Here is a 254,799-nt window from a genome sequence, read left to right as displayed (position 1 = left end):
GTGGTCTACCACTAGAGTTTGTCAAAAAAGATTGGCATAAAGGATGTGACAACTCAAGTGTGTATAGCCATGACTCAGTACACAAGGGACCATGAGCAAGAAGCATTAAGTTCGTTCAGTTCAAATAAGGTTGTAGTTGGCTTCAAAGACTGAGTTTCAGCAATCAACAAGTTTCAGGAAGAGTTTTCAAGGCTCGAAACATACAAGTCTTTTTGAGAGGTGCAAAAGCTACTCAGGTGCAACGTAGTGTTCTTTACAAGGCATTTAAAATCATTGCTCCCAATGCAAGTGAATGCAACCTATATGCTCTAGACTCTCCTAAAAATGCAAATGATGCAAACTAAATGATTGATTTTTTTTTTTTTTATCTATGCAAATAGGTATGCCATGCATGACTCAATGAAACAACATCAAAGCAAACATGATCAAATACTTGGTACCTCCCCCAAACTTGAGTTACACAGTCTCTGTGTCGTCAAGTAGAGAGAGATACCGAAAAGAAGACTAATATGCAAAAATGAAATGGTATATACAAGGGAGTGTGGTGGGTTACCTTCTATAGGGAATGAGTAGAGGGAGATGCTCCCTCCTCGTCGTCCTCAGGTGGTAACTCTTCAAGGTGCTCATCAGCAGGAGTGCCCATCTCTTCAATGTAGAAGGCTTGCCCGAACACAGTTGGTTTCCTCATTTTCCCCTTGATGTCAAAGTGGAGGATGTTCTCTTTACCCAAATGGAGATCAATCGTGCCCTCCTTCACATTAACAATAGCTCCTGCTGTAGCTAAGAATGGCCTTCCTAGAATCAATGGATCTTGAGCCTCCTCACCCATCTCAAGCACCACAAAATCTGTAGGTATCTCATACCTTCCAATCTTCACAGGGAGGTCCTCTAAGATGCCCACAGGGTACTTCACTGAACGATCAGCTAACACCAGAGAGAGTCTACACTTCTTGTACTGAGTGAATCCAAGCTTCTTTGCAACAGACAAAGGCATCAAGCTGACACTAGCTCCCAAATCGCAGAGACTTTTCTCAAATACCATAGGTCCAAGAGCACAAGGTAGTGTGAAGCTTCCTGGATCCTCTAATTTCTCTGGAACATCAAGCCTCTGGATGATGGCATTGCACTCATGGGTAAGAATCATCATGCCTTCCATCTCCTTCTTCTTTGCAGCTACAACATCTTTCAGGAAATTGTTGTATTGAGGAATCAACATGAAAGCATCGATGATGGGCATTGCAACCTGAGCTTCACTCATTTGCTTCTCAAACAGAGCCTTGTACTTCTCTAGCAGCTGCTTCTTGAATCTACCAGGGAATGGAAGTTTGGGTTCATAGGGAGGAGGAACAAAAGAACTTTCACTTGCTGGAGTAACAACTTCACCATCCTTTACTGTCTTCTTCTCCTCTCCAACCTTTCCTTTACCTTTGGCTTCCACTATCTTCTCCAAGATCTCGTCATTGATCTTCTCATCAACAATCACCACTTCATCATCTATGTTGATGGCAACCCCCTCACCTAGTTTCTCAGCATCCTTGGTGAGGGTTCTAGGAGGTAACTGCTTACCACTCCTAAGGGTGATAGCTTTGGCCTCCTTGGGATTTTGGTCAGACTTTCCAGGTAGAGATCCTTGCTGGCGATTCTGGTGAGTGTTCATGGAAGCAAATTGATTCTCTAAATTCCTGACTGTAGAAGCAAGGTGTGAGAATTTGTTGTTGAGCTCATTGTAGCTCCCATCAATCTTGGAATGAAGGTTCTTCAACTCATAACCAACTTGCTTCTCACTTCTAGTCTGAGACTCCAAGATTTGCTTCAGTAAGGTATCAGTGCTGCTCTCTTGAGGAGCAGAGGAACCAGACGAGGGGTTTTGCTGAGGCTGATAGCTGCCTTGCTGGTTGTTTCTTGGCGGATAGCCACTCTGTTGGTTGTTTGGGTAGGATTTCTGTTGGTAGTTGTTGTACTGAAAGTTGGGCTCCTTTTTGTACCAGCTACCATTGTTGTTGATGAAACACAACTCCTCTTGACCTTCCAACCCCTCAACCTCATTGACAGCAAGTGGATCTTCCTGCTTGGAGTTACCAACAAACTTCAGCTGCTCTTGGGTGGCTTTTTCAGCAATGAGTAGATCGATCTTGTCTTCCAAAGCTTTGATCTCTTTCCTCGTCTGCTTATCATCTGTTCTACTGCCTCTGTCGTGGTCTCCACTGTAGACTGCATCACTCTTTACCATGTTGTCAACCAGCTCTTCTGCATCCTCCTCAGTTCTCCCCAAGAAGAACCCATTGCTAGCTGTATCCAGTCTGGCTCTGTACTTAGGAAGAGCACCACGGTAGAATGTGCTCAGTAAGCTCTCCTTAGAAAAGCCATGGTGTGGGCATTGAGCTTGGTAGCCCTTGAATCTCTCCCAGGCTTCACTGAAGCCTTCCAAGTTCTTCTGTTGAAAGCTGGAAATCTCGTTTCTCAGCTTAGCAGTTCTTGAAGTAGAGAAGAACTTCTCCAAGAATGCTTTCTTGCAGTCATCCCAAGTAGTGATGGAGTCACTGGGTAGAGACTTCTCCCACTGACGTGCCTTATCCCCCAAAGAGAAAGGGAATAGCTTGAGCTTTAAGGCATCTTCGGACACACCATTGGTTTTTGACAACCCACAGTAGCTGTCGAACCTGTCCAAGTGATCAAATGGATCCTCTAGAGCCAAGCCATGATACTTGTTGTTCTCGATCACGTTGAGGAGTCCTGATTTGATCTCAAAGTTGTTGGCTGCCACAGCGGGTGCTCGGATTCCCAATCTATGACCATGAATGTTGGGGCGGTCGTAAGTGCCAATGGGTCGAGCTGCTCGCTGTTGGTTTTGAGGTATGTCTCCCATATCAGTGTTCAGTCTCTGCAATTGAGCCTGTAGCTCTTCTTCTCTTCTATTTCTAGCACTCTCTCTCTCTAAAGCTCTGATGTCTGCAGCTATTGGAACTAGGTTTGATGGACCCCTGCTCCTCAAGTTCATACACCTGTAGATTAAAGGGAGGTGAAGAAAGAGAATCAGTAACAAAAGAAAATAAAAATGACTTAGTCTCAAGCAAGTGACTAAATCTCAATGTTCAAATCTACTCAGAATTTGGCAACGGCGCCAATTTGATGTTAGGAGTTTTCAAGGCTCCTAAGACAAATGTTGTAGTATAAATGATTGTCGAACCAGTTCTGAGGGATATCAAAGCACTGAGAATGCAAGTACTCACTTAATCTAAGTGCAACCAATGATTTAGATGGGTTTTAAATTACTACTAAACTAGAAAGCAAATAACAGAATGATACTTTCTTGACTAAGGGAAAAGAGAACTCATGGGCATAGGGATTAGACCTTGGGTGATCAAGTATCGAACTAAGGATGGCAAATGATCAATCAAACTATCAACCTTAAGCCTAGACACAATTCTAAGCAAGCTCTATGTCTAGATGAATGCTCATTTGCTAACATATCTCAAACATCAAATGTCTTTGGTTGAATAATATGAAAGCAATCATTACTAACAAGTCTATTAGCTATCTTAGCATCTTTAACAACAAATGTCTTTGGCAAAGTATACTAAAAGCCTAGGAGAGTTGTCTCAGGCATTTCATCAAACACCTTTTGGGTGGGAAATGTCTATTGATCAACTTTTGAGTGGCCAACTCAGAAGATGCATTATGAATACTCTACTAGCAAGGAACAAGAATGATCTACACTAAAACATCCTAGAACTAACCTAATCACCCTTAATCTCCCTAACCCATGAATTCAAAAGGTGATTACTCACTAATCTCCATGATTCCTCTTAAACCCATATTGGATTTCAGATTAATCATGTAAAGAAATAGATAAGAAATCAACAAGAACACAAGAACATAACAATCAAAATCCAAGAGATGAACTTCTCAAGAGAGTTCTTGTGTCTTTCTCAATAGATCAAAAGATAAAAGATAATCCGCCACTGGTGGCTACAAAAGATGTTTAAAACATAGGTTTTTCCAAGTGCAAAACGTGCATAATGAAATGACCAAAAGGCCCTTAAGTAAAATAGAAATCGAGCAGATAATAGGCGCGGAGCGACCTCGGCTCGTCGCTCCGACAAGTCGCTCCAGGCTTCGGGAGCGACCTCGCTGGGTCGCTGCGAGAGGTCGCTCCGAGAGCGATTTCTTGTCTCCGGGAACCAAGATGGCGAGCGACTTCTCCCTGTCGCTCTGGACAGGTCGCTCCAAGCTTCGGGAGCGACCTCGCTGGGTCGCTGCGAGAGGTCGCTCCGAGAGCGAGTTGTGTGTCTCCGGACGTGAAAACGCGAGCGACTTTGTGCAGTCGCTCCAACGGGTCGCTCTGGATCGGGAGCGACTTTGGTAGGTCGCTCTGAGAGGTCGCTCCAGGGTCATCTAAGACTGTTCGGAGTAATGAGAACGCGAGCGACTTCATGGCGTCGCTTTAGGAAGGTCGCTCTGAGAAGTGGGACACAGCGACTTCGTGATGTCGCTCCGGGAGGTCGCTCCCATGCTCGGTTCGTTCAATGGTCACCTTTTCACCTCTTTTGAGCTCCAAATAGCCTCATGTGGTATTCCAGTACCTAATAGAGACTCATGTATGCAAAATGCAACCTAAACATGTCTGAAACCTAATCTATATGATGAAAATGCTCATGGATGAATGGATAAAACAATGCAAATATGCAAGATATCACTATCCACTCGCTGGTTGGTTCTACTAATATCTGGAAGTAAGTTCTGTTGATGTCAAAAGACTAGATTCAGTGTCTATTCTCTCAACTTTGGCATCAAATGTTAAAAACCAGTGGACGATTGCAATGAGGAGGTCCTTTTCAAATGTGAAGAAGGGAGTTTACTCCAACACCAAATGTACTTTCCCAGGAGATTTACATCAAAAGAGCCCAAAACAAAAGACATTCAAATTGAAACAGTTTTTGGTTTTTGTTTCTCTAAAAACTATTTTTTTACCAATCAAGTTTTTTAGAAAATAGATTCCCTAAATTGTAGGGAAACCAAATTTTGAAAATAACTACTCCTCCTTAACAAAAACCAGAATCTATGTTTCCTTGGTTTTTCACCAATGCACGTGAATTTACTTTTTTCTTCTTCTTTTCTTTTGTTAAAATTAATGCATTAATATAGCAAAACAATCTCTATATAAATTGAACGGCTCAAACATTAGTTATTCTAACTTTGTAGTTGAATAAAAATAATTTATCTGACATCTAAAATCTAATTAAGAAAAATATATTTATTTTATCAAATTTTGAAGCATTGTTTAGGTAAATTATTTAATAATGTTTTAACTAATATTTTACCATACACAATTGTATAAAATATAACTGAAGTTGTTATAAAGCTATACGTACTATATATTTATTGCACTATAAATTAAATTTTTATTTGAGAACTTTAGCTATTAATATATTCAAATTACATAAATTTATATACTTATCATAGTGTTAAAATCTATTTAAATTTTGTTAGTTTTTTTTTTGAAAATAAAAATCAACTATTTTATGTTTAAACATAGAAATAAATTTTTATGTTTATGTTTAAACATAAATTATATTTTCTTTTACCGTTTTTGAAATAAATATTTTACTACTGATAATATTTTCATTTCATTATTTTATAAATAAAAATTAAAAACTAAAATCTAAAATCTAAAATCACCATTAATGTTTTTCAAGAAACTAAAATCTACTGCAAAACCAAAATCTAAAATCTAAAAACCAAAAACCAAAAACTAAAAACCAAAAACCAAAATCCAAAATCTAGAAACCAAACAAACAAGACTACTCAACAAACAATCATCACCATATAAGCTGAAAGGATTGAACTTTGGATGTGTAAACCTCGATCATGTCGCCAACAACACGTTCTGAGCCATTTTACTCGTCCGACAGACTTAACCCGGCTCCAATAATCTAGAGAGGAACGAAAAAATTGAGTCTTTATTCAACGACCCGTCGGGTAACAAAGGATCCGATTGCGCGGATTTGGATAATCAGGATGTAGTAGCAGAAGAAGGTTAATTAAATGTAATGTAATGTTTATTTTAGAATCTTCATTTATTTGGTTTATATGATAAGATCGGGCGATTATTTAATTATCGATTGATGTGATTGTTTTGTTAAGATTATGATTTAATAGGACATTCTACCATAATGTTATCATAAAGTTCAAAGAATAAGACTATATTAACTCATAAATAGACGATATCCAAACACCATATATAAAATATATACAGTAAAGATACAAATTAATAATGTTAAATTTATAAATTATTAATTTATAAACTTTTTTTTAAAAAATATACATTTCGAAGTAAATTTTATGTTAAAAAGAATTGTTCTTTAAAGTATATGTTGATTAAATTTTACATATAATTTTTTAGTTATTCTTATTCCATTAGTAGATATATACAAATATGTACCTTAAATATAAATATATTTTAAAGTGTAAAGTGAAAAATAACATCAAAATATATTAAAATTGTGAATAGAAAATAAAAAGACAATATTTTGTTTATTTATATACTTCATATATATTAATAATTAATTTCTATTTATATTTACATAAAGTATTTAAAAAAAATATTAATTTATTATTTTGTTATCTTATCATATTTATTGTCCATTCAAAATAAAGATACATGTACTGGATTGTTAAAACTATTTTTTATTAATAAAACAATACATTTAATAGTTTATTGAATATTAAATTATAGAGTTTCTCTATAAGAATCAAAGTGTTATTCTATATATATACGCATTTTATCTGAGGTTTGACTATATATTTATATTTCTTAGTAAAAATGTTGGTGATTACGTGCCTGCGCATTTCTTCTCATGGTCAAGACTGTGTGCCAACGATTGAATGTATGAACCAATTGGGATTCAAGTCCAGTTGACCGTGTCAAACCGTCATACATTTCTTCAAAGCTAGTACGCAAGCAACTTCTTCTTCTCAAGTTTTACCCGTAATGAAAAACCATTGAACATGGAATAATCAAAGTCTAAGTCAGTATAAACTTAACACGTTATCTGTCTGCAGCAACAAAGTACATATATATACAAATATCTAGGATAATTATACGTGCCGATTTTGTTTATAAGGATGGAGACTTTTGTAATCATCATCATAGCTTTCGCTTCTACTTTTGCTGTTTTTATATTTCTTGCGGTTTTGACTGGAAGCGGGCTAAAAGGTGGAGGTGGTGGCGACGGAGGAGGTGGAGATGGGGGAGGAGAGGATGGAGGCGGTGGGGATGTGGAGTTGAGTGGTGGAGGAAACGGAGGTGGCTTTGGCGGTGATGGAGGTTTAACAGGTGGTTCTGATTTTGGTGGCCATGGAGGGGTTTGGAGTCATGGTGGTGGAGGTGACGGAGGTTTTGGCGGTGGCGGCGGTGGAGGTGGTGGATTTGGTGGTGATGGAGGTGGTGGTGGTGGTGGTGGTGGTGGAGGAGGAGGAGGAGGAGGTTTTTGAGCTAGCTTGTGTTTGTTCTATTTTTGAAATATCTAGCTTGTGTCAGTTTCTTTCCTATCATATTTTCAAAAGTTGATGATAATATGGAAAATTGCTAGTGATAAGCACTAAAAATTTAGTAGTGCGATTTGTTGATTATTTATGTATATTACTAGGTGTTTTAAGCATAAAAACCATTCCTTAGAATTCAAGTCCAGTTCAATCCATCTAAATCTTTAATTAGACAAATAAAAAATATAACCACATGTAATCATTATACATATTTTTAGTAACAGATTGATCATAGTTGGCATCAACGACTTCGAACATTTACTACATATATAAAAGAGAGGAATTTTATACATGTCAAACATCTATACTATACTAAAAGGGGGATATAAGCCATGGAGAGAGTGTCCACATAGGATAGAAAAATCAACCAATCAGAGAATCCGAAATTGCCATGTCATCTCATTTATTTTTCGTAAAAAATAAAAAAACAATGCGAAAGTGAGAATCGAACCCGGGTTAGTATGATATATATATATAGGACAGTTACCACTAAGCCATTGAAACTTTCTTGGACACATATACAAGAACCACTAAGTATATAATCACAAATTCTTATGTACATTTACAATAATATGAATTCAACTTTCAAGACTCCGATACTTTGTTTTGTAAAAAAAAATAAGTAAGTGACTAAGCTAATATATTCTTAGAAAGTGTGAGAACGTTGACAAATATGAAAAAATATAGATTTTTGTTACTATACTAAAAGGGGGATATAAGCCATGGAGAGAGTGTCCACATAGGATAGAAAAATCAACCAATCAGAGAATCCGAAATTGCCATGTCATCTCATTTATTTTTCGTAAAAAATAAAAAAACAATGCGAAGGTGAGAATCGAACCCGGGTTAGTATGATATATATATATAGGACAGTTACCACTAAGCCATTGAAACTTTCTTGGACACATATACAAGAACCACTAAGTATATAATCACAAATTCTTATGTACATTTACAATAATATGAATTCAACTTTCAAGACTCCGATACTTTGTTTTGTAAAAAAAAATAAGTAAGTGACTAAGCTAATATATTCTTAGAAAGTGTGAGAACGTTGACAAATATGAAAAAACATAGATTTTTGTTTTCGTGACAAAGTTAAGAATTTTGTAAAAGTAAGTTTAACATATAAATTTTTGTGACAAATATGAAAAAACATAGATTTTTGTAAAATTTTGACAAAACAACTCATAACATACTTCTCTAATGTCTTAATAAAATATTATTTAAGGGTGCAATAATTAAATATATTAATTCAATAAATTTTGTAATTTATAAACAAAACAATAACACAACAAATTTTGAAACATTTGTTTAACCTATCAATTTTTTTTCATGAGAATCCAACTAAACAAGATAAAAATAATAATTAGATTTAACAAATATTTAATTACCATTTTATTCAATTTTGATTAATTTCAAATTATCATAATGTATCTTTTTGAAGTTACAAATATGAAAAAGCATAGATTTTTGTACAATTTCACAAAACAACTCAAAACATATTTTTATAATGTCTTAATAAAATATTATTTAAGGATGCAATAATTAAATATATTAATTCAATAAATTTTATAATTTATAGACAAAACAATACCACAACAAATTTTGAAACATTTGTTTAACCAATCGATTTTTTTTTCATGAGAATCCAACTAAACAATTAGATTTACAAATATTTAATTACCATTTTATTCAATTTTGATTCATTTTAAATTGTAATAATGTATATTTTTGAAGTTACAAAAAAATAATGTTCTTTCTTTATTACACTAGCATTATATATAGATTCTATATACACAAAATAAATATAATATAACAACATAAACTTGCTTTCCCCGATTCATATGAAAACTTTTTAAGTTATCCACCAAAGCAAATTAATTAAATCAATGAAATTGTTAAAATACAGCAAATTAATATATAATTTTATTTTAAATTAAATTATTTAAAAAGTGTATTTTCCTTAAAACAAAATAATAAATAAGTAAAACTGATTTGATGGTAATTTTTATGATATATATATATATATCAATTATGTGAAAGAAATAGAAGCTTAATATGGAAAAAAATCTTAAATACAAAAACCTCTAAAAATTAACAAAAAAACTAATAAATTAAACTATGATATCACTTAAAAGCTTCTTTGACCATATTAATAAAATATTTAAGCGATAATTAGACAAATTTGATTTTTTTTCCAGCAACAAGTTTATTATTAATTAGCATCAGTTATTTCAAGATGTTTAAGAAATGGTGGACAAAAAAATAGGATGGACATTAATGATATATGAACTATGAATAGTACTTTGTGAAGCAGACTTAGATAACATATCTGCACATCCATTTTCAGTCATTTTTTATGCCTAAATTCAATTTCTTCAGAGTAGTTATTCCACAAATAGATCGTATGAGATATTGTTTTGATATGTAGATTTTGTTTTTTCAATGTTAAGAAGATTGATAACTGTAAAAATGTCTCCTTCGTATATGATATGTCTATAACCGAGTCTCCAACATGAGACAAGTTTGTTTAAAAAGTAAATAATTTTATTTTTCTTATATTATATAATCAATATATATTATTTACTGATAATAAATATATAGTTATTCATCTATCACAAATATCTATGCAAATATGTGAATCAAGTACAACAATCAAACAACATAATGATTTCCACAAAGAAAATTTAAAAAATATATTTATGTTATGTAGTCATATTTTATATTTTTTAAATAATGTAATACAATATTATACATTATTTTTTTAGAATTGAGAAATACATATATCACTTAGACAAATTAAGCGATAATTAAACAAATTTGATTTTTATTTTGTGAGCAAAAAGTTTATTATTAATTAGCATTACTTATTTCAAGATGTTTAAGAAATGATGGACAAAAAAATAGGGTGGACATAAATGATATATGAACTATAAATAGTTTTTTGTAAAGCTGACTTAGATAACCCATATGCATATCCATTTCCAGTCCTTTTTGATGCATAAATTCAATTTCTTCAAAGCAGTTATTCCACAAAGAGATCGTATGAGATATTGTTTTAATATTCAGATTTGTTTATTGATTGTTAAGAACATTGATAAGTGTAAAAATGTTTCATTCGAATATGATATGTCTATAACCGAGTCCCCAACATGAGACAAGTTTATTAAAAAGTAAATAATTTCATTTTTCTTATATTATATAATAAATATATATTATTTACTGATAATAAAAATATAGTTATTCATCTATCACAAATATCTATGCAAATATGTGAATTAAGTACAACAATCAAACAACATAATGATTTCCACAAAGAAAATATAAAAAATATATTTATGTTATGTAGTCTTATTTTCTATTCTTTAAATAATATAATGCAATATTATACATTATTTTTTAGAATTGAGAAATACATATAATATCTTATCCGCGCGTAGCGCGGTTAAAAAATCTAGTATTAATAATAGAGCTTAACATTCGCACGCAATATGAACCTTTCTAGTCTAAAAAAGAACCTTTCAATACGTAAACATAGTTTCAAAAAAAATAAACGTAAACATATAAACTTCATAAAGACGTTATTTGTCTATAGGGAAACCTCAGCAAGACAAGAAAAAAGAATAATATATACATTTTAGTGGGGATAACTAAATGTGGAGATTTTGATCAAAAAAAAAAACTAAATGTGGAGATTTTGCTTAAGATTGAGATTTGGGTAATATTTATCATAGCTGCTGCTTCTTTTGTTGGTGTTTTCATATATTTTTGTGGCCTTAGCTGGGGGTGGTGATGGAAGACGTGGGGGAGGAGGAGAGAATGGTTCTCATAAAATTAATTTGTTTATGAGAACAAGTTGAGAAAAGTTTTTATTAATCGAAACAACACGTAAACATGAGTATTTGTTTAAATAAAATAATACCGAAAATGCAAAAATGTAGGGCTATACAAAAGGAAGTATAAGTAAATGGATTTAATTTTTTCGTGTGATTTTGGTTTAATAAGATAGATTAGCCAAAGACTTGTCAGATATTCAATCATCTCCTCAACTCTTCCACGCATGAATCAATAAGGAAACTTTGTTTTTTGAAACTTAGATCAATAAGGAAACTTTAACCAACGTTCTGGAATTTTAACAACACAATTAGCTTAATTTACTCTCGCAGGGTTAAACCCTATGTATTAAAATTCTATAAACTAAGCTCCATTGAATTTCAGATTCTAAACAACCATATTTAATATGTTTACAAGTTTCTTAACATCAACTTCCGCTAGCTACAAATATTTATTCATCTAAGTTTGTTTCAGACTTTTAAACTATCACTTTCGATGTATTAAACAATTTATATATGATTTTTCATTTTAAAAAATAATTAGACAACGAATTGTCAGATATTTAGCGAACTCCTCAACTCTACCACATATTACGAGTTATTATACATAGCTTTTAAAAAAATAGTGGACACATTTTTTTTTTCGTTTATAACACGACTAAACGAAAGTTCTATTACAGTGTTTGAATTGGTCTAAGAAGTGTTCCTTTGATTATTTTAAAGTTCCATTTGTAATTTTTTTTTTGAGAAAGCCATTTGTTAATTTTTAAATCTACTCTTCGCTTAGTGATCAATTAACAATTGCAATGACCGAGTAAAAATACTATTTAAAACCTGTAATATCCGTAGGTGCACTAGCTACCTTTCCATACGAATGTTAGTGTTAGTATTCATGTCTAAATTAATTAGTCAACGACTTGTGAAGATGATAAGTCAACTCATCTACTTTTCAACATTTTCGGAGATGTTCTCTACGAGTGTAAAGTTGTCTATGATTAATATTTTTTTTATTATATATGTTCTCTACGAGTGTAAAGATGTCTATGATTAATATATTTTATTACTAAAATCTATTGGTGAAAATTAGGATTGGCTAAAATATCCGTAAATTTTGATTCAATTCGTTGTTTGTTTTGATTCGAACTAAAAATTCTAGATATCCGTAACTCTACGAAACAAAACAAATACTAATATGTAACATCCGTAAAAAAATAAAACAAATCACAAATTCTAATATTTTTAAGAACGGATACCCGATCCAATCATATATATGCATATATATACACATATTTTTAAAAAATTATATGTAACGTATATAAATATTATATTTTGTATAAGTTTTACATTTTTTGTTATATTAGTTATTAGAATTTTTTAAAAGTAAATATCTGTTTTGGTAATAAAAATAGTATTTTATATTATTTTTGGATATTTATTTATTTATTTGTCGAATCGAATCGGATATCCGGTTAAAATCTACAAAAATCTGAATATCCAGAACACCGAATATTTAGGTGAACGGATACCCGATCCAATCATATATATACATATATATACACATATATGCACAAATACTAATATTTTTAGGAAATGAATTTCTCAGTTTGGTGAACCTTCACATAATTAATTTCCTTTGCAAAGGAGTCTTCTGGGTGGCAGCTAGCACGCGTCCGAGCTCGTTGTGTTATGTATCTTGGAATTGATGGCTTGGACCCCACTCTACAAGTCGGCGACTTGCCTCTTGGTTTCTTGACCAACTTCTCGTGCCATAGGAGGACAAAGAACTCTCCTTGGCGTTTATTCACCATTGGTAGCTGCAGATTAGTAGCTGCATGAGGTGTGAGAGCGGCATATATCACGTTGAGGCGTTCGCTAGTTGCCTTGTTGGCTTCATCCTGCTTCGTGAAGTGCTCCATCATATCGTTCATCATCTACATCATGACAGCCATATCGGCTCTCAGTTGGGTTGCTCATGTGTTTGTGGGAACCATGGTGATCGATTGTCGGCTTTATTTTCAAAAACTTTCTTCAAACGGTGTCAATTGTTTAATCTGAATTTGAAGCAATATATAAATTTGAGGTAGGTTTGATTAAAAATTGTTTATTAATGATCAGATGTGAATACAAAGAGATTTGAATAAATTTGATGTGTAAAAGAAAAATTAGCAAGAACAATGAAAATTATGTAAACCCTAGTTATTGTGCTGTGTCTCCCAAGTGTTTCGACTTTCGAATGTCCTTACTTGATTCAACTCTTCTACTTATATATTCGATAGCCTTCTAATTATACCTTTAAATCGGCATAAACCCAATCGACTTGGGTGGAGAGGTCTGTTTATTCGATAGGTCTATTGAAAGATGTAATCCATCTTTAATACCTGGCTCCAAAACACATAAGTAAATAAAAATTTCCTTACTTTCCTCGTCATTTTGTTTCGATTTTTTATTATCAACTCTTTACTATTCGTTAAACGTTTTGGATACGTATCTGGTTTAGAATATTTCTACTCATTTTCATTTTTTTTCTCTTATGTATTCATTGCAATGAGTTACCACTTGATCACAAAAAATAGTTATATCACCTGATTACCATTTCAGACAATTTCCTAGAAACTACGTACCCTGTGATATAATATATATATATAACAAGGTTTATCCTCTCTAGTCCTATCATTCTCAAGAAGTAAAAGAGAGAGAGAAAGAAGAACAAAAGAACTAAAACAAGAAACTTTGAGATATGTCTCCGTCGAAAGCGGAAGAAGTAGTCCAACATATCCACCCATTAACGAAAGTTGACGGGGTTGGAAGGTACATATGCGATGGCTGTAAAACCGAAGGCTTTGGGAGGACCTACCGTTGCTCCTCTTGCAACTACGATCTTCACGAGTACTGTGCCACGTGTCCGCCTACCCTCCTCAGCATGTATCATGCACAGCACGAGCTCCGGTTAATCCACGACAGACGTGGGTGCGACATCTGCGACGAAACGACCGACGGGTTGTTTTACCAATGCGAGCCTTGCGGCTTCGACGTCCATCCTCTCTGCACCCAGCAGCCTCCGAAAGTGAGCCACAGTACAGATCAAGGTGAGGTTCAAGAACTCATTGAGGTTCAAGAACTCGGTGAGTTTCAAGAACTCGGTGAGGTTCAAGAACTCGGTGAGGTTCAAGAACTCGGTGAGTTTCAAGAACCCCGTGAGGTTCAAGAGCCCTGTGAGGTTCAAGAACCCGATGAGGTTGAAGAACCCGGTGAGGTTGAAGAACCCGATCCGGACAGACTAAGAAAAAGGGATGTAATGTATATAGGCGCTCGAGTTGCCTGGGCTTGTATGACGGGGGATGTCGCTGGGGTCATATCTGCCTTCCAGCTTTGAAATGGCATGTTTATAACATCCTGCCATTATTACACCTATGTCCCTTATTTCTCTATCTTTTCTGATCGCTTTCTTTTTCGTTTTATGCAATGTAATTTTTGTTGTCAACTGTGTTTTATAAACTATATTAATTTTTTTTACTTTGGCGGGACATGTTAAACTAACGGCCAATGTTCAAAAGTGATCGAATGATTACATGTTCAATATTATTTAAAGGACAAACGGAGGAGTTCTTTGGCAGCTTTATTTACACTTTCAACAGTACCATAGAAGAGAGGAAACGCTCTGGGATGATATTCACAATAAGCCATGGGTGATCAGTGGAGATGCGATCTTAATTGGTGCAACAAAGGAGAAAATGCCCTAATCTGTAAGAAGCGATCGGGTTTTGACTTTGATAAATGACTTTAAAAATTGTAGATATACAAATACAAAATGCTTATATTTTCTAAAATTAACTACTTTTTATAAAATTGATTTCTACTATTTTCTGTCAAATATGCTTTATGTTAATTTTGTTACTATTGTGCTAGAGCATGAAAAATTATAATGGGTTTAATTTAAATATTTAACATCGAGCCCTACTCCTTTTTCTTTTAGAACTTACAAGTAAAGATGGTTCATGAAAATTGAGAATGTTGCTTCTAATATGAGACGTAAAAATCATCATGCATGGGTGATGGCTATGATGTATCTGATTGTGATCACAAAAGATAGGGAAGTCAAGTTTAGGTGAGAGTCTGGGTTTGCGCCATGCATCGATGCTACAGGACTGTCTTAGACTGAAATGGCAACTGTGAACAAAAAAGCAAGAATGTGTTAGTTTTATGCACCGGAAGACAAACACCTTACCTAATACATAAAACCTATGATACAAAGCATGCATAACCTGAATTTGACTGTCCTGTAAAAGGGGTTCCGTCAGTCACAAGTTGAAATAAGATAGCACCAATACTCCAGAGATCTGCCTGTGTTTTAAAGTTAGATTGTAAAGAGATTATACTAAGAGAAATGTCTAGTTAGCTTAGTAAAAAAGAGGTCTAACCTTTGCATCATACTTCCGAAGTCTCACAATCTCTGGGGCCATATACAATGGTGAAACGCATAATGTTTCTGCAAGCCTCATAGGTTGCAAAGATCTGCATTACAATAGGTGTGATGGTAGCAGAATCCACAATAAAAAAAAAAAAAGGAACGAAAGTACCATATTATAAACTCAAAAGCAGTTCCACCCAGTCCAAACCTGGTCCTGGTCCTGGTCCCATAAAGTGGTCCAGACTAGTCAAAAGACATTCAACAAGCCTAGTCAAAGCTCAATTCAGAAACAGAGAGAAACAGAGTAACGGCAAAAAAACATTGCGTTGAAGCTGAAAGGATTGAATTTTTAACTTTAGATGTGTAACCACGACCACGTCGAGCAAACGGATGAAGTTGGGATGATTGATCCTCTGAGGATAAAAATCTCAGACATGAGACTGTCCTGAAACTTCTTGTCAAGCCTGGCCATAGATATCTTCTTGATAGCCACATGAGTCCCGTGAACAACGGATGCTTCGCCTCCCAAAGCACCGAAAATGAACCCGATCCGATATGCATATGTCGACCCACCAAGTAGTCGCCGACAGCACGCCCGCTCTGAGACATTTTACTCCGACAAACTTAAACCGGCTCCGAGAATCTAGAGAGGAACGAAAAAATTTGAATCTTTATGGAATTTTAACGATTGAAAAGGATCCTATTGGACGTATTTGGATAATAAGGAGAAGAAGATTAATGAAATTAAATGAAATGTTTATTCAAGAAATCTTCATTTATTTGGTTTATACGATAAGATCGGGCGATTATTTAATTATTGATTGATGTGATTGTTTTATTAAGATTATGGTTTAGTGGGACATTCTACCATAACGTTATCATAAAATTCAAAGAATAAGACTATATTAACCCATAAATAGACGATATTCAAACACCATATATAAAATATATACAGTAAAAATACAAATTAATAATGTTAAAATTACAAATTATTAATTTATAGATTTTTTATTAATTTTTTTATACATTTCGAAGTATATTTTTATGTTAAAAAGAATTGATCTTTAAAGTATGTATTGATTAAATTTTACATATAAAACTTTTACTTGCTTTTATTCGATTATTAAATATATAAAACTATCTACCATAAATGAAAAATAGTATAAAAATATTATAAAATTATGAATAGAAATTAAAATACAATATTTGTTTTTATTTATATACTTTATATGTACTAATTAATTTATATTTATATTGAAATTATATATTAACATGAAGTGTTTTTTTTTAATTAATTTATTATTTTGTTATCTTGTCATATTGTACTATACTATGTATTGTCCAATTCAAAATTATTTTTTATTAATATAATATATTTATTAATTTATTGAATATTAACATTAATTTTGCATATTTTCTATATACAAACATCATTACTCATATACCTAACCATATTTCAACCAATAGAAAAATAAACTGAAAAATAAAATTAATAAATTATGCATTAAAAATGCTAAAACAACACTTATTTGCAACAAAAAAATTTCACTACAATGACACTTAATGTGAAACAATGGACTATTGTTTAATGAATTATTTATTAATTATTTAAAATAAAAACTAAAAGATTTTTATAAAATTTTAATATATTAAAATATAATATATTTTATTTTATTTTTTTAATAATCATGTTTTCAATTTTAATTTTAGATTATCGTTTTGTATTTTTAAAAATATAACAAGCTTAGTTAACAACTTATTGTAAAACCTAGTCAGTAAAATTAAGTAAAAATATTTTTGAAAAATATAATCCGTCTATTTAAATTGTTTCTCATTAATTTTAGCATTTGTATATATATATATATATATATATTTCTAATTGAAATGAGTTAATCCAACCATTTAATCCTTTTCAGATTGTTAACATTTTGTTTTAAATATTTTTGTAATAAAAATGAGATAATTCATTCTTTTAAATATTTTGCATGTTTGATCGAAAACCCCCATATTCGTAAAACATCAGCTGTAACCGACTCACCATATAATTAACTGTAAGACAAGCACATAATTTCTTACGAGTATACGAAAACATCCATATATATAGTTTTATACAACTAAACCCCCTTGAAATAAACACATGAAAGTCACGAGACCACCCTTTGGTTAAAATCCCACGCTTAGAGAATCAATCTCCCCACCCCGATTATTACATCAGGTTTATTCGATCATTCCAAGCACTCATAAAAATATCAGACACTAAGCCTAATCATGTAGTAATTACAAAGTCACGAACCCTTTCCGTCACGCGCATCTTCAGGTTCCCTTGGAAGCGCGTTCGCATCATGTCACGACCCGACGATGACCGGGTGACTGGACTCCAGTGGAAACAGCAAACGTAGTGGTCGTGGTTGTGGTCTTTGACGATGCCATATTGGAAGACGATCCAAGACCCGACACTTCGAAATCGGATCTCTCGAACCGGCTTGAATCACCCGGTAAACGAACGTAGTAAGAAGAAGAAAGCGACGAGTCGTCGCCATAACGGATTTGCATGAAGGCTCTGTAAACAAACGGTATAAGACCCTCCATTTGTGCTATAGTTATAACAGCTCAAGAAACAGAACCGTTTGGTCTTATAGGAAGATCGGAATGTTTTTTTTTTAGGAAGATCGGAATTGCCACGTGGTATTTCTTGATTATGTTGCTGTAACAACACGTTTTCGTACGTCATTGAGTTGTTATATGATATTGAAGGTTAATAAGAGAAGCAACCTTTGAATGTGAAATTAGCTACAGGAAGAATCTGAAAGCTACATTCGACCTGATATGAAACCACGGCCGATCCAATGGGTTTATCTTCAACGGATAAATTAATTAAAATATACATTTATCCACACCCAATTTTATTATAATATTTTGCAGTTAGACCGCTGGAGAGTTGTAGATTTACAATGAATAAATTTATTCTACTGAATTTTTTTTTTTGGGTCAAATTCTACTGAATTATTTTGGAAAGATAGTACTATAAAATAAAAGATTCATTTTTGAATACTTATTCAAATGATGTTGTTGAAGTATACTATACCCCCTCCTCCCAATTTTAGTTTGACAAAACAAAATCCGTAATGTTTATATATTTATGTTAGGTTTTTAGAGACACCGAAACAAAATGATTTGTGGTTTTAAGACGATGTTGTAATCAGTGCCGGCCTTGAATATTTACAGACCGGAAACAAAGTTATAAAAATAAGACTCTTTCATAAGTAGAAATATTAATTAATCTATTTTCAGTAAATGATATATATATATATATATATATATATATATATATTAAAATGTATGTGTATGAAGAAAATAGTATTGTAGTCTATCAAACTCGTCACCTTGGATTCAAAAATAACCACGCTAACCACTGACTAGCTAAAGACTTTTGTAAGTAATTGGCTGGAAAATAACTTTACAAATTGAAGGCTGGAAGCTCAAGCTTCCACCGCTTCCGGTCAGGGCCGCTACTGGTTGTAATATACTTCTAATTAAGGAATTTCAACCATTTTTTTGGTTAAATAATCCGAGACCGGATACACATGAGTTAGTTTCTTTTTGGAAGTGTCTCGCATTTTATAAAATCTTCAGATGTTGGAAAATATCAAAATATATTTATAAAGATGATGGATGTGTTTGGATTGTTATAGTAAAGAATGTGCGATGTCAATAGAATGGTTATACATGATATGTGGGATAAATATATATATATATATAAATATAATAACAGAGCCTTACGAAGTTTTGGCCACCCTCCGATTTCGTATTGTTTAATTAATATTAGCGAGTTTATATTTGGTAACATAATATTAGCGAGTTGCTATTAGGCATTGAGAAATTAATTAATCCCTAGGTTTTGAAGAAGTTTCAGTATGATTGACTATTATTTTGATTCAGTGTTTATCTTTCATGTGGATGATGACTGTGATTATATCCTATAATTCTTAATTTGACTGAACCTAAAGATTTTTAGATTAACAATAAAACTATACTTATATACGCGGAAGGCATTTATATATATATATATATATAAGTATTAATACAAAATATTATCACTCTTGAAACGTGTGTGAATATCTTAATTGGTACTAATGAAGATTACCTGTCTATATCACAAGTAGTGTCATGTCAACTATCTCATTTGGTAGTAACCCAATAAAGAAATCTCATTTGATAGTAAACTTTAACGAGTTACGAATTTAACACTTAGTTTCGTATTTAATATAAGAAATCATGGACCTTTTCTTACAAGACTATGACAAATAGTTTAACAAGAAAGATTGGTATCCATGTTAATATAGAATATACCGAATATCAACAAACATTTAGTTCTCATGATTTTGGTCGAAAACCTGTAGAAAGCCCTGAACAAACTGAACAAAATAATTGGAAACTACAAGCAATCTTATTCCCAGCGTGCTGCATTTTGAGTTTCAAATTAACAAGCAATCTCATATTATAACAGTCACGAAGGATCCAAAATCTAAGCTACTTGACAACCCTTTGTTCGTTTACCCGTGCTTAATTAACATCAAGGCATCGAGGCCTTCACTAGTTAAAGCCCAAAATCTGGTTTGGTCCTTTTGGGTTTTAGTCTCATTTCACTCCCTAAACCAAAAAACTAAAAAGTATGATTATCAAACTGTTATTAATCTAACACTTACTTGAAGTGACGATTTAACACATCATCATTTTTTTTGAAATTCTATGAATTTAACACTTGGGTGAAAATATAACACCTTTTACTAGACTTACCTTCAAAATTTTATTCATCCTGGTATATATTCTGTTTTATAGAGATACTAATATGATAATATCTAACATTGATATATAAACCTAAGAAAATAATCACATCCATATATGAAGAGTTAAAGTAACTATTTGATAAAATAACTAAATACGTATAAGAAAACATTACACATTTTGAAACACTTAATGATAAGAGTGAAACCATATTAAAATACCATCTGTTAATTTGATATCTACATAGAAAATGACAGTTAATGAAAGAAAAAGAAGGTTAAATTTTCCTAAACTGTCAAGTATTTCTCTGTTAGTTACGTCCACTGTCCGGTCCCGCCTACTTCAAGATTGTTATGAAGCGAAAATCATATGTACCTCAGAGAAAAGCATAGACGTAGGTGTGTATATCATGTATATATTACACGGATTACTATATAACTACTGTTGATTCACAAGAATACATAATACAATAAAATTTATTTTCTATGAATGATACACAAAAATTAAAATAATGTAAAAATTAAAACACTAATATACGTTATTTGCGGATAGCCACTTGGAACAAGCAAACATAAAAGATTTTAGATCAGTCAGCTAAAATCCAAAGTACGCATCATCTGCCTCCCCAAAATCCCTACGATCCGACTAATCAAATATATTAAATTACAAGTCCTTGATCGTTTAATTTTTGTTAATATTAATTTGTGATAATTGGCCTCCATTATTGTCATTACACCCTTGCTTCATCTTTTTCTTAATCCACCACCTAATATTAATCATCTAGGGTTCCTCTAACCACCAAAAAAAGGAAGAAAACTTTCTTCTAGGGTTTACCGTAAACTTCTGAGCTGTCCCTCTAGAATGGAGAAACCTGGTGGCTTCTTCATCCCCAAGAAAAGCAACAAAGAATCATCATGGGAAGAGCTAGCCTTCGCGGAAGACGATGCCGCCGGATCTTTGTGGCCGCCAAGATCTTACGCGTGTAGCTTTTGCCGGAGAGAGTTTAGATCGGCTCAAGCCCTCGGTGGCCACATGAACGTTCACCGAAGAGACAGAGCACGGCTTAAGCAATCTGACGATCAATACTTATTTTCCAAGTCTTCTTCGTCTCCGGAGCATCCATCTCATAAAAACAGTGAAACCTCTTGCTATACTTTGGTTTTTAACTCCAAACCTAATCATTTTAAGTCTCAACACTCCCGTGCTATTGATCTTCCATCTTCTCCTTCTTCTTTATTATATCTGCCTCCTTCTAGGGTTTCTTCCGGTTTGCCTCAAAAACAAGATACGTCCTCTTCTTCTCCAAACGCTATAGAACCTTCTAACAATTCTGAAAATATTCTCTCTTCTTCCCCATGGTCGTGCCCGGATACTTTCGTGAAGAAAAAGCGTTGTGATCTTTACGAAACTCCGGTTATAGAAGGAAGCAAGAAGAGAAAGATCGAGAGAGATGTGCCAAAGAACGGGGATACAGCAAATGTTAATCTTGGAAACACCACTGATCTCTCACTGAGAATGAATGTCGAGATCCACGAGGGTTATCCGATTACTGCTCAAGTGAGCGATAAAGAGACGGGGAGGGGTGGTAGCCTTAAGAGAAGACGAATGCGTGAGAGTTCATCGCAGCCGTCGATTTTCGTTTCAAGTTTATCTTGTAAGAGTGCCATAATTACAAGAAACGAGGAGATCAAACATAAGGGTGGTCACTTTGAGGATTTAGATCTTGAGCTTAGGCTAGGGGCTGATCCACCAAAGGGAAATTGATTGATGGATATCATCCAAAAAAGTACGAGGCAGGGAAAAAAGTTATATACAAAATGCAAAATTTGTATGGGAATATGTGTATGTGTGTTACTTGGGTTTATCTTTCCTTAGGTTTGCATTGTCTAAAATGTATGGATATATACAGATTTTGGAGAGTTTCTTTCTATTATTTTGAGAAATTTTATGAAAATAACAGTTCAATGGAATAATAAAAAGTTATAGGGAGTATCAAGTAATATCAGAATGTAAAGCACTGGAAGCTTGCATATATATATCGTTATAGGGAGTATCAAGTAATACACTACTTTCTCGTACTTAAATATTTTCGTAGCATTTCTCATAGTTATATTGGCAGAATACATCACATTATAGTTACAATTCAAGATAATTCTCTCGCCAATGAATCATATACAAAGCTAATTATAACATACCAAAAGATCATTCATTTATCAAATAGTATGACGTTGAGATATCAATTCACAGAAGATTAGTTGACGGGGTCACTGATGGGCCAATTAATTTATGGTTCAGTATTTTTTTTGTTGGTAAAGCTTCAGTTATGATAAGTTATTTATATGAAATTAACATAGGAACTCGGCAGCAATTTATATATGCGTTCATATAAATACTTTACAATTGACGGTCTATGACCACGATTACGTGATTAGAATTGTAACCACGATCTAAGATAAAGTCACATGATGAAGGAATATTTCTGTCACGATTTCAGAGAGAGACAGAGAATGATGAATAATTGTCCCATAGATCTTAGTTTCCTAATCTATTAATTTATATAGGGTTTCCGATGGCTCTAATGTGAATATGATTTATATCTATAGTTTGCGTGTATTTTGGATTTTCTGAAAAAATAATTATTCGGCTTATATATTTCAATACTAGTTCATAGAGAAAATAAAGAAAATCACATATATGCGCAGTCAAAATGTTGGTGTTATCTGTTATCCACTTATCCTATTCTTGCATCAACTAACCGTGAGAGTTGCGATCAAAGTAACTCTGGATCAATTATATCGCTGACCTATTTTTAGTTGCAGCGGAAACAAACATCAAGGAGAAAGGACGCTGAAATTATGTCCGACACAAGCGTCTCGTTTTTTGTCTTTCCGGCAATTCAGTAGCCTACCGTAACTTTTGATTCTGCTATTTTGGTCTCCGTCGTAGTCTAATTTTTGGCCGCTGCCGCTAAACTCTGTGTTTATGAAAAGAACAGCCTTTATGTAACCACGGTAATCATGAATTATATGTTTAAACGTCCTAATTAGCTCGTTTCCACGTACACGCGCACGCATCTCAGTCCGGAACATGTCATTCTGTCAAAATCATAAAAATAAGCATAAGAAAGAGCACCAAAATCCAAATATGTCCCAACACTTATTCCCTTTCGCCTGTTCTGTCTCAGCAGATTATTAATAAGAATCAAATTAAATTAATAAACTATTTGTATCTGCCCTAACTTTTTAGCCCGTGGGTCATCATCGTCTACTTAATTAGGCATATAGTATTTCATAAACTTTAAAATCTTTTTGTAATTTTTAAGCAAGCATATCTCTTCAACCCCCTCCCCAACAATCCATTGAAAATGGTAAATATAATTCTTTTTATAATTAAAAGATGATCCGGATTTTTAAGTTTAACATCCGACGATTTTCAGTTAGATACACACTTTAGAGTTTATGTTTCTATAATAAATGGTCGTTTCTCTATACTATACATTGCATAGGTGGAAGTGAAGTCTTCGATTAGGGGCAGAGCATTCTCACATGGGGAATGAATCTCTGTAACTCACATCGAATAGTTAAATTATTATTTAAAATATGACAAATTGGCAATTCTCAATATCTAATTATCTATATAATATGTGAAGAGAATTTTTGTTTGGATTCTAAGAATTAGTGTCACGGAATTTTGGATGATTCTTATAGAATAATATAGTCCAGAATACTCTACGAATGGTCTCAAAATACAATTGTCATTAATTATTTAATATACAACATTTCCACACAGTCGAACCAAAAGTCGTGACACATGAAGTAATAATCAAGTTAATTAGTCCACCATTTGAAGATATATTGTTGATTAAGAGTAATTTTTTCAAATTCAATTTTCGTGTTTGATTATTTTAAAATATGCAGTACATAAAATTAAATGGTACGAAATCAAGTTTTGATTCCAAAATTGTAAGCATTTTAAAATGAGTAACTAATATATAGAAAAAAATTCAATATCTAAATTACTAAAACCCTTCTCCAATGGATAAATTTTAATTTCTTAATTGGAATGAGGAAATCCTAACATCATGTTTTAGTTTTATTTTATTTAAAGGTAAACAACTATCTTACATAAAAATTTGTGTTACTTTGGAAATAAATTGTTTTATTAACTTTAGAATAATAACATTATTAAATTCTTTAAAATTCTTATTGCCTATAGAATCACAGGAAGCATTAATTATTATTATTTTTGGTTTGACAACTAGATATCGTTAAGATGTGCCTAAACAAGTTGACCTTCGCATCTTTGAGCTTCCACTAAAGAAAATGGTAGCCTATGCAACCTATTAATTATGCATCTACATGTCACCGCCAGTTCCCGTCTTCGACACTTCCCTCTGACATCAAAGAAGAAGAACTTACAAAGACCAATACAATTCGTATATAAAAACATCACCAATTAAATTATGCATATACATGAAATTAAACCTCGTTCGCCACCTAACCAACTAACCATGTATTAATTATTGGTTCATATCACGAGTTTCTCATATTACTATGAGATTATTTTTTTCGAATGTGAGATTACTTACACAACACTGCAAAAATCATTTATCTCGATTAAATCTATATATATATAAAAATGTGTCTCTCTCCTGAGAGAGCCACGTCACTAAGTCGCTCATTCTCAGGACGACACCTGTCCTAACGCTTAAAACTTTGCGTTTCATTAAATAACCATCGACATTTATTGGGCTTAGTGAGATTGGTCTTCAGGCTTTACCCGAGTGACAGAGCCCAATATTGGTCTACCGCGTCTGATCAAAAATTAGGGTTCTAAAGATTTTTTTTTCCGCCATTCGAGCGATGGGGTTGGTGAAGTCGACGAGCTTAATCCGTTCCGAGAGTTTTGATTGCGCCGGTTGAGATTCTTCTTCATCAGTGGAAACGCTTCCTCTTTTTTATAAATATGTGAGTTCCCATCTGTGAATTTTATCAGCTCATTCCCCTAAATCATTTTCTTTCCAATAATTACAGAGATTGGAATTGGAATGGCAAAGGTTACGGAGGCGGCAGAGTTAGGCCATATGTACGGTCTCCGGTGCCTCGACTCAGATGGACGCCGGAGCTCCACCGTTGTTTCCTTAACAGGGTCGATATGCTTGGTAGCCAAAATAGTACGTTTCTTCAATCTTTCAAGAAAAATAAAACCTTTTGTTACTTTGTTTTATTCAAGTTTTTGAAGGAAAGCTTCACACTTTTTGCTATTTTCTTTTGTGGACTTGCTACTTTGTTTCATTTTTATATCTTTAAGTTTGAGTTTTTGGATCATTTTAAAATATATTGGATTTTGCTCATTCTTTATTTTCACCATCTTAAAGAATCACCCCTTAGCCAAGTTTTTTTTGTGATAGTTCTGCACTTCAAGCGCCAAAACGGATAGTCTTCTTTCTTCCTCTTCTCCTCTCAATGATTATGTACTTTGTGTTTTTACAAGACTATTAAAGACTACTGATTACTTCTTTAATCTACAGTTTGTGTATGTTGTTAATAACAAACTCTGTCCCTGATTTTAGGTTAAATAAAGGGTTAAAGAGACTTAGAAGAGTTGGTTCTGTATAATAGAAAATGTGTGTTTGCCTATGATGGCTCACACTTTTTACTCATTTGTTTTATCCATATGTCTTCAAGTTTGGATTTGTTGGGGAATTTCTACAAAGTATGAACATTCTATCATTGTTTGTCTTCATTATCATAAAGAAATATCTTGGGCAAGTTGGTGAACTTTTGCTACTTTGTTTCATTCATACATATTAAAGTTCGGAGCTTTTTGGATATTTCTTAAAAAGATTGAAAATTTCTCATTATTTTCTGACATCGTCCGTCAAGAATAGTTTTCATCAAGTCTCTGAACCAAGCTCACAAGTCACACTTTTGCTATTATGTTTCATGCTCTATAAACTATTAGTTACTCATTACTTTTTTCATGAATAGTCATCATAAAGAATCATCATTATCACCTTTTTAATCTTTTGATACTACTTTGTTTAGTTTAGTTCTACTGATTTTCAGAGCAAATTTTTGTTTTCTTTTTCCTCAAAGCAACGTCCAGAGCACACTTTTATTATGATCAACAAACTCAAGCCGGCAAGAACTTTCTTAAAGTTTAAGAAAGTCCAACCTCATCCTAATATTTCAACTCTCTTGCAACTGTTGTTTTATTCCCTCTAGGCTAGGTGGGTCTTGGTCTGGCTCATATAGTCATATATGTCTTTGTTTCCCCACCTCTGGTACTTAAATTTACTTATTGGTACTGCAATCATGGATTCATCTTTCACTCATCCTCTGCGTGTCTATACCTGCAGACTGGTGAGTTCCTTAGCAAAGCCAAATTCAGTGAAATTGAGACAAGCAATGGATGGTGCTCCTTCTCCTGTTCTAATTGCTATCAAAAGCTACAGCAGGGTTTCACATCTTTTACATGCTCAAGATGTAATGATGATGATGCTATTGGAGTTGTGGTTAGCTTACGTAGGTAATGTATTTTCACAGTAATTGCAGAGATTGTTTCCTCATCCAATGATCTTTTAACCATGTCATTGTAAAGGATCGTCTACAATATTGTCATCATTACATCTTTAACATATAGTATGAGCTTAGATAAATAAAGCAAATGTGTCGAACGAAAATATTTTATAAACCTTTCACCACCTTCAAATATTAACCTTCCCAACTCTTCTCTATTTGGACTTAAATTGGAGAATCACTATCTCAGAGACCTATTGCTTAATCACACATCTGAGTGTTTACATGGCATCTACCTAAAAAACAAAACTGAATCCAAAACACACCACCTACATTCCAAATCAATAACAAGAACCAAACTATGTACAGGAATCTAAGCATAAGAAGAAATTATTTAAACTAATCATGATTGATGAATAACGACCAAAACAAAAAAACAGCATAATCATACCACTAACAGTTGTTACGAGCAAATCTTACAGCTAAAAACAACAACCAAATTATGCAAACCAAGTTAACAAAACATCAAATAATTTACATGTAATGAAGATATAAATTCTTTACTCTGAAAAATTGAGAACAATGAAGATTACTGTAAATTTAATCTAAAAATCCTATTTATTATTTATTTGTTTATAATATCGCTTTCCATATACAAGGTTTTTATAATCTTTCATAAAATTAATAGAAATTTATATAAAATAATTTTTATTACAACTTCTCGCCCGTAGGGCGGGCCGACTCTAGTTCACTATATAATCAATTTTGTTTTGGCAACTCACTATATAATCAATTTTATTTATGTTTTTGAATACCAATTGACGCATGGATAAACACTAATGCGGTGGATGGTAGTAGTACGTAGTGATCTAAATCACACAGTATTTAAAACAAAGCAACAAGATTAAAGATCTATAAAAAACAGAAAATTCGAAATCGGATAAATTAACATTTAAAATGACATTACATAAAGACAGGGTTCATAAGCATTTGTATTTTCTTCTTGCCCCATTACAGGTATTTGTAATTGACATGATTTGGTAATATGAGATGATTTTTGAGTTTCACATGGTTTACTTTGATAAAATTAGATAATTTGAGATTCACATGGTTCAAGACAACCCCTGCATTATTAATATCTATTATTTCCTAGTTCTTTTTTTCAAAGTTCTTTTTGTACAACTTTTTTTTGTATGATCATGTATAGAATTGCAGCACGATCAGTAGTTGTCCGCTAGTCCAGTCGACATATATGATATATGTGTTCCAAATATTTAACAATTAGACTTAGAATCATAACTAAAATATAATTTGTATTACAGAGAAAAACTAAAATATATTACACACAAGTACATATGTAAGCAAAAGTTCCACAGGGGATCCTGACAACAAGAAAAGGCCAAACAAATTTGGTTGGTCCGCTTTACCAATCTGGTGTATTACATTTTATTCTCAATTATAAATCACAGTTGTCCACGAGTGAGATAATGTAAAGATTATATATGACATACAAGTTTCTTGAGATATTAAAATGAGCTAGTTCTCTCAACTTGGTTCATCTTATCATGAATTAGAGTATTTTATATCCTACCTTAACTCAGCTTATTTAGTATATAAATTTGTATCCATTAATTCGAACTCTAATCATCTAATCTCATTCTCATCGTAAGTTAAATGAGTTATCTCGCAAATTCATAATAAGAATATTATTAAAAATAAAATAAAATGTGAATTTCTTATAAAGAAAATGCTAAAGTTATATCTAAAAAATTAATAAATTCACCTTATTGCTAAAAATATTCATATACCCAATAATATATGTATTTATAATTTATATAAATTAACATTTATATTTTGCATATACATAATTAATAGATGTTTGTCTGCACATGCGAGTATAATCTTCTTAAAAATATTAATTAGTTTAAGTCAAACCAGTACGATAAGTTATTGTTTATGTCTTAAAAAAAAAATCAAACATCAAATTATTTATATTTGATAAAGTTTTTCATTAAAAACAAATAATTAAAACATTTTAAAAAATATCTTTATACAAAATTTTTTGCTTGATTAATATTTCATTATAAATTGTTGTATATCTTAATTTAAAATTTTTATAACAGAAGACATTATTTCAAGATAACAACAAAATATATAAGAATTGTCTTATTTTAAAATATGATTTATTAATATAAAATTCGTTTTAATTATATAATATATGAATTATGTTCTTTTTAAAAATATATGATATTATTAATATAAATTCGTTTTTAATTATAGTATATATATATATATATTCATTAAGGGTAATAATGACATTAATCAGTTTAACTTTTAACGTAAGAGCTCGAATGCGAAAAATTAATTCACAAATAATAGTATAGATATAACATTCGCAAATAATAGTATAGATGTGGAAAACCCCTTAATCCAACGGTTCTACTAAGGATTCAGTAATGTTTCTATACCAAAATGTGTGAGGTTCAAATCCCAAAAAATCAACATTATTCAGATTATGAAGAAATGATGTTACAAAAAATCTTCAGTATAGTGCATGGCATACTATTATACCATTGTAATAACATAATTAACTAAACATTAAAAATAATATAATAATAATAATAATAATATAGACATAGCGTATGGTAACCGGATAACTCTTCTGAGACGTGAGACCTAACTACAAATTTATTCACACATTATACGTGGGATGTAAGAATACTGTAAAGAATACTGTAATATAAATTTATAAAACTCCTAATAACATATGAAGTCAGTCGCACCATCACCCTCAGCACAATTACAACCGTGGCTCGTAATTTTGGGTCTCTCAACTTAAAGTATGTAAAGGTCTACGTATATATCCATTTGTTATTATTATTATTATTATTATTATTTTTTTTTTATCTCATATCAACTTTAAATTTACCAACACAAGATACACAAGGTTATGACCTCTAGAGACTTGAAACCAAAATAGGGCCGTCTCAATTATTTTTTAGACCCTGTTTAAAAATATTAACAATATATTTAAAGCATAATAAAATAGCTTTAGAAATTAATAGTTCTATTTATATATGTTTAACGTTTTTTTATAAATTATAAACTCTAAATTAGTCAGTATTGTATTTAAACTTTGAAGTTTTAGACTATAATTTATGTATATATTGTTAAAAAAAAATTTAAAATTTTTATTTTTATATTTGGACCCTGTTTAACCGCTCTACATGCACATGCTATTAAACGGCCCTGAACCAAATAGGTTACAGCTATCTAGTATTGCCCTAAGTCACTTGATTGGACTTAACACTACTTGGCCAAAGCTAACAATGTATTTTTTTAGAGCACCCACAACAACAAATCCTTAACAACAAATCCTTAACAACAAATCTTTAACAACAACTTTTGGAATATTTTTTTTTTCTTCTTTTTTGTCGGAATTAAAAAAAAAAAAGATTGGCCAATCGCGGACTCCCACACGGCAGTGGAACCCGCACACAGTAAAGAGACTGTCAGAAAAGAGATTCGTAAATTGGGCCCCATATATTATTATAATAATTTATTGTTAAGGATTTGTTGTTGTGGGTGCTCTTACCACACCGAGAATGAATCCACCCGACAATCTCCAGTCGCATCTCTTCTCTTCCCGTTAGCACCGCCTCAGCAGGAGGAAACAGCCGAGGTAATGGAGTTGTCTGACCTGGTTCACGTGCCACCGCCGTGAAAGTATAACCCTAGATCTGAAAAGGGGAAAACTTGATCTTGTTATACCTTCGGTCCTAAACGCAGACTCTCCTCTTCTTGACTTCTCCATAGTCTCGTCGTCTCTCCAAACGAAATCAATGGACGACTCCGACAGATCTACATCGTTCTGAGGAACGGACCACCACTGCAGCAAAGAAGAAGACATATTGACTAGGGATTAGAGCAGGAAGAGGAAATCAAATGAAAAAGAGGGAAGAGTAAGAGGAATATCTAATTGTTACGGCCGCCTTTGTTGTCGCTCTCTCTCTCTCTTTCGCGGGTTTTTTTAAATCTAAGTGGGGGTTATTGGTTTTGGTAGTTTAGTAGATTTATAAATTATCCTTATATTTAGAAATCTTCCATAAATCCAGTGATTTTCAAATCGAGTGAGAATTATTGATATGAGTATTTTAAAATCAAATATATGAAGTGTTATAAATCAATGGATTTATAACTAGACCTAAATAAAGCACTACAAGAGAACATTATGTTCTCCGACTGCAACTTCCAAAGACATGAATTGTCAAAACAAACTTTTCACGGAATCTTCTCAGAAATTTCGGATCAAACTATTTTTTCACCATGTTATTGGAAGTTTGATCGGATCAAAAAGTAAAAATTTCTGACAAAACAGATTTACTTGTCATCTTTTCAGAAATCTCATCGGAGTATTCTCGGAACTTATCGACAACTTCATCTTCTCCACCATTCATTATCTTTCTTGCCTCTTTTTCATTTTGCTAAGCATCAAAGGCTGGTCGCACACATTTGGTGGGGATACGTTCATATGGAATACATCTCTTGTTGCAGCTCTTTTTCATTATCGAATGCATTATACAATATGTTTGTATGGACATGTGCTTAGTGCATGTTTTTAACATGAGCAAAAAACAATGTATAAAATTTGAAGTAATGCATCAACCGATGTTTGTTGGGACACGAAAATATAAAGAATGAAAAAAGAAAACAATATAAAACAAATCCAACCAAAATAACAAGGTTAAACCCAATATTTGTTCCTTTGTATCTATTCTATTAAAAGGGAATCAGTCTTGAAAAATCTACTTATACAAGTTGTTTGGACACTTTTACTTTTTTTTTTATGTTTTGGTCTAACCTATTTGTTATAACAAACCTTCACGATCAAAATCCAAAGAAATTATTATAACAGCATTTGACTTTATTTCTGGACCTGTAAAGCATATTTTTAGAATATGCCATCGTCCTGGACAAATCTTATTATTTAACTAAATAATACTATTATCTTAACAGCGCTTAACATTAAAATGGAAACAAATAGTCACGTACAAAAAAAAACAATCCCATGGATTAACACTAGCGATCAACACTAAGTTCCATGGATTAACATTAACAAGTTCTTATCCAATTACTGAACTTACATTTTAATTAATTTTACCCTTCATAAAACCATTTAAACCAATAGATCTATATAAAAAAAACGAAGCATCCCTTCCAAAAAGGTCAAAGGCAAGTATGGTAATCGATGTCACATAGCACTATGCAAACACACATAATAATCTTATTTATCTATACTATTAAAAGGGAAGCATTCTTAAAAAAATCTACTTATGCAAGGTTGTTTGAACCTATTGGTTAGACTAACACCATATAATTCAGCCTGTTTTTAAGCCAAAGTAATATTCCATACATCAACTCATAATTTCCTTAATGTACAAAAAGAGATATTGTAACTAACAACGATATTTTACGTAAATATTTTATTATTATTTTTTAATACAGAAAATAACTTAAGGAGATAGTCATAACAAACGGATTAATATTAATGTACATATTTTTGGACCCTACATATAGATTATCGAACATATGAAGCATACCTTTGTATTAAAAACTTAACAATATTCATTGCACTTTTTAAGTGATATGTTATTCATGTATTTCTTGACTCTTTTTATGAAATGTTATCACAAGTTTAATATCTGAAATTGAAAACTATATCAATACTAAAAATAATTGGTTTTATAATAATGTAAATTGATAGTTGTAACTATGATATAAATATATGAGAGGAAAATTCATTTTTAAAATTGATAGCTTGTGTGTTAATGACAATGTTTTGAAAACCGAACGGGACACTGATTCAACATTGCACCTGGGTCAATGGCCGGACCAGTTTAATCGGTTTAACCGCTTAATTTTAATTTAATTTTAAATTAAGTAACTATATATATGTAAGTATAACTATAAATTAATTTTGATATAAGTTTATATCAATGTTATATTTTAAAAATGATATGAAAAATAAAATTCAAAATTCAAAAACTAAAACTAATTTATTTATATATGTAGTAGAAAACAATATTAAATTTTGATGAAATCTTATTAAAATTTACAATTTTTTTTATTTTTTAACTTGAATTTGCGAAAACTGGGTTTTAATATTGAACTAGGTCCGATTTAACTCAAATTCGGTTTTTAGCACAACTCGGAACCAGTTAGAAGAGCGAGTCATGATCCGACTGGTTCGATCGTACGGTCCGATCAGATTTTCAAAACATTGGTTAATACAGTTCAATAATTAAAATATATATTTTTAATAATGAATATCTTTACTACTAAAAACATACATATCATCTTTAAATCTTTTTCAAACAAATCTCTTACTATAAAAAATAATAAATAATAAAAACATTAAAAATCAATAGTTATAATGTGAAACAAAAAAATTATACTAGATTAAAAAAATTTTAAAATTTCAAACCCGCGTTTCTTAAGCGCGGGTCAAAATCTAGTTTTACTCTTAAAAATAGTTACAAATCCAATCAAATCCAGTTTCAAATTAAATCCATACACAAATCTTCATTATTGAATAACGCATGATTCTAAAATTTATTTTAAAATCATAAAACCAATAACTATGGATTTGAATGTGAATTTTAAAATAATAGAACCAATAACACTACATTTAGTTTGGATTTACAAATCTATTAAAATGCACAAACCAATAATACCCTCTAATTCTTTTAAATGGGAAATTAGGCCTACTAACCATACAAAAAACATAAGATCACTAACTAACCAAAATCTCTCCCTCCTTCCTACTTTCTCTTCTTATCTCTTTCTCTTTTTTCTCTACAAATTTAATTTCTATTCTTTTTTTTTATTTGGTAAATAAGCCTCTTTTATATATCCATTTGTTATTGATTCTGAACAACTGAATATTATTACTCACCATGCGTGGTCCAATGGAATAAGATGGGTGTGCAACAGCTTAGGGTGCATCATTTTTGTGTAGTTAAACATTGGTCCATCACTCGGTACGTAATCATATTACAAGAGTATTTGGGTTAGAAAAAAAAGGCTATGATCTCTAGAAAGTTACCAGGAATAATATATTTCATTAACTATAATAAATGAGTATAGTTGAATATGGACTTTCTCGACTTTTTATCGCAACATATAAATATAGATTCTGAGTTATTTCCACTAAACTCTACTCGTAAAGCATAATATATTTCTAAAGATCCAAAGTAAAATTTACCCCGCACTATAATTTCAAACACATGTAAAACCTAATACACAAAGTTATACGCCCCTTATATCTCATTAAGAGGTGCAGAGTCAAGTCTACGTAACAGCATTATTATTTAGTTTATAAAAAAAAAAAGTTAAACGCCCACAAATCCAAAACTATGGCCATCTTCGATCTGTTTAAGCTCCGCCACAAGCCACCTTCTATTTTCCCAACAACAACTCTTAAGCCATATGCATCTTCTTTTTTTTTAACTGAGCCATATGCATCTTCATCTCCGTTGTTATGATGTTCTTTTACATCATCTTATCCGGTTGTTCCGATTGCAACCGCTTTGCCGAACACCGCAGTTTTGGCCGTGACAATGTGATCTCTACTACCAATTCCTCCTCTTCATCATCAGCCAGCGTTCCAAATAATCAGTCGTCGGAAGCCATCTCCCACATATTTTTCGGGATTGGTGGCTCTAGCTACTCAGAGCGTGCCAAGAGTTTTTGATGCCCTAAGCCAAACATAATACTATGTTAACGATTGTTCTTTAAAGACAAGGAACTTGGGGGCCTTGGGTTCAAAGATGTTGAAAAGTTCAATCAAGCTTTGTTAGCGAAACAGGCGTGGAGAATATGGTCTAAACCGAATTCCTTGGTAGCTCGGATCTTACAACATCTTTACTTCCCGTGATCTTCATTCCCTGATTGCAGCCTTGGGTCCCGGCCTTCCTATGCTTGGCGCAACATCATGCATGGAAGAGATTTACTCTCTCAAGGTTTGGTTAAGAAGATAGGTAATGAAGAGTCTGTCAAAGTGTGGACTGATAACTGGATTATTGATGGGTTTACGCGCCCTCCGCATTATCATCAGGGTGCAGTTGTAGATTTGACTCTTGACGGTTAGCGACCTCATCGACACTCAAACTGGTGGTTGGAACGTTCCTATTGTTCGTGCACTGGTCTATTAGGAGAATGTTGGTAGGGTTCTTAATGTGAAGTGTAACATGGCTTCGACAGATCGTCTGGAATGGGGCTTCTCAAAGAATGGGGTTTACAATTCCAAGAGTGGGAATAACTTTGTTGCTATGGAGAACACACCTTAGCAACCATCTCCCTCGCCAGCCATGGCTCCATTGGAAAGAAAGCTATGGAGGGATCTCTGGAAAACTAAAACAACCCCCAAGATTAGACATTTCATGTGGAGAGCCTTATCAGGTGCTCTAGCAGTGAAGAAGGGGCTACGTTCTCGTGGAATCCAGCTCGACACTACTTGCTCACGTTGCGGAAGTGCCACATAAACAATCTGCTATGTGGATGACAAAAAAAAAAAAAAAAAAAAAAAAAAACAATCTGCTATGTGTTATTCAATTGTGAAGTTGCTAAAGAATCTTGGGAGTTATCACAAATCCCATTACCTCCTGGTGGTTTTTCAAGAAGTTCTGTCTGACTCAACTTCTTTCACTTCCTATCAATCAGTAAGAACTCCTCATCTGACAATTCGGCACGACTCTCATTTCCATGGCTCTTATGGCACATATGGAAAGCTCGCAATGCCTTCTGTTATGAAAGATTTCAATCTAATGGTTCTTCTGTCTTCGTTAGAGCAACCGAGGAGGCTAGTACGTGGATTAATCTGCAACTCCAACCGTCAGACTCCCTCATCATTCCTCCCCACATCATTGGCAGAAACCCCCCGCAGGCTATTTGAAGTGCAATATAGCCTCCTCTTGGATTGATCCAAACCAAAATCATGGATCTTATTGGATTGTTAGAGACTCTTATGGTATACATGAGTTCCATAGTAGAAGAGCGTTTGTTCCTATTTACTCAGAGGTGGAGGCAGGTTTATCTACATTCAAGTGGTCTTTGGAAGCACTTCATGATCTCAAGGTTAAGAGAGTGATTATTGAAACTTCTTCTCGGGTGATATGGGATGCTATCTCATCTCCTAGGCGGTACCCTAACCTATCTCTTGAGATTTCAAAACTTTTTCGATTGATGCATAGCTTTGACCAATGCCAAGTGGTACTGGTACCTTTTAATGTCAATGGTATTGCGGAAGACATTGCTGTAAGTGTTACCAGAGATCGTCTTTATCAATCTTATATAGCTAGAGGTGGCCCTAGTTGGCTATCTACTACGATAAGATCCCAAGCTGGACAATAAAAGCTAAGTTACTGGACTCTAGTGTTTCAAAAAAAAAAAAAAAAGTTACTGGACTCTCTCCCTGAAGACTTTCTGTTCATCGGAGCGTCAAGGGTTTTATTCTTTGCCTTCTCGTGAGGGTTTTGCTATTTTTAATACATCTACTGATGGTGTTGTTTTATTTTGAGTTTAAACTCTACTTTGGTTGTGGCCCTAGCCGTTTGGCTTAAACTTTGAATGAATTATTCACCGACAAAAAAAAAACTTATAATTCTGATTTGTATGTTGAAATGAATCTTCATCTTACATTAGTAGGCAAAAGATGCTATCAAAAGAAGGCTTGCTAAATTGTATTCACAAAATTAATTATTTTCCTGTCATATGAGTAAAAATATACATCTAGTATTATTCAAAACTGTACATAGGGTCTTAAGACTTACCTAATTATACAATATATGATCTATGGAACTTGGTTGGGAATGGGTCTTTTGTCGAAATAGAGTGGAGTGACCTTATTTTTTATTTGAATTTAGATATATATATCTATCTTTTTTTTTTACATATAGTATTTTTACCGGTCGAATCAGCGTATTTTTCGAAGCCCCGTAACGACCTACAACATGGTTTCCTCTATAGTGTTGCTGTTATATCATCATCAGGCAATAACTTTATACAATACAGATTGTTGAGAAACGACTTTAAGTTACATGCAGAAGGTGAGAGATGTAATAAGAAAAGAAGAATATATGATGGCAACTACCAATTTCCAAACGGAATGTCTATGATTAACTGATCATCCCCAACTCTGCCCAAAACATCCATTATTGTGAGGTATATTTCAAATTCTAAACAGTTGTTTATATACTACTAGCTAGGGGCGTTTCTGTGCTACGCGCAGGATTGTTGATAATTATTTTTCATGAAAAATGTTTGTATTTTATTTTTATGTGTGCTATTTTACCATTATAAAGCCATTTTTATTAAAGGTGATATAATATACTATCAGTAACTGTTACAATTAGAAATTCACTAAATTAGTTTTAAAAAGTCAAAAAATTTATATTTAAATAATATTATTTTTTAAAATATGTCAAATGTTAAATCATATGCAAACCGAAGAATGAATGGTTAATAATATAATATGATATATCAATATGTTTTTTTGTATTTTTTTGTCCAAAACCTAGCAATTATTGGTTACAATATCACAATAGCTATGTTTTCTATTTTATGTCAATAAGCTTACTAAGTAAATTCACTCTAGTATTATTTAAAACTAAATTTATTATTTGAACAACGAAAATCTGGGGCAAACATATGTTTTTGTTTTTTATTTTTATTTTTTATTTTAGAATTGTTTTTCTTTTTATATGCCCTATTTTGCTATGATCACTTATAATATAATATTATATGTTTTTTTAAAATTTAGTCGAATTTTAAATATAATGCAGACAAAAGAATGTTTAGTTAATAAAATAATATGGTGTATTTTTTATTAGTTTTCGTTAAAATCTAGTCAATTATTGGTTATAATATCACAGTAGATATGTTTGTGAATATCTTATATATTTGTACAGTATTGTATATTGTATATTTTTATATATTAAGTATTGTACACTGGAATTTTTATTCATCACAGTAAGCTTTAGAATTTATATATAGTGGCATAGTGATTCACTTTTGGCTGTCCCTCCCAGAGGCGGATGCAAGTACATAATTAGCTGGGGGCACATGATTTTTCTTTCATTATGTTTAATTTTAGAGTTGAAGTGATTTCACAGACTACAATAATCTTAAGTAAAACTGAAAATCATTTGGAGCGCTGTGAAAGCGTATTAACTAATATCTCAGAATTGGTGTACACAAAACACCGGACTCCTATAAAACGAAGATATAAAACGAAGGCCCCAATTTCTATGGAAAATTAGCTCCTTCAATTTTTAACAAGAAACCATTTCCAGACATGGGTACTAGACTCTTTACATATAACTAGAGAGTTCAACTGGGTCTGACGACCATAGGTTAACCCCGTCCAAATTAAAATGGTCTTGATATAGTCAGATCCAAACGATTTGGACAATCGTAGTCCAAATAGGCTAAAACCAAATTTAACCAAAAATTTATGGACCAAAACCTTTTAGACATGTGCGTCCAATAAACCTAAAAATTTAGGATTTTATAAATTAAGAAAAAAATAGAAAAACAAAATCACAAAAAAAAAAAAACAAGTTTTCCGGCCAAAGTTGCAAAATCATATTTTCCGGCTAAAATCGTGAAATCATATTTTCTCGCAAAAACCGCGAAATCACGTTTGCATGGAAAAACCATAAAATTATGTTTTTGTGTTAAAACCGTAAGATCATGTTTTCCCCAAAACCACAAAATTACGTTTTTTCCGCTAAAACCGTAAAATCATATTTTCCCGCCAAAACCGCAAAATCATGTTTTTCCACCAAAATCATAAAATTATGTTGTCCCACCAAAACAACAAAATCATGTTTTTCCGACAAAACCGTAAAATCACGTTTTTGAGCTAAAACCATAAAATCACGTTTTCCGCCAAAACCACAAAATCACATTTTCTCGACAAAGCCGAAATTATGTTTTCCCTCCAAAATCATAAAATCATGTTTTTCACCATAACCGCAACATCAAGTTTTCCCGTCAAAACTGTAAAATTAAATTTTCTCACATTATATATATATAATAATAATAATATATGTAAAGAATGGTTTTTATTTAGACTCCGCAGACAGTCTAATTGACATAATCCAAAATGAGTTTGGTAGAATTTAGATTTAGTACAATTTGAGTTTTAACCAATAATATTCAAAAATCGATTATCCATTTAGACAAGCTCGTTTAGACATAAACAACCCAATTGTAGGGGTGGGCACTTCGGTTATTTTATCGGTTCGGTTCGAGTTCGGTTCGGTTTGGTTGGTTTGGTTCTAGAATTTTTCCAGCTGAAGTAAACCATAGTTAGTTTGGTTTGGATCGATTTCGGTTCGGCTATGTTCAGTTCGGTTTATATTCGGTTTGGTTTGTATTCGATTCGGTTTGTATTTCGGTTCAGTTCGGTTTAATCGGATTTCTCTTAGTTTATTTATTATACAAGAAATCATGTTTCAATACACAAATGTATGGTTGTCATGAAATACTTTGTGTTGGACATAATCAAAAATTAAGTATGTAAATTAAATTCAATTTAATTAGACTTGGTTTAGGTTTTAATTTTAAGGTTTAAAAGTATACGCTATTGAAAAGAAATTAACATGGAAATTATGTGGGCTTAATGACGAATATTACAAAAGTTAGACGAAGTGTCATGGAAATCAAATTATATTAGGATTTCCTTTGTGCAAAAGGAAACTGTGTGGGCTTAATCTTAGGATTTTAATATCTTGATATTATTAATAACTTTAATTTAAATAACTATAAAAACACTTTGGTTTATCGGTTCGGTTCGGTTTAAACCGAACTGAACTGAACCATTCGGGTTAGAAAAATCTCAACTGAAAGATTTGAAATAGACTTTGGTTTGGTTTGAATCGATTCTGGTTCGGTCGGTTCGATTCTGGTTCGGTCGGTTCGATTCGATCGGTTCGGTTCAGTTTTTTTGCCCACCCCTACCCAATTGCCATCCGTACATATAACATCGGCAGTTCATGCTGTTTGAAATTCTTATTTTAACGAAAGACAACGAAACAAACAACGGCGAGGAAATTCTCTAATAAAATACAATGTCAATTTTGTGTAGTCAAATCAATAGCTTAGTATTGGGGAAGAGTGCAGATCCAAGGACATTTAATGAAGCCTCGTAACCTCTCACCAATCAACAAGCTCCCTTACCTGTTAAGCGTATTTAGGTTTAGAAAAAAAGTAAGACTTTCAGAAAAAGGAACTGTCGCATGTGCCTCGCATGTGAATGTGATAACGTCTATGAATTATGACCTCTAGGCGAGGTTAGACTGGTTAGTCCATAATTCACTACATAGCCATTTACTGTTCTACGTACTACTACTACTACTTTATCATTAGTACCCCTGCAATCAAGTTAACCAACATGTGCAAATGCTTACTATACATTACTGGAAGATAGTTGAAAGAATTCTGAAGTATCTGAAAAGAGCCCCAGAGAAAGGTATATGCATTGGTTGAAATGCAAAACAGAGATTGTAGGTTATTGTGATACTGACAGGTGGTGATATTGTTGATAGAAAGTCTACAATCGTTATTATATCCTTTTGGAGGAAATCTGATGACTTAGAAAGTAGTCTCAAGATCTAGCGTTGAGACTGAATATAGAACAATGACCAATACTACTGGTGAGTTGGTATGGATGAAGAGTTTACTCAAATAACTCGGAATTGTCTCTTATAAGCCAATTATGTTACATTGTGATAATCTAGTAGCTATACATATTACCTCGAACTCTCGAACTCAGTTTTCCATAAAAAAAAACAAGCATGTAGAAATGGATTAACATTACATTAAAGTTCAACAAAGAATCGTTATTTTTCAGCAAAAAAACAAAAACAAAGAATCGTTATTCCCTCTTATGTAAAAAGTGTTAATTAGTAGATGCCTTCACAAACGATATCACAAAAGTGTATTAAAATTTCTATGTGTAGATGAGTTTATTGGATCTTCATCAACCAACCATATTGAAATAAAATGTTTAACCAAGCATTAGTGGTCGAGAGGAGTAGAGCTGTCGATCCACGGAACGCAAAGCAGTGGTGAAGATCATGACTGAAGGAATCAAAACGATCGATGTGAAGAATATGAAGTGGTTGATGGGAAGCTGTTGGTGACAAAAAGAAAAGACAATAATTTACATCAATTCTCATTTAACACATTTTTAACCACTTTGTTAACTACCTTATAACCAGTAACAAGTGGAGTTATTAATATATTTATATACATAAAAATAAAATAAAATAAAATTATCCAGCCACTTAATCTCTATAATTTTTTTTGTTCAAAAATCTCTATAAATAATATCTCTTGTTCTTTATACTCAACTCAATTTTCCTACCGTCATCATCATTGATCATTATACGGAGAAAGAATGGCATCGAGACCAGGTCTTCTCACAGACTGGCCATGGACACCTCTTGGAAGCTTTAAGGTATATTTCATTGCTCCAAATTTCTGTATAACATCTTTTTTTGCTAAAAAAAATATTTATAACATCTTTATATGAATATATATATATATATATATATGGATTTATAGGTCGTTTTAAGGTTTATTTTGTATAACATATGGATAAATATCGCAGTACTTGGTATTGGCACCGCTGGTTATCGACAGCATCTACTCATACGCGACAATGCGAGATCACGAGAAACTTCTGGTAGTGGCGCTAATGGTGTGGAGGATTGTTCATAGCCAGGTATGGATAAGCTTTTCGCGTTACCGAACTGCGAAAGGAACGAAACGGATCGTGGACAAGTCCATAGAGTTTGACCAAGTCGACCGAGAACGAACCTGGGACGATCAGATCATCTTCAACACTCTCATTGCTTACTTAGCGAAAGTGTACATGATAAGAACTGATTCCCTTCCCTTTTGGCGACTCGATGGTCTGGTTCTAGTCGCTCTCCTCCATGCGGGTCCGGTTGAGTTCATCTACTACTGGTTTCACCGAGCCCTTCACCACCACTTCCTGTACTCTCGCTACCATTCACATCACCACTCCTCCATCGTCACCGAGCCGATCACGTGTACGTACACATAACTTATACATACTTCCTCAATCCTCACAAAATGTTTAAAAGACTGTCGAAAGCATTACCCGTTTAAATGTAAGAGTTTTACAGTTTTTTTTAAACACATGTTTAAATTTCTATTATACTCATAAGGAAACTAGCTAGTCAACTTTTGGATTATACATGTTATAATATTTTATATTTAATTGTATTGGAGGCTAAAATGTTTTTTAAAAATTATTTTCAACCGATAATTCAAAACAACACATCTGAAAGGTATATGCAGTATGCACTATAGCCAAAAGCTGGATGCTTATTACAAAATAAAGTGATAGCAAAATCGTTTATAATTTTTGTTGATTTTCAACAAAATGCATGAATTTCATCTTTTTTAAATAAAAAAACTGTTTAATGTGGTAGTTTGGAAAAAATGATGCTTCTTAAGAAAATAACATCTCTCATCTTAAAAAAAAATTTGATACACTGACATGTGTATATGATATCATAATGTATGATTTTGATTGCAGCGGTGGTACATCCGTTTGCGGAGCACATTGCCTATTCCCTAATCTTGGTGATACCTCTTGTGACGACTTTTCTATGCGGCACGGTCTCTATCGTCTCCATTGCACTCTACATAACTTATATAGATTTCATGAACAATTTGGGCCACTGCAACTTCGAGCTCATTCCAAGATTTTTCTTTTCTCTTTTCCCACCTCTTAAGTTCCTCTGTTACACTCCTTCGTAAGTCCTTCAAAATCCACTAGAATAGTATTTCACCATTACCTCAGACACATTTACATTTGTGTGTTACAGTATTATTTCACTTTTAACATATACTTTTTCACTTTTACAATTTACAAATAAATTATGATTAAAAATTTGGAAATTTTGGTCACTAAACACAAAACATATGTCATCCACTATTAGGAATACAGATTGAAATAATTTTGAAATTAAGCATATATGATGATTGCAGATTTCACTCGCTCCACCACACACAATTCCGGACGAACTATTCTCTATTCATGCCAATGTACGACTACATTTATGGGACCAACGACAAGTGCAGTGACTCATTGTATGAAACATCGTTGGAGCAAGAAGAAGAGAAGCCGGACGCAATTTATCTCACACATCTAACATCACTCGACTCTATTTACCATCTCCGACTTGGCTCTGCTTCCCTCTCCTCGCACCCCTTATCTTCTCGGTGTTACCTATTACTCATGAGACCGTGCACTCTGATGCTCTCATTCATACTAACTTTCCTCTCATTTAGAAGCTTTGCCTTCGAGAGAAATCGCTTCCGTGATCTCACTCTTCACTCCCATCTCGTTCCCAAGTTCTCTTCTCATGTTTGAATCTACGCTCCCTTCTCTAGCTAGTCTCTACATTATATTAAATCATTTACGTTTTGTAATTAATTTTGTTTGTTAATCAACAGTACAAGTCGCTGAAGCAGAAAAAATCTATCAATAAAACGATAGAGACGGCTATCCTTGAAGCGGAGAAGAAGGGTGTGAGAGTAATGAGTTTGGGGCTATTGAACCAGGCATGTAATTAATACATTAATTGGTTATTTTTAGCTTTAGCATTTATAACGATGGATAGTCTCTAACTCTCTATACATAAACCGTAAATAATACTATAATATGGTTAGGAAGAAGAGTTAAATGGGTACGGAGAAATGTACGCAAGGAAGCATCCAAAGCTAAAGATAAGGATAGTAGACGGAAGCAGCCTTGCAGCTCAGGTGGTGGTTCATAGTATTCCTGTTGGCACAAGAGAAGTTCTATTTCGAGGCCAAATCACAAAAGTTGCTCGTGCTATTGTCACTTCTCTTTGCCTAAATGGCATCAAGGTACCTATTTACACATTTAAATTACACTACAAACTCTATAAACTAATGGTCGATAAATTAATAATTACGGTAAACTAATAAATTTTTCCAGTTCCAAATTAGGCCGATGTAAAATATGACATAATTCGATAAAATAATAAGATAATAATATTTAGAAAATTCTTAACTAAATATATGGTCCCGTTAAAATCATAAATTAATAATTATGATATATATTAATTTCATATATACATAAATAAAAAATATCTATTGTTTTTTAATCTTCAAAATGAATTATATCTCTAATTTCTATTTTTCATTTTAATATTTTGGTGTTACTTATAAAACTCATTTGTATACTTCCATATGTATTTAACATACGGAAAATGTATCAAATAATCTCATAAAAAGATGAAATTTAAATCTATAAAGTTTTAACTAATATATACTATTATGAAATAAAATATTCTATCCTTCTTTTTAATAAAAAATATTTCAAAAAATATAAATCTTAAAATGGAAATTTTCTTTAAATTAATAATTCTATAAATTAATAAATTATCATAGTCCCAACATTATTAGTTTGTAGAGTTTTTTGTGTATATGTTTTTCACTAGCTTTCAATAGTTATAAATATTCATGTAAATGTTACTTTGCGTGTAAGAATATGATCGAACGTATTACAATATTGCAACTTGAACATGCAAAACATGTATTTATATAGTCAAAATAAGTATTTTAATAAAAGTTATGCCATTACGGTATTATCTATCTAATCAAGTCCCTCGATAGCTTATTTTTTTACGTGTATGCAATGTCACATGGCCTACTTTAAGTCAAACTAATTTAGCATTTTGCTTTCGGATTACAAAAAAAAAATATTCATAATGTATTCTACCTTTTGACAATAATAGTTAGTTCATATTTTAGATTTTTGTCACCTTAATATTATTTCTATATATAGGTGATGGTGCTACGTGAGGAAGAGCATTGCATGCTAGCCAGATTCCTTAGCGGGCATTGTAAAGAGAATCTGGTCCTAACAACCAATTACTCCCCAATGGTTTTTGTAAAATTCAAATGGCATTAAAACATAATAACAACCATTTTATTTTTTTAAATCTAACAAGTAATATTTCATTAAAAAACTATGTAACATATATATGATGTATAGATATGGTTGGTGGGAGATGGGATAAGCAAAGAAGAGCAGAAGATGGCAGCAAAAGGAACTCGCTTTCTTCCTTTCTCTCAGTTTCCTCCTACCCAACTTCGTAAAGACTGCTTTTACCATACCACTCCGGCTATGATCATCCCGGACTCTGCCCAAAACATAGATTCTTGTGAGGTATATACATTCTTTTAACTTCAGTAAAACTATATTATAACTAATTATGATATATAACACATATTTGTATAAATATAGAATTGGCTGGGGAGGAGAATGATGAGTGCTTGGAGAGTTGGTGGAATAGTGCATGCCCTTGAAGGATGGGAGGAACACGAGTGTGGTCTTGACGTTCCAATGGTTAGTCCTCACGGAGTTTGGGAAGCTGCTCTTCGACATGGTTTCCAACCTCTGGTTTTGCCATCTTTAGAGACGAACAACAGTTTGTAAGAAGTAAACCGTAGGCTTTGGCGACCGAATGCATTTGTCATTTTACTTGACTATTACGTCAAGCTTTTAGAACTCGACCTCTTTTATTTAAAATGAAAAACTAAAATAAAAGCTTTAGAACTGAACTGTCTTTCGATTACAACAATATCGGTTTTTCATGATCATCTTTGGGAAAACAGACGCAATTAGATTTGACTCCCAATTAACTTGTGTTTAATTTAACCAAGCTAAACCGGAATTACCCGTGACAACAACTCAAGAACCGATGCTAACTCTCTGATCCCTCAACAAGATCTTGGCAGTAACCCATACGAGCTCTGACCATTATGCACCCACTAGTAATACTATTCTTTTTAATTTGATGGTGGTTTACAGGCACCACGTAGACAATGTTGTGAAATTTTCAACGGTAAAGATGACTCGGAATACGTAATCAATATCAAGATACGGCATTTTAATCCTTTCGAAAGTGTAACTCCTATACCATCCGAACGAAAATGACCACTATGTTTTGTAGTTTCATATCAAGAGGAAATGCGCAACAGTTTTTTTGTAAATGCGCAACAATCTGTTTCCGAACAGGGCTAATAAAGTTAAAAATATAGTAATATATAATAATTTTCGAAAATATTATTTATTTTTATTTAAATGATTTAATATTTTTCATTACTAAAACAAATCTTAAACATTTATGCATTTTCAAAAAAAAATATTTTTCTAATCATATTATGATTATTTCTTTTTAATATTTACAAATTTTAGAAATATTATTTAATTTTATGTTTTGTTATTTATGCATAACAAAACTTTTTCTTAATTTTATAGAATTTTATCTAATATATATTAACCAAAATAAATAAATAAAAATATTTCCAAGATATATATATATATATCTATATATATTATTAAATATAAATGTAAATAAAAATATTTATTTTATCTTAATTTTTACATAGAATTAAAATATTCTACGCAAATAGAAAAACCAAAAAATTAACATATATTTATTTATAAAATAATTTTAAAACTTTATTTCTGCACATGGTGCAGGAAAATGCCTAGTTGTTTGTATTTTCAAGGTTAGATTTTAGAATCTTTAAAAAAAAATTAAAGAAATATATTTGACATAATTTTTGTTTAGTGTTGTATATATTAAACACTTTATAAGTTAACTTTATGTATAATGAATCGTTTGTTGCTATTTAATTAGTTATTTGATTTTAGGGTTTCTAAGATTTCTTAAGAAGTCTTCTAACATATAATGCATTAGAGGACTTGAACGGCTAGTAAATTTAGGAATTATATTACATTTTATGTTAGAAGATTTCTGAACCGAAAATAGCTAACCTAATTGGAATATTTGTCTCATTATATAAAGAAAATTTACATATATTTTTTTTCCTCTCAAATGGCTGTAACAAAAATTTAATGTTTTTTACTCTAAAATTCTTCAACCACTCTCCAATCTCTTTGAACTCGAAGAAACCAAGCTTATATCAACCTCTCATTTTTGTCTCATGTTTTTGTCACTGCTTTATCTTGTTTTTGTATGTGTTTATTTCATGGTTGTCATCTTCCTTTGTGTTTATATATGTTCGATTCTAAAAGGCTATAAATTTGACCTCGTATGGTTTTTATTTATTATTGAAACTTTAAATTGGTTATTCATAGTAGTAGGTGTATTGATGACAATGACAATATTATAAATACTTGATAAAGAATAATTGAGTAAAACAATAATTTTCAGAAAAAACAAATTAAATTTATTTTCGTGAATAATTTGAATTTCTTGAGTAGATATGACAAATGAAAATTTCAAATTAGAAAGTATGTAATATTTGCATTTGATTTCAAATTTTAGGTTATTTCTGCAAAAAACCTTGAAGAAAAATATACAGATTGTTAGTTTTTTGAGAAATTGGTGTGAATACACCCAAAAGCCCATATAATTTGCCATATATCCTTGTTTCTTTTTAATATTTTTTATGACTATAATACTCTTATATCTATCTCTCTCTTCTCTTTTTTTATATGTTCTAATCTATTTATCGTACAAATCTTTATTTTTTTATTATGATTCTTTTGACACTCATAATGCTAATCTTATTATCTCACTCCAATTCTAATGTTTTCAATTTCGACTCACAATCAACTTTTATATAATATATATATGTTAGTAGGTATTTTATTACTTACTTGCTATTATTTAGATTTTAATGGATTCTTAATCAAATGTTAGTTGTTACAAATAGATTTGAGACTATTTGATAGATAACTAATTAATTGTTAATAGTTTCATTAACTGATATATGATTTGTTAGTCGATACATTTGTTTGATACATAGATTATTAGATGATACTGAAATTATTAGCTGATATGTTAGTTGGTATATAGATTGTTACCTGCTATGTTAATATTTAGCTGATAGATCTAAAGTTATTTGTTTTCGATAAAGCATAAGGACATTTTCATCCGCACAGTATCAAAAAATTACTTTTTTCTGAATTATCCATAATTATGAATATTTAGCTAATTTGGATTTTAATTGGGTATATTCAACGTATTGTCCCTAGTTTTTTCGGGAGCATTGAGGTTTATCTACTCGTGTAACACGGTTTGCCAAAATGAATTATTTATTTAGCCAGGCTGGATCTTTGTCTTAGCCCTTAGATATTCTTTTGAATATAATATTTAATTTTTTGACCAAAAAAAAAAAATAATAATAATATTTAATTTATTCAAAGAAAATGATTTTGTACATCATGTGTAACATGTTTATGATAAAAATTGGAAACTTTATCTAAAGCGTACTAACAAAACACACATTAAGAATTATGCTTGTGTTGCAAAAAATTGCATTGCTACATAAGAGCTCCATTCCTTAGATAATATTTTAGGTATGTTTGGGATTTGGGAATAATTCTGCAATTACTTTTCTACTAAATATTTCTATCAATATGGTCTAGTAACTCCGTGGTGTACTTTGAATCGCTCAATTAGCTTTTTGATACTTTATAATTTGTCTTTGACAAAAAAAAATTGCATTTCCTTTAGAGATTATATGTTACATAAAAATAGGGAAACTATATAGGCACATAAAAAATTTCTCTTACAAACTTATAATTTTGATTCGGTATGTTGAAATGATCAAAATCTTCATCTAAAATTTGTAAGGAATCATTAATTACAATTTCACAAGCTTACAGAACCACCTCAAATATGATTTACGTTTTACAGATTTTCAATAACCTATAAATATTATCAATTTTGTTCAAATACGATTTACGTTTTAGTAGTGCCCAGGGGCGGATCTAGCAAAATAGTTAGACGCAGGACATCAAAATTCTTCATTATGGCTAGTTGTAAGTATAGATTACATTACATAAACAAGTACTAACTAGTGAAGGAAAAATAAAATCGGACGGAGCACATGCCAGGTCTCCACTTCCGTCCGCCACAGCTAGTGCCCTGTGGTCACATTTTTTTTTGTCAACATTCCCCTGTGGCCACATTTAATCAAATATAATCAGAAAACGTAAAGATGCTATCAAAAGAAGGCTTGCTAAATTGTGCTCACAAACAATTAATTATTCTCCTGCCACATGTACGGGCCAGAAGCAAACCAGCGAAGCGACCCATAGAGCATATCGTCTCCAAGGAGAATATTTTATTTAATTAGTTCATATAATTTTTTTATTAGTGGTAATATGTCAATAAAATTCATATATCTTTAATAAATATTAAAAATTTAGCATTATGTAGGGAAATTTATTAACAAATATATTGGCTAAATGTATTGTTGAATAATCATTTATTTTTAACATCAAATTTTATATTAAAAATAATTTTAATAAATTATGACAATAGAGTCAAAAATTTTAATTTTGAGTAACAGTGCTATACAATTACCTTCATAATATTATTGTTACTAATCATTAACAGAATTGAATTATTATGAAATTTTGATATGTTTTCTTATATTATATATATATATACATATATATGTGATATTGGACAGAATATAGAAGGTAAGTTGTTAACATTTAGGACATCTAAAAGTGTCTGACCGGCATAACATATGTGTGAAAAAAATCTGCATCTGCTATTATTCAAAACTATACATAGGATCTTAATTAATACTTATCTAATTGTGTAATGACCATGACCTACAACTTGGTTTGTTCTATAGTGTTGTTATATGAACATCAGGCATTAGTAATTCGCTTTCGGCTATAGGTCATGGTCATTACATAATTAGATAAGTATTCAATATGTAAAGGAACTCTCGCATGTGCTTTGCATGTGAATGTGGTGCACTCTATTGTATCTATGCATATGTTTGGATACATGTACACACACACACAGAAACTATTGGAAGAAAGTGGCCAAGTAGTCAGGGGAGGACACAATAAGCAATATTTGGTGTCATTAATTTGACACCACAAAAATCTTTATATTTTGATCAAAAAAAATCTATATATATATATATATTTTATATTGCATCTAAATAATGAGGAAATCTCCCAGCATTTCTGGTAAATAGGTGTATTGAACCCAGTAAACCCGAGTTGGAGACTTATATCAACCCTTTCAATAACTTTTGAACTCACTTAAAATTTCAGATGGATCCGCCACTGCAAGTAGTCATTGTTGAACAAGCATTAGTGGTCGAGAGGAGCAGAGCGTGGGGTCGATCCACGAATGCAGACCAGTCGATCTGGTTAAAGATGATAACCAAAGGAATCAAAATGATCGATGTGAAGAAAGTGAAGTGGTCGATGCGAGGCTGTAGGTAGCAAAAAGAAAAGCAACAAGTTACATCCGTTCTGATTTAACACATTTTAACCATTTTGTTAACTATTTTATAACTATTACCAAGTGGATTCCTTTATATATTTGTACACACATAAAATCAATATACATAATTTAAAAAGATATCTTTTTTGAACAACAATTTAAAAATATCTATAAGGATGTGCATGGGATTTAACCACTAGTGGATTTGTAACAGTATCAAAAAACAGCATACATTTGCTTTGGGATTAATCAAGTCAGCATACCTACTATACATCATTGGAGCATAGTTGAAAGAATTTTAAAGTACTTGAAAGACATACCAGGGAAATATATATGGAAGTGTTGAAATATCAACACAGAGTTATGAGATATTGTGATGATGACTAGACACTAAGATTGATAAAAGTATACAACCGACTATTGTACAATCATTGGAAAAAATCTTGTCACTTCTAAAAGTAAAACAAGCACATAAAATTATTTTGGTATTACTGTAAAAACTCTATAATTAATACTCGATAAATTAAAAAATACTACAAATTAATAAATTGTTATGATCTCAAGTTGGGTCGGTTCAAAATATAACACAAATCGATAAAACAAATTAAATGCAACAATTTAAAAAACTCATATGTAAATATATGGTCTCATTAAAATTATCAAATAATTTATATGTATATAAATTAATACTCGATAAATTAATAAACATTATAAATTAATAAATTTTTCTGGTCCTAAGTTGGGTCGGTTCAAAATATGAAACAAATCGATAAAAAAATTAGATAAAAAAATTTCAAAAATCCTATGGATATATATGGTCTCATTAAAATTATAAATTAATAATTTATATGTATATATATTTAATTTATATATACAAGAAAACCATTAAATTATTTGCTTTATATTCACAATAAATTATTTTTATATTTTCTTAAAACTTAATATTTTTTGATGAGATATAGAAAATTATATCTAAAACCATATTTAGACTCTATTAAAAATATTTTATATAATAAAACATCATAAATGTCGACTTTCAAAAAAATAATTAATGTATATACATAAAATTTAAATATTTTTTTTATTTTAGAAAAATATGTATTTAAAATATCTAAAAAGAATTTTTTTTGTAAATTAATAACTCTATAAACTAATTAAATATCATAGTCCTAATATTATTAATTTATAGAGTTTTTATTGTACATTGGAGTGAATGTTCAACAAGTAATCAACTTTCCCTCTTCCCTCTCATGTGAAGAGTGTTAATCATCAAGTAATAGATGTCTTCACCAGAGCGACATCTCAAAAAGTATATAAGGATTTTCATCTTAAGATAGGTTTATGGATCTTCACCAACCATATTGAAAAGGAATGTTGAAGCAATCAGTAGTGGTCAAAAGCTGCATAGCGGTCGATTTGGGTGAAAATGATGTCCGAAAGAATCAAAGTTATCGAAGTGTAACCAAGCCGTGATAGTCTGGTTGTAATCTTTTGAGATTCAATGTGTATACACGTTGGTCTTGAGTTCGGTTTTCAAATGGGAATTAAACAATCACTTTTGGTCAATTTGGATTTGGACTTTGGTTCAAATGGTTAACATGGAATGGCGTAACAGACAATCGGTACATCTCTTGGCATTAGTCGGAAAATATTCCAAACTTGGATTAAGCAGTGTGATATTCAGCTCACTCTATAGTATTAGGTGATTTTCTACTGAGGCCGACAGGATTAGTAGACATGACATATCAAAGAAAAAAGAGATCGATGTGAAGAAAGTGAAGTGTTGATGAGAGGCTGTATGTGACAAGAAAAACAAAACCCAACAATTACATCCATTCTTATTTAACACATGTTTCTTGTAATCACTTACAAGTGGACTTCTTTATATATTTGTAGACACAGAAATACATAATTATTCAGTCACTTAGTATCTCTCAAATTATCTCTCTCTTGTTCTTCATACTCAAATATATTTTCATACAGTCATCATCATTGATCCTTGTACTGAAAAAGAATGGCATCGAGACCTGGTCTTCTCACAGACTGGCCATGGACACCACTTGGAAGTTTTAAGGTATATTTCATTGCTCCAATTTGCTTCATAACATCTTTAAATACAAAATGTATTTTGTATAAAAATATTGATAAACATTGCAGTATTTGGTGTTGGTGCCGCTGGTTATTGACAGCATCTACTCATACGCGGCTATGCGAGATCACGAGAAACTTTTGGTAATGGCGCTAATGGTGTGGCGGATTGTTCATAGCCAGGTTTGGATAAGTTTTTCCCGTTACCGAACAGCCAAAGGAACCAAACGGATCGTGAACAAGTCCATAGAGTTTGACCAAGTCGACCGAGAACGAACCTGGGACGATCAGATCATCTTCAACACTCTCGTTGCTTACTTAGCCAAAGTGTACCTGATAGGAACCGATACCCTTCCCTTTTGGCGACTCGATGGTCTGGTTCTAGTCGCTCTCCTCCACGCGGGTCCGGCTGAGTTTATCTACTATTGGTTTCACCGAGCCCTTCACCACCACTTCCTCTACTCTCGCTACCATTCACATCACCACTCCTCCATCGTCACCGAGCCGATCACGTGTACGTACACATAACTTATATATACTTCCTCAGTCCTCACAAAACATAAAGAACCTGTAGAAAGCATTACCTATTACTACTATCAGTCTTCACAATTTTTTAAAACACATGTTTAAATTTCTATTAAACTCCTACGGGAGCAAGTAAACTCTTGTCTCATAATTATTTTCAACAGAAAATTCGAAACAACGCATTTGGAAGGTATATGCACTATTGCCAAAGCTGGAAGCTTATTTACAAAATATTGTGATAGCAAAATCGCTTAGAGGTTTTGTTGATTTTCAACAAAATGCTTGAATTTCATGTATGTTTTTAAAACTGTTTAATATGGTGTATATCTTTAGTATGGACAAAATGACGCTCCTTATTTTATTAAAAAAGATTGCAGCGGTGGTACATTCTGACATCTCTTATATTAATAAAAAAAGATTTGAGACAGTGACATGTATTTTTTTTATTAAAAAAAAAGACAGTGACATGTATAATAGTACAATGCATGGTTTTGATTGCAGCGGTGGTACATCCTTTTGCGGAGCACATTGCCTATTCACTAATCTTGGTGATGCCTCTAGTAACGACTTTTCTATGCGGCACGGTCTCCATCATCTCCATTGCACTCTACATAACTTACATAGATTTCATGAACAACTTGGGCCACTGCAACTTCGAGCTCATTCCGAGATTTTTCTTCTCTATCTTCCCTCCTCTTAAGTTCCTCTGCTACACTCCTTCGTAAGTCCAACTCCATCGGCAAGTATCTTTAAAACAGGTTCTTTGATCAAAAGTAATAATAATTTAGTCATGCATAATTTTGGAATTAAAATTTATTTCTTTTTTAAAAAGTTAACGATTCAGAAGTTGACAAATAACACTTGGACGGTCAGAAACGGTATTAAAAGTTTCACTCTCTTTTGCTTTTTTTTATTATTTTAATATTTTTTTTGTTTTAAAACCCCAAGTTAGAAGCTGTCGATGGACGTGCTCTTAAAACCCCACTAGAATAGTATTTCACCATTACCTCAGACACATTTACATTTGTGTTACAGTATTATTTCACCTTTTAACATATTGTTTTTCACTTTTACAATTTACAAATAAATTGGGATTAAGACATTGGAAATTTTGGTTACTAAACACAAAACATATGTTATCCACTATTAGGAATACATATTGAAATAATATTGAAACGATTAGCAGACACACAGTCTGCTCCAACTGAAACTATTATTATGGAAGCAATTCCATCACCTGTTATTGTCTTCGAAACCAAATCGGTTCCAAAGGACAATTCATTGGCCTCTTCACATTCTCCTGAACATGGCAGTCCCTTTTCCAATCAAATTGACTATAATGAGCAAGATGATGGAGATGGGTTTATGAGTGATGCTACGGCAAACCTCACCATGTCACGAGGTGGAAGGTTAATAAAACCACTTCAAAAATTTCAAGATATGGAATGGAAAACGGTTAGAGGAAGAGGTAAACAAGGTCGTCGAGGCCGCGGATACTACTGTCCATCTTCTTAGTACTTCCATCTTTTTCTTGTTTCACTAAGCTTATGTATCATAAGTTCTCTCTTTTGTGAGCTATTGCTTGGTTGATTATGAGGCATGCCTCATCATATTTTCTTAAACTTTATGGTTGAAAAACCATACAATGTATGTTCCTTTGTTTTTAAATTTGAAAGCCTTTTTACAAAAAAAAAAAAATAATAATAATATTGAAACGAAGCATATATTATGATTGCAGATTTCACTCGCTCCACCACACACAATTCAGGACGAACTATTCTCTATTCATGCCAATGTACGACTACATCTATGGGACCAACGACAAGTGCAGTGACTCATTGTATGAAACATCGTTGGAGCAAGATGAAGAGAAACCTGACGCAATTTATCTCACACATCTAACATCACTCGACTCGATTTACCATCTCCGACTTGGCTTTGCTTCCCTCTCCTCGCACCCCTTATCTTCTCGGTGTTACCTATTACTCATGAGACCGTTCACTCTGATGCTCTCATTCATACTAACTTTCCTCTCTTTTAGAAGCTTTGCCTTCGAGAGAAACCGCTTCCGTGATCTCACTCTTCACTCCCACCTCCTTCCCAAGTTCTCGTCTCATGTAATTGCCTCTACTCTTCTTTCTACAAAATATTAAATAATTTCACGTTTGTAATTAGTTTTGTTTGTTAACAACAGTACAAGTCGCAGAAGCAGAAAGAATCTATCAACAAAATGATTGAGACGGCTATCCTTGAAGCGGAGAAGAATGGTGTGAGAGTAATGAGTTTGGGGCTACTGAACCAGGCATGCAATATGCATCAATTGGTTATTTTTATGTTTTGCATTTCTAACGATAGAAAAACTCTAGACATAATTCGCAAACACTAATTAATACTGTAATATGATTAGGGAGAAGAATTAAATGGATATGGAGAAGTGTATGTACGAAAGCATCCTAAGCTAAAGATAAGGATTGTAGACGGAAGCAGTCTTGCAGCTCAGGTTGTGATTCATAGTATTCCTGTTGGCATTAAAGAAGTTCTATTTCGAGGCCAAATCACAAAAGTTGCTCGTGCCATTGTCAGGTCTCTTTGCCAAAATGGCATCAAGGTAACTATTTACATATATAAATTTATATGATTTTTTTCTAGTCTTCAATAGTTATAAATATGCCAAGGTAACTATTTACATATATAAATTTATATGATTTTTTTTAGTCTTCAATAGTTATAAATGGTTACGTAATGTTACATTGCGTGTAAGAATATGACCGAACGCACAATATGATATTGTAACTTGAACATGCAACATGTATCTATAAAGTCAAAGAAGTGTTATCTAAACGTTATGCCATTATCTTTATAATCAAGTCCTTTTATAGCTTATTTTTTTACATGTAAGCAATGTCACATGGCCTACTGTAAGTCCAACTCAATTTAGCAGTTTGCTTTCGTGTCACACAATATATTCATAAATTTTTTACATTTGACTTTAATCATTCCTTAAAAATATTTCCATAATTAGGTGATGGTTTTACGTGAGGAAGAGCATTGCATGCTAGCCGAATTCCTTGGCGGGCATTGTATGGAAAATCTGATCCTCACAACCAATCACTCCCCAATGGTTTGTGTGAATTTCAAATGGCATTAATACATAACAACAAGCATTTTAAACGCTAATAAGAACTATTTCATATAAACTATATGTGTAAAATTTATATGATGTAGATATGGTTGGTAGGAGATAGTCTAAGCAATGAAGAGCAGAAGATGGCAGAAGAAGGAACTCACTTTCTTCCTTTCTCTCAGTTTCCTCCTACTGAACTTCGAAAAGACTGCTTTTACCATACCACTCCGGCTATGATCATCCCGGACTCTGCCCAAAACATCGATTCTTGTGAGGTATATACATTCTTTTAACTCTAGTAAAACTATATTACAACTAAATATTCAGCTCCGAGAACCGGCTCGGTAGCCAGGTAACTAATTATGATATATAACACATATTTGTATAAATGTAGAATTGGCTGGGGAGGAGAGTGATGAGCGCGTGGAGAGTTAGTGGCATAGTGCATGCACTTGAAGGATGGGAGGAACACGAATGTGGTCTTGACGTTCCAATGGTTAACCCTCACAGAGCTTGGGAAGCTGCTCTTCGACATGGTTTCCAACCTCTGGTGTTGCCATTTCTTTGAGATCAAAAAGAGTTTCTTCTGTCAACTTATTGCATTTGTCATTTTACTTGACTGATACGTCAAGCTTTTAGAACTCAAACCTCTTTTATTTTAAAAACCAATGATGTTATGGATGTTTTTTATTGCTAAAGTCACTTGTGTTAGTAATAAAAATATCGAATCTACAGTTGAATGTGGCCTATGACGGCTCAAGAACCACCAAATACCAATGACAACAACAAGAACCGGTTCAATAGGGAACCACCAAATACCAATGACAACAACTCAAGAACCGATGCTAACTCTCTGATCCCTCAACAAGATCTTCTGACCAGTAATATTATTTACTGGTTCAAATAAGATTCCCAGCCTTGTCGCTCAAGTTTCTCTCCTTTAACCATGTTCTCTTCTCTCATGTCTTCCTGGTACTGACGCATCCTGAACAATCGAAGGAAACTCACAAGTCTTATTTATTCTTGTTCAATCTGACTTTATGTAACAAAGGATAAAAAATAAAAAGAACCTTGAGACGAGATCAGTATCAGAGATCCCCAGCATCCGGATAGCGAGCAAGGCTGCGTTGGTGGAGTTGTTTATTGCAACTGTCGCCACAGGAACACCCCTAGGCATCTTTGGTAACCAAAAAGATAAAAGATTTGAAAACTGCAAGCAAGTAATAGCTTAAGTGAAACGTGAAGCAATGTGTGCGTACCTGAACGATGGAGAGAAGTGAATCAACTCCATCCAAACGGGTAGCACGTACAGGGACACCAATCACAGGCAAAGGAGTGAGTGAAGCAACCATACCTAGAAAAGGAACACTTCTTTCAGACAATTTAGTATTTTTGTAGGGACAAGATTGAGTTCATGTTTTTAAGACGTACCCGGTAAGTGAGCGGCACCACCAGCACCTGCAATTATCACTTGGACGCCTCGACTATGAGCTGAGGTTGCATATGAAAACATCATCTCTGGTGTGCGATGAGCTGAAACTATCTTCACCTGTTAACCAAACCAATGATGACTCATTTCTCATATATGGCTAAAGCAATGATTAATGCCATGTTCAATTCCCTTTTTACCTCATATGTAACACCAAACATGTCTAGAATTTGTGCAGCATCCTTCATGACAGGTAGATCCGAGTCTGAACCCATAATGATACCCACACGAGGTGTCTCTGCAATGTGTAAAACAACATGCAACAAAACTTCAATCAGGTAATCATGACGTTATAAGTGATCAAGAAAAAGCCAATGGATTAAGATACCAAACTATGCTAAACGTAAACTGACCATGTACTTGATCGCTTTGTCCACTTAATATACATTGCAACCTTCTTTCCAGAACACCCATAGACTGCCCAACGAGAGTGATGTGTCCCATCTTCCGTTGTTTTCTCATTTCTGACAACAATAATTTATCATATAGAACTAAAAAAAACTGACAACACATCACGAGAGAACCATAAGAGAACATGAATCTAACCTGGCTTGTCATACCAATGCACAGATGCACCTGGAACACTCAGAGCTCTCGCAATAAGCCTATGAGCCAATCTGAAACCAGCTTCTCCCTGAAACATAAATATTGAAAACAAATTAAACTGATAAGAACAAGACATTTCAAACAATGAAGTAAAGAAGAAACATCCATTACATCATCTTCGCCCAGAATATTGTACATAATGGAGGCAGGAGTTCTCATCGACGGATCACCGAGTGGGAGACCAACCACAGCCCGCAAGTGTTGTTCAAACTGTGAAGTATAACATGCCTCTATCGTTTGATGGCCACTGTTGTGCGGTCTAGGTGCAACTTCGTTTAGCAAGATCTGAAAAGGACTAAAAACTCTGATAAGTTAAACAAATTATAAGAACAGAGGTAGAAGAGAGGCTAAAAATGTATGAGAGAATACCTGACCATCCTCTGTCAAGAACAGCTCGACTGCGAAAACACCAGCGCCTTCTAAAGAACCAACAGCTTTTTGGGCAACATCAGTGGCAAGTTTGTTGATCTTGTACGGAACCTCTGCTGGTGCTTTAACTATATGGCATATGTTATCCCTAGTGTGCATTTCAAAGTGTATTAGTAAAGAAGTAAAGAACCACATTTAGTCGAGTGTGGAGTTACCTGTGAACAGTTTCAACAACTGGATAACAAACCATGGAACCATCTTTGCCTCTAGCCACAATAACAGCCAACTCCTAAAAGTTTTATATGTAAATGATTATAAACTTCAGATACAAAATAAATTTGTAATCGTCATTTTACCTTGACAAAGGGTGCCCATTTCTCGACGTACAAACCACGACCAAAACCTCCAAGAGCTGGATAAAAAAAAAAAAAAAATCAATTATGACATTGTACCAGACTAAACTAAACTAGTTGAGTTTCTACTAGAATCTGTAGTAAGGATGTACCCGTTACAGCAGAAGAAAGCTCATCTTGGCTATTAGCAACTGCATTTCCGCGTCCATCATAAGCTAACCGCTTGCTCTTGATCATAAGAGGGTATCCGAAAAGTTCACCTGCTCTTTCCGCTCCTTCCATATCGCTTATCTGTCATGTCAAGGCTTAGGGGTTAAATTGTTTGATAAACTCTTCATGATATAAAGGATGAACAAAGGGGGGGCTAACCTCCATAAACTCTGGAAGTGGGATGCCATGCTGAGAGAAATGAACTTTTTGCATGTACTTATCCTGCCAACATCAAACTGCCTCATGTAAATCACATTGTTCAACAAGCTTCAATCATTCATCACTCTTCAGTTGATGAAAGAATTTGAAAAAAAACCTGTATTATCCTGATGGTAGAGGCTTTTGGTTGGCAATCTACACCTTGTTTCTCAAGCTTCTCTAATGTTTCAACATCAACATGTTCAATTTCAACGGTCAAGACTCCACATCTAACTAAGACAACAAACAAAAACAACTTCAATGTTGTGACTAATAATGGGATGGAGAACCTAAAGAATTCAAGAAAAATGACCTTTTAGCAAATGCTTCAACTGTAGCACTGTCGTCAAAGCTATCAACCATGTGGCCGTAGGACAATGAACTTGCTGAACAGTTCTTTGACGGATCTAGAATCATAACCTTGATAGCCATTTGCGAAGCAGCTTGGCATAGCATACGACCCAGTTGTCCACCTCCTAATACTCCCACAATTATCTCAGAGACTCCATGGACATGCTCTTTATTCTCACTTTCAAAGAGAGAAGAAAATGAACATTAGAAAAATAGTTATGATGTGACACCATTATACTCAAAATAAGAACTCCCAATACTCAAATTCAAAGTAGGTACCTTATAGGAGAAGCCTCGTGAGAGCTACAGGACAACACAGGATTGAGCTTCTCAGGTGAAGAAGTAAGACGCTTGTGAAGATTTGCCATGGTGAAACTCTGGGAGGAGTACGGTTTGCTCACTGGAATACACCCAACTCTGGAAGTGAAGGGAGAAGTGTGGAGGAGGACAGGAGTTGGATTCCCAGAGACAAGAACAGCAGCTGAGCTCTGTTTCAAAAGCAACATCTAGAATACAACCGCAATATTAGCATCCAATACAAACAATTACAATTCACAGCATATTGAATACTGTAGACCAAAAACAGAGGAGGAGCTCAAGCAGAATGTCAATGTCAATGTCAATAGCTAACCAACGACACTTAAAACGGAAAATTGAGAAGAAGACTAACCTGGTTTAGAGCTGTGGAAGAAGCTGCTTGACAAGGAGAGACGACAATTCGAGAAGTCAGCTGTAAAGATTCGATTTTTAACACTAGGAGTAAAAGAAATCAAATTTCAAACAAAACCCACCCAATCAGAGGATGCGAGGATTGAAACTCAGGTTCTAAAGCAGAGGATAGCAACAAAGTTCAGAGAAACTAGAGACGGAGCAGAGTAGGCGAAGGCGAGGAGAGAGAGAGAGAAGAAGGGTTTTTGGAAAGAGTGGGTTTACCATTCGGTTTAGAGAGTACCACCCTTAATTAATCGGTTCGCAAACTTTACCGGTCTAACCGGATGTGATGTGTTTTTATTGGACTCGCGCTCTGTCTATTGGGCTCAAGCCCATTTAAGGGATCACTTTACAATTCGGTTTAGAGAGCATTACCCCCTAACTAATTGGTTCGCAAGATTAACCGGTTTAACCGGATATGATGCGTGTTTATTGGACTCGCGCTCTGTCTATTGGGCTCTAGCCCATTTACGGAATCACTTAACAATTCGGTTTAGGGGGCATCACCCCTAATTAATCGAAATTAACCGGTTAAACCGGATATGATTTGTGTTTATTGGGCTCGAGCCCATTTCATTGTGTTGATCATCTCAATTACATCGGGACGCGACGGAGGCGATCAGACGACGACGACGACGACGACAGGGGGAAGAAAATGCCGGTGAGAGTTGTGGAGAGCAACGCGGCTCCCCAGGTTTCAGGTTTCTCCCTTCTTCTTCTTCCCAGTTTTGAATTTAGGGTTTTTCAATTGAGATTCTGTCTCTCAGTTAATTGGATTGTTGCCATTTTAGGAAATGATCCTGGGAATCGATCACCACTTCCGCCTAGCTCACTTCTCGCCGCCGGCCAGGTAAAAAACGATTCAACTTATGTTTAAAAAATTATAACTTTCTTTGTAGGATTGTTATGGGTTGGTAGCAATCTTGTGCATCTGTGTGTATGTATGCACAATCATTAAGCAGAGAGTCTGAGGGTAAGTATATATACAAGTAAAGAAACTATGTTCTTGAAAAGTCATGTGGTGTTTCTTATTAGTAGAAGTGAAATGGCTCCCGGGTTGAGAATCAGTTTGTAATGTGGTACTAATTGCAATTAAAGTTAGCTAAGATGTTTATTTTGTGGGAGCAGCTTTATTGCAAGACAAGAACGAGAGTGCTGATTTTCAGTGATGTTTGGCTACTAAGGACATCCAAAAAGCATAAAAGATGTGGTGTCTTTTTGGTCAGACACAAATATTGTCTGATCAAATGTGGTACTAATAGGAATTGCAACTCGTTTTCATTAAAGTTAGCTAAGATGGTTAGTGTAATTGCAAGACAAGAAGAATGGTACTAATTTGATGTTTGCCTGGGAAAGACAAAAGCATAAAAGATCTCATGTCTTATTGTTTAGACACAAGCATTGTTCATAGGCACCAAACATCTTGGGAACATGACTTGTTTAGCTTTGTCTGCATTAACTGGCTTGGTATCTTTATTTATGTTGTTGGCATGTATGCTTAATCCAAGCGCAGTTATCTTAAGCATAAGTTGTAGAACAATGACTACCTAGAACAGATTGTTTATTCATAGTGAGTGTTAAGATGAGGGCTTTTGAGTTGTGGCATACTTACATGTATTTATGCTGCAGGCGTTTTCTGGTACGCAAAATGTCTCTAATCAACAGAAGGAGGAAGCTTGGCGAGTCAACGTCCAGATACAAGGAGTTGACCTTGAGCATGGCTATCTTTGTGGCACTATGGAAGCTCTAAACGTTCCCATGGCAGACACTCCTGTAATCCCCTTACACCTCTTACTCGTTTCTTGTTCTCATGTTGCTTCCCTTTGGAATTGAATTAGGGAAACAATGCTTGACTGTTTGTTATGCGTGTCAGGTCATAACGTTCTGGGAAGGGGAAATTGTTGATGGAAAGAATTATACTTTTTACACCGGAAAATGGGAAGCCACGTATGTTCCATACCCTTTTTCTTAAAGAGATGAAGCTCATGATTTCTCATTGTGCACACATTCTTACAATCATTTGTCACAGGAGGGAAGATGATATGAGACATTGGTCAAAGTTCCCATCTTTTGCACCTCTTCAGGTATAATGCTCTACTCACTTGATTGTAGTGTCATTAACATCTCATGAGTCACGCTCTGAACTAATCCTGCAGGGACAAGTTGAATCTGACGGTGGGAGGCAATTGGATCTTAGCAATTACCCTTACATATTTATGGTAAAACACTTTCAGTTTCATATTGATTCTGGTCATCCATTTCTCTGAGGTTTATATATGGTGATGCAGAGATGGAAAGAGCAATACTTTGTAAACGTTGGCACAGATTGTGGACTAACGATAGCTGGATTTTACTACGTATGCTTCTCCTGCAGTGACGGATCCATCAGCGGTTTCTACTATGATCCTAACAGCAGGTTAGTCCAAATATCTTCCTCATGACACAAACCATAATTCTCTGTTGTTGTTGGCTTGGTATACAAATGTTGATTAATCTTGCTGCTATGTTTGGTCTTTTTGACCAGTCCGTTTCAGAAGCTGGAGCTGAAAACAGTTAACGAAGGAAAGTCTGGTTTCAGCTTCTCTTCTTACGAGTTGCAATGATGAAAGCAAAAGAAAAAAAGCAGCAGACAGCGCCATATGATAGCCCTCGTGGACACATGGCAGGCACGTGATCCATTGATCAAGTAACACTGTGATAGATAGAAAACTAAAATACTATTTTGTCATCATGGTACGAGACTAAACATTTCAAGACATTACCACATTTTCCAAAAATAATGAAATTATCCAAAAATAATACTTCTACAAAATAAGGTTTTCTATATTCTTAGAATGTTACAGAAGAAAACAAGTTGTAATCGTTGGACAAAGAAAGCAAAAAAAAGGAAGCAAGTTGTATTTTTAGAAATAAAAAAATAATAATTAGATTTTAAAATATGTTTTCATGAAAATAATATAAACAATTATCTTGGTATTTTTGGGAGCTGGTAAAATGATAAATATTTATACAAATGTACAAAAGAAGTTTAAATATTTAGACCTCATCCAAAGCCCATAAAATCGTTATGGAGTAAAAAAGGGTCCAGTGTAAGGAGATGGGTCGCCTCTCCAGCGCATGGATTCTTCTCTCAGTGTAGAACACGCGCGAAATCGAACATCGTATTAACAAGATCGACGGTTTATCTAACTTCGTATAATACACGCTCCTGAGTCGACAAGGGGACTATTTATGATCGATTTAGTATTTTAAAGTTTCCGGTTCCAGATATTAACGACCCTCCGAAAGAGGAAAGAGCATTATTCATCATTTAAAATTATCTTTGAACTCTCTCTCAGCGATCTATGCCTGAAGAGGAAGTTGACAACAAGAAGCCATTGTCTGAGCTTAGCAGGTTTTAGTTTCTGAACCTCTTCCTCTTACTATTTTGCTACTCGGGTTTTGTAATAAGTCTTGTGTATTTAGGATTCTCAAATACTAGATCTCCGTGTATTATAGTCTCACAATGGTTAGTGTTTAGTTCAGAAATTAAATTTCGTCCTCTTCTGATCCCTCTTCCCAGTTCTTGAAGATTCATAGATGGAGAAGATGATTGATTTGTAACTTATATGTGTTCATGTCAATGGTTGACCAAATTACACCTCTAGAGGATGATTGAGAGTACTGTCTTTATATTAGCTTATTATAATAAATGTGATTTATAATTATTGATTTCTTATGAACCTTTATAATCAAGTTCAAGATCAATAAACTTGATTCACTATTTGAGGATTAAGATCCACTATACGTTTATGTTTATAGTGAAAATCTAAGATGTTCTCATTTATTTGCTGTTATTTGGTTTCTTGCAGTTTCCATCACATGATCAGTAGTAAAAATCTGTTGAAAATGGAAGCAGTTGAAGTGAGCAAGAAGAGGAAGTTTCAGACGGATCAATCAGAGTTATCATTATTACCTTTGTCCAAGCATGCTTGTTTTGACAATGCTGCTTGTTCCGACAATACCAATGCCAGATCAGAGCTTGATTCAGAGTGTTCAGTGTCATGTCTGAACTCAACTTCTCTGGAATGTGAAAACGAGATTGAGATGAAAGAGGAATCATCTGGATCGTGCGGTGAAAACAAGATGATCTCATTTGAAAGCCATCTTGATTTCATCTATGGCAGCCAAAACCTAGAGGATTTTTCAGACAAAGACATTGAAAACATTTTCTACATTGATGACGAAGAAGAACAAGACGAAGCTAATGGGTGTAGTATTGATGCTAAGTATGTTCTGTCTTCTGGGAGATGGACTGTTGACCAAGGTACAAACCGATTCTTGGATTTGTCCATACCGATTCCCTGAACCGGAAATTCACTAACTTGGTTTCGTGTGTGCAGATTCTCCTCAACATGCCATAAATAAGCCCACGATTGATCAAGAGTTCGAGCAATACTTCTCAACGCTAATGCTGTGACGAAATGTTGTTAGACTCAAAACATATATGGAGATGTATATAGAGAGCGGCATTGATTGTGTACTCTCGTAACGTTTTTATTCTTGTGAACAATAAAACCTTAATCTCAAAGTGTGATTAGAGAAGTTTGTTTAAAATGTTTATGAACAGTAAACAGAAAATAGTAGTGGTAAATTCATGTCTCCAATCAAAACAAAACATTATACTCCCACTACTATCTCAAAAATCTTGCTTGCTCAAACATTCATTGCACCTTCATCAGTCATACTGGGAAATAAACAATCATCGCATCAATGCTTCTGGTCCCCCGGTGATGCACATTATTCTTTTGATAGACCAATTGGACTGTGTGCGTCATATAGCACATATAGCTGCTCAGATCCAAGCTCCTTCAAACGTTCTCTCTCAACCATATGGTTTTTCTTTAACTGATTATACTAATGAAACCACATTTTGATTATGTTGATTATGAAGAATAGTTTAAAATCTCTTCTTAACACGGTCAACATATTTCTGAAAAAAGAATACAAATCTCAAACACGTCTCATTATGGTCAAAAGTCCTCGTAATACTGTAATCGTTTCTATTAAGCATATACATATTTTATTAACCCCAAAACTAATTAAACGATGTTCTTCCACACACTATACATATGTGATTCATGTGAAGATCAAGCAGTTCCACTAATCAAACGTGTTGCCATGATGGTCAAGACTAGGATTCAGTGCAGTTGCAGATCTATCTTCTTGTCCAGGGCAGCCTAAATCCCAAGCCCCAATATGCAAGCAAAAGTGCATTATAGTAAGAAAAGTTGTTTTATATTTAAGGATTCAATAAAAACATTTGTAGTAATAAAATTTTAGAAAATTTTGATAAAAAATAAAAAGCTAACATTAGTTATAGAATATACTATTTTTCTTTATTCTTTTTGTTTAACACGTAAAGTGGAACATATTAAACCCGAACCAAAACGTAAATACTTTCCAAAGATGAGCACAAAACATGCTTCCACGATCATTGGTTGAATCATGTCTGAAAAAAAATCATGAAAAAATTCAAGATTGCAAAATGAACGTGAGGAGATGTCTTACAAAGAGAAACACGTCTTGACACTTTCCCCATAATACCCGATTTGCCCATCCTTCCATAATCAACCATCATCATCATCTCCGACAAAGGCCAAATCTTTTGAAACTCTGTTCTGTTTTTTTTTCTTTTTTCTTTAAAATAACTCTGTTCAATTTCGCATGCAATTTAAATTAGTTTCCTCAACATTACGAATCATTGGAGGAGAAGATGGAGAACGGTGGAAACAAGATGCATCGGAAGAGAACAATGACGATGGACTGGGCAGGATTAGGAGATTTCGAAGACGACGACGACAGGTTCTTCGAAACGCACGACCGTCTCTCCTCCGCCCTCACATTCGACATGGCAAACTCCTCCTCCGACGAGGAGGAAGAAGAGGATTTCGACGACTGCCGCCACTCCTTCTCCTCCGCCGTCTCCTCCATGACCTCCGCCTCACGAAAGTTCCGTACATCAACCACCATGATGTCTCCCGATTACGATATCTGGATGGCGGCTCCGGGATCTATCTCGGAGCGCCGCCGTCGTCTCCTCCACGGGATGGGACTCGCCAGCAACAAGGACATGGTCAACGCCGTGTCCATCCGCCGCGTCGTCTCCAACGCCGCCATTCTCGATAATAATAATAATAATAATCATAACAACAACAAGAACGGTGAGGTTGAAACAGAGGATCATGACAATGCTCTGTTCGCACGGTCGAGATCCGAGTCGGACATCGAGAGGTTCTTTATCGAGAAGCGGAGAAAAGAGGAGGTTCTCGGGAAAGTCTCTAAGCATCGTCTGACGAGAACGTACTCCACGATGGGAGTTAGTTCTCGGACGAGAATCTTCCAGCAGCAGCACCAGACACCGATCAGACAATCATCGCCTGCTTTGACTTCGGTGACGTCGTCGTCGAAATCAAGACTCGGTGCGTTTTTCTTGATCAAGAACCTCGACACGGGTAAGGAGTTTATAGTCAACGAGTACAACGAAGACGGGATGTGGAATAGGCTGAGTGATTTACAAACGGGGAAGCAGCTAACGTTGGAGGAGTTTGAGAAATGCGTTGGGTACTCCCCCGTGGTGAAGGAGCTTATGCGTAGAGAGAACGTGAACAGGATCAACTACGAGCCCTTTGTGGATCTTCGGAAGTTTAACTCGTATTTATCGAAGAGCGTGAGGCTGAGTAAGAGGAGAGGAGCCGCGTTGCTGAAGAACATAAAAGGTGTGGCTCACTCCATGAGTTTAAGAGGTGTAGATAAAGATGTTACCGATAGTGATAGTCCTAGAAAGGGGAAAGATCAGAAACATGGGAAAGCTAATGAGTGGGTGAAAGTGAGACCGACAGGGAAGTCTTACAAGGAGCTAAGCGCGTTGCATATGTGTCAAGAGATTCAAGCTCACGAGGGTTCGATTTGGACTATTAAGTTTAGTCCGGATGCTCATTATCTAGCGAGTGGGGGACATGATCAAGTCATTCATGTGTGGGAGGTGCAAGAATGTGAGTTGATGTCTATGAATGAAGGGAGTCTCACGCCGATACATCCATCGCTTTGCGACTCTGCTGGGAATGAGATGGCTGTAGTTGAGAAGAAGAAGAAAGGGAAAGGCTCGTCCGGGAGGAAGAACAGCAATCAGATTCCGGATTATGTTCATGTTCCTGAAACGGTGTTTTCGTTTTCGGAGAAGCCTGTTTGCTCTTTGAAAGGTCATTTAGCTGATATTTTGGATCTCTCATGGTCTAAATCTCAGCTTCTTTTGTCGTCTTCTATGGACAAAACAGTCAGGTTATGGGATCTTGAAACCAGGACATGTCTCAAATTGTTTGCTCACAATGACTATGGTGAGACACATTCTGTTTATTTGTCTTTTTTCTTTAAATTCATTAGATATTAGACTTTCCAAAACATATGACTCCTTAGACACTTACTAGATAATATAAGAATTTTAGCCACTAGACCAACTCCTCGTTTTCACATTCTAATTTCCTCCTTTGACCATAGTCCATTTGATTCAACAGTGACATGCATTCAGTTTAACCCAGTGGATGAAAACTATTTCATAAGCGGGTCGCTTGATGCTAAGATAAGGATATGGAGTATACAGAATCGGCAGGTTGTTGATTGGAGTGATCTTCATGAAATGGTCACTGCTGCTTGCTACACTCCAGACGGTCAGGTATCAGCTCTTTTTCTTGCACTAGTCTACTATATGCAATCCATCACGGTTCTTTCAATGATGGAATCTTGATTTTGAAGGGTGCATTCATCGGGTCAAATAAAGGAATCTGCCGTGCTTACGATACAGAAGGTTCTCCCTGAGCTCTGTCTGAATACAAACATCACTTCCCAGTTGAATACTCTATTTAAGTGTTGTGTTTCTTGTGTAGAACAGACTGTAAGCTGAATCAAACTAATCAGATTGATCTTCAGGCTCATAAGAAAAAACAATCAAAAAATAAGATCACCAGTTTTCAGGTAAGTCTCTGTAAAAAAGAACCATTAAAACACCTGCCTAAACAAACACCGTGTAATGCAAGTAAACTTTTCATATATTGTAGTTTTCTCCGGTGAATCCATCAGAAGTTCTTGTCACATCAGCTGACTCGCGGATTAGAATCCTAGACGGTTCAGAAGTTATTCACAAATTCAAAGGTAAAATTCTCATACACAAGTTAATATTAAATAATATAAAATGAATAGACCACTCCACTTATCACCAATCGATTTTAAAATGAAAATGAAAGTGGTAACTTAATAATACTTTGGACATATGTTCTACCTGTTCTCTCCAAAAGAATATAAAAAAAGTTGACCGTTTTGTTTACAGGCTTTAGAAATACAAGCAGCCAAATCTCAGCTTCGTATAGCCAAGATGGAAAGTATATAATCTGTGCGAGCGAAGACTCTCAGGTTTATATGTGGAAACGAGACAGTCACCGAACATCCTCCGAAACAGGCAGAAGATCTTCAAACACGACACAATCACACGAACATTTCGAATGCAAAAACGTCTCAGCAGCTGTCCCATGGCACGGTCACGTCAGAGGCGAGCCACCACCGGTCCAAATGCACTCAAAACGCCACTCAAAGCGCATATCCACTTCGAGCCAGCCTTCATCCGCCGTAAGCTCACCGACAAGAGAAGAAACCTCGGCCACCACGGCTGCACCAATCCGGCACAAGAAACCGGGATTACCTCCCATACCTAAGAGAATCACTCCGCAGCAACAACCGGAGGAAGAGGTTGGAGGTGAGGTAGGGAGCAGCGAGTCTTTTGGCTCGAGCATGAACGGTTCGGAGCAGCAGTCGTCGAGGTTCGGGGAGTCTCCGTCTATAAACACGTCGTCCAGGTTGTCTTCGTGGTCGTGGTTCGATAGCGGTGGACACGGTCCGCAAACTATACGGCCGACGGCTTGGGGGATGGTGATTGTGACAGCTACAGTTAATGGTGAGATACGGTCTTATCAGAATTTTGGGTTACCGAGAAGAGTCGGTCGTCAAACCACTTTGTTTTGATGTAAGAGAAACGACTTGTGTTTATTTTCTGTATTTTTGTTGTTATTGTTGTTGTTGCTTGTAGAGTACGTAAAGAAACCTAATTACAGAAACAACCGTCCTTTTGGTGTTGAGGTCTCTCTCGACCTTTAAAATATTGAGTTGCCTCGTATCTCTCTCGAGTCTCGATATTATATGTAAGACTTCTCAATTCTACGTCAACTCCTCTTAAGGATAAACATACCACATAGAAAGAGTTTCTTGCAAGTCTACAATAAATTAGTACTTAGATCGAATTTAAATGACCCAAACAAAATATTTGAGTTCACAGTCTGTAGGTAGAGAGAGAAAGGTTGTAATCCAGTTAATGCCTTAGATCATGGTCATTGGCACATTGCAGTTTCGCTAACAATATGATGCATTTTCTCTAAAATGTATTTCATGGTTCAAAAATGTATCAAGTTAATTAATAAATAAGGAAAATTTCATGGTTCATGGGTCAAAAATCTAAAGCAGATTATGGTACTACAAATAATTATATCAAACCAATTAGTATGTTTTTAGTGAAAAAAATTTAGTATAGTGATTTGATTAAATATTTATTGATGTTTATATGAACTAATAAGAAAAAACTTATTTAAAAATTCAACATGATGAAATATAACTGTTAAATGTGGATTTTGTGATGATTTTTTGGTCAAATGCAGATTTTTTAATGAATAAGATTGTTCAGTATACAGTAAATAAATCACTACATATAATTTTTAAAAATATATATTTAAATTTTAGTTGTAAAATTGGATACAATAATTTTATTACAATACATTAATGTAAAAAATCGTGTTTTGAGAGATTGCTCCAGGCCCAAGTGAAAATCAGGCCCGTCAAACCATTCGAACGATAAGGTGACGTGGCGAGAATCTGAGAAACGATAAGGTGTGTCTCCTCCGACTCTTTCGTCATCGTCTGAGCTTACCAAACTCCAGTCAATGGCGATGACAACGACTACACTCTTCCATGCACTTGTTCCTTCCAACACTTACAAACCAGGAGCTGTCTCCTCTTCCTTCGTCTCAGTTCCTCGCTCCTCAACTCCACCTTCTTCGCCCTCTCTCCAGTTCCGCTCGCTTGTTTCAGACACGACGTCGATCTACGGTCGTAGGAAGTTTACCGGGAATCTCAGAAGAGTATCCTTAACCGTCTCCGCTGCCGCAGCAGCTGAGCCTCTCACCGTCCTCGTCACCGGTGCGGGTGGAAGAACAGGTTATCTCTCTCTCTCTCTCTTTCTTGTCCATCACGTTATAGCTGATCATGTTCAAGAACGCTAAGAAGATTTGTTCCTATGCATGTCAGGGCAAATCGTGTACAAGAAGTTGAAGGAGAGGTCGGATCAGTTCGTGGCGAGAGGTTTGGTGAGGACGAAAGAGAGCAAGGAGAAGATCGGTGGAGAGGATGAAGTGTTCGTCGGAGATATTCGTGACCCTGAGGCCATTGCTCCTGCTGTTCAAGGGATTGATGCTTTGGTCATTCTTACGAGCGCTGTACCGAAGATGAAACCTGGTTTCGATCCTAGCAAAGGAGAGAGACCTGAGTTTTATTTTGAAGAAGGAGCCTATCCTGAACAGGTGACAACAACTACTGTGTTCTTGTGGGTTTGTACATTCTTGTTTGGTTTTTGATTCTTTGTCTTTCATTTGTAGGTTGATTGGATTGGTCAGAAGAATCAGATAGATGCTGGTTTGTAATCATTTCTTTAAGCTTTTTATTTGGATTATGTAGTGATTAATAGGCCACTAACCTTATACCCTTCTAAAGTTTCAATGGGACATAATTAATATATAAAAGACTTGGACCGTTCCACGGGTTGCTAACTGGTTTTGAGTTGGAAGTTTCGAATACTTAACACTTTTGCATGTGTCTTTATAGAGAGACCCCCGTCCCTCTACTAAGACACATGAAGCATTAGTTTTAGGCCACATAATATAAAGTAAATTATAGGCCACAACTTATGAAGTTGTTTGTAGATGAAATGGTTAAACAAGTGAAGTACGACTTCTATATATGGGGTTCGAATATTACTACTACCATTGTTTTTAATAATTTTAGATAAAAGTTACATTAGAAGACCACATTTTCTGATAGGCTTTAGGCCACGTAAAAGTTTGGAACGGCACTGCCCTTGATGATCTTGTCTTTTTTGAACAGCTAAGGCAGCTGGAGTTAAGCAGATTGTTTTGGTCGGGTCAATGGGAGGAACAAACATAAACAACCCCTTGAATAGCATTGGCAATGCCAACATTCTGGTGATTCCTCTTTCTTTGTTTTCTTTTTTCTTGAACAGAGAAAATGAGTTTCACAGCAAAACGTTCACAATCTTTAAGCATCGTTCTGTAAAATTTGTAGGTTTGGAAGAGGAAAGCTGAGCAGTACTTGGCTGATTCGGGTATTCCATACACCATCATCAGGTTAGACTTTTCATATGATTCTTAATTTGCAATGGTGGAATCTATTCATACAAATATTCTCTGTGGAATCAGAGCTGGCGGTCTGCAGGACAAAGAAGGTGGCATCCGAGAACTAATTGTGGGAAAAGATGACGAGATTCTTGAGACAGAAATGAGAACAATAGCAAGGGCTGATGTTGCTGAAGTCTGCGTTCAGGTGTGTGTACATTAGAATTGTTGCACCATATTTTTTTAAAAAATCAGTTTGTGTCTCCTCTAATCCATGGTGTGTCTTATTCGAGCAGGCGTTGCAGCTAGAGGAGGCAAAGTTTAAAGCACTTGATCTGGCCTCAAAGCCAGAGGGAACAGGCACCCCAACAAAGGATTTCAAGGCACTTTTCGCTCAAGTTACCGCTCGGTTTTGATCTTCTGTTACTTTGTCTTTGTAGCAGAGTCATAGGATTAGAGACTGAGAGGGATAATAAGTTCATTATGTGAGATAAACATGTCTGAATTAGCTCTTTCTATATTTTTCAAGGGGTCTTCCCCTAAGTATATTTTGTATGCACCATTCACAAAATCCCAAAGTCGAAAAGATCGGGATTGATCTTCGCTATCAAGTTTAGGACACCGTCTCTTCAGCTTTCTACTTTGACTGACTCATCATGCAAGTTCTCAGCCCTGTACAGACAAATAACAACAGTATACTCATCCTTGTCGATATCAAGAACTTGAAGCTCAATAGAATCCCACTTCTTACCAATTTCTTTGTACTCAAATGTCCCACCAATGTGTGAATGGACTATCATGTAAAAATATATTGGGAGCCTCTACGGTTATGCAGTCAACTTCTATCCTTGTTGACTACATAACCAATCAATCAGTTGGAATCTCAAATTAACCAAGAAAAGGGAAAAGTGTTGTTTTGAAATAGTTTCACGCATCACAAAAGTATAGAAGTTGATTTTAGTTGAGTTGAAATGTTGATCTCATTAGAAGAACCCGCTGTACATATTGGGTAAAATTTGATGTTGGTAAAGCAAGAGTCAAACATTTTGGTCATAAACCATAATGAAAAAAAAAAGAGAAGAGCTCTAGAATTTTGTCAACAACAAGATACAATATAATATCATATGAGAAACATCTTTTCTTGAAATATATATGCCGGCTAACAGTATGATGATGAAATTTTGTTTGAATTGTAGGTCTCTCACAATGTGTAGGTGAAAAGATAAACACAAACATAGTTCTCGTTATTTTCATCTCCTTTTTTTAGTTTTTCAGTTCCTGAAATAAAGGTCATAATACATATCATTTAACATGTTTTTGTCCACTTCGTAAGTTTGAAGAACATACAGAAAATGAGTTTCGTTATTGAGAAAAAAACATAAGACTATGTAATAACTTTCTTCTGTACTATTTCCATGATTTAGTTTTTTTTTTTTTTGTCGGCCCATGATTTAGTTTTCATAGTATGAAACAAAAGAACAAGACATAGTTACATTTAGAGAATCATATATTTTCTCTTTGAAGACAAATTTGATAATGTGCAATATTTTCACAAACGATTATGATATACATAATTTGTATCATATTATAATTGTTAATTGATATATGTTTTCTGTCTCAGTATTTTTTTGTTTCATCTTCAATTTTGAGTTTGACTTCTTCAAAATCTTCTTACCACCTTGTGAAGAGGAGCTTCCTAATATAAATAACAAAGTCTATCTCATTAAGAAAAAATAGCAAAAAATAAGCAAAAAAATATAAGCAAAAAATATAAGAAAATATTCAGCAAAAATATAAGTAAAAATAATAACACATGTTTTTATTTTCATTAAAAAGAAAAAATGTTTATATTTTTCAAATAAACTAAAATGTTATCAAAAATAATTCTGCATTCTTAAAATGTGGGTAAAATTCTAAAATTAATATTAAAGATTATGAAGATAAGCAGGCTTGAGAATTTGCAAAAGAGTTCTTCATCTTTTTCATAGTTTTTGCCGAGCCTTATGTCTACAGATTTTTCAATTTTCTTGTACGCCATCAAAGGACATATCTCTCAGACTTTAAGCAGGCTTACTTAATATCTTCCATTGAAGCTTCAAGTCGTTTTATCATGTTGCTCTGTTTAAGCATGATCTGAAAGATGAGAAACACCTTGGAGTTTACACTCTTAATTTCTTCACCTCCATCCACATGAGCTAGCAGTAGGTTAGACATTTATATCATAAAGTCATTTTCTTTTCGTTTAGACATTAGTACTTACTAACATTGACATTTGTAGACTGGGTTTCTATCTAATTAGTTGTTGTATTAGACTCATTTTTATGTCCTTTCTTGCTGGGAAGTGAAGTATGATTGTCTGAGACTTACTGATCAGTTGATTTCTCCTTTGACTTTACACTTTCTCTAAAACAGAAGTTCTATCTCATCATTGCTATTTTTCTCAACTTTTTCATAAGGCTTTTTTACTTTGATTTTTGTCGAACTTAGACCGCGTCGATTGCTGCATTTCCTGGAGACTGCAGCGACTAAACAAGTTCCTGAATTGAAGGGAAGCTTCATTCTGTTCAGCGTCCTTCATCAGTCCAACATTTGCATCAATCATGTATAACAGCTGCTCAATGAACGCTTCAGCCTTCACTTGAGTAGTCATCATTCAAATCTGAAATCATATATTGATCACAGATTCAAAACAACACGGATCCAACACAAGGCACGTGTATTATATAACTCATACATCAAATTTAACCGTCGCCTACTAAAATCTATTCTCCTCTTTCTTGTGTCATGTAGGCTTTTTTTGTTTCTTTGATAGTCTGGTGTCTACAATGCTAACTAGACTTTTAGGGATTTCTCAACTCAGATTTTATTGTATTTGTTTGTTTCTCTTCTTTAATCATTTGATGTCTCAAGCTTGGCGTTGAATCATAGGCACTGGCTCACAGCTGCAAAACTTTCCATAGCTTACAACTTTAATTGATAAAAGTTTACAAAACGTAGAAAATATAAGAAAGAAGTTGTTCAAAAGAAAAAGATAAGAAAAAAGTTGTTCAAAAAAAAAAAGATAAGAAAGAATTTGAAACACGTTGCAATATAAAATAATTAAAGAAAGATGTCATTATTCATTAACAGATTACCATAAATTCTTGAACATGTCTAGCCAATCACAAAACATAACAGAACAAAAACAAAGAGCAGCATCAGTAAGAAAGAATGATCGAAACCCCCTGAACTTAGAAGCACTTCCTGTGAACAATGGACGGGCCTGACTCGTCGTACTCCGCCTTTGCTATCCACATCTGCACAAGTTAAAACAAAATTTGAATGGTTAAGTTGTGAACTCGGTTTAGTTGGTTCAGAGGAAGGAACTGATGGGACTGTGTGTACCTGCTGGAAGGTACTGAGAGAGGCCAAGATAGACCCTCCAATCCAGACAGAGTATTTCCTCTCCGGAGGAGCAACAACTTTGATCTTCATGCTGCTTGGAGCCAAAGCAGTGATCTCCTTACTCATTCTATCAGCAATCCCAGGGAACATTGTGGTTCCACCACTGAGCACAATGTTACCATACAAGTCCTTTCTAATATCCACATCACACTTCATTATAGAGTTATACGTCGTCTCATGGATACCTGGATTCTCCATACCAATCATAGACGGCTGGTAAAGAACCTCGGGACAACGGAACCGTTCAGCACCGATGGTGATCACTTGTCCATCAGGCATCTCGTAGTTCTTCTCAACAGACGAGCTTGTATTAGCCGTCTCGAGCTCCTGCTCGTAGTCAAGAGCAATGTAGCATAGCTTCTCCTTAATGTCTCTAACAATCTCACGCTCTGCTGTCGTGGTGAACGAGTAGCCACGCTCGGTTAAGATCATCATGAACGCGTCGGTTAAGTCACGGCCCGCGAGGTCAAGACGTAGGATGGCGTGTGGAAGTGCATAACCCTCGTAGATAGGAACCGTGTGACTCACGCCATCTCCCGAGTCAAGCACGATACCGGTCGTACGGCCACTAGCGTAGAGCGAAAGCACGGCTTGAATAGCCACGTACATGGCGGGGGCGTTGAAAGTCTCGAACATGATCTGAGTCATCTTCTCACGGTTAGCTTTAGGGTTGAGAGGAGCTTCGGTGAGGAGAATGGGATGCTCCTCAGGTGCAACGCGGAGCTCGTTGTAGAAAGTGTGGTGCCAAATCTTCTCCATGTCGTCCCAGTTGTTGACGATGCCGTGTTCGATAGGGTACTTGAGGGTTAAGATACCACGTTTTGATTGAGCCTCGTCGCCTACGTAAGCGTCTTTTTGTCCCATGCCAACCATTACACCCGTGTGACGTGGACGACCCACGATGCTGGGGAAGACAGCTCGTGGTGCATCATCTCCAGCAAAACCAGCCTAATTCAAACCAAAAGACACATTGATCATAGGACCAAGAAACAAACATAACTTATGAGTGATAATACCTTAACCATTCCAGTTCCATTGTCGCAAACAAGAGGTTGAATGTCTTCACCATCAGCCATTTTTAAAAAAACTTTTCTGCAAACCAAAAGGATTTGATTTTTATGTTTCCTCACGTTACTTTATTCAAACCCAACGACAATAATATTATCTTAGACCAATCTTGTAATAAAATAATAGAAAGACAAAACCAAAGCAGAGGATAAAAAAGGAGTCAATGTAATAAAAATAAAAATAGTTGAAGATTCTGGTCTATTAAACAAATAAGAAAAAATAAGATGATTACTAAACACAGATCGGAGAACATCTCAAAGGATATTGAGGTGGAATCGACATGACACCAATAGAGGAAGCAATGATAACAAGACAGACACCAGATGCAATAACAACAAAAACTCGCATTACAATGTAACAAATCAAATGAAGAGTGTAGAAAATTACCTGGGATCGAAAACTGAAGGAAGCCCGAGCGAAGAATGAAACGGAAGAAGAAGAGAGAAACAAATTGAAGGAGAAGCGTAGCTAAAACGGGTCCAAAGGCTCCTTCAAATTCGGCTCACCTCGTTTTCCACTACTTTTTTTAACTGACTTTTTAACCCTCTACTTCCACCACCATTCGGTAAATGTATAAGTTTTAACCACAGCTTTCGGTTCGACCGGTACGGTTGATTGGTTTCAGCTGGAATTCAGTTTTGTTCAAATATATTTGTTAATTTTGGTAATAATGTTGGTTTAATTAGTATGTATGGTTGATTGTACCAATGTTTTTTACTTTTCTAATTTTTTATTATTTTAAATTACAAATATACCTATTTTATTTGAGAGGAAATTAGAGAGAAATTAGGTGATTAGTAATGGGGGAAAAGTGGGTAAATGATGATGATAAAGCGAAATAGAGATTTTTATTGTTCTGTTTTCATTTAATTATGAATCTATGATGAAAAGTGTGTTTTGTAAATTGTTTTCTATTTGGACCTTCATTTGATAAATTAGACGACTACGGAAAAAAAAATTCATCCAGCTACAAAAGTTACATAACGACTTTTTTATTTGACGTAAAAAAAGATTTTTTATTTATCTCCATTATTTGTCTCTTAAATACTGCTCAGTTTTTTACCATGCGACTACTCTAATACATTTATCATTAAATATGGAAGAAATAACTTACAATTCATGGTCTTGAAATTTCATTCTTAAACGTACATAATATCTATACCATATAGCAGATATTTTATACTTTCTTGATTTTTTTTACAATAACTAATTCCATATCGTTGTGTCTAATTATTTGAGTTTTACTTTATTGTTTTCATATATCATTTTTATCTAGATATCTTACTAAAGTATGGTAAATATCAAATATATCTATATATATATAAGAAATTGTTTATGTCCGCTCAAAGAAGTATTATTTAGACTGGATATATACATATCATAAATAATAGAAATCAAAAAGTCTAAAAACATAAGATATGATTCCAATCAAGAACTATTGGGTGTATAGTGTAGCGATGCAGCATCAGCACTACATTAGCATAAATCACTAAAGTATATCAGTTACACAAAGATTACTAACATTAAGATACGAAATTAAAGTCTTAAGACTCTTTAACGGCAACAATGTTTTTTCAGAAGAAAAAAACTAAGAATGCATAAAGCGCACATGTAGTTTGGAAACGTAAAGGCAGACGTCAAGTTTGGTGCTTAACTTGCTAGAAGCAGAAAGGCATCGGCAATGCAATACTTTGATTAATTTATTTCCTAGCTAACTAGGGTCGGCCCGCGCTACGCGCGGGTTATGGTTTACGTGTGGTGTATGTAAATATGTAATTATATAATATCTTTGCGTATATTTTATGTGAGTTTCGCAAGAGAAGTGTATAATAATCTCTATGGTTTTGAAGAATGTTAGGATGTGTAGAGATTGTGCATGCTAAAACTTATTATCTTTGATTTTGATGTTTATATGTATATTAATAGGTTGCGGTATAAACATACAATATTGTGTGAATAAGGTGTGGGTAGTGTTCTTGTATTATGTATTATGATAATTATGAATTCATATTGTTTGTTTAATTGTGGGTTGCTATATTTTAGGATCTCAAAAATAGTTTTGTGATTCTCGTGATTATCATTTGAATGAATGGATTGACTGCATTTCGTTACAGTTTATATTATTATGAATATGATATTGATAGCTGAGTAAAATATTGAAAGTGTAAATCTAATTGTATATATTATAAATTAACACTTGAATGTACAATTATAAAATTTCATGTCAAATATTTCAATTCATTTAAAGTCATTGCCTAGCTGTAAAGAAGATTCCTTTGATGCATAAGTAATATAAAAATTTTGAAGCTCAATTATATTTGTTTAATATTATGTAAATAGTTTGGGTTTATTTTTTTTAGTTTCTATTAGCTTCTTAATTTTACAGTTTTAATTTAATATTCTTTATTTTTTTTAATTGAATAACATAAAGTTTTAAACTTTCTTTGTTAAAAGGATTTGTCTTCTAATTTATAATGTATGATTTTTTGCCAATCGACATAAAAACCATAAACGGGTTATAGTCAAAGAGCGAGATCGCTGAATATACCATGATTATGCCGGAGAAAAAACATTAAAAAAATAATCAGAGAATTCAAAATTTATGTTGGTAGAATCGGAAAGAAATTTATCTTGTTTTTTTTTTAAATCATGTTTCTCATGTCTATTTGTCATCTTTGTGATCTTATGTGCCCAGTTTTCCTTACAAAAATAATCTTGCAAATAAAATTATTCCAGTGGTTTCTGAATTGATAATATATTTATATGCTATTTTTTGTATAATTACAAAGTCCCCAAGTGCGGAGAAAAAACTTATCATTCATACAAATAAGAAGTTCATATGGTATTACAGTTGTGAATAGCTTAATATTTCAGCATATTTGGCTTTTAGTATTGTGATACTCAAAGTTTTATGTATTTACAGAGCTTCTAGCACTATGAGAGTTCGTCTCTTTATCTTTCTCTTTCCCTACAATGTTCAAAGCACCCTAAACCAATTTCTTCAATTTTCAGTTAGCTCAAACCAATACAAATTTCTTGTATCAATATTTTGGTTAATTTCTTAAAAATGATGTCATCTTCGTATATTGAGTTCAATTCTCATAAACAAATCTGATTTCAAAATTGACATAAACGATATAATCTATTGATTAATAAAGTTTGTGGCATTCTTACAATATTGTCAACTTGTCACTATCATTACAAATCTTAAATTTATGATTATTATCTCACGTAGCGTCCTTGTTCGGAAACTCGCTAGGCGCAACGCGTGCGGCTGATCAGGGCCTAGCGAGTTATTGAAAAATCGGAAATAAATCGGGAAATACTCAGGAGATTTTTAATAGGGTTTTAATTTTCAATAATACACATATATATTACTTTTGTGGATTCCAAATATTATTATAGTTTAGGTTAATGGGCTGCCTTACTCTATTTGGGCCAGCCAAAACATAATTTGAATAAAAAATGGTAACGTTTTGTAGTTTTTATTTATTTTGTTTTGTAAAATACGAAAAAGATGTAGATGTCATCATCTTCTTTCCTCTTTATTCGGTTCTGCAACTAAACCTTCGCATCCATGATATCTTCGCATCCTAGGCCTCATCCTCTTCATCTTCTTCATCATCGTCCGTCCCCAGCTCCCAACCGTCTACCTCAACTCCCTCTCCGTCTCCAACTTCACCGTCTCCGACAACCGCCTCGCCGGAAACTGGGACCTCGGTCTCCAGTTTCAAAACCCTAATTCGTAGATGTCGCTTCACTACGATGGCGTCTTGTGCACGCTCTATTACGACCGTGCGTCTCTCTCCGAGACGCGCCTGCAGCCGTTCGATCTGGGGACGATGGATCAGACTCCGGTGAACGCGACGCTCGCCATCTCCGGGACGTACCTCGAGGGGCGGTTGGTTGATTTGATTGGGAAAGAGAGGGGCGAGAAGGGAAGCGTCGAGTTCGATTTGAGGGTGGTTTCGTTGGTTACGTTCCGGTATGGAGTGTACCGGAGGAGGAGGTACGTCACGGTTTACTATAATCTCATTTTTTGTCCCGGTATGAAATGTTTTTATGTTATCACAGGGGGACAACCCGTCAAAGACAGGAATTAGGTTCGACGTCTATCTCTCAACAAAACCGAAGCCCACTAACGAAGAAACTCAAGCCCAGCACGAAGTATTGTAACCCATACCGATACGATTAAATGATACGGCGCGTTTCATTGAAGCGGGACACGTGTCAACACTATGGACTTCGACTTTCTGACGTGTCCTCAGCAGGAGAGACTCCAACATTTTTTTATATAATTAGATAATTAAAAGAAAAAAATTTATCGTAACGGTTTTAATACGCATGATGTCACATCAGGTCTCCTTCTAAGGGCCTGACTGGTTCAACCGCAGCGGTTGCGGTTGCGGTTGCGGGAGTTTGCGGATGCGGGTGGTTGCGGTTTCTAGCGGTTTTAAGAGATTTGTACGACTGGTTCTGCGGTTAAAAATTGGTGCGTTTGCGGAATACTTATGACTGGTTAACTACTAAGTGCAGCAGCGGTTAAATAATAAATTAACAATATTTACATTTTCTATAATTATAAAAATATCAAAAATAATAATATTATAATAAATATAAAAGTTATATTTAGAAAGTTATAGTTTATTTTTTTTTAAAATATAGAAAATATTTTTGTTTTAAAGTTTTATAATATTAATTAAAATATAATAGATATATTTTAGCATTTTTATAATTCCAATTTAATTTTTTTATTGAATAATTTTATTTTTGTATTTATATTATTTTGGAAAAAAAAAAAAATTTATCCTCCCTCAACCGCCCGCAACCGCAAACGCTAGCTGGAACCAGCTTTTGAATTTATGAGGTTCAGAGCGATTTGGAGCGGTTTGGAGCGGTTTGAACGATTGTTGCAAAACGCCAACAACCGCTACCAACCGCAAAAGCTGCGTTTGCGGATGGTAGCGGGAAAACCAGTCATACCCTAAATCAGCTAGAGGGTTCCAATACGTTATGTATGCCTTTAGACTCTCTCCCTTGTCACAACAAACACAATAAACTCGCTCCTATCTCCATCTCTAAACAAACCTGAAAAATTGCTAAAGAAACCAAAACAATAATAAAAGGAAAAGCTGACAATTTTCCTGATTAATATTCTTTACCACGTTGGATCTATCTACATCGATAAATCATTATTTCTCCTTCATATTCTTCTTCTCTCTCTGAAGAACAAGAGGGTGTCTCTTTCTTTTCTTCTTTGTGGTGCCCTTCTTAGGTTCTTGAGTTTTGTAGATTTATAGGCATGTCGAAGATCACGAGTCTGAAGCAGGAAGATGTAACGTTAGGTGAGGTTTCAGAGACGAGGGAAGAGGCGTTTTCAGACAATAAACTCGTGTTGGAAACTTGTCGGAAAAGGAAGAGAACAGATGAAGAAGGTGTGGAAGAAGACAATGACGGATTCAAAACACCAACTCGTCCGGAGAATAGAATCCCTGAGGTCAGAGAATGTCCACCGGCGCCAAGAAAAGGCGAAAATAAGTATTCGACGATGCACAGAGGTGTAACAATGTCGTGTCGTAGACGGTTGGGCTTTTCGCCGGGAAATGCTTCGTTTATAACGGATTTGCAGTGGAGGACGACGACCATGACGATCAAGAAATAAGAAATAGAGGAAGAGATAATCTTTTAGTATTTTTTGTGGTTTTATTATTGCCATTTCTAGGTCACGTTTGGAAAATATCTGAACGTTTTTTTCCTGAAGATAGACAAAGAAAAAACCTTGATTGAATTGGTATTTTGTTTTTAAGAGTTCTTGATTCTCAAATATATATTTCTGTATCAAGATGATGATTATTTGTCCATTGTTAGTTTTGTTCTTACTTATGAGTTATGAGTTACTTACAAGAGAATATATCATGTATTCTATCATACATTATATTTGTCTTTTATATGTATGTTGTTTTCGGTTTAATAGTTTTCAGCCATCTAATTGCTCAAATATGTTTTTCATGATGTATTACAACTCTTATTGCTTGTATGATCACGAGAGTTCAACGTTACTACGTTAGTGAAGTGTTTCTGAAGAAACACTGATTGCTTGTATGATCTCGTGAAGTGTACTTTGCATTAGTCAGAGATGGAACGAAAGCAGTAGCCTTGTGATACCGTAAGCAGTAAGCTACATTATATATTTGTTGACAATATTCACTCACAATGAACGAAGCTGATGATATTGTAAAGTTAAAGTTACGCAAAAGAAAGAGAGAGACGTAATCAAAGTGAAAAAGGGTTAGAAACATGAAGAAGAAGACATGACAAGAGATAGAATTTTATAAACACTTTAGGGGTCGAGGCCTTATTTAAGTTCCTTCGACTTATAAAGTTGGAACATCCAATGCTAATTTTATTAAAAAGCCTACGGTGAGAACACTCATCAGTCCTCTCATGCCATAAGCTTCTTCCTTTTTCTTATGGATCTTCAAAAATCTTTTTGTTTAATATTTTTGTTTTGTTGTTCATTTCTTTCTTTTTGTTGCCGTTATGTTCGTTACGTATATGTTACTCTCTTTCTTTTTATGTGGCTTTCGGTTTTGTTGACCTGTCTCCTAATTTGTTAACTAATTGACCATTTATTAATTTGATCGTAGCTTGAATGATACGTTGTAGTTATTTCATTGATTAAGAAAAACAAATAAACAAAAAGAGATGAGAAAGAGATCTACATACATCCGCACTTTGCATAATAAACAAAGATTATATTAAAAGCTTATACCTAAATTTCTCAGACGATAATCTTCACACCAATAGATACATAAAGCAGTGTTGACTGTTCTTCTTTAGTAACCGTTTTTATCAGATTCTAGATTAATCATATGAGATATCCATACATATTGTGTGTATATGTATCATTTGATCGAAAACTTCAGTACTATACATTCTTTGACGAAAGAACGTGTTTACTTGTAGTACATGTTTGTCAAAGTGGATATAAAAGTTCTTGGAAAATTGAATTTTCTAAAAATAGCAAAATTTAGAGCAGAAAGATAGAAAGATCAGTTTGTTGGAGTGTAGAAATGTGTGTAAAAAGAACGTTTTCGACAGTCAATTCTTTTCAATAAAAAGGGAAAATTTCGGGTAGAAATCTATGTAGAAAGAGTAAAAAAATGTAGAAAGAGCATGTGATATAAGTAGGGTTCAACATCGATATTGGCCTATATGATCAGCTGATATGGATCATTGACATTGGTGGTGATACGAGGGAGAATTATAGTTTTTTTTTATAAACCCTATCAGCTATTTGATCGGCAGGAAATCATTAATATTACTAAATGGATTAGTCCAAAAACATATCATCTTAGTCTAATCCACATTTAATTAGATATCTTCCGACAAATATTAAGGGATTAACCAATCATTTATTATGAAATCCAAACCTAAGGGCAGGATTATCGGAGGAGGTGTTTAGTGGGTTTCTTAAAAAAGGGAAACCCATAAAAAAGCAAAAACCGGTTGCTGAATAGCCAGAATAAAGATGGCTATTTGATGGTTTCTTACACTGTTCGCAGGTTTTACTGACACGTGATGGCATGCGATTGGTTGATTTTTAGTTTTTTTGTTAAATTCAGACAAAAATAATAATAATAAAAAACCCATTTGGGTTTCACCGTTAATCATGGTCTAAACTGACTAAACGACAATAATTTAGTTTCCAACGAAAACCAAACTCAAAACAGACGTGGATATGTGCCAAGACTCAATAAATTACCAACATACTCTCACTATGATTGGAAGAATTAAAGCTGTGGTTGGCAACAAGTCCTAGTAAAGTTTGAGCCAACACCACCTTGCATTAAAAGACTTGAAGCAAAAAAAAAAATCAATCTCAAGCTAAACACTTGATATACTTTGAAATTTTCATTAACAAAAACATATATTTTTGTTTAAATACAAGTAACCATTTAATTAAAAATATTGTTGTTATACTTGCCATTTTCTTATTAGTTGTTGTTAGAAATATCATTTTTTGTTTAAATACAAGTAAACAAACGTTGATAAAAAAAAAAAAAAACAAGTAAACAAACATCTTGTGTAACTAGAGATATACATGAAAAATCGCTTGAATTGAACTTTCTTACGAGCATATAAAAATCTATTTCGATTCCACATTATGTAACTTTTTTGAAGCCCAGAGAAAAAAAAAACAATTAAACTTGCTTAATCCCGATTTTAACACTAATTATAAAACAAGATTGCAAAAGGCCCAACTAGATCAATCTAAAAGCCCAATAAATTTCAGTTTAATAGCCCAATGTGTAGAGAAAATACTAGGGCTCCCATTTCATCGCTGTACATATAAAAAACCCTTCGTTGTTTTATTGCAGCGGCTGCTTCTTCATTGCAGGAGGTCGATCTAAGACGAAGGTAATGAGTCCCTCTCTTTGGTATAATTGTCCAAAGTTTCTCATTAGTGAATGTAATGATTCGTAACTGATGTTTGATTCGTTTGGTGTTGGTTTATTACAGAGAAAATGGCAGCACCACAAGTGAAGACTGGTTTGTTCGTGGGGTTGAACAAAGGACACGTGACGACAAGACGTGAGTTAGCTCCTCGTCCCAACTCTCGCAAAGGGGTATGGTTCTCTCGCTTCACTCTCGATCTTTAGACAAGACAAGAGTCTTGGTTTCATGTTTGGTCTAGATTGGAACATGTGGATTCAATAGTATTGTTAATGTTGAGTTATGAGCTGAGAAGTGGTTTTGTGTTGCGATGTTTGGTTTTTTCTGACATTATTGTATATTGTAGAAAACGAGCAAGAGGACATTGTTTATCAGATCACTGATCAGGGAAGTTGCTGGATTTGCTCCTTACGAGAAGAGAATCACCGAGCTTCTCAAGGTTGGTAAAGACAAGAGGGCTCTTAAGGTCGCTAAGAGGAAGTTGGGAACCCACAAGAGAGCCAAGCGAAAGAGAGAGGAGATGTCTAGTGTTCTCCGTAAGATGAGGTAATTGATTACTAACTCAATTTTGATTCCCTCTGCTTCGCAAGAGTTTAGTGTCATGATTCAGACCAACTTGTGTTTACTGAAAATTTGGTTTTTTTGCAGGTCTGGTGGTGGTGGTGTTACTGAGAAGAAGAAGTAAACATCTCTTCTGTTTTATTGGAGCTTTGTTATTTTTAGAACTCTTCAAATTTTGTTTCGATCTTATTGCATATTGCTCAAAACATATATGTGTGTTTTGTTAGTAATATGGACTAATGTTATTTCACACTTCCGTTTTCTCGTTGAGCATTTTAAACCATTCCATGTTTTATTCCCCCCTTTGTTCTTTTATTAAGTCCTCATTATCAAAGCAGGCCTGAAAATCGTAGCCCATTAAATACCAACACCCTTTAACAAATCAGGCCTGATAATGGTAACCCAATACGACTTTATTTAGTGTATTGGGGGCACTAGAGCAATTTCAGTTCGGAATTGAGCTCGTACCTTTGTAAATATTAGATGCTTTGTAATTTATGGTTGCTGCCAATTTTTCAGAAAATCTAAAGATTTAGTATGGAGCTTACAAGATCTACTGGTGAGACATTCCAAGAAGTAAAAGGGAACTTCTGATAACAACAGAAATAACTTTGACCAAACTAATTTCTTAAGATCCATTCACTTGAATGCTCACGTATGTGCTCCACTAAAATGTTGTTTCTATCTATTTTATTTTCCTCAACACATGCCATGGGTAATCCGACGTTTTTATTGCCTTCTTTCTGGTATGTAAACTTGGCTGATTTGGATCTTCTTGGATCAAAGTCTTTAATACTATCTCCTAATTTTTTGTTTTCAAATATTCATGCATATTAAAATTAAAATAAATGTTTACAATTAAATTTATTAATTATTTTTACTATACATAATCTAATAATTATTAATCAATTCAAATATTCTGAATTGATGTTTTTAAAGTATACAACTTATTAAAATTAATTACTAAAAATATCTTAAATTTTTTAAAAAGATATCTTTGTAGACAAAAAAAAAATTAGAAAATCTTTCTTTCGATGGAACAGGAGTACAAGCTTCTGGTTCAGATTTCTGATGGCCTAAAGTATATAGGTAGGTATATAGGATCATTAGAAAAGAAAAAGGGATTGTGCATGTATGCATGCACGTTATGTAAATACAGATGTAGGCTTATGTACTTTTTAAAGTGTTATGGCTCATAAGGAATCTTTGGTCTAATAATGAACATGTGTGGTTGATGACAAGATGAGGAAGAAACGTGACAAGGTAATACTACTAAGAGATTATAATCTCTTCACCACTTTATCCACATGTATGATCCTTATATATACATCGATCAATTTCAAACATCTAAAAGATCATCTCTAAAAGATGATAAGAGACACTAGATCATCTTTGTATATATATATTCCGATTGTATATGATGAGACATGTATCTTATATAGAACCAATTATTGCGAATTACCAAATACTGATGTTCAACTCCGGTGGTAGAGAAAGAAATTCAATTCATTTTAAATGGTTTGTTCCCGACAGGAAGAGATTATGGATTAAAAGGTCTATAATTTTTCTTTTGTTATAAAATAGAAAAGTTGTTCAAATAAAATCTTTAGAATATCCATTGGAAACTTGTGGCATCTACATATAATAGGTGTTATTGTCTAACCCGCCACACTATCCTTATCTACAAGACGCAGAACAACTCCACTACCAAAAGAGATGCAGTTTTGATGTTTGCTTACTTGCAAATGCTTTCATCTCGATTGGGTAACATTTACATCCTTTAATAAAGCAAACATAGTTTAACCCTGCCTAAACAGTCAAATATTAAGGTTAATTGAGTAACCATAAAATCATACAAGATGCTTGTTCTCTGGTGTTTCAACATGGTTTGGTCCATCCGTGTGGAATAAGTAACCAAGCCATATTTTGTAAGGTCTAAAAAATGGCTTGATGCGGTCAAAATCAAGCCATTCTATACGGATTAAGCGCAGCAGCTTAAACAAAGCCGCACAATCAAAGGTTCAGTGATTCATACATACTCTTTGTACCATATTTAGTATATTTTTTAATGTTGTTCTTATGAATAATCGAAAATATTGTGATTGTTTGTTAGAAATGCAACTACGTTCGTTCTATTTACATCATGAAACCTACATTACTAAATCATGTTTTCAAATGGACTGTCTTAGTCAGACGTTTATGAAGGTTTAGACGCCAATTTACCATCGCTATTCGTTTTATGTTTTATTTTCAGTTTCCATATACTAGCTAACTTATAAGTTATAAGTATATCCGTGAGATGTCTTGATCAAAGACCAATCCATTAATTTACTTATGTGGCCAAAATCGATGTGATTATGTACCATTAAGCGATGCAGTTAATTAATTGCTTAAATCTTGAGTTTTTAAATATTACATGGCATTACCCTAGCTAGTATCGAACTTGGGAAGACCTTTGGGGACCTAGTGCAAGTATTAAAATATCAAACAACAGTAAAGCGGGAGTATGGTTTATAGTGATAGGAAAGTAAGTTACTATTACTTACGTGCTGTAAAAGTGAAAGCTGGTATATCACAATCAGTCGACCAGGATCAAGACAAGATTAAAAGTGGACGAACCTGTGATTCTCAATGGAGAAAAAGAGACGCCGTGAAGAGATCAGAGAAGCCGGAGGAGACCAGAGAAGCCGGAGGAGATGCCGTGAGGACGAGAGAGGACGGTTTCAATCGCCAAAGGAGAAGTCGAGAAAGAAAGAACAGAGAGAAAAAAAAATAGAAAATTTCCTATGCTTACACGTGTTCGAAAAACCCCTTTAAAAGCGGTTACCAAAATCCCTTACTAAGGATCGGTAATTGCCTATTGTTTTAATTTTTATTTAATTAAATCAGTTTTTATCTTTAAAAACCTCTTAAGGTTCTGCGTTAAAAATGGTCTAAGTACACAAATATGCTGGTCGTCGTTTATATATGCCTAGACCTTCGCGGAAATCAATACATTGATGTGGCTACATATTGAGCCACATGCTACCATTTATTTTGGGAATATACTGTATGTTTTATACAATCATATGTTGGGAATTAATTCTTTATATATAGTAAGCTGCCTTACAAGTTTTATACTGGATGTTTTAATTTTACGTTCCCATTAAATTGCTTTGTATTATGGACAACTTGTAACGAGGGGGCAGCTGAACTCCAAGTTCGAGTGATCTGATATGCAGTTGAAGTAACCGATGTTTCAACAATACTGGTAAGTGGTCACTTCAGTTAATTCAAATTATGATGTCAATATGATAAGGAATAGAAACATAAACTTTTAGTACTATGATGATGATGATTATGTTTAGTAACTATATAATGAAAATAGCTAAATTATGGGAGATTGGCAGGTTTTTTATTCTGTGGCCTAGCTTTATAGGTTTGAATGTGCTTTATTCCATATTGGTGAGCAGCCTTGGTACTTGCAAAAGCAGAACAATCATCTAATTTAGATTCCTTTCTTTCACTATGAACCAATCCTCCCCCTTTTTTAGGAACCGAAAAAAAAACGCTATAAAGAATGTTTTCTTTCGATAATGAATGTTTTGTGTAAATATAAGTCTCGACTATACTAAAAGGTAACTAGTAAGTATAAGTGGAGCAGTGGAATGGAACTACGGAAGAAACAATACTAATGACCAAATCAGTAGAGACTTGAGAATGAGTTCTAACACTTATCAGTGAAAATGGACGACGTGTCCCACACAAACTGACATAAAAGCAAATATGTCGCCTAGTGAGCCGTGTACACGCTTTCCAAAGCGCGTCAAACTGACGTCTTAAGATTAAAATTCTCGTCCCGACATTGATTCTCTGCTTCTGTCCTTGTTTCACAGTTAAGAAAATTCAGCCGTCATCTCAGTTATCTAGATTAAATTATTATCTAATTATTGTTTTGATTTTTGAACATAAAATAATTTAAAATCAAAATCTCTTGCTCACTCCATTTTTTATTGTAAGTAGTTTAAAAAAAAATATTTTATTTCAAAATGTAAATAGTTTTCAAATATCTAGATAACTTTTACATTTATTGAATATAGTATAATCAATCAAATAATACATTTTTTTATAATTGGTTGAACTAATTAATTAAATATTATTTTTCAAAAAGTACCAATTTTTTTAATATTAGTGTTTTTAGTCTAAATTATTTACATTGTGAAACAGAAGGAGTACAATAAATTAAAATCGACTAATGTTTTTTTGACAAAAAAGACTGACTAATGTTTTTACGGTTTGAACATTTTCAAATCCATTAAAGTGATAGATTTATATAATACACAGAGATTTTAGAGCAAATCAAAACACAAAAAATTTTAAACAAAGGCGCACACACGTATCAATCATAGTATTACAATATTAGAGCATCTCTAATGCTTAGAATTTCAAAGGTTCTAGAAAATATCAATATAGGCGCACACACATCAATCATAGTATTATTAGGGCATCTCTAATGCTTAGAATTTCAAAGTTTCTAAAAAAAATATTAATATTCTAATATAATTCAGTTATATAATTAGATATTGTTTTAAATTTTAAAATTAAACAAACCATGTCTATGAAAAATGTCAATAGTTTTCTAATAAGAATCTTAAAAATCATTAAGAAAAAAATATCAAGACACGGTTAACTAGCGAGATCAAGCTCTATAGCAATAATGTGAGGACACGGTTACTGGCGAGTTCAAGCTTTATCATAATTATAGGAGGTTAGTATATTAGCTCGTTCAAGATTCAAATTCCATTCACATTCTTTTGGTCTACTTTCTTTCAACTCTATAGTTTATTCCACGTTGAGAGTGTAGAGGAGAACAAACTTAGAAGAAACCTTGACCAATAGTGCTTTGTTATTGGCAGTTTCAGTTAAAACAATGTAGTTTGCAAATTTGTTTAGATATAATCAAATTAGCTTCTAATTACGCTTGGTAAAGTGAAATTACTGATCACAGTATAGTTTAATAATCAACAACACACAAAATAAAAACCAAATTGGTGAGAAATAAAGTTAACTCATTCAACATATCATGATTTTAATAATTTGACAGATATAGATCCATTTAAGAAACTAAGACCAGATGTATCAAACTCAAAGATAACAAATAAACAGTGTTGACAAAAAGAACAAAGGTACAGTCTCAGACACACCCAACAACTTAAGATACGTACGTAGAACCATAGGTCGACAAAGAGGGAAGTCATAAACAACATAAACTAAACAAAAACGTAAAACAAGACAAAGTTCATCTAATAAGTTGTAACTAGGGTATTTCATCAATAAGTACCCATTTTTTCTTTTTCTTTTTCGTTTTGTTGAACTCAACGAGAAGAGCCGAAAGTAGAAAGATCAGTCCAGGAAGAGCAATTACCATTGACATTAACCCATTTGTAAGGATTATCTTCAACTTTAACCGAAGAAGACTGCGACGCTAAAGCAGAAGTTATCCTCGGTGATTCAAAAGGGTAAAAGCCATTTGAAGATGGATTAGTATTAGAATAAGCCTCACAGTTTCCACCTCCCAAAATCTGCGGCTGCTGATGATGAGACGTCGATCTCCACTCATCAACACAGCTCATAAGCGAGCCACCAGAGTTTCCCATTTGGATTGACCTCAAGTCTTGGTTCAATCCTCCAGAGTTCAACAAGCTCATGCTGTTATCTGTAGTATAAGTAGTATTCATTAGCCTCACCGGAGACAAAATCTGGCTCAAGAAACTCTCTTGGTTTCCTCCATAGTTCGAGGAGAGAATCGCGCTGATGGTTGATGCATTCCCTGAAGCCGCGGAGGAGAAGCTTGAGTTGTTGCTAGTGACGGTGCTGTTGTTATTGTTGTTGCTGCTTTTAGTTCGCCTGTTTCTCCTACAGCCACCACCGACGGGGACGTTGCGGAGGGCACCGCCACGTGTCCAGTATCTCCGGCAGGTTTTGCAGAAGTGACGTGGCTGAGTGAGGCTGTAGTTGTTGAAGTAGCAGAACTTAGTGTTGGTGGATTCGCATCTTGGACATTTCAGTGCGGCTTCTGGTATAGCTACGTTTGCTTGTCTTGCTCTATCCACCATCGATCCTGGGCGGATCGAGCCACTGCTTCCGCTACCGTTAGACTGCGGCTGAGATTGCGGCTGCAGCTGAGGACCAGGATCATGACCGCCGGTTGCTGAGGCTCCTGCTCCGCTCTGGTTATAATTGCTCGGAGGAGCCTAAAATAATTTAACAAATTAGAAAGAAAAGATTGATAAAGGTGAACAAGAATATTCAAGAACATGCTAAGCAAAAATAATATTTGTATCTTTTAGTTTTCTTGCTTTGAACTAAGATTAGTACTCCTTTTTGGAGTTGATTCTAAAATTAGATTATGCTTATTCCATAGCAGGAAGATTGTTTGTTTGAGTTTTTCTTTTTCTTGCTTTGAATTAAGATTTATCATTATTGGTTTGATTCCCAAATTAGAACTTGCAATTGCTAAGAAATAATAATTGTCTTGTATACTCTGAAAGAAGTTTGTATATATATATAGAATACCAAAGCACTTACTTGTTGCCAGTTGGATGAATCAAGATAAGCTTGGATGGAGGAAAAAACCATGGTTATACTCTCTTTTGATTTTATTCTTCAAAATCTTAAAAGTAAAGCTAGATTCCTTTTTTTCTTTTCTCTTTTTCTTGGTGGGTGATATTAGAACTAGATCTAGTAAGGGATCACAACAAAGAGAAGAAGAAAAAAAAACAAAGAGAATGAAGGGATAGAGGAGAAGATTGAGTGTGAGGATGAAGATGGCTAAAACTTAAAGTGGACGAACCTTTATATATATATCTGCATGTGTGTATAATATTTTGTATTGAGGTATAATAAAATAGTTGTCATATATGTAATTATTAGGGTTTGTGTACCATATGGGGTAGGACTGACATGATTCTTTTTGTTTTCTTGCTTTAGTTAGGGTTTAAATTTCTTATCAATAGTTTCATACATATAAAAGTATATTTTCTTAGTGCATAAGGTTTATCTTCTACCTCGTGATGGTCATCGCTTGATAGATCCACACAAATAGACTGAGCGAGATTTATAGATCATTATCAATTTATCAGCATGGTCTATATAAGTCGTGATTATTTGACTAATACTTCATTTCCATGTAATAAATAAAAGTATATTCTTGACAGGTGATTTCCATAGAACAGAAAATCAACTGTAACAATTTAATAAACTTAAGTCTCGTTGAATTTGGATGCTCATAAAATTGTTGTTATGAATCCATGACAACGATGTTATAAACTGAATGAAGTTTATATAATTATATGTAAAGTTAACCCTTTGTCCCTTAAAATAATGACCACATTGTGTTTTTTTATAGATTGATTCAATTTAAAGAATCGAATAATCTCTCGTTAAGAGTGATTATAACGTTGATTTCTGTGTAGATTGATCCGAGTAGAATATATGGAGTGAATTTAGGAGACAAAAGTATTATGTAGACCAAATTTCGAGGCGTTACATAATGATTATAATAGGATCGTTGATCATACAAATGATTTAGTAGGATTATTTAAGAACGGAAAAAGAAGATCAAAGAGATTGATAATAGGAAAAGTGGGTAAAATTGGTGCTTTGGTCGTTGGACGACAGCCGAAGCATCGTGACCGGTCCATCATGTTCCCTCTCTGCTTTACCTTTTTTTTGTTCTGCATGGCAATATATATCTCCCTCGAACCGCGTGACTCTTACTCTCCATCTCCTCCTGAACGTTGAGGTTTGAGGCTTGAGCCTTGGGTTCACTTCCCAATAAATTTGTTCTAGAGTTATACCCACGCTAAAACATTCTCTCACAGACTTCGATAGATTTTATTCAGCTAGTGTCAGAAACAAAACTAATTTGGTAAATTAAGTCATTTTAATAATTCGGTTATACGTAGATGAAATATTAGCATAGATAGCATGAACTACATTCACATTAGAATAACACAAACTCATAAGATGATTGGTAATAAACTTATAACAAGTATCAATTAACTCTAATTTGTATTCTTTTCTTACATCATTTGTAGGACCCTAAATCTAAGAAAAAGACCCAAGATCTAACTAATTTTTTTTTAAGATTCTGTGCAAAAGTACCTTGTTCAAACGGCAAGAGCCGGCACGTCACTGGCACTGTGTAGGACAGAAGACATTCACATTAGGATAAACACATTTCGAAGATGTCATTACAGAACAGAAACTAATGAAAAAAAATAAGGATTGGAAAAATAAAACCAATAATCAAGAGTTAATAGACACCAAAGAACTATTTACATTGCTTAACCCTGAAACTCTCAAGATCAGGAAGACTAACCATGAGCTTCTCAAGCCTCTTCTAACTCACCGTTGGCTTAAGAAACTCCTTAGTCTTCAACTCCAATCCACCATCGGTTTGACCCAGCTGCTAGACGTCGATCTTATCAAGTATAAGATCATCCTCTCAAAACTCCCTTGCAAAGGGCGCCCCGCTTTGGACAATGTAACTAAAGTTCTCTGCCGTTAGATTCATGGCGCGCTGCTGGAGAAGCTGATCACAGTGTGTGTAATGCAAGTCATGGTTAACCGTTGTGTTCTGATAATCCTTGTTTCATAAAACTGTCTGAAAATAGCCTTCGGATGACAAATGGAAGTTAGTGTAGTACGTACATCAATAGCGTTCTTGGGAGATATAACTTGAGAAGCGGTCTTGTTAGAGCTACGCTTGTTGACCCTGTTGGAAGACATTCATCCACACACAAAATGAAGGGAGAGGCTATCACACTCTTAAGATAAGAAGGTTTTATACCCATGGAAATTTTGGTTGTGCATTAAAAAATAGAGCATGGCTTTTGCAAGGCAAATAAGTTGAATATTATCAAACAACTAGGACACAAAACTATAATATATCTCAAAACTAATGATTTTTAAAATATAATTGACATCAAACTTGGGAAATAAGAAAATGCATTCCATTGAAATGTAATTCTACGAAACATACATCATAAGATCTTAATTCAAGATCGTATATTACAAGATTCGGATTAGGCAGCTTGATACCAAGAAAAAAAAACAGAGCACTAGAGACGGTACAATATAGAAGCAAGTGATCGAGATTTGATAGTTCCAATTAGCTATGGAAATGTGTAAACCAAAGCGATAGGTATGTGTTACGAGGTTGAGGATGACCAGTAGGTGAATTGCGAACGATAGGAGAGATTCACAACCTTTTTCTCTTTGGGAATGTGCATTAATTTTTCTCTTGTATATTTTTTTTTATGTTAGAAAGATGAGCTTTCAAGCTAGAAACAATTGGTAATAAATTGATTGACTCATCTATCTTATATATTACTAATGATTTTTTCTAACTACCGGTGTTGGAGACTTAATCTTTAAAACGCTTCTTCGGGATGATAGTTTTTTAAGCGTCAATCTCGGATTATCTAGACATGGATCGATGAACCACTTTGGACCTGATCGATGTTAGATCAAATTAAACTGTATGAATTATTTGATACCATTTTAAAGTAGATAAGTTTTCAACATAAAACCAACTGATAATAAATAGATTGGCTTATCTATATTATATATTACTTAAGAATTTTTTCAACTACCGATGTAGGAGATTTAGTCTCTAATACTAAACTATAATATATGCAAAAGTAAACATTTTCTTATACAATTGACATCAAACTTGGGAAACAAGAAAATGAACTCTCGCAAGAATGTACTATGTAATCACGTACGAAACATAAATCATATGATCTTGATTCAGGATCGTACATTAAAAGATTCGGATTCTTCGCACGAGGATAATAAAGCACTAGTGTTTTCTTCTTGTTCTTCAAAACCGCGACAGGAATGGCACATGGAACAACGTCTGGCGAATAAGTGCATGGTGGTGGCAGATAATCCGTAAACCAATCATAATCAGTTTGTAGATCTAACGAATATATTTTCTCCCAAGTCATATCTGAATTATTTAGTGACCAAATCTCTTGTTTTGGCCACTCTTTCTGCGAGACGCATAGACGGTTATTCAGAGTGCACATGATGATTTCCTTCTCACCTACTTCGAAAAATGGAGCTTCTGCGATCATGTGAAATTTTTCTGTATGGATATCGAAAGATAATACTTTTGTGTCTGTGATATACTCATCAGTGAACCAGTAAAGTGATCCATCTAAGTGTACTGGAGCTTGTTCATCAAAAATACGGACAGGAGAAGCAGTCACATACCTCCAAGTGTTGGTGTTATTAAAATCATAAACTTCACAAACTGTAGTGTTACTTAGAGTAAACTCAAATGAATTATATAACCAAACCAATTTGTATCTGCCTGTGAACTTGTCTTTGCCAAATCCTAGATTACATAAAATGCCATCGTTATCTTCCGTCCAGGTTCCATGTATTTTATTCATCACCTTGAGAGCAGCTTCTTGATGCCCCGCTTGAGGAACACTTCGTAACCATCTAGTATTAGGATTGACTAGATATATACAAGTGAAGTAATTGTAATAGCATATCATACCGTCACAACCACAAACGGAATAGGTATAACAAATCGATGATTTTTTGTTCTCCAAGGGAATTGGCATAGGCACAGGGCAAACATTAGGCAGTTTGATCAAATCCGACGAACCTATCGTGAACATCCTTGTTACATGTTCTTTATCTACACCTTCACAGCGATTGGTGATAAGGATATCTGGATCTTGTAGTTGACTATATAACAACTGTTTTTTCTTAAAATATGCAGATTCAATCGTAGATTTCCATTGCGTTGACACGGATTTGAATCTTAACAGAGATTTCACCGGTAGTTTCTCGAGGATATCTCTAATTAAGCCATGGGGTAGTTCCATACCGTGAATGGTGTTGAGATTTCGTTTTGGGTTTTGGTGTTATTGTCCTGAAAAGAGTCTAGGGTCGGTTGTTGTTAACTGATGATCATTATTAAACTCATGTGAGTATTTATATTAGAAAACATACATTGATATGTCTTATGTTTTAAGCCTAGATGGAAACTAAATCTCTAGAAGAGATTACATTAGTTTTGATAGCAATTATGTTTTAAAAACAAAATATAAGAGCAATTATGTTACTGTGATTTTTGGGTTTTAAAATTTATTTTTCATTAACTTTTAGATTTGTCAATATATATTACATTAAGAGACCATATATATATAATTTAGTTATTAGAATCAAATTATGACACGTGTGTTTTTAAATAATTTTAAAAGGTTAGAAAATAAACAATTAAGATTGTAGATAAAAGATAAAAGCTTTCTAATTAAAGAACACATATAATAAACTTTAAATGTGTCAGTTTTGCTAGATTGGCAAAATGGATATACAATTTAACAAAACACTAATTAATTTATGAGAATGAGATTTCTTTAATATCTGATGATTAATTTAAATATAAGATTGAAAAGAAATTTAATGCAATTTCTCTTATATAATAGAAGGATCTGCTAGATATCAATTAAGAAGGATACAAATTAAGTTGGAAATCATTACAGTAAAACTTCTATCAATTAATACTCGAGAGATTAATAATTTCTATAAATTAATAAATTTCGTCGGTGCCAACATAAGACACAAATCGATAAAATAATAAGATAATAATATTTTTAAAACTCTTATGTAAATATATAGTCCCACTAAAATCATAAATTAATAATATATCTCTATATATATTTTATATAAATACAAACTAAACATTATATTGTTGGTTTTATATTGACAATGAAAATACTTTTATTTTTTTTAATATTTTAACATATTTTAATAATATTTAGTAAAATTATATAGAAAACCACATAACAATTTTGTGAAACATAACAATATACACCAAATAAGATAATAAAATAATATGAAAGTCAATTTTCTATAATATAAATAATTTATATACGGTAAAATCAAATATTTTATTAATAAAAATATTTAAAAATAGAAACAAATCTAAAAAAAAAACTTTTTAAAATTAATATTTCTATAAATTAATAAAATTTTAAAGTCCCAACATTAATAATTTATAAAAGTTCTCGATATGATTTCTGCAAAGGTTTCTATAATTTCATAGATCCTCCAAAGTATAAGCACAATGGATCCGGAAGAAAGTTCATATGATTCTTTTTTTTTTAATAATTCGAAGATATTATGTGGGCCGGGTCCTATAAAATAATTGTTTCGCGGCGTGAGATAAACTAGATCGTTCGCAATGGAAATTACAGACCAATGTCACATGGCCACACATGTGTAGAAACATAAAACTCTAAGCGCCACCCGCCACTTGACGTTAAACATAGTCAGTATTAAACCGGAGGAAGCACCGGATGGTTTCCGGCAGGTGTTAAAGTTAAACCCACAAGGACTAAAGGGATAACGCCTAGCGCTTAAATCGCCGGGAATGAGATGAAAGTTCGATTGTTTTTCGTGGAAGAATATGAACCGCACGATTGTCATGGGATCTTCATACGCCGTAGGATGAGCATGCTGTAGTGCGTTTCTGTGAGCTGTCGAGAGTCAACGTCACATCTTAGAGCAAGTGCAACGGAAGTCCAACCCTGATCCTTAGCGTGCCACCATATGCTGAGTTGAATAGATTTATATTATAAAAAGCAAATAATGTAAGGATTTTATCGGATCAGTCCGTCCGTAAGAGGTTCAAGGACTTGATCCTTAAGACAGGTGGCAACAGGTTATTGGGCAGATGATGTTTTGAGTTTGGTTTTGAATGTTACTGATCTTTTCTGGATGTCCAACACAAATACACAACTGCTGGTTTAGTAAAACTTAACCAATATATATAATGTAAATCTTGACAACAAAGAAAGAACAAGTTTGCAAAATAATATTATACGATTTTATTCAATTTTTGGTTAACATTCAGTTTCCTGGACAAAACACATCTTCAGATTAAGAACTTAAAACACAAAGATCTTAGAATCATAGACCGTTTCAGTTAGGATAATTAATTTTTAACTATAGAAAAAAGAACTTATACTAGAGTTGAAAGGCTATAGATGTTATTTGCTTCATCTAATGATTTGGTTTGAAACCCGTTGCATGTGTTCGGCTGATTGACTGATAAAAGCTATTTACATTAAGTATAAAAATGTCAATAATAATACTAAAGTCTTTTCCTCTGCTTTGACCGTGTGTTTAACTACCGTTACATCTTATAAACTTTTATGTGTAATCTTTATATTTAATCATGTTTTTATTTAATCATGTTTTATTTAAATTTTACTTTCTAAAATTATATTAAAAAAAATAATAATATTTATATACCTAAGGACTCCGCAATGGGACTCACCATTGGACTCACTATTTCGATTCGGATCCTTAACTATTCAAACAAAAATAAAACAAAAAAAAATTAATATTTATCTATCTAAGGACTCCGCAATGGGACTCACCATTGCGGATGCTCTTAGACACACTGTTGCTTACGGAGTTACGAAGCAACCAAAAACAATTGAAGTAAGGAACTCTTTTTTTTAAAAAGATTTAACGTAATTTGTTTACAGTCCCAATAAATATAAAATCATGAAATCGAAAAAAACAAATTACAATATAAAAAATGAATCAAACTAGACTAGAAGCATCAGGTAGACCTTGACGCCAATCGTCATCTCTATTGGTCGCTGAAACTCGGCGGTTTCCGCCAGCGCTGCGATTCACGTTAACGTTACCGTTAACGTTAGCGTCGGCTTCAGTCGGTTTAACGGGGACGTCTGCTCTGCAATTAGGACAATTGGAACGAGTTTGGAGCCACTCCTCGATACAAGACACGTGGAACTCGTGCTTACACGCGCTTAGTTGTCGGATCTCTTCGCCGTCGGCGAGCACCGACTTACACAAGGTGCATTCGTTACCGATCTCCTCTGAATGATTAGTTTGATAGGAGTAAACTAAGGCGGGAACGGCGAAGATTAGTTTGATAGGAGTGAAGTCGATGCTCCGAGGAGGTGCTGGGAACGGTGGAGGGGGATCGATGATGATGAATGTGGAGTTGGAAGTGATGGTTGTGCCGGGGAAAGTGGTGGAGGGAGTTGTAGCAGATGACATCGGGACGACGGCTCCGGCGTCTATGGTATTATTATTGTGAGTTGGGGAAGAGAGATAATAATGGAAAGTGCTTCTCGCTAACTTAAGTTGTTTTTGTTTTCCAGTTTCTTTTTCAGACGACTAAAGTCAGAAATACATATTTCTTTAATGTGAAATTAACAAAAAGCAGAAATAAGATCAACACTCACACCATTCCCAATTTACATCTATATTCAAAATTAGAGAATTTAAAAATTGATGACAAAAAAGAAAATTTTATATAGCATTTATATATTAAGAGAAATGATATTTCATATAAATGCTATATATAGAAAATCTAAACTATTAAAATTAAAGTACAATTAGTATTTACCCCTAATTTTTGCCAAATAATTACATTTGATTGCCACTGGCTTTAAAAATCTATCCTTTTAATTTTTTCCTAAATCACCGTAAACAAATTGACGTTATTTATCATAAAATAACTTGTAACTAAACCGACCGTATTATGTGATATATTTCCATTTTGTATTTCATATGTGTATCACGTTTAAAACCGGTACACTCCATTATTGATAATTCTAATTTAATTTAATTCATACTCTAAGGACATAGTTTTGAAACCGATTCAATCCATGATAAACATATTATTAAATTGTAGTAAGATTCTAAAAACATTCTGTTGCACCTTGCACCGAACCTGAATTTGTATTGGTTTGTTTCTTCTTCCCTACAGAATGACCCACTTCTACTTTATCTCTCGACCTACGAATGGTATACGTACACTATACAATTTAAAATTTCCAATTATTAAACTAAACCGGGATTGGATAAAAAACTAAACTGGGATTGGATAAAATAAACTGAATCGGCCATACCAAATAATTTTGGTATAAAATTTATAAATGTCTTTCGAATATGGTATATTTAGAGTATCTGCTAAAATATACATAGATTTTGAAAATAAACCGTTTTCGCCAACCTAAGATCACAGCCATTACTCAATATCACACCAGAAACCACACATATACTAACTTTAAGATCGATCTTCCAAAATCACATAATATCTAACTTATTATCTTTCCTAAATCTCAACTTTTTTCCAAAATTTATCCTTTAGTTCAAAAAATCTAGGTATACTTGATAGACATCTTAATAATCAATGTTTTTGGCCTATCTATAAATAAGAGCAATTCATTACAAGCTACAGAAATAAACAACGACAACTCAAGATTATATTTCCTTAACAAATTTATTTTAATAGAAATTAATTCTAAATATGTTTATATATTATATGTATTTGTAATTTTATTTTATTTGTTTTTTAAGGGATGCTAATATTTTGGAATTAGAAAAAATAGGAGATTTAAAATTTATATCAGAATATTTATTAATTTTTAATTTTAATTATAACCTGCAAATATTAATTTTCAATCTAAATTTATGTTTAAATACTACTAATACACAATTTAGTATAAACAAAAATCTAAAACATAAAACAAATACCCGTCCGGTCGGGCGGGTCAAGTTCTAATACCTTTTAAAATAGATGAATGCTATAGAAAAATGTTAGTTTTTCTCTAATAAAATTCATCTAAATATGGAATTAACATGTTTTATAATCTCGATTGCAACAATCACTTTCGTCATTATTTTAGGCCCAAATAGTATAGTAATTTATATCAGAAACATTAAAAACAAATTAATAAACAAGCTCCTCTTCTTCGACAAACCTGTTTTGGAATAATTTTAAGTTGGGTTCTTCTTTATTTTATATTTTTTTTCATAAACTTATCGGCTGATCCGGTCGGTTCCGGATTCTTCTTTATTTTATACTTTTGTGTTTTGATTATTTATTTATCAAACTAAAGATGATTATGATTCACTGATTCAAATTCAATAAAAGTATTTAAGATTTATGTTTATATTCTGAATATTTTTAACAGCTAGTTTCATATTGAGAAATGAGCTATTTTTTTATTAATTAGATAAATAATTATCAATTTATCTAGATGGTCTTGGTGAAAAGAAAATGTGATATCACTACAATGAAAGAGACAAGGTAAAACAAAAATATTTAACTTGAGAACTTTGTCAACCTCATGGTCATAATTTTAAAGCAAGACTCATAAAAAAATACATCAAATCTGTTTTATCATTCTCAGTTTGATTAATATGGTAATTGGTTGGAATAAAAAAATTATTTTTTTTATCGAAACAAAATTAAAAAATGTAGTTAATGAAACTGTAATAAAAAAAGTTTGGAAGGTCGTTTAATATAGTTTTCACATAATTTAGTAATTATGTTAAAAAATTTGACTCCGGTCCAAAAAGTTCCACTGCCAGTAGGTGAAATCGATTCATGCACAACCACTATAAGAACTACTGCCTATAAAAAGGACGAGACACGAGCACTTAATTAACACTTACATACACACAAACTAAACCTATACAAAATGGAGCGCCGCCGCCCGTTAGTGTTGATCGTGGAGTCAGTGCGGGTGCTGAAACTCGTCAATTTGTTTGCGGTAGATAATGCCGGAGGAAAGAGATTATATATTACGCGCGTGACAAAACCACGCGCCCCTAATCTCGCGACCAAGAAGGCGAAAACCTAACCAGTATCGACAAAGAAGTTCGGTGTCCTCCGGTGTGAGTCGTCGCCAATAGGCCTCACCAGAAACCTTACTCCTCCTCTTTGACCCTTCTCATGGCGTCAGAGATCGATCTTCCTCCGTTCTTGCCGCTTCGGAAATCGAGAAGCTTCAACTCTCTGTCTCTTCCTTCGTCTTCATCGACTCTGTTAGTCGAAGGTTTGGAGATTGAAACTGATCAGACTCTGCCCTTGTCGTTTTCGTTGCCACCGACGGATCCGGTGATAGGGACGAACACAACCTCCCTGCTTGAACCCGTGTTTCCTCTTTCAGAACCTGTGGCTCCTCTTTCTCCTCTGACTTCAGAAGCTGTTACAGTCCCTGTATGTGACTCTCCTTCAAAGTATCTGGCTTCAGTTAACATCGACAATGCAGGTGATGATTCGTCATCGAAGCTAGCTCCGCCAGTGACCTTTGGCTCACACTGTCACGTTAATAGCTTGATGAATTCACTTGCTAAAAACAGTGTTGCACCATCTGTCCTGGATGTGCTTCCTCAGTCTGCTTCGATGCAGAAACCATCCTCGCTTGGGGTCAAAAACCTATCGCTGCCTGTCCCTGGATCAATACAGTTGCAGGAAACATCAATGCCGGAGGTTAATAAATCGCCAACAGATCCTTCTGAAAACCTTGCTCAAGCTAAAGAAAAATTTATCCCATCAATGGGATCATGGGCCAAACCCCTTTATTTCAAACCTCCAGCCACTCCTCCTGATCCTAGTACTCCACGAGACTATGATCCTGCAATTGTTGGGAATCAATTAGCCACTCTCTGGCCGACTTTAAATGACGAGATCTTAAACAAGCAACCTAAGGGCAAGTATCCATCTCGTACTCTCCAGCCCCCAATTGAAAAGCTACCACCACCGGAACTAAAAGCGGATGGGAGACTCCGCTTCCCCTGGGCTGCGAGATTAAGCCCTCATTCGCGTAATCTCTATCGGGCAGCCACACCAACTTACCGCATTGATGGCACACCTGAGGTATCTATTCCTTCGAAAGTGCTTAAGCTAGGTCCAGAGAATAAGGATGAGTATATCATTGGCAAGTTCCATAAATGTGCTCTACCGCCAGGTGGTTTAGTACATGCTGTGGTGAATAGAATATGGGGAAGAAGTTGTAAGATCAGTTGTAAGAAGCTTGGCGATTCATCTTTCATGTTCCATATCCCACACCAACCTACCCGTCAATGGGTTATTCAGCGTGGAGTGTGGCACATTGATGATTGCTTACTTTTTGTACTGCCATGGACCCCAGAAGGCTCCTTCAAAATCCCTGAAATCTCCACGCTTCCGGTTTGGGCCAATTTGAAGAACATTCCGGATTGTTGCTACTCAAGATTAGGAATTAGTCATGTTGCTTCTGGACTTGGAGAACCTATTCTTACGCACAAACCTCGACTTGATCCTACTAGTATGGGCGAGGCAAAAGTTTTAGTTGAGATGGAGCTGGACAGAGACTTTCCGAAGCTTATTGCCCTTGATGATAAGCAAGGTAACATCTTCCTTGTTAATGTTGAGTATACATGGATTCCATCTATGTGTGAGAGGTGTGGTAATCTAGGACACAAAGAAAAGAGGTGTTTGTTACCTTCTTCGACTGCTCAGGTTTCTATCTCCGCATCAACCTCGCAAGACACTAGCTCTGATGTTCCTATAGTGAACATTGATACTGTTATGCAGCAAAAGGATAATGTTGAATACTCTACACCAACTATCCAGAAAAATGATCTACATGTTAATGAAAAAGCTTCCCTACCAACTGAAGATTATAGTGCCCATGAGCCTGAGAAACGTACCATAGAGATTGAAGGTCTCTTATCTGAACTAGAAGCTACTCCTACCTTTCAACGAGAGAACCCGACTGCCTCACCAAACTTTATCCCCACTTTACCCACATTAGTAGATTCACAATCTACTCCCACTACAGCATTTATTATGGAGTCATCTCCATCAACCGTTATCAACACTGAGGTTAGTGAAACTTTAGTCGTTGGTCCTCTAGCCACAACACACACACCCTTTGCATTTGAGAGTCCTGCTCAGTTCAAAGGGTCAAGAGATGTGGGATTGGATGAAGATGGGACCGAGCCATCTAGCTCGCTCAGCTTGACAAGAGGTGGGAGGGAAACAAAACCCCCTAGTAAATACCAAGACATGGAATGGAAGACGGTTCGAGGGAGAGGGAAGCGTGGCCGCCGCGGTCATGGTTCTTATCACTAGTTATTGCCTTTCATTACAGTGTTGGTTATTCTAGTCTCAACTTTTGATTTTTCATTGGTTGAGATTCAATCTTTCCATGAAACTTGTTTCATGTTTCATGCAAACTTTATCAAATTATAAGACTCGTGTCTTATCTTGTAACAGTTAACGTTTTTAATATGAAAGCCTTTTTTCAAAAAAAAAAAAAGATAATGCCGGAGGATCGCCCACCTTCGTTCAGCTCGACATAGCGGAGGAGACGGTGAGAGAGAACGAAGAACTGCTTAGAGAAGTCGTGGTGGTGGATGACGTGCACTTGACGCAGGTTTTCCGCGATATAAACCCGACGGTTTATATCGTCGGAATCACGACGGGAGAGGAGGTGAATGAGCTCGAGATGATCGCAGCGGGAGCTAATACAACGATGGTGAACGTCGTGGATGAGGTGAGGATGACGGAGATTTTGCAGAATCTCCCGGCTCCTGCTCCGGCTCCGGGTCCGGTTTAATTAATGGGCGTCGTCTTACTTGTGAAGTTGCAATAATGCTATAGATATATATGTGACCAATGTATGGTACTATCCTTCGTGATACATGATATATAATAACATTGTCTTTCGATGATGAATGTTTATGTGCATATTTCTATTTTTAAAGTTCTTGTGAAAAGTTGGTTTGAAATTGACCGGACGGGTGTAGCTACTCTCGGTGGAGTCGAACACGCACGGGAGATCGGAATCTGGATCTGCATGACATGCCATGCATAGGCATAGCCATGTAACGTGTGAAAACATGCAACAAAATGTTAAAGTGAATGATTAATTGGGTAAAATTTAGGCTGGTTTAACAATCTCATTAATTAGTTATGAAATTTTGTATATGTATTCTTGACATGTAGGTAGAACAAGATTTTGCTAAAAAGGATATCAGGTTTCCAAAAACAAAAAAGAAAAGAAAGGATCGAGTGTGAAGCCTCCACAAATAGAAAGCATGCAGTTAGTGGTTGGAACGTTTAAGTCATATGATACAGACTTCTTAATTTTTTTTTTGTCACGCTGGATAAGTAGACTAGTTCTATGAATTTGGTCTGTTAAAGGAAAGGCTATGTAATCATGTAACATTTGGTCGAATCCAGGATAATTAAATTAATTAATAACAATCTATATTATAATGACATAGTTTCTATTAGGGTTGTTCAATATGGTAAAATCGAATGGTACTATATTGTTGCATGTAATGTAAACATATTTAAATCATTTACTATGTAGTATACTATTTGAATAAAATAATATAAGATATACAAAGTTTAATTTGGAACGATCTGTTGCATGTAATGTAAATAATTATTTTTTTGAAAAAAAATAATGTAAACATATTTAAACCATATACTATGTAATATACCATTTGAGTAGAGTAGTATAGGATATACACCCGCTTTATAAGTTTTAATATTAACTATTAATGCTATTATTATTAGAATCGTGTAAAACCTGTCAAGCAATTCTTTATTAAAAAAAAACTCTTTGATAAGAAAATAAATTGATAGCAAACGGTTATAAATGAGTTCATAAAGGAGGATACATTAAACATATACGCATCAAACGGTTATTAAAGTAGGTTTCAATTTTTTGTGGTTAGATTAATATGTTAGTCCATTAAGCAAATTATGATTATGCCATTAATGAAAATTTTAACTCTTTGAAAAACCAATGGCAGAATAAGTAATATGCCACGCAGTTATAAGGGCAAAAGTTAGCAATAATCCTGTTTTAATAATATTGATTAATCGTCACTGTTACGTAACGGCAGAAACTTTCCACGGTTGCATCCAAGGCAAACGTTTACTCCGGACCGTATCTCTCCCTCTCTCTAGAGGAAGAAAGAACTCAGATCTGTTGTCGGTGTGTTGGCAAAGAGCAGTGATCACCTCTGCTTAGTTAAACAAAGGCGTTTACTTTTTCTTCTCTCCCTGTGTGCCTTAAAAGGCTTAATCAGATTCCATATCCTTCTTCAAGTTCCGGTCTTGTGGGGTTGCTTGTAGAGAAGTTATGTGGTAAAGTAGAGAACTGTATATTATACGATTCCATTGTTAGGAGTTGCTTCATCTCACCGGAGACAAAGGAGACTCCTTTAATTTATGGTTACAGTAGAGAACTTTATGTTATACGACGAGTCTGATCTGAAGCTTGATGTGTTTCTTGTTCAGCACGATATGGAGAACATGTACATGTGGGTGTTCAAAGAGAGGCCTGAGAATGCTCTTGGGAAGATGCAGCCGATGAGGAGTTACATGAACGGGCATTCAAAGGCGAGGTGATAGATTGTTTCCGTTTGGGTTTGTGGGGGGCCTCACAGGATGCAGAGGAAGCACTAGAGAGGCTTTGTGTGTGCTCATGGGATTGAGCTTGTTCCTTTGCCGAACCTCCCTTGTCCTGATGAAGAGGTGACTTTGGTTCTTGGAGAACAGTACTTGGATCAGTGTCTCAGCAACAGCAACAGCAGCAATTAAGAACTATGGAAGAACATACTCACTAGTTTCCTGCTCATAAATATGATGTAAGAAAATACTATATAATACCATATCACTTCCCTTTTTGTTGTTGTACTAAGTGGTTGAAACTCACATAGGCAACACGTGATCTGCTCTCCAAAAGAGAATAATTTAACATGTTCCGGACCCTACTTTAAGAAGAAATAAAACTTCAGTGCAAATTTAAGATTATTAGATTCACCGTTTGATTCTAAAGTACTGCAATAGCGGATATTGATTGAACTTTCTAATGTTTATTTACTGAGTTTAAGTCTTCTCTGTCACCAAATGAGGAAGAACTCCAGCTGCTTCTGGAGCCGTTTGGGTGATGCTTTATCTCCCACTGATAAGCTGTACTTCAGTCATTCTACTACACTAGTATACGAAAACTTGCATTTCAGCTCTCTTTGTCTGGAGAGAAGGAAGTCCACGAAGCAGTGATTCAAAACGTGCAGGACTTAGCAGCGGTGTTTTCGAAATACAAGGATGAAGTTCTTGTAATGATGTGCTGGATTTAGAAATATAGGTGTTTTGTTGCGTAGACTCTGTTGCTAGCTCGCAAGATGAATAACGCCACTAGAGATCTTTCACTTCGTAATGCCTCTTTTTATTGAAACACAAGATTAATAAGAAGTCCTTCTCTTATTCAATTAATCAAGTAAACTTAATCAAGTTCTCTCAATCACACAACAACTCACACGCTTTTTGTCTAATGACTAAAGCTTATTTACAGTACCGGTCTTGAGATATTTATGGTCCAATACGATATACAAAAATGAGGCTAGCAGGCATTCAACCTCCCCCAGCTGGTTTCTCTCAAACCTCTGTTTTTCTTAACCTCCATTTTTTGGTGGCAGCATCTAAAAAGCAACAGAGTGACCATAGCAACGTAGAAGCTTTTCCTTGGATTCTTTGGAGTCTTTGGAAAGGGAGGAACGCGCTCATCTTTGAGAGAACCCGCATCACTCCTCAGTCAACGATTGCTAAAGCTCTGGAGGAAACTGAGATTTGGTACCAGCTTCTATGCAACGACCATCCTTCACACTCAACAACGGCCTCTACCGGCGCTTCTCTTGGTGCATGGGAAAAACCTCCGGCTGATGTTGTCAAGTGCAATATAGGTATGTCTTGGGAGGCACCTGATCATATAAGCGGTTCTAGCTGGATAGTAAGAGATTGCCAAGGACAAGCCTTACACCACAGTCGCCAGGCTCTACGTGGTTCTTCTTCTAAAACTGAATCCGACCTCAGATCCCTACTGTGGGCAGTTCAAGCAATGGGTGACTTGTGTCACAAGAAGGTTTATTTTGAAGCTTCCTCGGTAGAAGTTCGTGAATCCTTACTAAACCCTTACCGATGTCCTTCTCTCTCATCTTTGATCTTGAGAATTCTGGAGCTCCTTTATTGTTTTGAGAAGTGGACGATATGTCATGTGTCGGACAAAAAGAATAAGGTGGCCAAGACGATCGCAGAAAGTGTTATATCTGGCTCCCGTGTTCAGTCTTATGTCGCTTGTGGAAGTCCGCGTTGGCTCCATCAAATGATTCTAGAAGACGCAAGATGTGTTTGACCCCCTTCTATTTTAAAGGTTATTGCCTCAGGCCACTCATAACCTAGTTCCTGATCTCTCTGATCCTTACTTCAAAGTGCCTATTGGTACGGTTTAGTTTATGTGTTTTTTTTATGTTCCTCTGTTTTTTCTCTATGTCGTTTGTATAACTTCAGGGGTTCTCCCTAACTCTTGATCCCTTTGCGGATTCTCTTATATTGAAGTACTCAGTGTTAAAAAAAAAAATGAGGCCCTTAGATAACACATAAAAAATTTGTCCATAAAAATGTTAAATTTATGATTAAAAATTACAATATCTTTAAAACCAGTAAAAAATTTTTTTATCAATTCTTAAATATTGGTTTTTTACCTTTTTTCCTACAAAATCATCTACCAAACTTTCATAATCAAATGCTTTGATCATATCTCTTTTAATCCATAACATTGAAAATAATTATGTTAAATTATTATATTCCTTTTAATCCACTCATATTAAATAACACTAAATGTTATATAAAACTTAGTTGTCTTTTATTTAGAGATGGCCCATCACCTTCTTAACTTATCGAACACATTAACAACATATTGATATGTTAACAAATAACAACATAGAATAATTAGGCCCTAAAAATGTTTAAATAAATAATAGGCCCCATACTAATGTATCACATGTATGGGGTCAAACCGGGCCTACTTATTTATAAGGCAATCAAAAACCATAAAACATATTATGATCATTGTCCGAAAACCAATTCATAATCCAACTAGGAATCAAATAACTTGTTGCTTAAGGTTTCTTTAAGCTAACTTCAACATCTTTATCTTCTTCTTCTTTTTTTTTTTTCTAGGCAAAGCGCAAGGAACTTCTGCAATATGTCCAAGGTGCAACTGGAGGGCTTAAAACCAGTGCTGATCTTGCAAGGTATTATTGGATCAGAATCTTTTATACACTCTCTGAATTTTCCTGGCTGAAGCTTTGCGTGGAGTTTTAACAGCCTCCAAGTCTTCAAAATTTTTCTTTCCCTCGTTTCAATTCTCATTTGTGCATGTCTCAGAATAGATACTGAAGACCAAGCTCATTAGTTATGGTCTGGGTTTCCATATCTTTTTTTTTGTTATATTAAAAAGTTCAAAAAACATGAAAGTTTAACGGGAGACATGCTCGAAGTAGAAAAAAAAATTACGAAACATAGAAAGGTAAAGCCTATAAGAGGCGAGTCAAGCTCAGCAAGATGAATGAAACCTATGGAGAAGTTTCACCTAAAGAACGTCGAAATCGACGTTGATACAGCAATAAGAAGAGACCAAAGTCCTAACTGACTTGTATTTGACGCTGAATAGCACGCAGAAGAGCACACTGTGAACAAAGCTATTCGAAGAAGATGAGTACATATGACAGTGGCTTGAACAAATGGACTAGGTTGAATCCAATAGTGGGAATATGGCCACATCCACGACAATGAAATTAGAGTAGAGCTTGAGGAGGACTTCTAAGGCAGCAGCTAACATTGAGTTAAGACAAAAGCTTCTAGTTCCAGCATTACCCTGATGGAGCCATGAAAGTTTGTCGAGCTGCCGGTCTTCGAACTCAGAACTCAGAACTCAGAACTCAGAACTCAGTTCAGCCACATGAGCATCATTGAGTAAATAAGGTACAGCTGTTGATATTGTTGCCATCTTCCATTCGATAATTGTATATGATACTGATAGGCACAAGAACTTTGTCGAATGGAGTGGTGGATGGGGTCGTGGTAGGAGACCACATAAAAAACCTTCTGGGCCAGGAAATGTGTTAGGATGTCGGGATCTTGCTCGGAGAGAGATGAAACAAGTTCGCCTGTGAGCTCGACATAGGAGACTCGAGACGGCGTAGCAGTGGGACGACCTCTCGTCTAGGAGCTTGTTCCAGAGGAGGTAAGGGTGGCGGTGTGTGCGACAATAGATCTGGCCAGCGGAGCTCAGCTATACGAAGGGGTGGAGAGACCAACGCAAGACATGATGGAGGCTTGAGGATAGATACAGTGAAGAAGAGACCCGAAACCTCATGTAGTACTTCACGAACTGATACAGAATATACATCTTCACAATGCACGACGACGACACGGAGCGGACGCGGAATGGCGGTGATGCCGCCGGAGCTTCTTGCTTGAAACGGCTCCTCGAAAAGCGGACCCGAGAGAAACTTGAAACCACTTTGTTTGTTATTTTTTTATGTCTGTTGCTTAGTGGGTTTCCAGCTATTGTTGCTGTTATTTATTTGTATAGAACCGTGCTTATTAAGTCTTAATATTGTAGTTTTTTTTTTTTTCACACACTAAGAAATCTTTATTGCAAGTATCTTCATGATTTTTGTATACATTTCTGATTTATCAATCAATCCCTGTGAGATGTGCCAAAAACTTGGGTTGTTCGAAGCTAGAAGCACTCTTACTGAAGAAGAAATCATTAAGAAATGGTGATTCCCTTCAACGCCACAGTGAGAAGGTAAAAAACTCGAAACTTTTTCCGCTTTTGTTGGTTTGTTTGTTTGTAACTGTCCCATACATAGTTTTCTTACCGTAAAGACTGATTATTAGCTTGTTTTTCAAAAATATTGGAATACAAAGATTTATTTGGCAACATTTGAACTCTGTTACATATTGCCTTGATGTCACTAATGTTCGACCTCACATACCTAATTCCTAGCTATTTAAATGTTGGTTTCGACGTGGGTCAGAATTTTCATTCTTTATTTTGCAGATTGATAAACTGAAATGTTCTGTCCGAATCTTTACTCAATTCAACCTCTAAAGAAGAAAAACGAATCGTGGATCATAGGTGAGAGCAAATGTAACAGGCTTATGATCTCGTTGATCCTGCTGACTGTTGGTTTGTGAAAATTGTAAAATGTTTATTACGTTGATCCTGACTTTCCGAGATGTGTTTCTTCACAGTGAGCTTTACTTAATGATGACTCCTGTTTCTTTTTGTTGAAGTCTGATCAATGGTTATGTTTATACATATGGTAACTTTGGCGAGAAAGCTTATGCTGTTTTTTTTTTTGTCGCACTTAATTAAAACCCACACCTTTTGCTTTTCCAGCAGAAACAATGTTCGTAGGATTAAGAGAAAGCTTAAGCTTTTGTGTGTTAGTGTTTTTGTCTCTAGGATTTTACTTATATATTTTGAGTTTGTGTTGTTTTGACACTTTGTGAATGTCTGATCATGGTAACTTTTGAGAGAACCTTTACTCTTTTTTTTTTCTTTTTTCTTTTCAGCAGAAACACTGTTAGTAGGATTGTTTTTTCTTAACCAAAGAGAGGTGGCTTTTGTGTGTTAGTTTGTGGTTAATGTAGCTTTTTCGTCTCTGGGATTTTACTTATGAGTTTGTGCTTTGTGAATTGCATTTTGTTATGTTGTGCAGTACATTCATGGTTTAATTAGCTGCTAGAGGAGTTCATTCTATTCATCGCGCAGGACCCACTCTCCAAGATCTTGGCTTCTTTCTTCTTCCGGTTTGTCTCAGACCTTTCAGCTATATATATATGCTCAGACTGGTTGTTCCCCGATTGTATAGGAGCTTGGTCAAGAGAGAAGCTACATAAGTGAGACTGTGTTCACTAGTGTATTTGTTTCCTTTTTCCTGGTGAGTCTCATAGTTTCTTCAGAACTTTGTCAGAGTTAGCAGCCATTACATGGTTATATTCCGATATGGATACTCTTTGGGCATTTATTGCAGTGGACTTTCCATCCATTCATCCTGAAAAGCAAAATAATATACACCGTCTTGATTTGGTGCAGAGTTGTAGCATTCTTATTTGTAATTCCCCTGCCTTACTAGTTACTATGGTTCAAGCTTGCTGAGTCTTATCAATTTTTCACTTTATCGATGTTTCTGTTTACAGTTCTCTCCGTGTTATAACATTCTATTCAACTCAGCTTCCTGGCCCAAACTACCACTGTCGTGAGGTATAAAGCAACTGAGATTCTAAACACAAAGGTCTCCAGTGTCCTAATCAACTAAAGCTTATATGTGTTGCTACAGGCCAGGCTGCCATGTGCCATGGCCCAAAAACCATCTTCTTTTTTTTCTTTCCCTCACACGCATTTTCTTATGTGGAGACCTGATTTTTCTCATCTCACATGATATTTACTCTAGTCTTTGTCCACACTTACCAGAAGTACGGCACTAAAAGGTAAGAAAACTTCATCAAATCTTTACGCAATACCTTTCAAAAACTACTTTGTAAAAGCCATCCCTGCATCACTCTCATCTTTATACAAATGTCTCAGGTTCATAAAGCTGTTTGGGTGGCTCACTGCTCTCGTGCAGAGCCTCTTGATCATTGCCTCCCGTAAACATTACACTGTCGATGTCGTTGTTGCATGGTACAGTTCACTATCTAGCGAACAATATTTTCTCTGAACACAAAGATATACTGACTCTTGAATCTTGTGGTGTTCTGTCTAGACAAGAAATTGCCAGGACAGAACGAAAGAAGAGAACCACAAGCTGTTGAATGGGAACGGTGCTGATCCTGCTGACTGGGTAAGCACTAAGCATCTGAGCCTCACTTTTTTTTTTCTCTCATTTTCTACCTGAAACAAACCACACGGTTTGATCTTTAAATCTCCTTTTTATGTTTTTTTTAGAGACCAAGGGCTCTCAAGTGAACGGGAAGATAGATAGCAACGGAGTTCACACTGATAACTCAATGAGTGGCGCATGAAACTCGCCACCAGACTTTGGAACAAGATTGTATGTGGTTGTTTACCTCGACAGCTTTTAAACATTTGCACATTCGTTTTCAATTTGGAATAATATAAAAAGAAAACTCTTTACGTTAAATAATAAAATACTAATCAAACTAATGTTCATTAGTAATGATGTGCTTGTAATTTAGTTTGAGTTTTCCTTTTCATTTCTCTATCTTAAATTTGTTCAGCATAAACATTGATGATATTTTGTACATTAATTAGTGACCAAGCCGTTTTGAGGAAGAGAAAGGTTAGAGGTGTTATCATAAAGGCCATGTCTTGAGGAAGATGCATGGTCTGCTGACCCGGTTGTAGGACAGTGATGAAGGAAGATAGAGGGACATGGTACTCTATAGTTACCGAGAGATTATACAACCAAGGTCAAAGAAAAGCCATTACTTTGGCACGATGAGTTTGAAGGTTCCAGACAAGCAGAGTTGTAGTCATCACAAAAAGGAACCAAAACCGTGATACTTTCACTTCAAGATAGAGTGGAGAAACTTTAGACAAGATAAATAACATGCTTGGTGAACATGATTTGTCAAATCAAACCATGCATGTAACATAAACTACAATTGCGAGTAACCCTTTTATTTGGCTTTCGCAAGGCAAATAAGTTAAAGATATATTATTAAACAACAACTAGGATACTAAACTATAATATATCTCAAAATTAAACATTTTTTTATACAATTGACATCAAACTTGGGAAACAAGAAAATGAACTCTCGCAAGAATGTACTATGTAATCACGTACGAAACATAAATCATATGATCTTGATTCAGGATCGTACATTAAAAGATTCGGATTCTTCGCACGAGGATAATAAAGCACTAGTGTTTTCTTCTTGTTCTTCAAAACCGCGACAGGAATGGCACATGGAACAACATCTGGCGAATAAGTGCATGGTGGTGGCAGATAATCCGTAAACCAATCATAATCAGTTTGTAGATCTAACGAATATATTTTCTCCCAAGTCATATCTGAATTATTTAGTGACCAAATCTCTTGTTTTGGCCATTCTTTCTGCGAGACGCATAGACGGTTATTCAGAGTGCACATGATGATTTCCTTCTCACCTGTTTGATCGGAAAACGGTAATAAAAGGATGTGGGTTTAACGAAGACGTTTTATTATGGTCGGAGGAGACGTTCAATCGGTTACAAGAGATGTAAAGAGAATGCGACAGAAGAGAAGCCGGCAACTCGAAGAGCTACCGGAAAAGTACAAATAACGGCAAGATGAAGCAAAGGTGAAAACCCTAATCTAGCCGCCAAGTGTTAGTCAGATGATTTCGGATCCCCTTCTCGTTTCTCTTCCTTCCCCTTATATAGTCCTCTGATGTGTCGTTCTTGACCTAGCTTAAGTCGTCTTCGTGGGCCTTCCTTATTGGGCCGAGAGGCCCGCATCCATCCGAGCGGTCGCTGAGCCGGATGCCTCTTGGTCGGCGTCGCTCGACTCGAGATACTGTAGAGACAAGCCGAGTAACCAACCGAATTAAGCCGATTATTCGAGCCATCGCTTTCCTTGGTCTGGGCCAGGCCTTCTATTCTTTGGGCCTTGCGGGATGATTAAATCCATCCTCTACAGTAAGTCCCCCCAGTCCATCGGTGAGCGGAGAGTCGACAAGCTCATGATGGATTCTGGAACTCGAAGGTTCGAAAGAATAGTAGTCCTGTCGGGAGTTTGAAACGATGGGTTGACGAGTCGCGGGAAGGCTGCGGTAGTGCCTTCTCTCGGGGTCGTTGAGTCTCAGGCTCCCAGATTTTGATCGGCAAATCCCGGCTAATTCACCGGTTTAATCGATCTTAGGATAACCGTTTGGTTAATTAAGATAAGAAGCCGGAAAGTCGCGGGAGTCGATGGGGTTTTTTGGGGGAAATTCGAGGCCCGTTTAGGCCCATTTAGGTTTAATAATGACACCTCGAACCTTTCCTCTTTTTCCCTTCACGAGTGTCTCGGGGAGTTGAAACGCCGCGAGGGTCCGCTGGATATTTAGGGGGAATTTCGAGGCCCATTTAGGCCCGAATAGACCTAATGATGATGCCTCGAACTCCTCCCTCTCTTCTCCTTATAAATACGTGGATCCCCTTTCATTTCTTCAAGTTTCCTCCGCGATCAAAGGTACTTTCTCTCTCCTTCCTTTATCTCTCTAAGTGTTGTAACCTTCATTCGACGCGATCTCCACTATGTCATCGGTTCCGAGATTATCGAGGCAACAAAAAGGGAAATCGGTCGCGGCGACATCGACGCCGGCAAGGAATCCCGACGGAGGTCGTCTCGGGGATCTGGAATCTGCCCACCATGCGGCGATGATGGACACCGCCAATTTATCTCGTTCCCAAAGGCTTCTGGTCGCAGATGCTACGAGGCTTGCGAGGGAAGGGAATGAGAACGTCGCTGTTAGCGACGCGACGGATTGCGCGAGAGACGGGCAGAGCGGGGCGACGCCTGTCGACTCGGTTACTTTGAGAGCTCGCCCTATGGAGGGCGATCCTCCTGAGAATGACGATCCCGAAGCTGAGTTAGTCCCAACGACCTTCTATCCTGACGGGATTTTCGAGGAGCTTCCGAGGCTTCTACCCAACTTGCTTCGCCCTGCCTTCGTGGCTGGTCAAGACTGGGAGGGTGTAGAAGAGACTAAATCTACCCCGAGGAGCGTGAAGAAGGTTCTTCGATCCAAGGGCGCTACGGGCGTAACTTTCCTTATCCCCACGAAAGAGCAGAGACCTTGGTCTCCTCCGATCGGATATCAGACGGTATACGAGTCTTACTTCCAGGAGGACACTCGCTGTTGGTTCCCGATCCCGCGACTGATCACTGCGTACGCTAGGCGGCGAGACATCGCGATTAGCCAACTGTTGAACGGCTCGTTGCGACTGGCCGTCACCTTATCGATTTTAGCGGAGCAGATCGATATGCCGATGAGCGTCAGATCTTTCGAGGAGATGACCTCGATAACCGATATGAAGGACGGAACCTACTCGGTGAAAATGCGACCAAACTGTAATGTATGCGCCGGTCATCCGAACAAGACGCAGAATTGGCAGCGCTCTTACTTCTTTCTTAAATCCGACGTCTCGGCTTTCGAGGAGCCTCCTCAGGAGGACTATCGGGTTCTTTGGAATCGATCCTGTGGTAGAGTACCTTGTCGCGAACTACGTCTGACTTTGTTGTTCCTAATGAGATTCTCCTTTTCTTTTGTTCGCAGTTGGCCATCCTACGTCTCCCGTCTATCCCGAAGATTTCTTGAAGAGCGTTCAAGCCGTCGCTTTGCTTAGAATCTACCGTTGGTCTGAGATCACCGTCGAGAAGACCTACGAGCTTAAAGATCGGATTGCTCGAAGTGCGTTCTCTCGCCGTTTCTTGTATATATATTTTTTTTTGGCCGTATGGCTTGCTTGTCGCGTGCTAACCTCTCTGCCTTGTGTTTTCAGGAGGGTGGAGGTCAGATCTTCCAACAGTTCTTCCTATTCGCGCGAAGAGGCTGGAAATTTTTCCGAGAGATATCCAGAAACAAGTCAAAGAGGCAAAGAGAATGGGAACTCTTCCAGACTTGAGCGCGATGCTTGCCGTTCAACTAGGACTGACTAGCGGGGGCGGGCCCTCGACGGCTGTCCCTCGCGCTAGCGAGGTTCCTCCTTCCGGTGCTGCGAGTGCGAAGAAAAGTAGGAAGAGGAAGAGGGGTGTCTCGGGAGCCGAGGAGAACGCCGAGGAGGCGAGCGGCGTCCCCCCTTCCGGTGATCTTCAGAAGAAGAAGAAGAGGAAGAAGACCAAGAGGTCTGTTGAGGCTCAATCGGAGGGCCCCGAGGAGCCGACTGGTACTGAGGAGGAAGACGAAGAAACTCGGCCTGAAGAGGAGGTTTCTGAGGCCGAAGTCTCGAGAGAGCGAGACGATGCGAGGGAAGCAGATGGATCTGAGGCTTCCCTTAACGCCGCCATCCCGGATGGTTCCGACGAAGATAGTGGTGAGTCGCCGCTTTTGGTGAGAAGGCACAACGACGAGATCGACGATGACGTGCGATCTCCTGTTCTGACGCTTCCTAGCGAGGAGACTCCGGCTATCACTGGGGCGGGGGCCGTTCAGACCGGCACGTCTCCTCGCGGCTCTGCTATCTTAAGGAGGGCTCCCGGGATTAACTTTCCGGATAAGGTCTCTTTCCACTACGAAGGGCCGGCCCCTCTGGCGTACGTTCCCGAGAAGTGCGGGGAGCTTCTTCGTCAGCTTAGAGGGAGGGCAAAATCCCTTCCTGCCGTGAGGGACCTCATCTTCGGGGATGAATACGAGGAGGCTGCGAGGGCAAAGCTGCTGGTAAACACTTCGACCTCTTCCCCTTCTTGTTGCATTACTTGTTGTCTCTTTCTCTTTCTCTTATGATTTTCATCTTCTTGTTCGTCTAGGGAGACGGCGCGATGAACGTCGTGATTGATAAGTACGACACTGCCCTGAAAGGAGTCTCGACTGAACTTGAGCTGGCCAAGAAGGAACACGCGGAGAAGGAGGAAGCTTCTGCTCGTCAGCTGAGTACATCAAAGGCTAACGTCGAGAGGCTCAACGGGATGGTCACTCGTGCGATGGCTCGAAGGGACGAACTCAAGGCCGACTTGGTGGCATCTCGCGGGATTATCCATGAACTCGAGCAGAAGAACGCTGAGCTCGAGGGCGAGAAAGCTTCGCTCGCTGCATCTCATGAAAGAGAGATGAAGCGCCTTAGAGATTCCAGGATCTTGGAAGTGACAAAGGAACGAGGAAGGGTTGAGGCCGAGATGTCTGCAAAGGCTAACCGTCGCTTCGCCAGGATTCGCTCCCGAGAGGAACGTCGAAGCCTTTACGACAAGGCTCGGTTGCTTCATAGCCAAGCTTTTGGGACCAGAAAATGCCTCGAAGCCTTGAAGAGGGCTGGGAGCGACATCCTGCAAGCCACGATCGATCTTTTCGCGGAGCAAGAGAAAAAATACGAGCAGGAGGCCGAGGAGCTCAAGGTTGGTGAGATACCCGAGGTGGATCTCACGCTTTCTCCTCTTATATTGGATTCCCAGTTTGTGGATGCTCGTATTTTGGCGAGTCTTGATCCCTACGGGTCCAATGTCGGTCTGATCGACCCAGAGACCGCAGCAAATCTTGTTACTCCGCCCTCTGATCCAATCGACGGGCGCCGCGACGAGCCGACGCCTTTTGTAGAGGGTTCTTCGGCTGCGTTTGAGGGGGAGACGCCTAATCGGGGGACCAATGCTGCTGAAGACGGTGGTCCTGTCCTCGTGCTCTCGGATACTTCGGCTGAAGGGTCTCGTCGAGGTAATGAGGAGGTTGCTCGCGAGTCGAGTGTCAGGGCTTCGGAGCTTTCTGCCCTCAACGATCGTGAGAGCGACCGAGAGGATTAGCGTCTCTTGTATGTTGTTTTCTTTTGAGTCTTATATGACTCATTGTTGTAGTTTTTTTTTTTGAACCTTTGCCCTCGAGGCTTTTGTTTTGCTGTTTTCTCGCTATCTCGAACTCTTTTGGTGATTTGGACTGATTTACTTTAGATTTGTCTATCAAAATCGTGACTTCTCAAGATTTGAAGTGACTCTGCTTGTTCGGTGTAAATGTTGTTCGAGATGTCGAATCATTATAATTTTAAACTTGTTATGACTTTGTCTCGATTGACCTCTTTGAGTCGCGACCGTTTGCCATTTTGAGTTTAAATTGTTAATTAAGAGTTTTCGACTTTGACGGTTCCGAGTCGATCCCAATGTAATTTTCAAGCGTTTGGTTGGCCAGACCTTACTTAGTTAATTATAGGATGAATCGGAGTCATTGTCTCGGCCGTGTTGGTTTAGGTCGCAACGCGGTCGATCCCGTGAATACATGTCTGATCAGGACGTATTCAATCGTGGGATGCGAGTGCCGATACGTTTGTTCGAGGAGCCGGGGCGTGCTCGAGTAGGCATCGCTTAAGTGATCGTCTGCTTCGGAGATCGATTCCTCGGGGAGGGTTTTTATATATTTTTTTTTATTTCGGCTGGACCCTTTTTCTTTGGGCTGCCTACGTATCCCTTTGCGGGAATCAAGCCATTCGTAGTTCTTAGATTGCGAGTGAAAGTGGCCTTTGTGGCGCATTCACTCGATTTTTTTTTTTTTTTTTTTTTTTTTTTTTTTTTTTTTTTTTTTTGGGTAAAAGCGGCCTTTATGGCGCTTTTACTCGATTAGTAGATTGCGAGTGAAAGTGGCCTTTGTGGCGCATTCACTCGGGTTTGTGTTTCCAGGCTAAGGGTGGAAAAGGCGGAGATGTTTGGAGTTCCAGGCTCTCGGTACTGCTTCGCCTGTCGAAGTCTCGAGGCGGTATACTCCTGGCTTGATGACTTCGACTATCTTGTATGGTCCCTCCCAGTTGGCTCCGAGCTTGCCGGCCTTCCACTCCTTAGTGTTTTCGAAGACCTTTCTTAAGACGAGGTTGCCCATTTCGAGAGGGCGCGACTTGACCTTTTTGTTGTAATAGCTCTCGATTTGATGCTGGTAATTCTGGATGCGGAGTAGCGCTTGGTCGCGCTTTTCCTCGATATCGTCGAGTGCATCTAGGAGCATGTCGCGGTTGATTTCAGCGTTCTGTGGCATTCGCGACCGGCGTAGGCTCGTCACGTTCACTTCTGCGGGAGCCATCGCCTCGATGCCGTAGGCCATTGAGAAGGGCGTAGTTTTCGTCGCTCCGCGAGGAGTGGTTCTATGGGACCACAGGACACCATCTAGTTCGTCTGCCCAGCATCCTTTCTTTAAGTCGAGTCGTTTCTTCAGACCGTCGATGATGGTCTTGTTCGTCGATTCGGCTTGACCATTACTTTGCGGGTTTCTCGGCGTCGACATGTTGAGTCGTATGCGCCATCTGTCGCAGAAGCCCTTGAAGTGATGCGAGATGAATTGCGAACCATTGTCCGTGATTATCTCGTATGGGAGCCCGTGTCGGCAGATTATGTTCTTCCAGACGAAGTGTTGTACCTCCTTGTCGGTTATGCTGGCATAGGCTTCGGCTTCAACCCATTTGGTGAAGTAGTCAGTGAGGACCAGGATGAACTTCTTTTGTCGAGATGCCGGCATTGGACCAATGATGTCCATTCCCCATCTCATAAATGGATATGGAGCAGTCAAGGTGTGGAGAAACTCCGTTGGGCTGTGTATGGTTTTGGCGTGGCGCTGGCACTTATCGCACTTGCGCGCGTATGTCTCGCAATCGGCATTCATGGTTGGCCAGTAGAATCCGAGGTTTTTAACTTTTAGTGCGAGAGCTCGCCCGCCCGAGTGGTTGCCTGCTGCTCCTTCGTGTGTCTCGGCCATGACGAGTCTCGTCTCGTCGCCGGCGATACATTTGAGTAGTACCTTTGATGCAGTCCATCGGTGTAGTTCTCCGTCTAGGACGACGTAGTGCGTGCTGCGTCTTTTCAGTCGCCGGGCATCCCATTTTTCGACGGGCAGTAAACCCTCCGCGAGGTAATCGATGAGTTCCTTGCGCCAATCTGTTGAGTGATCATCTGGCGAGGGGGATTCTACTTCGTCAATGTCCATCGCGTCGTTGATCGCTGCTATAATCGCGGCCTGTTCTGCCTTCGTATCGATGCTCGGTTTCTCGATTTTATGGATCGGGATTGTCCTTTTGACCTGGTCGTGTAACTTGCTTCCCAGAGCGGCGAGGGCGTCGGCACAAACATTTTCTCCGCGAGGAACCTTCGTGAGTTCGAAGAACTCGAAGTCTCGCGTGAGGTCTTGGACGAGTTTGAGGTAGGCGTCCATCCTGTCGTTGCGGACGTCGTAATCACCGAGGTACTGGCTTACGACGAGTTGAGAATCGCAGTAAGCGCTGATTCGCTTTGCTTTCACCGCCTTGGCGAGACGGAGCCCCGCGATGAGGGATTCGTACTCAGCTTCGTTGTTTGATGCCGCGAAGCCGAAGCTGAACGACTGCCGGATTAGTTCTCCTGTTGGTGATTGCAATTGCACTCCTGCTCCTGATCCTTTACTCGTGGATGACCCGTCGACGTGGAGGATCCAGTTTACGTTTGGTAGGATGAGGTCTTGTTCCAGTTCTGGCGTCAATTCGATCAAGAAGTCGGCAAGGACTTGTGACTTTGCTGCTGTTCGATTTTTGTAAACGATATCATGTTCGCTTAGCTCCATCGCCCATTTGGTCAACCGTCCCGATTGGTTGGTATTCTGCAGAACCGTTCTGAGTGGTTGGTTGGACAGTACTTCGATCGTGTGCGACTGGAAGTAGGGTCGCAATTTTCTTGCCGAGGTGACGACGGCCAGGGCCATTTTTTCTAGTGTTGGATATCTCGTCTCGGGCTCCGTCATTCTTTTACTTGTGTAAAAGATTGGTTTTTGTTCTCCCCTGTCTTCTCGAATTAATACGCTGCTGACGGCGGAGGATGTAACGGCGATGTAGAGAGACAGTGTGTCGCCGGCTTCTGGCTTTGATAGAACGGGTGGGGTCGTGAGATAATGCTTGAGTTGATTGAACGCCTCCTCGCATTTTTCATCCCAGAGGAACCTTTTGTTTCCCCTTAGTAGCTCGTAGAAGGGAAGACACTTGTCGGTCGATCGCGAGATGAACCTGTTGAGAGCTGCGATGCGTCCCGTTAGTCGCTGCACTTCGCGGCTGTTTTTCGGGCTTGGAAGGTCGAGAATCGCTGAGATCTGCTTGGGGTTGGCTTCTATTCCTCGCTGAGTAACGATGTAGCCGAGGAATTCTCCGGAAGTGACACCGAAGGTACATTTGGCCGGGTTGAGCTTCATCCCATAGTCGTTCAAGATCTTGAAGCAGTCGCGCAAGTTATTGAGGTGGTCGTCGGCCTTGAGTGATTTGACTAGCATATCGTCGATATACACTTCCATGGTATTGCCAAGTTGGTCAGCGAACATTCGATTAACGAGTCGCTGGTAGGTCGCACCGGCGTTCTTTAGCCCGAAGGGCATCACCTTGTAGCAATAGGTCCCTCTGTCGGTGATGAATGCCGTCTTCTCGCGATCGTCGGGATGCATCAGGATCTGGTTGTAGCCTGAGAAAGCGTCCATGAAGGTTAAGAGTTCGTTGCCAGCGGTTGACTCGACGAGACGATCGATGTGAGGGAGTGGGTAACTATCCTTTGGGCACGCCTTGTTGAGGTCCGTGAAATCGACGCATATGCGCCATTTGCCGTTCTTCTTCTTGACGACGACCGGGTTGGCTAACCACTCGGGGTATCGGACTTCTGTAATAAAACCCGCGTCGAGGAGCCTGTCGACTTCGTCGTTCACTGCTTTAGATCTTTCCGGACCGAGTTTGCGTCGCTTCTGTCGGATGGGTTTGAACGTGGGGTCGACGTGCAGTTCATGGGATGTAACTGCGGGGTCGATCCCCTTCATGTCGGAGGTCTTCCAGGCGAACGTTGAAGCGTTGTCTTTGATGAAAGAGATGATCTTTGAACATAAGTCGTCGGACAGGTATACGCCCACTCGGATGATTTTTGTTGGGTCGGATTCATCAATTGCGACTTCTCGAACTTCCTCTTTCTGGGGGTATATCTTGTGGAGTGGTTTGCTGACGGAGTTGACGAGGGAAGCCTGTTGCTGCATCTTTACAGTTGCAATCAGCAGTTCTCTCGCGGCTTGTTGATCTCCCCGTATCGTCTGTGTTTTTCCGTCTTTGCCGGGAAACTTGACGCATTGATGGTACGTCGAGGGAACGGCTTTCATGGAATGCAACCATGGTGTTCCGAGGATGGCATTGTATGGTGCTTTGGCTCGGATGACGGAGAACTTGACGGTACGGGTTATACCACCTGCGTATACTGGGAGACGAATTGTTCCGATCATTTGCTCCGAGGCTCCGTTGAAGCCGGTGAGTGTGCGAGAGGAAGGCTTCATATCTCTTAAATCGACTCCCATTTTATCGAGTGTGTCGCGGAAGATGAGATCGACTGAGCTGCCTGTATCGATAAGTACTTTCGCGACTAGGCACTCTCCGATGTCGAGATCGACGAGGAGGGGGTCGTTGTGCGGCATGTGGATACCCTTGGTATCTAGTGCCGAAAAAGTGATCTGGTGATCATTTTCGACTGGAAGTGGCCACTTCTTGGAAGTGGTGGCTTGTCGCTTATAGTCTTTGACGGCTCGAACTGAATCGCCGCAAGGAGGCGATCCTCCCATTATGACGCTAATGTTTGGCGTGCGGGTAGCTCGCAATGATTCGAGTTGCTTCCTTAAATCGTCGGTTGTGTTCTCGAACTGAGGAGCTTCCGCGGGCTTTTTCTTTTTTGACTCGAGACGTCGTCGCAGATCGGACTTCTTCGAACGGTTTAGTTGGATTCGCAGGTCATCGGCCTTTGAATTGAGCTGGTCGCGAAGGTCGCCGTCTTCACCTATTCTCCTGGCGCTAAATTTTGAGATGGTTGTGCGGAGGTCGGCGCTTCCCACGTGTTCGTTTGTAGCGCTCTTTCGCTTCAATAGTGCGCGCAGGTCTTTATCTGTTGTCGGGGAAGTGAGAGATTGCTCGACTTTGCTGTTCAGTTTGTCGCGTAAATCTGATTGCATTGTCGAGGAGTCGTCGTCAGAAGAGTCACAAGGGCGAGAGAGTATGACTTCCACTCGTCGCCGGCGACGCGGATGTTCGTCTTCTGATGAGTCGTTGGCGGGGCCGACGTTGTTGACAGTAGTGCGCTCAGGGCTCGCTCTTTCCTCGCTAGGGGCCGTGTTCTGCTGAGACTTCTGTGCCTTCTTCTCCTTGTTCTTACTCCAACTTTTGGTGTTTTTCGGTGTCGTTGGAGAGGTGGGCATTTGAATTGTCCCGTTGGTAATTCCGTCGAAAAATTGCCCGATGAGGACTTTGCACTCTTTCGTATCATGGGAATCCCTTTTGTGGTAGAGGCACCATTTCTTTGGCTCCTCAGAGTTTGAACTCGCTGGTTCGGACGACTTTGTTTGCTTCGAGGCGGAGTCTCGATCCCAGTGGTTCCAGGCTTTCTCTCGCGTGACGGCTGCTGTCTTTGGCGATTCCTCGTCGTCGACCGAGCTAACGTAGCCTCGCTTCTGAGTGGTGTTTCCACCGGAGGAGTGCTGGCGGGGCTCAGGGCGGGTGTCGTTTGTTCGGGCGGGTCGCTGTTTCGCTGCTGCTTCTTTTGCAAACTTTGCTCTTGTGTCTTCTTCCATGCGGATGAAGTTGTTTGAGCGAGCGATGGCGTCAGACACAGATTTCGTCGGGTATCGGTAGAGATCCTGACGGAATGTGGAGTCAACGTGCAAGGTATTCATCAGAGACTCGACAGCGATAGGATCAGGAATATCAACTTTCGAGACGATAGCCTTGAACTTTTCCATGAAGTCGCGGAGGCTTTGGCCGCTGGTATGAGTGAGGTTCCACAGGTCGGACACGGTCGTTTCTTGGTTGGTGAACATGATATAATTCTTCAGGAAGGCCGTCGAGAGGTCGTGGAAACAATCGACGGAGTTTTCTCTGAGGCCTGTGAACCAAGTAAGGGCCGGTCCCTCTAGGGTTTCGACAAAGAGTTGGCAAAAGCCGGCGTCTTTGTCTTCGTCGGTCAGATTTGCGCGTCGCATCGCTATGTTGAAGGACGTAACATGAGTAGAAGGGTCGGAGAGACCCTTGAAGGTTGGAAGACGAAGTTTCTCCATCTTCTGGAGCCGTACGCCGGTGACCCTTTGCGTGAAGGGTGTGCGAAGAGATTCCGCGAGTACGTGCTCGATTTGGGGCGCCGAGGTCGTCACCTGGTGGATCTTTGAGTTGATGTCGAGGACCGACTGTTTCAACGCGGCTAGCTCGCTTGCGGTGTCTGCGTTGATGTCGTTACCGGCGCTCTGGTTGCTGTTACCGACGCTCTGGTAATTGTTATCCCGCGCAGGTGCTATGTTGGTGGTTCGTTCAGTGGCGAACAGGTGTCGACGGTACTGCGCCGTTGAAGCTTCGGCGTTTGCAGCGATAGGGGCGAGTATTTTTGCTATCGCTGTGATTTGGTCGACCGCCGCCTTCTGCGCCGCTTCTTGCAGGGCGAGGCGTGCCAGGATGGTTTCCATGGACGCAGGAGGGGGTAGCGGAGTTACTGGTGTAGGCGTAGGTGTTACCTCGGGAGCCGGCATCACCTCGAGGGCTTCGCGCTCCTCGCCAGACGAAGAACTGTCGTTGCTGACAACCATAGTACTAACGTTACTTTGCTAAAAAGGCCCCACGGTGGGCGCCAACTGTTTGATCGGAAAACGGTAATAAAAGGATGTGGGTTTAACGAAGACGTTTTATTATGGTCGGAGGAGACGTTCAATCGGTTACAAGAGATGTAAAGAGAATGCGACAGAAGAGAAGCCGGCAACTCGAAGAGCTACCGGAAAAGTACAAATAACGGCAAGATGAAGCAAAGGTGAAAACCCTAATCTAGCCGCCAAGTGTTAGTCAGATGATTTCGGATCCCCTTCTCGTTTCTCTTCCTTCCCCTTATATAGTCCTCTGATGTGTCGTTCTTGACCTAGCTTAAGTCGTCTTCGTGGGCCTTCCTTATTGGGCCGAGAGGCCCGCATCCATCCGAGCGGTCGCTGAGCCGGATGCCTCTTGGTCGGCGTCGCTCGACTCGAGATACTGTAGAGACAAGCCGAGTAACCAACCGAATTAAGCCGATTATTCGAGCCATCGCTTTCCTTGGTCTGGGCCAGGCCTTCTATTCTTTGGGCCTTGCGGGATGATTAAATCCATCCTCTACATCACCTACTTCGAAAAATGGAGCTTCTGCGATCATGTGAAATTTTTCTGTATGGATATCGAAAGATAATACTTTTGTGTCTGTGATATACTCATCAGTGAACCAGTAAAGTGATCCATCTAAGTGTACTGGAGCTTGTTCATCAAAAATACGGACAGGAGAAGCAGTCACATACCTCCAAGTGTTGGTGTTATTAAAATCATAAACTTCACAAACTGTAGTGTTACTTAGAGTAAACTCAAATGAATTATATAACCAAACCAATTTGTATCTGCCTGTGAACTTGTCTTTGCCAAATCCTAGATTACATAAAATGCCATCGTTATCTTCCGTCCAGGTTCCATGTATTTTATTCATCACCTTGAGAGCAGCTTCTTGATGCCCCGCTTGAGGAACACTTCGTAACCATCTAGTATTAGGATTGACTAGATATATACAAGTGAAGTAATTGTAATAGCATATCATACCGTCACAACCACAAACGGAATAGATATAACAAAACGATGATTTTTTGTTCTCCAAGGGAATTGGCATAGGCACAGGGCAAACATTAGGCAGTTTGATCAAATCCGACGAACCTATCGTGAACATCCTTGTTACATGTTCTTTATCTACACCTTCAAAGCGATTGGTGATAAGGATATCTGGATCTTGTAGTTGACTATATAACAACTGTTTTTTCTTAAAATATGCAGATTCAATCGTAGATTTCCATTGCGTTGACACGGATTTGAATCTTAACAGAGATTTCACTGGTAGTTTCTCGAGGATATCTCTAATTAAGCCATGGGGTAGTTCCATACCGTGAATGGTGTTGAGATTTCGTTTTGGGTTTTGGTGTTATTGTCCTGAAAAGAGTCTAGGGTCGGTTGTTGTTAACTGATGATCATTATTAAACTCATGTGAGTATTTATATTAGAAAACATACATTGATATGTCTTATGATTTAAGCCTAGAAGGAAACTAAATCTCTAGAAGAGATTACATTAGTTTTGATAGCAATTATGTTTTAAAAACAAAATATAAGAGCAATTGTGTTACTGTGATTTTTGGGTTTTAAATTTTACTTTTCATTAACTTTTAGATTTGTCAATATATATTACATTAAGAGACCATATATATATAATTTAGTTATTAGAATCAAATTATGACACATGTGTTTTTAAATAATTTTAAAAGGTTAGAAAATAAACAACTAAGATTGTAGATAAAAGATAAAAGCTTTCTAATTAAAGAACACAGATAATAAACTTTAAATGTGTCAGTTTTGTTAGATTGGCAAAATGGATATACAATTTAACAAAACACTAATTAATTTATGAGGATGATATTTTCTTTAATATCTGATGATTAATTAAATTATAAGATTGAAAAGAAATTTAATGCAATTTCTCTTATATAATAGAAGGATCTGCTAGATATCAATTAAGAAGGATACAAATGAATACTCGATAAATTAATAAATTTTGTCGGTCCCAACTTGGACCGGTATAAAATATGACATAAATCGATAAAATAATAAGATAATAATATTTTTAAAACCTCCATCTAAATATATAGTCCCATTAAAATCATAAATTAATAATGTATCTCTATATATAATTTATATAAGTATAAACTAAACATTATATTGTTGGTTTTATATTTACAATGAAAATACTTTTATTTTTCTTAATATTTTAATATATTTTAATAATATTTAGTAAAATTATATTGAAAACCACATAACAATTCTATGGAACATAACAATATACACCAAATAAGATACTAAAATAATATGAAAGTCAATTTTATAAAATTTAAATAATTTATATACGGTAAAATCAAATATTTTATTAATAAAAAATAATTAAAATAGAAAAAAATCTTAAAAAATCTAAAAAAGGAAACTTTTATAAATTAATATATCTATAAATTAATGAAATTTTAGTGTCCCAACATTATTAATTTATAGAGGTTTTATTGTATATGATTTCGGCGAAGGTTTCTATAATTTCATAGATACTCCTAAGTATAAACACAATGGATCTGGAAGAAAGTTCATATGATTTTTTTTTTTAATAATTCGAAGATATTCTGTGGACGGAATCCTATAAAATCATTGTTTATCGGCATGGGATAAACTCAATCGTTCGCAATAGAAACTACAGACCAATGTCACATGGCCACACATGTTTAAAAACATAAAACTCTAAGCGCCACCCGCCACTTGACATTAAACATAGTTAGTATTAAACCGGAGGAAGCACCAGATGGTTTCCAGCAGGGTCGTACCTGATACCAAGCAGATCAAGCATTGGCTTTAGGGTCAACAAGAAAATATTTACTTTAGGGGCCTAGTATAAGCGAAGTTTTTCTCTTGTTTTGATGGTAAAAACTAAGTATATTAAAGCGGGAGGTTATGAGTTCAAATTACATGGAAACAACATTTAATATTTTTATGTTTTATTTAGATCATGGATCAAGAATTTTTTTTGCTTCTGAACTCGAAATTGTCAGGCCCGGCCCAGGTTTCCTGTAGGTTAGTGTTAAAGTTAATCCCACAAGGACTAAAGGATAACGCCTAGCGCTTAAATCGCCGGGAATAAGACGAAAGTTCGATTGTTTTTCGTGGAAGAATATGAACCGCACGATTGTCATGGGATCTTCACACGCCGTAGGATGAGCATGCTGTAGTGCGTTTCTGTGAGTTGTCGAGAGTCAACGTCACATCTTAGACACACTGTTGCTTACGGAGTTACGAAGCAACCAAAAATAATTAAATTAACGAACTCATATTTTTTAGATTTAACGTAAATTTGTTTACAGCCACAATAAATATAAAATCATTATACCAAAAAAAAAAAAAATCATGAAATCGAAAAAAATAACTTACGATATAAAAAATGAATCAAACTAGACTAGAAGCATCAGGTAGACCTTGACGCCAATCGTCATCTCTATTGGTCGCTGAAACTCGGCGGTTTCCGCCACCGCTGCGATTCACGTTAACGTTACCGTTAACGTTAGCGTCGGCTTCAGTCGGTTTAACGGGGACGTCTGCTCTGCAATTAGGACAATTGGAACGAGTTTGGAGCCACTCCTCGATACAAGACACGTGGAACTCGTGCTTACACGCGCTTAGTTGTCGGATCTCTTCGCCGTCGGCGAGCACCGACTTACACACGGTGCATTCGTTACCGATCTCCTCTGAATGATTAGTTTGATAGGAGTAAACTAAGGCGGGAACGGCGAAGATTAGTTTGATAGGAGTGAAGTCGATGCTCCGAGGAGGTGCTGGGAACGGTGGAGGGGGATCGATGATGATGAATGTGGAGTTGGAAGTGATGGTTGTGCCGGGGAAGATGGTGGATGGAACTGTAGCAGATGGAGTCGGGACGACGGCTCCGGCGCCGGTAGTGGTATCATTATTGAACATTATTATTATTGCGATATGAAATTGGTGGGGGGAGAGAGATAATAATGGAAAGTGCTTCTCGCTAACTTGAGTTTTGTCTTCCAATTTTTTTTCCGACGAGTAAAGTCAAAAATATATACTGTATTTGTTTAAGGTGAAATTAAGAAAAACCAGAAATAAAAACAACAGTCACATCATTTCCAATTTACATCTATTTTTTCGGAATTAGAGAAATTTAGAAATGGATGAAAGTTTTCACATATGTAAGCTATATAAAATGTTATTTTATATAAATGCTATGGAAAATATCTTTAAAATAGATGAATGCTTTAGAAAATGTTATTTTTCTCTAATAAAATTCATCTAAATATGGAATTAACATGTTTTATAATCTCGATTGCAACAATCACTTTCGTCATTATTTTACTACAAACGCACCTATCGTCATTACAGAACTCTTTTTCCCTGTGGAAAATATCTATGTTTCTTTCATTACCACATGGTTTTATATAATTTTGATAGCATGACCATTTGATTCTTTTGACTAATTGTCTATTATCTATTATCTTCTAATTGTTTTCTTGTTCCCATACAATGAAAGAAGGAAGATCTTCTTTGGTGTTTTGTTACGATGGTTACATGGGAGTAGTGGTTGGACATTTGGTGGCTGTCGGTGCCACCGAGATTATTTATTCTTTTCAGTAAATTATTCTATTTATATAAATGACTCTTGGGTCGTCCACTAACGGGCTAGTAATACGAGCATTGATTCAGATATAAATGCGACATCGTAATTTCGCAGCTCAGGTTGCTCTGCCCATTACAAACTTGTGAATTGAAACATCGGACACATTAAACAGAGCAAGAGAGAATTGAGAAACGCTGGAATCATCTGTGGCTGCTGTGGAATGCTGTGTGCGTTTTGTGACTTTTATTACGTAATGAAAGATTGAACAAACAAAAAGAAGAAGAGAGAGTTGAGAAACGTTTACAACCTATTTTCAAGTAACATGTACAAGTGCTAGCACTTTTTTTTTTTTTAACTCAACATTCTTAATAATATTAATCCAAAAGTTTGATTACACGGTGTAAAAACAGCCTCAACATAAGTTTTGGATCCAAGAAGGCATAGTAGAAAACAAAACAGAGGAGTTACTCTCAAAGTTAGAAGCCTCTTTTGCTACTCTATCTGCCACTTCATTCCCTTGTCTACTCTTGAAGACTACTCTGGATAAAATAGGTGATCACAAGTGCTAGCACTGTTTAAAAATATGCATGAAGGACATGTGATGCAGAGCTAGCACTATTTAAAAAAATAAAAATAAATATATATATATATATATATATCTAGTTCCTACGAAAGGAACGTCTGCTACTGCTGCTCAGAGCCTTGGGATCATCAAAATTCCACAAATAGAATGCAGAAGTACGTACAAGATACTATGTATGCCATTTTGAACTTTGAAGCAAAACAACTGTAAATTCTGAAGAAAATATATAAATGTTGTTTATTTGTGGAATAAAAAACGTATTATTAAAAGCACGACAAAACGAAAAATTAAAATGAATTTTATAAACAAACATTAATCGTCACCGTTAAGCAGCGGCAGAAACAAACATTAACCGTTACTCCGGACCGTATCTATCTACCTCGCTGTCGGAAAAAAACAGGAAGAAGAAAAGTCAGATTCGCTGTCGTGTGTTGGCGAAGACACAAAGAGCAGTGATCAGTCTTGGTAGCTTCATCCGTTCCCGAGTTCATGAAGTTTTATTTCTGTTCATCTCTGCTTGGTTTCACAAAGGCGTTTTATTTTTCCTCATCTACACAAAAAGGCTTAATCAGATTCCATATCCTTCTTCAAGTTTCGGTCTTTGGGTGCTTTTAATGATCTAAGGACAAAACTAGATAAGTTATACCACGATTCCATTGTTATGCGTTTCTTCATCTCACTGGAGATAAAAGGAGTGTTCTTTATGGTTATAGGAGATGATGATACTCGTCTCTGTTTCAAGCTAAAATGGTAGATGCAGTCTTGATTTTTCCCGCGCCTTTTTATTCATCTTCCCGGTTTAAAACCTCTAACGACGTCGTTTCCACTCATCAAATATCGTAAAATCTACGGTTCACAGATTCTATCAACAATAGATCCAACGACCCCCAGACGTTAGCCAATGAATGAAAAGCACACGAATCGATGATAATAGCTGTCCCAGACGGTAGCCAATAAACTAAAATCACGCGGATCGATACTTACAACCGTCAGATTAAAAACACAATCCAACGGATCGTATCCTCCCTTAGAAATTAAAAAAACAGAAAACACAAAGATGCGAGCTCCTATATAAAACCTCACACCATCCCCTCAGATCTACACACAACAGTCTTCAAAACTCTCTCTTACATTCAAAAGCAAAGAAAAAAATGTCTGGACGAGGAAAGGGAGGAAAGGGACTGGGAAAGGGAGGAGCCAAGAGGCACAGGAAGGTCCTCCGCGACAACATCCAGGGGATCACCAAGCCTGCGATTCGTCGTTTAGCGAGGAGAGGCGGTGTGAAGCGTATCAGCGGTTTGATCTACGAGGAGACTCGCGGCGTTCTCAAGATCTTTCTCGAGAACGTTATTCGTGACGCTGTGACGTACACTGAGCACGCTAGGAGGAAGACTGTGACGGCGATGGATGTTGTGTACGCTTTGAAGAGGCAGGGAAGGACTCTGTACGGGTTCGGCGGCTGAGGGGATTGAATTAGGGATTTGTAAATCGCGTTTGTTGTTTTTAGGGTTTGGTTAATTTGGGGAGATTAAGATCTCTTTAAGCTGTCTGAAGGGTTTTATCTGAATGTTTTTAGTTGTTTTTAATTGAATGAGAAAAAGCTTTTATCTGAACTTGTCCGTGTCTTATAAATTGACTGTCTATAACTGGTGATTTAGTTGCCACTTTGGTATATTTTGGCCTTGGTCAAAGTAACTTAACTAAAGCTTGTGATGAAGTAGCAGAGCAGAATAATTTAAGAAACAATGTTAAAGGTGTAGTTGTAAAGAATGAAGAGATAGTAGCAGAGAGAGAGATGTCAGAGATTATTTAGAAGGAGGAAGGAGTATGAGCTTCTGATAATCGAATATCTACAAGTAATAGTTGTTCTGAGCTGGGACGGGTAGAGATTTCGATACTAGTCATTTAACGATGTAGTGAAAAGGATAATGTTTGAGACTAAGATGATCCAGCTGAGATGAACCTTACATACTATGCTATCTCTAAATTATTAATCACTGGTAACGAATCTGTTGCTGTGGCACTATTTCTTGTTGTGTAAACTTTTTTTAAGTGAAGCTACCTCAAAAGTCAAAACTCGCACTTGCCGTGAATGGGTAGAAAAAAACGTTGGCTACCATGTTTATTATAAACATAATCATTGCAAGTAAACAATGTTAACTATGGGTCCATAGTTTAGTGGTAGAATCTCCAACGCAGTCGGGCGGCACCGGTTCGACTCTGAAATGTTCTAATATATAAATAATTTTTACTTTGTTAAAAACTTTGTACCCAATCAAATTTTAATAATTTATTTTATAATTGGTTGAATATCATTAATTTATAATTTTATTCATATTTTTTAAACAAAAAATAGTTTTTGTGTGTTTCTACTTTCTATATAAACATCTTATATTTAAAAACAGATGGAGTATAACTCTCTCATTTTTTTCTTGTTACAAAAAATAGTGTCATTTTAAAATTTCAGTACAGCTTTCAGCTCAAAATTAATTACAAATGCATTGATTTTATAAATAATTTCATCTATCTTAAATATTAATATTATTGGTTGAATATTTATAATTAATAAAATTTTTTAATACATTTCAATTATTTTTTTTAATCTGTGTGAAAATATCAAATTGACATTCTTTATGAAACCGTGGGGTTATTAATTTAAGTTTACATGAAAAATATATAACACAAGTATTTAATTTTCTTTTAATCTCTTCCCAGTATAATTTTAATGAAACCAAAGATCTAACCTTTTTTTAGTCGGTGATCGGAGGCATGGCGGCAACGCAGCGACTACGCGCGCTCCAATCTCAACCGGAGAACAAAGTCTGCGTCGACTGCTCCCAGAAGAACCCACAATGGGCATCAGTCTCATACGGCATCTTCATGTGCCTAGAATGCTCAGGGAAGCACCGAGGCCTAGGCGTCCACATCTCCTTCGTAAGATCCGTCACCATGGACTCCTGGTCCGATATCCAGCTCAAGAAAATGGACTCCGGCGGCAACCACAAGCTCAACACCTTCCTCTCTCTCCACGGCATCTCCAAGGAAACAGAGATAGTCGCCAAGTACAGCTCCGACGCGGCCTCGGTGTATCGCGATCGGATCCAGACCTTAGCCGAAGGGAGACCGTGGAGGGACCCACCTGTTGCTGTCTCAAAGAAGCCTCCTTTATCGAAGGGTGGGGGGAGTGATGATTCTGTTATGAGGAGGAACCAGTCGGAGAGTGATTTTAGAGGGGTGGGGACACGTGGCGGCGCGTTGGCGAAGGCGAGGTCTTCTGGGGATATTTATTCGAGGTCGGAGGTTGAGGCTTCTGCTGCGAGTAAAGAGAGTTTCTTTGCGAGGAGGATGGCGGAGAATGAGTGTAAGCCTGAGGGGCTTCCTCCTTCGCGAGGTGGGAAGTATGTTGGGTTTGGATCGAGTCCTGGTCCAGTGACGAGAAGGGGAGATGGTGGTGATGTTTTTTCTGTTGTGTCTGAGGTAAAAGTTTGATGCTTTTTTTTTAGATTATGAGTAAGTGAGAGTTGTCCTCTGTTTTTATTTGGAAATAGGGGTTTGGAAGATTGTCTCTTGTTGCTGCATCTGCTGCGAACGTTGTTCAGACAGGAACCATGGAGTTAACTTCAAAGGTACTACTTCTTTTATCACTCTGTTATGTCACGTGTTTCATTGGCTTAGGTTGTATTCATTAATCCTTGGAACCCACGTTTGATTTGATGTCAAAGTTGGTAGCTTTTGTGTTTGGTGTGTAATTACCTCTATGCTTTAGTTTCCGACAATGTAATGTCACACAAAACTAGTGTCTTGTTTAGAGATGCTAGCGAGAATCTTGTAGATTGAAAAAGCTTTTGTTTCATTGTAGGTGAAAGAAGGTGGGTTAGATAACACGGTGAGTGAGACTGTTAACGTTGTTGCGAGTAAGACAACGGAGATAGGACAGAGGACGTGGGGGATTATGAAATGAGTGATGGCGATTGCTTCACAGAAGGTTGAAGAGTTTACTAAAGAAGAAGCATCAACCTGGAATCAACAGAATAATAACGGTTTCTCCGACAGCAAAGCAGGAACCAATTCATCATCAAGCTACCAAAATAATTACCGTAACTCGAGTTCTTGGGATGACTGGGGAGAAGAGAGCAATACTAAAAAGGAAGCAGCACCAAAAGTGTCACAAAGTGTTCACCACAACGGTTATGGTAACGCAAACTCTTGGGATGACTGGGGAGAAGAGAAGAGTAGTACCAAGAAGGAAGCAGCGCCGAAGGTGTCAACTTCTAAGGATGATGATGGTGGTTGGGCTGGTTGGGATGATGATAATGATGATAAAGATGATGATGATGGTTATTATCAGAATACTGCAGAGGATAAGAAATCTGTAGGCCATAATGGCAAACCAGACACAGCTTGGACAGGTGGAGGTTTTCTCTAGCGGTAAGTACCGATCAAGTATCGATTATCGAACATTTTAATGTCTATACAATCATGTAATAACACTCTTGTCTAAATCCACAGGTGAAATGGTGAAAGAAGTTGTAAAGTTAAGGGAAAAGCAAAGCATGTGTGTTATTCGTGCTCTGTCACAAAGAGATAGAGCAGAGAGTGGCTATTACAGATCTGTTTGAGTGGCTATTATCGAACTAATGATTGTCATTATTTGTTCTTATACCATATATAGCTTTCTTTATTATCTTTATCATTAAATTTGTACAAGCTTTATAGAGGACTGCTTGCTCTCCTTTTTGAGATTCGAATATATATTTTTGGGTATAAAATGTTGGTATTCTTTTACCTGTTTCTTATAATTTACATGTCAATCTTTCATTAGTCATAGCCTCTACTCTTTTTCAGGCCATGATTTATGATGCGTTTACATAACAGTGTGTGTTTTTAGCCTTGCTAACATCATCAGTTCACCATACGATAAGTTGATAGCATATACGTATAATATGTCACGGTCATTTTGTTTCTAAGGACATTACTATCTTAACCAAGGCATGGGCGTTCGGAGGGGTTCGGAGGCCCATCGGTTTCGGTTTGGTTGATTCAGATTTTTGATGTTATTGTGCTCATAAATTCCGTCTGGGTTTTAATAGTTATAGTGTCAGGTTCGGTTCGGTTCTTTATAGGTTTGGTTCAGATCGGATTGTATCTAATTTTGAAATCGTCCAAAAATATATTGTTCAAACCTCAAAAATTGACAATAATAAATTTATTCACAAATCTAATTAAAAGTTAGTTAAACAATATAAATTAACAAAAAGATATTCCAAATAACAAATAAAACAAACAATAAAAATATTTTTAAAACTCTAAAATATCTAAATCCCCTTAACATATATAAAAACATCAACATATTTAACTAATTTCAGATATTTTTGGGTCCTATTTTGAATTTCAGTTCATGTTATAACCAAACTTCAAAGTAATAAGCTCATAAATCCCGTTTAGATATTTCTGTATAACAGTTCGGATCCGATTTCGTTTTTTCCTGTTCAGGATTTAGGTAGGTATTTTGGGTTGAGATAAAAACGCTGATGTCTAATCTTAACAGAATAGTGGTATGTGTTAAAATTAATTTTTAAAATGTAAAAATGAGAAAGTTAATGGAAATTATAAATTTAAAAAAAAATCAAATTCATGTTTTTAAACGTAAAAACATGAATAAGCAGAGATATACCATTATTCACGCATAACCTTAATTTTAGAATTCGGAAAGTAACATGCCGAAAACTATATAAGGCATTTTGAGATTTATGTCGATTTCTTACTATATTGGTTAATGTATGTACTTTGCTAATTATTCAACGAGATCTTAGCATTAATTTGATTAGCTGTCGGCTATAAACTTAGTGGACCTGTCAACAGCAACTCTTCTATCTACTCACGCGTGACACTATTTATAGCCAAACAGGCTCTCCTTTGCTCCTTACCATCCACCTGTAAAACTCTCAATCTTCTCTGCTTCTCCATTTTTATTGTTCATCTTCTTCTTCACCAGCAAGATTTTGAGGGTTTAATAGAGAGAAAGATCATGGGAATATATGGAATGGTGACTGGAAAAGCGGGAAAGAGTGGATTTGGATCAGCTTCAACAGCTGAAGATGTCACTCAGTCCATTGATGCCAATCATCTCACTGCCATCATTACAGGTTCTTTTTTTATTTTCTAATCTCATCTTACATTTTTTTTGCAAATCGTGAAAGCGATAATGCTAAATAGAATGAATTATCAATTATCTTAAGTTTTTCTGGTATCGTGGAAGACTGTGTGCCAAAAAGATAATGCCAATAATAAAAATTAGGTAAAATCTACCATAAATTCAATGAACGTAGTTAATACGATTATAGTGGAAGAGAAAGTCAACTTGACGTTTTGATTAAATTTGAATTTCGAGAAAGTCCGGAATTGTGTTTTTGTTTGTTTCCATTTTCAACCATACAAATGTAACGGTTCTACAAATTAAACACCACAGATATTATTTCCTTTTATGTATCCGTAATTTTAGAAGTAAGTCAAAATAAGATTTGTAGTGAATTATATTAAAATTATAAAAAAATACTTTAAATATGATTTTTGTAAAAAAATTGAAATATATTTTTATTGAAACTTAAATATATAGTTATTAATATTTTTTAAATATCTTTAATTGTTACAAAATATGAAAAAGGTGGAACAAGTGGGATTGGATTGGAAGCAGCAAGAGTGTTAGGATTGAGAGGTGCTCATGTGATTATCGCTGCAAGAAACACAAAAGCAGCTAATGAATCTAAAGAGATGATTCTCAAGATGAACCCTAATGCACGTATTGATTATCTTCAACTCGATCTCTCTTCCATCAAATCCGTCAGATCCTTCGTCCATCAGTTTCTTGCCCTTAATCTCCCTCTCAACATACTCATGTATGTATATGAATTTTAGTTTTGAGTTTGTTCTTTTGCATTGAATAAGATTTCGAGGTTTTTAATGTTTATTTGTGTTTGTCTATGAAATTTTAGAAACAATGCAGGTGTTATGTTTTGTCCTTTCCAGCTCACTGAAGATGGGATTGAGTCACAGTTCGCAACAAACCACATTGGTAAGATTTCATTTTCTATATTTCTAATAAAATAACTAAATTGAAATACAGAGCTTTTTAAAGATGTCCCATAAAAGCATACTATAATATACTTCAAGGTAAATCAGATGTATAAAAACGTGAATTAGTTGAATAATTTTTTTTTACCAATCAAACATATATACAGTTACATGAATTTCTAAAAGTGTAATTATTAGGAAACATCATCATATGCTTACATGTACTTCAATTGTGTGTCACTATCTTAGGAAAATCTTCTATATGTACTACCTTGTGTGTTGTGTCACCAATTGGTCCCCATGTGATCTATAGAAACAAGTTTCGAGAAAATGTAAAACAAACAACTATATAGCTGCTAGAACATCATGTTAGAACATGATGATTTTCTTAAGAAATATGCTATAGTATAATATATAGGCGCGCGATTAGTAAAGCATTTAATTAATAATCTTTATATTAAACAATCTATACATTAAAAATGGAATTCCAGGTCATTTTCTGTTGACTAATCTGCTGCTGGACAAGATGAAGAGTAGTGCTAGAGAAAGTGGAATTGAAGGAAGGATTGTGAATCTGTCATCTGTTGCTCATACTTATACTTACACCGAAGGTATCAAGTTCGACAGCATCAACGACCCTGATACGTATGTTTTACTTAAATTTTATTTTGGTTAAGTAACTAAAATTTCAATTAACGTTAAATCTCACTTTATGCTTACCATTATTTTAGATATTCGGAGAAGAAGGCTTATGGACAATCAAAACTGGCAAACTTATTGCACTCTAATGCACTCTCTCGCAAACTACAGGTATTAATTTTTGATGCGATGTTAATACATTATGATGAATATAAGTAATTAGTTGAAGTTAATATGTTTTGGGGGTGTAGGAAGAAGGTGTGAACATCACAGTAAACTCGGTACACCCTGGACTTGTCACTACTAATCTCTTTCGCCACTCCGGTTTAGGAATGTGTACGTACCGGTTTTCTATTCTTCCATTCCAACATTTTTCTCGTTAATACATTTATATTTTTGATTTTGAATCATCGATCTTTTACGTTAATGCAGCGGTCTTCAAGGCTATGAGTTTCTTCTTGTGGAAGAACATACCTCAGGGAGCAGCAACAACATGTTACGTAGCACTTCATCCTAGTCTGAAAGGCGTCACCGGAAAGTACTTCGCTGACTGTAACATCACCACGCCGAGCAAATTCGCCACCGACAAATCTCTTGCCGATGAACTTTGGGATTTCAGTATCAAACTCATCGATTCTCTTCCTAACTAATCCTCTAAGCTTGTTTCGTTTAGCCGAAAAAATTACATTCAAAATTACAAGATTTAAATGCAATAATGTCCCTAGAAATATATTTACCAATTATTTCCATAATAAAGAGACTACATTTCAAGGTTATTATAAAGGACTAGATTTTTTAACCGCGCTACGCGCGGATAAGATATTATATGTATTTCTCAATTCTAAAAAATAATGTATAATATTGTATTATATTATTTAAAGAATATAAAATAAGACCACATAACATAAATATATTTTTTATATTTTCTTTGTGAAAATCATTATGTTGTTTGATTGTTGTACTTAATTCACATATTTGCATAGATATTTGTGATAGATGAATAACTATATTTTTATTATCAGTAAATAATATATATTTATTATATAATATAAGAAAAATAGAATTATTTACTTTTTAACAAACTTGTTTCATGTTGGGGACTCGGTTATAGACATATCATATTCGAATGAAACATTTTTACACTTATCAATCTTCTTAACAATCAAGAAACAAATCTGAATATCAAAATAATATCTCATACGATCTCTTTGTGGAATAACTGTTCTGAAGAAATTGAATTTATGCATCAAAAAGAACTGGAAATGGATGTACATATGTGTTATCTAAGTCTGCTTTACAAAAAACTATTTATAGTTCATATATCATTTATGTCCATCCTATTTTTTTGTCCATCATTTCTTAAACATCATGAAATAAGTAATGCTAATTAATAATAAACTTTTTACTCACAAAATAAAAATCAAATTTGTCTAATTATCGCTTAATTTGTCTAACTGATATATGTATTTCTCAATTCTAAAAAAATAATGTATAATACTATTGTATTACATTATTTAAAGAATATAAAATATGACTACATAACATAAATATATTTTTTAAATTTTCTTTGTGGAAATCATTATGTTGTTTGATTGTTGTACTTGATTCACATATTTGCATAGATATTTGTGATAGATGAATAACTATATTTTTATTATCAGTAAATAATATATATTGATTATATAATATAAGAAAAATAAAATTATTTACTTTTTAAACAAACTTGTCTCATGTTGGGGACTCAGTTATAGACATATCATATTCGAAAGAGACATTTTTACAGTTATCAATCTTCTTAACATTGAAAAAACAAATCTACATATCAAAACAATATCTCATACGATCTATTTGTGGAATAACTACTCTGAAGAAATTGAATTTAAGCATCAAAAAGGACTGGAAATGGATGTGCAGATATGTTATCTAAGTCTGCTTCACAAATTACTATTCATAGTTCATATATCATTAATGTCCATCCTATTTTTTTGTCCACCATTTCTTAAACATCTTGAAATAACTGATGCTAATTAATAATAAACTTTTTGCTGGAAAAAATCAAATTTGTCTAATTTCGCTTAAATATTTTATTAATATGGTCTAAGAAGCTTTTAAGTGATATCATAGTTTAATTTATTAATTTTTTTTGTTAATTTTTAGAGGTTTTTATATTTAAGATTTATTTCCATATTAAGCTTCTATTGCTTTCACAGAATTGATATATATATATCATAAAAATTACCATCAAATCAGTTTTACTTATTTATTATTTTGTTTTAACGAAAATACACTTTTTAAATAATTTAATTTAAAATAAAATTATATATTAATTTGCTGTATTTTAACAATTTCATTGATTTAATTAATTTGCTTTGGTGGATAACTTAAAAAGTTTTCATATGAATCGGGGAAAGCAAGCTTATGTTGTTATATTATATTTATTTTGTGTATATATAATCTATATACAATGCTAGTGTAATAAAGAAAGAACATTATTTTTTTGTAACTTCAAAAAGATACATTATTACAATTTGAAATGAATCAAAATTGAATAAAATGGTAATTAAATATTTGTAAATCTAATTGTTTAGTTGGATTCTCATGAAAAAAAATCGATTGGTTAAAAAAATGTTTCAAAATTTGTTGTGGTATTGTTTTGTCTATAAATTATAAAATTTATTAAATTAATATATTTAATTATTGCATCCTTAAATAATATTTTATTAAGACATTAGAAAAATATGTTTTGAGTTGTTTTGTCAAATTGTGTAAAAATCTATGCTTTTTCATATTTGTAACTTCAAAAAGATACATTATGACAATTTGAAATTAATCAAAATTGAATAAAATGGTAATTAAATATTTGTAAATCTAATTTTTTTTTATCTTGTTTTGTTGGATTCTCATGAAAAAAAAATCGATAGGTTAAACAAATATTTCAAAATTTGTTGTGTTATTGTTTTATCTATAAATTACAAAATTTATTGAATTAATATATTTAATTATTACACCCTTAAATAATATTTTATTAAGACATTAGAGAAGTATGTTTTGAGTTGTTTTGTCAAAATTTTACAAAAATCTATGCTTTTTCATATTTGTCACGAAAATTTATATGTTAAACTTATTTTACAAAATTCTTAACTTTGTCACGAAAACAAAAATCTATGCTTTTTCATATTTGTCAACGTTCTCACACTTTCTAAGAATATATTAACTTAGTCATTTACTTATTTTTTTTTTACAAAACAAAGTATCGGAGTCTTGAAAGTTGAATTCATATTATTGTAAATGTACATAAAAGTTTGTGATTATATACTTAGTGGTTCTTGTATATGTGTCCAAGAAAGTGTCAATGGCTTAGTGGTAACTGTCCTATATATATATCATACCAACCCGGGTTCGATTCTCACCTTCGCATTTTTTTTTATTTTTTACGAAAAATAAATGAGATGACATGGCAATTTCGGGTTCTCTGATTGGTTGATTTTTCTATCCTATGTGGACACCCTCTTCATGGCTTATATCCCCCTTTTAGTATAGTATAGATTCACGTAACCAATACATGAGAATGGCTTTGCAGTTTGCTGCATTCAGATGTTGGGCAAAAACTAATGGGCTTCTTTTTTTCTCTCTAAAGGCCCATGAAAACGACCGCGAACAAATCAAAAAATAAAAAAAGTGCACTGAAAGTTGTTGTTCTCGTACCTTCTTCCAAGATGTCATCAGCAACTGCCACGATTTTCTTTTCTATTGCTTTCTTTTTCTTTTCATTTTGCATAGTCACCCCCGTAAGTTTCATCTTTTTTCTAAAATTAATACTAATATTTCTAATTGTTCAGTAAGTTCCATCTAGACCACCACAATACAAGTTAAGAAATACAATCCAATTTGTTCTGCTTAATTTTGTATACCCTACTTAAAATTAGTATTAAATCTAAATTACGTAGAAAAATAGGATTTTATTTTTTTTGATATATATACATAACTATCAATTAAAAAATTAAATCAAATATAAATGATTACTGTTGGATATTAATTGGTTCTAAAGTAGAACAAATTGGATTTTATTTTTTAATATATACACATAATTATCAATTGAAAAATTAAATTAAATATAAATGATTACTATTGGATATTAATTGGTTGTAAAGTAGATCAAATTGGATTTTAATTTTTTAATATTTAGACATAATCATCAATTCAAAAAAAAATTAAATTGAATATAAATGATTACTACTCGCTCCGTTACCGAAAGTAAATTTTTTTAGAGTTTATTCTTATTTCATAAAAATAGATTTTCTATATTTTTAAGGTACTTTTGTATATTTTTGAAAAACATTAATTATGAATATTTGAATTGATTAAATTTTATTGATGGATAGTTATTAAAAAATTATTAAAAATAAATTTTAAATTAAATTATAAATATTTATTGTATTCTTAAATTCTTAATAAACGTAAAAAATATCTTACTTTAAGAAACGGAGGGAGGAAATATTGAATATTAATTGGTCATAAAGTAAAGTCAGGTACAAGGTGTGATAATGAAAACTCCAAAGGACTGCTCTGCATTAACTATTTTTCTTTTTTAAATTTTGATTATTTTCTTCTTATTTTGTCGTCTAATTAAAAAAGAAAAAGAAGATTTTACCTATTAAAAAAAATATCCAGTAGTTTCTCTCTCTCTCTCTCTCTCTCATCGCTTTGAAAAGTAAAATTTGTGGACCGCGAAGGAAGAAAGCTTTTTAGTTTTTTTTTTCTTTCTCTGGTTCGTTGCCGCCTTGCACGTTCCTTCTCCCTCCCTCCCTCCCTCCCATCTTATCTCCTAGCCGTAACCCTAACCCTAATTTCCTCTCCCTCTCCCCCTTTCCTCAATCAAATTTCATCTTCAGATCTTATAGATCCGCAAAGCTACTGTCCTCTCCCTCGTTCGATTCTCACCGATTCATCGTCTCCGTATTGAATCAGATCACCAAATCCATTTCCTCATGGTCGTATTCACCTGATAGCTCCTTCCCAGGTTTACGGAGGTTCAGATCTAATCATTATTCTCAGTGTTTGTTTCTATTGGATGTTATTGAGTCATGGGAGAAGAAGAAGAAGAAGGAGCAGTTTCTCTGGAAGGAGCCGTGCTGAAAAGGGAGCGCCTTTGCGTCGAAGGAGAAGAAGAAGAGTCTCCCAACAAGAAACAAGCCAAGGAGCCTTCCAACGACGACATCGTCTCGGAGATTTCGAACCCCGTCTCTTCTCCCGTCGAAAACACCTCCCGTTTCCACCCGGTTAAGTCCGGTTCTGGTGACTTTGGGTCCGAGGAGACCGTGAGCGACGAAGAACGCAGCGGGAACGAACAGTTTGTGCTGGAGATTCCGAAGCATCTTAGCTCCACGGGAGTCACGAGGATCACGTTTAAGTTGAGTAAACAAAAGAAGGAGCATGCATGGGATGAGAAGTCTCCGAAGTTACCGAAGTTGCCGAAGAAGAAGGATGTTGCTTCTACAAGCTACCCGTCTAATGTGAAGAAGCTTTTGGCGACGGGTATGCTCGACGGTGCTCCGGTGAAGTATATTTCACTCCCGCGAGTGGTAAAGTCTCAAACTTTATCTTACTTTTAGACATTTTTTTTGTCTTCGCTGATTTGTAACTTTGATTTGTAATCAGAGAGAGCTTCAGGGGGTGATCCATTCCGGTGGGTACTTGTGTGGCTGTACCAATTGCAATTTCTCGAAAGTGAGTTTTGATTGTTATTAGGTTTCTTGTTTCTGTGATTACTTTTAACATAGTGTTGTACTTTGTTACGCAGCAAAGGGTTCTCAGTGCGTATGAGTTTGAGCTGCACGCTGGTGCAAAGACCAAGCATCCTAATAATCATATATTTCTGGAGAATGGAAGGGCGGTGTATAGCATAGTTCAAGAGCTGAAGACTGCTCCTCACGGTGTTTTCGAGGATGTGATAAGGAATGTGGCTGGTTCTGCTCTGTGTGAGGAGGGCTTACAAGCTTGGAAAGGTGATGGCCAGGTGTCTAGATTGTTGGTGCATCTGCCGTAGATTTTTCTTTTGAAATCATTTAAGTTTCTAATAGTAGAGAAGTGCTGAGCCTGATCTGTTTTTTTTTTTTTTTTCTTGCAGCAAGTTTCGAACAGAGTAATAGTATTTCTGACAGGAACCGTATCATGGAACATTCCTCTGTCAGGTATCATCACCTTTACTACTGGTTTGTATTGGGGAATTTTAATAAGAATTGATAGTCAGTGATACATGGACCCTGTAGTGACTTACGTGTTCTGTTTTAATATATTTTGGTTAACGTAAAACTACCATTTTGTGTTGCTATCTAAAAGTGATTCGTGTTGAAAACTGCAGTTATAATGGTCAATCTCATGATGAAAGTCAGAACCTTACTCCATGCTCTCTTACTCCATACTTGCCGGAAAATCATTATTATCGAGAGAAAACATATGAAACAGACGCGTTATATGAGCCGAAGCGGATAGCAAAGAAGAAGTATGTTTCTCAGCAAAATTTTCATTTACATTTAATTACTGTTAGTAATCTAGGTGCCAGTTATGATACTTATGGACAATTATCTAAGGAGGTGTAGAAATTGATTTGGTCGCTAATATTGTAGGGTTACTTCTCATGTGTCTGGTACGGGTTGCCATAAGAAAGTTACCGAAGGAAGCAATAGAAAAAGGTTTGTGTTGTTTTCTTTATCATCCTCATTTCTTGTGTGTTTCTGTTAGCATTTAAATCTTTAAATCTATGTTTCCAGGGACAATGATTTACATCGGTTGGTGTTTATGCCCAATGGGTTGCCGGACGGGACTGAATTGGCTTACTATGTGAAAACGCAGGTTTGTTATTTCTGACAAATGGCTTATTTTCACTGACATTTAGTTCAGCTTAGTAAACAATTGCTTTCCCTACAGAAACTTCTAGCGGGTTACAAGCAAGGAAATGGTATAGTATGTAGCTGCTGCAATAAAGAGGTAAGTGATGGATCCAGTGGCTCAGTTTGAACTTTGGAGATAGTTTTACTAATTTTTTTAATGAATTTATGTACAAAAGATTAGTCCTTCGCAATTCGAAGCACATGCTGGAATGGCTGGTAGACGACAACCGTAAGTTTTATCCAATAATTATGTTATTTTTCCCTAATTGTTGGAATGCGTATCTGAAGTGCTTGTATCCTTTTGCAGCTATCGTCATATCTTTATCTCTTCCGGATTGTCTTTGCATGATATAGCCTTATCGTTGGCAAATGGACAAGTCATCACAACCGGTGACAGTGATGACATGTGTTCTATATGTGGGGATGGTGGAGATTTACTGCTTTGTGCTGGATGCCCTCAAGCATTCCATACAGGTAAGATATTGACGGAGTATATTACTCTTACTCGTTTACTCTTTTACATTACTGAAAGTTGCTAAAGCACCAAAATGAAATCCTTAATCATGAAGCATATGGAAGTTTAGACTAGCTCTCTTAAACCATTTTCTTTTGAGATTAGATACGTTGATTTTAATTCAGTTTAGTTCTCGTGTTATTCTCTGCTTCTGATCCTTCATTTTTTCTTTTCATGTGCAGCTTGTTTAAAATTCCAGTCTATGCCTGAAGGTACATGGTACTGTTCGAGCTGCAGTGATGGATCTGTATCTAGTAAAAAGGCTACTGCTAATGGTCCTTCTGGCAACTCTAAGCCTATACTCATAAGACTGTCTAGAGTCGTTAAAGCTCCAGAAAGCGAAATTGGAGGCTGCGTGTTCTGCAGGTTTGTTGCATACCTATAGTCAACCCTCTCGTATGGATTTTATCAGTTGTGAAATATCTACATACATGTACAGACTGCAACAGGCAGTTTTGATTACTGTTCATGATTTGTATTTGTGGTGCTTGCTGCTTACGGTGTTCACTTTCTTTTATTGTTGATAGGTCCCATGATTTTAGCATCGGAAGATTTGATGAAAGGACTGTTATTCTATGTGACCAGGTGACTCTCTTGATCTCTTTTATTCAAACTCTTACCATTACCAGTTTAGCCTTTTCTGACAGTGCTCTTCATTTCTTTTGAAGTGTGAGAAAGAGTACCATGTTGGTTGTCTTCGAGAGAATGGGCTCTGTGATTTAAAAGTAAGTTGCGTAAGGCTGTCTTCTTATGGATTGTGCTTACGAGGTTATGCAACTTTTCTCAACCTCGTTCCTTTATGCTGTAGGAAATACCGCAAGAGAAATGGTTCTGCTGTAACGGCTGCAGCAGGATTCACACGGCAGTTCAGAGTTCTGTGTCATGTGGGCCACAAACTATTCCTGGACCTCTGTCAGAAATGATACGCAGAAAAGACAGAGAAAAAGGAATAATTACAGAGGATGGGGATACAGTCGAATGGAGGATACTTAGTGGAAAAAGTCGATACCCAGAGCATCTGCCTTTACTTTCACGAGCGGCTGTTATCTTCAGGGTATGTCTTGACTTCAGATGTGTTCCAATTATCTTGTGTTAATACTTGTTAGAGATGTGCTCTCAGGCTATATACCTGGTCAATTTCTCTCTTCATATTTGAATTTGATAAACGTAGAACAAACATGTTACCTAATTCTTATCTTTCTAATCTTCTAGGAATGTTTTGATCCCATTGTTGCGAAGTCTGGTCGTGATCTCATTCCTGTCATGGTGTATGGGTAAGTTATGACGTGATAAACTCTGATACAGCATCTATGTTTGTCAGTAGCTGATTTGTCTTGTCATTTTTATGACCTACTTACAGGAGAAATATATCAGGTCAGGAGTTTGGAGGAATGTACTGTTTGGTCCTGATTGTAAAGTATGTTTCCTTCTGTTTATTTCTTTTTTTTTCCTCTTACTTCTATGTTTCCTATGCTAATTGCTTTGTTTCATGATGTGCATGTAGTTCTCTTGTTGTGTCTGCTGCGCTGCTGAGAATTTTTGGTCAGCAAGTTGCTGAACTTCCTATGGTAGCCACAAGCAGAGAGTACCAAGGAAGGGTAAAGCTTCTGTTCAACCCATTTGTCTCCTTTGTTTTGATCTATGGATTTAAAAAACTTGTTATTGTGAAAATGGTATGTAGGGCTACTTCCAAGGGCTGTTTGCTTGTGTGGAGAATCTTCTTTCTTCTCTAAATGTTGAGAACCTGGTCCTTCCAGCAGCTGAAGAAGCCGAGTCTATATGGACAAATAAGTTTGGCTTTACAAAGATGACTGAGCAGCAAGTAAGTGAAACTTTTCGATTTCGGATCATTACTATTAGGTTAAGATTTGTTCTGGAGTGATGTGTTACTAGTTTATGATAGTCATGCATATATATGTACAGTTGGTTTAGCAAGTCTAACAAACAATCAAAATGGTGTTTTTTTTTTGCAGTTGCAGAATTACCAAAAGGAAGTGCAGCTTACAGTCTTCAAAGGAACCTCAATGCTGGAGAAGAAAGTACCAAAGAGTCTATCAGAATCAACAGCTCTCATCTGATCTTCAAAGAGATTCGTCTGGATTTTGTTGTTCGGATCTTTCCTCTTCTTTTATTTTTTGGGGTGCTCTGCTCTTTCGTGGGGGCTTTTGATTTCTTTTTGTAATGTTTTGAAAATAGATTGTAGGTTGACAAAAGGAGTTCCCAGAACAGTTCCAGGTCAAAAAGCCCAAGCGGTGGTTATTTCCTTTTTCGTAAATCTCTCTTCCCTCGCATAGAGTGGATTTCCTTTGCCGGCTAAAGCTACGGTCTTTTCTTTTCTGGAAAGTTGCAAATTAAGTCGTACTCCTCAACCTTTCTCCATTATTTCCTGAATCTTGTTTCCTTAATCGCCCCTAAATTTTCCTTTCTCATTTCCCTGTCAATCAAGTATTTCCTTTTACCATGATATCTCAAAAAATTATGGCCGAATTTTGTGGTATTAGAGGTACTTTCACATCAATTACGCTTGATCTTTTACCTAAGATCTCGCAAAATCAACTGTCTACCGGCGCCGGAATTTCTAGGTTCTGCGAAGATATGGCTGATCTACTCCAGAAAGCTATTCAAGCTATGTCCTTGGATGAGGAGGAGCCTTTAACCCTGCCTGATAGTCCAAGATTCAGAGTTTTCGATGAGAATGAGATGAGCTTGTTGGGAAGGTTGCTGAACCCTGATTGTCAATCTATGGCGAGGATGATAGAATACATGCCTACGGCATGGAGGGTTTATGGAAGAGTCCGTGGAATTGCTCTGTCTCGAGACAGATTTCAGTTCATCTTCCAACGAGAAGAAGATCTTGTGACAGTGCTAAATGATAGGCCGTGGTCTTATAATCATTGGGCGATGGTTTTGGAACGATGGACTGCTAACCCTCCGGAGAATTTCCTCCAATCCATGCTAATATGGATCCGTATCAGGCATATACCGGTCAACTTCTTCACTATTGAGACCATGTATAAGCTTGCTTCTGAGGTTGGGAAAGTAGAAGAAGTGGCGTATGATCCTAAGGTTTCCCATACCAAGGACTACATTAGAGCCCTGGTCTTGTTCGATACTAATAACCCAGCTAAGGCTGCACGTAAACTCACAGTCAAAGGAGGTACGGTTACCATTGAGTTTGAATACGAGAAGATCCACAAACGTTGTTTCCATTGCTTGCGGTTGTCTCATGAGAAAGCTAAATGTCCTTATATTAAAAGGGGAGCCAACAGGACGCAGCAGGCTGTTGAACCTGCAAGAGTGGAAAAGAGAGGACCTACAATATCGGAACCTCTAAGTGGTCCTCCAGGATTTCCAGTGTTGTTTCCGGAACTCTCAGGTGAAGATCGAAAAATGGCAATGCTCTACATATCACACGCTGACCCGACTGAGCGATTGGCTAGGATTGAGCGTGTCAGGCAAGGTATTGCAGATAACTTAGCCTCATCATCTGTCCATCTGACCAGGATCACTAAGGAACTGGATAAAGGAAAAGGACATGTATATTCCTACATGGAGCTTCTGGCATCACAGCAGGGCGGCACCTCTCTTCAAATTGCTGCTCCTCTGAATATTGGAGGTGATAGAAGTGAGAAAGAATCAGAGTCATCTGACTCTATGTCCTCTGCTTTTTCCGCTCCCATAGCTCAGATGGGTTTTCAGCTTGGCCCTTCTTCGGAAGGGCGTGTCACCGGAAGTTCTGGAGCAAACAGGGGTCAGCGAAGACGACTACATTCATGGAGGAGGAAAGTCGCAGGCAAGGATCTGAATGCACCTGCTCTACCAGCTCTCAGAAACGAGGAAGAGACAAGCTTGAATTCAAAACGGAAAGCTGTTTCTCCCTTGGCCTCGACAGAAAACAAAAACAAAAAACTTTCAGAATCTACGGTGGCTTCCGGTTCGAAGCCGCTGCCATCCCAATGAGCATATGGAGCTGGAACTGTCAAGGGGCTGGTAGTCCGGAGACAGTTCAACGGTTGAGGAGTATTAGGAGAAAATACTTCCCTGACCTTTTGTTTTTGATGGAAACGAAACAAAAATTTAAGTTTATGGATGATCTTCGGTTAGAGTTGGGTTACGATAAGTTGGTGACTGTGGAACCAGAAGGTCGCAGTGGTGGTTTGGCTTTGTTATGGAAGAAGTGTTATGATGTTGAGATCCTGTTGAGCAACAAAAGGATCATTGACATGAAAGTTAAGTTGGGGTCGCTGTCCTTTTACATATCGTGTGTGTATGGAGACCCGGTTAGAGAGAACCGTAAGATGGTGTGGGACAATCTAGTGTCCATCGGCATCACGAGGGATGATCCTTGGCTACTGCTTGGTGATTTTAATGAATTAATGAGTAATGCTGAGAAGGAAGGAGGCGCGGTGCGCTTGGATTCTACGTTCTGGGATTTTCGCAATATGGCTCTCTCCTGCAAAATTAAAGAAGTCAGGAGCTCAGGTAACTCGCTATCTTGGGCAGGTTGGAGAGAACACACAAATGGTGTGGGTCAGAAGGACAAGGTGTGGGTCCAGTGTCGACTAGATAGAAGTTTTGGGAATGAGGGCTGGTTCCAATTATTTCCTAGAGCAAAAACTGAGTATAAGCGCATGTATGCCTCTGATCATAGACCTATCAAGGTTAGTTTCGCACTGGAATCTGATGATCGAGGCTATGGAAGGTTTTATTTTGATCAGAGAATGATTGGAAAAGAGGGTTTCGAGGAAGCTGTCATCAAAGGTTGGAATATGGCAAATCTGACTGGAGAGACTCATATCATGGACCGCATTGCTAGTTGTAGAAGAGAGCTAGCTAGATGGAAACGCGGTTCTAATCTTAATGCTCGCAGCAACATTGAGCGATTATCCATCAAGTTGGAAGCTGAGATAGCCAAGCGTTTCCCGGATCATCAGACCATGAAGCTGCTCAAAATAGAGCTAATGGAAGCTAATAGGCAGGAAGAACTGTTTTGGCGCCAAAAAAGCCGTGAGCTGTGGTTGAAAGAAGGTGATAAGAATACGACATTTTTTCACAATAGCGTCAAAGGGCGTCGGATTCAGAACAAGGTCTTGATGCTGGAGGATGATAACGGGAATGAATTGTTTTCTGAGGGAGCTAAAGGTAATCTTGCGGCTGAATACTTTACGGATCTTTTTATGAGCTCCAATCCCCATGATTTGGAGTCTCTGTTCTCTGGTTTTGAAAGTAGAGTGTCTCCGGAGATGAATGAGATGTTGATGAGGCCAGTGTCCATAGAGGAGATCAAAATAGCGGCTTTTAATGTCAGGGGATCCAGCGCGCCTGGCGAGGATGGTTTAACTGGAGCTTTTTATAAAAAATTCTGGCATGTGGTAGGCCCCTCTGTTGTCGCTGAAGTTCAAAGTTTTTTTAACTCAGCGATGCTCCCAGCTGGGTGGAACCACACTCAACTCTGTCTGCTACCAAAGGTTCAAAAGCCAACTAGGATGTCGGACATGCGCCCTATTAGTCTCTGCTCCGTTCAGTATAAAATTGTGTCAAAGATACTGTGCCATAGACTGAAAGTGGTTATGCCTGACATAATTTCGGAAACGCAGGGAGCTTTTGTTGCTGGCCGGCTCATCTCAGACAATATCATTGTGGCGCATGAGATGGTTCATGGACTTAGAACAAATGAAGCGATTGGGAAGCAGTATATGGCAATCAAGACGGATATGTCAAAAGCTTATGATAGAGTGGAATGGTCTTTCTTGGAAGTTCTGCTTGAAAAAATGGGTTTCGACAGGAGATGGGTCAGTTGGGTGATGGCATGTGTCAGTACGGTATCGTATACGGTCCTGCTAAATGGCCAGACACACGGTTTCATCAAACCTGAGAGAGGAATTCGCCAAGGTGATCCTATGTCCCCATTCTTATTTATATTAGTTGCTGAAGCCCTAGTGCATGTGCTCAACATGGCCGAGAAAAAGGGTGAACTACATGGAATCAGACTTGGACAGCAAGGTCCGGCGGTGCACCATCTATTATTTGCTGATGACAGCTTGCTGATGTGCAAGGCTTCCACCGAGGAGGGCGCTGTTATTATAGACTGTCTCAAACGGTATGGTGAAGCATCAGGTCAGGTGATCAACAAGTTGAAATCTTCAGTAATTTTTGGTGCCAAAGTATCAGATCATACGCGAGCTGAGATCAAGAGAGTACTGGAAATAGATAAAGAGGGAGGGGATGGAACTTACCTTGGCCTCCCTGAATGTTTCCAAGGATCGAAGATCGACCTGCTGAACTTCATCCGTGAGAAGCTCCATGGGAGATTGAATGGTTGGTACGCTAAAGCACTCTCACAAGGCGGTAAAGAAATCTTACTTAAGTCGATTGCACTTGCTCTTCCTGTTTATGCAATGTCCGTCTTCAAGTTACCTAAAGACTTATGTGATAGGCTTACTAGCGCGATGGTTGAGTACTGGTGGAGTAGTGGTACCAATCGAAAGAAAATCTCTTGGGTGGCTTGGCAGAAACTGTGTAAAAGTAAAGATGAAGGTGGTTTGGGCTTTCATGATATTAGTAGTTTCAATCAATCTCTACTAGCAAAACAGGCCTGGCGGATCTTAATGAACCCTGAATCACTCGTTGCTAAGGTGCTAAAGAGTAAGTACTGGAGGAATGGTTCTTTCATGGAATGTGGTTTAGGTTCAAGACCATCTTACGCCTGGAGAAGTATACTTCATGGTCGTGAGCTTCTGGAAAAAGGGCTACTTAAACGAGTAGGTGATGGCACTACTACAAATGCTTGGACAGAGAACTGGATCATGGGCCCTCTACCACGCCCTCCAATGTACCGTATGGATGCTCCAGTTGATCTCTCGCTCAAAGTATCAGACCTGCTGATTCCAAATACAGATTGGTGGGATGTGCCTCAGGTGAGAAGTCTGTTTGTCACAGAAGATGCCAACTCCATCCTCAATATGAAAGTGGAACGACACAAACCCGCTACTCTGTTATGGGGTTTCACTAGTCATGGAAACTATTCATCACAATCTGGTTATAAACTGACGGAGACCATCAAAACTCTGAACTCACCTCAACACACTGGTCTCCCTCCTGTTGAAAAATTGCTATGGAGAAGTATATGGAAACTTCAGACGTCTCCTAAAATAAGGCATTTTGTGTGGAGAGTGTTAGCTGGAGCTTTGGCTGTCTCTGACCAACTAAGATCACGGGGAATCCAAGTTGATACTACGTGTAAGATGTGTGGTGTGGGGCGTGAAACGATATGTCATGCTCTTTTCTCCTGTTCAGCAGCGCAAGAAGTTTGGAGATCAGCTAATCTCCCATTTCCTCCTTTGGGGCTGTCTACAAACTCGGTTTTTCTCAATCTTCACCACTTGGTTGCGTGTACCAAAAGTAAGGACTCTCCAGTTAAACTCAAACAGAGTATCCCCTGGATAATGTGGCACATCTGGAAGGCTAGGAATGGTTTAGTATTTGAGAAGATACGTCTATCTCCATCCCACATTGTTAACAAGGCCGAGGAAGAAGCGTTGGCCTGGTTTACGGTGAATTTTCCAGATCAAAACCCTATCTTAAACTTGGACCTGGCTACTGCTCATCCTATCATATGGCAGGCTCCGCCCCTAGGGATGATCAAATGCAATATTGGAGTCTCTTGGGTAAATGGGTCTGTTAATTGTGGTGCCTCCTGGATCACTCGTGATACAAGAGGGAAAGTCCTTATGCATAGCCGAAGATCCTTTTCAGCGATCCAATCATTAGAGGAGGCGGAGTTGTCTGCCATTTTATGGGCTATTGAAAGTATGTTGGACCTGAAACTGGACAACATCATCTTTGAGACTTCCTTTGCTCAGGCACGACAATGTTTATCTCGTGGGGATGGTCAGGTATTTGCTCCTGAATCCTCTCGAATATCAAGCTTCATCAATTCAAAATTACTGCTATTGACGGTGTGGAGCCTAGACTATGTCCTTCCTGCAAGAAACTCCATAGCTTTGAGAATTGCAGTAAGCGTCACTTCAGAGCACCGTTACCAATCTTATATCGCAAGGGATGGACCTTCATGGCTACATCAGGCGATTGCAGGTGAAGCGTAGGATCTGGCTTTACTGTGCAGCGAGCACCCACCAGACCTTGGTCCTTACTTCTCTGTGGTGCCTCCCATTTTTTCTCCTTGCCTTGTTTAGCAAGTTTGTTTTATCCCTATTGGGTTGTTTTTATTTCTGTTCTGTGTTGATTTTTCTGTGCATGGTGTTTGGTCACCGTTGCTAAACTATGTTCTATGGCCTCCCGTTTGGTCTTTTCCCTTGAATGGAAGTACTCAGCGTTAAAAAAAAAAGAACAGTTCCAGGTTTGTAAAAAGACACAAGAAAAGAAAAAAAAATAAATAAATAGAACCGTCATAAGGATTTGTAGACTTGTAGAAAATAAGTTCTTTTCTGTTTCTTTAAATAAGTTGGGGAAATGTAATGTGAGATTTTGAAGGCAGTATCTTGCGCCTTTTAGACCCATTTGCCAGTTTCCCGTTTCTGTGATAATGAATTTTGGAGATTATTGAGTTTTAGTGCCTTTGGATGTTAGTCATCATCGTCTTTGTGTTTGGGTATTCCTTCTTGGTTACTACTATGGCAAGCCTCGAAATATATGGAACCCTTAAGAGAACAATATGGCTGTGTTCTCTGAGCTGTGGATTGCTTTCAGGACCGTCGTATTTAATTTCTCTGGATGGAGCTATAACTTGTTTACTTTATAAAGACTTATCTCAAGGCCTTTCAATATAAAGAGTTGTTATTCCATATGAAACTCGCTGGCTGTACCTCTGTGCAACAATGCCAACAAATGAAAAGCTTCAGGATGCATTTGGTCCTTTTGGGGGGGGGGGGAGCTCCTCGTGGATGGCACAAGTCACAGATTTTGTAACTTTTTTGGTGATGCTGAAGCTAGGGTGATCACAGACCAGAGTTGAGGATTCTTCGGGTTTGCTGACATAAGCAACAGTAGAAGATCAAGAGAGAGTTGAGGAATTGAATGAATGCAAAGTTCTTGGACGGTTGTGGTGATCTTTGTGGATACCTGCAAGACCTAGAGAACCACAACGGCTTCTGCAGCAGGAGCCTCAGGCTTCCTCTGGACCTGGCTTCACAACCAACAAAACCATCGAGTGTGATGTGTAAAAAGGACAAAAAGCCAAACACTATTATTTTTCTACTGTATGAAGTGAAAGCCTCTCGTATTTTGAGCAAAAGAAAAGGACCAGACCATAGCTTATGTTTCTGAGACGGTGATAACATAAGCCAACAACAAACCATTTCCTTTTTACTACTAGCAGTTACAACCGCAGTTATAAAAAACGGGATGAGGCAAAACGGCGTTTAGTCTGGTCTCTAGGGTTTAAGGTTTAATTTTCAGACAAAAGAAAAGATACAATTCAAATCAAAATCTTCGAGCTTCTTCCTCATTGGCGATTGTTCTCAAGAAAGAATATGATGAATTCGTGTTACCATACTCACTTCTCCTCCCTCAAGCTTCCCCATTTCTTCATCCCAAAGGTCATCCCTTTACTCTCTGCTTGTGATTGGTCGCCAATAAACAAGGAAAAGTTTTACACTTTCGAGTTTTTTTTCAATGTCTCAGAGCTTTGTAGCGTTTCCACGGAGAGAACTAAGAGTATTCTCTGTAACAACCACCATGGAAGACGCGTCGGGTAACATATCAGCGGCTCCAATCTCTCTACCTGAAGGCTCGTGGAAACAGGTAGAGAGAGAGACCTTCTTCTTGAGTCTCTACTCTCTTAAAAGTTTGAAAGGTTGAATCTTTTGCTCTTGTTATTTAGGTAGCTGGTGGAGTCACAGCTGCTAAAGGGTTTAAAGCTGCTGGCATGTACGCTGGGTTACGAGCTTCAGGGAAGAAGCCTGATCTCGCTCTTGTCACCTGTGATGTCGATGCTGTAGCTGCAGGGGTGTTTACAATGAATGTGGTTGCTGCTGCTCCTGTAGTTTACTGCAAGAAGGTTCTTGAGACTTCCAAAACGGTAAATCATCTAGACTTGGACCAAATCATTTTGTGCGTAATGCTTATGAGCTTTTGATTCAGTAAGTTTTTGGAATCTTTCAGGCGCGTGCAGTGTTGGTTAATGCTGGTCAAGCCAATGCTGCTACGGTAAGATAGCTTTCCATTAGTAGAAACTCTAGCTATGTTGTTAAGGAGTTAATTAAATTCACATGATTGTAAAGTAGTCTGAACTTATATATGTAGCTATGCATAACTCATTGTTGTTACATATATTAAGGATTGAGATCATTCTCTTGTTTGCAGGGTGATGCTGGTTATCAAGATATGTTAGATTGTGTTGGTTCTCTTGCCACGGTATGTCTTTGTGTCTCTTCATCCCGTGTCTCCTTCAAACCTCATATCTTTCAACATTGTTGCAGCTACTTAAAGTGAATCCAGAGGAAGTGCTTATTGAGTCAACTGGTGTTATTGGCCACAGGATTAAAAAGGTACAAACACAAGTGTTCTAGTAACTTCGCATCACTTGTGTTTCTCACCGTTACTATCTCAATACCGTTTTGCAGAAAGAGCTTCTCGAAGCACTTCCATCGCTAGTCAACTCGATGTCAGACTCTGTTGAACAGTAATCTTCTTGTCTCTTTCAGCTCTTACTTAGGTCACACACAGTCTTCACATTCTATATCATTCACTGGAAAACCAAATCGAATTTAATATACAGGGCAGATTCTGCTGCTATAGCAATAACTACTACGGATCTTGTAAGCAAGAGTGTGGCAGTTGAATCACAGGTTGGAGGAACCACAATTCGAGTTGGGGGTATGGCAAAAGGCTCAGGGATGATCCATCCAAACATGGCAACTATGCTAGGTGTATGTTCTCTAGCCATTGACCACAATCCCACAATGTCGTTAAGACATTCATACATTGATGTTTGTCTTTCACAGGTCATCACAACGGATGCTCTTGTTGAAAGTGATATCTGGAGAAAGATGGTAAAGGTTGCAGTAAACCGAAGTTTCAACCAGATCACTGTAAGTTTAACACATTTCAATCATTCATTTCCAGGCTCTGGTTAATGACAAAGTATGGTCTTATAGGTAGATGGGGACACAAGTACTAACGACACGGTCATTGCTTTGGCGAGCGGGCTATCTGGATCACCTTTTATATCTTCTTTGAACTGTAAGGAAGCTACACAGCTTCAGGCATGCCTTGATGCGGTATGTATGTTCTTGCTGTTTTTCTAACATTGGATCTTAAGCTGGACTTAACATTGAGTTATAAAATTTAAGGTGATGCAAGGACTTGCCAAATCAATAGCTTGGGATGGCGAAGGCGCAACATGTCTCATTGAGGTTTAGTGAAAAAAAAGTTTTCTTCCAACTCAATCAGGTCTTAAAGTATAAACACAAACTCACCAGGTAACAGTGAAAGGAGCAGAGACTGAAGCTGAAGCAGCGAAGATTGCACGCTCGGTGGCTTCCTCTTCACTGGTCAAAGTATGAGATTTGAATTAGACATTACACGACTGTGATCATGCTTCTTGTTTCTGACTAATAGTAAACGTTTGCTATTGATGGTTGTGACAGGCAGCTGTGTATGGGAGAGATCCGAACTGGGGACGCATAGCTGCAGCTGCTGGCTACGCTGGGGTTCCTTTCCAGATGGATAAGCTTAGGATCTCACTCGGCGAGTTCTCACTCATGGAGAGTGGTCAACCTCTTCCTTTTGACAGGTTTATTATCTTACCTCTCAATGACAAAGTTAAATCATGTTCTTACACAATTGTTATGTATGCACAGGGATGGAGCTAGTGACTACCTCAAGAAAGCTGGCGAGGTTCATGGAACTGTTACAATTGATTTATCAGTGGGTGAAGGTGCAGCCACCGGAAAGGCGTGGGGGTGTGATCTTAGCTATGACTATGTCAAGATCAATGCTGAGTATACCTCCTGAAACCTAGAGTCACAATTTCATGTAGTATTGTTGTGTTATGATCTCAATTTATAAACTCATTTTGCTTCAAATAAGACAATGTCAGTTCAATAACAAGGTTCAACAAATTTCAATAAAAGCTTCACAATAGTGTTTTGGTTTAAACCATTACTCATAAGAAAATATGTTTTCACACACAATAGGAAACACACACAGTGATTTGATTATATATTTGACAAAGAGAGAGCCAGGCTCATAGATGTGATGAAGATCTGATTGGTTATTAGAAGGCAATGCGATTCAAGAAGATGCTGCAACTATAGGCATCTGAGTAACCCAATCAAACTTCTCGCAACTGTGTTGTTTGCGAGAAGCTTGCTTCTTGTTCTTGCCACTACGAGAGGAAGAGCTGTCTTTGTTCTTCTGTCCTTTCTTTCCGGTCTTCCTGTGGCTGCTATCTTTGCTCTTGGATTTCTGCTGCTGCGGCTTCTTGTGTCTTGTGTGGGAGGCTATGGAGGGAGGAGGATCATACACGTCATCCGCCCATGTAACACTCGTCTTCCTCAGTAACAAGCCATGCTTCTCCCGGCTGCCTTTTATGGCAGGGATCAGAATAACCGGTGTCTGTTGACAATTAAACAAACAGGTGAGAAAGAGAGGCAATCAGGGAATACACAGACTCTTGTAGACAATCTTCAATTAAGAGATGATAAACAACTTGTAACTTAGGCACCAGAACAGTATAAAACAAGCTTATAGAGATACTAATAATCTTGCACACAAACATGAAAAGATGTTTAGTTAATGAGCTAACATAGGCTGTGACTTACAGTAGTAGTAAGGTTCTCATCATTCTCTTCATCATATGAAGACTTGAGAGATAAAGACTCCAAAGCTAATTCATCATCCCCAGTTTGGTTTATATAACCAGTTTCATCTCCATCAGACTCCTGAGATTCATCAGATCCAGCATGCGAAGAAAGCTTCGAGCCATCAGAGCACCGCGTGGGACTCGAAGCCGAGATCTCAAAGCCAGCACCTTTAAAATCCAACTTACCACAAACAGAGCTCATATCCAACTATAGTAACTGCACACGAACCAAGTCCAAAAAGTTATTACCATGAGTAAATCATCTTCACATCGCAAAACAATAGATTCACAGAGACAACAAAGTTCATACCTTTATGGACCAACGCCAAAGAAAGTGAGAAACTTTTTTCTTGGTGAAGGCTAAAACGGAGCTTAGAATCGAAAAACGTTAACTAAGATTACCACGCCAACGATTGGAAGACAAACCAGAATGATAAGGAGCCAACGAAGGAGTCAAAAGGAGGAGAAGCTTAGAGGGCACCGAAGGCATTATTATCTTATGCTCTTCGAAACCCTATAACCCAGCGAAAAAAGCCCTAATTCTCTAATTTCGATTCAATTAAACGCAGAGATCTCAGAAACTTTGATTCAGAAAGAAAGAGAGAGAGAGAGAGAGAGAGAGAGAAGGACAATTCTCCGAACAGAAACGAGCTGCGAAACCCTAAGATCGGATCATGGAAACCAGAAAGAAAAGGAAAAATAATCAAAGGACGTGAGGAGGAAGATGAAGCTAATTTGAGAAGACGACGACGAAGAAGAAGAAGAAATGATGATGATTGATGTGGCGGCGTACGTTAGATGAAATCAGGACCGTACACGTGTCCCCTGGTTAAGACTTTTCTTTATGGGCCTTAATATTTTTAATCTTGGGTTTTGGAAGCCCGTTATTCCTCTAATGGGCCGATAATAAATAATTTGCACTAACCTACCTAATAAAGCCCGTATGTTAGGCCGAGCCCACTCCCCGCTATATGTAAACTGGTTACAGATTCAAATCTCAACCATCAGGCATAGGTGTCTTCTCCTGATTAATATTTTTTTTAGCTCGATCTTTGCTGCAAGTAATATTCCAGAGTATATTCTTCTTTTGAATATCACAAAATATTTATAACACGTTTATAAACTGACGACATTATTGTGTATACAACCAACAACAATTCAGTGGGGTTTGATATCCATAATTAATGTGATCTTCTTTGACAACTAATAGATTGATATCAGATATCATTTCATTATTACTATTACTTATCACCAGAATTATTTAAGATCTTGTCTGATTTGCTAACGTGTTTGCATGTGTTTGTTTTCCACGTGTATCTCGCGACATGAGAATATCGACTGTTCCTAATTCCAAAATAGTTTTTTTTTTGTAACTTAATTTGCATTCGTATTCTCACTTTTTGTTCAAAATGAATTATCACTGGAAAGAGTTTTTCCTCATTTTCTATGTTTTTCCTGAAAATGATGTATCATTGGAGAGCTACATATGGAAAATGTCTAATTTAAGAAAAAAGATTTTAATGATTTTTGTAACTTGTTAAAGATGTCGATTGGTATTTTGGCAAAAATAAAATAAAAATATTTTCAAGTGGGTAGAGGTTGAGTTCAAGTTGTAAATGAATACTCTAGTATGGGTCTTAAACGAGTAAGATTTTACGGCTGGTTCTCTCAAGATTTCCTTTTATATTTTAATTAACAGATAATGGTTCCACGGCTGCGCTTTTTTACGTAGTATAAATAAGTCAACACTCAGAGATGTAGAATACCAAAAGAGCAAAAATAAAAGATATGGCCATCATCATGAATAAGCCTTTGAACTACTTTATGGTAATTATATCTTGCTGTTTTTAATAATGTAGTTTATTACCTTCTCTTTTAGCCGATCAATATTGATGAAATGTACAAGAACAGGTTGATGCATTTACCGAGTCAGCTTTCAAAGGGAACGCAGCAGCTGTGTGCATTCTCGAAGAGGATCATGAGAGAGACGACTCATGGCTTCAGTCTCTAGCCGCAGAGTTTAATGTTTCTGAAACTTGTTTTGTGAGTCCTATTTCTGGTCACGATGGTCGCTTCCGTCTCCGGTGGTTTACCCCTTCACTCGAGGTTTGGCAACTTTTGACTTCATTTCTTTTGTGATTGATATAATTTGACTTCATTTCAAACCATTTCTAGACTTTATTTCAATAAAAATATTAACAATATATTTAAAAAGAAATGATATAATTTTTAAAACTAATAGTTTCAAGCTGTATATGTTTTACTTTTATAAAGATGGTACGCGAAAAATTTAGAAATTATAATTAAAATAAAATTTTAAGTCCTAATTTATACATTTATTCAAAATAATAATTTTAAAAAATAATGTTTTGATTCGACTGCTCCAATTGCACGTGCTAAAAGATGGCTTGTCCTAATCGTTGGATTAATTTGTAATTATGATAAATATACTAGGGGTTAATTAAAACTCGTTCACTAATTTGTAGATGGATCTTTGTGGTCATGGAACTTTGGCATCTGCTTATAGCCTCTTCTCAAACGGTTTGGTTGATTCAGACAAAGTCGAGTTTGTAACACAATCGGGTATACTTACAACCAAGCGGGTTCCAGATACATCAGTGAAAGGAGGATCTTTCTTGGTCGAAATGAACTTCCCTGTGATTCCAACTTGTGAGTTATACAACTCAAGTGACATCAAGTCCATGTTTTCCAAAGCCTTGAACGGAGCTACCATTGTTGATGTCCGAGGAACCACGAAGTCCACAACTGATAAATTTGTCTCCGAAAAAATCGTTGTATGCTTTATTAAGAAAAAACATTTTTCCATATAATTTTGAAAAGTACCTTCAAAATAGCACTAAAATAAGTGTATTCATGTCCAAAACTAATGATTATCTTTATCCATCTGGTTACAGATTGAGCTTTCATCTTGGGAAGCTGTCACTGAACTAAAGCCAAACATGGATGAAATTTCAAAATGTCCAGGAAAACTGATCATTGTTACAGCTGCTGCTCCTGAAGGATCTGTATATGATTTCTGCAGTCGGTTCTTTTCCCCCAGATTAGGAGTGGATGAGGTTAAAAATCCTCATCATTTTACTTCTAAGGCTCAAACAAAACACCAAAAGGTAGTTTATAACTTTAACATTTTTTTGTTTGGCTCTATGTTTTTTTCAGGACCCTGTATGTGGAAGTGCACATTGTCCATTAGCACATTACTGGAGCCTCAAGATGAACAAGTGTGATTTCTTCGCTTACTCGGTGATTCATTTCTCTCTCACTCTCTCGCTCTCTCAAACTTATTATTAATGTTTTGAAAGGTAAGAAGGAACAAAGAGTTTAACGCAATCAAATAAATTTTGTTCTCAGGCTTCACGTAGGAGTGGATCACTGAAGGTTCGTTACGATAAGGAGAATCAGAGAGTTTTTCTCACTGGAAAAGCTGTGACTGTGATGAAAGGCTCTATTCTAGCGTAATCTTGATTTCAGAAGTCAAGATTCGGACATATACGGAAGCACAAGTTTATCAAGTTGTCTCAATAAATGATGAAATCATATCTATGATCATCTTCTTTATCCATAACAAACAAATAGGTTCACATGAAATGTATTCATATGTTTTCTGTGTTCATGTTGGACTAGTGAACTTGCATGTAATGCTCATTAATCAATAATCAAAATAAGTTTGTGTTTCATTCATAGTTTCTACATACTCGTGAAGCACGTGGATATTAAATATGGGCGTAGCTGAAAGTCAGATATGGTAGGGCTAACAACAATTGTTTGCATTAATAGAGAACTAACCTCGCCGTGTATATAATATCACAACGGTCCAGATCGATCTAGCTTCCCTCTCCCCGTTCTCTCATTTCAGTGATTTTTTTTTTTTTTTCCAAATGACTTGCAGATAATGTATCAGTGATCTCCTTTGCTTTAGTATTTACTTCCATAGTCTTGTCATGTTGTCAGTGACGTGCCTAGAGTATGAGGGGCCTGAGGCAAAAATAATTCATTTAGAATTTTCATTTTTGAAAAAATGTTCTAAAAACATTTTACAAAGATTTTTTTTTTAATATTTTAACATTTTTATTAACTCATAGCAATACTATAAATGTCAACATAACTGAGTTTATTAATTCCTATTTATTTAGATGATTAAAAATAACTACTTTAAAAAAATTCAAATTTTAATTTTTAATATATTCCAAATGATAAAGTCTATTATTTAAAACCATGAGTAATAAAAATAGCAATATTAATTTAATAACTAAATTTTAAATAAGTCGACAGATAGGAAAATTGACATTTTATTTGGGATTTTAAAGTTTTTATTGAAAATTATATAAATTTAATAAGAAGAAATTATACTTTTGGTGGGAAAGTTATATATAAATTAAATATCACATAGAGAATAAGTTTCAACATTAAAAAATGTTGATGTTCATAACAATAAATGAAAATAGAGATGGATGGGTAGATTATTAAGAGAAAACGTAGTTTTTGATAACACTAAAGATATATGCATGCAAAATATTGTATATTCACCAAAGGGAATCGTAATTTGGGATACTGTTTAAGATGATGTAACCAAACCACTAAGCTATACCATACATTGACATAATGGAGCCCTAAAATTATCTATTTACTCAGGGCCTAAGGCCGGTGCATTTTCCAATAGGCATAAGGCACGGCTTTGCATTTTGAACATTTAGGCTCAGTGGGGGTATACAGAAACCAACTTGTAGTGGACGTTAAGTTTTACACTCAATCCCAGCTCATTTACCTAAATGCACTATGCATGGCTTTCTACAACAATTTAGTGTGGCCTATGATAAATTATCAGTCAGAATTTTCTGTCCTGCTCTTACAGCCACAAACAATCAAGATCAATATAATTAAGCTGGCCAATATGCTGGAACGCTACGCAAAAATCAGCGTCTTGCTGTTCTTAAAAGAACTGAAAGTAAACTGCGCAAAGCAAAATAGAAAAAAAAGTTTAGGGTTCAGTTTCTTATCTATGACAATATTGCTTCTGCATTTCTTTTAGTTTAGTCCTTATCTTACTCTTATTGAATGTGTTGACGCATATTTCCAATTCCTTTTTTATTCTGTTTTGTCAAAATGTAATTCAAATATAACAAAACATCATGGTCACCATCACCATCATAGCATCATCCAAATCTGCATATCTGGCGGTGTCACTCGATACGAATTACTTTTGAACTATCAAACAAAAACGTGCCGTTGGAGTATTCGGTCATTATTTGAATTAGCTAAATGAGAGCCGGGTCCATTTTGTACTTTCTTTTTCTTTTGAATTTATTGATTTCTAATCAATTGAAAAAGGGAAAAGGAGCCAAATGGGAGGGCCGGGTCAAGTTTTGTAGCCAAATGGGAGAGCCCGGGTCAGCTATTGTAGTCATATGGGAGGGACCAGGTCAATTATTGTAGCTCAAGTGTCATTTGCTTACACACTGTACATTGTCTACTAAATTTTAATTTATAAATTAGTAAATATAAATTGAAAAATGGAGAAGCTGTTATTATCAAATATAATAATATTAAAAACCAGAGCTGGTCCGAAGGACAAGCCAGACAAACCATCATTTAGAACATATAGTACAAGAAGGGATAATACATTTATTAAAACAAGTTATATAAACAATACTAATGTTTAATGATTATTATTATAATTATTATCAAATAAATACAAATTACGTTTACATATAAACTTGGGATGATTGGGAAAATAGGCCATATTGACAATAGATTTGTCTATATATACTTTTATATTAATTTGTCAATATTAGACACAATTACCCTTATATTAATGAAAATAATTATCAGATATTATATATAACTCAAAAAAATATAAAAAAATCTGTAAACTCATGTTAATTTTTAACATGTTTAACTATTAAAAAACAACTTCTTAAATGTTTTTGTATTTGCTAATCTAGGTTTTCTAGAATATATATTATAACCACTTTTACAAGGATATAGTGTATATTCTAACTTTCCTCTACATTTTAGATATGTTATTATACATATTGTGATGTTTTCTCTATGATATATCTAAATATAGAATACACTAAGGCTCTCTTTCTTTGTTATTCATAACTTACAACACATATTGTAAGCTTTTTACTGTATTTTAGAAAAACATAGGAAATATTAATTTATGTTCTATCTTTTACTCTACCATCAAAATGTTGGTGATAATATTAACAAATATTACTATAAAATTAACATTATAAAATATTTTTTAATAATTATTAATGGAGTTAAATTAGTTTAAAAATTTTGTGTGATATTTTATATTGTATATTCTTACATATATGATATTAGGAAAATGTAAAAGTACATTGTTAAAAGTTTACTTAAGGCATTTAAAAGTGTTGGACTGTCACTGGTAAAAACTTACACGAAGTATTTTAAAAACTGAAAAGCAAATTCTTAATAATAGAAAATAATATTATCGATAAAAATATATTTTGAAGATCCAAGGTCAAGCACTGCACCATCAGAGAAAGTAGTAAATTACAGTGTGCTGATGACGACTTTCAAAAACACTTTTATGACACAAAATCGTTATCAGCACACTATAATTTACTACTTTCAAACAATATACATCTTTATCCTGTTTAATCAAAATGTAATATAATACTAAACACGAAGTTTCATAAAATCTGATTGAGCTCTTCTCATAATCTTTGACGAATCTCGTGCTATGTCTGAATACTATTATTTATTAAAAGGATTATGGGTGATTACTGGTGTTAATAGATAAGGCATATAAGTAAGAAGGTTATCACTGATGAAGAACGCACCTAAGAAATAAAGCAATATGGGGGCGGCGATAAGACTGATGATGTCTAAGTCGTGTTAGACCAATATTATAACAAGTCACCAACTACTTCTACGTCATTTGGATCGGTTCTCCACATCGCACACCCCACGCCGTATATAAAATTAATTACTTTCAAGTGAGCAATATTTTGGTCTCTCATGTATTTTCCAGCACATAGATATCTCATGAGTTTGAGTACTAATTCAAAATGTTCTGATTTCTTTGGAAGAAAGTAGGTGTGTAAGTCTCATAACTTTCTGGATGGGTTATTAACAAACACAAATTATAAAACTGTACGTGAGTTGGTTAGTATAAATAGTAAATAATTTAATTTGGTTTTGGAAACATGTTTGAATTCAATTTTTAATCAAGCATTCAGATTTCAGCATTGATTTTAAATGAACATACATATGTACTGAGTGTTACCTTTATCCCTATTGATCCAAAAAATAAGTAACTATCAACACAAACTCTAACCAGTCAGGCAGTCATTACTTTCGATGATAACAATTTTAATCATAAATGAATTTTAAAATCAAATAACATTTGGAACAAGAATATATAACATGGTTTAGAGTTTACGGAAACGTATGGATTTCGATCCAAAATATTTTAGTTAAAAAACACAAATAATAAATTTGTTTAATATACACAATAAAATTGAACCTTTTGCAAGTGCATGAATTTCACACAAATTGTATCTGTCCTGATGCGAGTGTGAAAGACACTATTGTTGACAATTGTCTTTTTGTCACTCGAAATGTGAAAGACATTATTCTTGACTTGTCCAGAAATTAGGAAGTCTTCTGCTGGACTTGATTGTTGACAATTATCTTTTCTTTTTCTTTTTGGATGTTCTTAACATCAAATGTTGCCATATATCTGAGTGCCTAACAGAAAAAAAAACATCATTACTAGAAATATTATGCTTAAGACCATTTTTATGACAACAATGCATTTTAGGCGAAATTACATGAATTGGTAACTGAAAAGACTACTAGCATAGAAACAACTCTTTTACTTTCATAACTTACTCTAGGTTTGTTATATGTGACGAAAATGAATCAAATGAGAGATAATGATAAAACATAGGCGTTCGACCTTGGAATAAATATGTGTGTACACAGCACTAGAACTATTGTGTTTAATTTGTTCGGTATGTAAAGATCATGTACAAAATTTACAGCTTTCTGTTTTTTTTGGTACTTCTAGACTTCTACTTGATACGGTAATGACATTGGGCTCATAAATGATCATTTTAGGATCTGGCAATTTGCATGTTACACTAACATATATAGTCTCTCTCTTTGTTCTGTTAAATAAATATTTTAGAAAAAAATGTTTCATAAACTATATAGATTATTTTTTTTATATTTTCTATAGATCAAATTGTATTATTTAACAAATTAATTGAGTTTATTGAGTTATTATTGGTTCAAAATTATTAAAAATTGTAAAAATAAGTGTTTATGATAGTAATTTAATGTATTTTCTTAATGTAAGAAAACACTAAAAAAATTATCTTTAGAAACCAATGTAGTATGTTATACCCATTCTGAAGAAAAACGAGATAATTTGTTTGAGTAAGCGAAAGTTATTTTGAAGATTTTGATTTTATTAAAAAAATATGATGTACATGTTTGTGAGGCAAAAAGAACAATAAATAACATACATGAAAAAATATTAATTTATTGGAGATTATGTATAGACAAGAAGTCATATACAAATTGTTTCAGTATATATAAGTTGGCAATAAATACTATTTTCATCAGTTACGTGTTTGAAAAGAAATTTTCCATCGCAAATATTGTAAAAAAAATTATGCATTATACATTTTAAAAATACTAAAACAACATAATTTTAGTTTTATTTTATTTAGGGTTTTGTATCAGAACCCGATATCCTGTTTAACTGTATAATGCCCTTTCGGGAGAATTAATGAAACTTTTCAAATTAAAAAAAAAGAACCCGATATATCCTACATACATGTATACGATTTTTCTCGTCACCTTCGGTATCTTTATACCCTTATATAAGAGAGATGATAACCACCACAATCATAACCACTCATTCAAAAATATAACTATTGCTCCTACTTGAAAAAGAGCTTAAAAAAAAAACTATTGCTCCTACTTTTATCTCCCCATATCTTCCTCTTGCTATAAATATATAATCAGGCCAAAATAGACTTTTTGTAAAAACGATTGTTGATTTTTAAGTTATCAGGATGGAGGAAGTGAAGAAGATTAGTTGTATGAAGAAGGCAATGCCATTTATTTTAGTGATATTGTTACAAGTAGGGCTAGCAGGAATGGACATTCTCACAAAGGCTGTCCTAAACGAAGGCATGAGCAATTACGTTCTCGTGGTTTACCGTCATGGCGTTGCTGCCATCGTTATGGCCCCGTTCGCTTTCTATTTCGACAAGTACTTTTCTATATCCCTTTCTTTCTCAAAACACAATTCAATGTTTGGTTTAGTTTGAAGATGCAATTGTTCATTCATATTTGCGTTTTTAATATGTAAACGCAAAGTAATCGTCGTGTACACCAACCTTGGCTTTAGTTCGGTTCAAATTGGTAACCGAGTCTGCATTACTATATCTTTTCTTCCACAAAACGATTTATTAAGTACATAAAAAGATCATAATATATATGATATTGAGTTTCTTTAATTGGGTGGTGTTTGGATGTTTACTGTGTTGAAAAAAAAAAAGTATCAAAAAGATAGAATGAGGGGTTGAACGTAAAAATATGACAAAAGGGGTCTCTCGTTAAAGTCCAAAACATTTGTCAGGGTATGATAAAATGAATTTCTGTGGTTCTGTCAATGTCATGCATTGTACTTTAGTCAAAAGCTGTTATATACAGTATATGTTTTTACCCAATTTGGTTTTTCTAAATATTTAATATTTAATTAGATGATTCGTAAATAACATTTTCTTTACTTTGTTGACATGGTTCTCATACGAGCGCATAAGTCCGTAATAAGGACAACAAATAGTTAAAGTCCAGTGTGGTGATGCACTTAAACCATCTCCCATGGTCCATCATTTTGAGAGAAAATATTAAGAAAATGAAAGAAACCATTTTTTTCAATGGTACAACATTCTGATGTTAGACCTAATTAGTTTTAATTTGCTCTTTAAACTTTTCTATAGCTTTATTTTGTATCTAAAAAAAATCAATATTTTTTATTTTTACACTTGAACAAAATTATTAATATTTTCATAATACCATTATAAGATTACATTTTATACTCTTTTAGAAACAAAATTTATGTATATCACAAATTTGTAAGTTTTTAAAATGATAAGCATTATTAAAATTAAAATAAATATTAATAATAGAGTATAATTTTTGGAGAGAAAAAATGAAAGAAATCATTGGAATAAATCACACTCATTTTGAGTTTAAATCATTTGAGAAAGAAAATGATGTTAATCATTGAAGATATCCTAATGGTTAATTTGGTAAATATAACAGGGCGGCCAGACCTAAGATGACACCGATGATATTTTTCAAGATAATACTCCTTGGCTTATTCGAGTAAAATACATTTTTAACTCATTTTTCCTTTCTCTCTATCATTTTCCTTTTCAATTCTGAACTTTTTTTTCAATTTTTTTTGTATTTTGTGAATGTAATAGACCCGTAATAGACCAGAACCTATTTTGTCTTGGGATGAAATACACGACAGCTACATTTGCAACCGCCTTGTACAACACCTTACCCGCAGTTACTTTCATCCTGGCCTTAATAGTAAGGCTTGAAAAAGTGAAGCTTCGGAGTATCAGGAGCGCTAGCAAAGTAATTGGAACCATGACTTCAGTGGGAGGAACCATGATTATGACACTTGTCAAAGGTCCAGCTCTCGACCTCTTTTGGACCAAAGGACCCTCAGCACAGAACACAACCGGGACCGATATTCACAGTTCCATCAAAGGCGCAATTTTGGTCACAATTGGTTGTTTCAGCTATGCATGTTTCTTTATTCTCTATGTAAGGCGATTTATTTATATGCATAATTTAGAAAATGCACTTGTAGATCGATTTTGTTTATGAAAAATGATTTTCAGGCGATCACGTTGAAGACTTATCCGACCGAGCTCTCACTCACAGCATGGATATGCCTAATGGGGACATTAGAGGGAGCAGCTGTGGCACTAGTCATGGAGAGAGGAAATCCAGGTGCATGGGCCATTGGTTGGGATAACAAACTTCTTACCGTCACATATAGTGTAAGATTCACACATATACACTAGTAGGCTATATCTCATAGTAATTTAAACTAACTGGCTGGAACGTAAAATGCATGCAGGGGATAGTGTGCTCAGCGCTTGGTTACTACATTGGAGGACTGGTGATGAAAACTAGAGGTCCTGTCTTTGTAACAGCTTTTAGTCCTCTTTGTATGATTGTAGTAGCGTTTATGTCGAGCATCATCTTTGCTGAGCAGATGTATCTTGGAAGGTAAGTAAAAATACGCCAAATTTAGCCATGAGTTAAATAAATAATCAAGATTGAAATGAGTGTAATGAAACAATCTTGTTTTTCGATAGGGCTCTTGGTGCGGCAGTTATATGTGCAGGACTATACCTTGTGATATGGGGTAAAGGAAATGATTACAAAGATGCTTCCACAAACCCAACACAAACAAAACTAGAAATAATCGGTAACGAGAAAGACAATGTTGGTCATGAAATCATCAATATGAGGAAGGAAGGAGAACAAAGAATAGTTGTAGAAACAGTCTAGCTCAACATTATCAACACAAATGTATTATATGGAACAACAGATTTTCATAAGTTGAGATTCTTTTGAAAATTAATAGTTTTAATTTCCTTGTTTTTTGCTCAAAAAAGATAAAAGATTTCCTTGTTTATTTTGTTACAAAAAAAAATCCTTGTTTATTTATTTTTTTCAAAGATATCTCCTAGACATTATTTACCAAGTGATTTGTATATGTGTCATCATTATAATCACTCTAAAACAAATAATGACATGGCTAACAAACAAATGTGACATGGATCTTTCTTATTTATAACATGGCATAAAATTAATTGTGACATAATTCAATTATATAAATAAAAATCTAAGATAGTAAGTATATAGCCTTTACCGTATTTATAAAACATAAATAAATAATTGAAATATTAGATATGATTTATTATAAACTTGCAAAATGAACAAATTAATAACAAAGAATTAAAAAATATTCATTTGTTTATTGGAATTTTATATATTTTCAATATTTCAAATGAGAATTGTAAATGGTACAAATGTATTTTTATTATATTTAAATTCTATGATAAATTATTTTGTATAACGCTCATGTTTGTGATTTTATTAAATATAATATATACATGGTATTATAATTCATGTTTAAGATATAAAATAATAAAATACAGATAAACATATGTAAATAGTATTTATAGTATTTTTATTCTGAAAATAAAACTTCTATGCAAACTACTTATGTTTTAGATCTACAAAGTTTATCTACTTTTACAATTTGTTTTTAAATATATACTGTTGCTTTTAAATAATTATATCATTCATTTTAAATAATATCAGATAAATTATTTACCAATTAATTGCTTAAGTGTAAAATCACTTTAAGAAGAAGATGATGACATAAGTTATTTTAAAAATGTAATATAACTGTTAATCATTATAGTACAACAATAAAAAATGTATAAACAATTTATTTCAGAAAAACAAAATAAATTTTATTTATCTGAACTAAATGCCAGTGGAGACTAAAATTTTATAGACTAAATAAAATATCGATTGCAAATGATTACTTCATATTTTTAACATTTAATAAAATTAAGTAAGTAAAAATTAATGTAAAACTATTTTTAAATTATTATGTCTGCGCATAGCATAGAAAAACACATGGTAAAATCCTCTGTTACAACGAGGTCTATGAATTTAACATTAAATACGGCCTATGCATTTTCCAAGTCAGGTCAAGGCCCATAGATATTAACAGCCCGTTTATACTACAACTTTTGTTTCGACGTGTTTCCAGCGGTTTGTACTTTGTAGGATCTATTAAACTTTTTAATGACTTTTTGATTGTTGTAGTTTTATAATAATTTGAAATGAAGGTCCAACATGATAATTTTTTCATGGTCTGGTAGTTGGTAGTAGGCGCGGTTGATTATTGCGATGTAAAACATACATCTAATTCCTAAAAGAGTATGAACCTAGAGCACAATAGAATCAATAGTTTGCACTAACCAATAGGCCACCACACTTTTGGCATGCTTGTAGACTTGTAGTTCTTGTAGTTTGTCTATGTTGATATATATTGATTTCCATTGAAGATTTGGTCTTAATGGATGTTTTCTTGAACACTTGCGTCTCTGGTGGTTGTTTTAGAGGAATTTGAGTTTTTGAGCCATTATGCAACAATAAGAAACATTCGCAACCAATTATATTTTTTTCTTAGTTCCATTATGATTCCTTCTTTTTCTCTATGTTAGTTTTACCATGTTTTTCTTACTTCTGTTATGATTAGTTAGCAATTCTTATCAACTAACTATGATTCCTTTTTTTTTTAATATATATTTTCGTTTTACTATGAATAGACATCAGGAATTAGATCCGTAACATTGGCCAGGACGCGATCAGATAATGTCAATAAGATTCTAATGGGGGACAAGGTTGATATGGAAGAAACGAAAGAATATTTATACTTCCCCCTACATGTTTGGTATTTTCCCCTGTTCTAAAAATAGGCCGCCTAGCCGTTACGCATCACTCTTTCTCTCCAATTTATGCCAAATCGGTTTAAAAAATCGGATATTTGATTTTCTCCATCTACACCATCTAAATGACTGTCTAGCCACCTAATCTATTTTTTTATTTTTTATTTTTATTTTAACTTTAATAATATTTTTATTTATTTATTTGATCTAAAATTTTATAAATTTCTATTCATAATTTTGATGAAAATTACATTAATATTAAGTTTATATATTCTTTTTGTGTGTTTTATACAATCTTAAACATGAAAATGTATTGATATTAATACACTATTAAAGATTAACATGATTTATAACATAATAAACAATATAAAAATTCCGCTCCGCATAATTTCCGATTTTCTCTTTAGGCGCTAGGTCTAACCTGACCGTCCGACTAGCGCCCAACGCGTTTCTGAACGAGAGTATTTTCCAACTTATTTTTGCAGGTGAGTTTTTCTAAGGATGTCACTGTATTTCTTATTCCTAGGCTGTGCCAAATTCTAAGGGCCCAGCTCTTGCAGATGAATATGGAATCATTATCTTGTCTTATGATGCGGTACTTGCAACCAACTTCTACAAGACTTAAATTTTACTAAAAGTAAAATAATCAAGTTGTAGTAGCTTAGTGATAATCTTTTGAAGTTTAGTGTGTATCCACATCGGTTTTAGATTCGATTCTTTTTGGGAACTAAATTATCGTTACTATCCAGTATGGGCTTGGGCTTTGGCCTAAGTAATTTACATGGTAGATCATAACATATGATCGGTTCACCCATGTATTAGTCGGAAGGTATTATAAAGTCAGATCATGCAGTGTGGTAGCCAGTCAATTCTGTAGCACTAAATGCGTTCTTTCCAGGGCTGACCAAATCAGACGATAAGATTTATCAAAAAAAATTTTCTACTCAAAATAATTCTTGGAGTATCAATTATATCTTCTTACTCCTTCTTAATTAAAAGTATAAACTAGGTATTTTGGCCGCACTTGCGGTCTTAATAATTTTACAAAAATTTATAAATGGATATATTATCAATTCAAAAACTATTAGAATAAATTATTTTCATGCTTTTGAAATATGTAATAACTAATTAAATATTAATAAAATTAAATACAATTTAATTGAAATATTTTTATTATGTAAAATAAACTTGAAAACATTCATATATACATAAACTATATACGTGGATTTATATTTATTTTTAAAATATTCAAAAGATTATGATGTAAATATTTTTTGGATAATATAATATAAAATCTTTTTAAATAATGATGATTATCAAATTCGTGAAATTGTTTTTAATTTATGGGTAATTATATAAAAATATAATTTAATTATTTATTAAGTGTAATATAGATTTAAAACGCTCTAACTTTTAACGTGAGAGCCAAAAATCTCTTCGCAAATAATATTATAGGTATTTTTGAATTCTTTGCTAATATTTTTTCAGAAATTATCACAATGAGTGATTTTGATTGTTGTGAGAAATTTATCTTAAAAGATATATGATCATTCTATCTTATGTGATATATATATTAAAACAGAGTTGGTTTAATATTACTAACCAAATATTATATAAACATATATATTATTTTATTATTAATAAAGTAAATATAATAGGACAATTCTCATAAATAAACAATTTTTATGTTTTGGTCACAAAATAGACCAGAATGAGGAAAATGACCAAAATGTTTCATTTTATAGGTAAAAGAACACTAATACCCTAGATATATAAAAAATAAAAAAAATAAAAAAATAAAAAATAAATTTTTTTATTTAACTATATTTGATTCTTAGAGTCTATATTTGTGATAGAAATTGTTTTAGTGCTATCCTAGGGTATTTTTCAATATAATATAAATTTAACTATTATATTTTCATTATATTTTTAATTATTCTGAAGATAATGATAAGTTATCATCTAAATCACTTAAATTATTTATTAAAAATAATAATTAAACATAAAATATGAGTAAGCCTAAAATTATGAAAAGCATGACAAATTTGAAAGTTAGATTTCAAATAGTAATAATATAGATTATTAAACTAACTTCTAGAGTTAAGTTTGACTCATGATTCTTGAAATATCAACTATATATTCTTTTTTGTTAAATGGTTTAAAGTTTAGACAATTTTTTGATTTGTGGGTGTCATCCTTGCGCATGGACCATGCTATTCTTAATGTCTTGAAAATTAATTTATTACGGTAATTAAAAAGATATGTCTCTTGATATTATTTACATGTAATATATTTGTTCTAAAACTATAATTGTCCTTCTAATCCTCGCTGATGCCTAAAAGTATAAGCATATATAGTTTACAGGAACCATACACATATATTTCTAAGAAACTTTTTTTGTCAAATTTATTTACCTAGATTCCTTGTGGATAGCGATAACAATCAAGATCAACCAACCTGATCTCTCTGCTGGAACGTCCCAAGCTACGCAAAAAAATAAATAAATCAGTGTGTTTTTTTTTGTAACTGAAATAAATCAGTGTGTTGCTGTTCTTAAAAATGTAACCTGCGAAGGAGAAGAAAAAAAAGGAACATTTTCTAGTCTCTAATTTAATCCATAACTCTTACTATCAAATATGACTGATGCATATCTCCATATCTAAGTTTTTTGGAAGCATACTACAGTTTAGGATTGTCGATATATACTTCTTTCGGTATGTGATTGGAAATGAATTGCACATCTTCGGATATATGTAATGGGTTCACCCTGTACTTTTTGTCACATTGCATATATAAGTGATGCCTACTCTCTGCTTTATGGTTCCCAGATCAAGACGTACGTACTTGCAACTCCTAATCCTCTATTTTTTTTTCCTGATTCTATATATTTTAAATCATTAGCATAATTTACTTTCAAACAGTATGCATTTCCTTTTTATTCTGTTTTATGAAAAAAGTAAATAAATTCGATGATCAATGCGAATAAACCAATAAGAATCTATATATCTTTCAAAAAGTTCGAGGAAAATACGAATGCGCCTTCTTATGATTAGTGCTACAAAATAATATATGAAGAATATCTCGTGTCATGATTAGAACTCTTCATTATTGATAAAATTACGATAATGCGTGGTGATTATAAATATGGCAAAGAAGCACGGATATTACTTAAATCCGATGAAGAACGCACCGAAAAAATAAAGCTGCAAGTGGTGATAAGACTGATGTCTGAGTCGACTTACACCGTTTTTATATCGACAGACACCCTCCAGTGTAATGTTCCCACCAGTTACCACCAACTACTTCATTTAGATCTGTTCTCCATATCTCACACATCTTCGTCTTCTCTCATCTTTTTAATTAGTAAAAAAAATATCATTTTTTACCTACATATTTTAATTACTAACTTCATCTATACTACTCCCTCATCTTTTGGATTATAATATTAAGTAACTTCAAATTTCGGAAACTAGTTTCTTTAGTGTTTTATCACTTTTATGATATATAAATAACTATGAGAAATTGAGAATATAGCAGAGACTTCTCCCGATATTATAAAGAGAAGTTTTGAGTAAACTCACAGTGAATCTCATACTCTTTCTGTTTTATAAACGATGTTAAGGTTTTTGTATTCCGATTGAAAAATTACTAACTTCTATCCAATTTATCTAGTTTGCATAAGAAATTAATAACTATAGATATTCAACTAATAAAAATTATAATGAAGAATAAAAATGGTCACATGCAGAAAAAACATTTAATTTTGTATAAACATCAATTAATCTAAAACAAACAAAAAATTTTAAAATTAAAAGAAACAGAATGAGGAAGTTATTATCTCCATATCTGAAACAGCTACCATCAACATTTCTCTTCTTTTTTTAAGGCTTTAATAAATATTTTTCCTTCTGATAAAAAAAAAATATATTTTTCCGTGTTTTACTACAATAAAAAATAGAAAAAACATAAAGAAAAATAAAAGGGCCATCGACACACATAGTAGAAACGAACCACCGAGTCACCACGAAAACCGGAAGAACCACCACCAAAAGGACCAGATACGAGAGCAAAACCGAGACGAAAACCACCACCATCCAAATCTACTTCTTCACTACTTAGAAAAAGGGAATTATTCATCCTTTTTCGTATGAGAATTATCCGTCCTTTCATATGAGTTCTGATTCTAATAACACCATATTTAATCACACTGAAGCATGCCCTCCATATACAATCATGCTCAATAAATAGTCTTGATGCACTTGTGTATAAAATAATGTGGATAATGTAGATAATAAGTATATATTGAGATGAGAACTATTTTAATGTAATGTATCCATAATGTTTGGGAGTAAGAGAACGGAGGCCTGTTTTTAACGTAGTCATGCATATAGGGACTATAATGGGATCTTAACAAAAATTTGGAGATCTACGAGCAAATCCATCTCATTTCTAATGATATTCAAGAAAATATATAATAGAACTCCCCTAAATAGATGTTCTTTATTTCTTGAAAGAACACAAAAACTTATAATCGATTCGTCGTATAGTTTCTGATAAAGAGAAAGTATTTAATGAAAAGACAATACCCATATGTATTAAAATGAAGATCGCCCAAAAGCAATAGACAATAATGCTGTGTTAAAAAAAAAAAAGAGACAATAATGCGAAAGAAGCAAGTTAAAAGAAAAGGAGCAATAGGGAAACTTGATCAGAAGAAGACGATCATCACGTCTTTTCGTTTGTTGTATCTTTGACCATATAATCAATGGATCCCATTCTTCACCTTTTTCTTTCGATGACTACATTCAATTTGGAGCTTTCAAAACAGCCTTAAATATGCGGTTTCGTATCGTACGTCCACATATATATCTAGTAGATATTATAGACTTGGACTTTACAATAGAACTTTTAACCACACATTAGATCATCCGGATTTTTGTATAAAACACTGAATATTTATAAAAATAAAGTATAAAATTGTTGGAAAGAAGAGGTTCACCAAAATCATACATTTTTTTTGTGAAAGGGTTTGCACCAAAATCATACTTTACTTTTAATAATAGAACTAGCGATCTATAAATTTTTCCTTGAAATAATTGCAATTAATCCATCCTTAATCTCTTGTCTTTTTTCTTAAAGGATAAAAATCAGCGCACCACAAGGAATCTTACTTTTTGCCAGCCCGAAAGGGAAAAGAAGATGTCTATTTAAAATCCCCAATGTTATCTTGCACGCCTACTATTGGCTCTTATAATTACAAAGCACGTTAAGGTTTTGGTCTAACTGAAATTAAAATTATGTGAATAAGATTTGTTTCATATGCATACGTTACTATTATCATCCTCTCCTTTGAGAGAGAGAATCACTCCTCCATTTTCCCTTTACAAGAGAGGTGAGACGTCTCGTGCGTTCATGATAGTATTTTTCTCCTCCTTTATGGAACGAGTCTTGATAAGCTCAGCATTGGTTTTAACCTTGGGAGCGTTTTATGACCATGTCATGGTCTTGGGTCTAAAGAAAGTTGATTTCAGTTCTACCTCCCCCCAAATCTCAACATACGGAAGCCTTGGGGACTGGCTTTTGATTGCTTATGACTTGGCGGTTGATGGTGTTTTGTTTACAGCTTCGGACAACGGTTTTAGCTTCCTGAATGTGTTTCTGGATTCTCGCAACCTTTCCCCCTCCCCCCCCCCCCCCCCCCCCTCCCAATTATCTCAGAGGAATTTGTACTTTGTTGTGTAGTTCCTCTGAACCTATCATGTTTGTTTCCCTTCCATGTTGTAGCTTTGATGTGGTTGTGGCTTCTGTATTTCCATATTGTTTAAGTTTAATGAAATCGTTTGCACAAAAAAAATATATAATTACCGCATATAGTAAGTAACATATATATTAACATATATTATTTATGTATGTTGTGGCATGATTCAACGTTGAAAGAGTCCATTCTTTTCAACTAGAAATTTAGACCCAGTGAAGAAACAAGTGACGTCATTTCACTACTAAAAATATTTCCATTTTTCATTATTGTTGACAAATAAAATGATATAGTGACAAAAAAAAGACTAATAAAATGATAATTACGAGTGACTTTTGAATATGCTTATTTTTTATGTTAAGTTATTTACTTTATGATTTTAACTAATTTATAAAATTGTATATTTAGAGATTTCATCGTTTGCCGTTTGGGGGTGATCTTTTTATAGGAGAGTGATCAGCTACATAGGGGCACATGGTGAATCGAACCAACAGATCAAACTTTAGGACGGAGAGAAGCTATTCGGAAGGCCACCACAATTTTTTTCACCCGAAGAATATTTCCCAACGTATACAGCTCACATGAACGATGCTTTATCCTAGAGACACTTATAGTTCTACGTTTGACTTATATTATATGAAAATGCCTCTAAACTGCATCATGTGTGAACCGTTATCATGCCTCAACCAAGGTTTACTAATATATAACAAAAAACAGTCCATTGGTTTGACTTAAATTAAGTCTCAATTCTAAGCTTAGAGGTTTCGATGGCTTTTTGTTGTTGTTGTTGTTGTTCCTTGCCCCGTTTAGAGCCAATAACTATGAAGAAGATGATAATGAAATACTAAAATGTAGAAATGTGAAAAATGTAGAAATATGTGTACTATTTATTGCGATCCTTAGATCATTCTATATACATATTCATCTGCCAAGTGTAGAATAATGAATCAAAAACATTTTAGTGATAAATAACCGGTCCTTCCTTTTTTTTTTCTTTTGATATATATGCCATTCCCTTTCAAAAAAAACAAAACTAATGTATATGCAAAGAAAATAATGAAAGTGATTCCACGAGAAACTAATTAAGTGGCAAAGTGGGAACAGTGCAAAGGACCCAAAATATTGGCAATTATACGCACTTACGTAAACAAATATTCCATGAACTAAATTAAAAGAAACTTGATAGAAAGCAAAAATCTAACCAGTAGTCATTCTACCCAACAGTGTTGGTTTATCGTGAGTTCGTGACTCATTAATCATTTACATATATAGTTTATACTTTTATAGAACAAAGTATTAGAAAGAACCCGATGCATGAACCCCTCTCCTGGAGTTAGGCGACCTTACATAAACTATCCAAACTCCGCAAAAATTTATAATACGAAAAATTTCAGCCATAACTAGAACAGTAAAAACCAGTGTGACCATTTAAATTTCTGTTTTTTTTTGAATGAATGTAATTTATTCAATCAAACTGTAATACATCAAGTGCAACTGTTTTTTGTTTGTGTCAAAGAATAAAAAAAATATGAACTAATAAAAAAATCTGATCACTTGGTTTTGGGACAAAATGGTGATAGTAATTTGAGCCTCACCGTTTTGTCTACAAACTTTGTCAAGCAGTTCACAAAATTTTAATTTTTTTATTATTTCTAAATAAACAAAAATATTGAATAAAGCATTATTGCTTTTACGTCAACAATGGCTTTATTTTCTATTTTTCTGAAACACAACTTATTTTCATAACGAATTAAACATTGTCTGGTTACATCATAGAGAGGAGTTAAAATTAACTCTACAAACATTATGATTTTGTCCTAAAACAACATGCATAAGGATGGGCCTGGCCTTATGTTGATAAAATAACAGTGCATTTTTATGAGGAAGACATGTATGGTAATTGACATGACAATGGGTATATAGTGAAGAACCAAATGTCTACTTCCATAATTATACGTTTTAAGATTCAGGAAAATGAATCGTGCATTCGAGTTCGATTAAATATGGGAATCCACAGCACCAAGCAATTTTGTTTATTTAGTTAGGCTATGTGAAAATCAAATACGTATTCTCAAATGTGTAGATTGACTGTTTTGTGCATCTTTTTTGGTTCAGTTGATAAGGTAGAGATATTGGCCCCGTAAATTCAGGGTAGGGTATACCAACTTTATACACATACTTCTATAATAAATATATACACTAACATATACGTATAAGTATAGGGAGAAGAATAATCACATCACATCACATTCTTTTGTCGTTGGCCCTATATAAAGAGAGATAAACCATGACAATCATAACAAATCATTCAACTGGAACAAACCTCACCATATCTCTATTGCTACTACTCTCAAATATAATCAAATCAGAGAAAGAGGGAGATTGTTGATCTTAAGTTAGTAGCTAGGATGCAGGAAGTAAAGAATAGGGGTTGTATGGAGAAGGCAAGGCCATTCATTTCAATGGTATTGTTGCAAGTAGGACTAGCAGGAATGGACATTCTCTCAAAAGCTGTCTTAAACAAAGGCATGAGCAATTACGTCCTTGTTGTTTACCGTCATGCCGTTGCTACCGTGGTTATGGCCCCGTTTGCCTTATATTTCGACAAGTACTCTCTACTTTCCCTTCTTTAGAATAGTTTATTTGACAAACATAGTTCAACGGTTTGTAGTTTCAAGACCATGATAATAGAATATCATTTTAGTTTATCTATTTTGGAAATCGAATTTGCATTACCAGTCTTTAACGTTTTTGTTTCCATGTTTTGATACCTGTTAATCATTATAAGTGGAGAAGCAAACAATTGTGACCTTGATAAACAAAACAGATTCTATTTTAAATAATGAAACAATTGTTATCCGTTTTTTTTAAAATGATCGATCTTTTATTTGTGAATTATGCATAGACGTTTAGTGAATTGAAAGGAAAAGTACCAAAAAGAAAGATTGAGGCTTGTGACGTAGTTATACGATAAGAAGGGGTCAGTCATATGTTAAAGGACAAAACACTTGCAACGATTCTATCTTTGGTTTTCTGTGGCTTCTGTTACCGTCATTCTTGAAGAGTATTTCACATTTCTAATGTGCAACTTTATGGTTGAAAAATAAGTGTGCAACTTTCTAATATACCTTGTTGCTTATGATGTTTATGTTGAGAATGTTGTCTTTTCGGTTGAAAAATTAATTGTCCTTTCTAATGTATTTAATGGATTATGATGTTGAAAAAAAAACAGGAAGGTGAGACCTAAGATGACGTTAATGATATTCTTCAAGATCACACTTCTTGGTTTACTTGAGTAATATCTCATTTTATTCATCTTCATTCCTCCCACATGTCTCTTCTATTACTTGAGACTGATTTGTTTTTTCCTATCATGTGTCTTTGAAATATAATAGGCCAGTGATCGATCAAAACTTATACTACCTGGGGATGAAATATACAACGGCTACATTTGCAACAGCCATGTACAATGTCTTACCTGCAATCACGTTCGTCCTTGCCTATATATTCGGCCTTGAAAGAGTGAAACTAAGGTGCATCAGGAGCGCCGGTAAGGTGATTGGAACATTGGCTACAGTTGGAGGAGCCATGATCATGACTCTTGTAAAAGGTCCAGTTCTAGACCTCTTCTGGACCAAAGGAGCCTCAGCACAAAACACAGATGGGACCGATATTCATAGTGCTATCAAAGGCGCAGTTTTGGTCACAATTGGTTGTTTCAGCTATGCATGTTTCATGATTCTCCAAGTAAGACGATTTTTTATATAAAATAAGATATTTGTTAATATATTTTGACGATAAATCCTTTTTTTCCAGGCTGTCACGTTGAGGACTTATCCAGCTGAACTCTCACTCACAGCATGGATATGTTTGATGGGAACAATAGAAGGAACTGCCGTGGCATTAGTGATGGAGAAAGGAAACCCTGGCGCGTGGGCCATTGGTTGGGACACTAAACTTCTAACATCTACCTACAGTGTAAGATTTAGACATGTCTCAGTAAATTAGTGGTTAATGACTGTCTTGTAAGTTAATTATGTTTACAAGTTACAACTTCAATGTAAGATACATGCAGGGGATAGTGTGCTCGGCGATTGCTTACTATGTTGGAGGACTGGTGATGAAAACCAGAGGCCCTGTGTTTGTAACAGCTTTTAGTCCTCTTTGCATGATCATAGTAGCGATTATGTCAACTGTCATTTTTGCTGAGCAGATGTACCTGGGAAGGTAAGCAAGATACCAAACAACAACATTAGTCACGAGTTTAAATAACGAAATTTAATTATTATCATTGAATATTTTTTTTCTTTGGCAGGGTTCTTGGTGCGGCGGTTATATGTGCAGGACTTTACCTTGTGATATGGGGCAAAGGAAAAGATTATGAATTTTCTTCCATGCCGCAGCTAAATGATGAATCAACACAACCAAAATTGGAACTAAGCAGAAACGGGGAAGATAGTGTAAATCATGAAGTCATTACTATCAACAATCAAGGAGAACAAAGGAGAACACATTTGTAGAAACAGTCTAATTGTAATACAATGTGGGCACAATATGTCTTGCGTGGAGGAGACGAGACGTATACCACTTTCATATGTTGTTCACTATGTTTCAGAGCAACTGTAGGATAGAACTGCTAACTATCATGGGAGGAAAATAACTGTAAAATAGGAATATAAATGCGAAAAATAATAATGAAACAATTGAATTCATGCAATAGACAATGAATATGATTATTCCAGTGTATTTGCTAAAACAAGATTGTTTCTGTACCTATACTACATAAGAAAATATATCGGTAATGAAGGTTACTATTCTCCTAAAAAAAGAATTCAGTGCTTCACTAATTCACTAAAGAGATTAGTAATGGCAAAACTCTACCACATCGAGGCACAATCGTACAGTTTCCCGTAACTAGAAAAAATGATTGCCTTGGAGCAGAGTAGATGGCCTACAATGCCACCTAATTAATATGCATTCACCACCTGGAGAAACATTTTCTGTCAAAAGTCAGGATCCATTTGTAATATGCTTAGTTAGGTAAATGTAGCTCACCTTAGAGGAATTACATGAGTCACACCGACATTGATACCCAGAAGCCCATAACACCTTCTGAAAGCAGCAAAGAAGAAGAGAAACAGAGATTGTTATAAACCAATGCCCTTGATTCAGTCTTTGGGACATATCACCTCAAATGACCAAGCAACATATTTAACTGGAACTCCATCGAGCAGACCGGTAGACAGTAAACTCCTAACATTAGAAATAAAACTATTGCTCTGTACTTTCTGTTATACTTTTGTTTCTTCTTTCTTCGCATTAACATCTACTCGAAAAAATAGCATCGCTACCAAGCACGTTAGTTTTAGGTCCAACAAATCTTTGTTAGTTGGAGAGACAGAAGTGAAGCTTGTGTGATTTGGGATTTCATATTTAGGGCAAATTGTGTACTTACTAACAGAAGTATAAAAAGTGAACAAAAGCAAATTTTTAAATTTACTTTTTATAAACAACAAGCTTTTTCTTTACATTATAAACAAAGTCAACAACTCAAAGTCCACAATTCCAAAAACAAAAAACTATCATTTCTTCCAAAATTTAGCTAATATAGGGAACCAAGAAAACAAAGTTAACCCAATATTAAAAAAAATATTTAACAATCCTGCTTTTGCCAATAAGAAAGCTCCATTGTCCAATCCTAGGAATCCATGTGTCATCTCTTCTTTGCCAACATGAAAACATCCAAAAAGTAACTAATAAATCAGGAAGCAGACGATATAAGTCTAGGTTGTGTGTCTATACAACTTTGTGCTCGTGTGAGCAACAAGATCTCTTCAGCCTGGACTTTCCCGTGGCATGTGTAAGGCAACACCGGGTTGGGACGATGGTTTTGGTTGTTCGGTTTACTTTTCCGGTTTGATTGATTCTGAGTTGAATCAATGTAAACCGAAAATAGAGATTGAACCGGTCTGTGGTCCGAGAATCTCGACTCTCCTCTCGTATACCAAATCTGTTTCATCCCGTCACCTTTCCACAATATTCGGTCACACCTAAAATAAATGATTAGAAAATAACGTTAAAACCAAAATTTCACCAACCTTATATCAAATATTATCGATTTAATTTAATTTATTTTATTTCGATGATAAAAGCTTACCAAGCTGGTGTTCGACGCTTTTCTTTTGATTTTTCGGTTTGGGCGACATAATTATCTGAGTTTATGTGATATTTATATGTTGGTGCGAAATAAATCTTCCCTTCTTCCCATCCCTGAAAAACTCTACCAGCTTTTTGTTCTATCTTTAGCTGCAAAATGAAAAATAATAACAACTTTAGTTAAAACACTCTTAAACATGTAATTACATTGTCAATAAAAAAGTAATAAAAAGTAGTAACCTGGTCTTTCTGTAGAAGTGCCTCCCAATCATGATTCTTAAGGTGGTCATGTACGTCGCTGCTGGCCCTTAACCGATAATTCAAATCTCCAAGCCATATAACTTTACTGTAACACAAAGACGCAATAGACTCATTAATAATGGAGCTTCATATTTAAATAAAAAAAAAATTCTGGCTTTACTTACTCATGGTCCATTATCATTTCGGGTTGATGAGAATCTATAGAAGAACGCGAAAATCTTGTCCTCTTTAATATCTCGGTTACATCTAAGTTCCTTCTGACCTCGTCGCCTTCTCTTTCTCCGGACGTAAGATGCGTACAAACAAAGCATAGACTCGTCTCATGCAACGACATGCTAATCGATATCGAGCCCTGCCACAAGTTTGCATCGTTAGTTACCAAGCATAGACACATATCAAAATATTGTATAATCAGCGTTACGAGGCATAACGGTTTTAATTTCTTGTATGCAAATATTAGACTGACCTTGTTTCCAAGATATCCCATGATGCCACGACCAACGCTTGACACCTTGAGGTTTGTAATACGTTTCTGGAGATCATCTCTTACCCACACACACAAAAAGATCCCCACCATCTGTTTACTGGCTGCAAGGGAGTAACCTCGATCAAGGGTCGAATTGCATGCAACTGGGTTATCATCGGGGAAATTAGAGATGCTGCGACGGGAAGGTTGTGATGATTTTGTAAGTTCGAAGGAGGTTCTGTGATTTTTAGAAAGTTCGAGATCATTTTGTGATAAGTCGTTGTTGTTGTTCAAGGCTTCTCGGATAAGAGACAACCACTTAGTCGCGGGGCCGTTGTCCTCTGCTCCAAGTACGTTACCAGCATTTAGCGGCACGATTTCTTGAAACCTAAACAAAACAAATCAAGATGATGTTAATTATAGCACAAAAATATATATTAAACACAGAGAAGATTAAATAGTATGATTATATGCATACCCTAGCACGTAAATATCGGCATCGGTGGAAGATTTAAGCCAATCTTTCAACTCTAATCCATCATGTGGTGACTTCCCTCCCACGTTCCATGTCCCGACGAACATTCTAATCATCAACAATTAAAAACATAGCAATGTTAATAATCATAGCTAATAAACATAAATATAGATACATTAATCATGAAAATTATGTATTACTTGAGGTCATCAGCACGTGTCATATGATCTTCATCCGTTGATTGTTTGAAATCCCCATTTTCTTGGCCCAGCCAACCTTATTTCAACCATAAAACATAAACAAAATCAATTAATTACGCTATATATTTAGTCTTAAACAAATTATAATCAAAGAAAGATATGTATAAAAACAGAAACTGGTGAACTGAGATTAGCAAGTACACCTAAACTTGAAGACTTTTTGAACTTGCAACCTTAACCTAATCTTTCACCTTACACGTGGAGAACGATGTTATAACTAATCTCATTTAATTACTTACTTTATAATATGATTTTCATGGGAAAATCTCGGTTTCTTTTTCAACTTTTATTTTGCCGTCATGTTTAACATAGATGTCTAATCCTACAGCGAGCAATGGACCCTTTGTACGGAAGACTGTCCCAGGTCAAGTACGGTTTACGGACCCTAGATACGACGCCGTTTTCGATGCACCAAAACTATATAGTAAAAATAAGGAAACATTCATAAGCTGGTTATTATTTTTAAGATTTATTTTACCTGGAAACTTTTCCGGCACGATCTTGTAGTAATCACCGTCGGAGCAACTTTTCCTCCTCGGCTGAGTCGGTTCCATCTTCCCTAGAAACAAACAAAATTGGAAAATATAAACTTCGGTTAAGTCAACGAGAAATTAAGAAAGTAGGACGATGTCAATAAATAAATATCCAAAACGGCATGGAGTTCAGAAAGAATTATCGAAAATGGCACGAGCCAGATCTCTCACCTTTGACTGGGTAATCGGAGTGAAATTCGTAAGCGTTGCTACGTAAGTTTAGCCACTTCCTAACAACGGTTCCCGGCCAAGAAGACTGTAAAACGCAGGCGTTTTAGTAAAGATAACAACAAACGAGATACAAAATAAGAAAAAAGGAGACTAAAACGACGGGTAGTTTAAGAGCGTACCTTAGATTTCAAGATCTTCCCCATAGTTATGTATTTTTCTCGCCACCGTTTTTGTAAAAAGTCAAGAACCACAATTTGAAGATGATATAGGATGAGGATCTGGTGATTAAAAGGTAAGCAAGGTATTAGTACGCGTAAGATAAATCTAAAAATAATAACGAAACAATAACATAATATTTATGAGCAATTTGGGTCCAATCAAAGATCAAGAAAGACAGAAACTATAACATAAAATAAGAAAACGCATACCAAATTTGAACTCAAAAATAATACTAGTAGCACGGAAATTCAACGGGAGATAGAAAAAAACTAGTTGCAGGAGAATCTGAGACAGATAGATTAAATATAACTAGAAAAAACAATCAATTATAGTCTTTATTAAGGATAATTATATAAAAGCACGTTGTAATAATAACACATGTCATGAAATGGAAGAAGCCAAGTTATTTCTTTTCCATGGGAAAAGCTTTTGGTTTATAAGCTTCTTCGTTAGAAAAAGAGAAAGAACAGAGTGTATGGTACCTATGTAGAGTTTGAAGAACCCATCTTTGCAATAACGAGACGGATTTAATAGTTTAGAATGAACTCAATGAAAAATAGTTGTTAAAAAGCTAAATATTTATGTGGTATGGTGTTGAAGGAGAAAATAAGGAAACAGAGCTTTCATAAAGAAGAAAAATCAAAGTAAAGAAGACGAAAGCTCGCTGAAAAGACAAGCGACAACATTGGTGAGTTCAGACAATAAACAGTTTTGTCTTCGTCAACGAACAAGATCTCAAACTACATGAGTTACAAGCACCAGTGATAATTGTAAGCTTTAAGATAAAGGTATACTTACATGATAATTAATCAGCTATATGGACAAGTTCCAGTTTAAACTTGGGTGTGTTTTTATCTTTTGCCAGAGATTTGTGGGAGCTAGAAAGTTGTGAAGGATGAAAGAGAGATGTTGTGCACTTACGGCTACGTTCTAGAACGAATGCTAATGGCCGGCTTGTAAATGGAATTTATAAAAGTTGTGTTATGTGTGCGGTGGACTGATTGGACCAGTATAGTCAATATTTAATGTGTGATATTTTATTATTAAATGATACTTTACATTACCTAAGCAATGTTATACAATTACGAGAATGGAAGATTAGAAAGAAAGTTATGGTAATCGTATTAATTAGCAGGTTCGGCGAAAAGAAACTTATGCATTTTTATTTTTATTTCTAATATTGAAATTCTCTTGTATGATATAGAAAGTTAAGAAGATTTCACTGATTTTGTTCAAAAAAAAAAAAAAAAAATAACAAGAACATTTCACTGATTTTATTAGTCCAAATATGGATTTTATTACATTAGCTAGCTTAGGCAATTTTATATAGGATTCGGAAACTCATATATATTCTTGGTTTTGGGAGATCTAAGAAAGTGTGTTAAAAAGTAAAATTTTTGTACCTACCACGATCTATTGATTATATAGTTCAGGTTTAGAAAGAAAAGATTAAAAGAAACAATTAAGTTTATGTGAAAATGGAAACAAATAAAATTATATTTGTCTATATAAAATAGAAAAACTAAGGCAGTGTATTCAACGGAGAGCTTGAAGTAATTTATATTAAATTAATAAATTTACTATTTTTAAATATAAAATTTAAAATTTACTTAATTTCATATGTAATTTAAATTCTCATTTTATAAAATATTTTCTATTGAAATATTTAAAATTTTAAGTTTTTGAAGTTTTCAAGTGATTTTAAAATGTTTAAGTAAAGTTTTCTAGTTTAAAAATCCTTGTTAAAGAGCTAGTTAGAGGAGAGAGAAGAGAGAGAAAGGAGAGAGAAAGGAGATCTGAGATTTCTCTCCGGCGTACGGCCGGCGCGTGAGCGTCCGTGCCGTCGCCGGAACCCTTATTCTTTTTCAAAGAGGTTGCCTTTAACCTCTTCTTCGTCGCGCCTCACCGATCGCTTTGTCGGAGCTCTGGATTGGAACCATCATTCAACGATGGTTTCCTCGCGTGGAGGGAAGACGCGGTCGCGTGGTGGCTAATGGCGTGAGAAGAGAGGCTTGCATGTGTCAGTCGTTTGTTTCTCCGGGAGGTGGAGGCTTCTTCAGCTTCGCCGCCGCCGGTTCTAGTTCCCGGGAAGGGGAGGCTTTCTCTGCTCCGTCTTCGCCGGTTTTGGCTCCGGAGGGTAGGGGCTCACATAGCCCTACGCTGTCGGTTTAGGTCCCCGTTCTCTTTTGGGGTTTTCTTTCTTTCTTTGTCTTTACTAGTTTGGATTGGGTGAAATTTGCAGGGTGGTTTTCTGTCGTTAGGGTGTTTGTTCGGATTTGAAGGGATGAGCTATCGATAGTCGATGAAGCTCTCCATCGATAGAGACGACGACAAGAGAAGGAAAGCAGAGTGCTTGAGTCTCGGGCTTGATAGGCCCAGTACGTGGAGTTGATGATTGGGATGAGCTCTCGGTTAGTCCGATGACGCTCTCCGTGACAAGCGCGGTGGATGAGAGCCGTTCGACGGTAACCGCCGGGATGAGACGAGACGGGATTAGGTTCCGCCGACACGGGCTCTTGGATTAGGGCAGTGTCGGGGTTTGGGTTAGTGGGCCTTTTGGGCCGGATTGTCTAGGGTTTCGTAGGTTTTGGTATTTGGGCTGTGGGCTTTTATCTTGTAATATTCTTGGGCTGGGCCCTTTTCTATTTTAATGAAATGTTGACGGAAAAAAAAAATCCTTGTTAAAGAAAAAAAATTCTAAATATCATATTTAGGTGCAATTCGATAGTGGTTTGATAAAAACTCATTATAATTCGAATGATTTCAAATTCTAAATTAAGATACACCGCTTTATAAAACTACAATAATATTTTTATATTTTTTTCTCAAAATTAGAAATTTTATTATAGAAATTCTCATTTACTTTTGAAAAATAATTATCATATTTAGGTGAAATTCTATAGGAAAATTGCCACAAATACCAAATTCATAATACCACTTTTCATGTTTACACTAATCACTTTTACCTTCACTTTTAATGAGGGGTAAAATACACTTATACCTCTAGGGTTAACTAATTTAGAATTTTTTTAACGCTAATTTACTATGATATTACAATTATGATATGAGAAATATTACATTTCGACAACCGACATACTACTTGCCTTATGAAGACCTACACCTAACTGCATTACCTGAGCCGTCTTATGAAGATCCACGTCTGATCAGATTTTTACTTGCACCATATTGAAGATCCCTTGTAAGTTTTTTTTTGTAGTATGCATAATTGTTTAATAAATCGTTCTCTTCGAGACTTGAAACCTAGATTTCCTATAATCTACAAGAAATTGCATAGTCTGGGATTCGAACCCCAGATCTGGGTGTAGAAGCTTTAAACCTTAACCAGTAGACTACAGTGCTTCCACAACTAATTTATACTTAGGGTTTAGAGTTGAAAGGTGGGGTAGAGTTTTTGAAATGTAAAATTTAGGATTCTTATAAATATATAAATAAATACTTATAAGTTATAAATATATAAATAAATACTTAAAACATATAAAAAAATTAAAAAAAATAGTTTCAAACATAATTTTTGATTTTCAAAAATAAATTTAAAACAAAATAAAAATAATTTCGAAAAACAAAATTCAAAAAAGTTTGAATTTGAAAAAGTATAATTCGAAAACATAAAAAAAAAATTTAATTTTTTTTATTTAAATAATTATTTATTATATATATAGATATCAAGAGTATAAGAATCTTTTGCAATTTTACTGAATAATGTATTTTTCAAAATGTCTTTTTAACGGTGATAAAAGTGAAAATTGGTACCATAAAAGTGGTAAACGTAAAATTTGGTTTGATAAAAGCTCATTAGAATTCAGATGATTTCAAATTCTAGATTAAATACACCAGTTTATAAAAGTACAACATTTTTTTTATATTTTCTCTCAAAATAGCAATTTTATTATTTTCACATTTAGTTTTGAATAATAATATAAAGGTGTTCTAAATATGATTTAAATTATATATATAGCTGACAAAAACAAATTATATATATTATCATCTTAAAAATAACTACAAGTGAGGTCAACTATTAGTCGACATATTATTCCCTCCAAAAATAGAGACCAATAAAATGAAAATAAAGATCAAAAATAATATTTTCAGCAGATCTTTATTTAGAAAACTGAATTGCTTTAATTTGTGAATATATATCTTACACACTTTTTGAGTTTTTCCTCAAAAACAAACGAAAAGCTTTTTCTGACGTGGTAGAAATTAACCCAGTTACAAAAAAAAAAAAAAGTTCAAATTAAACAGCAATTGGCAGTGTTGACCCACACAGTACAAATGTCTTGGTCAAATCAGTTAAGTTTTTCTGAAAACGTGTACCATGCTGCTTTCAGCTTCACACATGCTGTTGCACCCCAAAAAATGCTTCGAAGTACTTGCCATTTTCCCATAAAAATAAATATATAACCACTTTTGGTATACAACTTTTCTTTTACCTTACCAGTCATACATTTTCACATATTTACTGACATAAATGACTAAAGGTTAAGAGGTACAGTAGTAAAGTATTCATTTGGAACTTTAATGTGTTTAAATGAAAATAGTTAAGATATCAGAGGAAATGGTTTCGGTGTGTTATAACAAAAAAAGTCATCACATATATCATACTTCAAACATGTAAGAGCAGCAATCTTAAGTTATTATCTGTCTAAGCCAATTGTTTATCTCTACATCCTTCCCAAGTCCTAACATATACATTGATTGTCTTTCGTGAATATTAAAGTTAATATGTATCCTTCTGCACTATTAAGAACAAAAGATTCATATAAATTGCTTGAACGTTTAAAACATTTGATTGTTAGTTTTTTTTATTAAAGCCACAACAATATATATATATATATATATGTGTGTATGGTAATAAAAAATGAACCTCATAAATTTAAAACTTTTTGATGGCCCGGCCCCTTTTTGACTAACCCACAAAAAAACCTACGAATCGTCATCGTGCTTCGTATTCGGACATGTGTTCCAACTCCTTGATTATTAAAGTCTCGAGTACAAATCAGAATCCCACAAAACATCATTTAAATATAACTATGATCAACTAATCAGATAATCTCAGACGACACGTCCTGATTTATCTACGGTCCGAATATTAACGCAAGATTTATAGATCAGGTAGGTTAAATTCTCGCATCTATTGATCTCATGTCCTTTTCACCGTCGATATGATCTTATCGATCCATTTAAAAGGAGAGATGAAGATTCATGTCTCCCAATGTATTAACAACTATTAACCTCTCCTCTAATGCTAATTAACTTATTAATAAATTTTGTTCTTTCGGAGCTTTAGATGTTTGACTAATTGCAGAAGCTTCCAATGTGTATAATTTTTATCGCTATATATTTCTCCCTTTTGTTAAATAACTATTAAGATTTAACCTTTTGCAACTCTGGCTTATTTCTACGGGTCTACGTAACTTGTTGAAAAATTGCGGGCGACCTAACATGCAAGTCGGATTTTAGGCTCACAAACGACACGTAAGGTTTAATCATCTTAAACTTCTTGAAATTCTATACGTCACATTATCCAAATTTCGATTCTTAGAATATAGTTATTATATCTGTCTCTACTTATAGACATACATTTCTTTTTTATACGAGGGCTGATCAATAATGCAATGCCTCCATGCGTAAGATTAAAAGAAGGAAATATATATGACAATGAGACCCGAGACCTTAAAAAGTGTATTAGTTTACTTATCACTATACCTCTTCGAGGTAAATATTAGGACATATATATATATATGTATATATTGATAAAAAAAGTTTCTTTCTTAAAATTAAAGTGTATATAGTATGCTATATGTTGGCTTAAAAAGTAAATGACATCACAAGTTATATCAGGTAATTAAGAGCTGATTTTAAAACTTTTTTCAGTAAAGCTTAGGCTAAGGGATTATCGTGAACTTACTAATGACGTTCCAATGTTCCATTTTAGATTACATTGATAATCCATTAGCCTAATATTGCCCTATGATTTATTAGAAAAATATTATTTTTAATCAGTAAATGTTAAGCTAAAGGATTATCTCTGTAAACTGATTAAATAGTTATTTATGTGTACATCTATATAATTGACTTTATATTAGTTTAGAAATTAAATTGTTGAGAACAAAAAAAATTTAGTTGTTCATACCAACGGTGCATTGGAATATTGGTTTAGTGTTTGGGATCGGTTTTAGTATGCTCGTAATTTGATTCCCGTTGGGAGGAGGATTTACACAATGTCTTGGTATCGCCACATGCTACATCCAGCCTAGGGGATTAGGGAAGCCAAAGACCCATATCAACTCCTGATTAATAAAAAAAGAGCCTTTTATTAAACTATAGTGGTGAATTTTGCACTTACAACTTAAGAATTGCAATATTTTCTCATAATCCAAAAGCATCGGTCATTGTATTATGTACTGATAATAAAGTATTATGTTTGCAATCGTAGATTATCTGTCATTAATTGATAATAATGTTTCGAGTACAAGTAAGAAATTTTAAATTCTTACATGTGTAATGTGTCAATAAAGTCATATTTCTAGCCATTAGGTAATAAAACAAGTGGGTGTACAACAATAGAAAAGGGATCAAAACAAGTAAAATTTATTTAAAAAACAAATATTGCATGCTTAGTTGGCGATTACTCAAGTTTACAACTTAAGGAAGATACTGAGTCGTGATCACGAACTTTTACTAGGTGTCATCTATTCCTGAATTTTAAACAAAATTTTAGATCAGAGTTACAACAAAATATGTAACCCCATAAATAAAACACAAACACAGTGCATTAAACATCGATTGTCCGCTTTTGCTTAGATTATGAAATAATTAACTCCATGGTTATAATGTAATCAAAAACATACTCCAATCGCATTGATATATTTTCCAACAAAAGTTTTATAAGCGGTATATAAATATAAGATTAATCACCTTAGAATAATGTTACCTATGAGGCTATGAAAGAGGACTAGATGAAATGTTAACAGATCCGCTCAGTTTTATTTCCTTTTTTAAGTGGGTACCCTCTTGTGTAGGCGCTATAAGAGGATCTGAACCCCAAAAATCAAAGCTTATATTATCTAGACTTCGATGAATACTTAATTAGAAGTGGAACCAATTTAAAATGATACATACATTCGTATTTATAAATACAATTCTGAAATTAGGTCACTTACTTCTAAATGATTCCTAGACTTGAGGCAATTCTCATTCTAAATTTTCTGTTTAGTAAGTTTTCATTGAGCTAATGCTATTAATTATTAAAAAAAACTAGATCTCAATCATTAAGAGAAGCCATTAGGTGAGACTCAATTGGTTATTAAACGATTCTTGCTCTCAACTTCTGATATGGGTATACTCAAGATTTCTTAAGACATTAACAAATCTATATTTTTATTTTCTTATATCAACCAAATCTCGATACTATGAAAATATGATTGGGAATAACATGTTAAATTTATTAAATATCGAGCCAATAAGCGTTTGATATGGAGTGGAAGAATGAAAAGTGGGGTAGGTTAGTTAATCTACAAACGGCGAATAAAAAAAACAGAAAAGGCTACATAACTTTAGTGTTATCCAATTATTTGAGTTGAAATGATATGATTAGTGATTAGTGCGTACAATCAAGTGTTCTAACTAGCTCACTTTCTAAAAGCTAAGTTCCCCAAAAAGATCATGCACATGCCCGATCTATATTTTACAAAAGAGAGAATGTATCAATAATAATGATGATCTTGGAAGAATGTAAAAGTGTCATGATTGGTAGTATATTGCAGAAAAAATTAGATTTGTAATGGTACCATGCCAATGTGGATGATGTGAATATATAAAAGAACTAGAAGTAAAAATACTTGTGTCTATATTTAAATACAAATACTTGTGTCTATATATAGTTTTATGCTCAATTTTTCTGATGAACCAGTTTCAACCAAAATACTAGATATATATAATTGAATGAATTGGCTTAAACCCAAAAAGAATGGTGAAATTAGTAAACTACTTATGTTGGGAAAAGTTTTGTGTCAATCAACAAAGGTACTATGGTGTGGAATTTAGGGTATTGATTTAATTAGGACAAAAGTTGTGTATACATGATACAATTTTACTATAATTTTACTTATATATGCACACTTGTTTGAGAGATTTAATATTAAAGACGTTTGCTTAGGGTTTTAGCGGATCCTGACTGGTCTATCATACTGTCCTGTCTTATTGCCCGCAAATGTGATTAGTACTCCTACCTTTGTTTTCTTCATTAACATTTCAAAGAATGATTTATCATTTCTAAAACAAAATATGCAAAGCATAAGAATCTCTTCAATACATTCGTTCATGTTTTGGAGTAAAAAAAACGTGGGTTCATTGCGGTATGCAGGAACTCACCTCTACATGAAACATTTTAAAAATAGTTCCGATCTTGAGGACATTGGTGTTTTTATAACTTTCTATATTTTTTTATTTTTATGAGTTTAAAACAAAAATAATTGTTAATAATTTTTTTTTTGTTGATCAATAAATTGTTTAGTTTATCCTAGATTCCTAACTAAGTAAATGAATAGTAGTTCTGGTTAGAAAATTAAGTTTAGCAAATGATTGCCAAACTGATTAATCATTCCAAAGACATGCATACTCGTAATACTCTCTCTTATTAATACTATTTTCCAACGCTTTTAGATTTTCTAAAGAACAATTTATTCTTCTATTTAGTTTGATTTGCTGTTTTTGAAGCTCATTCAAATGTTCAAATTCTTATTCCCAAAATAAAATTAATTTATGAATGTTTATTTTGATGATAGAGTTGAGAAATCAATGATTTGGATCGTAATGTTGTATGAAGATGCCCTTTAAAAAAATGTATGAAGATGGGAAGTTGGTACCCCTAGCTACTCTCCTAGAAAGTGCTCTCATTTGGGCAGTTTTGGCAGGCAATTAGTGACCCCACTCTTCTTGTTTATGCCCCTTTTAGTCTGCGTATATCGTGATTAACATCTCTCTCGTTATAATTAATTACAATATAATTCTTAATCCAAATTATTCTTAGAAGTTTCCATCTGAAAACCATTTAGCCGTGTTTTTCGTGTTAACAATTAACTAAGAGAATTTCTGGTTGACAACAATTAATTTAAGAGCCTAACTAGTTCATCCTTTTCTTAGAAGTTTCTAGCATGGAAAAGCATTTAGCCTTATACACCACACAGCCTATATAATAAACACATATACACTAGAGATATCACAAACATAAATGTGGAAGTAGATAATTATATATGCAGTGGCGGATATAGAAATTATTTTTGTCCGGGGCTTTTGATTATATATGCAAAACTATGCAACTCTAATTATTACCATTATAAGTTTAAATTTTTGACAGGGCATCATCAAATATCTGCATAAAACTACATTAAATTTACAAATTTATGGCGGGCAGCTGCCCTTCCTACACTCAGTATATATCGATTGTCCCGGGAAGATCACATATAACATTTAATATTTGCTTAATCATAATTAGCTAAGCAATGACGTGAATAATATACTGTTAGTTTGCTCATTCACGGTTGACAAAAAAAAAGTTTGCTCATTCACGAGAATCACATGCACTGCAGGCCTTCGCAAAAATGCGTTTAAAATCTCTTATTATTAACATAATTAAGCACTACAGTCTATATTGATACTAATCATATTATATTTTGGTATTATAATTAAGAACATGACATTGATCTCATTAGTTTAACTCTTTTGATGACTCAACATCCCATTTATACCAATAAAATTAAATAATATTTCTTACGATCGCTACTTAATGGAGACAATTAATCGAACTTGGACCATCGGGTTCGTTGGGAACTTGGGATTAATTTCCGTCTATGCTAGTGTCCTAAAATGTTGGAAAGCACCACCACCGACCCAAATTACAGAAGAATACAGTCAAAACATATATTTTATTTGGGTAAGCCAATTAATTGAATGTCTAACCAATGATTGGCTCAAACAAAAGAGATATTCCGTGTACTAGTTGATACTAATACGTGTTGATATACACAACGTTGAATGTGTTTGCCCATATATATATAATCACGTTAATGTAATTTTCATGCATCATATATTTCTGTTTTCTTCTAACTAGTTTATGATTTTTTAAAAAATTGTAAATTTTAGTGGTCACGCAAAACTGCCCCCATTAACATCCAATAGGGTTGAGCAATAACGAGCATTTGATAGATTAGCGTGGAGAATATGCTCTTCCCAAATAATGCATTATGCATAAGATACTGAGAAAACAAGTGTGTTATCTCACTAATTATATGCTGCATGGACGATGAATCCATGTTTGGCTATGTTGTACTTGGTTTAACTATCTAATATGATTGTAAATATTTCATATATAATTTTCTCAAAAAATATTTCATATATTAGCATCATGAATTTAATCCGCAGTCAAATAATCTAGGAATTATATGTCCCCCCAGGGTAAATATTTCATATATTATACTAATGTATTAGTAATATATGAAATAAATATATGATGCTAATATATGAAATATTCCCAATTATTCCTAAGCTCGTTCTAATTTATTTGAAAAGGAACCCAATGCCCACGTTAATGCATGGATCCACATCGACGTACATATGCTGAACCTGTGGGTCCCATGCAACATATAGACGTTCATATACAGTCTCCAATTTTATTTTATTTTTGCTAAAAGACAGTCTCCAAATTTTCAGAATCAAAACTCGATACATCGAATGTTCTACAATTTTATAAAAGTAATGTTCATGGTTAAAGACGCGCATGCATATATTACATATATGTTTGTCTTTTATATATTTGTACTCGTTCGCATGAATATGTTTTGTAAACTATAGATGTGGACCATGTGAAGATAGTGGTTGATGAGAAGTGGTGGATATCACATGTTATAATAACTTTTTATATATAATGATCACTAAAATAGACAATTAGTTGTGTACGCTAAAATAGAAGACCGCTTACTTTCTTCAATACGCAAACTTAAGCTTGGAGACAGAGTCCACTATATTACAGTTCTATTGTTTCTTGGGTACTAGAGTACTATTATTGTAATGTTTTGAATACTATCATTCTACTTATATAATTAGGGGCGAGTTGATATTTGTTTATTAACAACATGTAAATAAATATTAGAAAAGAAGACGACAAAACCAAAATTCTTCATTTTGATGGTAAACCAAACCAGGTCCAGTCCTTAGAAATTAAGAAATGTAGATCCTTTGTGTGGATTTGGAAAGTTCACTTGGACTATGCTTGAGTTTGTCCATTTTCACAGTTAACTTTTTTTTTGGTAAAATTTTCACAGTTTACTTAGTCTGACCTTTGCCAATTCAATCCCTTAAAAGAAGACACGGACACACACACATATATTGAAATAGATTTGAAACTAATAAAATGATATTAGAATTTGATAAACCTTAGTAAACTTGCAGCAAAACAACTAATAATCTCTGTGAGATGTGTCGAATATCAATCGTTGGATTTTGACTAGTATCGATACGCAGGACTGTCTAATCCAGTTCAGTTTGGTGGTGATCCGATATAATCTAACAGTACTAGTAGTATAACTGATCGTTTATATGTATACTTTATGTTTTGTGTAACATGGTTTCATTATTGTGTGGTTTGTAGAGAGAGATGCATGATGGTTTAGAAAATATGAAGTTTTATAAGATTATGCATTTTTGGTTATGAAAGACCTGTAAGTATAGTAATACGAGGAATACTCTTCAGAAAGAAAGGTTTAACCTAAAACAAGCGAATTTCATTAGTAACATGTAAGCAAATTTGTGGAGTGACAAATCAATATTTTATCATCATGATTTGAGTGGACAGTTGTTGAGGTATTGGGCAGAGTTGAGCCCAACTTTTGGCCCAGTAATGATCATGTTATACTCGTTGTTTGAATGGAAATTATTCAGATAGCTTTTTCTCTCATACATGACAACCAACAATGAACATAACGTTTGAAATAATTTAATTAAAAGAATGGAGAATAACAGTACAAAAGAATTTCAATAACCTAAATGATTGATGAACAGAACAAAGAAAAAACTAAACAACAAACTTCATATCTATGTTGGGGAAAAACGTCTTCCCAAAAAGAATTTCAAGATCATTCTCTAAGGGAGTTAAATTCAAATCCAAAGACAAAACCCTCTTGCTACTACTACATCGTTTCAGAACCGGCATGTTATGAATCACAGGAGAGATGAGCTCCGATGGCTCCACCATCATGCTTGACCTATGCCGTCTCATGTGACCGCCTAAAGCCTGTCCGGTCCCAAAACTCTGACCGCATATTGTACACTCATGGGCTTGAGTTCCGTCTTTGGTAAGATATTGTTTCACCACCTTTTGGTCAACGGTCAGCTTTGGCTTCTTATGGCTAGCCCGGTGGCCACCAAGGGCTTGAAACGAAGAGAATCTCTTGTTACACGTTTTGCATTCGAACCGGTTACTTGTATTGGTCTCGGTATATTGATTCACACCAATCTGTTTGACCATGGAGGAGGTTTGAGACAGTATCATTAGACATTTAGCAATGTCTAGATTCTTGATGGACACTTCGAACTCAGATCGTTCTCTCTTCATCATATTATCTTTTCCTTTTTTTTGGTAAGATTTTGAGAAACAAGAAAGCAAAGTAAATTAAGGATATAGTTTTCTTTGTTCACACAATGAATTGAGAGAGTTTGTAATGAAAATTGAGAACATAGGAGTAATGTATATTTATAAGAGCAAATACCTAAAGGTTTGAATTTCTTGTAGTTTGAACAAAACAAGTCGTCTAAACTAATATTCTAACAACAAGTAGCACTGATTGTTTGACTTGGGACAAAAATTGACATTTTCAATTTCGCCCTTCCACCACCGAACGCAAAGGATACCCACATGGGTTTGACTAAAAAGGGGAATATTGTCTTTTCATGTATTGCACACCACTAAATTTCTTGCATCTCCGAAACTTCTATTGCTAAACAAATATGTTAATCAAACTAAAAAGAAGCATAGTCAACAAATGTATACAACACAGTATAGATCCAGGACTTGCTTGCCACCGTCATTTAATTTAATATCACCTAACCATCTTATATACTATAAATTATAACCTAATTTCGGTAATCATTGGAAAGTAACAGCCGTCACGTATAACCCATATAACATACAATGGTTAAAGAAAAAAAACTGTCATCCAAAAACAATTAATCTTAAAAGTTCCTTTTATCAGAATCAAAGTCAAATTCAATCATAACTATGAAGAGAAAATTCATTTTATTTAATTGACTTTGTTAAACACATGCACTGGAGACTGGAGACCAACTTAAAGCCATAGAATACAAATACAAATAATACAATGTATTATTAATACATAGTCCATCTAGATGATAAGGGCTTTTGGAGATAGTCAAGAACATCCTCCCTCTCTCGAAAAAAAAGACCATCCTCTCTGTATTTTAAATATTTTTAAAGGCTTCTGTATTTTAAATATTGAGTACGTCACTAATGACGGAATTGTTGATTAATTTATCCTTTGGGTCTCATTTTTTTCACACAGTCTCGATGCTCAAAAAATAAAAGAATCAATGTTAGAGACTAGATATGCATAACGCTCCCTAATTGCAAAGTGAATATGCAAATCATAAAGAGCTTATGGACAGCAAATGTTGTGCGGCAACTCTGTTTGTGCATACTGTCACGGACAAGTGCACAACAACTAGCACGAAGATGATATGGTCAACATGTAAATAATACATGCACAGATGATTCTTTCAATAAACAGCTAACAATTTCTATATAGTTCAGATGCTTCTTTCTCTAAGATGAATCCAAATATGTGGTGTTCATAGACCTCTCCAGCTGCGGTCCTAACGTCTGAGTTTGGTGAAAAGAGCAAATAAGATGAATCCAAATTCGCTTTCTATAGGACTCGAAACTAGATCTATTGATACATAACTATTAATAAGTCATTAGTCAAACCACTGAAATAAATAGGCTTCCGCATATGTTTTATTTCATGGTTGTGAGTAATAAGATATAACTATTGTTACTGCGTTAGGCTATCTAAATTATATTGTCCTTGGTCGTATTAGGTCAAGATAATATTAGTAAGACCGTTTCCATAGAGTCAATGGTTAGTTAGGATGTGATGAATGAAGATTATTGAAAAATGGAGTACACACCTAGTTGTATATAAAAGATGAGCACGTCAAAGCAAATCAAGTGGTAGATTACATAAATATGCTTAGTTTGACTTTATTATGTTTTCTTGAAGACCAAACAAAGTCGAGAGTGTTTTAGTTTCTCTTGATCTCTTTTTACTTTTCTTTTTCATATTTGGTTTAATTCAGATGAGAAGATTAACCAAATTTAACCGGTCCATATGCAACAAACTAATCCAGAACAACATAACCTTGCGTACTACTACAATTTATAACCTTTGCACACTCATACTCTTTTAGACTCATCCAGTTGATGAACTCAACTCCCAAAACGGGCACCTTTTCGTCTGATCAATCATATGTTTACTTCCAAGAACGGAGTTCTGTTGTTAGCTTCGTCTTGTCCCTGTTTACTTGATCTCTTCTCCATGCTTGTGTCGTCCTCACCGAGAATATTCTTCGGCAGCAAAGTCCTCATCTCCTCAATGGACGCCAAGCTCGGCACAGTTATGGGTAGTTTCTTTGGCGTTTCGTTCTTGCGCTGATCAACCTGGCCATTACATTACAAAACATAACTGTTACATATCTAGTCATAGATATCATCACACTATACAATTCTTAATGTTCTGTACCTGATAGTCTTTTATGAGAGACTGTTCTGCTTTCTCTCTAATGTTTGATACACCTTGTCCATGCTTCTCTTGCAATAACGTGACCTGCTTCATGGAAGTCTCCACTATAGCATCCGTTGCTTCTTTGTTCTCACGGTCTTGCATCAACGAGTCTGTAAAACCATAGATTAGTACGCTTTTTTGAGTAAGAAAGGGACAAAGCCTGGCTTAGGTAGAAAGGTATTAGTGTTGTTACCATTAACAGCTGCGTGAAGTTCATTAGTCCTAGTGACAAAGTTAGCATCCATTGTGGAGAATGTTGATGTAAACTCATCCTGCAGCTTGTCATTTTCTTTCTCCATGTCCCTATACATAGAAAGTTTTTTGTCAACCAAGTGATGTGGAAGGAAACATAGAAAGAAGTTGCAGATACAGAACGAGATTGTGTTACCCCATTGTGACATTAAGTTCTTGTTGGTACTTCGTGTTAAGGTTCTTTACGCCTGCTTCTGTGGTCTCCCACATTTTTTTACACTCATTGGCCCTTCCCAAGCTGAAAGTCAGACAATTTTTGTATTAGCAACTATATTGCGGATCGAAAGTATTAGAAGTTAGATGGAATCAGTACCAATCTTCTAGGTAATGGTCCATGACTGTGATAGACTCTGCTGAAGCTATTGTGTTTTCCGTGAACTCGGTTTTTGCTTTCTTTAAGTAGTCACACAGTTCCTTCTTTGCGCCAATGGACACGTGCTGCATACAAGACATCTGTTCCTGCAATCTCTTCTCTTCCTGTACGTCGTGTTCTTGGATATTGCGTGATGCATCAGAGACCTAGAAACACGTGACTTAAGTGTGATCCAACTGATATAGAATGAAGGAGGAGTAGTTAATGGTTAAAGACTCACCATTGCAGTTTTTTTTGAAGTTAGCTTTGATAATATCAGACCAATGTCAACCAAAGCTTGTTTCTCCTCTCTTTCAGCCTCTTCCTGTGTTTAGTAACAACGAGTTTCTAGTTAACCTCTCAAAACTTGTCTTATTAAAGTTTCCAAGAGTTTTGTCTAAACTCACCTTAAACCTCATTTCGAAAGCAGAAAGCTGTCTTGATTTCTCTGCTTGGCTTTCTCTAATGGCTTCCACCATGCTGTGAGCTTGGTTGTAGATGTTACTGAAAATGGTTGAAGCAGTATTGGAAATTTCTTGGGCAGATCTCATGCTTCTGATCAAGCCCTGGATAAGAAGAATCAGAAATTAAATTCCTCAGAAAAGTAATTGAGCTAACAAGACACCATCAACCAGCATATGACTTAACACAACACCTGCTCTTGTTGTCTTGCAGCAAGAGCTAAGAGCTCCTTCTGATCACTAAGTGAATCCCGGATGTCCTCAGCGACTTTAGCAGCCTCTTTTGCTGATGCTGTGAGCAACTGAGAAGAGAAAGACACTTAAATTATCATCTGAGAAATAGAAACACTTCAAATTTCATCACGCTATCTTGTTCATACTTGCTCAACATCCTCTAATTGTGATCCTATGGAGGAGTTCATGTTCTCCAGATCAAACGAAGCTTTCTTCTGAACCATTTCAGAGAGTTTCTTCAAGGCTGCTACTCCTGAAGTATAAGTATATGCTGTTCTGCCAATTCTTGATTCCAGATCGCCTGTTGCCTGTGTGAGTTTCAACCACTTGGTGTCATACAATGTTCCAAGGTAAAAAAGGAAAAGAAATGGCATGGTCAAGTCTCTTCTTACATCATATTTATGAGCAAGAAACGAGTGACTATGTTCTTCCATAGTTCTTAATTGTTGCTGTTGCTGAGACACTGATCCAAGTACTGCCCTGTGCAATTCTTTAAGGTTTTGATCAAGCTGTGAACCAAATTTCAGAAGCATGCTCTTGTTTTCCGATTCCAGCTTGTCCTTTTGGTCTGCAGAAACAAGTAAAGTCATCACTTGACAGAGACTTATTTTCAGCTCTAGACATAGGAAACAAGCAAGTACCTAATCTTGTGAACAGAGAACTTATATCATTTGACGCATGCTGCAAATCAGAACGTAGCCCCTTGGCACGGTCGATCAAAGTAGTTTCTGTCCAATAAAACATCAGTAACACAAATCAAAAGCCTTTATATTTTTGTATGAGCTAGAATTATTACCTGAGGCTTTCATTTTGGAGATGATGGCTTCCCTTTCCTTTAGCTTTGAGATAACTTGGATATAATTCTCTTTGAGGTCATGCAACTCCTTGTTAGTATTATCAAGGTTTCTCTGGATCATAAAAGTTTGAAAATTCAAGACAAACTCTCATTGAAAGCATGTGTAATCTAGAATGTAAATCACCTTGCAGTCCTTAAGGTCACTTTCTACATCCAGTAACTTCTCTTTCTCAGTCGTGTAAAGCCCACGGAACTTGGAAGCTTCCTGCATAAGAGAAGAAGCCACTTAAGTTTTTTTTTTTGATAAAGGGCTTAAGCCACTTAAGTTCCATCAGAGAAACTTGGTTTAGTTTCTAACAGATGGAAGAGAAAAGGTGAGAGCATACGTACTCTTTCAGCGAGATTTAAATCATTCTCCAACTGTTCTATCCTCTCGGTTCTTGCCTGAAATAACTTAATGATTATTCTGACCATCAGGTGAATATAGAAATAACTAAGGATCGTCCTTTGAACCAACCTTCTTTTCAGCCTCTTCTTGTGTATATCTTTCTTGTGCGATGTATATACCATTTCTATCCCTTGCCGCTCTTACATCTGCATCCATTTTACATCAGTTACAACAAATCTACTAGCTCATTTGGTAATAAAAATAAGATGATGTTATGAGTGTAAACCTTCTTTCATTCTCTCAAGCTCCAAGTAAAGGTCTTTGAGCAACACAGCTTTGGATAACTTCTGGTTTGCCTGAAGCGAGACAAGTTGAGTTAGAAAGATGAAACCTAATATAGCTAATTTCGAGATATGATAGTGTAAACAAAACCTCAGGTTTGTTCTTAATGTTCTTAGCACGATAGGCATAATCCAAAGTGCTTAAAGTTTCTTCCAAGGAATGAGCAGATGGTGAGATTGTAGCAATGATACAAGTCTTTGTCTTCCCTCCTAGAGAGTCCCTTAAAAGCCTTGTCAGCTTACTATCCCTACAAAGACAAAGATCTACCGTTATACTCCAAGAAACACACAAATGTTTAGTTGTGGGACAAGGGCAGAGTACCTGTAAGGTATATGAGAAGAATGTTCCACAAGCGCATTAATCACACGCCCTAATGTAAGCAAGCTCTTATTAATCTCCCCAGCTTCTCTCGCCCTACCATCCCTCGACCCTGACCGCAAAATATTCTCGGAGCCCGCTAGATCCACAAGGTTAAGCTTCCCACATTTGATCAACTCCTCATCTCCCATAGACTCTTCCTTAATATGAACCGTGATGGTAAAAACAGAATGAGAGCGGCTGCTTCTTTTATTCAACAACGTATCCGCCGTGCGTCTTTTTGATGAGCCTCGTTCGAGAAGAGCGTATATATCGTTGGCACTGTACACAACTTCTTCCTCAAGACCACGTAACACCACACAGCCTTTCCCGTCTTCCATTAAAGAAACAGGCTTCTTCTGCTTATCGTCAGAAGATGATCTTGATGAAGAGTCTTCTTGAGCTAACAAGTCTGTGACTTCTTCGTTGTACAGCTCCAAGAACGTTACTTTCATACTGTAGTCAGCTTTTTGGGACTCGAGAGTTTCGAAAATGTGCCGAACCGCTCGTGGAATCACCCCAGCTTCCGCAGGTAAATCCCCTCCCTAGACAACAACAACAACATGAATGAACCAAGTCACAGTCACAAACATGAAAGTCTAAATGAGATACCTTTTTACGCATGCCACCTTCCATAGTATAAGTCTTCCCGGTTCCTGTCTGTCCATAAGCAAACACAGTGCAGCTAAAACCTTCCAACACTTCATGAACAATAGGTGCAATGGCTTGGTCATATATAGACCGTTGTTGCGCTTTAGGCCCAAAAACCTATAAAAAAACAAACATTTACACCATCAATACCAACAAAGAACAGAGCCTCTAATGTTTAAGAAATCGCTAAACGTCCAATTTTTTGAAAATTCAATTAGTAAATAAACCGGATTTGCCGTCTAGGCAAGTAACTAGACCGATTTTTAGAACACTGATATGTAACATTAGGCCACTAAATAGTCCAAAACATATATATGTGTGGATTATAATCAGTAATTCTACCTCAATGTTTAAGAAATCTCTAGAAGGTCCAATTTTTTTGAAAATTCAATTAGTAAATAAACCGACTAGACGCTGCCTAAACCGATTTTTAGAACACTGATATGTAACATTAGGCCACTAATCTTTGACTAAAAATCATTAACCAAACCAAAGGAGAAAAAACAAAAATAAAAACGGACCTTGTCGAAAGTGAAGAGACGGTCCACTTGCTTATTAGCAACGCTGACTTCTTTTCTAAGCTCGTTACAGGAAATGACTCTAGGGACGTTTGATTTCTGCTCCTCTTCGCTTAACGGTCTGCATCGTAGAAGGACCTGAACGTTGACTTCTTTCTCTCTCTCGAGGCGGGAGGAGAAGGAAGAAGAAGAGGAAGAATCAGGTCGTCTTCTCTCGGGACGAGGAGTGAGGAACGGAGCTGGAGATGGGATCACTCCCACTCCGCTTTTCCTTGTCACGTCGGGTGTGAAAGACATAACTACTTGATGTTGGATGTTCTGAGAAAAAAATCAAAAAATGGAAAAATCATTATTGAACTCGAATAGAAAATCAGAAAGGTGGATTCAGATTCACTTACAGAAACACAAGCCCGGAAGGGGGAAGTTCGAATTTCGAATCGAGCACGAAAAAGGTTTAGGGTTCTTCTTTGAGATTCGCAACGATGGGAACTTTTTTTTTTTTTTTGGTTTGAAATTTGAAAAGTAACCGTTTGGGAAACTCGGAGCGGAGTGTGTTATATGCTGCATACACAGAGAAAATGAATATGGGCCCGGCTGGTTCTCAAGTTTGAATTACTTGACCAATACCACTAATCACCTTAATTTCAAAAGTAAAAAAAAAAAAGAGAGGAAGAAAACTAATATGGTCGGCTAATGATCCCATTATTATGCAAATATAGCTTACACAAATTTGATTTCAATAGATGTATGTTCCTATATTACATATTATTAACACCAGATTTTTTTATTTATTTTTATATCATCTTTAGGATCACTGTATATATTACATGTCAAGTAATCGTTCTAATCCATTTTCAAAAAGAAAAATAATAATGTAATTTCTGATTACTTGTTCTAATCCTCACTCCACAAGTTGAAGATTTAACACGAAAGGAAGAAAAAAAAGCAGTATCTTTTGGGGAAAAAATAATGTAATTTCTGATTTTATTCTTTTTTGGAAAAAAGGTGTGCCAAAAAGGCAAAAAAAAAAATACTAATATTTTGAAAAAACAAGATCAAGCTGGATTAATAGTTTTAAACTAATTGTAGAGTAATCCATCTTATATTTGGATCTTATTTTCCAAAAAAAAAAATTTACAGAATAAGAAGTAAAAGTAATGGATACAGCTTATGCTATTACATATTAAATCTTAATTTATTGAGAATTAATACAATTTTCACGACCTTATTGAGAACCAAATCAAGCGGTTTTGTCCCGATTAGTGCTCAATTCCTCTCATCAAACATTCGATTTAATTGAAAAGCAGACCGGTTATGACTTACCAGTATCCGGTTCTAAGATTACGAGCAGACTTACTTGTCCTAGCGTTAAGCCCACTAACTAGCGCAGGCCCACTAAGGGCCCAAACTCGGGACGACTTTCCCTCCGAAACGCCGTCGTATCTTCGCAAGCACACTCGAAAGTCTCAAGCCTTTTTGATCTTCTTCCTCGATCTCACTGTAGGGTTTCTAGGGTTTATCTCTGCACATTCCTCAACCAACAATGGAGTCTCTAGGGAAGCTACACCTCAATCAACACCCAATCCACCTCTCCCTCACTCAATCCCCTCCATCATTCCCCCGAAAACCTTCTTCACTTTCCTTCAAATCCTTCAAACGCGCTTCCATCAGAGCTTCCTCATCGAAACCTCAACAATCACTACCTTCCCGTCTCCTCAAATCCACATGCGTCACCTTCACCGCCGCCTCCGCCCTCCTCCTCGCGAACCTCCACCTCAAACCCCCTCCATCGATCGCATCTCCCCTAACTCCCTCAGTAGAATCCCTAAACCACCAAAACGCCACCGTTTCGCTGGAAGAAGAAGAAACCTCCCTCGAAACGCACCTATCCTCCCACCCCGACGACGTATCCGCCCTCCGCTCGCTGATGGAGGTAAGAATCAAATCCCGCAAGCTTCTAGAAGCGATAGATCTAATCAATAGGCTAATAGATCTAGAACCGGATGAGAAAGAATGGCCGATCTTGAAAGCCAACGTCTTATCCCACAGCGGAGACTCAGACTCCGCCAAAACCGCCTTCGAGGAGATCATCGCCAAGGATCCTCTCCGCGTCGAGGCCTACCACGGCCTCGCCATGGCCTACTCCGATTCGGGAGACGATCTAAAGGCCGTGGAGGAGAGGATTCGCGAGGCGATGGTGAGGTGCAAGAAGGATGTGAAGGATCTTAGGGATTTTAAGCTGTTGGTTGCGCAGATTCGGGTGCTCGAAGGGAAGCATGAGGAGGCGCTGAGGCTTTATCAGGAGCTGGTGAAGGAGGAGCCGAGGGATTTTAGGCCGTATCTGTGTCAGGGGATTATATACACGCTTCTTAAGAAGGGCGGCGAGGCGGAGAAGCAGTTTGAGAAGTTTAGGAGGCTTGTTCCCAGGAATCATCCTTATAGAGAGTATTTTATGGATAATATGGTTGCTACCAAGCTTTTCGCGGAGAAGGCGCAGCGAGAGATGGCTGGAACTAAGGGTTGAATGGAGAGGTGGTGATGGTTGTTAAGACTTTTTCCTTGAGGGTTTAGATGGTTGTAGTTGGTGTTGAATCTTGATCCATGAGTTTGAATCTTTTGCAGTGTATTTTTGAATGTGATAATGTTGCTGCTCTCTACTCTGTCTGCACGGGAGTCTTAATGATCTTGTACCACTTTAAGATCTTTAGGTCTAGGAAAGTGGTGAAAACATGGCAACTTGATGCATTTGCTTGCTTGTTTGTTCTCTGAATGTTAACGAGTTATCTTTTCTCTTCATAGGTTTAAGGACAAACGTGAGTCTTGTGTTGTTTCTTGAGTAAAACCAGTTGATAGAAATTTTGTGGTACAACCCCCGTCTGTATTTGTTTGGTAGTGTCATGAATCATGATTGGCTTTGCTTGTTTGTTACTTCAATTTCAACAGGTGTTTAATGGTATCTATATTACACGCAGCAATTGCTTATAGCTTTTGCTTTCTCAATTTTGCTCTTCGTCACTTTTTTGGAAGATGAAGTCATAGCATAGCTAGTGATAAGAGAGTGCGTTGAGAAGTCTTAGATCGCTCTAGAAAGTTTCATAGTACCTATCAATTAATACTAAAAACATTTGTGAAAAATGCGAAGATGTAATGACGTGTTTGAGCATCATAAGATGACTGCATCAAGCAGAGGTGTAGTCTCATAATGAAACCTGCTAAGCGGTTCTAACGAAAAGTAGGTGCAGTTAAAGTTTGAAATTTTACTATCGACTTTACAACAACTGAGAGAGATAAGAGTACTGTAAAAAGTAAACTAGGGATTTGGAATTTCCAGATTTGGCATTGGGAGTGTTGGAGTTGGGAGGGTTGGAGCTGTCCAGAATTGAGCATTTTTAACCTTTGAGATGCTATCCAATATTCCCAAGGGAGTGATGTCACCGGTCACAGTCACTTTCTTTGCAGCAAAATCTATGTTGAATGATGTTACAACTACACATGACTCAAGTTAGTTAGTTCTAGTCTTATTATTGCATCCATAACCGGTTTCAAATGACGAACCAGACCGGCTTGTAAACCAGAACATTTTGAAAGTATATCTAACTAAAAAAGAAAGAAGTGGCATTCCCGTATATCTACCTTGCATTCTGGACAGATGTTTCCTAACTTTTGCTTCACAGCCTCTACAGTGGAGAGACACTTTGAGAACAACGACCTGCTCCAACAAAATGAAACTCTACTCATTACCCTCTTACCACCATTTATTTACATATATGCCACTTATCATATCAAATAAACAACTTACCTGGTCTGCACCACCACCTCCACCACTAGTCTTCTCCTCCGTTGACGGCTTTATCTCTTCAACAGCAGGAGATTTATGAGCTACCGTATCCTGACCCGCAGACCCGGTCAGAGAACCCGGGTCGGATCCCAAAAGATACCTTGTGGAACCAGCAGGGGTTTTGACAAATTCACTTGAGGGTCTCGCAACACAGCTGAAACTCTTCCTAGCCAAGCTGAGGTCATTTGTGATGAGCTTCAACAACGCCGCGGCTCCACCTCCGCTACCACCACCGCCGGTGCTTTTCCGGGCAGTGACGCTCCTCCTGCCCTTGTAGATCTCTAGTGTTTTGTTACTGATCTCTCCGTCGGCTGGGGAAGCGGGTATTCTGATATAGTCGTCGACGGAGGATCTCCGGCCATCTTTAATGATTGGGTTGTGGCGGTCGATAGCTCTGTCGCTGAGTTTTTCATCGTCGACGACGAAGGTGGTGGTGGTTGGTTTTGGAATGTGGTCCATGCTTGAACATATGGCTGTCGATGCTTGCGAAGCGCAAAACATACGTCCCTTCATTTTACCAAAGGAAATAAGAAAGTAACAAAATGTTGTCAGAGGTTGAATGAAACGTTGATGAGAACGTTACTATGTGAATGATATGAAATATATCTTTACTCTCATATAGAGAAAGAATTGGATTGGAATAGAGACAAAAGAGAGTTAAAGAGAGTATATCAATTATTTATCAAGGAGGTACAGCTGTACTGCCCGCCACCCGGGTTCGAGTCTTGGCCACAACGGATTTAACATCCCTTCCGTTGGGGCGCTGGACCCCTTTCGGGGATAGTTGGGAATGTGGCTGCCCAGATACCAGAGTTATCAAAAAAAAAAAAAAATTATTTATCAAAATTTGTCTTTTTTTTTCTTAAAAAAATGCTTCCTTAAAAACTGCTACATAATACTCTCATTTCATGTATTGACCAAAAAAAAGGAGTTTCATTTCATGTAATGATGACATACGATCGTAGTTCGAATCTCAACTTGGGATAATAAATTACTTTTCACGTGGGAGTTTAGAGAGTTCACGTTTTTTTTTTTGTTGGCCATCAGCTATTTCCATTAATTAGGTTAAGCTTCCGGAAAAAGATAGACTGTGGCAGAAATCATTTGCACAATAGATTGAGGAAAAAACTATCAGTAGAATGATAGTATCGTGATTTTATATATATGAAAACATCATAAACACATTTTCTCAGAAAGCAAACAATTGAGAATTATAATTACTTGTTAATACATTGCATGCTCACTGTCACTGGATGCATATGCCGGGCGTGAACCGTGGGACATCCTTCACGAGGCCAAATCCTACTTCAATCTTATTTATTTTATTTTTGTTTGGTTGTCTGTTTTTATATTTATTTTTATGATAAATGAAACACTGAATCAGTGTCAGAGAGAGACGAGACATATGACAACGGTCTAAAAACAGAGAAAATAAAATAAAATCTTGAGAAATGAGTTAAGGAGCTTTTCTTATAAATGGACAGCGTGATACTTGAATGTTAGAGCCGGGGCAGAGCTTTTGTAGGATTACCATAATTTATCTATCTTGTTCTCAGCTTTTCACTAATTAACTAATATGGATCTTTTATTGAGATCTGTTGCAATTAGGGACACGAGGAATATTCTACGTTTGGATGTACAAAACAGATGAGGGTGTATCCGGTTTTAACTCCCTTGTTATATAAAAAAGAAGCATTTTCAGGCTTTGAAAATATGGGCTTTATTTTTTGGAAAAGAGGGTTAGTCATAATCTGGGTTTAACATTGAACAAAGTCCATTAGGCTAATTGTAACCTTCCCGCGTAGCCGATGAGATCAGTTGTAAAGATTTCAGCAGGAGATAGCCGGCAAGGGGAAAGACCTCGTCGGCATCGGAGCCGATCGTAACTGGTGTAGCAGATATGGTTCGCTGCAGTGGTGCTAACGGTAGTGACTCATCTGAAGTAAGAAGTTTCTTCTCGTTGATTTTTTTAACTGTAGTGACTCCTATTATATACTCCCGTAGTTTTTGTATTCTCTCCTTTTTTGGATGGATGTTTTTGATGCAGAAGATGTTATTTTTGGAAAAACACTGATGTGACGTTAAACATCATAACGCAAGAACATTTATCCCCATAGTTGTCCAGGAAAAATATTTTACGACAACAATGTTAAAAATATGAAATGAGGAACATAATGTAAGGAAAAGATATAGAAGTAAGGAAAAAAAAATCTCATCTCCGGCGAAGGAAAAACAAAAACATACCGGGAGAGGTAAGAGTAAATTATACAATAAAGTTTCATTTTAAAACTTACTGTGAGCTAGTAATATATATCTACATTTGATCAAACAAGAAAATAACTTACAGTTTCCTTTATATATTTCAAAGCTCTGGAAAGTCATAACCTTTGAGTTAGTTAAATAGTAACAGATATATCCCCCCCTCTTCCTCCATCATCTGATATAACAAAACAAAATGGAATAACATTAGTTTGACATTACAATACACCCTCTGATTATACTTTCATTACAAAAAGGTTCTTGTAGCTGATTAAGTATGAGCTCAAGTGGATTACCTTTGCAAAATTTGAGTTAGCTATTGGTTTTTGATGTGAGTGTCATCAAGAGCGTCGAATTCCCAGTCGTTGATTTCATCAGCCAATGACTCTTCTCCGTCGTCAAGTTCCAACTCCAGCTGCTTCTTCGCCGGGTCTTCCTTCTCTGAAGACCCTTTTTTACTGTCTGGAGTTTCAACACCATCAAATTCTTTCTGGACTGTGAAAGAAAGTGGAACCTCGGGTATCATTTTCAGGGACGGGGAGCGTGAAGAAGAAGAAGAAGAGGTTCTCGAAGGAGACTCAATATCTAGAAGCGGGCGTTCGATAGACTCGAACTCTTCTTTTGTTTTGTCCAATGCCTCAAATAGTTCTTTCACTCTTTTGTCGTCTTTCCTGGATCAAACAACACCAAAGCAGGAGAGAGTTATGACTTAAGCTCAATATAAAGAAACAAAGTTGATGTTAGATTCTCCATTCCATAGCTGGATATAACTATCATAGCGTCTAAAGATGACTGGTTATATTTTTGTAACTTTTACCTGGAGATACCTTCCGTCTGTGAATAGAATGGCTTTTTCATCGCATCAACCACACTTAATGTTGTGACAAACTGATAAATTTAATGAAGAAGAATCAGAAAATAGAATACGGAAAAAGGACATGGAGAGTAGAAACATGTGTGACACTTTCTTGTCTCTGTAGTTGGAGTAAAGCTTAGTAGGAATGTCTGTTTTATTACTCAGATTGAGAGAGGTGGTCTACATGTCTATTTCATAAAGAAAAGTACCTTAGCTTCGAGGTCCAGATACTCCTTCTCAAGTTGTTTTCTAGAATCGATTGGCTTTGCATCCTTATCCTCTGTCTTTACTTCTGCTTCTAACCTGAAATTTCCCCATACACAGACCAAATAGAGAGCTATCAGCCTAACTTTGGTCAAAATAAAATTGTACAGGAACAGAGAAGTGGTACGTTACCCTTTACTGGGTTCCAAAAGTTCGACGACTCTTCTGACCTTGGGAATAGAAGGGTCCAGTTGTTCCTGAGTTGATATTAAAAATAAGAATGTGAGCTTAACCAAGTGAAATTCATTCGGTATAAGGTTCCGACAAGATTGGAAGTGGAATCAGTTTATCATGATAAAACTGGCACTCATTTTGGGCTAAACATATAGAATTACCTTGTAGAAAGAGAGGAGTTGAACAATCAGGTCTATGAAATGGTCACCATATCTCTCCATCTCCCCACTAGAATATCGATCCATGGTTGGACCCGAAAAATACGGATCACATGCAAAGTAATTAAGGAAGAAGCATTATTAGTGGAGATAAGACGTACCTCACTTGTATTTCCTTTTGTTGAGCAAATTTAGACTGGATAATCCAGGTATCTTCCAAAAACTTGATCCACTTATTTACAACATCTGCCTCTACTCGGCATGAACCTATCGAGCGAGTTAGCTCGTCTTCCTACACCGTAAGCCAGCCAAACATCACGAACTACTATACTTCTATGACACTGCGTATGTTTCATCTCCTTAATAAGAATAAGTCATTAGGTACCTTTGACTTCAGGTGCATAAGTATTTCATTACTTGCATTATCAAATTGCTCTCTTTCTTCTCTAGCATTGTGAAGGCGAGCCCGGGCAGATGTTATTGAGGTGTTGACCTTCAGAAAATACGTGAACTCTGTAATGTGACCTACAAATCTAGATCTCTACCAGTTCAGTAAGTTGCTCTGGGATAAGTTCTTATGGGAGTACCCTTTTCAGCTCAGCTTCAAGATCTTCCTTCATAATCTCAAGTTTTTTTAATTCTGCAGCAACATCCTGAAAGTCATATTTGTCTATAATAAGAACATGTAATACAAAGCGACTGAGATAATATTTCATTAACAAGGACAAAGGGATTAGGGGCTGCAAAGTGCAAACCTTCTCCCGCTGGCTGACTTCATCAGTTTTGGAAAGTCGATAGCTAAGAGCTTCTTCTTTCTGGCTTCTGCTATTATACGGAAACAAATATACATGTGAACTATGATAGTACATGAAGTTGATAGCTTTTAGAATTATCAGGTTACATTTGCTCTCACCTATGATCCACAATTCGTTTTTCTTCTTTTGAGGTAGAATTGAGTAAAGATTCTGACAGAACTTTCAGTTTATCAACCTGCAAAATACAAAATGAACTTAGTTATATTTTGACCGGATTTTAACACCAAAACAACATTTAAATGCGAAATTAGGTATATGAGGTCGTACACTAGTGACATCAAGGCAATAATTAAAGAACAGAGTTAAACTTGTGCCAAATAAATATTTGTATTCCAGTATTTTGGAAAACAAGCTAATAATCAGTTTTTATGGTAAAAAAAATTAAGTACGAGACAGTTACAAACAAACCAACAGAAGCGGCAAAAGATCTGAGTTGTGTGCAGTTTTTTACCTTCTCACTGTGGTGTTGAGGGGAATCACCATTTCTTAATGATTTTTTCTTCAGCAACAGTGCTTCTAGCTTCGAAAAAGTGCGAACCTGCTCAAGAATTTCACGGAGAGCCTGTAGCAGTCCAAATTATTCAGTACATGATCCAGAAATGCATCGAAAAATCGTTAAGATACTTGGGAAACAAAGCAATGCAACAAAGATTTTCTTATGTAGTTCCTTTCACTTTATAAGTGAAAAAATATAATCAACATATTAATAACTAAGCACCGTTCTATACAAGATTAGTAAAAGCAACAATAGCTGGAAATCCGATATCAGATCTAATGTGAAGAAGGCACAGAGATAACAATAAGGCAATGACACTGGAGATAGACAATCTCACCTCAGTTGATGCAGCACTGGTTCCAGCGGTTTTAGAACTTTCTCCATTTGAAGTCTTCTCAAGAACCTTGACCTTCGTTTTATCAAGTTTCTCCATCAGAGCTTGGGCTTCAGTGTCTATTCTGAGACAGACACAAATGAGAATTAAAACGAGAGAAAGTAAAATTATAAGACTAGGACATTGTTAAAACTTCACGCAAAGCTGCAGCCAGGAAAATTCAGAGAGTGATCCAATAATACCTTGCAAGATCAGCACTGATTTTAAGCCCTCCAATTGCATCTTGGACATAATACAAAAGTTCCTCGCGCTTTGCCTAGAAAAAAAGGAAGAAGATAAAGAGGCATTACGAAGTGCAAGATCTCTAACGGTTTGTTGAAGGACATTTAAATCCTGTGGCCTTATTCATCTTGCAAGCCAGCAATATACGTACTATGACAATATCTGGTCAACAATCCATGCTGAAAAGAAACAGAGTCAAGGTAACAGAACACATATTTTGCAAAATCCAGCGCATCCTTACCAGAACTTCATCCTTGTATTTCGAAAACACCGCTGCCAAGTCCTTCACATTCTGAATCACTTCTTCGTGGACTTCCTTCTCTCCTGACAAAGAGAGCCTGTATATATCAACCAATGACCATATGAGCTCAAACACAAGGCTTCTTATATACGTAGAATAACTAAAAATTACAACATTAAACGAAAGAGAAATCATCACCCAAACAGTTCCAGAAGCATCTGAACTTCTTCCTCATTTGGTGCTTCCAGAATCTGATTCACACAGAAAAAGACTTAAACTCAGTGCATGAACAATAAAAAGGTCAACCTAAATAGCTATTGCAATGTGTTATAAGAGCATGAATGGGAGGTTCTTAGCAGAATATAAAAAACCGTCTCTTAACTTTTAACTAAAAAAAAACTAAGAGCCGGCTCTTAAGATGATCATGTGGAAAACACGTGATAAGTACTAAGTAATGCTATCAGGTCAGATCATATTCCACGTTGGTACTATCAAACTTACCATAGACAATACCATCCCTTCAAGTGCCTCACTGTGAAGAAACACATCTCTGAACGTCATCGTCTCACCGGGAAGACCAGGATCAACGTAATAAACCTATTCCAATTTTCACAAACGAGATTCATTACCCTAAAACTGCTAAAGCCACGATGACCAAAGACAAATGTGGGAATTGATTCACTCACGGCGGTGAAATCCTTGGCTTCTTCGGAGCTAGGTTGAATCTGATCGAGAGACATTCTCTCGACCTCTCTAAGAGAGACGAGCCACCTCCTCAGCAGCTGCACTCTCTCGCCGCCTCGTGAAGAAACCGAGACCTCCTCTAGTCGCTTCACCTCGAGGCTAAAGCTCTTCACGTTCCTCGATCCCTGTAACCAACACATCGGCGGTTAGAAGGAATCGATCGGAAAAGAGGAGATTAAGGAATTACGTACGATGCGATCGTGGATGAGTTTGGCGCCCTCGGAAACGGCGTTGCCGGCGGTGAGGACGACGGAATCGGCGTAGTTGCGAACGGTGCGGGTGAGGTTGTTCTTCCCGGTCCCGCCGACTTCGACGGCTTTGTGCACCGCCGATCTCAGCCACGACATTGCGGATTCTCCTTCGCGAAATCGCAGATCTCGATCGAATCGGTGGTTTGTGTGAATATTATTAAGAGAGGATTGGAGAAGAATGAAACGGAGTGCGATGGGGGAGAGAGGGGAACAAGTCAGACGCAGGAGCTCTTCAATATTTTCCCGGGTGATTCGATGGATCCTCTTTGTTTTGTTTTGTTTTTAAGTTTTATTTTTTATTTTTTAGTATTAATTGATTATTTACCAAACTATTCAAGTCTAAGTTTTTTTTTTCTTGAACGTATTCAGCTTCAATTAGTTTCTTTCTCTAATTTTATGACATTTTTTATTTGTTGTCTTTACTAAACAATCTTTTCTTAAATATCTGTTTTTGGTATACTGTTTTCAAAAGTACTAAAAGTCTATAACCTGATATTTCTAGATAAGATAAAAATACCTTGAATATAATTATTTTATTGTCCTGCATGCTCTACAGCTAAATAGCCCTTATAATTTACGTAGATATTTATCTACATAAATTCCATTTTAACTGAAGATTGAGTAGGGACTGAAATTTTCTATATCTCTTAAGAATAAAGATGAATTGGCCTTTTATTTTTATTTTATAAATAATTCAGAATGGGCTGCTTTTATATGATTTTTTAACAAGTAAGTTAGGTCCCTGGACTTCAGTACTGACCACCCCCATTTAAGACCGGGCCTGTCACATGGTCCATATTGAACTTTGATCACTAGCCAGCTCTCTTATAGTCAATAAGGATATACCAGTTAGTATCATACCCTTGATAATAAGGAATTTTGTTATGGTAAAGTAATATTGGTCGTTATTCCCTGGAAAGTTAGATGTTTCATACTTTCACTATATTTGTAGATGTCACTGTAAATTATAAACTTATGCCGAGAGCAGACCACTGGAAAAAGTTCCTTTGCTTTTAGTTGTTTTGATGTGTGAGTACTGATAGTTCTATTATGTCTATTGTGTATGAAAATGTGACGGTATAAAATTCAGTTTCAAAGACCTAATGTGAGCAAGTTATAAGATGTTTGCTACATGTTTTGCTTTTTGCGGTAACTGTGATTTCATCTTCCGAGTATTTGACATTTTATACATCCTATTCTAGCAATATATGCTCACAATATCGTCTGAACGTCAGAGAGCATAACATCTTTTATTTTGTCAACGAGCATCTTATGATTCTTATCAAACTGAACCTTTTTCTTTCTATTATTACATCAAGTTGAACTTTTCTAACATCAACAGTTTAGAACTTTTACTAAACCTTAGTTAGTTTGTGTTCGTATTCACCTAGTTGTTATTAAATTTTATTTTACGAAGAGCAAACATCCTAAACCAATATTAGTTAAAATTATATAACTAATAACGGATAACCTAGACAATAACTTCAAGTCTACTAACATAATTTTGTATGTTCTTTGTTGGTTATATGCGCCCAAGTTTATATCATATTTTCCATTGAACTGGAACATCCTTTAGTCTTTGTAATTAAGAACATTCTTGTTCGGTCAAGTTAGCTACCAGAAACCTTTTGATTCGAGTTTGAAACATTTTTCTATAATAGCTTTAATTAGTCAACCTTTTTTATTGAAAAAAAAAACTGAAAGGAACAGGCGTCATAAAACAAATATAGAGTACTATTATGTTTTTTGAGTCATGGGATTTCTTGTGAGAATAGGTAAATTGAATGAACTGATTTAGGTCAATATATGAAAGCGTATAGTATAAAGTCTTGAAAAACAGATATAACAGCCATACCAAACGTTTATATGCCTACCTCTCCACGTTATGCTTATCTTATGCAGTTTAATTTGGTATTATATGCCTACTTCTTCACGTTAAGCTTATAATATCTAATTTGTAATGAGAATTTGGGGTTTTCGTGTAGCTTGCTCTTACTATTGAAGCCGTGTCCACATTTTATTCCAGTGACTTTTCTTATCCATTCCTTTAGTCATAACAACTTCTCAAAAAATATCTATGTGCTGCTGCATTACCTATGTTATGTTAGACATATAAGCTTACTTATTGAGAAACTTCTTATAGTTCAAGTTGAACTTATTCTCATATAGTACGTACTTAATCATTTTATGAACTTTCATATAAAATGAGAGGAGTGATCCATATTTTATTTATATAATTATAATAGTGATATTTATTTCACAATTTATTTATTTTACAAACTAATATTTTAAAAAATGTTTTAAGAAAAGACTAATATCCTATCTTTCTTTTTTGATAAACATTTTACCACATCAAATGGTTGATTCTAGACATATAAGAACACCTCCTATGAAAGTTTCTCAACTCAAGATTCTTAAATTATACTAATATGGTATACAAAGATATCATTGTTTTGATGATGGGTATCTCAATATGGTATGAAAAATCCAACTCAAAGTAAATATATTGAGATCATACCCATCAACACAAATAATTACCTTTTATTAATTTTGTTTTTGTTTTGAGAAGTACTCCTAGTAGATCCTTGCAACAATGTTGCTCTAAGACAATGCTTAGGCTTTGTACAACAAATGTTTCCTCATTACTACTTAACTGAAGATATATTTCAGTTAAGAAATACAAATATCAATATCAGCTGAAAATCAAATAAAATAATAAAATATCAACCATCCTTATTCTTCAAATTATATGATAGTTTAGAAAAGTGATGATACATTAATAGAATAAAATTGAAATAGAACAACAATTTTATATTGTTATTATCGTAAGATAGGTACGAGTTTGCCCGTTTAGCACGACTTGGACAGCTACTCGCTAACACAGTTAAATGTAATCCTCGATGGACAATATTTCTCAACAGACTGCCATCAACACCATATGTTTTGTGCCTAAAAATCATTTGTTCAATCCATAAAACCCGTGTAGCTAAACCCAAGTTGTTAAACATACGTTAAGCCCCAAGAAATAGACATAAAACATAAGGGTTTTTGTGCACAACTCCTCTCACCTAACCATTTACTTTTAGGTTAACACATTGCATCAACATATACAAAACCAGAAAAAGCCTTTGTTAGATACATAGAGCTCACCCACCCACATTGACCATTTCCTACTACTTTCATTCGTCTGTCAAACACTCCTTATATAGCCTCTTCTCATCCCTATTCATATCTTCTTTGTGGGATGAGCTTAAACCCAACAACCTGATAAAATTAGAAAGAAAAAAAAAACATGTCTGGCTTTCTTGGAAAACTATCTCCAACCAAAAGGGTAGTAGCCGGCAACAATAATGATCTTCCTCTGTTTTATTCAAACTCCATGGAGAGATGTCCAAGAGACACGCCTAGAGTTACCGCCACACTCGGAGAGCTTCTCATGAACGTGGATGATGCAAGTAATGATCACCGGGGTTTAGAAATGGCCTCACCTCTCACTTCTTCAGCATCTTCTTTCAACTCATGGACCTCAGCTCCAGCTTCTTCTATAACCTCTTCCCCTTTTGTTCTTTCCTTCACCGACTTGACCTATAGCGTGAAGATCAAGAAAAAGTTTCCTCCCTTTTTTGGAAACTCCTCATCAAATGATTCTGCCTTGAACACCAAGATACTACTGAATAGTATCTCAGGCGAAGCCCACGAAGGGGAGATGATGGCGGTTCTTGGAGCAAGTGGGTCTGGTAAGTCAACGCTCATCGATGCATTAGCCAACCGTATCGCCAAAGACAGCCTCAGAGGCTCCATCACCTTAAACGGAGAGGTTCTTGAATCCAGCCTCCAGAAAGTCATATCTGCTTACGTGATGCAAGACGACCTTCTCTTCCCTATGCTCACCGTTGAGGAGACTCTAATGTTCTCAGCAGAGTTCAGGCTCCCTCGCTCCCTCTCCAAGAAGAAGAAGAAAGCAAGAGTACAATCTTTGATCGACCAACTAGGTCTAAGAAGCGCGGCTAGAACCATGATTGGTGATGAAGGACATAGAGGGATATCTGGAGGAGAAAGAAGACGTGTTTCGATTGGGATCGACATCATCCACGACCCGATTATACTCTTTCTCGACGAGCCAACCTCGGGGTTGGACTCTACAAGTGCCTATATGGTCATCAAAGTGTTACAAAGAATCGCGCAAAGTGGTAGTATAGTCATCATGTCCATCCACCAACCTAGCTACAGAATCATGGGCTTGCTAGACAGACTAATCTTCCTTTCTAGAGGAAACACAGTCTTTAGCGGCTCGCCGACATACCTCCCTCAATTCTTCTCCGAATTCGACCATCCTATCCCTGAGAACGAGAACAAAACAGAGTTTGCTCTCGATCTCATCCGGGAGCTGGAGAATTCCCCAGAAGGAACCAAGAAACTCGTCGAGTACCACAAGGAATGGCGGGCGAAACAACAAGCAGCAGCGCGCTACTACAACAACGGTATCACTCTCAAAGAAGCGATAACCGCGAGCATCTCCAAAGGGAAACTCGTCTCCGGAGCAGCAACAACAACAACCTCTCCCTCCTCATTCCAAACTTACGCGAATCCGTTCTGGATCGAAATGATCGTTATCGGCAAACGCTCTATACTCAACTCGATGAGGCAGCCCGAACTCATCGGGATGCGTATAGGAGCTGTAATGGTCACTGGAATCATATTAGCCACGATGTTCACTAAGCTAGACAACTCCCCCAAAGGAGTCCAAGAGCGTCTAGGCTTCTTCGCCTTCGCGATGTCCACCACGTTCTACACGTGCGCGGAGGCCATCCCGGTCTTTCTCCAAGAGCGTTACATCTTCATGAGAGAGACCGCTTACAACGCCTACCGCAGATCCTCCTACGTCCTCTCACAGTCCATTATCTCGATCCCTTCTCTCATATTCCTCGCCGCGTGCTTCGCAGCCACCACTTTCTTCGCCGTCGGTCTCGCCGGAGGCGCCAGCGGCTTCCTCTTCTTCTTCCTCACCATCTTGGCTTCCTTCTGGGCCGGAAGCTCCTTCGTGACGTTCCTATCCGGCGTCGTATCGAACGTGATGCTCGGATTCACTGTTGTTGTAGCCATCCTCGCTTACTTCCTCCTCTTCTCTGGATTCTTCATCTCTCGTGACCGTATCCCTCTCTACTGGATCTGGTTCCATTACCTATCCTTAGTGAAGTACCCTTACGAAGGGGTTTTGCAGAACGAGTTTGAAGATACGACCAAGTGTTTTGTCCGAGGGATTCAGATATTCGATAACTCGCCGCTGGGGCAGTTTCCGAACGCTGTGAAGTTGAGTTTGTTGAAGAGTATGAGCGGTGTTTTGGGGATTAATGTGACGGCGGAGACGTGTGTGACGACGGGGATTGATATTCTGAAGCAGCAGGGGGTTACGGAGATTAGTAAGTGGAATTGCTTGTGGATCACGGTTGCGTGGGGGTTCTTCTTTAGGGTTTTGTTTTACTTCACGCTGTTGATTGGAAGTAAGAACAAACGGAGGTGATGAAACAGTTTGTTTTTTTTTTCTTGATTGGTCTTGTTGTCTGAAAATCATAAAAACATTGTCGTGTTTTATTTTATTTTTTTAAAGCTAAATATTTGTATTTCTTCGTTATATGATACCTAATCAATTAATTAAAAGTTGTATTTAATCTCCCCATTCTACATTTTTTTTTGTTAAATAATCTGTTTCTGTTAATGTATATAGTTTACAAAAACAATGTTATGATTTTAAGACTGTTGAAAGTAAATGGATAATAATTAATAGTTTCAACTTGAGAAGACACGAGTTTGTAACTGGTATGCTTTAGTGAAGAAAGATGGCCAACAAAGATAGGTACACATGATGCTACTAACGGTTGCTGCTCCAACCATCATGTTCATCACAACTATCTGTAGCTGGATAGCTTCAAGAGGAGACGCACCGCCCATTATCATACCGGTCATAGCCCCTGGTAGAGAGATCAATCCAACTGTTTTGCAGCTATCCAAAACCGGAGATAGAGATATCACCAAAGCTCTTTTCACCTGTTGTAACGTCGCTTGTCTTGGCGTCGCTCCTAGTGCCAATGCTGTCTCCACCTATGGCAATTAAACCGGAAACTTGGTTCGGTTAAGCTGTGTAAAATCATTGTTCTAAAAGAATAAGTTTAACCAGGTTTAAACCGGGAACTTGGTTCGGTTAAGTACAAAATCATTGATGTAAAGAAGTTTAACCAGGTTTAGTTGCATCTTGATGTCATCTCGTAGCTGCTTCATGGTAACTCCGGTGACCGTCATGGCGTTTCCGACCATCATCCCGGCCACAGGGATGATATACCTAGGAGTGAAAGGAAAGACGTTGAGGACGATGAGCAGGAACATTGTGATAGAAGTTCCGGCGAGGATAGATACTCCGGCCACGTACTTTCCACGTGGCACGTGCTTTGCACGTTGTCCGGCGGTGTAACCGGCAACAGAGACCTGACCAGAATTAAAAAAAACAATTTTAAGTTAAATATAATTTATCATTTTTGAATTTTGAACTTTGAAGTGTTACTGTATTACCATGAAGAGGTAAGCGAGGATGATCCAGCCGGCGTTTTCTTGGTTAAAGATGAACTGAAGAACGAACCCAATAACAGATAGCTGAAGAAACGATCGTAAAACAGAGTATATCATGTCTCCTTCCAAAGAGAGTTTCTGCGAGTAGGAGAGAGCCACGGCTAGAAGCACAACCGCGAGAGCCGCCGCGGGCTTCACCATGCCTTTGAGATACACTATCAGCCATTCGTTGTTCTTGAAAAAAGCTGATACCCAATCGAGATCCATGTCTCTTTCTCTCTTTGTGTCTCGCTTTATTTTTTTTCCTTTTGTCGTGTTTGTAGGAAGGTGGTAGTGGTGGAGGAGGGAATAATATAGTGGACAACAAGTTAGAAAGAGTAGACACTTTCCTCTCATCTTTATTCCATCAGCTCATGTTTAGGATCCTTAATTTATTTTTTGGCTTTTGGATTCGATTCCCTTATTTTAGATTTTGGTCTTATTAAATAACTTTTGAACGCAGAGGAAAATGACTTTAAAAAGATTAATATCAATCGTGCAAACTCGTGATTTATAAGAGATAAATTACTATCCAAAGAAATGTTTGCAAGTGTGTCTTCACTTGTCATTGTTTTTGTTCACTTCAATTATTATATTTCAGAGGAGATCAAGAAAAAGACATCTTATAGAACATAAGTCAAAGAGTTGAGAAAATTTTAGATGGGGACTTGGGAGAACTCTTGGCGCATTTTACCACATTATACAGCTACATTCATTTGATTACTTGTTGATTAACAAATTACCCAACTACTTTTTTCATATGGTAATGGAGGTATTGTTGAAAAAGTCTTTTTTTTTAAAAAAAACTGATGAGAATTTTTACATCAAGGACTTTACAATAAGACAATTCTATAGGATTCATGTCAAACCATTTCATTTGTACTAAAAATTTTCTGTAAGTTTGTTTCCACTAACTTTTTAAAATAAAAATCACAATCTTTGAGATTCAAACTCCATCACTTATATTTATAAAATCATTAATAGATATTTGATAAACTAAGGGTGAAAACTTTTTTTTTTTTTAAGCAATGGGTGAAAAAAATGGACTGATCAATTATGCATTATGATTTCTCCTTTACTTAGAACAAAATTGACTGATTTTTTTATGCTTTGTATTAGAAGAACTCCATGTGATCTACGAGACAACGAAGAACATGAACAATCTCTACCATTCTACAGTTGCTACCATCTTCAGCTTTAAACATGAAAACATCGTTATCAATCTCTATCCAACTGCAACCAGGATTCGTCCTCAGTCCTTTATCTTTCATCACCTTCCTCACCATCGCCGCCTCTTTATAGTACTGAACACTGGCGTAAAGATTCGCCAGCTGGACATGTGTTGCTGCACATTCAGGTTCAAGCAACAGCCGTTCCTCTGCAGCTCTGATTCCCATCCAGACATCACCGTGAACACGGCAAGAGAACAGCAGAGATCCCCATATGACAGGGTTTGGTTCCATCGGCATGTTCTCGATCAAGTCCAACGCTTCTTGTAATAGACCAAATCTGCCGAGGAGATCGACCAGACAAGAGTAGTGGTTGAGTTGTGGCTTCATGCCGTTCTCCGCCATCGAATTGAACAACTTTCTCCCTTCTTTTACCAGACCTGCGTGTCTGCACGATGACAAGACTCCTAGATACGTGATTGCATCTGGCTTTATCCCGCTTTTCGTCATCATTACTTCAAACATCTCGATTGCTTGCGTCGCAAGTCCGTGCTGCGCGTAACCAGCAATCATAGAGTTCCAAGAGACAACGTCTTTATTCTCAAAATGGTCAAAGATACGAAACGCATCATTCAAGTCCCCGCATTTGCAGTACATCGAGATGAGAGCATTTGTGATATGAAGATAAGACTTGAAACCCATTTGTAGCGTTTGGCAATGAACACTTCTCCCTTGCCCTAGAGCTCCACTTCCTGTACAAGCGCTCAAGAGACCCGTGAACGTGTAATTATTCGGATCAGAAGTCGAGTTTCTCATCTCTGAATAAAGCTTCAAGCACATATCAACTCGCCATTCTTGAGCAAACCCTGAGATAATCGCCGTCCACGAAACAACGTTCCTCTCAGGCATTTCTACGAACACCTTATGTGCATTGTCTACCTCACCTGAATCTCTGTATAAAACGACCAGAGAACTTCCTACGTAGACATCTGAGATCAACCCACTCTTCAACGCTAAGCAATGAAACCCGTAACCGGTTTTAAACTCTCGCTTCGACCCGCAAGATCTCACGGCGGAGGACAAACCATACGCATCGAAACTCCATTCTTCTCGCTCCTGCATACCGCCATTGACAGAGCTTGAAGAGTCCTCCTCAAGGAGAACTTCTTCCAGCACGCTTAAGACTCCATGTTTGGTTCTTGAGAGGTCGAGATCCTCGGAAACTGTTTGATCTCTGAATCGTCTCGGATCTGTTTTTAGAAATTCACCAAGATGGTTCTGACGATTCGAAGCTTCACTAGTTTTTGAAGAGATGATGTCAAGAACTCTCAGAGCCCGAGCTCGTCTCTCAACTTCAGTCGCGTCGTTTGCTAAATCACGTTTCAGTGATCGAGATTGAATGTAAGTGAAAGCTCGACAATGATATTTTCTCAGACAAGACATGGAAACTAAAGATGTCCTTAAATTGCAATACTTATAAATACTTAGAAGTGATAACATATGGGCTTAAGGCCCCATTAAAGGCCCATTAACTTACCTCGATATATTCATAAATGTTTATTTTTCCGGTTTAGCTTTCGGTTAGATATGAATGAAGGCGATTCAACGAGCCTTGCAAGGCTTGCTCAACTATGCGACAATTGACGGCGGCGCGTACGGCCACCTCATCCACCACTTCACTCGTCACCGTCTTCCTCTCCACGCGCTACAGCTCCACGCACGAATCGTCCTCTTCTCCATCACGCCTGACAACTTCCTCGCTTCCAAGCTCATTAATTTCTACACCAGAGAGAACCAATTCCGCCGAGCCCTCCACGTGTTCGACGAAATTACCGTTAAAAATGCCTTCTCTTACAACGCGCTTCTCATCGCCTACACTTCGCGTGAGATGTACTCCGATGCTTTTAACTTGTTCTCGTCGTGGATTAGATCCTCCGGTACAGCTAGACCAGATTCTGTTACCATCTCTTGCGTGTTGAAGTCTCTGTCGGGTTACGATGACTTCTTGTTGTGTTCGCTGGCTCAGCAAGTTCACGGGTTTGTGTTACGAGGTGGGTTTGATTCCGATGTCTTCGTGAGCAACGGGTTGATCACTTACTATACAAAGTGTGACGACGTCGTTTCTGCGCGGAAAGTGTTCGACGAAATGCCTGAGAGAGATGTCGTCTCGTGGAACTCTATGATCTCTGGGTATTCTCAAAGTGGGTCTTACGAGGAGTGTAAAGAGTTGTATAAAGCGATGTTATTTTGTCCTGAACTGAAGCCTAATGGAGTCACTGTGATAAGCGTGTTGCAGGCGTGTGGACAATCAAGCGATCTTGTTTTGGGGATGGAAGTTCACAAGCAGATGATTGAGAATCATATCCAGATGGATTTATCCTTGTGTAATGCTGTGATTGGTGTTTATGCTAAATGCGGTAGCTTGGATTACGCGAGAGCGTTGTTTGATGAGATGAGTGAGAAAGATTCTGTCACTTATGGAGCTATAATATCAGGGTACATGGCTCATGGTCTTGTTAAGGAAGCAATGGCTTTGTTCTGTGAGATGGAGAGTGTTGGTTTGAGTACGTGGAACGCTGTGATTTCGGGTCTTATGCAGAATAATCATCACGAGGAGGTTATAGATTTGTTTAGGGAGATGATAAGGTGTGGCAACAGGCCAAACACGGTGACCCTCTCGAGTCTTCTTCCTTCGTTGACGTATAGTTCTAATCTCAAAGGAGGTAAGGAGATTCATGCTTTCGCCATCCGTAACGGTTCTGACAGCAACATATATGTCGCTACCTCCATTATAGATAACTATGCGAAATTAGGATATCTCCAAGGAGCTCAGAGAGTTTTTGATAACTGTAGAGAGAGGAGCTTGATTGTATGGACTGCGATTATAACAGCGTACGCTACCCATGGGGACTCTGATTCTGCTTGTAGTCTTTTTAACCAAATGATATGTCTTGGGACTAAGCCAGACAATGTTACACTAACAGCTCTTCTTTCAGCTTGTGCACACTCTGGAGAGTCGGATAAGGCGCATAGCATATTTGATTCTATGGTAACAAAGTATGGCATTGAGCCTGGGGTGGAGCACTATGCTTGTATGGTAAGTGTTCTTAGCCGCGCTGGCAAACTTTCGGATGCGATGGAGTTCATTTCCAAGATGCCAGTTGAGCCAATTGCTAAAGTTTGGGGTGCATTGTTGAATGGGGCTTATGTTCTTGGTGATGTGGAGATTGCGAGGTTCGCTTACGATCATTTAGTTGAGATGGAACCAGAAAATACAGGGAGTTACACTATCATGGCGAATCTATACACTCAAGCAGGGAGATGGGAAGAAGCTGAGATTGTAAGGGATAAGATGAGAAGAATCGGATTGAAGAAAATCCCTGGAACTAGCTGGATCGATACTGGTAAAGGATTAAGAAGTTTCATTGCGAAAGATGGTTCATGTGAGAGAAGCAAAGAGATGTACGAGATGATAGAGGGTTTGGTTGAGTCAATGAGTGACAAGGAGTGTATCACGAAACAAGAGATCGATGAAACTTATTGATGTTCTTGCCGTGAAGTCGAATGAGTTCAAAAGGTTTCTTGTGGGGCTTCTAAAAGAGTTTATGTGTAATGATTTTGCTTTTTATGATATGTAGTTTTTATTGTCGTCATTGAACATAACTTTGAATGATTAAGATCATACCCAAGCAGGCTATAACTTGGGACAATGATCTATAACAGACCAAAAAGACAAAAAGAAGTCTACATAGACCAATTGTGATCTATCATGGACCAAGGGCTGGTAAATTACCAATTTGCCATTAATGAAAGTGGCATGTGAACCATTGGATCAAATAATGGAAACTCTAATCTCGGTCGTCCAATTTTCTTCTTCCTTTCTCTTTCTCTCGCCTGGGTCCCACCCAAAATCCATATTAACTCCCTCACATCTTCATCTTCTTCATTACTCAACCACCCACGAAAATTCATTTCAATCACCAACCAAAGTTCTCTTCTTCAAGTTTTTATCCACAAACCTTTAATTCTGTTTCTTAGGGTTCTTCTACAGCTTTTCTCGTCCTTGAAACAGCAAATGTGCCTCGTCCTTGGTCTTGAAATCGCTTGGTAAGTGTATACTCTCTCCCTCTCCTTCTCTCTCACTCTTCTCTTCTTTTTTATTTGTTTTCTGTTTAGTTTTAGTCCCATAATATGTATGTTACCATTATGAGTCAGGTTCCATGGTTTAAGATAACGTTCTTATAGTATGAATCATGATATTGTAGATTAAATCATTTTTTACATTGGTTACACTGGTACAACAGACGTTGAGTACACCTGGTAAACCTGGTAAAACTCGTTAAGAATAACACTAGTACAACTAGTAAACCTGGTACAACTCTAAGTAACACTGAATAAGACTATGGGTAAAACTTGTATAACTCTTAGTAGTCCTTTGACAAGTCAAATACTAGTATAACTAGTATAACTTATAAACGACTGTTACATGTAAACCAGTATAACTGGTAATACTAGTATAACCCGTATTTTAGCGACTTTAGAACTCGTATAACTGATATAACTTGTAAGCTGTAATGTTGGTTTTAACTCTTACGAGCTGCAAGGCTGCAAGGCTGAAAAACTCAGCCTTTTTCAGTGTCAGAACGTATAGAAAGATGCATACGTGTACTCGGGGAGAGGGAAGTGTAACCAAGAGGGGGAAAAGAGGAACACCAAGCTTGGTCGCAGGAGTGGTGCATGAAGATTATCCAGGCCAATACAAGACTCCAGATCCAAAGTCTCTCATAAAGTTGGTGAAGAACAAACTAGGTGTCACGGTTTCATATTCTACAGCTTTGAGAGGGAAACACAAAGCTGTCAGTGATTTGCGTGGTAACCCTCAGGAGAGTTTTGCTAGACTTCCATCTTACTTGTACATGTTAGAAAGAATGAATCCTGGTACCATCACAAGATTAGTAGTGGATGAGAAGAAGCAGTTTAAGTATATGTTCTTTGCGCTTAAAGCTTGCATCGAAGGGTTTCAAGCAATGAGGAAAGTGATAATAATGGATGGAACTCACCTGAAGGGTGTGTATGGAGGAGTGCTTCTCATTGCCACTGCTCAGGATCCAGATCATCATCATTATCCCCTCGCTTTTGCGGTAGTAGATGGTGAGAAAAATGCGAGCTGGGAGTGGTTTTTGACTATACTGAAAACTTTGATACCAGATGATCCTCAGCTTGTTTTTTGTACTGATAGAAACCAATGCATCATCAAGAAGGTGCACGAGGTGTACCCAATGGCGATCCATGGATATTGCATTTTTCACTTGTCTAATAATGTTGCCGGAGCATGCAGCAAAGTTAACAAGAAAGGGGTTGCCAGAAAGTTTAGAAAAATTGCTGGTATGTACACAGAGGTCGAGTTCAGAAAAAGCTACAATGATTTCAGGAGAACGTTGCCTCAAGCCGCTGAGTATCTAGATGAGAGTGTTCATGAGACCAAATGGGCAAGATGTCAATTTCCGGGAGAAAGGTACAACATAGATACAACCAACACTGTTGAATCAATCAATGGTGTTTTAAAGGAACCAAGGAAATATGCATTGTTGCCAATGCTTGATGTGATCATTGGGAAGATGGTAGAATGGTTTAACAAATATCGTGATTTATCTTTACGCGTTCCAGAGAGACAGATACTAATTCCCTACGTGCATGGGATATTGCATCACAGTTATCCGAAGGCAAAAAAGCTCACGGTGATGGAGCTAAACAGATTTGAACGTCAGTACACTGTGATTGGCAAAGATGGTCAAGGTTATTATGTTGATTTAGGCAACGGAACATGCCAGTGCAAGTGTTTTGATATTGATCGGTATCCTTGTGTGCATGCACAGGCTGCGATCATCGCGCGTGGAGAAATGTCTGAAGACTATTGTTCTAAGTATTATTATATGGAGCAGTGGACTTTGGCATATTACAAGACAATATATCCAGTGCCTCATCATTCATTATGGGAAAGTTATGAAATTCCAGATGAAATCCTATCTCAGGTTGTCTACCCTCCGCATGTGGAAAGAAAGAAAGGAAGACTACAAGAAACTAGATTTCCATCAGCTGGGGAATATCGGAGGAAGAAAAAGAAGAAGTATCCACCATTGGTGTGTGAGAATGATGGAATTGACAGCGATGAAAGTGGAAGCGATGGAATTGATGAATGAGTCTTACTTATGTGTTATGGAACTTGCTTATGTCTTGTGAGTCTTACTTATGTGTTATGGAACTTGCTTAGTCTTGTGAGTCTTACTTATGTGTTATGAAACTTATTTATGTGTTGTAGAACTTATTTATGTAATGTGTTGTTTCTGTCAGGTACAACAGGTACAATTGGTAAAACTTCATTAAACCTAACATTCATGTTTTTGTGTTGTTATACTGGTACAACTAGTAAAACTAAAAATAAGTTATACTGGAATAACTAGTTCAACTATGTCTAGTTTACTAAAATAGGTTCTACTGGAATAACTAGTACAACTATGGAGGATCTGAAATTTAAATATTATTTTAGGTTTTTTCATATTAATAAAACATTCAAATGGTCTAATTTTAAGTGTTTGGATAGGTTTCTTTGTGTTTTGTATTGTTTTTTTTTTTTTTCTGGATTTCTACCTCCATCACAAAAGTTTGCTTGATCTACCTTATACTTTTAAGGTTTGTTAACATATTTGTCCACATATTTTTTGAAAAACATACATGACAAGTATTTTCACAATAGTGATGATTTCATTGTATCCGGGCAAACACATGTTAACATAAATGAGTGGTACAACTTAGATAATGGTATTTCTCTTTGGTACAACTAATATATTCAGGTTTCACTGCCAAAGTACAACTCTGTACAAACTAGTATAACTAATAAACTAGTACAACTTTGTGCAAGCCAGTATAACTAATAAATTAGTACAACTTTGTAGAAACCAGTACAACTAAAAAACTAAAACAACTTTGTGTGCATAATGAGTTTCAAATAAGTGGATTCCCAGATAAGTCCTACACTTTTTAATTTAACACTAGGTGTACTAGTTTTTCTAGTTATACTACTTTCATATTTTTTGGCATAGTTGATGCTGTAATGTTGTTTTACTTCCCACCTGTAATTGCAACCTGTTCAACCACCAAGTTTGGATTTAGGTTTTAAAACACACACACATACAAGTTTTAGGTTTTAAAACACACACACATACAAGTTCATCCGTTTTAGGTTTTAAAACAAACACATACAAGTTCCAAAAACAACAACATAGTTCAGCCAAATCAGTTTGGCGTAAAAGGAGACCTCAACAAATGAGAACGCTTGGGCACCCTCTTTGGCATCTCAGCAGGATCCTGTGAATCTCCAACCGAAGCTGTGTTCTCTAAAGCGTCATCAACTCTAACCTCACCTTCCTTCTCCAAAGCATCATCATCTACAACCTCATCTGTCTTGTCCACAACAGCTTTTTCCGCAGCAGCCTTCTCAAATCTCTCTGCAGTGTCTGCCATAATTTGAAGTGTAGATTGCTCATCTCCATCTTCAGTATCTACATTGAACAAAAATACATCCTGACTTAGATCATCATCATTAAAAATAAAATTTGAAGTTATATGTTATCATGACTTACCTTGCATCAACTTCTCAGCCTCTACCTCGATATGTTTCTCACCATCCTTCTCAGCCTCTGCCTCAATCTGTTTCTCACTATCCTTCTCAGCCTCATCACCCTTGTCAGCCTCTGCCTCAATCTGCTTCTCACCATCCTTCTCAGCCTCATCACCCTTGTCAGCCTCATCACCATCCTCGCCCTCCTTATCAGGCTCATCATCACCATCCTTATCAGCCTTATCACCATCCTCACCCTCCTTATCAGGCTCATCATCACCATCCTTATCAGCCTTATCACCATCCTTGTTAGTCTCATCACCATCCTTATCACCATGTATCTCACCCTCCTTATCACCATGCATCTCGCCCTCCTTATCACCAAGTATCTCAGCCTCCTTATCACCATACATCTCGCCCTCCTGGAACGACCAACTTTCTCTCTGGATTTTAAAATACTTTCTCGCAAACTTCAGTCTCCCTATGCTCTGATAGTTTTCTGGATATGAGTGGCAGTATAAACCAGAGAGGAGGCTATGTTCCCTGATAGAGTATCTAATTGGAACACCGTTTACCCCAAACCAAGCTTGTCGACCCTTCTCTGTATGCATAGTACGAAGTAGCAACATCCACAATCCCATCACTTTTCTTGTTGAGGTACAATCCATGTGGAATATATGCTTGAACTGAGGATGTTCCTGAAACCAACTCTTCTCTGAGGCATCCAACTTACCAATCGTCTTGTTCAGAAAATCGTGTTGATGGCACCTTGAGGAGAGCTTGCAACCCTTTCCATAGTTGCTCGGATTGAAGAAAAAACCAGCAGGTCTGTCAGCTTCTACGGTCATATCATCACTCTCAACCTGAAAAATACAAACAAAATACAAAGAATAAATAACTGAGTTATACAACACATAAACACTTAGTTGTACCAGTTACACTAATTAAATTAAAAATAATATTACTAGTTCTACCAGCAAGCCTAGTTATACAACAACAACACCATCTCATTAAACAGTTATACAAAATACTTCTCTAGTTATACTAGTCAGACTACGTATAAGAAGCGTAGTTGTACCAGTTATATTACTTATAAAAAAAATTTACTAGTTATCCTGAATTTGTTTACAACATATTATTACCAGTTGCACCATTTTCACTCTTTTAGTTGTACTAGTAATTTAATACTCGGTTGTATTAGTTAGACTAATTATACTTTTCATAGTTATACCAGTTATATTAGTTATAAGAAGTGTGGTTGTACTAGTTATACTAGTTCCATTGATTCTGTTTTACAACATTTTATTACCAGTTGAACTAGTTTCATTCTTTTAGTTGTACTAGTTACACTTCTTATATAATCACTACTTATTTTTTTTTTCGACCCTATGATAAATATTTCTAGAACCATTTAAGTTGACTTGTTTACCGTTCTTGGAGCGTCGTTGTCAATGGCAGCAGATCCAATAGCAGCCTCATGTGAATTTGAATCTATGTTGTTAGATCCAATCTGCTCACGGTTCCTATTTGTTAGTCCAATTTTATCATAAAAATTCCAAAACCATTTTAATTGATTTGTTTACCGTTTGCCCGTCATTGTTAATGGCAGCCTCGGGTGAGCCTGATTCTCTGTTGGTAGAAGTTATTGGAGCTTGCAGTGGATTCTCCGCCTCATTGGGTGTTTGAGTAGGTGATTTTTGTGGCTCAATCGGAACTGATGGGCTTGGCGTACCCTCTCTATCATCCTGCGAAGGTAACTCCGTTGATAGTGGCGGATAATGATCAGGATCGGCTTGATGTTCTGGTGAAGATGCGGTCTGAGGCCGCTTGGTTGGATTGGACGAGGACTCATCGTCTACACCACTGTCTCGCTTCCTCTTCTTCTCTGCGGTTTCAATCTTCTTTTTCTCTGCATCTCTTTTTTTTTTAACGGCTTCTCTCCTCCTTTTCACCGCTGCTTGTTTTTTCTTTATCACAGAGTCTTTCTTCTTCTTTTCCGCCTCAGCTTTCTTCTTCTCCACCGCAGCTTTCTTCTTCTCCACCACTGACTCATTCTTCTTCTTCTTCTCCGGCGCACCTTCTTTGTTCGTTTGTTCGGTGAAACGAGTCTTTGGAGCCATAGTGTTTCAAAGAGTAACACGAAATAGAGAAACAAATGAGATAGAGGGAGATCGTGATGATTGTGGTAGAGTTTGATTAGTGAGATGAGATAGAGGGAAGGGGGAGAGATCGTGAATTTTTTTCTGTTGGTTATGTCGGGGAAGAGGAATTAGGGATTTAGTTTGATTTAGGGGGAAGGATCCGGGAAGGGCACGCGGGTCGGGTTAGTGGGTGGGGTAGGTTGGTTGGATATGTAAATAAGTTAAAGTTTTAGGTTTTATAGTATTTTCAGCTTAATTTCGATTTATTATTAATTCATTAAAAAAATAAAAACAGAAGTGTCCTTTTCCAGATTTTTGTGTGCCCATTTGGTCGATCTCAGCATTTGATTCTATAACTTGGGAGTTATTAAGTGGCTTGGATTGAAGTGGTGGGGTTCCTAATAAGAACAAGAATATAATTCATTAGGTTGCTTCACAAAATAAGTATAGTTTGATTAAAAGGGTTATGGTAGTAAATTACTTTGATCCTTGAGTGAAGTACAAGTGAGCTCTTAATCACTCGAATGTTTTATTTGCGTGTTGGTAACTAATTATCTAATCCTCTATATATTATTTGAGAAACATTGCAACATTTTCTTGTAATCACGTGTCATCACTAGAATGATTCTTAGAATCCTTACAGAAATAAGTTGGTTCATCTAAATATATAATAAGTTTTTTATTAAACCACAATAAATACATTATTAATGTGTTTCATTATTTCCTTAAATAAGATTACGGAATTGCTTAATGTGGCTAAAGTATATATGACAATTAATGATTTTGAATAATACAGATTTGATAAAAATAAGTGTGTATTATATTTGTATTTGTTTAATTCTAATCTATTAAAATAAATTAAACAATCATAGTAACCATATAATAAAAATTAAAAATTTTATTTATATATTATATTTTGAATTTTTAAAAACGAGTATAAATTGCTAAAACTGTCAAAAATTTCACATTCAAATTTTGTGATCTATGATTTAAAACTTTTGTTATGACATGATACAAATAATTAAAAAATAATATAAGTTGAAAGTCTCATTTAATAAGTATCAAAAATAAAAGATATATAAATATATGTATCATTTTAAATTAAACTGTATGCCATATAAAAATATAAAAATATCTTAATTTTGAAATTTACTTTGAATATTTTTTTGATAAAAAGTTTGAAAAAATATTGACAACTTAATTTTTTTAAATATTATAAATTACTTAAACCATTAACCTCATAGTGGAAAATTTTGTTATCACTAGTTTAGACTTTTTTCTATAATAGATACAAATGATAAAAAAAAATATGAGCAAAAAGCATCATCTAATAAATATTAATATTAAAATATACTATATATATGTTACTATCATTTAAATTTAAATATATCATATCAAATAGAAAAAATATTTTTTCGATTTATAAAATTTATTTATATGTTCGCATCAATTTAATTATATAAGTAGTAGATAATGACTTTTTAATTATTCAATACATATTTATTATTTCATAATATGTTATAAACATATAATATATAAAATAATTTATATATATAATGTTCATCCCGCGCAAGGCGCGGGTCTTAACCTAGTTTGAAAAGAAAATTAACACAAACTATTTAGTAAAATTATAGAGTGAGAGGTTGGGACTTGGGAGCATAAACTTTCTGTGTGGCCAAGAAGTTAAATTAACCTTGTAGTAAGAAGTTAAATTTATTAAGTGGGAGAGTTACCAACCAACTCATGAGAAAGTAACAAAACTCCAATCCCACACTGTCGTTTTGCTTACAACATGTCCCTACACCACAGATTCTGATTTTCTTTTCAGAGAGAACTTCAAAACTTTTGTGGTTTTAAGTTCATTTCACTCTTCTCTACCAAGCGAGGGGATTTGAATTTGAAACTGGATCTGTGTTTACTATTTGAACTTGAGAATTTTTTTTATTATTTTGTTAAAGAAGAGTGTCGACTGTGTCGTGGTAAGTTGGTTTTTAAGATATGATGTTGATATGTTCCTCTTACTGAATGAACAATAAATGTAAATCATAGTGACATCAATCTAACAACACATTGGTCTTAACTGTCTTATTATTTTTAGTTTACCCTTTTTGCAGTTAGGTGAGAAGTTGAGCTTTATAAGCTTTTACCAATCTGGTTCTGGTTTTTGAATAAAGAACAGTATGACAATTGATCCCTTCAATTGCAACACGAAATGCAGGTTTCTCTTTCTTTCTCTCTATATCTATATTAGTGTTGTGTGATCTTAAGAAAGTTCTATATTGAGAGAGTCTATTGACGAATTGATTTATCTATTTTTTTTTGTTTAAGAACAAATTCTGCAAATAAGAAGATGGAAGAAGGAGAAGAGAAGGAAGGTCTGAGAACTGTGGAGTGTCTAAGAGGGAGACTACTTGCAGAGAGGCAAGTTTCAAGGTTTGTAAAAGATGAAGCGGATCTCATTACCAGAAAGGTAAGCTTCACAAAATCTAAGTATAATTCTTGTTTACTAAGTAGCCTTTTTCTCTTTATTTTTCAAGATTTGGTTTTTGATCAAGGACCAAGAAAAGAGCCAATTCTTGTTACTTAAGTACCAAGATAGAGATTCATTTGTTCTGTTATCGTTTCCTCATCTTTGTTTGGTAATAAGCTGATTATGGTTTTAAAGACAACCTTTTGATCTCTTGGAAACAGATGGAAGAGCTGGAGAAACATCTGAAAGAAGAGATAAGATTAAGGGAGAAAGCAGAGAAGAGACTAAAGTTTCTGATGAAAAAGCTTGTATCCATAAAGGGGTCTCGCAGTTTTGAAGGATCAGATCAATTGAGTTCATCTGAAGTTTCATGTTTGTCTTCTGTTTCCACTTCAGCATCCAAGCTAGAAGAAGAAACTCATGAAAATAGATTTTTGGAGGAAGAAAAAGTTGATCAAGCAACTGAGAATGTTGCCTCCACAGAAGAAGAAGAGTCAAGTTCAAAGCTCAAAGATGTTTCTTCTGATGAAGCAAGTGTTGTGGCTTCAACCTCAAGTCATGAAGCAGAATCAGAGGCTAGTAATGACTTTTCTTAAGAGTTCAAGAATCAAGATTCAAGAATATCCCTTCCTCATATCTCCTAAATAACCTTGATTGAGAACCGTTTTGATGTTGGAACCTGAAGCTACTAATACTATAGTTTAATACATTTGTGGAAGTTCTTGATGGATTAAGGCATGCACCATAGAAAGAGAGAGGAAGGAGAAGGGCATGTGATCATAAAGGGATCAATTAGGCTTTAGGACATCTTTGAGTTTGGCGGTATTAAATTCAAAGTGTTACTAGTAGAGATGGGGAGGACGACAAGACACGGACCTGTCTCTTTCTTTTGTTGTATTTTGTTATCAAAGAAAGAAAGTGACGTTTCTTGAAAATTAATGATGTGATTGAATAAAGGAAGCAGTATACTAATTAAGATCATTTCTCTATGGTAAAAAAAATGAGTTACAAAGTATGATTGGCACTATCTTGAATCTTCCTATGTATTTGTTTTGTTTAGATCTCTTGTACTTTACGTTCATATGTTCAATCAAGAAGCAAACTAAAAGCATGTTTTATTGTGTTTCATTTCATTACAAGTGGGTACTTAAACTAACTGTATTAAGCTTCAAGCCTTCAAGTGTTGACACTATTATGTTGTAAATGCAATATTAGTATATTTTAATTTTTTTAAAAAATTTATGAATAAAGCTTGCATTTGTTTAGTGTTACAAAGTGTGTGCCAAAGAATACATGCATGTCCGTACATATATTTTGTAAACTACCATTTGGTGCTTATAGACCTTTGGTCGGTGTGTGATTACTCGATCATCGCTTCTGAAAGTTGAGTTTGGCAACAAAGAAAGCAAACATAGAGGCCAATGCAACTGGAAACGCGATGAGAACAATTGCTGAAGTCATCAAACGATCATGATGGAATCCAAAGTAGTCCTCTAAGAATCTCGCAACGGTCGTGGTTTCTCCAAATGCATTGATCTCTCGATGAATATCACCGTATTGAGACGAGAAAAACACATTGAGACTCCAAGAGGGAGGTATTAGATAGTAAAGCCAGACCCACCACTTTGGTATTTGCTGCATTGTTTCAACATCAAGGAAACACACTATTAACTATAGGTAAAGATCAACGATGATGATGATGATAATGACTTGTTACAAAAAAAGATATTACCGGTAGTGGAATCAAGAATCCAGCAAAAAGGTTGAAAGCAACGAAGAAAAGAGACTGGAGAATAGCTGCGAGCATGAAGTTTGGAGTGATGGAGATGAGGAACAACGCTAAGTAGTTGAAGGAGAGTAAGTTGCAGAACATTGAGTAGAGACTCCAAAAGACTTTGTAGGCAGACCCGTATAAACCCATCATTGGATATATTATGATCACAAACTCTGCGCTTTGAATTAAAATGTAAGGAATCTCGGTCACAACCTGAGCCATTGCAAAGGCAAAGGCAGAGTACATTCCAGCGAATCTTTCACGGTACATAACATTACGCTCTGTCTCAAAATACTGTAACGCTGAAGTGCAGTTGTTTACCCCCAAGAAGATCACAAGGCCATATATGGCTCCTAGAACTGTGAACAAGTTCTGTTGAGTATCTCTGCCAAAAAACATACAATAATACAATGAATACTAAGAAAGGAAAATTCCTTAGCTAGATATCATAAAAACAATTATGACAAAAATAGCACATAATGAGTATCTCAAACTATCATTAGTTAAAGATTAAAATAACTAAATTACTTTGCATCTAAACTCTTACCCTAACCCAAACTCCGCTTTTAGTTAAATACTTTTTTTGAAAAAAATATTCTTGTTTGATATTTTGGAATAAAATAGTATTTTACTGCTATGTGAGACATTTCTTTACTAAGAATGTAATGATGATTTTGATTATATTTTAGGCAGCTAACTTACATCTTTTGGCCTTGCTTCCAGAAGAGTAGACCAAAGATCAAAGAAGAGACCAAAGTGTGACAGATTCGCATCAAGTTGTAAGCAGGGCTTCTCCAGTAAGACAAGCTCATCTTCCAGAGACAAGACTTGAACTGTTCCCACCAGCTCTGCGCAAAAGTTCTCTCGAAGTGCAAATCGCTTGACCCGGGATCCGGTTTGCTCAGCTGTTGATTAAGTTCATAGTTGCTCCTGCCACAGAGAAAACACATGAGCTCGTAATAAATGACAAGTTTCAGTTGTTTTTGAGATATTCAGCTCACTTGTAGAGTGCTGATTCTTTGTAGATTTTTGCAAAATCCATGTTGAGTTCAATCTCTACAGACTGTGAAGTGACCTCTAGCATCCATGTTGCTGGATTGTAGTTGTCTTTAATCTTAGCAACTCCAGGGATACTCTGTTCATTAACCCCAAATAACAAAAATATACATAGTTAATTATTTCGTTAAAACATTGAAAAGTTCATAGAAACTAAACTGACTCATTTTCTTGTGTAACACGCTGACCTCAAAATACTGTATGACATGAGAAGAATGTTGTCCAAGTGGTCCAGTGTAAATCATGCTACCTCCTCTCTTCAGAAGTACCAACTGAACATGTAATAAAACAATATGTTTTAAGAAATTTCTATTTAATTATCCAAAAAAATCGTCAAAACTCCAATAGAAGCCCTTTTATATTTTATCACAAATATAGCACTAACAGATCTTCAAAACATCACTCATTTTTTTCAAAAATAATAATAATTAAGTTACTCTAATTTATAAAACCTAATCTCACCCATCCCTTCTAAACCCTAAACATAATTATTCTATAATTTTCAAAATTTTGATAAAGGCTATTTGAAAGAAAAAAAAAATCTCTTATATCTGTTTCTGGATAAAATGTTATGTAATACAATTTGAGAGTATTCTTTTAAAAAATCAATATAAATACTTTTATATTTGAAAAAAAAAATATGTATTACCTCGTCGAAGGCTTCAAAAATGTCGATGCTAGGCTGATGAATAGTGCACACAATGGTACGTCCAGTCTCCGCGACGTTCTTCACAGCTCTCATCACAATGGCAGCTGCTCTTGCGTCCAGCCCCGTCGTTGGCTCGTCCATGAAGATGATCGAAGGATTCGCCACCAACTCCACCGCCACCGTCAACCTCTTCCTCTGCTCCGTCGACAGCCCGCTCTGGCCGGGGACTCCCACCATGGCGTCCTTGATCTCCTCCAGCTCTATCGTCTCAAGAACTTCCTTCACGAATCTCTGCAACGAGTTTCTTTTCAGTCAAGTTACTTTCTAGGTCATTCTTTCCTTTTTTAGAATCATCACTAGGGCTTACTATTTTGGTTTTGTGATCTATTTCTGGAACTAGACGGAGCCAAGCGGAGTAGATTAGAGACTCCTCGACGGTGATGTTTGGTGAGTGTATATCTGTTTGCTCGCAGTAGCCTGAGACTCTTGCGAAGGTTTTTTGGACTTTAAAGTATCCGTTGATTCTGATCTCTCCTTCGATGTATCCGCTTGTTTTTCTTCCGGCGAGAACGTCGAGTAGAGTTGTTTTTCCGGCTCCACTGATCCCCATCAACGCTGTTAGAACGCCTGGTCTGAAAGCTCCGGTGATATCTGAGAGAAGCTGCAGTTTCTTCTCATTGTATCCTTGAACTCTCATCTCCTAAGATTAGTCAAAACGTCCTTTGATGATCATGTTTGCATATGAAGATGGTTAAGATCCAAGGATGGGGAGGAGAAGATTTTACCGCAGGAACGTCAACGTAGTAGTTCAAATCTTGAAATGTTATGGTGAGAGGCTTAAAAGGTAAGGCCATCTTCCCTGCTGAATGAATTAGGTCAATAAAGCTAAACTGAGAATAAAGAGTTTGCTTGTATGACAAGAAAGACATATATGTTTCACCTGAATCTTCTGTGTAATCTATTGCCTTCTTGTTCTTATTGAGTGATGAATCTTTTGTTCCTTGCAGCTCAGAGAGCTTGTCTTTGGAGATCATAGCGCGAGATGTAGTGGGAGCTGTTAAAAAAGAAGCTCTTCAGTTTATGCTTTAGTCCATGGCATATTTTTCGATATTTTGTAACTTACATTTCAAGAAACTCAAAGCTAGAGTGAAAATAGTATTGAAGAGGAGAGTCTGTCCCAGCAAGGCACATAATGAGACCCAGTACATGTAATCATCATAGTTCAGTCCTCTGCTTTCAAGTATGGTTCTCCCCAATGTAACATTCGTTGGTTGCATCTACAAAACATAACAAGAAAAACTTGATTAGTCTTGTAAGAATGATGAAGAGAAGTATGTAAAAAGATGAGATACTTACTTGCTGCCATCTCGGAGCAAGAAACTCGTTTACAGAGAGCCCAATCTCTGCGTAACCTATAGGATTCACCCAGAATCCCCATTTCAGCCACCCTGGCATATCAGCTGCAGCAACAAAACCAATGTCACGTTCAGGGCCGGATATGAGATTTTGGGAGCTTGAAACATTTAAAAATCTTAGTAAAACAATTTTTTTTTTCTATAGTTTAGGGGTTTATTCGTACTAAAAATTTCAAAAAATTTAGGGACCGAGACCGATGTTTTATTGGGCTGTGCCTAGATCCGGCCCTGGTCATGTTTTGATGGAAGTTTGGAACAAGACTGAAATGAAGAAAGAGTGCAAAAGTCTTACTGTATGGGATGGCGAAACCGGCGAACACAAAGGTGATTAATACGGCGAAACTACCAGCTGCCATTGAAGCAACTCCTGTCTGAAAGATTGCAGCTATACATCGGAATATGGATATGGATGTGAAGTGAACAGCAAAGAGCATCATGAACTGACGTAAGAACCTAAAAACACCAAGTAACCATTACTTTCCATAATCGTTTGAGTAGGGAGCAAGCAAGAGATGGTTATAGAGTTCTTCTTACCTAGAGACTTCAGGAGTGTATCCAATGACGTAGTAAGTAAGGCAAGTCCAAACGAGAGATTCGAAGAAAGAGAGAGGGATCTTTAACACGGTTGCAGGGATTGCATAAGCCCAAGCTGGATAGAAACAAAGTTGCTTTTGCTTGTAGAACACGGCAAGACGTTGAACAGTCATAGACAGCTCTGGCAAACCATCCACCAAAAGCACAACGGTTGCGAAAAAGAGACAACTCATGTAAGAGTTTCCATGAATGATATCTACACCCATACGTGTTCTAATAAAAACTGTCATAGTGAGGATTGCTGACAGAACAAGCTGCAAAACATAAAGGGCAAGAAGGGTTTCTTTAGACCTAACCCTAGAACATTGAAAGAAGACACAAGGAACGAAGAATGTAACCTGAAACGTCTTGAAGAGGTAGACGAAAGAGTTTCTCTTCATTAATAGAAACTCTCTTGAGATGCATGCTCTGAACAGCTCCCACTTTGGAAGAGAATAGTCACTGAAAGAGAGAGCATCCTTGTGGGTTTTTGAATTATCATAGGGCTTAGAGAGAGCATCCTCAATCTTTCTCCCAATCTCTAACTCCTTGAATCTCCTGGACAACGCGTCTACTGAGAGAAAGGTATAGGGTATGTCCTGGTGCAGCCAGTACTGTCCTTGGTCCTTCCTAGATATAACCTGCAAAACAAAAACAACTCAGAACAAAACGTAAGTGTCAAGGAACATAAACTTGGCTTCTTACCTCTTGTAGAAAGTCTGCAACACCTTTCCTCTCTGGGCATCTAAACCCACACTCTTCAAAGAACCTCAAGACCTCGCCTCTTGGACCATGATAAACTATTTTTCCTTCAGCCATCAAGACAATATCGTCAAAGAGATCATATGACTCTGGAGCAGGCTGAAGAAGGGAAACAAACACAGTTGCGTCGGTGATGTGAGCCAGCTGCTGAAGTGACTTAACTATCTGAAACGCTGTGGAGCTGTCTAAGCCGTTTGTGATTTCATCCATAAACAGAGCTTTTGTTGGACCAACGATCATCTCTCCTGTAGTAAGACGCTTCTTTTGACCACCAGATATGCCTCTTTTCATGGCATTACCAACCAATGTTTCTGCACATATGTCAAGCCCTAGGATCTGAAGAAAAAGAAATGCAAATTGCAAATACATGACATAATCAAGAAGCTAATCAACAAGGATTACAAGTCTGAGTTGTTGTCAGAGAAATTACCTTCAAGATGTAATCTGTTTGTAGACTTCTTTTAAGTCCATTAACCGATATAGCCTGCACAATGGGATTAACAAAAGGTTTTATAATCATCCCTCTTAAAAGATTAGCTTATGGAATGGGACCTTCATGTAAGCATCTACGTCAGGGTCAGGAATGATTCCACCATCCTTTTCTCTTTTACTGACCTCCATCATAATATCTGTTTCAGCCAATAGTATAGAGCATGATTCAAATCGGTTTGAATTGTTCTAAATCAGTTAAAATTGGTTTAAATCAATCTAAATTAACCAATTATGTTAGTGCAAATCCACAGATTTTTCTAATTTGTTTTATTTTGTATATTTAATTTTTACAATTCATCAAAATAGTTTTATAATTAAAGCCAAAAAATATCATATAAAAATGTAAAAAATATATAAAACAAATCAATATTTCGTTAGCACTGCCCCGAATAATCAATCTAATCGGTAGTCCTCTATAAAACGCATAGTTATAGCCAAACAACTTTTTGAACATTGGTACAGAGAAAATTGATATATCTGTTTCAGCAAATAGTTTAGCGGATGCTTCAGAAGACATCTTACCTGTTCGACTACCAACACCTTGACAACGAGCTGAGAAGTCTATTGTCTCCCTAACAGTCATCTCCGCAATGTGCAGATCGTGTTGGCTTATGTAAGCGGATGTCTTCTGAGGAACAAACTCGTTTAGACCGTGTCCATTGTAAGAGATTTCACCAGAAATCTGTGGAAAACAAAAGAGTTCTGTGGTTTACACATCTGCATCATGAGAATCAGATTGAAACAAAGTCTGAAAACCTTTAGATTCTTGTCCAAGTTTCCGGACAAAGCCTTGAGCAGAGTAGTTTTTCCACATCCAGGAGGACCAAGCAGCAGTGTTAACCTTGGAGCAACAAGAAGAGAGCATTAGTTGCGTGCATTACACACTAACTCAAAGCTTGGATCAAAAGCTACCTTCCAGGGTTAATGTTGCCGCTAACATCGTTAAGTATGCTTATCTTGGCTTCATGTGTTCTTACACCACTCAGCTTTACCAACTCCTAAAGAAGAAAAAAGTATAGTTCAATACTAGTTATGTTAACAACTGTCTAAGTTGTTGTAGATTTAATTATTCACATAATCAATATACAAATTTTAAAATGATATTTGCCTCAATCGTGCTTTGTTCTTTTCAAGTTTTTTTTGTTTTCTTTGAAGTTAATTCGCGTTTGTTCACAACAATTTACTACCTACTGGCAAAATGCATTATATTCTCAAGTATACTCACTAAGAAAATGTGCTTCAAAGAATTCCATAAAGTTGGAAGCGCCTTCCCTTCAACGACCTCACATTCTGCTTCAACACTTAGATGCTTATACCTCACCTCTATGCTTGGAAGCTCCACACCAACCCTGCAAAGTAACAACTCAGTTCAAGATTCACAAGGTTTGTTTCTTTGTTTTCACATATACCTGTCTATTCTTCTTCTAATTTTCTTGAGCAGCTTGAGATTGTCATTCTCAATGTGTTTGATCAGCTTCTCAATCATCAGACGACGTTCCATGGCTCCAAGCTTGGTGACATCAACGACCCTTTTCCCTTTCTCCACATCATCCCCTTCTTCATCGACCAGAGATGATCTCAGTTGTTTGAAACTAGGTAATCTTTGGATCTCAGCCCACTGCAGAGCATGCTCTGCCTCATCCTCGTTTCTTGAGGAGCTGCTCCTGAAACTCGACCCCATGCTTTTTCCAATCTCTGCAAGCTCCATTCTCAAATCATCACCACTCATGTCTCAGTGAGTACTCTCTTGGCTTCTTATCTGATGAATAGTCAATAATGAGATATGCATTTGTCTTCAAAGTGTAAATATATTTAATATGCTTAGACGTCTTTTCACTACTACAATTGTTACGTGCTAACTTTTGAGAGTGTCTCAACGTCATTATTTTGTGTTCTTTTTGGGTAATTTACCATGATTGGAATATGGTCGGAAACAAACAATTTGAATTGACTAGAGGTAGGATATTCTTCTTAAAAATAAACAAACTTATTATTTGAAATAAAAATAAATAAAAAGAGATAATAATTCAAAAGAAAACATACTATATTCCTCTAACAATATCTACAAATTTAATAAAAAAAAGTAGACTACAAATAATATATTGGGGAGTTTTATTGGGTCAAGAAAGTGTGGAAATTAAAGTATTATTACCTAACTTACTTTGAGAATATGAAATACCTAATTAATTGAAGGATCACTTTATTTATTTAAAAGCTAGTACTTATAGTGTGCCATTATGCATGCTTAAATTACATAAGTGGTCCATATTCTATATTCTAGTGTTGCTAGGCAAAAATTGCACCCATCTTAATTAATTAAAAGGAAAAGAAAATTATAGATGAACAAACTTTCGACAATATTGCTTTGCTAGAACATTGCTGTGGTATCTATTCTTAGCTAGGACATTGATGTGGTACATATATTCTATCTTACCACAATAGTTTATCTTAGCAGTTTGTGTGTCGACGAGAAATGTTCTCATCCTCATGTTCATTTCTTGAGGAGATGCTCTTGAAACTCGATCCCCCATACTTGTTTCCAATCTCTGCAAGCTCCCCTGTCCACTCTTATCTACCCCATGCATCAACGAGTCCAAATTAATGCTTTTCTTGTCGGGAGCATTGAAAGTATCTTATCATATCTCAAGCAATCTTCACGTTCATTGTCTATCATTTTCACATTAATTTATTGATTCTTCAAGATCAGCTTGTATTATTTGTCTTTTTGGGAAAGTATACTAATTTAACGAATTAGACTGTCATATTTTTATTCCTAGAAATTGCAAACGAATTAAGTTAACTGACTATAACATTACACACAAATATTTTTCGATAAATCATCTAGAATTTATTTTTCCTAAATTTTGTCGTCTCTGAATTAAAATGACTTTAGGATAAGAATGACTTATCTGTTACTGTTAGTGAATATCTTATAAAAATATGATAATACGACAATATGGAGTAACAAGTAAATATGATAATACGACAAAATGGAGTAACAAGTACAAGGCGATGATCTCGTGATTAATTTGCAAGGAAGAGTGGGCAAATCTTTCAAAGTTCGTTGGAGTCATTGAACAAAAACCGATAAAAACTCACGGATTGATGGCGACGGACGGTGCATGGACGAGAGCTAGCAAGTCGACATCCCGCATTGAATGCTCTCTTTCTAGTATGCTCTAAAGACTTATGGTATAACGACTTGGACTGGGCCTTACGAAAAGCCCATTGGGCCCAATAAAATCCATTTTAAAAACCCAATACTCTAGTAAAATTAGGGTTTTTGTTTCTTCTCACCACCTTCTTCAAGCAGTAGCTGCAGCTTAACCTAGTCCCGTCTCATCTCCACACGACGCTTACGAGTTTGAGGTATTGATTTCTTCTTCATCTTCGATTCTCTGGTTTGCGTGTGTGCTTGTGGCTAAGCTTTTGTTTGGTGTTTCCAGCCATGGCCGCCGCCGTTGAGATTGACGCTGAGATTCAGCAGCAGCTTACCAACGAGGTCAAGCTCTTCAATCGCTGGAGCTTTGATGACGTTTCGGTAAGTTTACGATAGCTCATTTGCAATCTTTATAGGATCTAATTCTACAATGAAATGATTGGTCTATTACAAAAAAATAGTTACATTGTCTGAATTAGATATAACTCATGGAGTTATGTCGGAAAAAATGTCCTCTTTTTGTTTTTATTTTTGTTAATTTTCAATTCATGTTTTATTGTCTCAGTACACTTGGTTGATCCTGATGTTTCTTTGTCTTAAAGTCCAACACTTTCTGTGTTGTTTGGTTTGTTTTTGAATATTAGATCTCTAAAATTTAAATTGGCAACAATGGCTATGTTCTTAGTATTTGTTTTGTTGATCTTGTGTTTTTTTTTTTTGTGAATGGGTAGGTCACAGACATTAGTCTTGTTGACTACATTGGTGTTCAGCCTGCTAAGCACGCGACCTTTGTCCCCCACACTGCTGGAAGATACTCTGTGAAGAGGTTCAGGAAGGCTCAGTGCCCAATCGTTGAGAGGCTCACGAACTCTCTCATGATGCACGGAAGGAACAACGGAAAGAAGCTGATGGCTGTGAGGATCATCAAGCACGCCATGGAGATCATCCATCTCTTGACTGACTTGAACCCTATTCAGGTTATCATTGATGCCATTGTCAACAGGTAAGACAACAATGTTGCATTCTTTATTGCGTGTTACTAGAAACCTTTTTTTCTAATGTTGTGTGTGTTTTATTGGTGAGCTAGTGGTCCACGTGAGGATGCGACGAGGATTGGATCTGCTGGTGTGGTTAGGAGGCAGGCTGTTGATATCTCTCCTCTAAGACGTGTGAACCAAGCCATCTTCTTGCTCACCACTGGTGCACGTGAAGCTGCGTTTAGAAACATCAAGACAATCGCTGAGTGCCTTGCTGATGAGCTCATCAATGCTGCCAAGGGATCTTCCAACAGGTAAACATCTTTACATTGTCTTGTCTCTTAAAGCGGGTTCACAAATTGTGTTTGTTTGTTGCTAAATACTAATAGCATCTTGTCTTGTTTTTTTGCAGCTATGCCATCAAGAAGAAGGATGAGATTGAGAGAGTTGCGAAGGCCAACCGTTAAGGAGGATCTTCCTAGGCCTTGAGTTTGCATTACATCTCAAAGACCTTATCTTGCTGTTTTTCATTAGAGCTTTTTGGATATGTTTCAGAAGATGTCCCTATCTTTTAATGAAGTTTTTTTGAATCTTGATCAAAACGGTTTCATGTTTAAGAATATTTTCATCTTTATATTTCTAATTTAAAGGTTGCTTATTTCATCAATTCTATATACTCACAAAATAAAGCTACAAATTGATTTTAATGTCCTGTTGAGATTGAAGATGAATCAAAGAGCAAACATGATTATGTCTGCCTTCTTCGATGCTGTCTTATTCCACCGATACTCTTGCTTATCGTCCTTCCTGCTATTATCAGCAAACTTACTTGTAACTGTAGATTGCACTAAAGTGTTTAAAACAAGCTAAAGCCTACTGATCTCACCTTCTTTTGCATCTGGTTGGACCATCAAGCTCTTTTTCATCACCCTGGCTGCTTCTGCAACCAGAATCCAAAGCTCCACCAGTTTAGTTTCTCTACCATGGAACAGTTGTTAACCCTCATTCATCCTATATGTTTTGTTTTTAGATGCATTGCTTTGACTGCTCCAAAGAGGATGGTAACATATACATTGTTAGGGTCTTATACACATCTTCTTAACTCCGAATGTACATATAGAAGAAGAAAACATCTTACTCCTTTTGAAATGATTCACACGTGCCAAGACAACACTATAAGTCACTACCAAGAGATACTAGTGACTGAGGTACAGTAAGTAAGTGAGACATCTCTAAAGTACATGTTCACAATTGTGATTTAAATAGCTTTACGATGTGGTTTAGCCAGCCTTTCACTTGAGTCTGATTTCACCGTGTCCATAACAAGAAACTAATTGTCAAACCAGAAGAATCAAATGAACCCTCAAGCACAAACCATAAGCTAAGGTCCTGTTATGAGATCACATAGCAACTGATACACACTAGTTTAGGACCAACAATTAGCATCAAATTCTACTGGAAGTTCCAGTATGTAAGGAACAGTTCTATCCCGAACCGCCAATTCTAGGACAGACAGGAGCTGGTTATACGTTCCACAAAATCTTTAATGTATGCGACTGTTTTACTTTACTGTCTGGTTGTGTTCTTTAACCAGCCAGCTCGGCCAGCCGCAATATTATCACACACATTCAACAATAAACAAACTAATCACAAGAGCCCAAACATCAAACCTGATGTGTAACAAGCAGTGTAAGTATTGATACATTCATGTAATGTAACTAGCAAACTCATGAGTAATTCTTGGGTTCACCCCCTAGGGTGAACCTCTAGGTTCACCAACCAATAGTGTTTGATTATTTGATATTTGATATCTTTTAAAAAAGGAAACAACATTGAATTTCCAAATAAGATTATCTTTTTAAAATAAAACAATAAAAATACATAAAAATAGTTACAAAAAATAAATAAATAAATATTTTTAAGTTTTTAGCAAAATACTAAACCCTATATCCTAAATCTTAAACCCTAAACCCTAAACCTTAAACTTTGGATAAACTCTAAACGTTTGAAAATCTTAAACCCTAAATCATACATTAAAAACTAAATTTTAATAACACTAAACCCTAAATCCTAATCACTAAACCCTAAACCCTTGGGTAAACACTGAACCCTTGGATAAATCATAAACTCTAGAGTTTAATTTTAAATATTTTTGATTTACGGTTTATGATTTATCCAAGGGTTCAGGGTTTACCCAAGGGTTTAGGGTTTAGTGATTAGGATTTAGGGCTTAGTGTTATTAAAATTTAGTTTTTAATGTATGATTTATGGTTTAAAATTTTCAAACATTTAGAGTTTATCCAAAGTTTAAGATTTAGGGTTTAGGGTTTAGAGTTTAAGATTTAGGATATATGGTTTAGTATTTTGCTGAAGACTTAAAAATATTTATTTATTTATTTTTTGTAACTATTTTTATGTATTTTTATTGTTTTATTTTAAAAAGATAATCTTATTTGGAAATTCAATGTTGTTTCCTTTTTTAAAAGATATCAAATATCAAATACTCAAACACTATTGGTTGGTGAACCTAGAGGTTCACCCTAGGGGGTGAACCCAAGAATTACTCCAAACTCATAAACAATCATTGATCACATTCAACAATAAATAATCAAAAGTGTACCAAAGTGTTTATACATTCCTGTAACTAGCAAACTCATAAACAATCATGATACATCATATAGTTTGCAAAGTGTGTATGATGATGATTATTCTGATCTGAGGCAATAAAAAAAACAACCTAAGGTTTTCTTTATTTTCCAACACAAAACTGATATAGGCATATGTCTTCCACATGCAAAGAATTATAAATACCGGAGTTGTAGTTGAACTACGCCGCGGCAGATTGCTTCTCCTCGTAATCATCAAGCCTTAAAGCTTCTAACAGCCTTGGCCAAGACTCAGGGATGCCTCCAGGTAAGTCAAACTCCATAAGCTTTCCCTTGCTACGGTAGTACTCTTCAAGAGGCTGGCTCTGCACACAATCATTCAAAGCATCAAGCATCGCTTCACAGCTAAAAGGTAAGGACAATAGAGAAAGAGGACCTACGGTTTCATTGTAAATACGAAGCCTAGCTTTCACAACCTCCTCAGTATCATCAGCACGAGTGATGAGCTTTGACATACACTGAGGTGGAGGGAGAAGCGGATCCATGCTGATTCCTGGTTTCCCGTTCTCACCCTTTAAGTTGATGTGAGCTATATTGAAACCTTTACCGCATTGATTACACGTTCTCCTGCCAAGGCATTTGTCAACCAAAACCTCCTCAGGTAGCTTTAAGTTCACCACTAGATCGATGTCAGTGACATCTCCTAGTATTTCCTGAAAACACAAAGATTAATCATTCAAAACTTTGCTCAATATGATGTGAACTCAATGAATTAACTTACAGCTTGTCTCATGGTACGAGGAAAGCCGTCAAGAATGAAACCTGATTCACCTTTGGCTTCACCAGCTTCAAGTCTCTTTGATAATAGGTTCACTATGATCTCATCTGAAACAAGCTTCCCCTGGTTTACAATCTCTGATAGCTGCAATCAAGTAATAAGAATCTCAATACAAGCAAGAGAGAGAGAGAGAGAGAGAGAGAGAGAGAGAGAGAGAGAGAGAGAGAGAGAGAGAGAGAGAGAGAGAGCCGTTGACTATTATTAAAAAAAGGATCAGATCCGTTAGGACACAAACACTAGTTCATTAGATCTGTTGGTAGACACATGAACTTTTAACAGATCTAAACAGAAAACGACGTCGTTTTGGGATTCATTTGGACAAAGTGAAACAAGAACCTGTTGGGAGAGAGGGCCGGAAGAAGCTAGCGCATCACGGACGAGGTCTCCGGTGGCGATGTGAGGAACACCGAGGAGACTCGAGAGTCTGCTAGCGTAAGTCCCCTTTCCGACACCGGGACAGCCGAGGAACACCCACTGCACGTTTCTCTCCTTGGTAAAGCCCCTGCGAGCTCCAAGAAACGGAGGAGGGGGAGAGGACACGTGGCTAGCTTCGGCTGAATAAGATCGGCTTCCGAAGCTGAAGAGGGAGGAGGATCTCGCCACACGCAGTACTCTCGCCATTTCAGAGATGTAGAGAGAGAGATAGAGAAGCGGCTTGAGATCGCTTGAACGTGCAAAGAAGGAACATTCGCTTTTAAAAAAGGATCTACCTTTTCCTAAACTTTTTACTCTTACTGAGCTTACGTGGCGTTTGACTTTTTTCTGTTTCGGACAATGCTTACGTCATCTATACAACGTGTAATAACTTAAAGTTTGATTTTTTTTTAATTTGATTTTTTTTTTCTAACTAAAACTTAAAGTTTGGATTTTTCTTATTTCTTTCGGCTTTCCCGGAGCAAAACAACAATGGCGGTTTCTCTCTCATCGCCGTCTTCGTCGACGATCACTCCCGTTACGCTGAATCAGAAGATGAAAAACGATTCATGGGTTTACGGGACAGTAAAGTTTGGTTCTTTGGCCAGTTCTCATCTCCAGTAGATTTTTCTCTCCGGCGTAACGTGGTGGCAGTGTCGGCCATTACCGGCGCTTCAGGTAACTTTTAGAATCTGTTCTGTTTTGGAGAAGCTGAAAAGATTATAAACTAGATTGAATCGGTTCTTCTTCACAGGAACTGGTACAGGGAGAGAGAGACTGTTGATTTCTGATTTTGTGGAAGGATAGGAAGGCTGTTGTTGCATTTGCTCGTCATTTTGGGTGGTTAAATCTTTTTGGAGAAGTTTCTTATTAGATTTGGTGAATGTGGTTGGTTACTACTACTATGTTGGGTATTAAAGCTTGCTTGTCGTAAAAGAAGGTAAAATGATTCACCCCACTGTCAAAATCTTGATGATGGTTTGGTCATTTCATTAAGTGATACATTTGAGGTTTTCTTAGCATGTGATGGATGCATCTGGTGTTTCTCTTGTTTTGATCGGACCGGGGAGTATGGACCAGGTAACACGTTTTGATCAAATACTTGTGTTTACACCATGTCAATGTAATCAAAGGGGTAAATTAATCACAATCTCGTACTAAACAACTTGTTTGTTGGAACATTTCAGGACAAAGAAGCTCGAGATGACCCTCCAATTGAAGAGATCCTAAAAGCGTGTTGCAGTTCAAGAACTTCAGTCTTCTGTTGTTATCCAAATACATCATTTCTTATTAACTTGTTTTGAAGGGAGCAACCTTTGTATGATTCAATGCTTTTTTTAGAGGAACTGTATTGTTTTCTGAATTTATTGGAGTTAAAGATCTGTGGTGGAACGAGAGTTGCTACTTCCATTGGCTTTTAGTTAAAAAATCCTATCTTATAGATTTTTTCTTTTGGTTTTGGCATGAGACGTGCCATCTCCACTGTCCATCCAAAACTCTACGGCTTAGATCTCATCTCATCTCATCTGTCATCTCACTTCAGCGTATGACAAGTAGTAAGTAGAGACTTCCAATAAAAAGATAACTAACACCACTAAAGTGAGAAAATACAAAATATTTTGAAAATTAAGATTTTCTAAAGAAATTGTCTACAAATTTATGAAAACCTATATTTTTTTTAAATACATACTTTTTTTCAGAGATGACGTTAAGATAAATTCATTAAAATATGACAAATTTTATTAGCAGCAGAATATTTAGCAATAAAATAAAGTTTTGAGGCAAAATTTGTAAATAAAAATCAGAATGAGATATTTTGTGCAAAGATATTTATTCTCATTTGGCCCATAAATATCAGAAACACACCATCTTTATCTCCACTCTCAAAAACCCCTAAAGCTAAAAACAAACCTTATCTCTTCTCATCTCTTCACCATGGCTGCTTCAGCTTCCTCTCTGGCTCTCTCCACCTTCACCCCCAAGTCCCTTCCTTTCTCCATCTCCAGACCCGCCTCCGTTTCCCTCCTACCTCCTTCCCTCTCCTTCAATCTCCACTCCCTCTCCGCCTCCCTCTCCCTCTCCATCTCCGCCGCTTCCTCTCGCTTCGTCCGTAACGTCGCGGTTACTGACGACTTCTCGGTCGAAGAAGACGGCATCTTCGCTGACGACGACGCTCCTCCTCCCCCGCGGCGGGAGCAATCCTTCTCTTCTGACCTCAAGCTCTTCGTCGGTAACCTCCCCTTCAACGTCGACAGCGCTCAGCTCGCTCAGCTCTTCGAGAGCGCCGGAAACGTCGAGATGGTTGAGGTAACGAGTCAAAAACTCAAAATTGAGTTGTGGGTTTTCGAGAAATGAGATAAAGATTGAATCTTTGTTGTTGTTTGAGATTGGTTTTAGTGATTGTTCGTTTTGTTGTCTTTGTTTAGGTTATCTATGACAAGGTGACAGGGAGAAGCAGAGGTTTTGGGTTTGTGACTATGTCTTCAGCCTCTGAGGTTCAGACAGCTGAACAGCAGTTCAATGGCTATGTAAGAACATACTTATGTCGGAACCTTTGTGTTGCTAAAGACAAAAACTTGTGGTTGCTAAAGACAAAAAGTTGGAACCTTTGTGTTGTTTTGTTGTTCTTATTGGGTTTTGTTTGCAGGAGTTGGATGGTAGACCGTTGAGAGTTAACGCGGGTCCTCCTCCACCGAAGAGGGAAGACTCCTTCTCAAGAGGACCTAGAAGCAGCTTTGGAAGCTCTGGTGGAGGTGGTGGTGGTGGTGCTGGTTCAGGGAACCGTGTTTATGTTGGTAACCTCTCGTGGGGTGTTGATGACATGGCGCTCGAGAGTTTGTTCGGGGAGCAAGGGAAGGTTGTTGAGGCTAGAGTCATCTACGACAGGGACAGTGGTAGGTCGAAAGGTTTTGGGTTTGTGACGTACAACTCTGCTCAAGAGGTTCAGAATGCCATCAGAACCTTGGATGGTGCTGTAAGTATCTTTTTTTATTATTGACACTTACAGTGTGATCAGTGAAACTTCTCTTGATATGCTTTTGATGTGACTTGTGTAGGATTTGGACGGGAGGCAGATTAGAGTGTCTGAAGCTGAGGCTAGGCCTCCAAGGCGCCAGTTTTGAGCACCAATCTATGGCTTCCTATTCTCTGGAGAGGTATGATTGACTTAACCATTGTACTTATAGAAGGGCATTTTGATGTTATTAACCACTTTATGACTGATTTATCTGAGTAAATGAAATTGTAACAGGCGCTTTGAAGCAGTTTTTGTGAGAGGATGGCAGTTTCGGTGGACCGTACTAAGCTATGTGTTGTTGTGCCTTGGATGCACGGATGGTCTTTTGTTTGAAAAACATAATAGAGTTTAAGATTTATAAGTGAAGACCATGTTCTTGTCTGTCTGAATGCTGTCATTAACTGCTTCGCTTTATTTTGATTCAATCTTCTCTGTCTTGTTCAGTGCTTTCTGATCTTCTGCGCTTATGAGTATAAACGCATTTGATAACCACATAAAACACCAAAATCAGAGCAATCTATTTGAATCAAATACAATATGCAGTTGAATGAGCAAATTCAAGAGAAATCAAATATTTGCTTAAAGACATGGTTCTTACAATGGCCCAATGTTATGGATCTAGTGTCGAAACTCGCCCATAGAGAGATCTGATTCCATTGAAAGTGTATAGTGTTTGCGATGGTCTCAAGTATGTCT

General features: G+C 36.0%; 47 protein-coding genes, 1 long non-coding RNA gene, 1 other non-coding gene and 2 pseudogenes across 75 annotated transcripts; 33 read left to right on the top strand and 18 right to left on the bottom strand.

The window, feature by feature from the left end:
• Positions 1–2,360: 2,360 nt before the first annotated feature.
• On the top strand, positions 2,361–2,467 carry LOC125608487. The gene has a single exon (XR_007339377.1). It is a non-coding gene; the product is annotated as a small nucleolar RNA R71 (small nucleolar RNA).
• A 4,658-nt stretch (positions 2,468–7,125) lies between these two features.
• On the top strand, positions 7,126–7,592 carry LOC106448914 (glycine-rich protein 23-like). The gene is made up of 2 exons (XM_013890734.2): positions 7,126–7,444; positions 7,531–7,592. Exons 1-2 carry the CDS (start codon positions 7,126–7,128, stop codon positions 7,590–7,592), a joined length of 381 nt encoding a protein of 126 aa, XP_013746188.2.
• Positions 7,593–14,038: 6,446 nt separating this feature from the next.
• LOC125608333 lies at positions 14,039–15,517 on the top strand. The gene has a single exon (XM_048778591.1). The coding sequence runs from the start codon at positions 14,119–14,121 to the stop codon at positions 14,752–14,754; it is 636 nt and encodes a 211-aa protein (XP_048634548.1). The 5' UTR covers positions 14,039–14,118; the 3' UTR covers positions 14,755–15,517.
• A 2,351-nt stretch (positions 15,518–17,868) lies between these two features.
• LOC106450246 lies at positions 17,869–18,409 on the bottom strand. Its single transcript, XM_022718877.2, has one exon. The coding sequence runs from the start codon at positions 18,376–18,378 to the stop codon at positions 18,130–18,132; it is 249 nt and encodes an 82-aa protein (XP_022574598.1). The 5' UTR covers positions 18,379–18,409; the 3' UTR covers positions 17,869–18,129.
• Positions 18,410–18,613: 204 nt separating this feature from the next.
• Positions 18,614–27,239, top strand: LOC106392397 (zinc finger protein 10). 12 transcript variants are annotated; one of them, XM_048778590.1, is made up of 4 exons: positions 18,614–25,491; positions 25,608–25,747; positions 26,673–26,860; positions 26,936–27,239. In XM_048778590.1, exon 1 carries the CDS (start codon positions 21,436–21,438, stop codon positions 22,336–22,338), a length of 903 nt encoding a protein of 300 aa, XP_048634547.1. In that variant the 5' UTR covers positions 18,614–21,435; the 3' UTR covers positions 22,339–25,491; positions 25,608–25,747; positions 26,673–26,860; positions 26,936–27,239. The 12 variants fall into 12 exon arrangements, with proteins under 12 accessions (XP_048634547.1, XP_048634546.1, XP_048634542.1 ...); XM_048778589.1 differs by having other exon boundaries at positions 26,147–26,860; XM_048778585.1 differs by having other exon boundaries at positions 18,614–25,541; positions 26,802–26,860.
• Positions 27,240–40,792: 13,553 nt separating this feature from the next.
• LOC106407983 (protein CER1-like 2) lies at positions 40,793–45,796 on the top strand. Its single transcript, XM_048778579.1, has 9 exons — positions 40,793–41,619; positions 41,773–42,217; positions 42,730–42,949; positions 43,185–43,563; positions 43,653–43,760; positions 43,869–44,069; positions 45,013–45,111; positions 45,223–45,396; positions 45,475–45,796. The coding sequence occupies exons 1-9, from the start codon at positions 41,560–41,562 to the stop codon at positions 45,664–45,666; spliced, it is 1,878 nt and encodes a 625-aa protein (XP_048634536.1). The 5' UTR covers positions 40,793–41,559; the 3' UTR covers positions 45,667–45,796.
• A 6,450-nt stretch (positions 45,797–52,246) lies between these two features.
• Positions 52,247–56,948, top strand: LOC106410643 (protein CER1-like 2). The gene is made up of 9 exons (XM_013851192.3): positions 52,247–52,538; positions 52,622–53,066; positions 53,579–53,798; positions 54,816–55,194; positions 55,272–55,379; positions 55,485–55,685; positions 56,100–56,198; positions 56,303–56,476; positions 56,596–56,948. The coding sequence occupies exons 1-9, from the start codon at positions 52,479–52,481 to the stop codon at positions 56,767–56,769; spliced, it is 1,860 nt and encodes a 619-aa protein (XP_013706646.1). The 5' UTR covers positions 52,247–52,478; the 3' UTR covers positions 56,770–56,948.
• Positions 56,871–60,721, bottom strand: LOC106410642 (phosphoribosylaminoimidazole carboxylase, chloroplastic). 2 transcript variants are annotated; one of them, XM_013851191.3, is made up of 18 exons: positions 60,569–60,721; positions 60,448–60,470; positions 60,057–60,283; positions 59,740–59,955; positions 59,545–59,656; positions 59,388–59,450; positions 59,171–59,309; positions 59,022–59,077; positions 58,881–58,954; positions 58,666–58,813; positions 58,408–58,581; positions 58,237–58,324; positions 58,044–58,154; positions 57,831–57,928; positions 57,633–57,750; positions 57,461–57,555; positions 57,272–57,378; positions 56,871–57,186 (listed from the first exon to the last, which is right to left on the bottom strand). In XM_013851191.3, exons 3-18 carry the CDS (start codon positions 60,281–60,283, stop codon positions 57,093–57,095), a joined length of 1,920 nt encoding a protein of 639 aa, XP_013706645.1. In that variant the 5' UTR covers positions 60,448–60,470; positions 60,569–60,721; the 3' UTR covers positions 56,871–57,092. The 2 variants fall into 2 exon arrangements, with proteins under 2 accessions (XP_013706645.1, XP_013706643.1); XM_013851189.3 differs by having other exon boundaries at positions 60,448–60,507; positions 60,569–60,710.
• A 324-nt stretch (positions 60,722–61,045) lies between these two features.
• LOC106407217 (glucose-induced degradation protein 4 homolog) lies at positions 61,046–63,300 on the top strand. The gene is made up of 8 exons (XM_013848038.3): positions 61,046–61,189; positions 61,280–61,338; positions 62,118–62,261; positions 62,362–62,435; positions 62,518–62,572; positions 62,645–62,707; positions 62,777–62,904; positions 63,013–63,300. Exons 1-8 carry the CDS (start codon positions 61,144–61,146, stop codon positions 63,089–63,091), a joined length of 648 nt encoding a protein of 215 aa, XP_013703492.1. The 5' UTR covers positions 61,046–61,143; the 3' UTR covers positions 63,092–63,300.
• A 335-nt stretch (positions 63,301–63,635) lies between these two features.
• Positions 63,636–65,084, top strand: LOC106409088 (protein FAR-RED ELONGATED HYPOCOTYL 1). Its single transcript, XM_013849771.3, has 3 exons — positions 63,636–63,882; positions 64,340–64,794; positions 64,871–65,084. Exons 1-3 carry the CDS (start codon positions 63,833–63,835, stop codon positions 64,945–64,947), a joined length of 582 nt encoding a protein of 193 aa, XP_013705225.1. The 5' UTR covers positions 63,636–63,832; the 3' UTR covers positions 64,948–65,084.
• An 831-nt stretch (positions 65,085–65,915) lies between these two features.
• Positions 65,916–70,035, top strand: LOC125608332 (WD repeat-containing protein 44-like). The gene is made up of 6 exons (XM_048778578.1): positions 65,916–67,864; positions 68,042–68,199; positions 68,280–68,331; positions 68,416–68,498; positions 68,582–68,675; positions 68,851–70,035. Exons 1-6 carry the CDS (start codon positions 66,244–66,246, stop codon positions 69,537–69,539), a joined length of 2,697 nt encoding a protein of 898 aa, XP_048634535.1. The 5' UTR covers positions 65,916–66,243; the 3' UTR covers positions 69,540–70,035.
• Positions 70,036–70,407: 372 nt separating this feature from the next.
• On the top strand, positions 70,408–72,533 carry LOC125608331 (uncharacterized protein At2g37660, chloroplastic). The gene is made up of 7 exons (XM_048778577.1): positions 70,408–70,781; positions 70,872–71,143; positions 71,219–71,255; positions 71,724–71,821; positions 71,922–71,983; positions 72,056–72,179; positions 72,268–72,533. The coding sequence occupies exons 1-7, from the start codon at positions 70,508–70,510 to the stop codon at positions 72,385–72,387; spliced, it is 987 nt and encodes a 328-aa protein (XP_048634534.1). The 5' UTR covers positions 70,408–70,507; the 3' UTR covers positions 72,388–72,533.
• A 2,507-nt stretch (positions 72,534–75,040) lies between these two features.
• Positions 75,041–77,199, bottom strand: LOC106407725 (actin-1). Its single transcript, XM_013848599.3, has 4 exons — positions 76,871–77,199; positions 76,432–76,507; positions 75,356–76,363; positions 75,041–75,267 (listed from the first exon to the last, which is right to left on the bottom strand). The coding sequence occupies exons 2-4, from the start codon at positions 76,489–76,491 to the stop codon at positions 75,202–75,204; spliced, it is 1,134 nt and encodes a 377-aa protein (XP_013704053.2). The 5' UTR covers positions 76,492–76,507; positions 76,871–77,199; the 3' UTR covers positions 75,041–75,201.
• Positions 77,200–80,064: 2,865 nt separating this feature from the next.
• Positions 80,065–82,467, top strand: LOC125608238 (annotated as a pseudogene).
• Positions 81,786–82,145, top strand: BNAA04G29050D (cyclin-dependent protein kinase inhibitor SMR12). The gene has a single exon (XM_013848818.1). It carries the CDS (start codon positions 81,786–81,788, stop codon positions 82,143–82,145), a length of 360 nt encoding a protein of 119 aa, XP_013704272.1.
• A 2,332-nt stretch (positions 82,468–84,799) lies between the features above and the next one.
• Positions 84,800–85,796, top strand: LOC106407316 (60S ribosomal protein L36-2). The gene is made up of 4 exons (XM_013848158.3): positions 84,800–84,904; positions 85,007–85,113; positions 85,287–85,486; positions 85,589–85,796. Exons 2-4 carry the CDS (start codon positions 85,012–85,014, stop codon positions 85,623–85,625), a joined length of 339 nt encoding a protein of 112 aa, XP_013703612.1. The 5' UTR covers positions 84,800–84,904; positions 85,007–85,011; the 3' UTR covers positions 85,626–85,796.
• Positions 85,797–90,617: 4,821 nt separating this feature from the next.
• Positions 90,618–92,300, bottom strand: LOC106407635 (dof zinc finger protein DOF2.4). The gene is made up of 2 exons (XM_013848511.3): positions 92,069–92,300; positions 90,618–91,734 (listed from the first exon to the last, which is right to left on the bottom strand). The coding sequence occupies exons 1-2, from the start codon at positions 92,117–92,119 to the stop codon at positions 90,856–90,858; spliced, it is 930 nt and encodes a 309-aa protein (XP_013703965.2). The 5' UTR covers positions 92,120–92,300; the 3' UTR covers positions 90,618–90,855.
• LOC125608328 (F-box/LRR-repeat/kelch-repeat protein At1g09650-like) lies at positions 92,128–98,795 on the bottom strand. Its single transcript, XM_048778574.1, has one exon. It carries the CDS (start codon positions 96,388–96,390, stop codon positions 95,200–95,202), a length of 1,191 nt encoding a protein of 396 aa, XP_048634531.1. The 5' UTR covers positions 96,391–98,795; the 3' UTR covers positions 92,128–95,199.
• Positions 98,796–99,011: 216 nt separating this feature from the next.
• Positions 99,012–99,846, bottom strand: LOC125608329 (RING-H2 finger protein ATL33-like). Its single transcript, XM_048778575.1, has one exon. The coding sequence runs from the start codon at positions 99,602–99,604 to the stop codon at positions 99,122–99,124; it is 483 nt and encodes a 160-aa protein (XP_048634532.1). The 5' UTR covers positions 99,605–99,846; the 3' UTR covers positions 99,012–99,121.
• A 2,037-nt stretch (positions 99,847–101,883) lies between these two features.
• On the top strand, positions 101,884–105,065 carry LOC125608330. The gene is made up of 2 exons (XM_048778576.1): positions 101,884–102,115; positions 104,648–105,065. Exons 1-2 carry the CDS (start codon positions 102,040–102,042, stop codon positions 104,944–104,946), a joined length of 375 nt encoding a protein of 124 aa, XP_048634533.1. The 5' UTR covers positions 101,884–102,039; the 3' UTR covers positions 104,947–105,065.
• A 4,035-nt stretch (positions 105,066–109,100) lies between these two features.
• On the top strand, positions 109,101–112,887 carry LOC106448905. Its single transcript, XR_007339269.1, has 5 exons — positions 109,101–111,502; positions 111,686–112,010; positions 112,073–112,141; positions 112,235–112,691; positions 112,789–112,887. It is a non-coding gene; the product is annotated as an uncharacterized LOC106448905 (long non-coding RNA).
• A 2,130-nt stretch (positions 112,888–115,017) lies between these two features.
• On the top strand, positions 115,018–116,982 carry LOC125608327. Its single transcript, XM_048778572.1, has 2 exons — positions 115,018–116,600; positions 116,692–116,982. The coding sequence occupies exon 1, from the start codon at positions 115,444–115,446 to the stop codon at positions 116,533–116,535; it is 1,092 nt and encodes a 363-aa protein (XP_048634529.1). The 5' UTR covers positions 115,018–115,443; the 3' UTR covers positions 116,536–116,600; positions 116,692–116,982.
• LOC125608237 (meiosis-specific protein ASY2-like) lies at positions 116,793–118,779 on the top strand. Its single transcript, XM_048778231.1, has 2 exons — positions 116,793–117,566; positions 117,656–118,779. Exons 1-2 carry the CDS (start codon positions 116,793–116,795, stop codon positions 118,634–118,636), a joined length of 1,755 nt encoding a protein of 584 aa, XP_048634188.1. The 3' UTR covers positions 118,637–118,779.
• Positions 118,780–128,723: 9,944 nt separating this feature from the next.
• Positions 128,724–130,254, bottom strand: LOC111200676 (RING-H2 finger protein ATL33-like). The gene has a single exon (XM_048778573.1). It carries the CDS (start codon positions 129,381–129,383, stop codon positions 128,856–128,858), a length of 528 nt encoding a protein of 175 aa, XP_048634530.1. The 5' UTR covers positions 129,384–130,254; the 3' UTR covers positions 128,724–128,855.
• A 1,465-nt stretch (positions 130,255–131,719) lies between these two features.
• On the top strand, positions 131,720–132,246 carry LOC106447366 (histone H4). Its single transcript, XM_013889271.3, has one exon. The coding sequence runs from the start codon at positions 131,785–131,787 to the stop codon at positions 132,094–132,096; it is 312 nt and encodes a 103-aa protein (XP_013744725.1). The 5' UTR covers positions 131,720–131,784; the 3' UTR covers positions 132,097–132,246.
• Positions 132,247–133,345: 1,099 nt separating this feature from the next.
• LOC111215112 lies at positions 133,346–135,418 on the top strand (annotated as a pseudogene).
• A 1,100-nt stretch (positions 135,419–136,518) lies between these two features.
• On the top strand, positions 136,519–139,119 carry LOC106447367 (short-chain dehydrogenase TIC 32 B, chloroplastic-like). The gene is made up of 7 exons (XM_013889272.3): positions 136,519–136,779; positions 137,298–137,529; positions 137,626–137,705; positions 138,196–138,349; positions 138,436–138,514; positions 138,595–138,679; positions 138,776–139,119. Exons 1-7 carry the CDS (start codon positions 136,662–136,664, stop codon positions 138,991–138,993), a joined length of 966 nt encoding a protein of 321 aa, XP_013744726.2. The 5' UTR covers positions 136,519–136,661; the 3' UTR covers positions 138,994–139,119.
• Positions 139,120–143,064: 3,945 nt separating this feature from the next.
• On the top strand, positions 143,065–154,309 carry LOC106447368. Its single transcript, XM_048778571.1, has 20 exons — positions 143,065–143,925; positions 144,002–144,070; positions 144,144–144,348; positions 144,471–144,534; positions 144,705–144,845; positions 144,970–145,035; positions 145,114–145,195; positions 145,271–145,330; positions 145,410–145,462; positions 145,541–145,707; positions 145,930–146,113; positions 146,275–146,332; positions 146,416–146,472; positions 146,556–146,801; positions 146,960–147,021; positions 147,108–147,164; positions 147,252–147,345; positions 147,429–147,569; positions 147,721–147,982; positions 154,107–154,309. The coding sequence occupies exons 1-19, from the start codon at positions 143,428–143,430 to the stop codon at positions 147,823–147,825; spliced, it is 2,409 nt and encodes an 802-aa protein (XP_048634528.1). The 5' UTR covers positions 143,065–143,427; the 3' UTR covers positions 147,826–147,982; positions 154,107–154,309.
• LOC106430017 lies at positions 148,343–149,707 on the top strand. The gene has a single exon (XM_013870789.2). It carries the CDS (start codon positions 148,343–148,345, stop codon positions 149,705–149,707), a length of 1,365 nt encoding a protein of 454 aa, XP_013726243.2.
• Positions 154,310–155,065: 756 nt separating the features above from the next.
• LOC111215110 (arginine biosynthesis bifunctional protein ArgJ, chloroplastic-like) lies at positions 155,066–157,867 on the top strand. Its single transcript, XM_022718375.2, has 14 exons — positions 155,066–155,304; positions 155,390–155,509; positions 155,589–155,786; positions 155,870–155,914; positions 156,071–156,121; positions 156,187–156,255; positions 156,331–156,389; positions 156,486–156,636; positions 156,712–156,798; positions 156,865–156,987; positions 157,060–157,122; positions 157,189–157,266; positions 157,357–157,502; positions 157,570–157,867. Exons 1-14 carry the CDS (start codon positions 155,239–155,241, stop codon positions 157,721–157,723), a joined length of 1,410 nt encoding a protein of 469 aa, XP_022574096.2. The 5' UTR covers positions 155,066–155,238; the 3' UTR covers positions 157,724–157,867.
• On the bottom strand, positions 157,814–159,368 carry LOC111215111. The gene is made up of 3 exons (XM_022718376.2): positions 158,884–159,368; positions 158,533–158,790; positions 157,814–158,326 (listed from the first exon to the last, which is right to left on the bottom strand). Exons 2-3 carry the CDS (start codon positions 158,773–158,775, stop codon positions 158,003–158,005), a joined length of 567 nt encoding a protein of 188 aa, XP_022574097.2. The 5' UTR covers positions 158,776–158,790; positions 158,884–159,368; the 3' UTR covers positions 157,814–158,002.
• An 890-nt stretch (positions 159,369–160,258) lies between these two features.
• LOC111215108 (uncharacterized isomerase BH0283-like) lies at positions 160,259–162,268 on the top strand. Its single transcript, XM_022718373.2, has 6 exons — positions 160,259–160,400; positions 160,485–160,679; positions 161,060–161,368; positions 161,489–161,650; positions 161,751–161,834; positions 161,943–162,268. The coding sequence occupies exons 1-6, from the start codon at positions 160,362–160,364 to the stop codon at positions 162,048–162,050; spliced, it is 897 nt and encodes a 298-aa protein (XP_022574094.2). The 5' UTR covers positions 160,259–160,361; the 3' UTR covers positions 162,051–162,268.
• Positions 162,269–167,232: 4,964 nt separating this feature from the next.
• Positions 167,233–170,759, top strand: LOC125575281 (WAT1-related protein At2g37460-like). Its single transcript, XM_048778569.1, has 6 exons — positions 167,233–167,850; positions 168,909–168,971; positions 169,073–169,424; positions 169,502–169,663; positions 169,744–169,895; positions 169,985–170,759. The coding sequence occupies exons 1-6, from the start codon at positions 167,651–167,653 to the stop codon at positions 170,178–170,180; spliced, it is 1,125 nt and encodes a 374-aa protein (XP_048634526.1). The 5' UTR covers positions 167,233–167,650; the 3' UTR covers positions 170,181–170,759.
• A 9,417-nt stretch (positions 170,760–180,176) lies between these two features.
• LOC106447373 (WAT1-related protein At2g37460) lies at positions 180,177–182,435 on the top strand. 2 transcript variants are annotated; one of them, XM_048778567.1, is made up of 6 exons: positions 180,179–180,504; positions 181,129–181,191; positions 181,292–181,643; positions 181,713–181,874; positions 181,972–182,123; positions 182,212–182,435. In XM_048778567.1, the coding sequence occupies exons 1-6, from the start codon at positions 180,305–180,307 to the stop codon at positions 182,414–182,416; spliced, it is 1,134 nt and encodes a 377-aa protein (XP_048634524.1). In that variant the 5' UTR covers positions 180,179–180,304; the 3' UTR covers positions 182,417–182,435. The 2 variants fall into 2 exon arrangements, with proteins under 2 accessions (XP_048634525.1, XP_048634524.1); XM_048778568.1 differs by lacking the exon at positions 181,129–181,191 and having other exon boundaries at positions 180,177–180,504.
• A 1,024-nt stretch (positions 182,436–183,459) lies between these two features.
• LOC106447375 (type I inositol polyphosphate 5-phosphatase 8) lies at positions 183,460–187,562 on the bottom strand. Of its 3 annotated transcripts, none has more exons than XM_013889285.3 (11): positions 187,236–187,562; positions 186,398–186,496; positions 186,219–186,303; positions 185,993–186,073; positions 185,455–185,530; positions 185,258–185,362; positions 184,780–185,167; positions 184,478–184,665; positions 184,293–184,398; positions 184,054–184,202; positions 183,460–183,946 (listed from the first exon to the last, which is right to left on the bottom strand). In XM_013889285.3, the coding sequence occupies exons 2-11, from the start codon at positions 186,419–186,421 to the stop codon at positions 183,658–183,660; spliced, it is 1,491 nt and encodes a 496-aa protein (XP_013744739.2). In that variant the 5' UTR covers positions 186,422–186,496; positions 187,236–187,562; the 3' UTR covers positions 183,460–183,657. The 3 variants fall into 3 exon arrangements, with proteins under 3 accessions (XP_013744739.2, XP_013744738.2, XP_022574090.2); XM_013889284.3 differs by lacking the exon at positions 187,236–187,562 and adding an exon at positions 186,920–187,047; XM_022718369.2 differs by lacking the exons at positions 185,993–186,073; positions 186,219–186,303; positions 186,398–186,496; positions 187,236–187,562 and adding an exon at positions 185,754–185,966.
• Positions 187,563–198,428: 10,866 nt separating this feature from the next.
• LOC106450238 (zinc finger protein ZAT11) lies at positions 198,429–199,216 on the bottom strand. Its single transcript, XM_013891884.3, has one exon. It carries the CDS (start codon positions 199,069–199,071, stop codon positions 198,529–198,531), a length of 543 nt encoding a protein of 180 aa, XP_013747338.2. The 5' UTR covers positions 199,072–199,216; the 3' UTR covers positions 198,429–198,528.
• A 1,551-nt stretch (positions 199,217–200,767) lies between these two features.
• LOC106447376 (kinesin-like protein KIN-5B) lies at positions 200,768–206,227 on the bottom strand. Its single transcript, XM_048778566.1, has 21 exons — positions 206,060–206,227; positions 205,665–205,979; positions 205,105–205,260; positions 204,457–205,037; positions 204,226–204,382; positions 204,080–204,149; positions 203,923–203,999; positions 203,796–203,849; positions 203,590–203,670; positions 203,406–203,517; positions 203,251–203,337; positions 203,002–203,177; positions 202,756–202,917; positions 202,570–202,677; positions 202,322–202,480; positions 202,156–202,239; positions 201,876–202,081; positions 201,699–201,800; positions 201,504–201,613; positions 201,269–201,420; positions 200,768–201,186 (listed from the first exon to the last, which is right to left on the bottom strand). The coding sequence occupies exons 2-21, from the start codon at positions 205,956–205,958 to the stop codon at positions 200,992–200,994; spliced, it is 3,123 nt and encodes a 1,040-aa protein (XP_048634523.1). The 5' UTR covers positions 205,959–205,979; positions 206,060–206,227; the 3' UTR covers positions 200,768–200,991.
• An 888-nt stretch (positions 206,228–207,115) lies between these two features.
• On the top strand, positions 207,116–208,457 carry LOC106447377 (protein SLOW GREEN 1, chloroplastic). The gene has a single exon (XM_013889289.3). It carries the CDS (start codon positions 207,205–207,207, stop codon positions 208,183–208,185), a length of 981 nt encoding a protein of 326 aa, XP_013744743.1. The 5' UTR covers positions 207,116–207,204; the 3' UTR covers positions 208,186–208,457.
• Positions 208,458–208,806: 349 nt separating this feature from the next.
• On the bottom strand, positions 208,807–210,324 carry LOC106447378 (protein SODIUM POTASSIUM ROOT DEFECTIVE 2-like). The gene is made up of 3 exons (XM_013889290.3): positions 209,461–210,324; positions 209,295–209,370; positions 208,807–209,147 (listed from the first exon to the last, which is right to left on the bottom strand). Exons 1-3 carry the CDS (start codon positions 210,010–210,012, stop codon positions 208,972–208,974), a joined length of 804 nt encoding a protein of 267 aa, XP_013744744.2. The 5' UTR covers positions 210,013–210,324; the 3' UTR covers positions 208,807–208,971.
• A 1,292-nt stretch (positions 210,325–211,616) lies between these two features.
• Positions 211,617–216,665, bottom strand: LOC106447380 (polyamine-modulated factor 1-binding protein 1). Of its 2 annotated transcripts, none has more exons than XM_048778564.1 (19): positions 216,314–216,665; positions 216,065–216,247; positions 215,880–215,975; positions 215,577–215,629; positions 215,379–215,475; positions 215,098–215,171; positions 214,859–214,979; positions 214,477–214,587; positions 214,124–214,200; positions 213,966–214,035; positions 213,798–213,863; positions 213,596–213,703; positions 213,372–213,502; positions 213,214–213,280; positions 213,011–213,075; positions 212,824–212,917; positions 212,576–212,646; positions 212,055–212,429; positions 211,617–211,936 (listed from the first exon to the last, which is right to left on the bottom strand). In XM_048778564.1, the coding sequence occupies exons 1-18, from the start codon at positions 216,467–216,469 to the stop codon at positions 212,075–212,077; spliced, it is 1,995 nt and encodes a 664-aa protein (XP_048634521.1). In that variant the 5' UTR covers positions 216,470–216,665; the 3' UTR covers positions 211,617–211,936; positions 212,055–212,074. The 2 variants fall into 2 exon arrangements, with proteins under 2 accessions (XP_048634521.1, XP_048634522.1); XM_048778565.1 differs by having other exon boundaries at positions 213,966–214,032; positions 216,314–216,660.
• Positions 216,666–219,191: 2,526 nt separating this feature from the next.
• LOC106447381 (ABC transporter G family member 2-like) lies at positions 219,192–222,062 on the top strand. The gene has a single exon (XM_013889294.3). It carries the CDS (start codon positions 219,666–219,668, stop codon positions 221,892–221,894), a length of 2,229 nt encoding a protein of 742 aa, XP_013744748.2. The 5' UTR covers positions 219,192–219,665; the 3' UTR covers positions 221,895–222,062.
• A 57-nt stretch (positions 222,063–222,119) lies between these two features.
• On the bottom strand, positions 222,120–223,488 carry LOC106447383 (protein ALUMINUM SENSITIVE 3). Its single transcript, XM_013889298.3, has 3 exons — positions 222,938–223,488; positions 222,608–222,853; positions 222,120–222,472 (listed from the first exon to the last, which is right to left on the bottom strand). Exons 1-3 carry the CDS (start codon positions 223,328–223,330, stop codon positions 222,161–222,163), a joined length of 951 nt encoding a protein of 316 aa, XP_013744752.2. The 5' UTR covers positions 223,331–223,488; the 3' UTR covers positions 222,120–222,160.
• A 518-nt stretch (positions 223,489–224,006) lies between these two features.
• On the bottom strand, positions 224,007–225,642 carry LOC106447386 (pentatricopeptide repeat-containing protein At2g37320-like). The gene has a single exon (XM_013889300.3). The coding sequence runs from the start codon at positions 225,640–225,642 to the stop codon at positions 224,089–224,091; it is 1,554 nt and encodes a 517-aa protein (XP_013744754.1). The 3' UTR covers positions 224,007–224,088.
• A 66-nt stretch (positions 225,643–225,708) lies between these two features.
• On the top strand, positions 225,709–227,831 carry LOC106447384 (pentatricopeptide repeat-containing protein At2g37310). The gene has a single exon (XM_013889299.3). The coding sequence runs from the start codon at positions 225,734–225,736 to the stop codon at positions 227,684–227,686; it is 1,953 nt and encodes a 650-aa protein (XP_013744753.1). The 5' UTR covers positions 225,709–225,733; the 3' UTR covers positions 227,687–227,831.
• A 966-nt stretch (positions 227,832–228,797) lies between these two features.
• Positions 228,798–230,342, top strand: LOC125608236. Its single transcript, XM_048778229.1, has one exon. It carries the CDS (start codon positions 228,798–228,800, stop codon positions 230,340–230,342), a length of 1,545 nt encoding a protein of 514 aa, XP_048634186.1.
• A 989-nt stretch (positions 230,343–231,331) lies between these two features.
• Positions 231,332–234,228, bottom strand: LOC106429701. The gene is made up of 4 exons (XM_048778562.1): positions 233,344–234,228; positions 233,190–233,270; positions 231,783–232,623; positions 231,332–231,701 (listed from the first exon to the last, which is right to left on the bottom strand). The coding sequence occupies exons 1-4, from the start codon at positions 233,878–233,880 to the stop codon at positions 231,436–231,438; spliced, it is 1,725 nt and encodes a 574-aa protein (XP_048634519.1). The 5' UTR covers positions 233,881–234,228; the 3' UTR covers positions 231,332–231,435.
• Positions 234,229–235,660: 1,432 nt separating this feature from the next.
• On the top strand, positions 235,661–237,504 carry LOC106450239. Its single transcript, XM_013891886.3, has 4 exons — positions 235,661–235,880; positions 236,016–236,119; positions 236,230–236,371; positions 236,593–237,504. The coding sequence occupies exons 2-4, from the start codon at positions 236,082–236,084 to the stop codon at positions 236,965–236,967; spliced, it is 555 nt and encodes a 184-aa protein (XP_013747340.1). The 5' UTR covers positions 235,661–235,880; positions 236,016–236,081; the 3' UTR covers positions 236,968–237,504.
• Positions 237,505–237,604: 100 nt separating this feature from the next.
• LOC106447387 (ABC transporter G family member 33) lies at positions 237,605–244,940 on the bottom strand. Of its 4 annotated transcripts, none has more exons than XM_048778557.1 (22): positions 244,502–244,937; positions 244,318–244,441; positions 244,005–244,090; positions 243,849–243,933; positions 243,615–243,774; positions 243,153–243,229; positions 243,031–243,084; positions 242,544–242,936; positions 242,198–242,479; positions 241,800–242,113; positions 241,558–241,718; positions 241,207–241,310; positions 240,974–241,127; positions 240,791–240,904; positions 240,636–240,712; positions 240,218–240,550; positions 239,851–240,141; positions 239,390–239,473; positions 239,147–239,280; positions 238,848–239,075; positions 238,104–238,530; positions 237,605–238,006 (listed from the first exon to the last, which is right to left on the bottom strand). In XM_048778557.1, exons 1-22 carry the CDS (start codon positions 244,819–244,821, stop codon positions 237,740–237,742), a joined length of 4,269 nt encoding a protein of 1,422 aa, XP_048634514.1. In that variant the 5' UTR covers positions 244,822–244,937; the 3' UTR covers positions 237,605–237,739. The 4 variants fall into 4 exon arrangements, with proteins under 4 accessions (XP_048634514.1, XP_048634515.1, XP_048634512.1 ...); XM_048778558.1 differs by having other exon boundaries at positions 240,636–240,709; positions 244,502–244,936; XM_048778555.1 differs by having other exon boundaries at positions 241,800–242,479; positions 244,502–244,940.
• A 1,403-nt stretch (positions 244,941–246,343) lies between these two features.
• Positions 246,344–247,896, top strand: LOC106448908 (40S ribosomal protein S5-1). Its single transcript, XM_048778561.1, has 5 exons — positions 246,344–246,461; positions 246,539–246,633; positions 246,984–247,255; positions 247,340–247,543; positions 247,642–247,896. Exons 2-5 carry the CDS (start codon positions 246,541–246,543, stop codon positions 247,694–247,696), a joined length of 624 nt encoding a protein of 207 aa, XP_048634518.1. The 5' UTR covers positions 246,344–246,461; positions 246,539–246,540; the 3' UTR covers positions 247,697–247,896.
• LOC106447391 (adenylate kinase 1, chloroplastic-like) lies at positions 247,840–251,355 on the bottom strand. 7 transcript variants are annotated; one of them, XR_007339266.1, is made up of 6 exons: positions 251,010–251,355; positions 250,617–250,757; positions 250,276–250,548; positions 250,041–250,200; positions 248,116–248,273; positions 247,840–248,039 (listed from the first exon to the last, which is right to left on the bottom strand). XR_007339266.1 is itself a non-coding variant. In XM_048778559.1 (5 exons), the coding sequence occupies exons 1-4, from the start codon at positions 251,292–251,294 to the stop codon at positions 250,057–250,059; spliced, it is 843 nt and encodes a 280-aa protein (XP_048634516.1). In that variant the 5' UTR covers positions 251,295–251,355; the 3' UTR covers positions 247,840–248,273; positions 250,041–250,056. The 7 variants fall into 7 exon arrangements, 3 of the variants coding, with proteins under 3 accessions (XP_048634516.1, XP_048634517.1, XP_013744760.2); XR_007339265.1 differs by having other exon boundaries at positions 247,840–248,036; XR_007339268.1 differs by having other exon boundaries at positions 248,116–248,169.
• Positions 251,356–252,951: 1,596 nt separating this feature from the next.
• Positions 252,952–254,540, top strand: LOC106391506 (RNA-binding protein CP29B, chloroplastic-like). 2 transcript variants are annotated; one of them, XM_022718356.2, is made up of 5 exons: positions 252,952–253,394; positions 253,514–253,615; positions 253,735–254,061; positions 254,144–254,242; positions 254,338–254,540. In XM_022718356.2, exons 1-4 carry the CDS (start codon positions 253,023–253,025, stop codon positions 254,207–254,209), a joined length of 867 nt encoding a protein of 288 aa, XP_022574077.2. In that variant the 5' UTR covers positions 252,952–253,022; the 3' UTR covers positions 254,210–254,242; positions 254,338–254,540. The 2 variants fall into 2 exon arrangements, with proteins under 2 accessions (XP_022574077.2, XP_022574078.2); XM_022718357.2 differs by having other exon boundaries at positions 252,955–253,394; positions 254,325–254,540.
• Positions 254,541–254,799: the final 259 nt, after the last annotated feature.

This window comes from Brassica napus, chromosome A4, assembly GCF_020379485.1.
Source record: "Brassica napus cultivar Da-Ae chromosome A4, Da-Ae, whole genome shotgun sequence".
In the NCBI taxonomy this organism is placed as follows: Eukaryota; Viridiplantae; Streptophyta; class Magnoliopsida; order Brassicales; family Brassicaceae; genus Brassica; species Brassica napus.
This window is presented reverse-complemented; position numbering and strand designations above follow the sequence as displayed.

Bases quoted from the DNA above. Each gene is read 5' to 3' on its own strand.
- LOC106448914 (XM_013890734.2), top strand. From the start codon at position 7,126: ATGGAGACTTTTGTAATCATCATCATAGCTTTCGCTTCTACTTTTGCT. The intron at 7,445-7,530 runs GTGGTGGTGGTG...TGAAATATCTAG, and splicing joins TGGATTTGGTGGTGATGGAG to CTTGTGTCAGTTTCTTTCCT.
- LOC125608333 (XM_048778591.1), top strand. From the start codon at position 14,119: ATGTCTCCGTCGAAAGCGGAAGAAGTAGTCCAACATATCCACCCATTA.
- LOC106450246 (XM_022718877.2), bottom strand. From the start codon at position 18,378: ATGGAGGGTCTTATACCGTTTGTTTACAGAGCCTTCATGCAAATCCGT.
- LOC106392397 (XM_013833212.3), top strand. From the start codon at position 21,436: ATGGAGAAACCTGGTGGCTTCTTCATCCCCAAGAAAAGCAACAAAGAA.
- LOC106407983 (XM_048778579.1), top strand. From the start codon at position 41,560: ATGGCATCGAGACCAGGTCTTCTCACAGACTGGCCATGGACACCTCTT. The intron at 42,218-42,729 runs GTACGTACACAT...TTTTGATTGCAG, and splicing joins CGTCACCGAGCCGATCACGT to CGGTGGTACATCCGTTTGCG. The intron at 42,950-43,184 runs GTAAGTCCTTCA...TGATGATTGCAG, and splicing joins TTCCTCTGTTACACTCCTTC to ATTTCACTCGCTCCACCACA.
- LOC106410643 (XM_013851192.3), top strand. From the start codon at position 52,479: ATGGCATCGAGACCTGGTCTTCTCACAGACTGGCCATGGACACCACTT. The intron at 53,067-53,578 runs GTACGTACACAT...TTTTGATTGCAG, and splicing joins CGTCACCGAGCCGATCACGT to CGGTGGTACATCCTTTTGCG. The intron at 53,799-54,815 runs GTAAGTCCAACT...TTATGATTGCAG, and splicing joins TTCCTCTGCTACACTCCTTC to ATTTCACTCGCTCCACCACA.
- LOC106410642 (XM_013851191.3), bottom strand. From the start codon at position 60,283: ATGTTGCTTTTGAAACAGAGCTCAGCTGCTGTTCTTGTCTCTGGGAAT. The intron at 57,929-58,043 runs GTCAGTTTACGT...TACACATTGCAG, and splicing joins ACAAAGCGATCAAGTACATG to AGACACCTCGTGTGGGTATC. The intron at 57,751-57,830 runs GTAAAAAGGGAA...TTTGGTTAACAG, and splicing joins TGTTTGGTGTTACATATGAG to GTGAAGATAGTTTCAGCTCA.
- LOC106407217 (XM_013848038.3), top strand. From the start codon at position 61,144: ATGCCGGTGAGAGTTGTGGAGAGCAACGCGGCTCCCCAGGTTTCAG. The intron at 61,190-61,279 runs GTTTCTCCCTTC...TTGCCATTTTAG, and splicing joins CGCGGCTCCCCAGGTTTCAG to GAAATGATCCTGGGAATCGA. The intron at 62,436-62,517 runs GTATGTTCCATA...CATTTGTCACAG, and splicing joins ACCGGAAAATGGGAAGCCAC to GAGGGAAGATGATATGAGAC.
- LOC106409088 (XM_013849771.3), top strand. From the start codon at position 63,833: ATGCCTGAAGAGGAAGTTGACAACAAGAAGCCATTGTCTGAGCTTAGC. The intron at 63,883-64,339 runs GTTTTAGTTTCT...GGTTTCTTGCAG, and splicing joins CCATTGTCTGAGCTTAGCAG to TTTCCATCACATGATCAGTA. The intron at 64,795-64,870 runs GTACAAACCGAT...TCGTGTGTGCAG, and splicing joins GAGATGGACTGTTGACCAAG to ATTCTCCTCAACATGCCATA.
- LOC125608332 (XM_048778578.1), top strand. From the start codon at position 66,244: ATGGAGAACGGTGGAAACAAGATGCATCGGAAGAGAACAATGACGATG. The intron at 68,499-68,581 runs GTAAGTCTCTGT...CATATATTGTAG, and splicing joins ATAAGATCACCAGTTTTCAG to TTTTCTCCGGTGAATCCATC. The intron at 68,676-68,850 runs GTAAAATTCTCA...TTTTGTTTACAG, and splicing joins AGTTATTCACAAATTCAAAG to GCTTTAGAAATACAAGCAGC.
- LOC125608331 (XM_048778577.1), top strand. From the start codon at position 70,508: ATGGCGATGACAACGACTACACTCTTCCATGCACTTGTTCCTTCCAAC. The intron at 71,144-71,218 runs GTGACAACAACT...TTTCATTTGTAG, and splicing joins AAGGAGCCTATCCTGAACAG to GTTGATTGGATTGGTCAGAA. The intron at 71,256-71,723 runs GTTTGTAATCAT...TTTTTTGAACAG, and splicing joins GAAGAATCAGATAGATGCTG to CTAAGGCAGCTGGAGTTAAG.
- LOC106407725 (XM_013848599.3), bottom strand. From the start codon at position 76,491: ATGGCTGATGGTGAAGACATTCAACCTCTTGTTTGCGACAATGGAACT. The intron at 76,364-76,431 runs GTATTATCACTC...GGTTTGAATTAG, and splicing joins ATGGAACTGGAATGGTTAAG to GCTGGTTTTGCTGGAGATGA. The intron at 75,268-75,355 runs GTACACACAGTC...TAACTTGTGCAG, and splicing joins CTCTCAGTACCTTCCAGCAG to ATGTGGATAGCAAAGGCGGA.
- BNAA04G29050D (XM_013848818.1), top strand. From the start codon at position 81,786: ATGTCGAAGATCACGAGTCTGAAGCAGGAAGATGTAACGTTAGGTGAG.
- LOC106407316 (XM_013848158.3), top strand. From the start codon at position 85,012: ATGGCAGCACCACAAGTGAAGACTGGTTTGTTCGTGGGGTTGAACAAA. The intron at 85,114-85,286 runs GTATGGTTCTCT...TGTATATTGTAG, and splicing joins GTCCCAACTCTCGCAAAGGG to AAAACGAGCAAGAGGACATT. The intron at 85,487-85,588 runs GTAATTGATTAC...GTTTTTTTGCAG, and splicing joins AGTGTTCTCCGTAAGATGAG to GTCTGGTGGTGGTGGTGTTA.
- LOC106407635 (XM_013848511.3), bottom strand. From the start codon at position 92,119: ATGGTTTTTTCCTCCATCCAAGCTTATCTTGATTCATCCAACTGGCAA. The intron at 91,735-92,068 runs GTAAGTGCTTTG...AAATTATTTTAG, and splicing joins ATTCATCCAACTGGCAACAA to GCTCCTCCGAGCAATTATAA.
- LOC125608328 (XM_048778574.1), bottom strand. From the start codon at position 96,390: ATGGAACTACCCCATGGCTTAATTAGAGATATCCTCGAGAAACTACCG.
- LOC125608329 (XM_048778575.1), bottom strand. From the start codon at position 99,604: ATGTCATCTGCTACAACTCCCTCCACCACTTTCCCCGGCACAACCATC.
- LOC125608330 (XM_048778576.1), top strand. From the start codon at position 102,040: ATGGAGCGCCGCCGCCCGTTAGTGTTGATCGTGGAGTCAGTGCGGGTG. The intron at 102,116-104,647 runs ATAATGCCGGAG...AAAAAAAAAAAG, and splicing joins CGTCAATTTGTTTGCGGTAG to ATAATGCCGGAGGATCGCCC.
- LOC125608327 (XM_048778572.1), top strand. From the start codon at position 115,444: ATGTCATCGGTTCCGAGATTATCGAGGCAACAAAAAGGGAAATCGGTC.
- LOC125608237 (XM_048778231.1), top strand. From the start codon at position 116,793: ATGGGAACTCTTCCAGACTTGAGCGCGATGCTTGCCGTTCAACTAGGA. The intron at 117,567-117,655 runs GTAAACACTTCG...TTGTTCGTCTAG, and splicing joins CTGCGAGGGCAAAGCTGCTG to GGAGACGGCGCGATGAACGT.
- LOC111200676 (XM_048778573.1), bottom strand. From the start codon at position 129,383: ATGTTCAATAATGATACCACTACCGGCGCCGGAGCCGTCGTCCCGACT.
- LOC106447366 (XM_013889271.3), top strand. From the start codon at position 131,785: ATGTCTGGACGAGGAAAGGGAGGAAAGGGACTGGGAAAGGGAGGAGCC.
- LOC106447367 (XM_013889272.3), top strand. From the start codon at position 136,662: ATGGGAATATATGGAATGGTGACTGGAAAAGCGGGAAAGAGTGGATTT. The intron at 136,780-137,297 runs GTTCTTTTTTTA...AATATGAAAAAG, and splicing joins TCTCACTGCCATCATTACAG to GTGGAACAAGTGGGATTGGA. The intron at 137,530-137,625 runs GTATGTATATGA...ATGAAATTTTAG, and splicing joins CTCCCTCTCAACATACTCAT to AAACAATGCAGGTGTTATGT.
- LOC106447368 (XM_048778571.1), top strand. From the start codon at position 143,428: ATGGGAGAAGAAGAAGAAGAAGGAGCAGTTTCTCTGGAAGGAGCCGTG. The intron at 146,114-146,274 runs GTTTGTTGCATA...TATTGTTGATAG, and splicing joins GGAGGCTGCGTGTTCTGCAG to GTCCCATGATTTTAGCATCG. The intron at 147,570-147,720 runs GTAAGTGAAACT...TTTTTTTTGCAG, and splicing joins CAAAGATGACTGAGCAGCAA to TTGCAGAATTACCAAAAGGA.
- LOC106430017 (XM_013870789.2), top strand. From the start codon at position 148,343: ATGGCTGATCTACTCCAGAAAGCTATTCAAGCTATGTCCTTGGATGAG.
- LOC111215110 (XM_022718375.2), top strand. From the start codon at position 155,239: ATGATGAATTCGTGTTACCATACTCACTTCTCCTCCCTCAAGCTTCCC. The intron at 156,122-156,186 runs GTATGTCTTTGT...ACATTGTTGCAG, and splicing joins GTGTTGGTTCTCTTGCCACG to CTACTTAAAGTGAATCCAGA. The intron at 156,256-156,330 runs GTACAAACACAA...ACCGTTTTGCAG, and splicing joins TTGGCCACAGGATTAAAAAG to AAAGAGCTTCTCGAAGCACT.
- LOC111215111 (XM_022718376.2), bottom strand. From the start codon at position 158,775: ATGAGCTCTGTTTGTGGTAAGTTGGATTTTAAAGGTGCTGGCTTTGAG. The intron at 158,327-158,532 runs GTAAGTCACAGC...AATTGTCAACAG, and splicing joins ATGAGAACCTTACTACTACT to ACACCGGTTATTCTGATCCC.
- LOC111215108 (XM_022718373.2), top strand. From the start codon at position 160,362: ATGGCCATCATCATGAATAAGCCTTTGAACTACTTTATG. The intron at 160,680-161,059 runs GTTTGGCAACTT...ACTAATTTGTAG, and splicing joins GGTTTACCCCTTCACTCGAG to ATGGATCTTTGTGGTCATGG. The intron at 161,651-161,750 runs GTTAAAAATCCT...TGTTTTTTTCAG, and splicing joins CCAGATTAGGAGTGGATGAG to GACCCTGTATGTGGAAGTGC.
- LOC125575281 (XM_048778569.1), top strand. From the start codon at position 167,651: ATGGAGGAAGTGAAGAAGATTAGTTGTATGAAGAAGGCAATGCCATTT. The intron at 167,851-168,908 runs GTACTTTTCTAT...TAAATATAACAG, and splicing joins TTCGCTTTCTATTTCGACAA to GGCGGCCAGACCTAAGATGA. The intron at 169,896-169,984 runs GTAAGTAAAAAT...GTTTTTCGATAG, and splicing joins GAGCAGATGTATCTTGGAAG to GGCTCTTGGTGCGGCAGTTA.
- LOC106447373 (XM_048778567.1), top strand. From the start codon at position 180,305: ATGCAGGAAGTAAAGAATAGGGGTTGTATGGAGAAGGCAAGGCCATTC. The intron at 181,192-181,291 runs GTAATATCTCAT...GAAATATAATAG, and splicing joins ACACTTCTTGGTTTACTTGA to GCCAGTGATCGATCAAAACT. The intron at 181,644-181,712 runs GTAAGACGATTT...CTTTTTTTCCAG, and splicing joins CATGTTTCATGATTCTCCAA to GCTGTCACGTTGAGGACTTA.
- LOC106447375 (XM_013889285.3), bottom strand. From the start codon at position 186,421: ATGGGGAAGATCTTGAAATCTAAG. The intron at 186,304-186,397 runs GTACGCTCTTAA...TGCGTTTTACAG, and splicing joins GGAAGATCTTGAAATCTAAG to TCTTCTTGGCCGGGAACCGT. The intron at 185,363-185,454 runs GTAATACATAAT...GTTGATGATTAG, and splicing joins ACACGTGCTGATGACCTCAA to AATGTTCGTCGGGACATGGA.
- LOC106450238 (XM_013891884.3), bottom strand. From the start codon at position 199,071: ATGATGAAGAGAGAACGATCTGAGTTCGAAGTGTCCATCAAGAATCTA.
- LOC106447376 (XM_048778566.1), bottom strand. From the start codon at position 205,958: ATGTCTTTCACACCCGACGTGACAAGGAAAAGCGGAGTGGGAGTGATC. The intron at 203,850-203,922 runs GTTGGTTCAAAG...AAGTTATTTCAG, and splicing joins AAGAAGAGGCTGAAAAGAAG to GCAAGAACCGAGAGGATAGA. The intron at 202,481-202,569 runs GTGTTGTGTTAA...CTTCTTATCCAG, and splicing joins CTGCAAGACAACAAGAGCAG to GGCTTGATCAGAAGCATGAG.
- LOC106447377 (XM_013889289.3), top strand. From the start codon at position 207,205: ATGGAGTCTCTAGGGAAGCTACACCTCAATCAACACCCAATCCACCTC.
- LOC106447378 (XM_013889290.3), bottom strand. From the start codon at position 210,012: ATGAAGGGACGTATGTTTTGCGCTTCGCAAGCATCGACAGCCATATGT. The intron at 209,371-209,460 runs GTAAGTTGTTTA...TTGTTGGAGCAG, and splicing joins GAGGTGGTGGTGCAGACCAG to GTCGTTGTTCTCAAAGTGTC. The intron at 209,148-209,294 runs GTAGATATACGG...AGTCATGTGTAG, and splicing joins ACATCTGTCCAGAATGCAAG to TTGTAACATCATTCAACATA.
- LOC106447380 (XM_048778564.1), bottom strand. From the start codon at position 216,469: ATGTCGTGGCTGAGATCGGCGGTGCACAAAGCCGTCGAAGTCGGCGGG. The intron at 216,248-216,313 runs GTACGTAATTCC...TGTTGGTTACAG, and splicing joins AACTCATCCACGATCGCATC to GGATCGAGGAACGTGAAGAG. The intron at 213,281-213,371 runs GTACGTCTTATC...TCGATATTCTAG, and splicing joins CAAAAGGAAATACAAGTGAG to TGGGGAGATGGAGAGATATG.
- LOC106447381 (XM_013889294.3), top strand. From the start codon at position 219,666: ATGTCTGGCTTTCTTGGAAAACTATCTCCAACCAAAAGGGTAGTAGCC.
- LOC106447383 (XM_013889298.3), bottom strand. From the start codon at position 223,330: ATGAGAGGAAAGTGTCTACTCTTTCTAACTTGTTGTCCACTATATTAT. The intron at 222,854-222,937 runs GTAATACAGTAA...AATTCTGGTCAG, and splicing joins TCCTCGCTTACCTCTTCATG to GTCTCTGTTGCCGGTTACAC. The intron at 222,473-222,607 runs GTTAAACTTCTT...TAATTGCCATAG, and splicing joins TCAAGATGCAACTAAACCTG to GTGGAGACAGCATTGGCACT.
- LOC106447386 (XM_013889300.3), bottom strand. From the start codon at position 225,642: ATGTTATCACTTCTAAGTATTTATAAGTATTGCAATTTAAGGACATCT.
- LOC106447384 (XM_013889299.3), top strand. From the start codon at position 225,734: ATGAAGGCGATTCAACGAGCCTTGCAAGGCTTGCTCAACTATGCGACA.
- LOC125608236 (XM_048778229.1), top strand. From the start codon at position 228,798: ATGCATACGTGTACTCGGGGAGAGGGAAGTGTAACCAAGAGGGGGAAA.
- LOC106429701 (XM_048778562.1), bottom strand. From the start codon at position 233,880: ATGGCTCCAAAGACTCGTTTCACCGAACAAACGAACAAAGAAGGTGCG. The intron at 233,271-233,343 runs GTAAACAAATCA...AACCGTGAGCAG, and splicing joins TTAACAATGACGGGCAAACG to ATTGGATCTAACAACATAGA. The intron at 232,624-233,189 runs GTAAACAAGTCA...TGTATTTTTCAG, and splicing joins ACAACGACGCTCCAAGAACG to GTTGAGAGTGATGATATGAC.
- LOC106450239 (XM_013891886.3), top strand. From the start codon at position 236,082: ATGACAATTGATCCCTTCAATTGCAACACGAAATGCAG. The intron at 236,120-236,229 runs GTTTCTCTTTCT...TTTTTGTTTAAG, and splicing joins AATTGCAACACGAAATGCAG to AACAAATTCTGCAAATAAGA. The intron at 236,372-236,592 runs GTAAGCTTCACA...TCTTGGAAACAG, and splicing joins CGGATCTCATTACCAGAAAG to ATGGAAGAGCTGGAGAAACA.
- LOC106447387 (XM_048778555.1), bottom strand. From the start codon at position 244,821: ATGAGTGGTGATGATTTGAGAATGGAGCTTGCAGAGATTGGAAAAAGC. The intron at 243,230-243,614 runs GTAAGATGTCTT...TGGCTGAAACAG, and splicing joins AGGTGTTGGTAGTCGAACAG to ATATTATGATGGAGGTCAGT. The intron at 240,142-240,217 runs GTAAGCCCTAGT...AACTCGTTGCAG, and splicing joins TAGATCACAAAACCAAAATA to AGATTCGTGAAGGAAGTTCT.
- LOC106448908 (XM_048778561.1), top strand. From the start codon at position 246,541: ATGGCCGCCGCCGTTGAGATTGACGCTGAGATTCAGCAGCAGCTTACC. The intron at 246,634-246,983 runs GTAAGTTTACGA...GTGAATGGGTAG, and splicing joins GGAGCTTTGATGACGTTTCG to GTCACAGACATTAGTCTTGT. The intron at 247,544-247,641 runs GTAAACATCTTT...GTTTTTTTGCAG, and splicing joins GCCAAGGGATCTTCCAACAG to CTATGCCATCAAGAAGAAGG.
- LOC106447391 (XM_048778559.1), bottom strand. From the start codon at position 251,294: ATGGCGAGAGTACTGCGTGTGGCGAGATCCTCCTCCCTCTTCAGCTTC. The intron at 250,549-250,616 runs GTAAGTTAATTC...TTGTGTTTTCAG, and splicing joins CTCGTACCATGAGACAAGCT to GAAATACTAGGAGATGTCAC. The intron at 250,201-250,275 runs GTAGGTCCTCTT...GATTGTGTGCAG, and splicing joins TTCGTATTTACAATGAAACC to AGCCAGCCTCTTGAAGAGTA.
- LOC106391506 (XM_022718356.2), top strand. From the start codon at position 253,023: ATGGCTGCTTCAGCTTCCTCTCTGGCTCTCTCCACCTTCACCCCCAAG. The intron at 253,395-253,513 runs GTAACGAGTCAA...GTCTTTGTTTAG, and splicing joins GAAACGTCGAGATGGTTGAG to GTTATCTATGACAAGGTGAC. The intron at 254,062-254,143 runs GTAAGTATCTTT...TGACTTGTGTAG, and splicing joins TCAGAACCTTGGATGGTGCT to GATTTGGACGGGAGGCAGAT.